The sequence below is a fragment of the Mustelus asterias genome, chromosome 19 (genome assembly GCF_964213995.1).
Source record: "Mustelus asterias chromosome 19, sMusAst1.hap1.1, whole genome shotgun sequence".
NCBI classification, from domain to species: Eukaryota; Metazoa; Chordata; class Chondrichthyes; order Carcharhiniformes; family Triakidae; genus Mustelus; species Mustelus asterias.
In genome coordinates, this window is record NC_135819.1 from 23,832,834 (window position 1) to 24,121,191 (window position 288,358).

The 288,358-nt window shown below is 50.8% G+C and overlaps 2 protein-coding genes across 3 annotated transcripts in view; both read right to left on the bottom strand.

Annotated features, from left to right (window-relative positions):
• Positions 1-8,241, bottom strand: part of LOC144507815 (volume-regulated anion channel subunit LRRC8C-like) — a 55,243-nt gene extending 47,002 nt beyond the window's left edge. For both annotated transcript variants that reach the window (XM_078235142.1, XM_078235141.1), the window contains exon 1: positions 8,103-8,241. The gene's annotated coding sequence lies outside the window, so the exon portion shown is untranslated. The remainder of the gene's footprint in view (positions 1-8,102) is intronic.
• Positions 8,242-17,818: 9,577 nt separating this feature from the next.
• On the bottom strand, positions 17,819-138,947 carry LOC144507542 (zinc finger protein Gfi-1b-like). The gene is made up of 7 exons (XM_078234682.1): positions 138,781-138,947; positions 126,149-126,293; positions 122,494-122,748; positions 119,435-119,673; positions 116,716-116,859; positions 19,962-20,127; positions 17,819-19,210 (listed from the first exon to the last, which is right to left on the bottom strand). Exons 2-7 carry the CDS (start codon positions 126,255-126,257, stop codon positions 19,020-19,022), a joined length of 1,104 nt encoding a protein of 367 aa, XP_078090808.1. The 5' UTR covers positions 126,258-126,293; positions 138,781-138,947; the 3' UTR covers positions 17,819-19,019.
• Between the last annotated feature and the right edge of the window lie 149,411 nt (positions 138,948-288,358).

A 288,358-nucleotide genomic window follows, 5' to 3' on the forward strand; every position in this document is an offset into this window, starting at 1 on the left:
TATGAGGATAGGTTGAGGGAGCTTGGTCTCTTCTCCCTGGAGAGACGAAGGATGAGAGGTGACCTGATAGAGGTTTACAAGATGTTGAGAGGTCTGGATAGGGTAGACTCTCAGAGGCTATTTCCAAGGGCTGAAATGGTTGCTACGAGAGGACACAGGTTTAAGGTGCTGGGGGGTAGGTACAGAGGAGATGTCAGGGGTAAGTTTTTCACTCAGAGGGTGGTGGGTGAGTGGAATCGGCTGACGTCGGTGGTGGTGGAGGCAAACTCGTTGGGGTCTTTTAAGAGACTTCTGGATGAGTACATGGGATTTAATGGGATTGAGGGCTATAGATAGGCCTAGAGGTGGGGATGTGATCGGCGCAACCTGTGGGCCGAAGGGCCTGTTTGTGCTGTGGCTTTCTATGTTCTATGTTCTATGTAAACACAGAGGGACCTAGGTGTGCAAGTCTACAAATCCTTGAAGGTGGCAGCACAGGTGGAGAAGGTGATGAAGAAGGCATATGGTATGCTTGCCTTTATAGGACGGGGTATAGAGTATAAAAGCTGGAGTCTGATGTTGCAGCTGTATAGAATGCTGGTTAGGCCACATTTGGAGTACTGCGTCCAGTTCTGGTCACCGCACTACCAGAAGGACGTGGAGGCTTTAGAGAGAGTGCAGGATGGGGTACAGTACTGGTGGGGATGTTGCCTGGTATGGAGGGTCTTAACTATGAGGAGAGATTGGGTAAACTGGGCTTGTTCTCCCTGGAAAGACGGAGAATGAGGGGAGACCTAATAGAGGTGTACAAGATTATGAAGGGTATAGATAGGGTGAACAGTGGGAAGCTTTTTCCCAGGTCGGAGGTGACGATCACGAGGGGTCACGGGCTCAAAGTGAGAGGGGCGAGGTATAACTCAGATATCAGAGGGACGTTTTTTACACAGAGAGTGATGGGGGCCTGGAATGCGCTGCCAAGTAGGGTGGTGGAGGCAGACACGCTGGCATCGTTTAAGACTTACCTGGATAGTCACATGAGCAGTCTGGGAATGGAGGGATACAAATGAATGGTCTAGTTGGACCAAGGAGCGGCACAAGCTTGGAGGGCCGAAGGGCCTGTTTCCTGTGCTGTACTGTTCTTTGTTCTTTTGTTCTTTGTTCATGCCACACATAGGGTCTGATAAGGCAGCGACGGATTAAGAGGGATTGGAACTGCCTCAAAGGGAGAAAGTTAACTGCAAACATCCCCATCCCTCACACCACCACACTCCATAACTGTCAGGAGAGGGGCAGGATTAATTAGTTAAATTCCAAATTCCCCATGCTTAAACCGACACACACACACACCTGCCTGCTTTTCACTGTGACTATTGTGGGAGGGGTGTTGTCTATGTGGTGGGAAAGGCAGGTCCAGGTGGTGGGAAAGGCAGGTCCAGGTGGTGGGAAAGGCAGGTCCAGGTGGTGGGAAAGGCAGGTCCAGGTGGTGGGAAAGGCAGGTCCAGGTGGTGGGCTCCCTCCTGATATTGAGGGTGCGATTTGAAATGAGTGCCCACTGCACAGGTTTCCCAGGATTCAGGAAATCCGTCAGCCAAAGGGAGATGGGGCTGGATCTAGCTCCTAAGACAAGCGTGAATGGGAAGGCATCCGAAGCCTGAGGTTCCTGGGTAAAGGAGGAGTTCATAGAAACCCTACTGTACAGAAAGAGGCCATTCGGCCCATCGAGTCTGCACTGACCACAATCCCACCCAGGCCCTACCCCCATATCCCTACATGTTTTACCCACTAATCCCTCTAACCTATGCATCTCAGGAAACTAAGGGGCAATTTTAGCATGGCCAATCAACCTAACCCGCACATCTTTGGACTGTGGAAGGAAACCGGAGCACCTGGAGGAAACCCACGCAGACACGAGGAGAATGTGCAAACCCCACACAGACAGTGACCCAAGCCGGGAATCGAACCCAGGTCCCTGGAGCTGTGAAGCAGCAGTGCTAACCACTGTGCTACCGTGCCGAGTTCAAGAGGAAGGTGAAGCAGGAAGGGGGGAGCGGCAGGAGGGCGGATAAGCGAGAGAGCGTTTCATTAATGGGAGGGAGAAGCTAGCTGAATATAAGAAGGTCAGTGATAAAGTAACCAAGTAGAGAAACTGATAAGGACATGTGTTAATATTTTCAGAACAGGCTAATATAGTTCGGAACATCTTTCTAAGCATGATGGGAAATATAGCCAGCACTGTGGCAACCCAACTGCCAATCACAAGTTATAAAACCTAACAACCTTCAGAGGATGGATTTATCTGACTTGCCCTACCCCCTCAAGGGAATGTTCCCTGATATTGCCTACAATATCATGTCTTTTCATTCAAGCATGAGGAAGATCTATCAATGCTGGAGAGATCATCCTGTTTGCTTTCCTGAAGGTCTCTCTCTCTCTGATACAAATTCTGCAGCATAAATCTATAGTCCTTGGTTTTTACCTCGCAAAGCACTGTTAGTTACAACCCCAAATCACCAAATTGTCCTAACACCTACATCACCAGACCCAATGATGAGTGGGGAATGGGGAGTGGGGAATGGGGAGGTTGGGGGGGGGGGGGGTACTTTGTGCTGTGGATGTTCCCTGTTATCTCACCGGGAAGCTGGGAATGTCTCCGATCTATCGTCTCCCAATCTCTGCTCTTATCACCCTAACATTGTTCACCTATCCTCTGAAGGTTGTTAGGTTTTATAACGAGAGAGAAAAGTGAAGATGAAAAGGAAGAAGTGTGCATATGACAGATACCAGGTAGACAGATACCTGGTTTCGAGGGCGGCACGGTAGCACAGTGGTTAGCACTGCTGCTTCACAGTTCCAGGGGCCCGGGTTCGATTCCTGGCTCGGGTCACTGTCTGTGTGGAGTTTGCACGTTCTCCTCGTGTCTGCGTGGGTTTCCTCCGGGTGCTCCGGTTTCTTCCCACAGTCCAAAGATGTGTGGGTTAGGTTGATTGGCCATGCTAAAATTGTCCTTAGTGTCCTGGGATGTGTAGGTTAGAGGGATTAGTGGGTAAAATATGTAGGGATATGGGGGTAGGGCCTGGGTGGGATTGTGGTCGGTGCAGACACGATGGGCCGAATGGCCTCTTTCTGTGCTGTAGGGATTCTAAGATTCTAAGAAAATACAAGGGAGAATCAGGCTGAATACAGAAGGAGAAGAGGGGAAGTGACAAAACTAATCAGAAAGATAAGAAGAGCATGTGAAAAGAGACCGGCAGCTAACATAAAAAAAAACCCAAATGTCTTCTGTGGGCATATAAATAATACAAGGATGGTTAAAGAAAGAACAGGACCAATTGGGATAGAAAAACAAACTTGCTTTTGTGACATAACGGAAGATTTAAACGAGTAATTTGCACCTGTCTTTACAAAAGAAGCAAATGCCACCCGGGCCGAGTTGAGGGAGGAAGTGATTGGAACACTCGAGGTGTCTACAATTGAGAAGGAGGAGAAGGTTTATCTTTACTCCAAATTGATAAGGCACCAAGATTGGATGATCCTGAGGTGGTGGAGGGGGTGGGGGGGAATTGCAGAGGAACGTTGATAATTTTCAAGTCTTCCTTAGACACGGTATGGGGGGGGGGGCGGGGGGTGATGCGCATCAATTGGACACGAGACTTGAAGCTTCGGTAAAAGAAGGCTTTTATTAACTAACAATGGAACTATCAGAACTTTAACACACTATCCCAGACTGAAGGGGTCCCGCCCGAGCAGGGGGTCTTATACCTCTCCCAGGAGGCGGAGCCCGACTGGGATGTGCCACAACAGTAACAACCACAGGTGTATCAATCCCACCCTAGCCCAACAACAACATTAGAACAACCCAACAACAACATTAGAACAATCCCACAGTGGGAACCAACGATGGTTCACCACAGGTTGGGGGGGGTGTTGGAGGAGGGGGCGGTGCCAAAGGACTGGAGAATTGAGAGTGTTACATTTTCGTTCAAAAAACGGGTGTCAGGGTAAAACCAGCAACTAATAGACCAGCCAGTTTGAATTCAGTGGTAGGGAATCTTCTGGAAACTGTAGTTCAGGATAAAATCAATAGTCACTTAGACAAGTGCAGGATAATTCAAGAAAGCCAGCATGGATTCATGAAGGGAACATCATGGTGAACTCACTGGCTGGAGATTTCTGAGGAGGTAACAGAGAAGGTTGATAAGGGCAGTGTTGTAGATGTGCTGTGTATGGATGTTCAAAAGGCATTTGATACAGTGCCACACAACAGACTTGTCAGCAGAATTCCACCTCATGGAATAAAAGAGAAAGTAGATATTCGGATAAGAATGCAGCCATTTGTGCACAGCAAGGTCCCTCAAGGCACCATATGATAATGACCAGAGACTATTGTTTGAAGTCATGTTGGTTAAAATTTTAAAGTTTACATAAATTCTGTTTTTCAGACTGGAGGGAGGTTTATCATGGAGTTCCCCAGGGGTCAGTGTTGGGAGCCTTACTTTTCCTGAGATATATTAATGATCTGGCTGTGGTATTCAGGGCATAATGTCAACATTTGCAGATGGTACAAAGATTGGAATCATTGTCAGCTGTGATGACGATATTCTTGGGCTTTAAAAGGACAGAGACATGTTGGTGGATTGGGCAGACAAGTGGTGAATCATTTTGGCAGGAAGAATATGGATAGAATAAAGGAAGCAACTCTAAAGGAGGTGCAGGAACAGAGGGACCTCAGTGTATGTAGATAAGTCATTGAAAATGGCAGGGCATATTGAGAGAGCAGTGAATAAATTAGGTTTTATTAATGGGGGCATTGAGTACAAGAGTGAGGAGGTCATGTTGAACTTGTATAATACACTGGTTAGGTCTCATCGAGAGACTGTGTCCATTTCTGGGTACCAGGCTTGAGGAAGGATGCGAAGGCATTGGAGAGAGTGGAGAGGAGATTCACAAGAATGGTTCCTGGGATAAAGAACTCTAGCCAAGAGGGTAGATTGGAGAGATTAGGACTGTTTTCCTTGGAGAAAAGAAGACAGAGAGGGTACTTGATAGAGGCATTGAAGATCCTGAGAGGTATGGCCAGGGTAAATAATCAGAAACTGTCCATATGCAAGAGAGGATTAAACTAGAGGGTGCAGATTCAAAATGATTGGTAAAAGGAGTAGAAGTGATGTGAGGAAAAATTTTTTTACCCAGAGGGTGTTGGAGTGAGCTTCCAAAGAGGATGAAAGAGGCAAGTTTGATCAAGGTATTTGAAAGGGAATTGGATAACTATTTGAAAAGAAAGAATGTGCAAAGTTACAGGGATAAGGCAGAAGAGTGGGACTAGGTAGAATGCTCTGTCAGAGAGCCAGTGGCGACTCGATGGGCTGAATGGCCTCCTCCTGCACTGAAAAGACTCCGTGATAGTGTGAAAACCTTTGCCTGCTGGAAACTCACAGAGCTGGGTAAATACGAGGAAATAGATTGGAGGCTAACATGACATGAATCCAAATGTCTGCTTTAGGTAATGAGAGGGCTGGTAGCATAGTGGTAATGTCATTGAACAAAGAACAATACAGCACAGGAACAGGCCCTTCGGCCCTCCAAACCTGCGCCGCTCATGTGCCCAGCTCGACCATTCTTTTGTATCCCTCTCTTCCCAGTAAAGAACAAAGAACAATACAGCACAGGAACAATAATTGGGCTAATAATCCAGAGGCTCAGCTTAACGGTCTGGGAGTGTGGGTTCAAATCTCACCAAGGCTGATCGAATTTAAATTCAATTAATATATCTGTGATTATAAAGCCAGTCTCAGTAATGGTGACCATTAAACCATCATTGATTGCTGTAAAAACTTATCTGGTTCACTTTAGGAAAGATACACTGGCATTGGAGGCAGTCCAGAGAAGGTTCACTAGGTTGATCCCGGGTATGGAGCTGAAAGCTGGATAACAAGGCGGCTCAGTTTGGTAAACAAGGCGATTGGTAAAAAGAGGAGAGAGAGAGCATGAGGATAAAATGTATGCAGAACGTGTGGCTGGTGCGGCGGGGACAGATACAAGAGGGATTGGAAGGGACAAAGGAAACAATTGTTGGTGGAAGGAGCAAGGTGCAGGGAGTGGGACTGACTGGCTTGCTCATTGGAAGAGCTAGTACCGGGTTGGATGGGCCAGGTGGCCTCATTGTGTGTGCCCCTGGGCCCTCGCCAAGTCTTGTATCACGATGGGACCAATTCCAACCTGGAAGCCGGAACGCCTGCCGGCCAGGAAGTCATTGCGACTACTGAGGGGGTTTGAAGTTTACATTTAAAACTAATCGAAGCTGAATGTGGTGTCCACAGGGCAGGAGGGAGCTGGAGACAGCTGGGATGTCATTGCAAACTGTAAATGTGCAGGGTTCTAATAGGACCTCTTCCTCAGAAAGACCTTTCCACAAACCGTGCCAATCAGCAGCTTGGAAGCAGCCCAGCTTCCTCAGTCATTGTTACAGTTTAGTGAGTGGACACACCTTCTCCCTGAGCGAAAGCAGGATTTAACCCTGTGAGATTTCCCCCAATCTCACACACAATCCTTTCAGTTTGCTCACATCCTCCTCATTGTTTTGCTGCTAGTTTCACTCCCTAAACCAACACTGACCAGACGGTAGGGGAGTCTAAGCCTAGAGGGCATGGGTTTAAGGTGAGAGGGGCGAGATACAAAAGAGTCCAAAGGGGCAATTATTTCACACAGAGGGTGGTGAGTGTCTGGAACGAGCTGCCAGAGGTAGTAGTAGAGGTGGGTACAATTTTGTGTTTTAAAAAGCATTTAGACAGTTACATGGGTAAGGTGGGTATAGAGGGATATGGGCCAAATGCGGGCAATTGGGACTGGCTTAATGGTAAAAACTGGGTGGCATGGACAAGTTGGGCCGAAGGGCCTGTTTCTATACTGTAAACCTCTGTGATTCTATGACCACACACGCATTACACTTCCACCCTGTACACCACCCCACCCCCCCCAGCAATCACCCACCGCCCAGCCAATGCTCTGTCCCCACTGGCCACCAACACCCCTCCCCACCGCCCCCCCCCCCCCCCGCCCCCCCCCGCCCCAACACACGCACACACACCCTAAATGAACTGCAATATCTCCGGAAGAATGAGTGGGAAGAGGGGTGTGGGTGAGGGGGGCAGGTTTGAGATGGGAGACTCCAAGATGGGCAGAGGATATGTAAGATTCAGGGCAAGGAGGGTAGAGGGAGAGAGAGAGAAAGCCCAGGAGAAAGAGAGAGAGAGAGCCGGAGCCTGGGGTTGGTCGGGGGAAAGGAAGAGAAAGAGTATAGAAACAAGGGAAAAGAGGAAGGAGAGAGAGAGAGTGGGAGGGAGACAGAGGGAGGGAGAGAGAGAGGAAGAGAAGGAAAGAGAGAAGAACAAGGAAAAAGAAAAATGAGAGAGAGAGAAGGAGTGAGAGAAATTGATGAAAGAGAGAGTAAAACTGGACAGAGCGAGAGAGAAGGAAATAGAGAGCAGGAGAGAGAGGGAGAGAGGGGAGGATAAAGAGAGTGGGAGAGAGAGAGGGAGGGAGAGAGAGCGGGAAGGAAAGAGCGCAGGAGGGAGAGAGAGAGAGAGAAAGGGAGAGAGCATGAGGGAAGGATAGAGAGCGGGAGGGAGAGTGAGAGAGGGAGAGAGAGAGAGGGAAGAAAAGAGCGAGAGGAAGGGAGAGAGGAGAGAGAGAGAGGGAAGGAAAGAGAGCAGGAGGGAGAGAGAGAGAAAGGGAGAGAGCATGAGGGAAGGATAGAGAGCGGGAGGGAGAGTGAGGGAGGGAGAGAGAGAGGGAAGAAAAGAGAGGGGGAAGGAAAGAGAGCAGAAGGGAGAGAGAGAGTGAGGGATAGAGAAAGGGAAGAAAAAAGAAGGGAGGAGGGAAGTAGATGAAAGAGAGAACAAAACAGCTGGAAGAGAAAGGGCAGGAGAGAGAGAGGAGTGAGGGAGAGAGAGAATGAGAGAAAAGGAGATTGAGGAGAAAAAACGAAAGATCAGGAAAAGAGAGAGAAGTGAGAGTGTGAAGGAAAAAGAAAGAAAGATAAAGAAAATTATAAGAGAGAAGAAGCACAAGTAGTGACCGCAGAAGCGATGAAGAGTGTTATAATTAGACAGAGAGACTCGACTTACTGTCAGCATTCCTGAACAGCTGTATTTAACAGCAAGGAGATCCAACAAGTTCTTTACTCTGAGAGTTAGTACTTTCTGTTTCCCAGAACACTCAGTGAAACGTCTCCTGATATAGCCAGCTGCAGGGAGAGAATTCTGACTGAAGATAAACAGCATTGTTCTGGGCAGGAGACGGGGGCCAGTGTATCGAGATCCCACCCACTGCTTTAACCACATGACGGAGCAGAGACTGAGCTGTCCATCAGAGGAGGTGGTCAGTCATGGGCACAGCTCCTTCCCAAGTGGGTGGGAAAGATCTCACGGCACTACTGGGAAAGCAGAGATTTGATTTGATATTGTCACATGTATTAGCATACGCTGAAAAGTATTGTTTCTTGCACTCTATACAGACAAAACATACTGTTCATAGAGAAGGAAATGAGAGAGTGCAGAATATAGTGTTACAGTCATAGCGAGAGTGTAGAGAAAGATCAGCCTACTATCTGGTAGGTCCATTCACAAGTCTGGTGGCAGCAGGGAAGAAGCTGTTCTTGAGTCAGTTGGTACGTGACTTCAGACTTTTGTATCTTTTTCCCGATAGCAGAAGATGAGAGTATGTGGGGTGCGTGGGGTCCTTAATTATGCTGGCTGCTTTGCCGAGGCAGCGGGAAGTATAGACAGAGTCAATGGGTGGGAAGTTGGTTTGCGTGATGGACTGTGCTTTATTCACGGCCCTTTGTAATTTCTTGCAGTCTTGGGTAGAGCAGGAGCCATACCAAGCTGTGATACAACCAGAAAGAATGCTTTCTATGGTGCATCTGTAAAAATTGGTGAGTCATAGCAGACATGCTGAATTTCCTTAGCCTCCTGAGAAAAGAAAGATGTTGGTGCGTTTTCTTAACTATAGCGTCAGCATGGAGAGACCAGGGCAGGTTGTTAGTGATTTGGACATCTAGAAACCTGAAGCTCTCGAACATTTCCACCTCAGGCCTGTTGTAAGCAGGGGCAAATCCTCCAGAACATTTCCTGCAGTCAATGACTATGTCCTTCCTTATCTGTGATGTCCGGTCAATATGTATCCCTCAGCCCGTATCAGTGCTGACTATATCTCATCATTGTTTGTGGGATCTTGCTGTGCATTGATTGGTCATTATGTATCCAACATGCTGAGGGAGTAACTGGGCCTATCATCAGGGACAAGGTGAATGGGCATGAAGTGATGAGGGAGTCAGCATGGACAAGTGGAAGGTAGGTGAGGACTAATCTAGTTGAGTGTATCGAGGTCGCTGACAGGGTGATGAGTGGAATGTCGATGGATGTTGTCCACACAGACTTGCAGAAAACCAATGTTTCTCTCATCAAAACCGAGATGGCACAGAATTGGAGATAACCTTGTTACTTGGGTTGGTAACTGGTTGTGGGTGGATGATGGTGCAGCTGTATTGTCACTGGACTAGTAATCTAGAGGCTGAGGCTAATTCTCTGGCGGATACGGGTTCAAATCCCACCATGGCAGCATTTGGAATTTAAATTCAAATAATAACTCTGTGGTGTGGTGACCGTGAAACTGTCACCAATTGTTGTACAAACCCATCTGGTTCACTCATGTCCTTTAGGGAAGGAAATCTGCCGCCCTTACCCGGTCTGGCCCACATGTGACTCCAGAGCCACAGCAATGTGGTTGACTCTTAACTGCCCCTCTGAAATGGCCGAGTGAGACACTCAGATCAAGGGGCAATTAGGGATGGGTAAGAAATGCTGACCCAACCAGTGACACCCACATCCCATGGAAGAATAAAGAAATTAGCTCACAGGGGAGGGGTTAGTGCGTATGCACTGACTGCTGGGATGTGAGTAGTGTTCCCCAGGGATCGGCACGGTGTATTAGTTTCTCACTGTGTGTGTGTAGAGACACTCAGATGGAGAAAGAGAGAGTTGTAGATTGAAGTTTGCAGATGGCAGTAAATAATGTTTACTGGGGAAGGACGTCACCGAGTCAGAATAAAACAGCTGGCAAAACATAGGCGGGGGAAGTGAGGTAATTTCCTGTGGATGGAGGAAGTGACTCAGAATATTTTGATAATGGTGAGAATCTGGAAGCCACGTTAAAGCAAGTGGCATTCAGCGTACGGGTACCACCAGAACGTTAGACGTAACAGAACGTCGGTCTTCGTCTAGAGAGGGCTGAGATGACTCCACAGTATTGAACTCTGCTCAGAGTTTATGTGGGATATTAGCTCAGTTGGCTGGTCAGCTGGTTCATGATGCAGAGTGACGCCAACAGCGTGGGTTCAATTCCCGTACCGGCTGAGGTTATTCAGCCTTCTCAACCTTGCCGCTCGCCTGAGGTGTGGCGATCCTCAAGTTAAACCCATCGCCAGTCAGCTCTTCCCCTCAAATGCCTATGGTCCCCCTGGGGCTGTGGCGACTTTTCCAGGGCTAAAGGGTTAAATGCAGAGAGCAGGTTGTCCAAACCCAGACCTTGGGTTTTGAGCAGCCAAGCTGTTGGGGACTCCAGGATGAGGGGGACGGATTTGATTCTGAGGGTCAGTCCGTTCAACGAACACAGCGTCACACAGAAGGTGGAGTGGAAATCAGAAACGCCCTCCCCCAGGAAAAGCTGCAGAACCGAGCCTCAGGAGAACCGCTACAAGAGAAAGGAGCGAGGGTGGAGGGGGCAGCGAGTGTGAGAAAGAGAGGGGGTTAGGCAGAGAAAGGAGGGGAGCAGAGGAAGTGGGAGGGGAACGATAGAAACACATCTGGTGGCCCGCTGCCTGGACCTGTTTATGGTGAATTTGGCCAGACCCAGGTTCACAATGAGGTCCTCCTCCTTCCCCACCCCCCTCCGCACCGGTGCCCATAGATCAGGAGCGTGGGACTGAAGTGCAAATAAAACAACAGTAAAAGGTTTTTGAGATAATTAAAGAGGGAGTGCAGCCGATAACATTTAACGCAGACATGGCCCACGGACTCCGCAAGATCACAAAAAGTGCAGGTTTCTTGGGAGCTGGTGAACCGGTGCAGTTTACGGAACTGCTGTATGCAGCACCCTCCAGCTCAGGTCCCCGAGGTAGTGAGAGAGGATCCCTCCATTGAGGGACCTCCATTGGGTCCTCCGCCGCCAGACGGCAACAAGGCCCGCCAAGGCGTGTCCAGGCAACGGGCAAGGACGCGGTAGTGGAAGGTGTCCAAAGATGTGTGGGTTAGGTTGATTGGCCATGCTAAATTGCCCCTTAGTGTCCCGGGATGCATAGATTAGAGGGATTAGCAGGGTAAATATGTAGGGATACGGGGATAGCGCCCGGGTGGGATTGTTGTCGGTGCAGACTCGATGGGCCAAATGGCCTCTTTCTGCACTGTAGGGATTCTATGGTTTCTATGGTGAGCAGCAACAGCCCGTACAGGAAGCACCTCAAACGTGGCAAAGGGCATGGGGGGCATTTCCACGAGGCGGCTCAAGCTGTGGGACGCCAGAAGGGTCTGGGCTTAGGGACAATGTGAAATTCTGTCCGAGCAGGGGTACGCTCAGATGCGATGCCATCAGCACAGCTCTGCCTCCTCAAGACAACGTGTGCCCTCGGGTCCGAGCACCACCTTCTGGAGGTCACAGATGGCAATGGCCATGAGCTGAATGTCCAGCGCCGCCCACTCAGCCGGCCCGTGGGTGTCATTTAGCCCACCCCTCCGCCACCCAGCATGTCACTGACCCTGGTCACCCTGGCATCCACGGCCCTCCTCTCTGCCAGCGGCCGGAAGTTATATGGCTGGAGGAGAGAATTCCTGAGCAGCGGCTCCCAGACGATGGCCACTATTCCTGGTGGGGGAGAGCTGCAGCACGAGGCCACCGTGTCCCAGACTTTTAAAGCTTAAAGTTTATTTATTTATTAGTGTCACAGGTAGGCTTACATTAACACTGCAATGAAGTTATTGGGAAAATCCCCTAGTCGCCTGTTTGGGAACACCGATGGAGAATTTAGCATGGTCAATGCATCTAACCAACACGTCTTTCGGACTGTGGAAGAAAACCAGAGCACCCGGAGGAAACCCACGCAGACACGGGGAGAACGTGCAGACTCCGCACAGACAGGGACCCAAGCTGAGAATTGAACCCGGGTCCCTGGCGCTGTGAGGCAGCAGTGCTAACCACTGTGCCACCGTGCCGTCCTGAAAAGGTCCTGGTAAAAGAAGGGCAACCCCTGCAGGGCGTTCCGAAGACTCTCCCATGAACATGTCGTAATTCAGGCCACGCACCTGGCAGAAGAAATACGTCGCCGTGAAGCACCTGGTGAGGAGGGGGCTCAGTGTGAAGGGTGCGAAGGCGGAAAGTCACCACCTGGGTGCGAAGGCACACATAGCACCTGACCGCCCTCCCGAAGCAGGAGATTCAGAACCTCAGCAGCTACCCAGTGCAGTCTGTTGTCCCAGAAGAACTGTAGAAGAGTTCTCTGGATGTTTTTTGGATTTGATTTGATTTATTATTGTCACATGTATTAGTATAGGAACATAAGAACTAAGAGCAGGAGTAGGCCATCTGGCCCCTCGAGACTGCTTCGCCATTCAATAAGATCATGGCTGATCTTTTTGTGGACTCAGCTCCACTTACCCGCCCGCTCACCATAACCCTTAATTCCTTTACTGTTCAAAAATTTATCTATCCTTGCCTTAAAAACATTCAAAGGGGTGGCCTCAACTGCTTCACTGGGCAGGGAATTCCACAGATTCACAACCCTTTGGGTGAAGAAGTTCCTCCTCAACTCAGTCCTAAATCTGCTTCCTCTTATTTTGAGGCTATGCCCCCTGGTTCTAGTTTCACCCGCCAGTGGAAACAACTTCCCTGCTTCTATCTTATCTATTCCCTCCGTAATCTTATATGTTTCTATAAGATCTCCCCTCATTCTTCTGAATTCCAAGGAGTATATCCCTAGTCTACTCAGTCTCTCCTCATAAGCCAACCCTCTCAACTCCGGAATCAACCTAGTGAATCTCCTCTGCAACCCCTCCAGTGCCAGTATATCCTTTCTCAAGTGAGGAGACCAAAACTGTACACAGTACTCCAGGTTTGGCCTCATCAGCATCTTATACAGCTGCAACATAATCTCGCTGTTTTTAAACTCTATCCCTCTAGCAATGAAGGACAAAAATTATATTTGCCTTTTTAATTACCTGCTGCACCTGCAAACCAACTCCTTGAGATTCCTGCACAAGGACACCCAGGTCCCTCTGCACAGCAGCATGCTGCAATTTTTTACCATTTAAATAATAGTCCATTTTGTTGTTATTCCTATCTCACATTTACCAACATTGTACTCCATCTGCCAGACCCTCGCCCACTCACTTAGACTATCTATATCCCATTGCAGACTTTCAGCATCCTCTGCACACATTGCTCTTCCACCCATCTTAGTGTCATCTGCGAATTTTGACACACTACACTTGGTCCCCAACTCCAAATCAGCTATGTAAATCATAAACAATTGCGGTCCCAACACTGATCCCTGAGGCACACCACTAGTCACTGATCGCCAACCAGAAAAACACCCATTTACCCCCATCCTTTGCTTTCTGTTAGTTAACCAATCCTCTGTCCATGCTAATACATTACCCGTAACACTGTGCACCTTTATCTTATGTAGCAGTCTTTGGTACGGCACCTTGTCAAATGCCTTCTGGAAATCCAGATACACCACATCCACAGGTTCCCCATTGTCCACTGCACATGTAATGTTGTCAAAGAATTCCACCAAATTAGTCAAACGTGACCTTCCCTTCATGAACCCATGCTGCATCTTACCAATGGGACAATTTATATCCAGATGTCTCGCTATTTCTTCCTTGATGATAGATTCAAGCATTTTCCCTACTACAGAAGTTAAGCTAACCGGCCTATAGTTACCTGCCTTTTGTCTACCTTCTTTTTTAAACAGTGGCGTCACATTTGCTGTTTTCCAATCTGCGGGAACCATCCCAGAGTCCAGCAGATTTTGGTAAATTACCACTAGTGCATTTACTATTTCTCCCGCCATCTCTTTTAGTACCCTGGGATGCATTCCATCAGGGCCAGGAGACTTGTCTACCTTTAGCCCCATTAACTTGCCCAATACTACCTCTTTCGTGATAATGATAGTTTCTCGGTTCTCACCTGCCATAGGCTTCCGTCATCAATTTTTGGCATGTTATTTGTATCTTCCACTGTGAAGACCGACACAAAATACCTGTTCAATGCCTCAGCCATTTTCTCATTTCCAGTTATTACATCCCCCTTCTCATCCTCTAAAGGACCACTGTAAAGTATACAGTGAAAAGTATATGGGCGGCACGGTAGCACAGTGGTTAGCACTGCTGCTTCACAGCTCCAGGGCCCTGGGTTCAATTCCCGGCTCGGGTCACTGTCTGTGTGGAGTTTGCACATTCTCTTCGTGTCTGTGTGGGTTTCCTCCGGGTGCTCCGGTTTCCTCCCACAGTCCAAAGATGTGCGGGTTAGGTTGATTGGCCAGGTTAAAAATTGCCCCTTAGAGTCCTGAGATGTGTAGGTTAGTGGGATTAGGGGGTAAATATGTAGGGATAGGGCCTGGGTGGGATTGTGGTCGGTGCAGACTTGATGGGCCGAATGGCCTCCTTCTGCACTGTAGGGTTTCTATGATTTCTATTGTTTCTTGCACACTATGCAGACATAACATACCATTCATAGAGAAGGAAACGAAAGAGTGCAGAATGTAGTGTTGGTCATAGCTAGGGTGTCGGGAAAGATTAACTTAATATATGGTAGGTCCATTTAAAGGTCTGATGGCAGCAGGGAAGGAGCTGTCCTTGAGTCGGTTGTACGTGACCTCAGACTTTTGTATCTTTTTCCCGACGGAAGAAGGTGGAAGAGAGAATGTCTGGGGTGCGTGGGATCCTTAATTATGCTGGCAGCTTTTCTGAGACAGCGGGAAGTGTAAACAGAGTCAATGGATGGGAGGCTGGTTTGCGTGATGGATTGGGCTACATTCACGATCCTTTGTAGTTCCTTGCGGTCTTGGGCAGAGCAGGAGCCAGACCAAGCTATGATACAACCAGAAAGAATGCTTTCTATGGTGCATTAAGGGAGAGATTATTGACATCACACCAGCTCACCAGATTGTCCTGCCGGAACGTTACCGAAATCCCGCCTTGGAATTGGGACGGGCACGGCTTGCAGAGTGGACTTCTTCATCGGCCTCGGGCGGGATGTTACGAGCCTCATGCGAGCAAAGTCATAAAGTGCCAGCCTCTATCTCATTCCTGTACTCTGTCTCGTCATTGTTTGAGATCCGATCCACTATGGTGTTGTCATCAATAAACTTGAAAATGGAGTTGGAGGGGAATTTGGCCGCACAGTCAGAGGTGTACAAGGAGTCTATCGGGACAGTCAGCAGCAGCTCGAGTAGCACCAAATATCAACTGCTGCTGGAGGGTCATCAACTCGGTGAAGGAGGCTCGTTGGTCCGCCCGAAACCTGCTGATCTTCCAGTGCAAAGATTTGTCCTTGACTGAGTGTTGTAGACTGGCACATTCCAAGGACCAGGACGACGTGCTGAGGGACGCTCTCAAGCTTGGTGCAGCTCCCGCAAAGGCACAATGGGGAAGGTTGCTAACTAAGACCTTTCAACCACATATACAGTGAACCTTACAGGTATCTGAGTGGCACTGACGCAACTTTCAACCTCTAAAATAACTGCAACATTTGTGACAGCATTGTGAAATGTCTGAAAAAGTGTCCTTGACTTTATTGGAGCATCTCTGAATGTTACTTAATGTATGTGGAGAGCCTGAATATTATTGCTTTTTGTGTGATGGTCATTTTGGAATGTTCGTAATCTTCTCACAGATTTATTGATTTTTGGAAGAAACAAGTTAGCAGGTCCTAGAGGAGAGAGCGAGGGGAGAACACAAACTCTGCTCATTACTTATGTGTAGACAGTAACTGCAAGGTGTCCCACCCTGGACTACCCACCCCGCCCCCCCACCCCCCTCCGGCGGCACCACCCACCGCCCCCACACCCCCCCGGCACCACCCCCCGCCGCCCCACCCCCCCGGCACCACCACCCGCCGCCCCCCCCACCCCCCCTCGGCACCACCCCCCGCCGCCCCACGTGATCTCACGCTGTCAGAAACTCTCCAATAGGCAGCGAATCAGGAACTGGCTGTACCTCTCCCTCACTCTCAGAGTGGGACCAATCCTGCACCCACCTCAACAAATCCGATTGCAAACAGTGCTTAACTCGGAGTCCCCGGCCCCGATTCCACGGCCCCGAGTCCCCGGCCCCAAGTTCCAGTCCTGAGTCCCCAGCCCCGAGTCCCTGATTCCCCGGCCCTGAGTCCCCGGCCTCGAGTCCCCGGCCCTGAGTCCCCGGCCCCGAGTCCCCGATTCCCCGGCCCCGATTCCCCGGCCCCGAGTCCCCGGCCTCGAGTCCCCGGCCCCGAGTCCCCGATTCCCCGGCCCTGATTCCCCGGCCCCGAGTCCCCGATTCCCCGGCCCTGAGTCCCCGGCCCCGAGTCCCCGGCCCCGATTCCCCGGCCCCGATTCCCCGGCCCTGAGTCCCCGGCCTTGAGTCCCCGGCCCCGAGTCCCCGATTCCCCAGCCCTGATTCCCCGGCCCCGAGTCCCCGGCCTCGAGTCCCCGGCCCCGAGTCCCCGATTCCCCGGCCCTGATTCCCCGGCCCCGAGTCCCCGATTCCCCGGCCCTGAGTCCCCGGCCCCGAGTCCCCGGCCCCGATTCCCCGGCCCCGAGTCCCCGATTCCCCGGCCCTGATTCCCCGGCCCCGAGTCCCCGATTCCCCGGCCCTGAGTCCCCGGCCCCGAGTCCCCGGCCCCGATTCCCCGGCCCCGATTCCCCGGCCCTGAGTCCCCGGCCTTGAGTCCCCGGCCCCGAGTCCCCGATTCCCCGGCCCTGATTCCCCGGCCCCAAGTCCCCGGCCTCGAGTCCCCGGCCCCGAGTCCCCGATTCCCCGGCCCCGATTCCCCGGCCCTGAGTCCCCGGCCTTGAGTCCCCGGCCCCGAGTCCCCGATTCCCCGGCCCTGATTCCCCGGCCCCAAGTCCCCGGCCTCAAGTCCCCGGCCCCGAGTCCCCGATTCCCCGGCCCCGATTCCCCGGCCCTGAGTCCCCGGCCTTGAGTCCCCGGCCCTGAGTCCCCGATTCCCCGGCCCTGATTCCCCGGCCCCAAGTCCCCGGCCTCGAGTCCCCGGCCCCGAGTCCCCGATTCCCGGCCCCGATTCCCCGGCCCCAAGTCCCCGGCCTTGAGTCCCCGGCCCCGAGTCACCGACCCGGAGACCTTGACTGAGCACTGACTCTGTTCCTCCCTCCCAGTCCTGCCCACCTCAGTCCCTATCACTGCTCTACAAAATCAATTTGCATTTCCCTCTGCATCCGGAGAATATTTCCAGTCGGATTCCGCCCCTGCACCCCCCCCCCCACCCCCCGCCCCCGCCCGCCCTTCCCTGGATAGTGTTGAACTACCAGACCAATTCACCCTTATTCGTATCAGCTTAGCTTCGGCAGAGAATGTTAACCAGCTCCTCGACTGTGAAGGCATCACACTGCGGCTGGACGGTGGAATGCCATTGAGACCAAGAGGCTGTTTCTCAATCCCAGCCCCCACCCCACCCCCCCTACCCCCCCAACTATCCCCCAGGCATGGGGGGGTGGGAGGGCGTGGGACTTTCCCCCCTGCAGAACAGGAATGCAAACTTTCCGAACCATCACAGCCGACGGGCCATTGTCCAAAGAGGCTGATTTATTATTTTAAAAAATGCAGAACATAAACATTGAGGCAAGAAAAAGTCTCGGGCACCTCGGGAAAGTGCCTTTACTATCGTTCTAATCTCATTAATACTGTGAGGACTTCCTCACTGGAGCCTCGGGTTTTCCCAGGAATATCGCAGACCGTTTTCTGATCCGAGTTTCTGGGTCTTTTTACACATAGTTACATCATCAAACAGTTCCTTAAAAGACGTCAATTTTGGTTCATGGATTGCGGGTGTCACTGGCTAGACCAGCAATTATTGCCCACTCCCAGTTGCCCCTGAGAAGGTAGAGTTGATTAAGGTGCAGCACCCCTCCAGGATGGTCCGAGAAAGATGAGGAATCGTGCTCCTTTGCTTTTACTGGGATCTTCCTTGCCAGATTCGGGTCCAGTATCTGCCCAGGGATGCAGCAATGCTGAACTACAACTCCACAAAGATAGCTTCAGACAGTCCAAAAAAAGTACAGCGACATCCCACCAATCAGCTCTCCAGATACCAAAAAATAAAATGCTGGAAAATCTCAGCAGGTCTGGCAGCATCTGGAAGGAGAGAAAAGAGCTGACGTTTCGAGTCCCGATGACCCTTTGTCGGAACTAAAAGGCACAGAAAGTGGGAGATATTTATACTGCGGGGGGAGAGAATGAAAGATGAGTCATAGCCAGAGAAACCAGGGGAAAGGCTGCTAATGGCAGCCCATAGAGAGAATAGAAGGTGTGAATGGAAAAACGGCAGAGAAGCTGAAATCAGAGGGAAAGCTGTGACAGATGGAGATGTGGGGGAGGGGGGAGGTAAAATTGAAATAAAACGGGGGAAAAGGGAAGCAAAGGCGGAGACAAGGTAAGGAAAGGGGGACGAAGTAGGGGGAAAAGAAAAATAAAGACAATAAAGAAATAAAAGGTAGGGAACAGTTAAAAATGAAATGAAAACAAAGGGGGTGGAGGTGGGGTAGAGCGAATCATCAGAAGTTGTTGAATTCGATGTTGAGACCGGAAGGCTGTAACGTGTCCAGCCGGAAGATGAGATGCTGTTCCTCCAGTTTGCGCTGAGCTTCACTGGAACACAGTTCTCCAGAGAGCCTCTGCTTGGCTGAATCGGAGAGCCGCGACTTTGTTCACTGGTCGAGTCGGGGAGCATGATCCTTATTGGCTGCCACCCCCCCAGGTGTTTCCTCGAGCCTATACAACAGCCAGATTCATCCCCATGTGTGTCTCCTGGTGTCTGCGCAGGTCGACTTTGCGCTGGAATCCTTTGCCACATGCAGGGCAGATGAAAGGTTTGAAGCCGGTGTGTTTCCTGCTGTGGGTGATGAGATTGGAACTCTGGCTAAATGCTTTCGCGCACACCTGGCATTTGTGAGGCTTCTCACCTGTAACAGAACATTGCGGGAATAAGATATTCATCACCAAGTGACAGCGATCAGTATTAGTACACACAAATTAGAAACAGGAGGAGGCCACTCGGCTCCTCCAGCTTGCTCTCCCATTCAATATGATCATGGCTGATCTGATTGGAACCTCAACCCCATATTCCTGCTGACCCCCGATAATCTTTCACCCCTGATAACCTTCCACCCCCGGATAACCTTTCATCCCCCTCGTTCGTCAAGAATCTATCTCGCTCTGCCCTAAAAATATTCAGAATTAAAATTTCAAGGATTACCCCTCCAGTCCCTGTTGGGAATGAGCTGGAGTCAATCCCAGTCCCTGTTGGGAATGAGCTGGAGTCAATCCCAGTCCCTGTTAAGGATGTGGAGTCAATCCCAGTCCCTGTTGGGATCGAGCTGGAGTCAATCCCAGTCCCTGTTGGGATCGAGCTTGAGTCAATCCCAGTCCCTGTTGAGGATGTGGAGTCAATCCCAGTCCCTGTTGGGATTGAGCTGGAGTCAATCCCTTTCCCTGTTGGGAATGAGCTGGAGTCAATCCCAGTCCCTGTTGGGAATAGGGAGTCAATCCCAGTCCCTGTTGGGAATGAGCTGGGGTCAATCCCAGTCCCTGTTGGGATTGAGCTGGAATCAATCCAGTCCCTGTTGGGAATGCATAGTCAATGCCAGTCCCTGTTGGGATTGAGCTGGAGTCAATCCGGTCCCTGTTGGGTATGAGGTGGATATTTTTCGGTACCTGTATGGATGAAGGTGTGTTTCTTCATGTCGGATTTCTGGTGGAAGCGTTTCCCACAATACTGACAGGGATAAGGCCGAGTGTCCGAATGGATCAGCAGGTGTGTGGAAAGCGTTGAGGATCGTTTGAAGATTTTCCCGCAGATTTTACAAGTGAAACTTTTCTCCTGCGGAAAGAGAGGGGAATAGGGGTGAGGAATCTTCTCTTTTCCCTCGGTAACTCCTTCCTTTAGCAACAAATTGTTGCAACTTCACCCAGCAGGCACCAGCCGGCACTCAGTCAGCTCAAAGAGAGTGCCAAACACAGGTTGACAAGGTGGCCAAGGGGAGGCCAAACCATCCAGAATCCACAAACCTTACTGTGTAACTGACCTCTTCATACAGTCACTGGGACGAGTTCACATACATCCCAAAACTGCCCCATATTCTCCCATAGCCTTTCCACAACCCCCAAACTAATCCCACTGCCTCGCTCTGTCCCCATAGCCCTGTATCAATCCCCAAACTAATCCCACTGTCCCACTCTCTCCCCATAGCCCTGTATCAATCCCCAAACTAATCCCACTGTCCCACTCTCTCCCCATAGCCCTGTATCAATCCCAAACTAATCCCACTGTCCCACTCTCTCCCCATAGCCCTGTATCAATCCCCAAACTAATCCCACTGCCTCGCTCTCTCCCCATAGCCCTGTATCAATCCCCAAACTAATCCCACTGCCTCGCTCTGTCCCCATAGCCCTGTATCAATCCCCAACTCATCCCACTGCCTCGCTCTCTCCCCATAGCCCTGTATCAATCCCCAAACTAATCCCACTGCCTCGCTCTGTCCCCATAGCCCTGTATCAATCCCCAACTCATCCCACTGCCTCGCTCTCTCCCCATAGCCCTGTATCAATCCCAAACTAATCCCACTGCCTCGCTCTGTCCCCATAGCCCTGTATCAATCCCCAACTCATCCCACTGCCTCGCTCTCTCCCCATAGCCCTGTGTCAATCCCCAACTCATCCCATTGCCCCACTCTCTCCCCACAGCCCTGTGTCAATCCCCAACTCATCCCATTGCCCCACTCTCTCCCCGTAGCCCTGTATCAATCCCCAAACTTATCCCACTGTCCCACTCTCTTCCCATAGCCCTGTATCAATCCCCAAACTAATCCCACTGCCTTGCTCTGTCCCCATAGCCCTGTATCAATCCCCAAACTAATCCCACTGTCCCACTCTCTCCCCATAGCCCTGTATCAATCCCCAAATTTATCCCACTGTCCCACTCTCCCCATAGCCCTGTATCAATCCCCAAACTAATCCCACAGCCCCACTCTCTCCCCATAGCCCTGTATCAATCCCCAACTCATCCCAATGCCCCACTCTCTCCCCATAGCCAGTGTATCAACCCCCAAACTAATCCCACTGCCCCGCTCTCTCCCCATAAGCCTGTATCAATCCCCAAACTAATCCCACTGCCCCACTCTCTCCATAGTCCTTTATCAATCCCCAAACTAATCCCACTGTCCCACTCTCTCCCCCTAGCCAGTGTATCAATCCCCAAATTAATCCCACTGTACCACTCTCTCCATGGTGCTGCATTAATCCCCAAACTAATCCCCAAACAAATGGTCTGCCTCCCTGGTGCCGGGATCCGGGATGTCTCAGGTCGCGTCCCAGATATCCTGAGGTGGGAGGGAGAGGAGCCAGAGGTCGTGGTACATATTGGTCCCACTGACATAGGTAGGAAGAAGGAAGGGGTCATGAAAAGAGAATATAGGGAGTTAGGTAGACAGTTGGGAAGGAGGAACGCAAAGGTAGTAATCTCAGGATTGCTGCCTGTGCCATGGGAAAGTGAGAGCAGGAATGGAGTGAGGTGGAGGATGAATGCGTGGCTGAGGGACTGGAGCAGGGGGCAGGGATTCGGGTTCCTGGATCATTGGGACCTCTTTAGGGGCAGGTGTGATCTGTACACAAAAGACGGGTGGCACTTGAATCCCAGGGGGACCAATATCCTGGCAGGAAGGTTGGCTAAGGCTACTGGGGAGACTTTAAACTAGAAAGGTTGGGGAGGGGGAATCGTGATGAGGTGACTGGGAGCGAGGAGGGTAGCCCACAAATAGAGAAGGATTGTACACAGTGTAAGAGGGAGAATAGACGGGTGATGGAGAAGGGGAGAGCTCAGACCAATGGTTTGAGATGTGTCTATTTTAACGCCAGGAGTGTAGTGAATAAAGTGAATGAGCTTAGAGTGTGGATCGATGCTTGGAAGTATGATGTGGTGGCCATTACGGAGACTTGGGGACAGAGACAGGACTGGATACTTCAGGTGCCGGGATTCAGATGTTGCAGGAAGGACAGGGAGGGAGGCAAGAGAGGGGGTGGAGTGGCACTGCTGATCAGGGATAGTGTCACAGCTGTAGAGAAGGTGGAAGCCGTGGAGGGATTGTCTACGGAGTCTCTGTGGGTGGAAGTTCAGAGCGGGAAGGGGTCGATAACTTTACTGCGTGTTTTCTACAGGCCGCCCAATAGTAACAGGGCTGTTGAGGAGCAGATAGGGAAACAGATTCTGGAGAGATGTAGTAATAACAGGGTTGTCGTGATGGGAGACTTTAATTTCCTAAACATCGATTGGAATATCCCGAGGGTAGGGGGTTTGGATGGGGAGGAGTTTGTTAGGTGTGTTCAGGAGGGTTTCCTGACACAGCATGTGGATAAACCGACAAGAGGAGAGGCTGTACTCGATCTGGTACTGGCTAATGAGCCTGGACAGGTGTCGGATCTCTCAGTGGGGGAGCATCTTGGGGATAGTGATCATAGCTCTATCTCCTTTACGCTAACATTGGAAAGAGATAGGATCAGGCAAGCTAGGAAAGTGTTTATCTGGAGTAAGGGGAAATATGAAGCCATCAGGCAGGTGATTAGAGGCATCAATTGGAAGGAGGTATTCTCGAGGGAAAGTACCGAAGATTTTCAAGGAATGTTTGTCTGGAGCTCTACATGACAACGTTCCGATGAGACAGGGAAGTTTTGGTAGGTTACGGGAACCGTGGTGCACGAAAGCTGTGCTGAACCTAGTCAAAAGGAAAAGGAAATAATAGGTTCAGAGAGCTAGGCGATGATGGGGATCTAGATGAGTATACGGCTTGTAGGAAGGGACTTAAGAAGGAAATTAGGAGAGCCAGAAGGGGTCACGAGAAGGCCTTGGTAGGTAAGATTAAGGAGAACCCTAAGGCGTTCTATAAATATGTGAAGAGGAAAAGGATGAGATGTGAAGGAATAGGACCTATAAAATGTGAAGGTGAGAAAGTCTGTACGGAACCGGAAGAAATAGCAGAGGTGCTTAATGAATACTTTACCTCGCTATTCACGGTGGAAAAAGACCTGGGTGGTTGTACTACAGGATTGCGGCAGACTGAGGAGATTGAGTTTGTCGACATTAAGAAAGAGGATGTGTTGGAAATTTTGAAGAGCATCAAGATAGATAAGTCGCCGGGACCGGATGGGATGAACGCCAGGCTACTGTGGGAGGCGAGGGAAGAGATTGCAGAGCCTCTGGTGATGATCTTTGCGTCGTCGATGGAGACGGGAGAGGTTCCGGAGGATTGCGGATGTGGTTCCTATATTCAAGAAAGGGAATAGGGATAGCGCAGGAAATTACTGACCGGTGAGTCTAACCTCAGTGGTTGGTAAGTTGATGGAGAAGATCCTGAGGGACAGGATTTATGAACATTTAGAGAAGTTTAGTATGCTCAAAAGTAGTCAGCACGGCTTTATCAAAGGCAAATCGTACCTTACGAGCCTGGTGGAGCTCTTTGAAAATGTGACTAAACACATTGACGAAGGAAAAGCGGTAGATGTGGTTTACATGGACTTCAGCAAGGCATTCGATAAGGTCCCCCATGCAAGACTTCTCGAGAAAGTGAGAGGGCATGGGATCCAAGGGGCTGTTGCCTTGTGGATTCAGAACTGGCTTGCATGCAGAAGGCAGAGAGTGGTTGTAGACGGGTCTTTTTCTGAATGGAGGTCGGTCACCAGTGGAGTGCCCCAGGGATCTGTTCTGGGACCCTTGCTGTTTGTCATTTTCAAAAATGACCTGGATGAGGAAGTAGAGGGATGGGTTGGTAAGTTTGCCGACGACACGAAGGTTGGTGGTGTTGTGGATAGTTTGGAGGGATGTCAGAAGCTGCAGCATGACATAGATAGGATGCAAGACTGGGCGGAGAAGTGGCAGATGGACTTCAACCCGGATAAATGTGTAGTGGTACATTTTGGCAGGTCAAATGGGATGGAGTATAATATCAAGGGTAGTGTAGAGGATCAGAAGGACCTTGGGGTCTGGGTCCATAGGACTCTTAAATCGGCCTCGCAGGTAGAGGAGGTGGTTAAGAAGGCGTATGGTGTGCTGGCCTTCATTAATCGAGGGATTGAGTTTAGGAGTCGGAAGATAATGATGCAGCTTTATAAGACCCTCGTCAGACCCCACTTAGAGTACTGTGCTCAGTTCTGGTCGCCTCATTACAGAAAGGATGTAGAAATTATTGAAAGGGTGCAGAAAAGATTTACAAGGATGTTGCCTGGATTGGGTGGCATGCCTTATGAGGATAGGGTGAGGGAGCTCGGTTTTTTCTCCTTTGGAGAGACGAAGGATGAGAGGTGACCTGATAGAGGTGTATAAGATGTTGAGAGGTATAGATCGGGTGGATTCTCAAAGGCTTTTTCCCAGGGCTGAAATGGCTGCTACGAGAGGACACAGGTTTAAGGTGCTGGGGAGTAGGTACAGAGGAGATGTCAGGGTGGTGGGTGAGTGGAATCGTCTGCCGTCAATGGTGGTGGAGGCAAACTCGATAGGGTCTTTTAAGAGACTTCTGGATGAGTACATGGGACTTAATAGGATTGAGGGTTATAGGTAAGCCTCTATATAGGCCGAGGTAGGTACGGACATGACCGGCGCAACTTGTGGGCCGAAGGGCCTGTTTGTGCTGTAGTTTTTCTATGTTCTAATCCTACTGCCCCGCTCTCTCCCAAACTAATCCCACTGCCCCACTCTCTCCCCATAGCCCTGTATCAATCCCAAACTAATCCCACTGCCCCACTCTCTCCCCATAGCCCTGTATCAATCCCAAACTAATCCCACTGCCCCGCTCTCTCCCCATAGCCTTGTATCAATCCCCAAACTGCGCTGTAATGTTCTATGTTCTATACAGTGCGGAAGGTTGTTGCAGGTTACAGAGGGACATAGATAAGCTGCAGTGCTGGGCTGAGAGGTGGCAAATGGAGTTTAATGCGGAAAAGTGTGAGGTGATTCACTTTGGAAGGAGTAACAGGAATACAGAGTACTGGGCTAATGGTAAGATATTTGGTAGTGTGGATGAACAGAGAGATCTCGGTGTCCATGTGCATGGATCCCTGAAAGTTGGCACCCAGGTTGATAGTGTTGTTAAGAAGGCGTAAGGAGTGTTAGCTTTTATTGGTAGAGGGATTGAGTTTCGGAGCTATGAGGTCATGTTGCAGCTGTACAAAACGCTGGTGCGGCCGCACTTGGAGTATTGTGTACAGTTCTGGTCACCGCATTATAGGAAGGATGTGGAAGCATTGGAAAGGGTGCAGAGGAGATTTACTAGGATGTTGCCTGGTATGGTGGGAAGGTCTTATGAGAAAAGGCTGAGGGACTTGAGGTTGTTTTCGTGAGAGAGAAGAAGGTTAAGAGGTGATTTAATAGAGGCATACAAGATGATCAGAGGATTAGATAGGGTGGATAGTGAGAGCCTTTTTCCTCAGATGGTGGTGGCTAACACGAGGGGACATAGCTTTAAATTGAGGGGTGAGAGATATAGGACAGATGTCAGAGGTAGGTTCTTCACTCAGAGAGTAGTAAGGGCGTGGAATGTCCTGCCTGCATCAGTAGTGGACTCGCCAACATTAAGGGCGTTTAAATGGTTATTAGATAAACATATGGATGATATTGGAATAGTGTAGGTTAGATGGGCTTTAGATTGGTTTCACAGGTCGGCGCAACATCGAGGGCCGAAGGGCCTGTACTGCGCTGTAATGTTCTATGTTCTATGTTCAAACTAATCCCACTGCCCCGCTCTCTCCCCATAGCCCTGTATCAATCCCAAACTAATCCCGCTGTCCCACTCTCTCCCCATCGCCCTGTATCTATCCCAAACTAATCCCACCGCCCTACTCTCTCCCCTTAGCCCTGTATCAATCCCCAAACTAATCCCACCGCCCCGCTCCCTCCCCATAGCCCTGTATCAATCCCCAAATTAGTCCCACTGCCTCGCTCTCTCCCCATAGCCCTGTATCAATCCCCAAACTAATCCCACTGCCTCGCTCTCTCCCCTTAGCCCTGTATCTCACTGCCTCGCTATCCCTGCCATAGCCCTGTATCAATCCCAAACTAATCCCACTGCCCCAAGCTCTTCCCACAACCCTGTATCAACCCTGTAGCGGGGCACGGTGGCACTGTGGTTAGCACTGCTGCCTCACAGCGCCAGGGATCTGGGTTCAATTCCGGCCTTGGGTCACTGTCTATGTGGAGTTTGCACATTCTCCCCGTGTCTGCGTGGGTTTCCTCCGGGTGCTGCGGTTTCCTCCCACAGTCCAAAGATGTGCCACCCTGCCTTGGATCCTTGTGGATTTACATTCTGATCACTGCAGGCGGATTTGAATAGAATCGATTGAAGATACAGGAGTCAGTCTGAATACTGTGCATTATGAGAATGTTACAGCGGGGGGTTCAGACCAGCCTCTCAGTATCTCATCCGAAGTTCTGATCTCGCGTTGTGTTCTAATCTTTAACTGTAGAATTTTCCACAGTGACAATGTTGTGCCGCGTCGCCATCTGCTGGTGAGAGACAACATGACACAGCAAGATGGTCATTTATGTCTAGGGGACAATTTTACCATTATTTTCGGGCGCGATGTGGTGGTAAAGTCGGGTGTAAAGCGATTAGCACGATTGGCACCGGTTTATGCAATCGGCGCCATTTTACCTGCGGCGGATTTCCGGAAATGGGTAGGAGGAAGGTTAATATATAGAAATGTATTTAAATGCGGTTTTACATCTGCTCAGCAAGCCCGGCACTCAATCATCTGGGTCGCGTTCTCCCTTTATGACCTCGCTGGGAAAGGTTCACGCTGGCGAGGGATAGACATGTTCCTCATGAATGGGAGCGACCTGGTCTCGCCGGTGGAACCAGAGACCATTGAGGCCCCCCCCGGGGGGGACGAGGGCAAGGAGGGCTGCCCTTGGGCTGTGCCAGACTGGCACCTGGGCAATGCCCACTGTGCAGTGCCAGGGAGTGGGACCAGTGGGAGCAGGGTCAGTTGGGTGGTGCCAGTGGGTGGGGCTAATGGGGGAGGAGCTAATAGGGGGCGTCAGCAGGGGCCTGACAGCTCTCTATTTTCTGTCAGACCCCTGCTGCTGCTGACGCGCATGTGCAGCATCAGAGGCCTGCCCTTGCGCACTTCCTCCCTCTGCAGGGTTTTCGGGTGTGTTAAGCCCCGCCCATAGGCTTCTGCAGCGAGCAACAGGCGTGCTGATATTTTTACAGGCAGAGTGCGTATGGGGGGCCTGAAAACTCGCCCAGAAAATGGATCTGAAACACTCCAAGTTTCAATTCCGCCCAGCATTCAGAAAAAAAATAGTAAAATCGCCCCCACAGTGTTCACTGGATTTCTTTTGGGGCATTCAGTGATATTCCAATAGGGAACTTGGTTAATGGTTCAGAGATCCCAATGGATATCCTACACACGAGGATATAGATGTGTCGTACATTTGATTTTTTAAGTTCTCTCTCACATTAACCTATAATAATTGGGACTAAACCTCATGTGGCGCCCACTTCATAGAATCAGAGAGTCCATACAATGCAGAAGAGGCCATTCGATCCATTTAGTCTGCGCTGACTTTCAAACAGAGTACCTCACCCAGGCCTTATCCCTCCGACCCCACACAATTACCGTGGCTAATCCATCTAACCTAGACATTTAAGGAAGGATTTAGCAGAGCTAATCCGCCTAACCAGCACAGCTTTTGGACTGTGGGAGGAAACCGGAGCACCCGGAGGAAACTCAGAGACACGGGGAGAACGTGCAGACTCCACACAGACAGTGACCCAAGCCAGGAATCGAACCCGGGTCACTGGCGCTGTGAGGCAGCAGTGCCAACCACTGTGCCACCCTGTGGCATTACAAGGACAGAATGTTTGTACGTATTTGGACACTGCACGTGCAGGTGCTGTGTGTGCCAATGTGTGTGTGTATGTGGATGCTGCGTGTATGTGTGTGCACGTGTTCATGAGTGTGTGAGGCTATGCATGTGTACACTGCGTGTGTGTGCATGTGTACAATGCGCGTGTGTGCATGTGTACACTGCATGTGTGTGTGTGCGCATGTGGACACTGCATGTGCGCATATGGACACTGTGTATGAGTGTGGACACTGTGTGAGCACGTGTGGACACTGTGTGTGCGCATGTGGACACTGTGTGTGAGTGTGGACACTGCATGTGCGCATATGGACACTGTGTATGAGTGTGGACACTGTGTGAGCACGTGTGGACACTGCATGTGCGCATGTGGACACTGTGTGTGAGTGTGGACACTGCATGTGCCTGTGTGGACACTGCGTGTGAGTGTGGACACTGCGTGTGAGTGTGGACACTGCGTGTGAGTGTGGACACTGCGTGTGAGTGTGGACACTGCATGTGCCTGTGTGGACACTGCGTGTGAGTGTGGACACTGCATGTGCGCGTGTGGACACTGTGTGTGAGTGTGGACACTGCATGTGCCTGTGTGGACACTGCGTGTGAGTGTGGACACTGCGTGTGAGTGTGGACACTGCGTGTGAGTGTGGACACTGCGTGTGAGTGTGGACACGGCATGTGCGCGCGTGGACACTGCATGTGCCTGTGTGGACACTGCGTGTGAGTGTGGACACTGCATGTGCGCGCGTGGACACTGTGTGTGAGTGTGGACACTGCATGTGCCTGTGTGGACACTGCGTGTGAGTGTGGACACTGCGTGTGAGTGTGGACACTGCATGTGCGCGCGTGGACACTGCGTGTGAGTGTGGACACTGCATGTGCGCGTGTGGACACTGCATGTGCGCGTGTGGACACTGCATGTGCCCGTGTGGACGCTGCGTGTGAGTGTGGACACTGCGTGTGAGTGTGGACACTGCATGTGCGCGTGTGGACACTGCATGTGCGCGTGTGGACACTGCATGTGCCTGTGTGGACACTGCATGTGCGCGTGTGGACACTGCATGTGCGCGTGTGGACACTGCATGTGCGCGTGTGGACACTGCATGTGCCGGTGTGGACACTGCGTGTGAGTGTGGACACTGCATGTGCGCGTGTGGACACTGCATGTGCGCGTGTGGACACTGCATGTGTGCGTGTGGACACTGCATGTGCGCGTGTGGACACTGCATGTGCGCGTGTGGACACTGCATGTGCGCGCGTGGACACTGCGTGTGAGTGTGGACACTGCATGTGCGCGTGTGGACACTGCATGTGCGCGTGTGGACACTGCATGTGCGCGTGTGGACACTGCGTGTGAGTGTGGACACTGCATGTGCGCATGTGGACACTGCATGTGCGCGTGTGGACACTGCGTGTGAGTGTGGACACTGCGTGTGAGTGTGGACACTGCGTGTGAGTGTGGACACTGCGTGTGAGTGTGGACACTGCGTGTGAGTGTGGACACTGTATGTGCCTGTGTGGACACTGTATGTGCCTGTGTGGACACTGCGTGTGAGTGTGGACACTGCGTGTGAGTGTGGACACTGCGTGTGAGTGTGGACACTGCATGTGCCTGTGTGGACACTGCGTGTGAGTCTGGACACTGCGTGTGAGTGTGGACACTGCGTGTGAGGGTGGACACTGCGTGTGAGTGTGGACACTGCATGTGAGTGTGGACACTGCGTGTGAGTGTGGACACTGCGTGTGAGTGTGGACGCTGCGTGTGAGTGTGGACGCTGCGTGTGAGTGTGGACACTGCGTGTGAGTGTGGACACTGCATGTGAGTGTGGACACTGCGTGTGAGTGTGGACACTGCGTGTGAGTGTGGACACTGCATGTGAGTGTGGACACTGCATGTGAGTGTGGACACTGCGTGTGAGTGTGGACGCTGCATGTGAGTGTGGACACTGCGTGTGAGTGTGGACACTGCGTGTGAGTGTGGACACTGCGTGTGAGTGTGGACGCTGCGTGTGAGTGTGGACACTGCGTGTGAGTGTGGACACTGCGTGTGAGTGTGGACACTGCGTGTGAGTGTGGACACTGCGTGTGAGTCTGGACACTGCGTGTGAGTGTGGACGCTGCGTGTGAGTGTGGACGCTGCGTGTGAGTGTGGACACTGCGTGTGAGTGTGGACACTGCATGTGAGTGTGGACACTGCGTGTGAGTGTGGACACTGCGTGTGAGTGTGGACACTGCATGTGAGTGTGGACACTGCGTGTGAGTGTGGACACTGCGTGTGAGTGTGGACACTGCGTGTGAGTGTGGACACTGCGTGTGAGTGTGGACACTGCGTGTGAGTGTGGACGCTGCGTGTGAGTGTGGACGCTGCGTGTGAGTGTGGACACTGCGTGTGAGTGTGGACACTGCATGTGAGTGTGGACACTGCGTGTGAGTCTGGACACTGCGTGTGAGTGTGGACACTGCGTGTGAGTGTGGACGCTGCGTGTGAGTGTGGACACTGCGTGTGAGTGTGGACACTGCGTGTGAGTGTGGACACTGCGTGTGAGTGTGGACACTGCGTGTGAGTGTGGACGCTGCGTGTGAGTGTGGACGCTGCGTGTGAGTGTGGACGCTGCGTGTGAGTGTGGACGCTGCGTGTGAGTGTGGACGCTGCGTGTGAGTGTGGACGCTGCGTGTGAGTGTGGACACTGCGTGTGAGTGTGGACACTGCGTGTGAGTCTGGACACTGCGTGTGAGTGTGGACACTGCGTGTGAGTGTGGACACTGCGTGTGAGTCTGGACACTGCGTGTGAGTGTGGACACTGCGTGTGAGTGTGGACACTGCGTGTGAGTGTGGACACTGCGTGTGAGTGTGGACACTGCGTGTGAGTGTGGACACTGCGTGTGAGTGTGGACACTGCGTGTGAGTGTGGACACTGCGTGTGAGTGTGGACACTGCGTGTGAGTGTGGACACTGCGTGTGAGTGTGGACACTGCGTGTGAGTGTGGACACTGCGTGTGAGTGTGGACACTGCGTGTGAGTCTGGACACTGCGTGTGAGTGTGGACACTGCGTGTGAGTGTGGACACTGCGTGTGAGTGTGGACACTGCGTGTGAGTCTGGACACTGCGTGTGAGTCTGGACACTGCGTGTGAGTGTGGACACTGCGTGTGAGTGTGGACACTGCATGTGAGTGTGGACACTGCGTGTGAGTGTGGATACTGCGTGTGAGTGTGGACACTGCGTGTGAGTGTGGACACTGCGTGTGAGTCTGGACACTGCGTGTGAGTCTGGACACTGCGTGTGAGTGTGGACACTGCGTGTGAGTGTGGACACTGCGTGTGAGTGTGGACACTGCGTGTGAGTGTGGACACTGCGTGTGAGTCTGGACACTGCGTGTGAGTGTGGACACTGCGTGTGAGTGTGGATACTGCGTGTGAGTGTGGACACTGCGTGTGAGTGTGGACACTGCGTGTGAGTCTGGACACTGCGTGTGAGTCTGGACACTGCGTGTGAGTCTGGACACTGCGTGTGAGTGTGGACACTGCGTGTGAGTCTGGACACTGCGTGTGAGTGTGGACACTGCGTGTGAGTCTGGACACTGCGTGTGAGTGTGGACACTGCGTGTGAGTGTGGACACTGCGTGTGAGTGTGGACACTGCGTGTGAGTCTGGACACTACGTGTGAGTGTGGACACTACGTGTGAGTGTGGACACTGCGTGTGAGTGTGGACACTGCGTGTGAGTGTGGACACTGCGTGTGAGTGTGGACACTGCGTGTGAGTGTGGACACTACGTGTGAGTGCGGACACTGCGTGTGAGTGCGGACACTGCGTGTGAGTGTGGACACTGCGTGTGAGTGTGGACACTGCGTGTGAGTGTGGACACTGCGTGTGAGTCTGGACACTACGTGTGAGTCTGGACACTACGTGTGAGTCTGGACACTACGTGCGCGTGTGGACACTGCATGTGCGCGTGTGGACACTGCATGTGCCGGTGTGGACACTGCGTGTGAGTGTGGACACTGCATGTGCGCGTGTGGACACTGCATGTGCGCGTGTGGACACTGCATGTGCGCGTGTGGGCACTGCATGTGCGCGTGTGGACACTGCATGTGCGCGTGTGGACACTGCATGTGCGCGCGTGGACACTGCGTGTGAGTGTGGACACTGCATGTGCGCGTGTGGACACTGCATGTGCGCGTGTGGACACTGCATGTGCGCGTGTGGACACTGCGTGTGAGTGTGGACACTGCATGTGCGCGTGTGGACACTGCATGTGCGCGTGTGGACACTGCGTGTGAGTGTGGACACTGCGTGTGAGTGTGGACACTGCGTGTGAGTGTGGACACTGTATGTGCCTGTGTGGACACTGTATGTGCCTGTGTGGACACTGCGTGTGAGTGTGGACACTGCGTGTGAGTGTGGACACTGCGTGTGAGTGTGGACACTGCGTGTGAGTGTGGACACTGCATGTGCCTGTGTGGACACTGCGTGTGAGTCTGGACACTGCGTGTGAGTGTGGACACTGCGTGTGAGTGTGGACACTGCGTGTGAGTGTGGACACTGCGTGTGAGTGTGGACACTGCGTGTGAGTGTGGACACTGCGTGTGAGTGTGGACACTGCGTGTGAGTGTGGACACTGCGTGTGAGTCTGGACACTGCGTGTGAGTCTGGACACTGCGTGTGAGTGTGGACACTGCGTGTGAGTCTGGACACTGCGTGTGAGTCTGGACACTGCGTGTGAGTGTGGACACTGCGTGTGAGTGTGGACACTGCGTGTGAGTGTGGACACTGCGTGTGAGTGTGGACACTGCGTGTGAGTGTGGACACTGCGTGTGAGTGTGGACACTGCGTGTGAGTGTGGACACTGCGTGTGAGTGTGGACACTGCGTGTGAGTCTGGACACTGCGTGTGAGTGTGGACACTGCGTGTGAGTGTGGACACTGCGTGTGAGTGTGGACACTGCGTGTGAGTGTGGACTCTGCGTGTGAGTGTGGACACTGCGTGTGAGTGTGGACACTGCGTGTGAGTCTGGACACTGCGTGTGAGTGTGGACACTGCGTGTGAGTGTGGACACTGCGTGTGAGTGTGGACACTGCGTGTGAGTCTGGACACTGCGTGTGAGTGTGGACACTGCGTGTGAGTGTGGACACTGCGTGTGAGTGTGGACACTGCGTGTGAGTGTGGACACTGCGTGTGAGTGTGGACACTGCGTGTGAGTCTGGACACTGCGTGTGAGTGTGGACACTGCGTGTGAGTGTGGACACTGCGTGTGAGTGTGGACACTGCGTGTGAGTGTGGACACTGCGTGTGAGTGTGGACACTGCGTGTGAGTGTGGACACTGCGTGTGAGTGTGGACACTGCGTGTGAGTGTGGACACTGCGTGTGACTGTGGACACTACGTGTGAGTGTGGACACTGCGTGTGAGTGTGGACACTGCGTGTGAGTGTGGACACTGCGTGTGAGTGTGGACACTGCGTGTGAGTGTGGACACTGCGTGTGAGTGTGGACACTGCATGTGCCTGTGTGGACACTGCGTGTGAGTGTGGACACTGCGTGTGAGTGTGGACACTGCGTGTGAGTGTGGACACTGCATGTGCCTGTGTGGACACTGCATGTGCCTGTGTGGACACTGCGTGTGAGTGTGGACACTACGTGTGAGTGTGGACACTGCGTGTGAGTGTGGACACTGCGTGTGAGTGTGGACACTGCGTGTGAGTGTGGACACTGCGTGTGAGTGTGGACACTGCGTGTGAGTGTGGACACTGCGTGTGAGTGTGGACACTGCGTGTGAGTGTGGACACTGCATGTGCCTGTGTGGACACTGCGTGTGAGTGTGGACACTGCGTGTGAGTGTGGACACTGCGTGTGAGTGTGGACACTGCGTGTGAGTGTGGACACTGCGTGTGAGTGTGGACACTGCGTGTGAGTCTGGACACTGCGTGTGAGTGTGGACACTGCGTGTGAGTGTGGACACTGCGTGTGAGTCTGGACACTGCATGTGAGTGTGGACACTGCGTGTGAGTGTGGACACTGCGTGTGAGTGTGGACACTGCGTGTGAGTGTGGACACTGCGTGTGAGTCTGGACACTGCGTGTGAGTGTGGACACTGCGTGTGAGTGTGGACACTGCGTGTGAGTCTGGACACTGCGTGTGAGTGTGGACACTGCGTGTGAGTGTGGACACTGCATGTGCGCGCGTGGACACTGCGTGTGAGTGTGGACACTACGTGTGAGTGTGGACACTACGTGTGAGTGTGGACACTACGTGTGAGTGTGGACACTACGTGTGAGTGTGGACACTACGTGTGAGTGTGGACACTGCGTGTGAGTCTGGACACTGCGTGTGAGTGTGGACACTGCGTGTGAGTCTGGACACTGCGTGTGAGTGTGGACACTGCATGTGCCTGTGTGGACACTGCGTGTGAGTGTGGACACTGCATGTGAGTGTGGACACTACGTGTGAGTGTGGACACTGCGTGTGAGTGTGGACACTGCGTGTGAGTGTGGACACTGCATGTGAGTGTGGACACTGCGTGTGAGTCTGGACACTGCGTGTGAGTGTGGACACTGCATGTGCCTGTGTGGAAACTGCATGTGCCTGTGTGGACACTGCGTGTGAGTGTGGACACTGTGTGTGAGTCTGGACACTGCGTGTGAGTGTGGACGCTGCGTGTGAGTGTGGACACTGCGTGTGAGTGTGGACACTGCGTGTGAGTTTGGACACTGCGTGTGAGTGTGGACACTGCGTGTGAGTGTGGACACTGCGTGTGAGTGTGGACACTGCGTGTGAGTGTGGACACTGCATGTGCCTGTGTGGACACTGCGTGTGAGTGTGGACACTGCGTGTGAGTGTGGACACTGCGTGTGAGTGTGGACGCTGCGTGTGAGTGTGGACACTGCATGTGAGTGTGGACACTGCATGTGTGCGTGTGGACACTGCATGTGCGCGCGTGGACACTGCGTGTGAGTGTGGACACTGCATGTGAGTGTGGACACTGCGTGTGAGTGTGGACACTGCGTGTGAGTGTGGACACTGCGTGTGAGTGTGGACACTGCGTGTGAGTGTGGACACTGCGTGTGAGTGTGGACACTGCGTGTGAGTCTGGACACTGCATGTGAGTGTGGACACTGCGTGTGCCTGTGTGGACACTGCGTGTGAGTGTGGACACTGCATGTGCGCGTGTGGACACTGCATGTGCGCGCGTGGACACTGCGTGTGAGTGTGGACACTGCGTGTGAGTGTGGACACTGCGTGTGAGTGTGGACACTGCGTGTGAGTGTGGACACTGCGTGTGAGTGTGGACACTGCGTGTGAGTGTGGACACTGCGTGTGAGTGTGGACACTGCGTGTGAGTGTGGACACTGCGTGTGACTGTGGACACTACGTGTGAGTGTGGACACTGCGTGTGAGTGTGGACACTGTGTGTGAGTGTGGACACTGTGTGTGAGTGTGGACACTGCGTGTGAGTGTGGACACTGCATGTGCCTGTGTGGACACTGCGTGTGAGTGTGGACACTGCGTGTGAGTGTGGACACTGCGTGTGAGTGTGGACACTGCGTGTGAGTGTGGACACTGCATGTGCCTGTGTGGACACTGCATGTGCCTGTGTGGACACTGCGTGTGAGTGTGGACACTGCGTGTGAGTGTGGACACTGCGTGTGAGTGTGGACACTGCGTGTGAGTGTGGACACTGCATGTGCCTGTGTGGACACTGCATGTGCCTGTGTGGACACTGCGTGTGAGTGTGGACACTGCGTGTGAGTGTGGACACTGCGTGTGAGTGTGGACACTGCGTGTGAGTGTGGACACTGCATGTGCCTGTGTGGACACTGCGTGTGAGTGTGGACACTGCGTGTGAGTGTGGACACTGCGTGTGAGTGTGGATACTGCGTGTGAGTGTGGACACTGCGTGTGAGTGTGGACACTGCATGTGCCTGTGTGGACACTGCGTGTGAGTGTGGACACTACGTGTGAGTGTGGACACTGCGTGTGAGTGTGGACACTGCATGTGAGTGTGGACACTGCATGTGCCTGTGTGGACACTGCATGTGCCTGTGTGGACACTGCGTGTGAGTGTGGACACTACGTGTGAGTGTGGACACTGCGTGTGCCTGTGTGGACACTGCGTGTGAGTGTGGACACTGCGTGTGCCTGTGTGGACACTGCATGTGCCTGTGTGGACACTGCGTGTGAGTGTGGACACTGCGTGTGAGTGTGGACACTGCGTGTGCCTGTGTGGACACTGCATGTGCCTGTGTGGACACTGCGTGTGAGTGTGGACACTGCGTGTGAGTGTGGACACTGCGTGTGCCTGTGTGGACACTGCGTGTGAGTGTGGACACTGCGTGTGAGTGTGGACACTGCGTGTGAGTGTGGACACTGCGTGTGAGTGTGGACACTGCGTGTGAGTGTGGACACTGCGTGTGAGTGTGGACACTGCATGTGAGTGTGGACACTGCGTGTGAGTGTGGATACTGCGTGTGAGTGTGGACACTGCATGTGAGTGTGGACACTGCGTGTGAGTGTGGACACTGCATGTGAGTGTGGACACTGCGTGTGAGTGTGGACACTACGTGTGAGTGTGGACACTGCGTGTGCCTGTGTGGACACTGCGTGTGTGTGTGTGGACACTGCGTGTGAGTGTGGACACTGCGTGAGAGTCTGGACACTGCGTGTGAGTCTGGACACTGCGTGTGAGTGTGGACACTGCGTGTGAGTGTGGACACTGCGTGTGAGTGTGGACACTGCATGTGCCTGTGTGGACACTGCATGTGCCTGTGTGGACACTGCGTGTGAGTGTGGACACTACGTGTGCCTGTGTGGACACTGCGTGTGAGTGTGGACACTGCGTGTGAGTGTGGACACAACGTGTGAGTGTGGACACTGCGTGTGCCTGTGTGGACACTGCGAGTGAGTGTGGACACTGCGTGTGCCAGTGTGGACACTGCATGTGCCTGTGTGGACACTGCGTGTGAGTGTGGACACTGCGTGTGCCTGTGTGGACACTGCGTGTGAGTGTGGACACTGCGTGTGAGTGTGGACACTGCGTGTGAGTGTGGATACTGCGTGTGAGTGTGGACACTGCGTGTGAGTGTGGACACTGCGTGTGAGTGTGGACACTGCGTGTGAGTGTGGACGCTGCATGTGAGTGTGGACACTGCGTGTGAGTGTGGACACTGCGTGTGAGTGTGGACACTGCGTGTGAGTGTGGACACTGCGTGTGAGTGTGGACACTGCATGTGAGTGTGGACACTGCGTGTGAGTGTGGACACTGCGTGTGAGTGTGGACACTACGTGTGCCTGTGTGGACACTGCGTGTGAGTGTGGACACTGCGTGTGAGTGTGGACACAACGTGTGAGTGTGGACACTGCGTGTGCCTGTGTGGACACTGCGAGTGAGTGTGGACACTGCGTGTGCCAGTGTGGACACTGCATGTGCCTGTGTGGACACTGCGTGTGAGTGTGGACACTGCGTGTGCCTGTGTGGACACTGCGTGTGAGTGTGGACACTGCGTGTGAGTGTGGACACTGCGTGTGAGTGTGGATACTGCGTGTGAGTGTGGACACTGCGTGTGAGTGTGGACACTGCGTGTGAGTGTGGACACTGCGTGTGAGTGTGGACACTGCATGTGAGTGTGGACACTGCGTGTGAGTGTGGACACTGCGTGTGAGTGTGGACACTGCGTGTGAGTGTGGACACTGCGTGTGAGTGTGGACACTGCATGTGAGTGTGGACACTGCGTGTGAGTGTGGACACTGCATGTGAGTGTGGACAATGCGTGTGAGTGTGGACACTACGTGTGAGTGTGGACACTGCGTGTGCCTGTGTGGACACTGCGTGTGTGTGTGTGGACACTGCGTGTGAGTGTGGACACTGCGTGAGAGTCTGGACACTGCGTGTGAGTCTGGACACTGCGTGTGAGTCTGGACACTGCGTGTGAGTGTGGATACTGCGTGTGAGTGTGGACACTGCGTGTGAGTGTGGACACTGCATGTGCCTGTGTGGACACTGCATGTGCCTGTGTGGACACTGCATGTGCCTGTGTGGACACTGCGTGTGAGTGTGGACACTACGTGTGAGTGTGGACACTGCGTGTGAGTGTGGACACTGCGTGTGCCAGTGTGGACACTGCATGTGAGTGTGGACACTGCGTGTGAGTGTGGACACTGCGTGTGAGTGTGGACACTGCGTGTGAGTGTGGACACTGCATGTGCCTGTGTGGACACTGCATGTGCCTGTGTGGACACTGCGTGTGAGTGTGGACACTGCGTGTGAGTGTGGACACTGCGTGTGCCTGTGTGGACACTGCGTGTGAGTGTGGACACTGCGTGTGCCTGTGTGGACACTGCGTGTGAGTGTGGACACTGCGTGTGCGTGTGTGGACACTGCGTGTGAGTGTGGACACTGCGTGTGCGCGTGTGGACACTGCGTGTGAGTGTGGACACTGCGTGTGCGTGCGTGAACACTGTGTGTGAGTGTGGACACTGCGTGTGCGTGCGTGGACACTGCGTGTGCGCGCGTGGGCACTGCATGTGCCTGTGTGGACACTGCGTGTGAGTGTGGACACTGCGTGTGCGTGTGGACACTGCGTGTGCGTGCGTGGACACTGCATGTGCGTGTGTGGACACTGCATGTGCGTGTATGGACACTGCGTGTGAGTCTGGACACTGCGTGTGAGTGTGGACACTGCGTGTGAGTCTGGACACTGCGTGTGAGTCTGGACACTGCGTGTGAGTCTGGACACTATGTGTGAGTGTGGACACTGCGTGTGAGTGTGGACAATGCGTGTGAGTGTGGACACTGCGTGTGAGTCTGGACACTACGTGTGAGTGTGGACACTGCGTGTGAGTGTGGACACTGTGTGTGAGTGTGGACACTGCGTGTGAGTGTGGACACTGCGTGTGAGTCTGGACACTGCGTGTGAGTGTGGACACTGCATGTGCGCGCGTGGACACTGCGTGTGAGTGTGGACACTGCATGTGCGCGCGTGGACACTGCGTGTGAGTGTGGACACTGCGTGTGAGTGTGGACACTGCGTGTGAGTGTGGACACTGCGTGTGAGTGTGGACACTACGTGTGAGTGTGGACACTACGTGTGAGTGTGGACACTGCATGTGCGCGCGTGGACACTGCGTGTGAGTGTGGACACTACGTGTGAGTGTGGACACTACGTGTGAGTGTGGACACTACGTGTGAGTGTGGACACTGCGTGTGATTGTGGACAATGCGTGTGAGTGTGGACACTGCGTGTGAGTCTGGACACTACGTGTGAGTGTGGACACTGCGTGTGAGTGTGGACACTGTGTGTGAGTGTGGACACTGCGTGTGAGTGTGGACACTGCGTGTGAGTCTGGACACTGCGTGTGAGTGTGGACACTGCATGTGCGCGCGTGGACACTGCGTGTGAGTGTGGACACTGCATGTGCGCGCGTGGACACTGCGTGTGAGTGTGGACACTGCGTGTGAGTGTGGACACTGCGTGTGAGTGTGGACACTACGTGTGAGTGTGGACACTACGTGTGAGTGTGGACACTGCATGTGCGCGCGTGGACACTGCGTGTGAGTGTGGACACTACGTGTGAGTGTGGACACTACGTGTGAGTGTGGACACTACGTGTGAGTGTGGACACTGCGTGTGAGTGTGGACACTGCGTGTGAGTGTGGACACTGCGTGTGAGTGTGGACACTGCGTGTGAGTCTGGACACTGCGTGTGAGTGTGGACACTGCATGTGCCTGTGTGGACACTGCGTGTGAGTGTGGACACTGCATGTGAGTGTGGACACTACGTGTGAGTGTGGACACTGCGTGTGAGTCTGGACACTGCGTGTGAGTGTGGACACTGCGTGTGAGTGTGGTCACTGCGTGTGAGTCTGGACACTGCGTGTGAGTGTGGACACTGCGTGTGAGTCTGGACACTGCGTGTGAGTGTGGACACTGCGTGTGAGTGTGGACACTGCGTGTGAGTCTGGACACTGCGTGTGAGTCTGGACACTACGTGTGAGTGTGGACACTGCGTGTGAGTGTGGACACTGCGTGTGAGTGTGGACACTGCGTGTGAGTGTGGACACTGCGTGTGAGTCTGGACACTGCGTGTGAGTGTGGACACTGCGTGTGAGTCTGGACACTGCGTGTGAGTGTGGACACTGCGTGTGAGTCTGGACACTGCGTGTGAGTGTGGACACTGCGTGTGAGTGTGGACACTGCGTGTGAGTCTGGACACTGCGTGTGAGTCTGGACACTACGTGTGAGTGTGGACACTGCGTGTGAGTGTGGACACTGCGTGTGAGTGTGGACACTGCGTGTGAGTCTGGACACTACGTGTGAGTGCGGACACTGCGTGTGAGTGCGGACACTGCGTGTGAGTGTGGACACTGCGTGTGAGTGTGGACACTGCGTGTGCCGGTGTGGACACTGCGTGTGAGTGTGGACACTGCATGTGCGCGTGTGGACACTGCATGTGCCGGTGTGGACACTGCGTGTGAGTGTGGACACTGCATGTGCGCGTGTGGACACTGCATGTGCGCGTGTGGACACTGCATGTGCGCGTGTGGGCACTGCATGTGCGCGTGTGGACACTGCATGTGCGCGTGTGGACACTGCATGTGCGCGCGTGGACACTGCGTGTGAGTGTGGACACTGCATGTGCGCGTGTGGACACTGCATGTGCGCGTGTGGACACTGCATGTGCGCGTGTGGACACTGCGTGTGAGTGTGGACACTGCATGTGCGCATGTGGACACTGCATGTGCGCGTGTGGACACTGCGTGTGAGTGTGGACACTGCGTGTGAGTGTGGACACTGCGTGTGAGTGTGGACACTGCGTGTGAGTGTGGACACTGTATGTGCCTGTGTGGACACTGTATGTGCCTGTGTGGACACTGCGTGTGAGTGTGGACACTGCGTGTGAGTGTGGACACTGCGTGTGAGTGTGGACACTGCGTGTGAGTGTGGACACTGCATGTGCCTGTGTGGACACTGCGTGTGAGTCTGGACACTGCGTGTGAGTGTGGACACTGCGTGTGAGTGTGGACACTGCATGTGAGTGTGGACACTGCGTGTGAGTCTGGACACTGCGTGTGAGTGTGGACACTGCGTGTGAGTGTGGACACTGCGTGTGAGTGTGGACACTGCGTGTGAGTCTGGACACTGCGTGTGAGTGTGGACACTGCGTGTGAGTGTGGACACTGCGTGTGAGTGTGGACACTGCGTGTGAGTGTGGACACTGCGTGTGAGTGTGGACACTGCGTGTGAGTGTGGACACTGCGTGTGAGTCTGGACACTGCGTGTGAGTGTGGACACTGCGTGTGAGTGTGGACACTGCGTTTGAGTCTGGACACTGCGTGTGAGTGTGGACACTGCGTGTGAGTGTGGACACTGCGTGTGAGTGTGGACACTGCGTGTGAGTGTGGACACTGCGTGTGAGTCTGGACACTGCGTGTGAGTGTGGACACTGCGTGTGAGTGTGGACACTGCGTGTGAGTGTGGACACTGCGTGAGAGTCTGGACACTGCATGTGAGTGTGGACACTGCGTGTGAGTGTGGACACTGCGTGTGAGTGTGGACACTGCGTGTGAGTGTGGACACTGCGTGTGAGTGTGGACACTGCGTGTGAGTCTGGACACTGCATGTGAGTGTGGACACTGCGTGTGAGTGTGGACACTGCGTGTGAGTGTGGACACTGCGTGTGAGTGTGGACACTGCGTGTGAGTGTGGACACTGCGTGTGAGTGTGGACACTGCGTGTGAGTGTGGACACTGCGTGTGAGTGTGGACACTGCGTGTGAGTGTGGACACTGCGTGTGAGTGTGGACACTGCGTGTGACTGTGGACACTGCGTGTGACTGTGGACACTGCGTGTGAGTGTGGACACTGCGTGTGAGTGTGGACACTGTGTGTGAGTGTGGACACTGTGTGTGAGTGTGGACACTGCGTGTGAGTGTGGACACTGCATGTGCCTGTGTGGACACTGCGTGTGAGTGTGGACACTGCGTGTGAGTGTGGACACTGCGTGTGAGTGTGGACACTGCGTGTGAGTGTGGACACTGCGTGTGAGTGTGGACACTGCATGTGCCTGTGTGGACACTGCATGTGCCTGTGTGGACACTGCGTGTGAGTGTGGACACTACGTGTGAGTGTGGACACTGCGTGTGAGTGTGGACACTGCGTGTGAGTGTGGACACTGCGTGTGAGTGTGGACACTGCGTGTGAGTGTGGACACTGCGTGTGAGTGTGGACACTGCGTGTGAGTGTGGACACTGCGTGTGAGTGTGGACACTGCATGTGCCTGTGTGGACACTGCATGTGCCTGTGTGGACACTGCGTGTGAGTGTGGACACTGCGTGTGAGTGTGGACACTGCGTGTGAGTGTGGACACTGCGTGTGAGTGTGGACACTGCATGTGCCTGTGTGGACACTGCATGTGCCTGTGTGGACACTGCGTGTGAGTGTGGACACTGCGTGTGAGTGTGGACACTGCGTGTGAGTGTGGACACTGCGTGTGAGTGTGGACACTGCGTGTGAGTGTGGACACTGCGTGTGAGTCTGGACACTGCGTGTGAGTGTGGACACTGCGTGTGAGTCTGGACACTGCATGTGAGTGTGGACACTGCGTGTGAGTGTGGACACTGCGTGTGAGTGTGGACACTGCGTGTGAGTGTGGACACTGCGTGTGAGTGTGGACACTGCGTGTGAGTCTGGACACTGCATGTGAGTGTGGACACTGCGTGTGAGTGTGGACACTGCGTGTGAGTCTGGACACTGCGTGTGAGTGTGGACACTACGTGTGAGTGTGGACACTACGTGTGAGTGTGGACACTACGTGTGAGTGTGGACACTGCGTGTGAGTGTGGATACTGCGTGTGAGTGTGGATACTGCGTGTGAGTCTGGACACTGCGTGTGAGTGTGGACACTGCGTGTGAGTCTGGACACTGCGTGTGAGTGTGGACACTGCATGTGCCTGTGTGGACACTGCGTGTGAGTGTGGACACTGCATGTGAGTGTGGACACTACGTGTGAGTGTGGACACTGCGTGTGAGTCTGGACACTGCGTGTGAGTGTGGACACTGCATGTGCCTGTGTGGACACTGCATGTGAGTGTGGACACTGCATGTGAGTGTGGACACTGCGTGTGAGTCTGGACACTGCGTGTGAGTGTGGACACTGCATGTGCCTGTGTGGACACTGCATGTGCCTGTGTGGACACTGCGTGTGAGTGTGGACACTGTGTGTGAGTCTGGACACTGCGTGTGAGTGTGGACGCTGCGTGTGAGTGTGGACACTGCGTGTGAGTGTGGACACTGCGTGTGAGTGTGGACACTGCGTGTGAGTGTGGACACTGCGTGTGAGTGTGGACACTGCGTGTGAGTGTGGACACTGCGTGTGAGTGTGGACACTGCATGTGCCTGTGTGGACACTGCGTGTGAGTGTGGACACTGCGTGTGAGTGTGGACACTGCGTGTGAGTGTGGACGCTGCGTGTGAGTGTGTACACTGCATGTGAGTGTGGACACTGCATGTGTGCGTGTGGACACTGCATGTGCGCGCGTGGACACTGCGTGTGAGTGTGGACACTGCATGTGAGTGTGGACACTGCGTGTGAGTGTGGACACTGCGTGTGAGTGTGGACACTGCGTGTGAGTGTGGACCCTGCGTGTGAGTGTGGACACTGCGTGTGAGTGTGGACACTGCGTGTGAGTGTGGACAATGCGTGTGAGTCTGGACACTGCATGTGAGGGTGGACACTGCGTGTGCCTGTGTGGACACTGCGTGTGAGTGTGGACACTGCATGTGCGCGTGTGGACACTGCATGTGCGCGCGTGGACACTGCGTGTGAGTGTGGACACTGCGTGTGAGTGTGGACACTGCGTGTGAGTGTGGACACTGAGTGTGAGTGTGGACACTGCGTGTGAGTGTGGACACTGCGTGTGAGTGTGGACACTGCGTGTGAGTGTGGACACTGCGTGTGAGTGTGGACACTGCGTGTGACTGTGGACACTACGTGTGAGTGTGGACACTGCGTGTGAGTGTGGACACTGCGTGTGAGTGTGGACACTGTGTGTGAGTGTGGACACTGCGTGTGAGTGTGGACACTGCATGTGCCTGTGTGGACACTGCGTGTGAGTGTGGACACTGCGTGTGAGTGTGGACACTGCGTGTGAGTGTGGACACTGCGTGTGAGTGTGGACACTGCATGTGCCTGTGTGGACACTGCATGTGCCTGTGTGGACACTGCGTGTGAGTGTGGACACTGCGTGTGAGTGTGGACACTGCGTGTGAGTGTGGATACTGCGTGTGAGTGTGGACACTGCGTGTGAGTGTGGACACTGCAGGTGCCTGTGTGGACACTGCGTGTGAGTGTGGACACTACGTGTGAGTGTGGACACTGCGTGTGAGTGTGGACACTGCGTGTGAGTGTGGACACTGCGTGTGAGTGTGGATACTGCGTGTGAGTGTGGACACTGCGTGTGAGTGTGGACACTGCATGTGAGTGTGGACACTGCATGTGCCTGTGTGGACACTGCATGTGCCTGTGTGGACACTGCGTGTGAGTGTGGACACTGCGTGTGAGTGTGGACACTGCGTGTGAGTGTGGACACTACGTGTGAGTGTGGACACTGCGTGTGAGTCTGGACACTGCGTGTGAGTGTGGATACTGCGTGTGAGTGTGGACACTGCTTGTGAGTGTGGACACTGCATGTGAGTGTGGACACTGCATGTGCCTGTGTGGACACTGCGTGTGCCTGTGTGGACACTGCGAGTGAGTGTGGACACTGCGTGTGCCTGTGTGGACACTGCGTGTGAGTGTGGACACTGCGTGTGAGTGTGGACACTGCGTGTGCCTGTGTGGACACTGCGTGTGAGTGTGGACACTGCGTGTGCCTGTGTGGACACTGCGTGTGAGTGTGGACACTGCGTGTGAGTGTGGACACTGCGTGTGAGTGTGGACACTGCGTGTGAGTGTGGACACTGCGTGTGAGTGTGGACACTGCGTGTGAGTGTGGACACTGCGTGTGAGTGTGGACACTGCGTGTGAGTGTGGACACTGCATGTGAGTGTGGACACTGCGTGTGAGTGTGGACACTGCATGTGAGTGTGGACACTGCATGTGAGTGTGGACACTGCGTGTGAGTGTGGATACTGCGTGTGAGTGTGGACACTGCATGTGAGTGTGGACACTGCGTGTGAGTGTGGACACTGCATGTGAGTGTGGACAATGCGTGTGAGTGTGGACACTACGTGTGAGTGTGGACACTGCGTGTGCCTGTGTGGACACTGCGTGTGTGTGTGTGGACACTGCGTGTGAGTGTGGACACTGCGTGAGAGTCTGGACACTGCGTGTGAGTCTGGACACTGCGTGTGAGTGTGGATACTGCGTGTGAGTGTGGACACTGCGTGTGAGTGTGGACACTGCATGTGCCTGTGTGGACACTGCATGTGCCTGTGTGGACACTGCGTGTGAGTGTGGACACTACGTGTGCCTGTGTGGACACTGCGTGTGAGTGTGGACACTGCGTGTGCCTGTGTGGACACTGCGTGTGAGTGTGGACACTGCGTGTGCCAGTGTGGACACTGCGTGTGAGTGTGGACACTGCGTGTGCCAGTGTGGACACTGCATGTGAGTGTGGACACTGCGTGTGAGTGTGGACACTGCGTGTGAGTGTGGACACTGCATGTGCCTGTGTGGACACTAAATGTGCCTGTGTGGACACTGCGTGTGAGTGTGGACACTACGTGTGAGTGTGGACACTGCGTGTGCCTGTGTGGACACTGCGTGTGAGTGTGGACACTGCGTGTGAGTGTGGACACTGCGTGTGCCTGTGTGGACACTGCGTGTGAGTGTGGACACTGCGTGTGCCTGTGTGGACACTGCGTGTGAGTGTGGACACTGCGTGTGCGCGCGTGGACACTGCGTGTGAGTGTGGACACTGCGTGTGAGTGTGGACACTGCGTGTGAGTGTGGACACTGCGTGTGAGTGTGGACACTGCGTGTGCGTGTGTGGACACTGCGTGTGAGTGTGGACACTGCGTGTGCGCGTGTGGACACTGCGTGTGAGTGTGGACACTGCGTGTGCGTGCGTGAACACTGTGTGTGAGTGTGGACACTGCGTGTGCGTGCGTGGACACTGCGTGTGCGCGCGTGGACACTGCATGTGCCTGTGTGGACACTGCGTGTGAGTGTGGACACTGCGTGTGCGTGTGGACACTGCGTGTGCGTGCGTGGACACTGCATGTGCGTGCGTGGACACTGCATGTGCGTGTATGGACACTGCGTGTGAGTCTGGACACTGCGTGTGAGTCTGGACACTGCGTGTGAGTCTGGACACTACGTGTGAGTGTGGACACTGCGTGTGAGTGTGGACAATGCGTGTGAGTGTGGACACTGCGTGTGAGTCTGGACACTACGTGTGAGTCTGGACACTGCGTGTGAGTGTGGACACTGTGTGTGAGTGTGGACACTGCGTGTGAGTGTGGACACTGCGTGTGAGTCTGGACACTGCGTGTGAGTGTGGACACTGCATGTGCGCGCGTGGACACTGCGTGTGAGTGTGGACACTGCGTGTGAGTGTGGACACTGCGTGTGCGCGCGTGGACACTGCGTGTGAGTGTGGACACTGCGTGTGAGTGTGGACACTGCGTGTGAGTGTGGACACTGCGTGTGAGTGTGGACACTGCGTGTGAGTGTGGACACTGCGTGTGAGTGTGGACACTACGTGTGAGTGTGGACACTACGTGTGAGTGTGGACACTGCATGTGCGCGCGTGGACACTGCGTGTGAGTGTGGACACTACGTGTGAGTGTGGTCACTACGTGTGAGTGTGGACACTACGTGTGAGTGTGGACACTGCGTGTGAGTGTGGACACTGCGTGTGAGTGTGGACACTGCGTGTGAGTGTGGACACTGCGTGTGAGTGTGGACACTGCGTGTGAGTGTGGACACTGCGTGTGAGTCTGGACACTGCGTGTGAGTGTGGACACTGCATGTGCCTGTGTGGACACTGCGTGTGAGTGTGGACACTGCATGTGAGTGTGGACACTGCGTGTGAGTCTGGACACTGCGTGTGAGTGTGGACACTGCGTGTGAGTCTGGACACTGCGTGTGAGTGTGGACACTGCGTGTGAGTGTGGACACTGCGTGTGAGTCTGGACACTGCGTGTGAGTCTGGACACTACGTGTGAGTGTGGACACTGCGTGTGAGTGTGGACACTGCGTGTGAGTGTGGACACTGCGTGTGAGTGTGGACACTGCGTGTGAGTCTGGACACTACGTGTGAGTGCGGACACTGCGTGTGAGTGTGGACACTGCGTGTGAGTGTGGACACTGCGTGTGAGTGTGGACACTGCGTGTGAGTGTGGACACTGCGTGTGAGTCTGGACACTGCGTGTGAGTCTGGACACTACGTGTGAGTGTGGACACTGCGTGTGAGTGTGGACACTGCGTGTGAGTGTGGACACTGCGTGTGAGTGTGGACACTGCGTGTGAGTCTGGACACTGCGTGTGAGTGCGGACACTGCGTGTGAGTGTGGACACTGCGTGTGAGTGTGGACACTGCGTGTGAGTGTGGACACTGCGTGTGAGTCTGGACACTACGTGTGAGTCTGGACACTACGTGTGAGTCTGGACACTACGTGCGCGTGTGGACACTGCATGTGCGCGTGTGGACACTGCATGTGCCGGTGTGGACACTGCGTGTGAGTGTGGACACTGCATGTGCGCGTGTGGACACTGCATGTGCGCGTGTGGACACTGCATGTGCGCGTGTGGGCACTGCATGTGCGCGTGTGGACACTGCATGTGCGCGTGTGGACACTGCATGTGCGCGCGTGGACACAGCGTGTGAGTGTGGACACTGCATGTGCGCGTGTGGACACTGCATGTGCGCGTGTGGACACTGCATGTGCGCGTGTGGACACTGCGTGTGAGTGTGGACACTGCATGTGCGCATGTGGACACTGCATGTGCGCGTGTGGACACTGCGTGTGAGAGTGGACACTGCGTGTGAGTGTGGACACTGCGTGTGAGTGTGGACACTGCGTGTGAGTGTGGACACTGTATGTGCCTGTGTGGACACTGTATGTGCCTGTGTGGACACTGCGTGTGAGTGTGGACACTGCGTGTGAGTGTGGACACTGCGTGTGAGTGTGGACACTGCGTGTGAGTGTGGACACTGCATGTGCCTGTGTGGACACTGCGTGTGAGTCTGGACACTGCGTGTGAGTGTGGACACTGCGTGTGAGTGTGGACACTGCGTGTGAGTGTGGACACTGCATGTGAGTGTGGACACTGCGTGTGAGTGTGGACACTGCGTGTGAGTGTGGACACTGCGTGTGAGTGTGGACACTGCGTGTGAGTGTGGACACTGCGTGTGAGTGTGGACACTGCGTGTGAGTGTGGACACTGCGTGTGAGTGTGGACACTGCGTGTGAGTGTGGACACTGCGTGTGAGTCTGGACACTGCGTGTGAGTGTGGACACTGCGTGTGAGTGTGGACACTGCGTGTGAGTGTGGACACTGCGTGAGAGTCTGGACACTGCATGTGAGTGTGGACACTGCGTGTGAGTGTGGACACTGCGTGTGAGTGTGGACACTGCGTGTGAGTGTGGACACTGCGTGTGAGTGTGGACACTGCCTGTGAGTGTGGACACTGCGTGTGAGTGTGGACACTGCGTGTGAGTGTGGACACTGCGTGTGAGTGTGGACACTGCGTGTGAGTGTGGACACTGCGTGTGAGTGTGGACACTGCGTGTGAGTGTGGACACTGCGTGTGAGTGTGGACACTGCGTGTGAGTGTGGACACTGCGTGTGAGTGTGGACACTGCGTGTGAGTGTGGACACTGCGTGTGAGTGTGGACACTGCGTGTGCCTGTGTGGACACTGCATGTGCCTGTGTGGACACTGCATGTGCCTGTGTGGACACTGCGTGTGAGTGTGGACACTGCGTGTGAGTGTGGACACTGCGTGTGAGTGTGGACACTGCGTGTGAGTGTGGACACTGCGTGTGAGTCTGGACACTGCGTGTGAGTGTGGACACTGCGTGTGAGTGTGGACACTGCGTGTGAGTGTGGACACTGCGTGTGAGTCTGGACACTGCGTGTGAGTGTGGACACTGCGTGTGAGTGTGGACACTGCGTGTGAGTGTGGACACTGCGTGTGAGTCTGGACACTGCGTGTGAGTGTGGACACTGCGTGTGAGTGTGGACACTGCGTGTGAGTGTGGACACTGCGTGTGAGTCTGGACACTGCATGTGCCTGTGTGGACACTGCGTGTGAGTGTGGACACTGCGTGTGAGTGTGGACACTGCGTGTGAGTGTGGACACTGCGTGTGAGTGTGGACACTGCGTGTGAGTGTGGACACTGCGTGTGAGTGTGGACACTGCATGTGCCTGTGTGGACACTGCATGTGCCTGTGTGGACACTGCGTGTGAGTGTGGACACTACGTGTGAGTGTGGACACTGCGTGTGAGTGTGGACACTGCGTGTGAGTGTGGACACTGCGTGTGAGTGTGGACACTGCGTGTGAGTGTGGACACTGCGTGTGAGTGTGGACACTGCGTGTGAGTGTGGACACTGCGTGTGAGTGTGGACACTGCATGTGCCTGTGTGGACACTGCATGTGCCTGTGTGGACACTGCGTGTGAGTGTGGACACTGCGTGTGAGTGTGGACACTGCGTGTGAGTGTGGACACTGCGTGTGAGTGTGGACACTGCATGTGCCTGTGTGGACACTGCATGTGCCTGTGTGGACACTGCGTGTGAGTGTGGACACTGCGTGTGAGTGTGGACACTGCGTGTGAGTGTGGACACTGCGTGTGAGTGTGGACACTGCGTGTGAGTGTGGACACTGCGTGTGAGTGTGGACACTGCGTGTGAGTGTGGACACTGCGTGTGAGTGTGGACACTGCGTGTGAGTGTGGACACTGCGTGTGAGTGTGGACACTGCGTGTGAGTGTGGACACTGCGTGTGAGTGTGGACACTGCGTGTGAGTCTGGACACTGCATGTGAGTGTGGACACTGCGTGTGAGTGTGGACACTGCGTGTGAGTCTGGACACTGCGTGTGAGTGTGGACACTACGTGTGAGTGTGGACACTACGTGTGAGTGTGGACACTACGTGTGAGTGTGGACACTACGTGTGAGTGTGGACACTGCGTGTGAGTGTGGATACTGCGTGTGAGTGTGGATACTGCGTGTGAGTCTGGACACTGCGTGTGAGTGTGGACACTGCGTGTGAGTCTGGACACTGCGTGTGAGTGTGGACACTGCATGTGCCTGTGTGGACACTGCGTGTGAGTGTGGACACTGCATGTGAGTGTGGACACTACGTGTGAGTGTGGACACTGCGTGTGAGTCTGGACACTGCGTGTGAGTGTGGACACTGCATGTGCCTGTGTGGACACTGCATGTGAGTGTGGACACTGCATGTGAGTGTGGACACTGCGTGTGAGTCTGGACACTGCGTGTGAGTGTGGACACTGCATGTGCCTGTGTGGACACTGCATGTGCCTGTGTGGACACTGCGTGTGAGTGTGGACACTGTGTGTGAGTCTGGACACTGCGTGTGAGTGTGGACGCTGCGTGTGAGTGTGGACACTGCGTGTGAGTGTGGACACTGCGTGTGAGTGTGGACACTGCGTGTGAGTGTGGACACTGCGTGTGAGTGTGGACACTGCGTGTGAGTGTGGACACTGCGTGTGAGTGTGGACACTGCATGTGCCTGTGTGGACACTGCGTGTGAGTGTGGACACTGCGTGTGAGTGTGGACACTGCGTGTGAGTGTGGACGCTGCGTGTGAGTGTGTACACTGCATGTGAGTGTGGACACTGCATGTGTGCGTGTGGACACTGCATGTGCGCGCGTGGACACTGCGTGTGAGTGTGGACACTGCATGTGAGTGTGGACACTGCGTGTGAGTGTGGACACTGCGTGTGAGTGTGGACACTGCGTGTGAGTGTGGACCCTGCGTGTGAGTGTGGACACTGCGTGTGAGTGTGGACACTGCGTGTGAGTGTGGACAATGCGTGTGAGTCTGGACACTGCATGTGAGGGTGGACACTGCGTGTGCCTGTGTGGACACTGCGTGTGAGTGTGGACACTGCAGGTGCGCGTGTGGACACTGCATGTGCGCGCGTGGACACTGCGTGTGAGTGTGGACACTGCGTGTGAGTGTGGACACTGCGTGTGAGTGTGGACACTGCGTGTGAGTGTGGACACTGCGTGTGAGTGTGGACACTGCGTGTGAGTGTGGACACTGCGTGTGAGTGTGGACACTGCGTGTGACTGTGGACACTACGTGTGAGTGTGGACACTGCGTGTGAGTGTGGACACTGCGTGTGAGTGTGGACACTGTGTGTGAGTGTGGACACTGCGTGTGAGTGTGGACACTGCATGTGCCTGTGTGGACACTGCGTGTGAGTGTGGACACTGCGTGTGAGTGTGGACACTGCGTGTGAGTGTGGACACTGCGTGTGAGTGTGGACACTGCATGTGCCTGTGTGGACACTGCATGTGCCTGTGTGGACACTGCGTGTGAGTGTGGACACTGCGTGTGAGTGTGGACACTGCGTGTGAGTGTGGACACTGCGTGTGAGTGTGGACACTGCGTGTGAGTGTGGACACTGCGTGTGAGTGTGGACACTGCGTGTGAGTGTGGACACTGCGTGTGAGTGTGGACACTGCATGTGCCTGTGTGGACACTGCGTGTGAGTGTGGACACTGCGTGTGAGTGTGGACACTGCGTGTGAGTGTGGATACTGCGTGTGAGTGTGGACACTGCGTGTGAGTGTGGACACTGCAGGTGCCTGTGTGGACACTGCGTGTGAGTGTGGACACTACGTGTGAGTGTGGACACTGCGTGTGAGTGTGGATACTGCGTGTGAGTGTGGACACTGCGTGTGAGTGTGGACACTGCATGTGAGTGTGGACACTGCATGTGCCTGTGTGGACACTGCATGTGCCTGTGTGGACACTGCGTGTGAGTGTGGACACTACGTGTGAGTGTGGACACTGCGTGTGAGTCTGGACACTGCGTGTGAGTGTGGATACTGCGTGTGAGTGTGGACACTGCGTGTGAGTGTGGACACTGCATGTGAGTGTGGACACTGCATGTGCCTGTGTGGACACTGCGTGTGCCTGTGTGGACACTGCGAGTGAGTGTGGACACTGCGTGTGCCTGTGTGGACACTGCGTGTGAGTGTGGACACTGCGTGTGAGTGTGGACACTGCGTGTGCCTGTGTGGACACTGCGTGTGAGTGTGGACACTGCGTGTGCCTGTGTGGACACTGCGTGTGAGTGTGGACACTGCGTGTGAGTGTGGATACTGCGTGTGAGTGTGGACACTGCGTGTGAGTGTGGACACTGCGTGTGAGTGTGGACACTGCGTGTGAGTGTGGACACTGCGTGTGAGTGTGGACACTGCGTGTGAGTGTGGACACTGCATGTGAGTGTGGACACTGCATGTGAGTGTGGACACTGCGTGTGAGTGTGGACACTGCATGTGAGTGTGGACACTGCATGTGAGTGTGGACACTGCGTGTGAGTGTGGATACTGCGTGTGAGTGTGGACACTGCATGTGAGTGTGGACACTGCGTGTGAGTGTGGACACTGCATGTGAGTGTGGACAATGCGTGTGAGTGTGGACACTACGTGTGAGTGTGGACACTGCGTGTGCCTGTGTGGACACTGCGTGTGTGTGTGTGGACACTGCGTGTGAGTGTGGACACTGCGTGAGAGTCTGGACACTGCGTGTGAGTCTGGACACTGCGTGTGAGTGTGGATACTGCGTGTGAGTGTGGACACTGCGTGTGAGTGTGGACACTGCATGTGCCTGTGTGGACACTGCATGTGCCTGTGTGGACACTGCGTGTGAGTGTGGACACTACGTGTGCCTGTGTGGACACTGCGTGTGAGTGTGGACACTGCGTGTGCCTGTGTGGACACTGCGTGTGAGTGTGGACACTGCGTGTGCCAGTGTGGACACTGCGTGTGAGTGTGGACACTGCGTGTGCCAGTGTGGACACTGCATGTGAGTGTGGACACTGCGTGTGAGTGTGGACACTGCGTGTGAGTGTGGACACTGCATGTGCCTGTGTGGACACTAAATGTGCCTGTGTGGACACTGCGTGTGAGTGTGGACACTACGTGTGAGTGTGGACACTGCGTGTGCCTGTGTGGACACTGCGTGTGAGTGTGGACACTGCGTGTGAGTGTGGACACTGCGTGTGCCTGTGTGGACACTGCGTGTGAGTGTGGACACTGCGTGTGCCTGTGTGGACACTGCGTGTGAGTGTGGACACTGCGTGTGCGCGCGTGGACACTGCGTGTGAGTGTGGACACTGCGTGTGAGTGTGGACACTGCGTGTGAGTGTGGACACTGCGTGTGAGTGTGGACACTGCGTGTGCGTGTGTGGACACTGCGTGTGAGTGTGGACACTGCGTGTGCGCGTGTGGACACTGCGTGTGAGTGTGGACACTGCGTGTGCGTGCGTGAACACTGTGTGTGAGTGTGGACACTGCGTGTGCGTGCGTGGACACTGCGTGTGCGCGCGTGGACACTGCATGTGCCTGTGTGGACACTGCGTGTGAGTGTGGACACTGCGTGTGCGTGTGGACACTGCGTGTGCGTGCGTGGACACTGCATGTGCGTGCGTGGACACTGCATGTGCGTGTATGGACACTGCGTGTGAGTCTGGACACTGCGTGTGAGTCTGGACACTGCGTGTGAGTCTGGACACTACGTGTGAGTGTGGACACTGCGTGTGAGTGTGGACAATGCGTGTGAGTGTGGACACTGCGTGTGAGTCTGGACACTACGTGTGAGTCTGGACACTGCGTGTGAGTGTGGACACTGTGTGTGAGTGTGGACACTGCGTGTGAGTGTGGACACTGCGTGTGAGTCTGGACACTGCGTGTGAGTGTGGACACTGCATGTGCGCGCGTGGACACTGCGTGTGAGTGTGGACACTGCGTGTGAGTGTGGACACTGCGTGTGCGCGCGTGGACACTGCGTGTGAGTGTGGACACTGCGTGTGAGTGTGGACACTGCGTGTGAGTGTGGACACTGCGTGTGAGTGTGGACACTGCGTGTGAGTGTGGACACTACGTGTGAGTGTGGACACTACGTGTGAGTGTGGACACTGCATGTGCGCGCGTGGACACTGCGTGTGAGTGTGGACACTGCGTGTGAGTGTGGACACTGCGTGTGAGTGTGGACACTGCGTGTGAGTGTGGACACTGCGTGTGAGTGTGGACACTGCGTGTGAGTCTGGACACTACGTGTGAGTGCGGACACTGCGTGTGAGTGTGGACACTGCGTGTGAGTGTGGACACTGCGTGTGAGTGTGGACACTGCGTGTGAGTGTGGACACTGCGTGTGAGTCTGGACACTGCGTGTGAGTCTGGACACTACGTGTGAGTGTGGACACTGCGTGTGAGTGTGGACACTGCGTGTGAGTGTGGACACTGCGTGTGAGTGTGGACACTGCGTGTGAGTCTGGACACTACGTGTGAGTGCGGACACTGCGTGTGAGTGTGGACACTGCGTGTGAGTGTGGACACTGCGTGTGAGTGTGGACACTGCGTGTGAGTCTGGACACTACGTGTGAGTCTGGACACTACGTGTGAGTCTGGACACTACGTGCGCGTGTGGACACTGCATGTGCGCGTGTGGACACTGCATGTGCCGGTGTGGACACTGCGTGTGAGTGTGGACACTGCATGTGCGCGTGTGGACACTGCATGTGCGCGTGTGGACACTGCATGTGCGCGTGTGGGCACTGCATGTGCGCGTGTGGACACTGCATGTGCGCGTGTGGACACTGCATGTGCGCGCGTGGACACAGCGTGTGAGTGTGGACACTGCATGTGCGCGTGTGGACACTGCATGTGCGCGTGTGGACACTGCATGTGCGCGTGTGGACACTGCGTGTGAGTGTGGACACTGCATGTGCGCATGTGGACACTGCATGTGCGCGTGTGGACACTGCGTGTGAGTGTGGACACTGCGTGTGAGTGTGGACACTGCGTGTGAGTGTGGACACTGTATGTGCCTGTGTGGACACTGTATGTGCCTGTGTGGACACTGCGTGTGAGTGTGGACACTGCGTGTGAGTGTGGACACTGCGTGTGAGTGTGGACACTGCGTGTGAGTGTGGACACTGCATGTGCCTGTGTGGACACTGCGTGTGAGTCTGGACACTGCGTGTGAGTGTGGACACTGCGTGTGAGTGTGGACACTGCGTGTGAGTGTGGACACTGCGTGTGAGTGTGGACACTGCGTGTGAGTCTGGACACTGCGTGTGAGTGTGGACACTGCGTGTGAGTGTGGACACTGCGTGTGAGTGTGGACACTGCGTGTGAGTGTGGACACTGCGTGTGAGTGTGGACACTGCGTGTGAGTCTGGACACTGCGTGTGAGTGTGGACACTGCGTGTGAGTGTGGACACTGCGTGTGAGTCTGGACACTGCGTGTGAGTGTGGACACTGCGTGTGAGTGTGGACACTGCGTGTGAGTGTGGACACTGCGTGAGAGTCTGGACACTGCATGTGAGTGTGGACACTGCGTGTGAGTGTGGACACTGCGTGTGAGTGTGGACACTGCGTGTGAGTGTGGACACTGCGTGTGAGTGTGGACACTGCCTGTGAGTGTGGACACTGCGTGTGAGTGTGGACACTGCGTGTGAGTGTGGACACTGCGTGTGAGTGTGGACACTGCGTGTGAGTGTGGACACTGCGTGTGAGTGTGGACACTGCGTGTGAGTGTGGACACTGCGTGTGAGTGTGGACACTGCGTGTGAGTGTGGACACTGCGTGTGAGTGTGGACACTGCGTGTGAGTGTGGACACTGCGTGTGAGTGTGGACACTGCGTGTGAGTGTGGACACTGCGTGTGCCTGTGTGGACACTGCATGTGCCTGTGTGGACACTGCATGTGCCTGTGTGGACACTGCATGTGCCTGTGTGGACACTGCATGTGCCTGTGTGGACACTGCGTGTGAGTGTGGACACTGCGTGTGAGTGTGGACACTGCGTGTGAGTGTGGACACTGCGTGTGAGTGTGGACACTGCGTGTGAGTCTGGACACTGCGTGTGAGTGTGGACACTGCGTGTGAGTGTGGACACTGCGTGTGAGTGTGGACACTGCGTGTGAGTCTGGACACTGCGTGTGAGTGTGGACACTGCGTGTGAGTGTGGACACTGCGTGTGAGTGTGGACACTGCGTGTGAGTCTGGACACTGCGTGTGAGTGTGGACACTGCGTGTGAGTGTGGACACTGCGTGTGAGTGTGGACACTGCGTGTGAGTGTGGACACTGCATGTGAGTGTGGACACTGCGTGTGAGTGTGGACACTGCGTGTGAGTGTGGACACTGCATGAGAGTCTGGACACTGCGTGTGAGTGTGGACACTGCGTGTGAGTGTGGACACTGCGTGTGAGTGTGGACACTGCGTGTGAGTGTGGACACTGCGTGTGAGTGTGGACACTGCGTGTGAGTGTGGACACTGCGTGTGAGTGTGGACACTGCGTGTGAGTGTGGACACTGCGTGTGAGTGTGGACACTGCGTGTGAGTGTGGACACTGCGTGTGAGTCTGGACACTGCGTGTGAGTGTGGACACTGCGTGTGAGTGTGGACACTGCGTGTGAGTGTGGACACTGCGTGTGAGTGTGGACACTGCGTGTGAGTGTGGACACTGCGTGTGAGTGTGGACACTGCGTGTGAGTGTGGACACTGCGTGTGACTGTGGACACTGCGTGTGAGTGTGGACACTGCGTGTGAGTGTGGACACTGTGTGTGAGTGTGGACACTGTGTGTGAGTGTGGACACTGCGTGTGAGTGTGGACACTGCATGTGCCTGTGTGGACACTGCGTGTGAGTGTGGACACTGCGTGTGAGTGTGGACACTGCGTGTGAGTGTGGACACTGCGTGTGAGTGTGGACACTGCATGTGCCTGTGTGGACACTGCGTGTGAGTGTGGACACTACGTGTGAGTGTGGACACTGCGTGTGAGTGTGGACACTGCGTGTGAGTGTGGACACTGCGTGTGAGTGTGGACACTGCGTGTGAGTGTGGACACTGCGTGTGAGTGTGGACACTGCGTGTGAGTGTGGACACTGCGTGTGAGTGTGGACACTGCGTGTGAGTGTGGACACTGCATGTGCCTGTGTGGACACTGCATGTGCCTGTGTGGACACTGCGTGTGAGTGTGGACACTGCGTGTGAGTGTGGACACTGCGTGTGAGTGTGGACACTGCGTGTGAGTGTGGACACTGCGTGTGAGTGTGGACACTGCATGTGCCTGTGTGGACACTGCAGTTGCCTGTGTGGACACTGCGTGTGAGTGTGGACACTGCGTGTGAGTGTGGACACTGCGTGTGAGTGTGGACACTGCGTGTGAGTGTGGACACTGCGTGTGAGTGTGGACACTGCGTGTGAGTCTGGACACTGCGTGTGAGTGTGGACACTGCGTGTGAGTGTGGACACTGCGTGTGAGTGTGGACACTGCGTGTGAGTGTGGACACTGCGTGTGAGTGTGGACACTGCGTGTGAGTCTGGACACTGCATGTGAGTGTGGACACTGCGTGTGAGTGTGGACACTGCGTGTGAGTGTGGACACTGCGTGTGAGTGTGGACACTGCGTGTGAGTGTGGACACTGCGTGTGAGTCTGGACACTGCGTGTGAGTCTGGACACTGCGTGTGAGTGTGGATACTGCGTGTGAGTCTGGACACTGCGTGTGAGTGTGGACACTGCGTGTGAGTGTGGACACTACGTGTGAGTGTGGACACTACGTGTGAGTGTGGACACTACGTGTGAGTGTGGACACTGCGTGTGAGTGTGGATACTGCGTGTGAGTCTGGACACTGCGTGTGAGTGTGGACACTGCGTGTGAGTGTGGACACTGCGTGTGAGTGTGGACACTGCGTGTGAGTGTGGACACTGCATGTGCCTGTGTGGACACTGCGTGTGAGTGTGGACACTGCGTGTGAGTGTGGATACTGCGTGTGAGTCTGGACACTGCGTGTGAGTGTGGACACTGCGTGTGAGTGTGGACACTGCGTGTGAGTGTGGACACTGCATGTGCCTGTGTGGACACTGCGTGTGAGTGTGGACACTGCATGTGAGTGTGGACACTACGTGTGAGTGTGGACACTGCGTGTGAGTCTGGACACTGCGTGTGAGTGTGGACACTGCATGTGCCTGTGTGGACACTGCATGTGAGTGTGGACACTGCGTGTGAGTCTGCACACTGCGTGTGAGTGTGGACACTGCATGTGCCTGTGTGGACACTGCATGTGCCTGTGTGGACACTGCGTGTGAGTGTGGACACTGTGTGAGAGTCTGGACACTGCGTGTGAGTGTGGACGCTGCGTGTGAGTGTGGACACTGCGTGTGAGTGTGGACACTGCGTGTGAGTGTGGACACTGCGTGTGAGTGTGGACACTGCGTGTGAGTGTGGACACTGCGTGTGAGTGTGGACACTGCGTGTGAGTGTGGACACTGCATGTGCCTGTGTGGACACTGCGTCTGAGTGTGGACACTGCGTGTGAGTGTGGACACTGCGTGTGAGTGTGGACGCTGCGTGTGAGTGTGGACACTGCATGTGAGTGTGGACACTGCATGTGTGCGTGTGGACACTGCATGTGCGCGCGTGGACACTGCGTGTGAGTGTGGACACTGCATGTGAGTGTGGACACTGCGTGTGAGTGTGGACACTGCGTGTGAGTGTGGACACTGCGTGTGAGTGTGGACACTGCGTGTGAGTGTGGACCCTGCGTGTGAGTGTGGACACTGCGTGTGAGTGTGGACACTGCGTGTGAGTGTGGACACTGCGTGTGAGTCTGGACACTGCATGTGAGTGTGGACACTGCGTGTGCCTGTGTGGACACTGCGTGTGAGTGTGGACACTGCGTTTGCCTGTGTGGACACTGCATGTGTGCGCGTGGACACTGCGTGTGAGTGTGGACACTGCGTGTGAGTGTGGACACTGCGTGTGAGTGTGGACACTGCGTGTGAGTGTGGACACTGCGTGTGAGTGTGGACACTGCGTGTGAGTGTGGACACTGCGTGTGAGTGTGGACACTGCGTGTGAGTGTGGACACTGCGTGTGAGTGTGGACACTGCGTGTGACTGTGGACACTACGTGTGAGTGTGGACACTGCGTGTGAGTGTGGACACTGTGTGTGAGTGTGGACACTGCGTGTGAGTGTGGACACTGCATGTGCCTGTGTGGACACTGCGTGTGAGTGTGGACACTGCGTGTGAGTGTGGACACTGCGTGTGAGTGTGGACACTGCGTGTGAGTGTGGACACTGCGTGTGAGTGTGGACACTGCATGTGCCTGTGTGGACACTGCATGTGCCTGTGTGGACACTGCGTCTGAGTGTGGACACTGCGTGTGAGTGTGGACACTGCGTGTGAGTGTGGACACTGCGTGTGAGTGTGGACACTGCGTGTGAGTTTGGACACTGCGTGTGAGTGTGGACACTGCGTGTGAGTGTGGACACTGCGTGTGAGTGTGGACACTGCATGTGCCTGTGTGGACACTGCGTGTGAGTGTGGACACTGCGTGTGAGTGTGGACACTGCGTGTGAGTGTGGATACTGCGTGTGAGTGTGGACACTGCGTGTGAGTGTGGACACTGCAGGTGCCTGTGTGGACACTGCGTGTGAGTGTGGACACTACGTGTGAGTGTGGACACTGCGTGTGAGCGTGGATACTGCGTGTGAGTGTGGACACTGCGTGTGAGTGTGGACACTGCATGTGAGTGTGGACACTGCATGTGCCTGTGTGGACACTGCGTGTGAGTGTGGACACTACGTGTGAGTGTGGACACTGCGTGTGAGTGTGGACACTGCGTGTGAGTGTGGACACTGCGTGTGAGTGTGGACACTGCATGTGAGTGTGGACACTGCATGTGCCTGTGTGGACACTGCATGTGCCTGTGTGGACACTGCGTGTGAGTGTGGACACTGCATGTGAGTGTGGACACTACGTGTGAGTGTGGACACTGCGTGTGAGTCTGGACACTGCGTGTGAGTGTGGACACTGCATGTGCCTGTGTGGACACTGCCTGTGAGTGTGGACACTGCGTGTGAGTCTGGACACTGCGTGTGAGTGTGGACACTGCATGTGCCTGTGTGGACACTGCATGTGCCTGTGAGGACACTGCGTGTGAGTGTGGACACTGTGTGAGAGTCTGGACACTGCGTGTGAGTGTGGACGCTGCGTGTGAGTGTGGACACTGCGTGTGAGTGTGGACACTGCGTGTGAGTGTGGACACTGCGTGTGAGTGTGGACACTGCGTGTGAGTGTGGACACTGCGTGTGAGTGTGGACACTGCGTGTGAGTGTGGACACTGCGTGTGAGTGTGGACACTGCATGTGCCTGTGTGGACACTGCGTCTGAGTGTGGACACTGCGTGTGAGTGTGGACACTGCGTGTGAGTGTGGACGCTGCGTGTGAGTGTGGACACTGCATGTGAGTGTGGACACTGCATGTGTGCGTGTGGACACTGCATGTGCGCGCGTGGACACTGCGTGTGAGTGTGGACACTGCATGTGAGTGTGGACACTGCGTGTGAGTGTGGACACTGCGTGTGAGTGTGGACACTGCGTGTGAGTGTGGACCCTGCGTGTGAGTGTGGACACTGCGTGTGAGTGTGGACACTGCGTGTGAGTGTGGACACTGCGTGTGAGTCTGGACACTGCATGTGAGTGTGGACACTGCGTGTGCCTGTGTGGACACTGCGTGTGAGTGTGGACACTGCATGTGCGCGTGTGGACACTGCATGTGCGCGCGTGGACACTGCGTGTGAGTGTGGACACTGCGTGTGAGTGTGGACACTGCGTGTGAGTGTGGACACTGCGTGTGAGTGTGGACACTGCGTGTGAGTGTGGACACTGCGTGTGAGTGTGGACACTGCGTGTGAGTGTGGACACTGCGTGTGAGTGTGGACACTGCGTGTGAGTGTGGACACTGCGTGTGAGTGTGGACACTGCGTGTGACTGTGGACACGACGTGTGAGTGTGGACACTGCGTGTGAGTGTGGACACTGCGTGTGAGTGTGGACACTGTGTGTGAGTGTGGACACTGCGTGTGAGTGTGGACACTGCATGTGCCTGTGTGGACACTGCGTGTGAGTGTGGACACTGCGTGTGAGTGTGGACACTGCGTGTGAGTGTGGACACTGCGTGTGAGTGTGGACACTGCATGTGCCTGTGTGGACACTGCGTGTGCCTGTGTGGACACTGCGTGTGAGTGTGGACACTGCGTGTGAGTGTGGACACTGCGTGTGAGTGTGGACACTGCGTGTGAGTGTGGACACTGCGTGTGAGTGTGGACACTGCGTGTGAGTGTGGACACTGCGTGTGAGTGTGGACACTGCGTGTGAGTGTGGACACTGCATGTGCCTGTGTGGACACTGCGTGTGAGTGTGGACACTGCGTGTGAGTGTGGACACTGCGTGTGAGTGTGGATACTGCGTGTGAGTGTGGACACTGCGTGTGAGTGTGGACACTGCAGGTGCCTGTGTGGACACTGCGTGTGAGTGTGGACACTACGTGTGAGTGTGGACACTGCGTGTGAGCGTGGATACTGCGTGTGAGTGTGGACACTGCGTGTGAGTGTGGACACTGCATGTGAGTGTGGACACTGCATGTGCCTGTGTGGACACTGCGTGTGAGTGTGGACACTGCGTGTGAGTGTGGACACTGCGTGTGAGTGTGGACACTGCGTGTGAGTGTGGACACTGCATGTGAGTGTGGACACTGCATGTGCCTGTGTGGACACTGCATGTGCCTGTGTGGACACTGCGTGTGAGTGTGGACACTACGTGTGAGTGTGGACACTGCGTGTGCCTGTGTGGACACTGCGTGTGAGTGTGGACACTGCGTGTGCCTGTGTGGACACTGCATGTGCCTGTGTGGACACTGCGTGTGAGTGTGGACACTGCGTGTGCCTGTGTGGACACTGCATGTGCCTGTGTGGACAGTGCGTGTGAGTGTGGACACTGCGTGTGAGTGTGGACACTGCGTGTGCCTGTGTGGACACTGCGTGTGAGTGTGGACACTGCGTGTGAGTGTGGACACTGCGTGTGAGTGTGGATACTGCGTGTGAGTGTGGACACTGCGTGTGAGTGTGGACACTGCGTGTGAGTGTGGATACTGCGTGTGAGTGTGGACACTGCGTGTGAGTGTGGACACTGCATGTGAGTGTGGACACTGCGTGTGAGTGTGGACACTGCATGTGAGTGTGGACACTGCGTGTGAGTGTGGATACTGCGTGTGAGTGTGGACACTACGTGTGAGTGTGGACACTGCGTGTGAGTGTGGACACTGCATGTGAGTGTGGACACTGCGTGTGAGTGTGGACACTACGTGTGAGTGTGGACACTGCGTGTGCCTGTGTGGACACTGCGTGTGAGTGTGGACACTGCGTGTGAGTGTGGACACTGCGTGTGAGTGTGGACACTGCGTGTGAGTCTGGACACTGCGTGTGAGTGTGGATACTGCGTGTGAGTGTGGACACTGCGTGTGAGTGTGGACACTGCATGTGCCTGTGTGGACACTGCGTGTGAGTGTGGACACAACGTGTGAGTGTGGACACTGCGTGTGCCTGTGTGGACACTGCGAGTGAGTGTGGACACTGCGTGTGCCAGTGTGGACACTGCATGTGCCTGTGTGGACACTGCGTGTGAGTGTGGACACTGCGTGTGCCTGTGTGGACACTGCGTGTGAGTGTGGACACTGCGTGTGAGTGTGGACACTGCGTGTGAGTGTGGATACTGCGTGTGAGTGTGGACACTGCGTGTGAGTGTGGACACTGCGTGTGAGTGTGGACACTGCGTGTGAGTGTGGACACTGCGTGTGAGTGTGGACACTGCGTGTGAGTGTGGACACTGCATGTGAGTGTGGACACTGCATGTGAGTGTGGACACTGCGTGTGAGTGTGGACACTGCATGTGAGTGTGGACACTGCATGTGAGTGTGGACACTGCGTGTGAGTGTGGATACTGCGTGTGAGTGTGGACACTGCATGTGAGTGTGGACACTGCGTGTGAGTGTGGACACTGCATGTGAGTGTGGACAATGCGTGTGAGTGTGGACACTACGTGTGAGTGTGGACACTGCGTGTGCCTGTGTGGACACTGCGTGTGTGTGTGTGGACACTGCGTGTGAGTGTGGACACTGCGTGAGAGTCTGGACACTGCGTGTGAGTCTGGACACTGCGTGTGAGTGTGGATACTGCGTGTGAGTGTGGACACTGCATGTGCCTGTGTGGACACTGCATGTGCCTGTGTGGACACTGCGTGTGAGTGTGGACACTACGTGTGAGTGTGGACACTGCGTGTGCCTGTGTGGACACTGCGTGTGAGTGTGGACACTGCGTGTGCCAGTGTGGACACTGCATGTGAGTGTGGACACTGCGTGTGAGTGTGGACACTGCGTGTGAGTGTGGACACTGCATGTGCCTGTGTGGACACTGCATGTGCCTGTGTGGACACTGCGTGTGAGTGTGGACACTGCGTGTGAGTGTGGACACTGCGTGTGCCTGTGTGGACACTGCGTGTGAGTGTGGACACTGCGTGTGCGCGCGTGGACACTGCGTGTGAGTGTGGACACTGCGTGTGAGTGTGGACACTGCGTGTGAGTGTGGACACTGCGTGTGCGTGTGTGGACACTGCGTGTGAGTGTGGACACTGCGTGTGCGCGTGTGGACACTGCGTGTGAGTGTGGACACTGCGTGTGCGTGCGTGAACACTGTGTGTGAGTGTGGACACTGCGTGTGCGTGCGTGGACACTGCGTGTGCGCGCGTGGACACTGCGTGTGCCTGTGTGGACACTGCGTGTGAGTGTGGACACTGCGTGTGCGTGTGGACACTGCGTGTGCGTGCGTGGACACTGCATGTGCGTGTGTAGACACTGCATGTGCGTGTATGGACACTGCGTGTGAGTCTGGACGCTGCGTGTGATTCTGGACACTGCGTGTGAGTCTGGACACTGCGTGTGAGTGTGGACACTGCGTGTGAGTGTGGACACTGCGTGTGAGTGTGGACAATGCGTGTGAGTGTGGACACTGCGTGTGAGTGTGGACACTGCGTGTGAGTGTGGACACTGCGTGTGAGTGTGGACACTGCGTGCGAGTGTGGACAATGCGTGTGAGTGTGGACACTGCGTGTGAGTCTGGACACTACGTGTGAGTGTGGACACTGCGTGTGAGTGTGGACACTGCGTGTGAGTGTGGACACTGCGTGTGAGTCTGGACACTGCGTGTGAGTGTGGACACTGCATGTGCGCGCGTGGACACTGCGTGTGAGTGTGGACACTGCGTGTGAGTGTGGACACTGCGTGTGAGTGTGGACACTGCGTGTGAGTGTGGACACTGCGTGTGAGTGTGGACACTACGTGTGAGTGTGGACACTACGTGTGAGTGTGGACACTACGTGTGAGTGTGGACACTGCGTGTGAGTGTGGACACTGCGTGTGAGTGTGGACACTGCGTGTGAGTCTGGACAATGCGTGTGAGTCTGGACACTGCGTGTGAGTCTGGACACTGCGTGTGAGTCTGGACACTGCATGTGAGTGTGGACACTGCGTGTGAGTGTGGACACTGCATGTGAGTGTGGACACTACGTGTGAGTGTGGACACTGCGTGTGAGTGTGGACACTGCGTGTGAGTCTGGACACTGCGTGTGAGTCTGGACACTGCGTGTGAGTGTGGACACTGCATGTGAGTGTGGACACTGCGTGTGAGTGTGGACACTGCGTGTGAGTCTGGACACTGCGTGTGAGTCTGGACACTGCGTGTGAGTGTGGACACTGCGTGTGAGTGTGGACACTGCATGTGAGTGTGGACACTACGTGTGAGTGTGGACACTGCGTGTGAGTGTGGACACTGCGTGTGAGTCTGGACACTGCGTGTGAGTCTGGACACTGCGTGTGAGTGTGGACACTGCATGTGAGTGTGGACACTACGTGTGAGTGTGGACACTGCGTGTGAGTGTGGACACTGCATGTGCCTGTGTGGACACTGCGTGTGAGTGTGGACACTGCATGTGAGTGTGGACACTGCGTGTGAGTCTGGACACTGCGTGTGAGTGTGGACACTGCATGTGCCTGTGTGGACACTGCGTGTGAGTGTGGACACTGCATGTGAGTGTGGACACTGCGTGTGAGTCTGGACACTGCGTGTGAGTGTGGACACTGCATGTGCCTGTGTGGACACTGCATGTGCCTGTGTGGACACTGCGTGTGAGTGTGGACACTGTGTGTGAGTCTGGACACTGCGTGTGAGTGTGGACGCTGCGTGTGAGTGTGGACACTGCGTGTGAGTGTGGACACTGCGTGTGAGTGTGGACACTGCGTGTGAGTGTGGACACTGCGTGTGAGTGTGGACACTGCGTGTGAGTGTGGACACTGCATGTGCCTGTGTGGACACTGCGTGTGAGTGTGGACACTGCGTGTGAGTGTGGACACTGCGTGTGAGTGTGGACGCTGCGTGTGAGTGTGGACACTGCATGTGAGTGTGGACACTGCATTTGTGCGTGTGGACACTGCATGTGCGCGCGTGGACACTGCGTGTGAGTGTGGACACTGCATGTGAGTGTGGACACTGCGTGTGAGTGTGGACACTGCGTGTGAGTGTGGACACTGCGTGTGAGTGTGGACCCTGCGTGTGAGTGTGGACACTGCGTGTGAGTGTGGACACTGCGTGTGAGTGTGGACACTGCGTGTGAGTGTGGACACTGCATGTGAGTGTGGACACTGCGTGTGCCTGTGTGGACACTGCGTGTGAGTGTGGACACTGCATGTGCGCGTGTGGACACTGCATGTGCGCGCGTGGACACTGCGTGTGAGTGTGGACACTGCATGTGAGTGTGGACACTGCGTGTGAGTGTGGACACTGCGTGTGAGTGTGGACACTGCGTGTGAGTGTGGACACTGCGTGTGAGTGTGGACACTGCGTGTGAGTGTGGACACTGCGTGTGAGTGTGGACACTGCGTGTGAGTGTGGACACTGCGTGTGAGTGTGGACACTGCGTGTGAGTGTGGACACTGCGTGTGAGTGTGGACACTGCGTGTGAGTGTGGACACTGCGTGTGAGTGTGGACACTGCGTGTGACTGTGGACACTACGTGTGAGTGTGGACACTGCGTGTGAGTGTGGACACTGTGTGTGAGTGTGGACACTGTGTGTGAGTGTGGACACTGCGTGTGAGTGTGGACACTGCATGTGCCTGTGTGGACACTGCGTGTGAGTGTGGACACTGCGTGTGAGTGTGGACACTGCGTGTGAGTGTGGACACTGCATGTGCCTGTGTGGACACTGCATGTGCCTGTGTGGACACGGCGTGTGAGTGTGGACACTGCGTGTGAGTGTGGACACTGCGTGTGAGTGTGGACACTGCGTGTGAGTGTGGACACTGCGTGTGAGTGTGGACACTGCGTGTGAGTGTGGACACTGCGTGTGAGTGTGGACACTGCGTGTGAGTGTGGACACTGCATGTGCCTGTGTGGACACTGCGTGTGAGTGTGGACACTGCGTGTGAGTGTGGACACTGCGTGTGAGTGTGGATACTGCGTGTGAGTGTGGACACTGCGTGTGAGTGTGGACACTGCATGTGCCTGTGTGGACACTGCGTGTGAGTGTGGACACTACGTGTGAGTGTGGACACTGCGTGTGAGTGTGGATACTGCGTGTGAGTGTGGACACTGCGTGTGAGTGTGGACACTGCATGTGAGTGTGGACACTGCATGTGAGTGTGGACACTGCATGTGCCTGTGTGGACACTGCGTGTGAGTGTGGACACTGCGTGTGCCTGTGTGGACACTGCGTGTGAGTGTGGACACTGCGTGTGAGTGTGGACACTGCGTGTGAGTGTGGACACTGCGTGTGAGTGTGGACACTGCGTGTGAGTGTGGACACTGCATGTGAGTGTGGACACTGCGTGTGAGTGTGGACACTGCATGTGAGTGTGGACACTGCATGTGCCTGTGTGGACACTGCATGTGCCTGTGTGGACACTGCGTGTGAGTGTGGACACTACGTGTGAGTGTGGACACTGCGTGTGCCTGTGTGGACACTGCGTGTGAGTGTGGACACTGCGTGTGCCTGTGTGGACACTGCATGTGCCTGTGTGGACACTGCGTGTGAGTGTGGACACTGCGTGTGCCTGTGTGGACACTGCATGTGCCTGTGTGGACACTGCGTGTGAGTGTGGACACTGCGTGTGAGTGTGGACACTGCGTGTGAGTGTGGACACTGCGTGTGCCTGTGTGGACACTGCGTGTGAGTGTGGACACTGCGTGTGAGTGTGGACACTGCGTGTGAGTGTGGACACTGCGTGTGAGTGTGGACACTGCGTGTGAGTGTGGACACTGCGTGTGAGTGTGGACACTGCATGTGAGTGTGGACACTGCATGTGAGTGTGGACACTGCGTGTGAGTGTGGACACTGCATGTGAGTGTGGACACTGCGTGTGAGTGTGGATACTGCGTGTGAGTGTGGACACTGCATGTGAGTGTGGACACTGCGTGTGAGTGTGGACACTGCATGTGAGTGTGGACACTGCGTGTGAGTGTGGACACTGCATGTGCCTGTGTGGACACTGCATGTGCCTGTGTGGACACTGCGTGTGAGTGTGGACACTGCGTGTGAGTGTGGACACTGCGTGTGAGTGTGGACACAACGTATGAGTGTGGACACTGCGTGTGCCTGTGTGGACACTGCGTGTGAGTGTGGACACTGCGTGTGCCAGTGTGGACACTGCATGTGCCTGTGTGGACACTGCATGTGCCTGTGTGGACACTGCGTGTGAGTGTGGACACTGCGTGTGCCTGTGTGGACACTGCGTGTGAGTGTGGACACTGCGTGTGAGTGTGGACACTGCGTGTGAGTGTGGATACTGCGTGTGAGTGTGGACACTGCATGTGAGTGTGGACACTGCGTGTGAGTGTGGACACTGCATGTGAGTGTGGACACTGCGTGTGAGTGTGGACACTGCATGTGAGTGTGGACACTGCGTGTGAGTGTGGATACTGCGTGTGAGTGTGGACACTGCATGTGAGTGTGGACACTGCGTGTGAGTGTGGACACTGCATGTGAGTGTGGACAATGCGTGTGAGTGTGGACACTACGTGTGAGTGTGGACACTGCGTGTGCCTGTGAGGACACTGCGTGTGTGTGTGTGGACACTGCGTGTGAGTGTGGACACTGCGTGAGAGTCTGGACACTGCGTGTGAGTCTGGACACTGCGTGTGAGTGTGGATACTGCGTGTGAGTGTGGACACTGCGTGTGAGTGTGGACACTGCATGTGCCTGTGTGGACACTGCATGTGCCTGTGTGGACACTGCATGTGCCTGTGTGGACACTGCGTGTGAGTGTGGACACTACGTGTGAGTGTGGACACTGCGTGTGCCTGTGTGGACACTGCGTGTGAGTGTGGACACTGCGTGTGCCAGTGTGGACACTGCATGTGAGTGTGGACACTGCGTGTGAGTGTGGACACTGCGTGTGAGTGTGGACACTGCATGTGCCTGTGTGGACACTGCATGTGCCTGTGTGGACACTGCGTGTGAGTGTGGACACTGCGTGTGAGTGTGGACACTGCGTGTGCCTGTGTGGACACTGCGTGTGAGTGTGGACACTGCGTGTGCCTGTGTGGACACTGCGTGTGAGTGTGGACACTGCGTGTGCGCGCGTGGACACTGCATGTGAGTGTGGACACTGCGTGTGAGTGTGGACACTGCGTGTGAGTGTGGACACTGCGTGTGAGTGTGGACACTGCGTGTGCGTGTGTGGACACTGCGTGTGAGTGTGGACACTGCGTGTGCGCGTGTGGACACTGCGTGTGAGTGTGGACACTGCGTGTGCGTGCGTGAACACTGTGTGTGAGTGTGGACACTGCGTGTGCGTGCGTGGACACTGCGTGTGCGCGCGTGGACACTGCATGTGCCTGTGTGGACACTGCGTGTGAGTGTGGACACTGCGTGTGCGTGTGGACACTGCGTGTGCATGCGTGGACACTGCATGTGCGTGTGTGGACACTGCATGTGCGTGTATGGACACTGCGTGTGAGTGTGGACACTGCGTGTGCGCGTGTGGACACTGCGTGTGAGTGTGGACACTGCGTGTGCATGCGTGGACACTGCGTGTGCGCGTGTGGACACTGCGTGTGCGCGTGTGGACACTGCGTGTGAGTGTGGACACTGCGTGTGCGTATGTGGACACTGCGTGTGAGTGTGGACACTGCGTGTGAGTGTGGACACTGCGTGTGAGTGTGGACACTGCGTGTGAGTGTGGACACTACGTGTGAGTGTGGACACTGCATGTGCGCGCGTGGACACTGCGTGTGCGTGTGGACACTGTGTGTGAGTCTGGACATTGCGTGTGAGTGTGGATACTGCGTGTGAGTCTGGACACTGCGTGTGAGTGTGGACACGGCGTGTGAGTCTGGACACTGCGTGTGAGTGTGGACACTGCATGTGCCTGTGTGGACACTGCGTGTGAGTGTGGACACTGCATGTGAGTGTGGACACTACGTGTGAGTGTGGACACTGCGTGTGAGTCTGGACACTGCGTGTGAGTGTGGACACTGCGTGTGAGTGTGGACACTGCATGTGCCTGTGTGGACACTGCATGTGAGTGTGGACACTGCATGTGAGTGTGGACACTGCGTGTGAGTGTGGACACTGCATGTGCCTGTGTGGACACTGCATGTGCCTGTGTGGACACTGCGTGTGAGTGTGGACACTACGTGTGAGTGTGGACACTGCGTGTGCCTGTGTGGACACTGCGTGTGAGTGTGGACACTGCGTGTGCCAGTGTGGACACTGCATGTGAGTGTGGACACTGCGTGTGAGTGTGGACACTGCGTGTGAGTGTGGACACTGCATGTGCCTGTGTGGACACTGCATGTGCCTGTGTGGACACTGCGTGTGAGTGTGGACACTGCGTGTGAGTGTGGACACTGCGTGTGCCTGTGTGGACACTGCGTGTGAGTGTGGACACTGCGTGTGCCTGTGTGGACACTGCGTGTGAGTGTGGACACTGCGTGTGCGCGCGTGGACACTGCGTGTGAGTGTGGACACTGCGTGTGAGTGTGGACACTGCGTGTGAGTGTGGACACTGCGTGTGCGTGTGTGGACACTGCGTGTGAGTGTGGACACTGCGTGTGCGCGTGTGGACACTGCGTGTGAGTGTGGACACTGCGTGTGCGTGCGTGAACACTGTGTGTGAGTGTGGACACTGCGTGTGCGTGCGTGGACACTGCGTGTGCGCGCGTGGACACTGCGTGTGCCTGTGTGGACACTGCGTGTGAGTGTGGACACTGCGTGTGCGTGTGGACACTGCGTGTGCGTGCGTGGACACTGCATGTGCGTGTGTAGACACTGCGTGTGCGTGTATGGACACTGCGTGTGAGTCTGGACGCTGCGTGTGATTCTGGACACTGCGTGTGAGTCTGGACACTGCGTGTGAGTGTGGACACTGCGTGTGAGTGTGGACACTGCGTGTGAGTGTGGACAATGCGTGTGAGTGTGGACACTGCGTGTGAGTGTGGACACTGCGTGTGAGTGTGGACACTGCGTGTGAGTGTGGACACTGCGTGCGAGTGTGGACAATGCGTGTGAGTGTGGACACTGCGTGTGAGTCTGGACACTACGTGTGAGTGTGGACACTGCGTGTGAGTGTGGACACTGCGTGTGAGTGTGGACACTGCGTGTGAGTCTGGACACTGCGTGTGAGTGTGGACACTGCATGTGCGCGCGTGGACACTGCGTGTGAGTGTGGACACTGCGTGTGAGTGTGGACACTGCGTGTGAGTGTGGACACTGCGTGTGAGTGTGGACACTGCGTGTGAGTGTGGACACTACGTGTGAGTGTGGACACTACGTGTGAGTGTGGACACTACGTGTGAGTGTGGACACTGCGTGTGAGTGTGGACACTGCGTGTGAGTGTGGACACTGCGTGTGAGTCTGGACACTGCGTGTGAGTCTGGACACTGCGTGTGAGTGTGGACACTGCGTGTGAGTCTGGACACTGCATGTGAGTGTGGACACTACGTGTGAGTGTGGACACTGCGTGTGAGTGTGGACACTGCGTGTGAGTCTGGACACTGCGTGTGAGTCTGGACACTGCGTGTGAGTGTGGACACTGCATGTGAGTGTGGACACTGCGTGTGAGTGTGGACACTGCGTGTGAGTCTGGACACTGCGTGTGAGTCTGGACACTGCGTGTGAGTGTGGACACTGCGTGTGAGTGTGGACACTGCATGTGAGTGTGGACACTACGTGTGAGTGTGGACACTGCGTGTGAGTGTGGACACTGCGTGTGAGTCTGGACACTGCGTGTGAGTCTGGACACTGCGTGTGAGTGTGGACACTGCATGTGAGTGTGGACACTACGTGTGAGTGTGGACACTGCGTGTGAGTGTGGACGCTGCATGTGCCTGTGTGGACACTGCGTGTGAGTGTGGACACTGCATGTGAGTGTGGACACTGCGTGTGAGTCTGGACACTGCGTGTGAGTGTGGACACTGCATGTGCCTGTGTGGACACTGCGTGTGAGTGTGGACACTGCATGTGAGTGTGGACACTGCGTGTGAGTCTGGACACTGCGTGTGAGTGTGGACACTGCATGTGCCTGTGTGGACACTGCATGTGCCTGTGTGGACACTGCGTGTGAGTGTGGACACTGTGTGTGAGTCTGGACACTGCGTGTGAGTGTGGACGCTGCGTGTGAGTGTGGACACTGCGTGTGAGTGTGGACACTGCGTGTGAGTGTGGACACTGCGTGTGAGTGTGGACACTGCGTGTGAGTGTGGACACTGTGTGTGAGTGTGGACACTGCATGTGCCTGTGTGGACACTGCGTGTGAGTGTGGACACTGCGTGTGAGTGTGGACACTGCGTGTGAGTGTGGACGCTGCGTGTGAGTGTGGACACTGCATGTGAGTGTGGACACTGCATGTGTGCGTGTGGACACTGCATGTGCGCGCGTGGACACTGCGTGTGAGTGTGGACACTGCATGTGAGTGTGGACACTGCGTGTGAGTGTGGACACTGCGTGTGAGTGTGGACACTGCGTGTGAGTGTGGACCCTGCGTGTGAGTGTGGACACTGCGTGTGAGTGTGGACACTGCGTGTGAGTGTGGACACTGTGTGTGAGTGTGGACACTGCATGTGAGTGTGGACACTGCGTGTGCCTGTGTGGACACTGCGTGTGAGTGTGGACACTGCATGTGCGCGTGTGGACACTGCATGTGCGCGCGTGGACACTGCGTGTGAGTGTGGACACTGCATGTGAGTGTGGACACTGCGTGTGAGTGTGGACACTGCGTGTGAGTGTGGACACTGCGTGTGAGTGTGGACACTGCGTGTGAGTGTGGACACTGCGTGTGAGTGTGGACACTGCGTGTGAGTGTGGACACTGCGTGTGAGTGTGGACACTGCGTGTGAGTGTGGACACTGCGTGTGACTGTGGACACTACGTGTGAGTGTGGACACTGCGTGTGAGTGTGGACACTGTGTGTGAGTGTGGACACTGTGTGTGAGTGTGGACACTGCGTGTGAGTGTGGACACTGCATGTGCCTGTGTGGACACTGCGTGTGAGTGTGGACACTGCGTGTGAGTGTGGACACTGCGTGTGAGTGTGGACACTGCGTGTGAGTGTGGACACTGCATGTGCCTGTGTGGACACTGCATGTGCCTGTGTGGACACGGCGTGTGAGTGTGGACACTGCGTGTGAGTGTGGACACTGCGTGTGAGTGTGGACACTGCGTGTGAGTGTGGACACTGCGTGTGAGTGTGGACACTGCGTGTGAGTGTGGACACTGCGTGTGAGTGTGGACACTGCGTGTGAGTGTGGACACTGCATGTGCCTGTGTGGACACTGCGTGTGAGTGTGGACACTGCGTGTGAGTGTGGACACTGCGTGTGAGTGTGGATACTGCGTGTGAGTGTGGACACTGCGTGTGAGTGTGGACACTGCATGTGCCTGTGTGGACACTGCGTGTGAGTGTGGACACTACGTGTGAGTGTGGACACTGCGTGTGAGTGTGGATACTGCGTGTGAGTGTGGACACTGCGTGTGAGTGTGGACACTGCATGTGAGTGTGGACACTGCATGTGAGTGTGGACACTGCATGTGCCTGTGTGGACACTGCGTGTGAGTGTGGACACTGCGTGTGCCTGTGTGGACACTGCGTGTGAGTGTGGACACTGCGTGTGAGTGTGGACACTGCGTGTGAGTGTGGACACTGCGTGTGAGTGTGGACACTGCGTGTGAGTGTGGACACTGCATGTGAGTGTGGACACTGCGTGTGAGTGTGGACACTGCATGTGAGTGTGGACACTGCATGTGCCTGTGTGGACACTGCATGTGCCTGTGTGGACACTGCGTGTGAGTGTGGACACTACGTGTGAGTGTGGACACTGCGTGTGCCTGTGTGGACACTGCGTGTGAGTGTGGACACTGCGTGTGCCTGTGTGGACACTGCATGTGCCTGTGTGGACACTGCGTGTGAGTGTGGACACTGCGTGTGCCTGTGTGGACACTGCATGTGCCTGTGTGGACACTGCGTGTGAGTGTGGACACTGCGTGTGAGTGTGGACACTGCGTGTGAGTGTGGACACTGCGTGTGCCTGTGTGGACACTGCGTGAGAGTGTGGACACTGCGTGTGAGTGTGGACACTGCGTGTGAGTGTGGACACTGCGTGTGAGTGTGGACACTGCGTGTGAGTGTGGACACTGCGTGTGAGTGTGGACACTGCATGTGAGTGTGGACACTGCATGTGAGTGTGGACACTGCGTGTGAGTGTGGACACTGCATGTGAGTGTGGACACTGCGTGTGAGTGTGGATACTGCGTGTGAGTGTGGACACTGCATGTGAGTGTGGACACTGCGTGTGAGTGTGGACACTGCATGTGAGTGTGGACACTGCGTGTGAGTGTGGACACTGCATGTGCCTGTGTGGACACTGCATGTGCCTGTGTGGACACTGCGTGTGAGTGTGGACACTGCGTGTGAGTGTGGACACTGCGTGTGAGTGTGGACACAACGTATGAGTGTGGACACTGCGTGTGCCTGTGTGGACACTGCGTGTGAGTGTGGACACTGCGTGTGCCAGTGTGGACACTGCATGTGCCTGTGTGGACACTGCATGTGCCTGTGTGGACACTGCGTGTGAGTGTGGACACTGCGTGTGCCTGTGTGGACACTGCGTGTGAGTGTGGACACTGCGTGTGAGTGTGGACACTGCGTGTGAGTGTGGATACTGCGTGTGAGTGTGGACACTGCATGTGAGTGTGGACACTGCGTGTGAGTGTGGACACTGCATGTGAGTGTGGACACTGCGTGTGAGTGTGGACACTGCATGTGAGTGTGGACACTGCGTGTGAGTGTGGATACTGCGTGTGAGTGTGGACACTGCATGTGAGTGTGGACACTGCGTGTGAGTGTGGACACTGCATGTGAGTGTGGACAATGCGTGTGAGTGTGGACACTACGTGTGAGTGTGGACACTGCGTGTGCCTGTGAGGACACTGCGTGTGTGTGTGTGGACACTGCGTGTGAGTGTGGACACTGCGTGAGAGTCTGGACACTGCGTGTGAGTCTGGACACTGCGTGTGAGTGTGGATACTGCGTGTGAGTGTGGACACTGCGTGTGAGTGTGGACACTGCATGTGCCTGTGTGGACACTGCATGTGCCTGTGTGGACACTGCGTGTGAGTGTGGACACTACGTGTGAGTGTGGACACTGCGTGTGCCTGTGTGGACACTGCGTGTGAGTGTGGACACTGCGTGTGCCAGTGTGGACACTGCATGTGAGTGTGGACACTGCGTGTGAGTGTGGACACTGCGTGTGAGTGTGGACACTGCATGTGCCTGTGTGGACACTGCATGTGCCTGTGTGGACACTGCGTGTGAGTGTGGACACTGCGTGTGAGTGTGGACACTGCGTGTGCCTGTGTGGACACTGCGTGTGAGTGTGGACACTGCGTGTGCCTGTGTGGACACTGCGTGTGAGTGTGGACACTGCGTGTGCGCGCGTGGACACTGCATGTGAGTGTGGACACTGCGTGTGAGTGTGGACACTGCGTGTGAGTGTGGACACTGCGTGTGAGTGTGGACACTGCGTGTGCGTGTGTGGACACTGCGTGTGAGTGTGGACACTGCGTGTGCGCGTGTGGACACTGCGTGTGAGTGTGGACACTGCGTGTGCGTGCGTGAACACTGTGTGTGAGTGTGGACACTGCGTGTGCGTGCGTGGACACTGCGTGTGCGCGCGTGGACACTGCATGTGCCTGTGTGGACACTGCGTGTGAGTGTGGACACTGCGTGTGCGTGTGGACACTGCGTGTGCGTGCGTGGACACTGCATGTGCGTGTGTGGACACTGCATGTGCGTGTATGGACAGTGCGTGTGAGTGTGGACACTGCGTGTGCGCGTGTGGACACTGCGTGTGAGTGTGGACACTGCGTGTGCATGCGTGGACACTGCGTGTGCGCGTGTGGACACTGCGTGTGCGCGTGTGGACACTGCGTGTGAGTGTGGACACTGCGTGTGCGTATGTGGACACTGCGTGTGAGTGTGGACACTGCGTGTGAGTGTGGACACTGCGTGTGAGTGTGGACACTGCGTGTGAGTGTGGACACTACGTGTGAGTGTGGACACTGCATGTGCGCGCGTGGACACTGCGTGTGCGTGTGGACACTGTGTGTGAGTCTGGACACTGCGTGTGAGTGTGGATACTGCGTGTGAGTCTGGACACTGCGTGTGAGTGTGGACACGGCGTGTGAGTCTGGACACTGCGTGTGAGTGTGGACACTGCATGTGCCTGTGTGGACACTGCGTGTGAGTGTGGACACTGCATGTGAGTGTGGACACTACGTGTGAGTGTGGACACTGCGTGTGAGTCTGGACACTGCGTGTGAGTGTGGACACTGCGTGTGAGTGTGGACACTGCATGTGCCTGTGTGGACACTGCATGTGAGTGTGGACACTGCATGTGAGTGTGGACACTGCGTGTGAGTCTGGACACTGCGTGTGAGTGTGGACACTGCATGTGCCTGTGTGGCCACTGCATGTGCCTGTGTGGACACTGCGTGTGAGTGTGGACACTGTGTGTGAGTCTGGACACTGCGTGTGAGTGTGGACGCTGCGTGTGAGTGTGGACACTGCGTGTGAGTGTGGACACTGCGTGTGAGTGTGGACACTGCGTGTGAGTGTGGACACTGCGTGTGAGTGTGGACACTGCATGTGCCTGTGTGGACACTGCGTGTGAGTGTGGACACTGCGTGTGAGTGTGGACACTGCGTGTGAGTGTGGACGCTGCGTGTGAGTGTGGACACTGCATGTGAGTGTGGACACTGCATGTGTGCGTGTGGACACTGCATGTGCGCGCGTGGACACTGCGTGTGAGTGTGGACACTGCATGTGAGTGTGGACACTGCGTGTGAGTGTGGACACTGCGTGTGAGTGTGGACACTGCGTGTGAGTGTGGACACTGCGTGTGAGTGTGGACACTGCGTGTGAGTCTGGACACTGCATGTGAGTCTGGACACTGCATGTCAGTGTGGACACTGCGTGTGCCTGTGTGGACACTGCGTGTGAGTGTGGACACTGCATGTGCGCGTGTGGACACTGCATGTGCGCGCGTGGACACTGCGTGTGAGTGTGGACACTGCATGTGAGTGTGGACACTGCGTGTGAGTGTGGACACTGCGTGTGAGTGCGGACACTGCGTGTGAGTGTGGACACTGCGTGTGAGTGTGGACACTGCGTGTGAGTGTGGACACTGCGTGTGAGTCTGGACACTGCATGTGAGTGTGGACACTGCGTGTGAGTGTGGACACTGCGTGTGAGTGTGGACACTGCATGTGAGTGTGGACACTGCGTGTGAGTGTGGACACTGCGTGTGAGTCTGGACACTGCGTGTGAGTCTGGACACTGCGTGTGAGTCTGGACACTGCGTGTGAGTCTGGACACTGCGTGTGAGTGTGGACACTGCGTGTGAGTGTGGACACTGCGTGTGAGTGTGGACACTGCGTGTGAGTGTGGACACTGCGTGTGAGTCTGGACACTGCGTGTGAGTGTGGACACTGCGTGTGAGTGTGGACACTGCGTGAGTGTGGACACTGCGTGTGAGTCTGGACACTGCGTGTGAGTGTGGACACTGCGTGTGAGTGTGGACACTGCGTGTGAGTGTGGACACTGCGTGTGAGTGTGGACACTGCGTGTGAGTCTGGACACTGCGTGTGAGTGTGGACACTGCGTGTGAGTGTGGACACTGCGTGTGAGTGTGGACACTGCGTGTGAGTGTGGACACTGCGTGTGAGTGTGGACACTGCGTGAGAGTGTGGACACTGCGTGTGAGTGTGGACACTGCGTGTGAGTGTGGACACTGCGTGTGAGTGTGGACACTACGTGTGAGTGTGGACACTGCGTGTGAGTGTGGACACTGTGTGTGAGTGTGGACACTGCGTGTGAGTGTGGACACTGCATGTGCCTGTGTGGACACTGCGTGTGAGTGTGGACACTGCGTGTGAGTGTGGACACTGCGTGTGAGTGTGGACACTGCGTGTGAGTGTGGACACTGCATGTGCCTGTGTGGACACTGCATGTGCCTGTGTGGACACTGCGTGTGAGTGTGGACACTGCGTGTGAGTGTGGACACTGCGTGTGAGTGTGGACACTGCGTGTGAGTGTGGACACTGCGTGTGCGTGCGTGGACACTGCGTGTGAGTGTGGACACTGCATGTGCCTGTGTGGACACTGCGTGTGAGTGTGGACACTGCGTGTGAGTGTGGACACTGCGTGTGAGTGTGGATACTGCGTGTGAGTGTGGACACTGCGTGTGAGTGTGGACACTGCATGTGCCTGTGTGGACACTGCGTGTGAGTGTGGACACTACGTGTGAGTGCGGACACTGCGTGTGAGTGTGGATACTGCGTGTGAGTGTGGACACTGCATGTGAGTGTGGACACTGCATGTGAGTGTGGACACTGCATGTGCCTGTGTGGACACTGCATGTGCCTGTGTGGACACTGCGTGTGAGTGTGGACACTACGTGTGAGTGTGGACACTGCGTGTGAGTGTGGACACTGCGTGTGAGTGTGGACACTGCATGTGAGTGTGGACACTGCATGTGCCTGTGTGGACACTGCATGTGCCTGTGTGGTCACTGCGTGTGAGTGTGGACACTACGTGTGAGTGTGGACACTGCGTGTGCCTGTGTGGACACTGCGTGTGAGTGTGGACACTGCGTGTGCCTGTGTGGACACTGCATGTGCCTGTGTGGACACTGCGTGTGAGTGTGGACACTGCGTGTGCCTGTGTGGACACTGCATGTGCCTGTGTGTACACTGCGTGTGAGTTTGGACACTGCGTGTGAGTGTGGACACTGCGTGTGCCTGTGTGGACACTGCGTATGAGTGTGGACACTGCGTGTGAGTGTGGACACTGCGTGTGAGTGTGGATAATGCGTGTGAGTGTGGACACTGTGTGTGAGTGTGGACACTGCGTGTGAGTGTGGACACTGCGTGTGAGTGTGGACACTGCGTGTGAGTGTGGACACTGCGTGTGAGTGTGGACACTGCGTGTGAGTGTGGATACTGCGTGTGAGTGTGGACACTGCATGTGAGTGTGGACACTGCGTGTGAGTGTGGACACTGCATGTGAGTGTGGACACTCCGTGTGAGTGTGGACACTACGTGTGAGTGTGGACACTACGTGTGAGTGTGGACACTGCGTGTGCCTGTGTGGACACTGCGTGTGAGTGTGGACACTGCGTGTGAGTGTGGACACAGCGTGTGAGTCTGGACACTGCGTGTGAGTGTGGATACTGCATGTGCCTGTGTGGACACTGCGTGTGAGTGTGGACACTGCGTGTGAGTGTGGACACTGCGTGTGCCTGTGTGGACACTGCGTGTGAGTGTGGACACTGCGTGTGCCAGTGTGGACACTGCATGTGCCTGTGTGGACACTGCGTGTGAGTGTGGACACTGCGTGTGAGTGTGGACACTGCGTGTGCCTGTGTGGACACTGCGTGTGAGTGTGGACACTGCGTGTGAGTGTGGACACTGCGTGTGAGTGTGGATACTGCGTGTGAGTGTGGACACTGCGTGTGAGTGTGGACACTGCGTGTGAGTGTGGACATTGCATGTGAGTGTGGACACTGCGTGTGAGTGTGGACACTGCATGTGAGTGTGGACACTGCATGTGAGTGTGGACACTGCGTGTGAGTGTGGATACTGCGTGTGAGTGTGGACACTGCATGTGAGTGTGGACACTGCGTGTGAGTGTGGACACTGCATGTGAGTGTGGACAATGCGTGTGAGTGTGGACACTACGTGTGAGTGTGGACACTGCGTGTGCCTGTGTGGACACTGCGTGTGTGTGTGTGGACACTGCGTGTGAGTGTGGACACTGCGTGTGAGTCTGGACACTGCGTGTGAGTCTGGACACTGCGTGTGAGTGTGGATACTGCGTGTGAGTGTGGACACTGCGTGTGAGTGTGGACACTGCATGTGCCTGTGTGGACACTGCATGTGCCTGTGTGGACACTGCGTGTGAGTGTGGACACTACGTGTGAGTGTGGACACTGTGTGTGCCTGTGTGGACACTGCGTGTGAGTGTGGACACTGCATGTGCCTGTGTGGACACTGCATGTGCCTGTGTGGACACTGCGTGTGAGTGTGGACACTGCGTGTGAGTGTGGACACTGCGTGTGCCTGTGTGGACACTGCGTGTGAGTGTGGACACTGCGTGTGCCTGTGTGGACACTGCGTGTGAGTGTGGACACTGCGTGTGAGTGTGGACACTGCGTGTGCGCGCGTGGACACTGCGTGTGAGTGTGGACACTGCGTGTGAGTGTGGACACTGCGTGTGAGTGTGGACACTGCGTGTGAGTGTGGACACTGCGTGTGCGTGTGTGGACACTGCGTGTGAGTGTGGACACTGCGTGTGCGCGTGTGGACACTGCGTGTGAGTGTGGACACTGCGTGTGCGTGCGTGAACACTGTGTGTGAGTGTGGACACTGCGTGTGCGTGCGTGGACACTGCGTGTGCGCGCGTGGACACTGCATGTGCCTGTGTGGACACTGCGTGTGAGTGTGGACACTGCGTGTGCGTGTGGACACTGCGTGTGCGTGCGTGGACACTGCATGTGCGTGTGTGGACACTGCATGTGCGTGTATGGACACTGCGTGTGAGTGTGGACACTGCGTGTGCGCGTGTGGACACTGCGTGAGTGTGTGGACACTGCGTGTGCATGCGTGGACACTGCGTGTGCGCGTGTGGACACTGCGTGTGAGTGTGGACACTGCGTGTGCGCATGTGGACACTGCGTGTGAGTGTGGACACTGCGTGTGCGTGCGTGGACACTGCGTGTGAGTGTGGACACTGCGTGTGAGTGTGGACACTGCGTGTGAGTGTGGATACTGCGTGTGAGTGTGGACACTGCGTGTGAGTGTGGACACTGCGTGTGAGTGTGGACACTGCATGTGAGTGTGGACAATGCGTGTGAGTGTGGACACTACGTGTGAGTGTGGACACTGCGTGTGCCTGTGTGGACACTGCGTGTGAGTGTGGACACTGCGTGAGAGTCTGGACACTGCGTGTGAGTCTGGACACTGCGTGTGAGTGTGGACACTGCGTGTGAGTCTGGACACTGCGTGTGAGTGTGGACACTGCATGTGCCTGTGTGGACACTGCATGTGCCTGTGTGGACACTGCGTGTGAGTGTGGACACTACGTGTGAGTGTGGACACTGCGTGTGCCTGTGTGGACACTGCGTGTGAGTGTGGACACTGCGTGTGCCAGTGTGGACACTGCATGTGCCTGTGTGGACACTGCGTGTGAGTGTGGACACTGCGTGTGAGTGTGGACACTGCGTGTGCCTGTGTGGACACTGCGTGTGAGTGTGGACACTGCGTGTGCCTGTGTGGACACTGCATGTGCCTGTGTGGACACTGCGTGTGAGTGTGGACACTGCGTGTGCCTGTGTGGACACTGCATGTGCCTGTGTGGACACTGCGTGTGAGTTTGGACACTGCGTGTGAGTGTGGACACTGCGTGTGCCTGTGTGGACACTGCGTATGAGTGTGGACACTGCGTGTGAGTGTGGACACTGCGTGTGAGTGTGGATACTGCGTGTGAGTGTGGACACTGTGTGTGAACACTGCGTGTGAGTGTGGACACTGCGTGTGAGTGTGGACACTGCGTGTGAGTGTGGACACTGCGTGTGAGTGTGGACACTGCATGTGAGTGTGGATACTGCGTGTGAGTGTGGACACTGCATGTGAGTGTGGACACTGCGTGTGAGTGTGGACACTGCATGTGAGTGTGGACACTGCATGTGAGTGTGGACACTCCGTGTGAGTGTGGACACTACGTGTGAGTGTGGACACTACGTGTGAGTGTGGACACTGCGTGTGCCTGTGTGGACACTGCGTGTGAGTGTGGACACTGCGTGTGAGTGTGGACACTGCGTGTGAGTCTGGACACTGCGTGTGAGTGTGGATACTGCATGTGCCTGTGTGGACACTGCGTGTGAGTGTGGACACTGCGTGTGAGTGTGGACACTGCGTGTGCCTGTGTGGACACTGCGTGTGAGTGTGGACACTGCGTGTGCCAGTGTGGACACTGCATGTGCCTGTGTGGACACTGCGTGTGAGTGTGGACACTGCGTGTGAGTGTGGACACTGCGTGTGCCTGTGTGGACACTGCGTGTGAGTGTGGACACTGCGTGTGAGTGTGGACACTGCGTGTGAGTGTGGATACTGCGTGTGAGTGTGGACACTGCGTGTGAGTGTGGACACTGCGTGTGAGTGTGGACACTACATGTGAGTGTGGACACTGCGTGTGAGTGTGGACACTGCATGTGAGTGTGGACACTGCATGTGAGTGTGGACACTGCGTGTGAGTGTGGATACTGCGTGTGAGTGTGGACACTGCATGTGAGTGTGGACACTGCGTGTGAGTGTGGACACTGCATGTGAGTGTGGACAATGCGTGTGAGTGTGGACACTACGTGTGAGTGTGGACACTGCGTGTGCCTGTGTGGACACTGCGTGTGTGTGTGTGGACACTGCGTGTGAGTGTGGACACTGCGTGTGAGTGTGGATACTGCGTGTGAGTGTGAACACTGCGTGTGAGTGTGGACACTGCGTGTGAGTGTGGACACTGCATGTGAGTGTGGACACTGCGTGTGAGTGTGGACACTGCATGTGAGTGTGGACACTGCATGTGAGTGTGGACACTGCGTGTGAGTGTGGATACTGCGTGTGAATGTGGACACTGCATGTGAGTGTGGACACTGCGTGTGAGTGTGGACACTGCATGTGAGTGTGGACAATGCGTGTGAGTGTGGACACTACGTGTGAGTGTGGACACTGCGTGTGCCTGTGTGGACACTGCGTGTGTGTGTGTGGACACTGCGTGTGAGTGTGGACACTGCGTGTGAGTCTGGACACTGCGTGTGAGTCTGGACACTGCGTGTGAGTGTGGATACTGCGTGTGAGTGTGGTCACTGCGTGTGAGTGTGGACACTGCATGTGCCTGTGTGGACACTGCATGTGCCTGTGTGGACACTGCGTGTGAGTGTGGACACTACGTGTGAGTGTGGACACTGCGTGTGCCTGTGTGGACACTGCGTGTGAGTGTGGACACTGCATGTGCCTGTGTGGACACTGCATGTGCCTGTGTGGACACTGCGTGTGAGTGTGGACACTGCATGTGCCTGTGTGGACACTGCGTGTGAGTGTGGACACTGCGTGTGAGTGTGGACACTGCGTGTGCGCGCGTGGACACTGCGTGTGAGTGTGGACACTGCGTGTGAGTGTGGACACTGCGTGTGAGTGTGGACACTGCCTGTGCGTGTGTGGACACTGCGTGTGAGTGTGGACACTGCGTGTGCGCGTGTGGACACTGCGTGTGAGTGTGGACACTGCGTGTGCGTGCGTGAACACAGTGTGTGAGTGTGGACACTGCGTGTGCGTGCGTGGACACTGCGTGTGCGCGCGTGGACACTGCATGTGCCTGTGTGGACACTGCGTGTGAGTGTGGACACTGCGTGTGCGTGTGGACACTGCGTGTGCGTGCGTGGACACTGCATGTGCGTGTGTGGACACTGCATGTGCGTGTATGGACACTGCGTGTGAGTGTGGACACTGCGTGTGCGCGTGTGGACACTGCGTGAGTGTGTGGACACTGCGTGTGCATGCGTGGAAACTGCGTGTGCGCGTGTGGACACTGCGTGTGCGCGTGTGGACACTGCGTGTGAGTGTGGACACTGCGTGTGCGCATGTGGACACTGCGTGTGAGTGTGGACACTGCGTGTGCGTGCGTGGACACTGCGTGTGAGTGTGGACACTGCGTGTGAGTGTGGACACTGCGTGTGAGTGTGGATACTGCGTGTGAGTGTGGACACTGCATGTGAGTGTGGACACTGCGTGTGAGTGTGGACACTGCATGTGAGTGTGGAAAATGCGTGTGAGTGTGGACACTACGTGTGAGTGTGGACACTGCGTGTGCCTGTGTGGACACTGCGTGTGTGTGTGTGGACACTGCGTGTGAGTGTGGACACTGCGTGAGAGTCTGGACACTGCGTGTGAGTCTGGACACTGCGTGTGAGTGTGGATACTGCGTGTGAGTCTGAACACTGCGTGTGAGTGTGGACACTGCATGTGCCTGTGTGGACACTGCATGTGCCTGTGTGGACACTGCGTGTGAGTGTGGACACTACGTGTGAGTGTGGACACTGCGTGTGCCTGTGTGGACACTGCGTGTGAGTGTGGACACTGCGTGTGCCAGTGTGGACACTGCATGTGAGTGTGGACACTGCGTGTGAGTGTGGACACTGCGTGTGAGTGTGGACACTGCATGTGCCTGTGTGGACACTGCATGTGCCTGTGTGGACACTGCGTGTGAGTGTGGACACTACGTGTGAGTGTGGACACTGCGTGTGCCTGTGTGGACACTGCGTGTGAGTGTGGACACTGCATGTGCCTGTGTGGACACTGCATGTGCCTGTGTGGACACTGCGTGTGAGTGTGGACACTGCGTGTGAGTGTGGACACTGCGTGTGCCTGTGTGGACACTGCGTGTGAGTGTGGACACTGCGTGTGCCTGTGTGGACACTGCGTGTGAGTGTGTACACTGCGTGTGAGTGTGGACACTGCGTGTGCGCGCGTGGACACTGCGTGTGAGTGTGGACACTGCGTGTGAGTGTGGACACTGCGTGTGAGTGTGGACACTGCGTGTGAGTGTGGACACTGCGTGTGCGTGTGTGGACACTGCGTGTGAGTGTGGACACTGCGTGTGCGCGTGTGGACACTGCGTGTGAGTGTGGACACTGCGTGTGCGTGCGTGAACACTGTGTGTGAGTGTGGACACTGCGTGTGCGTGCGTGGACACTGCGTGTGCGCGCGTGGACACTGCATGTGCCTGTGTGGACACTGCGTGTGAGTGTGGACACTGCGTGTGCGTGTGGACACTGCGTGTGCGTGCGTGGACACTGCATGTGCGTGTGTGGACACTGCATGTGCGTGTATGGACACTGCGTGTGAGTGTGGACACTGCGTGTGCGCGTGTGGACACTGCGTGAGTGTGTGGACACTGCGTGTGCATGCGTGGACACTGCGTGTGCGCGTGTGGACACTGCGTGTGAGTGTGGACACTGCGTGTGCGCATGTGGACACTGCGTGTGAGTGTGGACACTGCGTGTGCGTGCGTGGACACTGCGTGTGAGTGTGGACACTGCGTGTGAGTGTGGACACTGCGTGTGAGTGTGGATACTGCGTGTGAGTGTGGACACTGCGTGTGAGTGTGGACACTGCGTGTGAGTGTGGACACTGCATGTGAGTGTGGACAATGCGTGTGAGTGTGGACACTACGTGTGAGTGTGGACACTGCGTGTGCCTGTGTGGACACTGCGTGTGAGTGTGGACACTGCGTGAGAGTCTGGACACTGCGTGTGAGTCTGGACACTGCGTGTGAGTGTGGACACTGCGTGTGAGTCTGGACACTGCGTGTGAGTGTGGACACTGCATGTGCCTGTGTGGACACTGCATGTGCCTGTGTGGACACTGCGTGTGAGTGTGGACACTACGTGTGAGTGTGGACACTGCGTGTGCCTGTGTGGACACTGCGTGTGAGTGTGGACACTGCGTGTGCCAGTGTGGACACTGCATGTGCCTGTGTGGACACTGCGTGTGAGTGTGGACACTGCGTGTGAGTGTGGACACTGCGTGTGCCTGTGTGGACACTGCGTGTGAGTGTGGACACTGCGTGTGCCTGTGTGGACACTGCATGTGCCTGTGTGGACACTGCGTGTGAGTGTGGACACTGCGTGTGCCTGTGTGGACACTGCATGTGCCTGTGTGGACACTGCGTGTGAGTTTGGACACTGCGTGTGAGTGTGGACACTGCGTGTGCCTGTGTGGACACTGCGTATGAGTGTGGACACTGCGTGTGAGTGTGGATACTGCGTGTGAGTGTGGACACTGTGTGTGAGTGTGGACACTGCATGTGAGTGTGGACACTGCGTGTGAGTGTGGACACTGCGTGTGAGTGTGGACACTGCATGTGAGTGTGGACACTGCGTGTGAGTGTGGATACTGCGTGTGAGTGTGGACACTGCATGTGAGTGTGGACACTGCGTGTGAGTGTGGACACTGCATGTGAGTGTGGACACTCCGTGTGAGTGTGGACACTACGTGTGAGTGTGGACACTACGTGTGAGTGTGGACACTGCGTGTGCCTGTGTGGACACTGCGTGTGAGTGTGGACACTGCGTGTGAGTGTGGACACTGCGTGTGAGTCTGGACACTGCGTGTGAGTGTGGGTACTGCATGTGCCTGTGTGGACACTGCGTGTGAGTGTGGACACTGCGTGTGAGTGTGGACACTGCGTGTGCCTGTGTGGACACTGCGTGTGAGTGTGGACACTGCGTGTGCCAGTGTGGACACTGCATGTGCCTGTGTGGACACTGCGTGTGAGTGTGGACACTGCGTGTGAGTCTGGACACTGCGTGTGCCTGTGTGGACACTGCGTGTGAGTGTGGACACTGCGTGTGAGTGTGGACACTGCGTGTGAGTGTGGATACTGCGTGTGAGTGTGGACACTGCGTGTGAGTGTGGACACTGCGTGAGAGTGTGGACACTGCATGTGAGTGTGGACACTGCGTGTGAGTGTGGACACTGCATGTGAGTGTGGACACTGCGTGTGAGTGTGGACACTGCATGTGAGTGTGGACACTCCGTGTGAGTGTGGACACTACGTGTGAGTGTGGACACTACGTGTGAGTGTGGACACTGCGTGTGCCTGTGTGGACACTGCGTGTGAGTGTGGACACTGCGTGTGAGTGTGGACACAGCGTGTGAGTCTGGACACTGCGTGTGAGTGTGGATACTGCATGTGCCTGTGTGGACACTGCGTGTGAGTGTGGACACTGCGTGTGAGTGTGGACACTGCGTGTGCCTGTGTGGACACTGCGTGTGAGTGTGGACACTGCGTGTGCCAGTGTGGACACTGCATGTGCCTGTGTGGACACTGCGTGTGAGTGTGGACACTGCGTGTGAGTGTGGACACTGCGTGTGCCTGTGTGGACACTGCGTGTGAGTGTGGACACTGCGTGTGAGTGTGGACACTGCGTGTGAGTGTGGATACTGCGTGTGAGTGTGGACACTGCGTGTGAGTGTGGACACTGCGTGTGAGTGTGGACACTGCATGTGAGTGTGGACACTGCGTGTGAGTGTGGACACTGCATGTGAGTGTGGACACTGCATGTGAGTGTGGACACTGCGTGTGAGTGTGGATACTGCGTGTGAGTGTGGACACTGCATGTGAGTGTGGACACTGCATGTGAGTGTGGACACTGCGTGTGAGTGTGGACACTGCATGTGAGTGTGGACAATGCGTGTGAGTGTGGACACTACGTGTGAGTGTGGACACTGCGTGTGCCTGTGTGGACACTGCGTGTGTGTGTGTGGACACTGCGTGTGAGTGTGGACACTGCGTGTGAGTCTGGACACTGCGTGTGAGTCTGGACACTGCGTGTGAGTGTGGATACTGCGTGTGAGTGTGGACACTGCGTGTGAGTGTGGACACTGCATGTGCCTGTGTGGACACTGCATGTGCCTGTGTGGACACTGCGTGTGAGTGTGGACACTACGTGTGAGTGTGGACACTGTGTGTGCCTGTGTGGACACTGCGTGTGAGTGTGGACACTGCATGTGCCTGTGTGGACACTGCATGTGCCTGTGTGGACACTGCGTGTGAGTGTGGACACTGCGTGTGAGTGTGGACACTGCGTGTGCCTGTGTGGACACTGCGTGTGAGTGTGGACACTGCGTGTGCCTGTGTGGACACTGCGTGTGAGTGTGGACACTGCGTGTGAGTGTGGACACTGCGTGTGCGCGCGTGGACACTGCGTGTGAGTGTGGACACTGCGTGTGAGTGTGGACACTGCGTGTGAGTGTGGACACTGCGTGTGAGTGTGGACACTGCGTGTGCGTGTGTGGACACTGCGTGTGAGTGTGGACACTGCGTGTGCGCGTGTGGACACTGCGTGTGAGTGTGGACACTGCGTGTGCGTGCGTGAACACTGTGTGTGAGTGTGGACACTGCGTGTGCGTGCGTGGACACTGCGTGTGCGCGCGTGGACACTGCATGTGCCTGTGTGGACACTGCGTGTGAGTGTGGACACTGCGTGTGCGTGTGGACACTGCGTGTGCGTGCGTGGACACTGCATGTGCGTGTGTGGACACTGCATGTGCGTGTATGGACACTGCGTGTGAGTGTGGACACTGCGTGTGCGCGTGTGGACACTGCGTGAGTGTGTGGACACTGCGTGTGCATGCGTGGACACTGCGTGTGCGCGTGTGGACACTGCGTGTGAGTGTGGACACTGCGTGTGCGCATGTGGACACTGCGTGTGAGTGTGGACACTGCGTGTGCGTGCGTGGACACTGCGTGTGAGTGTGGACACTGCGTGTGAGTGTGGACACTGCGTGTGAGTGTGGATACTGCGTGTGAGTGTGGACACTGCGTGTGAGTGTGGACACTGCGTGTGAGTGTGGACACTGCATGTGAGTGTGGACAATGCGTGTGAGTGTGGACACTACGTGTGAGTGTGGACACTGCGTGTGCCTGTGTGGACACTGCGTGTGAGTGTGGACACTGCGTGAGAGTCTGGACACTGCGTGTGAGTCTGGACACTGCGTGTGAGTGTGGACACTGCGTGTGAGTCTGGACACTGCGTGTGAGTGTGGACACTGCATGTGCCTGTGTGGACACTGCATGTGCCTGTGTGGACACTGCGTGTGAGTGTGGACACTACGTGTGAGTGTGGACACTGCGTGTGCCTGTGTGGACACTGCGTGTGAGTGTGGACACTGCGTGTGCCAGTGTGGACACTGCATGTGCCTGTGTGGACACTGCGTGTGAGTGTGGACACTGCGTGTGAGTGTGGACACTGCGTGTGCCTGTGTGGACACTGCGTGTGAGTGTGGACACTGCGTGTGCCTGTGTGGACACTGCATGTGCCTGTGTGGACACTGCGTGTGAGTGTGGACACTGCGTGTGCCTGTGTGGACACTGCATGTGCCTGTGTGGACACTGCGTGTGAGTTTGGACACTGCGTGTGAGTGTGGACACTGCGTGTGCCTGTGTGGACACTGCGTATGAGTGTGGACACTGCGTGTGAGTGTGGACACTGCGTGTGAGTGTGGATACTGCGTGTGAGTGTGGACACTGTGTGTGAACACTGCGTGTGAGTGTGGACACTGCGTGTGAGTGTGGACACTGCGTGTGAGTGTGGACACTGCGTGTGAGTGTGGACACTGCATGTGAGTGTGGATACTGCGTGTGAGTGTGGACACTGCATGTGAGTGTGGACACTGCGTGTGAGTGTGGACACTGCATGTGAGTGTGGACACTGCATGTGAGTGTGGACACTCCGTGTGAGTGTGGACACTCCGTGTGAGTGTGGACACTACGTGTGAGTGTGGACACTACGTGTGAGTGTGGACACTGCGTGTGCCTGTGTGGACACTGCGTGTGAGTGTGGACACTGCGTGTGAGTGTGGACACTGCGTGTGAGTCTGGACACTGCGTGTGAGTGTGGATACTGCATGTGCCTGTGTGGACACTGCGTGTGAGTGTGGACACTGCGTGTGAGTGTGGACACTGCGTGTGCCTGTGTGGACACTGCGTGTGAGTGTGGACACTGCGTGTGCCAGTGTGGACACTGCATGTGCCTGTGTGGACACTGCGTGTGAGTGTGGACACTGCGTGTGAGTGTGGACACTGCGTGTGCCTGTGTGGACACTGCGTGTGAGTGTGGACACTGCGTGTGAGTGTGGACACTGCGTGTGAGTGTGGATACTGCGTGTGAGTGTGGACACTGCGTGTGAGTGTGGACACTGCGTGTGAGTGTGGACACTGCATGTGAGTGTGGACACTGCGTGTGAGTGTGGACACTGCATGTGAGTGTGGACACTGCATGTGAGTGTGGACACTGCGTGTGAGTGTGGATACTGCGTGTGAGTGTGGACACTGCATGTGAGTGTGGACACTGCGTGTGAGTGTGGACACTGCATGTGAGTGTGGACAATGCGTGTGAGTGTGGACACTACGTGTGAGTGTGGACACTGCGTGTGCCTGTGTGGACACTGCGTGTGTGTGTGTGGACACTGCGTGTGAGTGTGGACACTGCGTGTGAGTGTGGATACTGCGTGTGAGTGTGAACACTGCGTGTGAGTGTGGACACTGCGTGTGAGTGTGGACACTGCATGTGAGTGTGGACACTGCGTGTGAGTGTGGACACTGCATGTGAGTGTGGACACTGCATGTGAGTGTGGACACTGCGTGTGAGTGTGGATACTGCGTGTGAATGTGGACACTGCATGTGAGTGTGGACACTGCGTGTGAGTGTGGACACTGCATGTGAGTGTGGACAATGCGTGTGAGTGTGGACACTACGTGTGAGTGTGGACACTGCGTGTGCCTGTGTGGACACTGCGTGTGTGTGTGTGGACACTGCGTGTGAGTGTGGACACTGCGTGTGAGTCTGGACACTGCGTGTGAGTCTGGACACTGCGTGTGAGTGTGGATACTGCGTGTGAGTGTGGTCACTGCGTGTGAGTGTGGACACTGCATGTGCCTGTGTGGACACTGCATGTGCCTGTGTGGACACTGCGTGTGAGTGTGGACACTACGTGTGAGTGTGGACACTGCGTGTGCCTGTGTGGACACTGCGTGTGAGTGTGGACACTGCATGTGCCTGTGTGGACACTGCATGTGCCTGTGTGGACACTGCGTGTGAGTGTGGACACTGCATGTGCCTGTGTGGACACTGCGTGTGAGTGTGGACACTGCGTGTGAGTGTGGACACTGCGTGTGCGCGCGTGGACACTGCGTGTGAGTGTGGACACTGCGTGTGAGTGTGGACACTGCGTGTGAGTGTGGACACTGCCTGTGCGTGTGTGGACACTGCGTGTGAGTGTGGACACTGCGTGTGCGCGTGTGGACACTGCGTGTGAGTGTGGACACTGCGTGTGCGTGCGTGAACACAGTGTGTGAGTGTGGACACTGCGTGTGCGTGCGTGGACACTGCGTGTGCGCGCGTGGACACTGCATGTGCCTGTGTGGACACTGCGTGTGAGTGTGGACACTGCGTGTGCGTGTGGACACTGCGTGTGCGTGCGTGGACACTGCATGTGCGTGTGTGGACACTGCATGTGCGTGTATGGACACTGCGTGTGAGTGTGGACACTGCGTGTGCGCGTGTGGACACTGCGTGAGTGTGTGGACACTGCGTGTGCATGCGTGGAAACTGCGTGTGCGCGTGTGGACACTGCGTGTGCGCGTGTGGACACTGCGTGTGAGTGTGGACACTGCGTGTGCGCATGTGGACACTGCGTGTGAGTGTGGACACTGCGTGTGCGTGCGTGGACACTGCGTGTGAGTGTGGACACTGCGTGTGAGTGTGGACACTGCGTGTGAGTGTGGATACTGCGTGTGAGTGTGGACACTGCATGTGAGTGTGGACACTGCGTGTGAGTGTGGACACTGCATGTGAGTGTGGACAATGCGTGTGAGTGTGGACACTACGTGTGAGTGTGGACACTGCGTGTGCCTGTGTGGACACTGCGTGTGTGTGTGTGGACACTGCGTGTGAGTGTGGACACTGCGTGAGAGTCTGGACACTGCGTGTGAGTCTGGACACTGCGTGTGAGTGTGGATACTGCGTGTGAGTCTGAACACTGCGTGTGAGTGTGGACACTGCATGTGCCTGTGTGGACACTGCATGTGCCTGTGTGGACACTGCGTGTGAGTGTGGACACTACGTGTGAGTGTGGACACTGCGTGTGCCTGTGTGGACACTGCGTGTGAGTGTGGACACTGCGTGTGCCAGTGTGGACACTGCATGTGAGTGTGGACACTGCGTGTGAGTGTGGACACTGCGTGTGAGTGTGGACACTGCATGTGCCTGTGTGGACACTGCATGTGCCTGTGTGGACACTGCGTGTGAGTGTGGACACTACGTGTGAGTGTGGACACTGCGTGTGCCTGTGTGGACACTGCGTGTGAGTGTGGACACTGCATGTGCCTGTGTGGACACTGCATGTGCCTGTGTGGACACTGCGTGTGAGTGTGGACACTGCGTGTGAGTGTGGACACTGCGTGTGCCTGTGTGGACACTGCGTGTGAGTGTGGACACTGCGTGTGCCTGTGTGGACACTGCGTGTGAGTGTGTACACTGCGTGTGAGTGTGGACACTGCGTGTGCGCGCGTGGACACTGCGTGTGAGTGTGGACACTGCGTGTGAGTGTGGACACTGCGTGTGAGTGTGGACACTGCGTGTGCGTGTGTGGACACTGCGTGTGAGTGTGGACACTGCGTGTGCGCGTGTGGACACTGCGTGTGAGTGTGGACACTGCGTGTGCGTGCGTGAACACTGTGTGTGAGTGTGGACACTGCGTGTGCGTGCGTGGACACTGCGTGTGCGCGCGTGGACACTGCATGTGCCTGTGTGGACACTGCGTGTGAGTGTGGACACTGCGTGTGCGTGTGGACACTGCGTGTGCGTGCGTGGACACTGCATGTGCGTGTGTGGACACTGCATGTGCGTGTATGGACACTGCGTGTGAGTGTGGACACTGCGTGTGCGCGTGTGGACACTGCGTGAGTGTGTGGACACTGCGTGTGCATGCGTGGACACTGCGTGTGCGCGTGTGGACACTGCGTGTGAGTGTGGACACTGCGTGTGCGCATGTGGACACTGCGTGTGAGTGTGGACACTGCGTGTGCGTGCGTGGACACTGCGTGTGAGTGTGGACACTGCGTGTGAGTGTGGACACTGCGTGTGAGTGTGGATACTGCGTGTGAGTGTGGACACTGCGTGTGAGTGTGGACACTGCGTGTGAGTGTGGACACTGCATGTGAGTGTGGACAATGCGTGTGAGTGTGGACACTACGTGTGAGTGTGGACACTGCGTGTGCCTGTGTGGACACTGCGTGTGAGTGTGGACACTGCGTGAGAGTCTGGACACTGCGTGTGAGTCTGGACACTGCGTGTGAGTGTGGACACTGCGTGTGAGTCTGGACACTGCGTGTGAGTGTGGACACTGCATGTGCCTGTGTGGACACTGCATGTGCCTGTGTGGACACTGCGTGTGAGTGTGGACACTACGTGTGAGTGTGGACACTGCGTGTGCCTGTGTGGACACTGCGTGTGAGTGTGGACACTGCGTGTGCCAGTGTGGACACTGCATGTGCCTGTGTGGACACTGCGTGTGAGTGTGGACACTGCGTGTGAGTGTGGACACTGCGTGTGCCTGTGTGGACACTGCGTGTGAGTGTGGACACTGCGTGTGCCTGTGTGGACACTGCATGTGCCTGTGTGGACACTGCGTGTGAGTGTGGACACTGCGTGTGCCTGTGTGGACACTGCATGTGCCTGTGTGGACACTGCGTGTGAGTTTGGACACTGCGTGTGAGTGTGGACACTGCGTGTGCCTGTGTGGACACTGCGTATGAGTGTGGACACTGCGTGTGAGTGTGGATACTGCGTGTGAGTGTGGACACTGTGTGTGAGTGTGGACACTGCGTGTGCCAGTGTGGACACTGCATGTGCCTGTGTGGACACTGCGTGTGAGTGTGGACACTGCGTGTGAGTCTGGACACTGCGTGTGCCTGTGTGGACACTGCGTGTGAGTGTGGACACTGCGTGTGAGTGTGGACACTGCGTGTGAGTGTGGATACTGCGTGTGAGTGTGGACACTGCGTGTGAGTGTGGACACTGCGTGAGAGTGTGGACACTGCATGTGAGTGTGGACACTGCGTGTGAGTGTGGACACTGCATGTGAGTGTGGACACTGCACGTGAGTGTGGACACTGCGTGTGAGTGTGGATACTGCGTGTGAGTGTGGACACTGCATGTGAGTGTGGACACTGCGTGTGAGTGTGGACACTGCATGTGAGTGTGGACAATGCGTGTGAGTGTGGACACTACGTGTGAGTGTGGACACTGCGTGTGCCTGTGTGGACACTGCGTGTGTGTGTGTGGACACTGCGTGTGCGCGTGTGGACACTGCGTGTGAGTGTGGACACTGCGTGTGCGTGCGTGAACACTGTGTGTGAGTGTGGACACTGCGTGTGCGTGCGTGGACACTGCGTGTGCGCGCGTGGACACTGCATGTGCCTGTGTGGACACTGCGTGTGAGTGTGGACACTGCGTGTGCGTGTGGACACTGCGTGTGCGTGCGTGGACACTGCATGTGCGTGTGTGGACACTGCATGTGCGTGTATGGACACTGCGTGTGAGTGTGGACACTGCGTGTGCGCGTGTGGACACTGCGTGAGTGTGTGGACACTGCGTGTGCATGCGTGGACACTGCGTGTGCGCGTGTGGACACTGCGTGTGAGTGTGGACACTGCGTGTGCGCATGTGGACACTGCGTGTGAGTGTGGACACTGCGTGTGCGTGCGTGGACACTGCGTGTGAGTGTGGACACTGCGTGTGAGTGTGGACACTGCGTGTGAGTGTGGATACTGCGTGTGAGTGTGGACACTGCGTGTGAGTGTGGACACTGCGTGTGAGTGTGGACACTGCATGTGAGTGTGGACAATGCGTGTGAGTGTGGACACTACGTGTGAGTGTGGACACTGCGTGTGCCTGTGTGGACACTGCGTGTGAGTGTGGACACTGCGTGAGAGTCTGGACACTGCGTGTGAGTCTGGACACTGCGTGTGAGTGTGGACACTGCGTGTGAGTCTGGACACTGCGTGTGAGTGTGGACACTGCATGTGCCTGTGTGGACACTGCATGTGCCTGTGTGGACACTGCGTGTGAGTGTGGACACTACGTGTGAGTGTGGACACTGCGTGTGCCTGTGTGGACACTGCGTGTGAGTGTGGACACTGCGTGTGCCAGTGTGGACACTGCATGTGCCTGTGTGGACACTGCGTGTGAGTGTGGACACTGCGTGTGAGTGTGGACACTGCGTGTGCCTGTGTGGACACTGCGTGTGAGTGTGGACACTGCGTGTGCCTGTGTGGACACTGCATGTGCCTGTGTGGACACTGCGTGTGAGTGTGGACACTGCGTGTGCCTGTGTGGACACTGCATGTGCCTGTGTGGACACTGCGTGTGAGTTTGGACACTGCGTGTGAGTGTGGACACTGCGTGTGCCTGTGTGGACACTGCGTATGAGTGTGGACACTGCGTGTGAGTGTGGATACTGCGTGTGAGTGTGGACACTGTGTGTGAGTGTGGACACTGCATGTGAGTGTGGACACTGCGTGTGAGTGTGGACACTGCGTGTGAGTGTGGACACTGCATGTGAGTGTGGACACTGCGTGTGAGTGTGGATACTGCGTGTGAGTGTGGACACTGCATGTGAGTGTGGACACTGCGTGTGAGTGTGGACACTGCATGTGAGTGTGGACACTCCGTGTGAGTGTGGACACTACGTGTGAGTGTGGACACTACGTGTGAGTGTGGACACTGCGTGTGCCTGTGTGGACACTGCGTGTGAGTGTGGACACTGCGTGTGAGTGTGGACACTGCGTGTGAGTCTGGACACTGCGTGTGAGTGTGGATACTGCATGTGCCTGTGTGGACACTGCGTGTGAGTGTGGACACTGCGTGTGAGTGTGGACACTGCGTGTGCCTGTGTGGACACTGCGTGTGAGTGTGGACACTGCGTGTGCCAGTGTGGACACTGCATGTGCCTGTGTGGACACTGCGTGTGAGTGTGGACACTGCGTGTGAGTCTGGACACTGCGTGTGCCTGTGTGGACACTGCGTGTGAGTGTGGACACTGCGTGTGAGTGTGGACACTGCGTGTGAGTGTGGATACTGCGTGTGAGTGTGGACACTGCGTGTGAGTGTGGACACTGCGTGTGAGTGTGGACACTGCATGTGAGTGTGGACACTGCGTGTGAGTGTGGACACTGCATGTGAGTGTGGACACTGCATGTGAGTGTGGACACTGCGTGTGAGTGTGGATACTGCGTGTGAGTGTGGACACTGCATGTGAGTGTGGACACTGCGTGTGAGTGTGGACACTGCATGTGAGTGTGGACAATGCGTGTGAGTGTGGACACTACGTGTGAGTGTGGACACTGCGTGTGCCTGTGTGGACACTGCGTGTGTGTGTGTGGACACTGCGTGTGAGTGTGGACACTGCGTGTGAGTGTGGATACTGCGTGTGAGTGTGGACACTGCGTGTGAGTGTGGACACTGCGTGTGAGTGTGGACACTGCATGTGAGTGTGGACACTGCGTGTGAGTGTGGACACTGCATGTGAGTGTGGACACTGCATGTGAGTGTGGACACTGCGTGTGAGTGTGGACACTGCGTGTGAGTGTGGATACTGCGTGTGAGTGTGGACACTGCATGTGAGTGTGGACACTGCGTGTGAGTGTGGACACTGCATGTGAGTGTGGACAATGCGTGTGAGTGTGGACACTACGTGTGAGTGTGGACACTGCGTGTGCCTGTGTGGACACTGCGTGTGTGTGTGTGGACACTGCGTGTGAGTGTGGACACTGCGTGTGAGTCTGGACACTGCGTGTGAGTCTGGACACTGCGTGTGAGTGTGGATACTGCGTGTGAGTGTGGTCACTGCGTGTGAGTGTGGACACTGCATGTGCCTGTGTGGACACTGCATGTGCCTGTGTGGACACTGCGTGTGAGTGTGGACACTACGTGTGAGTGTGGACACTGCGTGTGCCTGTGTGGACACTGCGTGTGAGTGTGGACACTGCATGTGCCTGTGTGGACACTGCATGTGCCTGTGTGGACACTGCGTGTGAGTGTGGACACTGCATGTGCCTGTGTGGACACTGCGTGTGAGTGTGGACACTGCGTGTGAGTGTGGACACTGCGTGTGCGCGCGTGGACAATGCGTGTGAGTGTGGACACTGCGTGTGAGTGTGGACACTGCGTGTGAGTGTGGACACTGCGTGTGCGTGTGTGGACACTGCGTGTGAGTGTGGACACTGCGTGTGCGCGTGTGGACACTGCGTGTGAGTGTGGACACTGCGTGTGCGTGCGTGAACACAGTGTGTGAGTGTGGACACTGCGTGTGCGTGCGTGGACACTGCGTGTGCGCGCGTGGACACTGCATGTGCCTGTGTGGACACTGCGTGTGAGTGTGGACACTGCGTGTGCGTGTGGACACTGCATGTGCGTGTATGGACACTGCGTGTGAGTGTGGACACTGCGTGTGCGCGTGTGGACACTGCGTGAGTGTGTGGACACTGCGTGTGCATGCGTGGAAACTGCGTGTGCGCGTGTGGACACTGCGTGTGCGCGTGTGGACACTGCGTGTGAGTGTGGACACTGCGTGTGCGCATGTGGACACTGCGTGTGAGTGTGGACACTGCGTGTGCGTGCGTGGACACTGCGTGTGAGTGTGGACACTGCGTGTGAGTGTGGACACTGCGTGTGAGTGTGGATACTGCGTGTGAGTGTGGACACTGCATGTGAGTGTGGACATTGCGTGTGAGTGTGGACACTGCATGTGAGTGTGGACAATGCGTGTGAGTGTGGACACTACGTGTGAGTGTGGACACTGCGTGTGCCTGTGTGGACACTGCGTGTGTGTGTGTGGACACTGCGTGTGAGTGTGGACACTGCGTGAGAGTCTGGACACTGCGTGTGAGTCTGGACACTGCGTGTGAGTGTGGATACTGCGTGTGAGTCTGAACACTGCGTGTGAGTGTGGACACTGCATGTGCCTGTGTGGACACTGCATGTGCCTGTGTGGACACTGCGTGTGAGTGTGGACACTACGTGTGAGTGTGGACACTGCGTGTGCCTGTGTGGACACTGCGTGTGAGTGTGGACACTGCGTGTGCCAGTGTGGACACTGCATGTGAGTGTGGACACTGCGTGTGAGTGTGGACACTGCGTGTGAGTGTGGACACTGCATGTGCCTGTGTGGACACTGCATGTGCCTGTGTGGACACTGCGTGTGAGTGTGGACACTGCGTGTGAGTGTGGACACTGCGTGTGCCTGTGTGGACACTGCGTGTGAGTGTGGACACTGCGTGTGCCTGTGTGGACACTGCGTGTGAGTGTGGACACTGCGTGTGCGCGCGTGGACACTGCGTGTGAGTGTGGACACTGCGTGTGAGTGTGGACACTGCGTGTGAGTGTGGACACTGCGTGTGCGTGTGTGGACACTGCGTGTGAGTGTGGACACTGCGTGTGCGCGTGTGGACACTGCGTGTGAGTGTGGACACTGCGTGTGCGTGCGTGAACACTGTGTGTGATTGTGGACACTGCGTGTGCGTGCGTGGACACTGCGTGTGCGCGCGTGGACACTGCATGTGCCTGTGTGGACACTGCGTGTGAGTGTGGACACTGCGTGTGCGTGTGGACACTGCGTGTGCGTGCGTGGACACTGCATGTGCGGGTGTGGACACTGCATGTGCGTGTATGGACACTGCGTGTGAGTCTGTACGCTGCGTGTGAGTCTGGACACTGCGTGTGAGTGTGGACACTGCGTGTGAGTGTGGACACTGCGTGTGAGTGTGGACAATGCGTGTGAGTGTGGACACTGCGTGTGAGTGTGGACACTGCGTGTGAGTGTGGACACTGCGTGTGAGTGTGGACACTGCGTGTGAGTGTGGACACTGCGTGTGAGTGTGGACAATGCGTGTGAGTGTGGACACTGCGTGTGAGTCTGGACACTACGTGTGAGTGTGGACACTGCGTGTGAGTGTGGACACTGCGTGTGAGTGTGGACACTGCGTGTGAGTGTGGACACTGCGTGTGAGTGTGGACACTGCGTGTGAGTGTGGACAATGCGTGTGAGTGTGGACACTGCGTGTGAGTGTGGACACTGCGTGTGAGTGTGGACACTGCGTGTGAGTGTGGACACTGCGTGTGAGTGTGGACACTGCGTGTGAGTGTGGACACTGCATGTGCCTGTGTGGACACTGCGTGTGAGTGTGGACACTGCATGTGAGTGTGGACACTGCGTGTGCCTGTGTGGACACTGCGTGTGAGTGTGGACACTGCATGTGCGCGTGTGGACACTGCATGTGCGCGCGTGGACACTGCGTGTGAGTGTGGACACTGCGTGTGAGTGTGGACACTGCGTGTGAGTGTGGACACTGCGTGTGAGTGTGGACACTGCGTGTGAGTGTGGACACTGCGTGTGAGTGTGGACACTGCGTGTGAGTGTGGACACTGCGTGTGAGTGTGGACACTGCGTGTGAGTGTGGACACTGCGTGTGAGTGTGGACACTGCGTGTGAGTGTGGACACTGCGTGTGAGTGTGGACACTGCGTGTGACTGTGGACACTACGTGTGAGTGTGGACACTGCGTGTGAGTGTGGACACTGTGTGTGAGTGTGGACACTGTGTGTGAGTGTGGACACTGCGTGTGAGTGTGGACACTGCATGTGCCTGTGTGGACACTGCGTGTGAGTGTGGACACTGCGTGTGAGTGTGGACACTGCGTGTGAGTGTGGACACTGCGTGTGAGTGTGGACACTGCGTGTGAGTGTGGACACTGCGTGTGAGTGTGGACACTGCATGTGCCTGTGTGGACACTGCATGTGCCTGTGTGGACACTGCGTGTGAGTGTGGACACTGCGTGTGAGTGTGGACACTGCGTGTGAGTGTGGACACTGCGTGTGAGTGTGGACACTGCGTGTGAGTGTGGACACTGCGTGTGAGTGTGGACACTGCGTGTGAGTGTGGACACTGCGTGTGAGTGTGGACACTGCATGTGCCTGTGTGGACACTGCGTGTGAGTGTGGACACTGCGTGTGAGTGTGGACACTGCGTGTGAGTGTGGACACTGCGTGTGAGTGTGGACGCTGCGTGTGAGTGTGGACACTGCGTGTGAGTGTGGACACTGCATGTGCCTGTGTGGACACTGCGTGTGAGTGTGGACACTACGTGTGAGTGTGGACACTGCGTGTGAGTGTGGATACTGCGTGTGAGTGTGGACACTGCGTGTGAGTGTGGACACTGCATGTGAGTGTGGACACTGCATGTGAGTGTGGACACTGCATGTGCCTGTGTGGACACTGCATGTGCCTGTGTGGACACTGCGTGTGCCTGTGTGGACACTGCGTGTGAGTGTGGACACTACGTGTGAGTGTGGACACTGCGTGTGAGTGTGGACACTGCGTGTGAGTGTGGACACTGCATGTGCCTGTGTGGACACTGCATGTGCCTGTGTGGACACTGCGTGTGAGTGTGGACACTACGTGTGAGTGTGGACACTGCGTGTGAGTGTGGACACTGCGTGTGAGTGTGGACACTGCATGTGCCTGTGTGGACACTGCATGTGCCTGTGTGGACACTACGTGTGAGTGTGGACACTGCGTGTGAGTGTGGACACTGTGTGTGAGTGTGGACACTGTGTGTGAGTGTGGACACTGCGTGTGAGTGTGGACACTGCATGTGCCTGTGTGGACACTGCGTGTGAGTGTGGACACTGCGTGTGAGTGTGGACACTGCGTGTGAGTGTGGACACTGCGTGTGAGTGTGGACACTGCGTGTGAGTGTGGACACTGCATGTGCCTGTGTGGACACTGCATGTGCCTGTGTGGACACTGCGTGTGAGTGTGGACACTGCGTGTGAGTGTGGACACTGCGTGTGAGTGTGGACACTGCGTGTGAGTGTGGACACTGCGTGTGAGTGTGGACACTGCGTGTGAGTGTGGACACTGCGTGTGAGTGTGGACACTGCGTGTGAGTGTGGACACTGCGTGTGAGTGTGGACACTGCGTGTGAGTGTGGACACTGCATGTGCCTGTGGGGACACTGCGTGTGAGTGTGGACACTGCGTGTGAGTGTGGACACTGCGTGTGAGTGTGGATACTGCGTGTGAGTGTGGACACTGCATGTGAGTGTGGACACTGCATGTGCCTGTGTGGACACTGCGTGTGAGTGTGGACACTACGTGTGAGTTTGGACACTGCGTGTGCCTGTGTGGACACTGCGTGTGAGTGTGGACACTGCGTGTGCCTGTGCGGACACTGCATGTGCCTGTGTGGACACTGCGTGTGAGTGTGGACACTGCGTGTGCCTGTGTGGACACTGCATGTGCCTGTGTGGACACTGCGTGTGAGTGTGGACACTGCGTGTGAGTGTGGACACTGCGTGTGCCTGTGTGGACACTGCGTGTGAGTGTGGACACTGCGTGTGAGTGTGGACACTGCGTGTGAGTGTGGACACTGCGTGTGAGTGTGGACACTGCGTGTGAGTGTGGACACTGCATGTGAGTGTGGACACTGCATGTGAGTGTGGACACTGCATGTGAGTGTGGACACTGCGTGTGAGTGTGGACACTGCATGTGAGTGTGGACACTGCGTGTGAGTGTGGATACTGCGTGTGAGTGTGGACACTGCATGTGAGTGTGGACACTGCGTGTGAGTGTGGACACTGCATGTGAGTGTGGACACTGCGTGTGAGTGTGGACACTACGTGTGAGTGTGGACACTGCGTGTGCCTGTGTGGACACTGCGTGTGAGTCTGGACACTGCGTGTGAGTGTGGACACTGCGTGTGAGTCTGGACACTGCGTGTGAGTGTGGATACTGCGTGTGAGTGTGGACACTGCGTGTGAGTGTGGACACTGCATGTGCCTGTGTGGACACTGCATGTGCCTGTGTGGACACTGCGTGTGAGTGTGGACACAACGTATGAGTGTGGACACTGCGTGTGCCTGTGTGGACACTGCGTGTGCCAGTATGGACACTGCATGTGCCTGTGTGGACACTGCATGTGCCTGTGTGGACACTGCGTGTGAGTGTGGACACTGCGTGTGCCTGTGTGGACACTGCGTGTGCCTGTGTGGACACTGCGTGTGAGTGTGGACACTGCGTGTGAGTGTGGACACTGCGTGTGAGTGTGGATACTGCGTGTGAGTGTGGACACTGCGTGTGAGTGTGGACACTGCGTGTGAGTGTGGACACTGCATGTGAGTGTGGACACTGCGTGTGAGTGTGGACACTGCATGTGAGTGTGGACACTGCGTGTGAGTGTGGATACTGCGTGTGAGTGTGGACACTGCATGTGAGTGTGCACACTGCGTGTGAGTGTGGACACTGCATGTGAGTGTGGACAATGCGTGTGAGTGTGGACACTACGTGTGAGTGTGGACACTGCGTGTGCCTGTGTGGACACTGCGTGTGTGTGTGTGGACACTGCGTGTGAGTGTGGACACTGCGTGAGAGTCTGGACACTGCGTGTGAGTCTGGACACTGCGTGTGAGTGTGGATACTGCGTGTGAGTGTGGACACTGCGTGTGAGTGTGGACACTGCATGTGCCTGTGTGGACACTGCATGTGCCTGTGTGGACACTGCGTGTGAGTGTGGACACTACGTGTGAGTGTGGACACTGCGTGTGCCTGTGTGGACACTGCGTGTGAGTGTGGACACTGCGTGTGCCAGTGTGGACACTGCATGTGAGTGTGGACACTGCGTGTGAGTGTGGACACTGCGTGTGAGTGTGGACACTGCATGTGCCTGTGTGGACACTGCATGTGCCTGTGTGGACACTGCGTGTGAGTGTGGACACTGCGTGTGAGTGTGGACACTGCGTGTGCCTGTGTGGACACTGCGTGTGAGTGTGGACACTGCGTGTGCCTGTGTGGACACTGCGTGTGAGTGTGGACACTGCGTGTGCGCGCGTGGACACTGCGTGTGAGTGTGGACACTGCGTGTGAGTGTGGACACTGCGTGTGAGTGTGGACACTGCGTGTGCGTGTGTGGACACTGCGTGTGAGTGTGGACACTGCGTGTGCGTGTGGACACTGCGTGTGCGTGCGTGGACACTGCATGTGCGTGTGTGGACACTGCATGTGCGTGTATGGACACTGCGTGTGAGTGTGGACACTGCGTGTGCGCGTGTGGACACTGCGTGTGAGTGTGGACACTGCGTGTGCATGCGTGGACACTGCGTGTGCGCGTGTGGACACTGCGTGTGCGCGTGTGGACACTGCGTGTGAGTGTGGACACTGCGTGTGCGTATGTGGACACTGCGTGTGAGTGTGGACACTGCGTGTGAGTGTGGACACTGCGTGTGAGTGTGGACACTACGTGTGAGTGTGGACACTGCATGTGCGCGCGTGGACACTGCGTGTGCGTGTGGACACTGTGTGTGAGTCTGGACACTGCGTGTGAGTGTGGATACTGCGTGTGAGTCTGGACACTGCGTGTGAGTGTGGACACGGCGTGTGAGTCTGGACACTGCGTGTGAGTGTGGACACTGCATGTGCCTGTGTGGACACTGCGTGTGAGTGTGGACACTGCATGTGAGTGTGGACACTGCGTGTGAGTCTGGACACTGCGTGTGAGTGTGGACACTGCGTGTGAGTGTGGACACTCCGTGTGAGTGTGGACACTGCGTGTGAGTGTGGACACTGCATGTGCCTGTGTGGACACTGCATGTGAGTGTGGACACTGCGTGTGAGTCTGGACACTGCGTGTGAGTGTGGACACTGCATGTGCCTGTGTGGACACTGCATGTGCCTGTGTGGACACTGCGTGTGAGTGTGGACACTGTGTGTGAGTCTGGACACTGCGTGTGAGTGTGGACGCTGCGTGTGAGTGTGGACACTGCGTGTGAGTGTGGACACTGCGTGTGAGTGTGGACACTGCGTGTGAGTGTGGACACTGCGTGTGAGTGTGGACACTGCATGTGCCTGTGTGGACACTGCGTGTGAGTGTGGACACTGCGTGTGAGTGTGGACACTGCGTGTGAGTGTGGACGCTGCGTGTGAGTGTGGACACTGCATGTGAGTGTGGACACTGCATGTGTGCGTGTGGACACTGCATGTGCGCGCGTGGACACTGCGTGTGAGTGTGGACACTGCATGTGAGTGTGGACACTGCGTGTGAGTGTGGACACTGCGTGTGAGTGTGGACACTGCGTGTGAGTGTGGACACTGCGTGTGAGTGTGGACACTGCGTGTGAGTCTGGACACTGCATGTGAGTCTGGACACTGCATGTCAGTGTGGACACTGCGTGTGCCTGTGTGGACACTGCGTGTGAGTGTGGACACTGCATGTGCGCGTGTGGACACTGCATGTGCGCGCGTGGACACTGCGTGTGAGTGTGGACACTGCATGTGAGTGTGGACACTGCATGTGAGTGTGGACACTGCGTGTGAGTGTGGACACTGCGTGTGAGTGTGGACACTGCGTGTGAGTGTGGACACTGCGTGTGAGTGTGGACACTGCGTGTGAGTGTGGACACTGCGTGTGAGTCTGGACACTGCATGTGAGTGTGGACACTGCGTGTGAGTGTGGACACTGCGTGTGAGTGTGGACACTGCATGTGAGTGTGGACACTGCGTGTGAGTGTGGACACTGCGTGTGAGTCTGGACACTGCGTGTGAGTCTGGACACTGCGTGTGAGTGTGGACACTGCGTGTGAGTGTGGACACTGCGTGTGAGTGTGGACACTGCGTGTGAGTGTGGACACTGCGTGTGAGTCTGGACACTGCGTGTGAGTGTGGACACTGCGTGTGAGTGTGGACACTGCGTGAGTGTGGACACTGCGTGTGAGTCTGGACACTGCGTGTGAGTGTGGACACTGCGTGTGAGTGTGGACACTGCGTGTGAGTGTGGACACTGCGTGTGAGTGTGGACACTGCGTGTGAGTGTGGACACTGCGTGTGAGTCTGGACACTGCGTGTGAGTGTGGACACTGCGTGTGAGTCTGGACACTGCGTGTGAGTGTGGACACTGCGTGTGAGTGTGGACACTGCGTGTGAGTGTGGACACTGCGTGTGAGTGTGGACACTGCGTGTGAGTGTGGACACTGCGTGAGAGTGTGGACACTGCGTGTGAGTGTGGACACTGCGTGTGAGTGTGGACACTGCGTGTGAGTGTGGACACTTCGTGTGAGTGTGGACACTACGTGTGAGTGTGGACACTGCGTGTGAGTGTGGACACTGTGTGTGAGTGTGGACACTGCGTGTGAGTGTGGACACTGCATGTGCCTGTGTGGACACTGCGTGTGAGTGTGGACACTGCGTGTGAGTGTGGACACTGCGTGTGAGTGTGGACACTGCGTGTGAGTGTGGACACTGCATGTGCCTGTGTGGACACTGCATGTGCCTGTGTGGACACTGCGTGTGAGTGTGGACACTGCGTGTGAGTGTGGACACTGCGTGTGAGTGTGGACACTGCGTGTGAGTGTGGACACTGCATGTGCCTGTGCGGACACTGCGTGTGAGTGTGGACACTGCGTGTGAGTGTGGACACTGCGTGTGAGTGTGGACACTGCGTGTGAGTGTGGATACTGCGTGTGAGTGTGGACACTGCGTGTGAGTGTGGACACTGCATGTGCCTGTGTGGACACTGCGTGTGAGTGTGGACACTACGTGTGAGTGTGGACACTGCGTGTGAGTGTGGATACTGCGTGTGAGTGTGGACACTGCATGTGAGTGTGGACACTGCATGTGAGTGTGGACACTGCATGTGAGTGTGGACACTGCATGTGCCTGTGTGGACACTGCATGTGCCTGTGTGGACACTGCGTGTGAGTGTGGACACTACGTGTGAGTGTGGACACTGCGTGTGAGTGTGGACACTGCGTGTGAGTGTGGACACTGCATGTGAGTGTGGACACTGCATGTGCCTGTGTGGACACTGCATGTGCCTGTGTGGACACTGCGTGTGAGTGTGGACACTGCGTGTGAGTGTGTACACTGCGTGTGCCTGTGTGGACACTGCGTGTGAGTGTGGACACTGCGTGTGCCTGTGTGGACACTGCATGTGCCTGTGTGGACACTGCGTGTGAGTGTGGACACTGCGTGTGCCTGTGTGGACACTGCATGTGCCTGTGTGGACACTGCGTGTGAGTTTGGACACTGCGTGTGAGTGTGGACACTGCGTGTGCCTGTGTGGACACTGCGTATGAGTGTGGACACTGCGTGTGAGTGTGGACACTGCGTGTGAGTGTGGATACTGCGTGTGAGTGTGGACACTGTGTGTGAGTGTGGACACTGCATGTGAGTGTGGACACTGCGTGTGAGTGTGGACACTGCGTGTGAGTGTGGACACTGCATGTGAGTGTGGACACTGCGTGTGAGTGTGGATACTGCGTGTGAGTCTGGACACTGCATGTGAGTGTGGACACTGCGTGTGAGTGTGGACACTGCATGTGAGTGTGGACACTCCGTGTGAGTGTGGACACTACGTGTGAGTGTGGACACTACGTGTGAGTGTGGACACTGCGTGTGCCTGTGTGGACACTGCGTGTGAGTGTGGACACTGCGTGTGAGTGTGGACACTGCGTGTGAGTCTGGACACTGCGTGTGAGTGTGGATACTGCATGTGCCTGTGTGGACACTGCGTGTGAGTGTGGACACTGCGTGTGAGTGTGGACACTGCGTGTGCCTGTGTGGACACTGCGTGTGAGTGTGGACACTGCGTGTGCCAGTGTGGACACTGCATGTGCCTGTGTGGACACTGCGTGTGAGTGTGGACACTGCGTGTGAGTGTGGACACTGCGTGTGCCTGTGTGGACACTGCGTGTGAGTGTGGACACTGCGTGTGAGTGTGGACACTGCGTGTGAGTGTGGATACTGCGTGTGAGTGTGGACACTGCGTGTGAGTGTGGACACTGCATGTGAGTGTGGACACTGCGTGTGAGTGTGGACACTGCATGTGAGTGTGGACACTGCATGTGAGTGTGGACACTGCGTGTGAGTGTGGATACTGCGTGTGAGTGTGGACACTGCATGTGAGTGTGGACACTGCGTGTGAGTGTGGACACTGCATGTGAGTGTGGACAATGCGTGTGAGTGTGGACACTACGTGTGAGTGTGGACACTGCGTGTGCCTGTGTGGACACTGCGTGTGTGTGTGTGGACACTGCGTGTGAGTGTGGACACTGCGTGTGAGTCTGGACACTGCGTGTGAGTCTGGACACTGCGTGTGAGTCTGGACACTGCGTGTGAGTGTGGATACTGCGTGTGAGTGTGGACACTGCGTGTGAGTGTGGACACTGCATGTGCCTGTGTGGACACTGCATGTGCCTGTGTGGACACTGCGTGTGAGTGTGGACACTACGTGTGAGTGTGGACACTGCGTGTGCCTGTGTGGACACTGCGTGTGAGTGTGGACACTGCATGTGCCTGTGTGGACACTGCATGTGCCTGTGTGGACACTGCGTGTGAGTGTGGACACTGCGTGTGAGTGTGGACACTGCGTGTGCCTGTGTGGACACTGCGTGTGAGTGTGGACACTGCGTGTGCCTGTGTGGACAATGCGTGTGAGTGTGGACACTACGTGTGAGTGTGGACACTGCGTGTGCCTGTGTGGACACTGCGTGTGTGTGTGTGGACACTGCGTGTGAGTGTGGACACTGCGTGTGAGTCTGGACACTGCGTGTGAGTCTGGACACTGCGTGTGAGTCTGGACACTGCGTGTGAGTGTGGATACTGCGTGTGAGTGTGGACACTGCGTGTGAGTGTGGACACTGCATGTGCCTGTGTGGACACTGCATGTGCCTGTGTGGACACTGCGTGTGAGTGTGGACACTACGTGTGAGTGTGGACACTGCGTGTGCCTGTGTGGACACTGCGTGTGAGTGTGGACACTGCATGTGCCTGTGTGGACACTGCATGTGCCTGTGTGGACACTGCGTGTGAGTGTGGACACTGCGTGTGAGTGTGGACACTGCGTGTGCCTGTGTGGACACTGCGTGTGAGTGTGGACACTGCGTGTGCCTGTGTGGACACTGCGTGTGAGTGTGGACACTGCGTGTGAGTGTGGACACTGCGTGTGCGCGCGTGGACACTGCGTGTGAGTGTGGACACTGCGTGTGAGTGTGGACACTGCGTGTGAGTGTGGACACTGCGTGTGCGTGTGTGGACACTGCGTGTGAGTGTGGACACTGCGTGTGCGCGTGTGGACACTGCGTGTGAGTGTGGACACTGCGTGTGCGTGCGTGAACACTGTGTGTGAGTGTGGACACTGCGTGTGCGTGCGTGGACACTGCGTGTGCGCGCGTGGACACTGCATGTGCCTGTGTGGACACTGCGTGTGAGTGTGGACACTGCGTGTGCGTGTGGACACTGCGTGTGCGTGCGTGGACACTGCATGTGCGTGTGTGGACACTGCATGTGCGTGTATGGACACTGCGTGTGAGTGTGGACACTGCGTGTGCGCGTGTGGACACTGCGTGAGTGTGTGGACACTGCGTGTGCATGCGTGGACACTGCGTGTGGACACTGCGTGTGCGCGTGTGGACACTGCGTGTGAGTGTGGACACTGCGTGTGCGCATGTGGACACTGCATGTGAGTGTGGACACTGCGTGTGCGTGCGTGGACACTGCGTGTGAGTGTGGACACTGCGTGTGAGTGTGGACGCTGCGTGTGAGTGTGGACACTGCGTGTGAGTGTGGACACTGCGTGTGCGCGTGTGGGCACTGCGTGTGAGTGTGGACACTGCGTGTGCGTGTGGACACCGCGTGTGCGTGTGGACACCGTGTGTGTGGACACTGCGTGTGCGCTTGCATACGCTGTGTGTCTGTGCGCGTGCATACGTTGTGCGTGTATGCTGTGCATGTGACTCACCTGAAGAAGGGGCTTGAGGCTCCCAAAGCTTATGGTATTTGCTACCAAATAAACCTGTTGGACTTTCACCTGGTGTTGTTAAACTTCTTACTGTGTTTACCCCAGTCCAACGCCGGCATCTCCACATCATATCTCATAGAAGACAGAGGGTGGTGGTGGATGGAAAAGTTTCAGACTGGAGACCAGTTACCAGCGGAGTGCCACAGGGATCAGTGCTTGGTCCTCTGCTATTTGTGATTTTTATCAATGACTTGGAGGACGGGGCTGAAGGGTGGATCAGTAAATTTGCTGATGACACCAAGATTGGTGGAGTAGTGGATGAGGTGGAGGGCTGTTGTAGGCTGCAAAGAGACATAGATAGGATGCAGAGCTGGGCTGAAAAATGGCAGATGGAGTTTAACACTGATAAGTGCGAGGTGATTCATTTTGGTAGGACAAATTTGAATGCGGATTACAGGGTCAACGGCAGGGTTCTGAGGAATGTGGAGGAACAGAGGGGTCTTGGGGTTCATATCCACAGATCTCTGAAGGTTGCCACTCAAGTGGATAGAGCTGTGAAGAAGGCCTATAGTGTGTTAGCTTTTATTAACAGGGGGTTGGAGTTTAAGAGCCGTGGGGTTATGCTGCAACTGTACAGGACCTTGGTGAGACCACATTTGGAATATTGTGTGCAGTTCTGGTCACCTCACTATAAGAAGGATGTGGAGACACTGGACAGAGTGCAGAGGAGATTTACCAGGATGCTGCCTGGTTTGGAGGGCAGGTCTTATGAGGAAAGGTTGAGGGAGCTAGGGCTGTTCTCTTTAGAGCGGAGGAGGATGAGAGGCGACTTAATAGAGGTTTATAAGATGATGAGGGGGATAGTTAGAGTGGACGTTCAGAGACTATTTCCTCGGGGTGGATGTAGCTGTTACTAGGGGACATAACTATAAGGTTCATGGTGGGAGATATAGGAGGGATGTCCGAGGTAGGTTCTTTATGCAGAGAGTGGTTGGGGTGTGTAATGGACTGCCTGCTGTGATAGTGGAGTCAGACACTTTAGGAACTTTCAAGCGGCTATTGGATAGGCACATGGAGCACACCAGAATGATAGGGAGTGGGATAGCTTGATCTTGATTTTGGACAAAGCTCGGCACAACATCGTGGGCCAAAAGGCCTGTACTGTGCTGTACTGTTTTATAGAACATAGAACATAGAACAGTACAGCACAGAACAGGCCCTTCGGCCCACGATGTTGTGCCGAGTTTGTCTGAAACCCAGATCAAGTTATTTCCTCCCTATCATCCCGAAGTACTCCATGTGCCTATCCAATAGCTTCTTAAATGTTCCTAAAGTTTCTGACTCCACTATCCCTGCAGGCAGTCCATTTCACACCCCAACCACTCTCTGAGTAAAAAACCTACCTCGGACATCCTTCCTATATCTCCCACCATGAACCCTATAGTTATGCCCCCTAGTTACCGCTCCATTCACCCGAGGAAATAGTCTTTGAACGTTCACTCTATCTATCCTCCTCATCATCTTATAAACCTCTATCAAGTCTCCTCTCAACCTCCTCCGCTCCAAAGAGAAAAGCCCCAGTTCCCTCAACCTTTCCTCATAAGACCTACCCTCCAAACCAGGCAGCATCCTGGTAAATCTCCTTTGCACTCTTTCCAGTGTCTCCACATCCTTATCATAGAATCATAGAAACCCTACAGCGCAGAAGGAGGCCATTCGGCCCATCGAGTCTGCACCGACCACAATCCCACCCGACATATTTACCCGCTAATCCCTCTAACCTACACATCCCAGGACTCTAAGGGGCAATTTTTAACCTGGCCAATCAACCTAACCCACACATCTTTGTAGTGAGGTGACCAGAACTGCACACAATATTCCAAATGTGGTCTCACCAAGGTCCTGTGCAGTTGCAGCATAACCCCACGGCTCTTAAACTCAAACCCCCTGTTAATGAACGCCAACACACTACCGGCCTTCTTCACGGCTCTATCCACTTGAGTGGCAACCTTCAGAGATCTATGGATATGAACCCCAAGATCTCTCTGTTCCTCCACATTCTTCAGAACCCTACCTTTGACCCTGTAATCCACATTTAAATTTGTCCTACCAAAATGAATCACCTCGCATTTGTCAGGGTTAAACTCCATTTGCCATTTTTCAGCCCAGCTCTGCATCCTATCTATATCTCTTTGCAGCCTACAACAGCCCTCCACCTCATCCACTACTCCACCAATCTTGGTGTCATCAGCAAATTTACTGATCCACCCTTCAGCCCCCTCCTCCAAGTCATTTATAAAAATTACAAATAGCAGAGGACCAAGCACTGATCCCTGTGGCACTCCGCTGGGAACCGGTTTCCAGTCCGAAAATTTTCCATCTACCACCACCCTCTGCCTTCTGTTAGATAGCCAGTTACCTATCCAATCGGCCAAACTTCCCTCTATCCCACACATCCTTACTTTCTTCATAAGCCGACTGTGGGGGACTTTATCAAACGCCTTACTGAAATCCATGTATATGACATCAACTGCACTACCTTCATCTACACACTTAGTTACCTCCTCAAAAAATTCTATCAAATTTGTGAGGCAAGACTTGCCCTTCACAAATCCGTGCTGACTAACCCGGATTAAGCTGCATCTTTCGAAATGGTCGTAAATCCTATCCCTAAGGACCTTTCCCATCAACTTACCGACCACCGAAGTAAGACTAACCGGCCTATAACTACCAGGGTCATTTCTATTCCCTTTCTTAAACATATCAATGACATATCAATATTTCCCACAATAGGATTGGTCCTAAGTTGTCAAAATCATCAGATTTAAATTTAATAGGATCTTGGTATCTAAGTATCTTAGATCCCTGAAAGTTGGCACCCAGGTTGATAGGGTTGTTAAGAAGGCGTACGGTGTGTTAGCTTTTGTTGGGAGAGGGATTGAGTTTCGGAGCCAGGAGGTCATGCTGCAACTGTACAAAACTCTGGTGCGGCCGCATTTGGAGTATTGCGTACAGTTCTGGTCGCCGTATTATAGGAAAGATGTGGAAGTGTTGGAAAGGGTGCAGAGGAGATTTACCAGGATGTTGCCTGGTATGGTGGGAAAATCGTATGAGGAAAGAACAACAAAGAACAAAGAACAGTACAGCACAGGAAACAGGCCCTTCGGCCCTCCAAGCCTGTGCCGCTCCTTGGTCCAACTAGACCAATCGTTTGTATCCCTCCATTCCCAGGCTGCTCATGTGACTATCCAGGTAAGTCTTAAACAATGTCAGCGTGCCTGCCTCCACCACCCTACTTGGCAGCGCATTCCAGGCCCCCACCACCCTCTGTGTAAAAAAACGTCCCTCTGATGTCTGAGTTATACTTCGCCCCTCTCAGCTTGAGCCCGTGACCCCTCGTGATCGTCACCTCCGACCTGGGAAAAAGCTTCCCACTGTTCACCCTATCTATACCCTTCATAATCTTGTACACCTCTATTAGATCTCCCCTCATTCTCCGTCTTTCCAAGGAGAACAACCCCAGTCTACCCAATCTCTCCTCATAGCTAAGACCCTCCATACCAGGCAACATCCTGGTAAACCTTCTCTGCACTCTCTCCAATGCCTCCACGTCCTTCTGGTAGTGCGGCGACCAGAACTGGACGCAGTACTCCAAATGTGGCCTAACCAGCGTTCTATACAGCTGCATCATCAGACTCCAGCTTTTATACTCTATACCCCGTCCTATAAAGGCAAGCATACCATATGCCTTCTTCACCACCTTCTCCACCTGTGTTGCCACCTTCAAGGATTTGTGGACTTGCACACCTAGGTCCCTCTGTTTCTATACTCCTGATGACTCTGCCATTTATTGTATAACTCCTCCCTACATTATTTCTTCCAAAATGCATCACTTCGCATTTATCCGGATTAAACTCCATCTGCCACCTCTCCGCCCAATTTTCCAGCCTATCTATATCCTGCTGTATTGCCCGACAATGCTCTTCGCTATCCGCAATTCCAGCCATCTTCGTGTCATCCGCAAACTTGCTGATTACACCAGTTACACCTTCTTCCAAATCATTTATATATATCACAAATAGCAGTGGTCCCAGTACAGAGCCCAGCGGAACACCACTGGTCACAGACCTCCAGCCGGAAAAAGACCCTTCGACCACTACCCTCTGTCTCCTATGGCCAAGCCAGTTCTCCACCCATCTAGCCACTTCTCCTTGTATCCCATGAGCCTTAACCTTCTTAACCAACCTGCCATGTGGGACTTTGTCAAATGCCTTACTGAAATTCATATAGACGACATCCACGGCCCTTCCTTCATCAACCGTTTTTGTCACTTCCTCAAAAAACTCCACCAAATTTGTAAGGCACGACCTCCCTCTTACAAAACCATGCTGTCTGTCACTAATGAGATTGTTTCGTTCTAAATGCACATACATCCTGTCTCTAAGAATCCTCTCCAACAACTTCCCTACCACGGACGTCAAGCTCACCGGCCTCTAATTTCCTGGGTTATCCCTGCTATCCTTCTTAAACAACGGGACCACATTCGCTATCCTCCAATCCTCAGGGACCTCACCCGTGTCCAAAGAAGCGACAAAGATTTCCGTCAGAGGCCCAGCAATTTCATCTCTCGTCTCCCTGAGCAGTCGAGGATAGATGCCATCAGGCCCTGGGGCTTTGTCAGTTTTAATGTTCCCTAAAAAACCTAACACTTCCTCTCTTGTAATGGAGATTTTCTCTAACGGGTCAACACCTCCCTCCGAGACACTCCCGGTTAACATGCCCCTCTCCTTCGTGAAAACCGATGCAAAGTATTCATTTAGGATCTCCCCTATTCCCTTGGGTTCTAAGCATAATTCCCCTCCTTTGTCCCTGAGAGGTCCGATTTTCTCCCTGACAACTCTTTTGTTCCTAACGTATGAATAGAATGCCTTAGGATTCTCCTTAATCCTGCCTGCCAAGAACATCTCGTGACCTCTTTTTGCCCTTCTAACTCCCCGTTTGAGTTCTTTCCTACTCTCTCTGTATTCCTCCAGAGCTCCATCCGTTTTCAGTTGCCTGGACTTAACGTACGCCTCCCTTTTCATTTTAATCAGATCCTCAATTTCCCTGGTTATCTACGGCTCTCGAATCCTACCTTTCCTATCTTTCCTTTTTACAGGCACATGCCTATCCTGCAGCCTTATCAATAGTTCCTTAAAAGACTCCCACATGCCAGACGCGGACTTACCCTCGAACATCCTCTCCCAATCAACATCCACCAATTCCTGCCTAATCCGGCTGTAGTCAGCCTTCCCCCAATTTAGCACCCTGCCCGTAGGACAGCACTCATCCTTGTCCATTACTATCCTAAAGTTAACAGAGTTGTGGTCACTATTTGCCACATGTTCCCCTACCGAAACTTTGACGACCTGACCGGGCTCATTTCCCAGAACTAGGTCCAGTATAGCCCCCTCTCTAGTCGGGCTACCTACATACTGTTCCAAAGAACCTTCCAGTACTCATTTTACAAATTCCTCCCCGTCCGGACCCCCAGCTCTAAGCACTTTCCAGTCTGTGCCAGGGAAATTAAAGTCCCCCACTACAACAACCCTATGTTTTCTGCACCTATCCAGAATCTCCTGACATATCCTTTCCTCCACTTCCCGTGGGCTGTTGGGTGGTCTGTAGTACACCCCCAGCATAGTGACTGCACCCTTCCTGTTTCTGAGTTCCACCCACAGCGACTCAGTACATGACCCCTCTAAGTTGTCTACCCTCTGCACCGTGGTAATATGCTCCTTAACTAATATCGCTACTCCCCCACCTTTTTTAGCCCCTCCTCTGTCTCGCCTAAAACACTTATACCCCGGAATATTCAGCTGCCAGTCCTGTCCTTCTTTTAACCAAGTTTCCGTCACCGCAACCACATCCAAATTCCGCATAAGCATTAACATAGAACATAGAACATAGAACATAGAACATAGAACATTACAGCGCAGAACAGGCCCTTCGGCCCACGATGTTGCACCGACCAGTTAAAAAAAACAAACTGTGACCCTCCAACCTAAACCAATTTCTTTTCGTCCATGAACCTATCTACGGATCTCTTAAACGCCCCCAAACTAGGCGCATTTACTACTGATGCTGGCAGGGCATTCCAATCCCTCACCACCCTCTGGGTAAAGAACCTACCCCTGACATCGGTTCTATAACTACCCCCCCTCAATTTAAAGCCATGCCCCCTCGTGCTGGATTTCTCCATCAGAGGAAAAAGGCTATCACTATCCACCCTATCTAAACCTCTAATCATCTTATATGTTTCAATAAGATCCCCTCTCAGCCGCCGCCTTTCCAGCGAAAACAATCCCAAATCCCTCAGCCTCTCCTCATAGGATCTCCCCTCCATACCAGGCAACATCCTGGTAAACCTCCTCTGCACCCTCTCCAAAGCCTCCACATCCTTCCTGTAATGTGGGGACCAGAACTGCACACAGTACTCCAAGTGCGGCCGCACCAGAGCTGTGTACAGTTGCAACATAACGCTACGACTCCTAAATTCAATCCCCCTACCAATAAACGCCAAGACACCATATGCCTTCTTAACAACCTTATCTACTTGATTCCCAACTTTCAGGGATCTATGCACACATACACCCAGATCCCTCTGCTCCTCCACACTATTCAAAGTCCTCCCGTTAGCCCTATACTCAACACATCTGTTATTCCTACCAAAGTGAATTACCAAAGTGAAGGCCCTAAGTTCGTCTGTTTTACCCGTTACACTCCTCGCATTGAAGCAGATGCACTCCAGACCTCCAGGCCCAGTCAGGTCCTCCTCCTCCAGGGTGCTCCTCTTCTTAGCTAGCCTTGCCCTGGCCCCCAGCTCAACCCCAGCCTCAGTATTTACTGACCTCCTGTTTTGTTCCCCACCCCCCTGCCACACTAGTTTAAATCCTGCCGAAACACTCTAGCAAAACTCCCAGCCAGGATATTTGCTCCCTTCCAGTTAAGGTGTAACCCATCCTTTCTGTACAGTTGCCATCCTGACTTGAAGATTTCCCAGTTATCTATGAATTTAAAACCCTCCCTCTTGCACCAGTCCTTTAGCCATGCGTTCAACTGTAGAATCTCCCTGTTCCGAGCCTCACTTGCACTAGACACCGGGAGCAGTCCAGAGATTGCTACCCTGGAGGTCTTACTTTTTAGCCTAGCACCCAACTCCCTGAATTTCTCTCGTATGACCCCCCTGCTGAGGGGCTTGAGGTTGTTTTCATTAGAGAGAAGAAGGTTAAGAGGTGACTTAATAGAGGCATACAAGATGATCAGAGGATTAGATAGGGTGGATAGTGAGAGCCTTTTTCCTTGGATGGTGATGGCGAGCACGAGGGGACATAGCTTTAAATCGAGGGGTGAGAGATATAGGACAGATGTTAGAGGTAGGTTCTTTACTCAGAGAGTAGTAAGGGCATGGAATGCCCTGCCTGCAGCAGTAGTGGACTCGTCAACAGTAAGAGCATTCAAAGGGTTATTGGATAAACATATGGATGGTATTGGAATAGTGTAGATTAGAGGGGCTTTAGATTGGTTTCACTGGTCAGCGCAACATCGAGGGCCGAAGGGCCTGTACTGCGCTGTAATGTTCTATGTTCTAAGTGCCTGGTTCAAATTGATTGGCTAAATTCAAAAGTCTGTTGTCTTGGCCTTTCAATACAAATGTTTCAGTTTGGGTACTCTATCTGGACTTGCATTGTTTTTAAACTCTCGAAGCACAGAAAAGGCACCACATTTTAAAGGCACCATGTAATGCTTCCCTCCTGAGCATTCTACCATTTGACAAACACCAATCTACCATTACTCTACTCAACCTCACATCATCGGGTGGGATTTTATGGCCTCACTCGAGTGAGACCGGAAATTCCCACCCGAGGTCAATGGACATTTCCATTGTCCGCCCCTCGCCCGCTCTGATTCTGTGGCGGGCAAGGTGGCAGAATTCTGGTAAGTGTGTGTGAGTGTGTGTATACATATGTGTGTGTGTGTATACGTGTGTGTGTATACGTGTGTATGTATACGTGTGTGTACACGTGTGTGTACACGTGTGTGTACACGTGTGTGTACATGTGTGCGCATGCGTATACATGTCCATGTGTGCATACGTGTGCGTACGCGTGTACACATGTGTGCACATGTGTACGTGTGTATATGTGTGTCCATGCGCATATGTATACATGTACGTGTGCATGTGTGTGTGTGTGTGTATACATGTGTGTATGTGTATGTATGTGTGTACATGTGTGTGCGTACGTGTGTACACGTGTGCATGTGTGTGCGCGTGTGTGTATATGTGTGTCCATGCGTGTGTGTATACGCGTACATGTGCATGTGTGTGTGTGTGTGTGTATGTATGTATGTGAGTGTGTGTGTGTGTGTGTATGTGTGTGTGTATATACGTGTGTGTATGTATGTGTGTGTGTACATGTGTGCACGTATGCGTGTGCATGTCTGCAGAGACAGTGTGCCTTACCTTGGCCTGGGAGTGTGTGGTCTGGTGTTGTTCCAGGCTAACAGCATGTCCAAAGGCTTTGCCACAGGCCTCACAGGTAAAGAGCTGGCTGCCGCTGTGGGATCGGCGCACATGAACCTCCAGGCCGTGGGAAGTCGAGAACACCTACAAAGAAGGGAAATTCCTGATGAAGACTGCTCTGTGGGGCTTTGCGGACTGGGTCACAGCTAAAGATATTGCCGTGTCTCAGAAAGCTCTGAGCAGAGGCTGATCCCCCCGACCCCGGCAGGCAGCGCAATCAAAGCAGAGGAGCTGGAATATGGTTTTCTTTGCTTCATTCTTCCATGGCATGTCGCTGGCTGGTCCGGAATTTATTGCCTATCCCTAATTACCCCTTGAACTGTGTCTCCCTCGGCCAGTTCAGAGGGCAGTTGAGAGTCAGCCACATTGCTGGAACTCTGGAGTCACATGTAGGCCAGACCGGGTAAGGACGGCAGATTTCCTTCCCTAAAGGACATTAGTGAACCAGATGGGTTTTTACAGCAGTCGATAGTTTCATGGTCACCATCACTGCGACTAGCTTTCAATTCTAGATTTATTAATTAAATTTAAATTCCACCAGCTACCGTGGTGGGATTTGAACCCATGTCCCCAGAACATTAGTCCATTCCTCTGGGTCACTCGTCCAGGTTACTTAAATCTGAAAGAAAACTGTGAGGTGGACACAAAGAGCTCCAGGATTTGAAGCAGGGATAGGCTGTTTGGCCTCTCAGGTCTATTCTACCATTCGATAAGATCCTGGCGATCAGCCTGTGATCCCAGCTCCACGTTAGTGTTTAGTGTTTAGGATCGGACTCTGGGACAGGCTCCGCCGATAATGAAGAGTTCCCAATGTCTCAGGACGTGGCCTATTTGTGGTTCTTCTTGCACCATACTTCGATAAGGACATACATGACAACTGGCGACAAGGATGGTTCATGGCCTACACATTCTGCTGGCGTCCATTCTGGTGAAGGGGGAGGGGATCGCCCCAGGACTTCAGCAGAAGGTGCTGGAAAGGACCTGGAGAGCGGTGACCCCGTGAAGAACGTGTAGAAGGGTTCCCACCGCCAATACCTCATTTCCAACAGTCCGTTCTGGGGGATGTAGGACCTGCCTGGGAGCAGCCAAAAACATCACAGGAAATGGCACCAAGGGGACTCAGGCTGCATCTGGGGACAGGGTGTCTGTGCAGGGGCTGTGTGTCTGGGGACTGTCGGGGAGGGTGTGTGGGGGGGGGGTTGTTGAAGGGTTTGTGTGTCTGAGGGGGTGTCAGGGAGTTTTGAGGGTGTGTGTGTTGGGGTGCGTGTGTCGGGGGATGTGTGTTGGTAGGTGTGGGAAGTTTTGGGGAGGTATGTTGGGGGGGTGGAGTGTTTCGGGGGGGTGTGGCGGGGGATCAGGTGTGTCAGGGGTTGTGTGTGTCGGGGGGTATGTCGGGGTGTGTGTCTGAGGGGGCAAGGTATGTCAGGGTGTCTGTGTGTGTGTGTGTGTGTCGGGGTTATGTCTGAGGGGGCGGGGTATGTCGTGTGTGTGTTTGAGGGGGAGGGGTATGTCAGGGTGTGTGTCTGAGGGGGTGGGGTATGTTGGTGTGTGTGTGTGTGTGTGTCGGGGGCTATGTCGTGGTATGTGTCTGAGGGGGCGGAGTATGTCAGTGTGTGTGTGTGTGTCTGAGGGGGCAGGGTGTGTGTGTGTGTGTGTGTCGGGGGGTATGTCAGGGTGTGTGTCTGAGGGGGAGGGGTATGTCAGGGTGTGTGTCTGAGGGGCAGGGGTTTGTCAGGGTGTGTGTCTGAGGGGGCGGGGTATGTGTGTGTGTGTGTGTGTGTGTGTGTGTGTGTCAGGGGGTATGTCAGGGTGTGTGTCTGAGGGGGAGGGGTTTGTCAGGGTGTGTGTCTGAGGGGGAGGGGTTTGACTGGGTGTGTGTCTGAGGGGGCGGGGTATGTGTGTGTGTGTGTGTGTGTCAGGGGGTATGTCAGGGTGTGTGTCTGAGGGGGAGGGGTTTGTCAGGGTGTGTGTCTGAGGGGGCGGGTTATGTGTGTGTGTGTGTGTGTGTCAGGGGGTATGTCAGGGTGTGTGTCTGAGGGGGAGGGGTTTGTCAGGGTGTGTGGTCTGAGGGGGAGGGGTATGTCAGGGTGTGTATCTGAGGGGGAGGGGTTTGTCAGGGTGTGTGTCTGAGGGGGAGGGGTTTGTCAGGGTGTGTCTCTGAGGGGGAGGGGTTTGTCAGGGTGTGTGTCTGAGGGGGAGGGGTTTGTCAGGGTGTGTGTCTGAGGGGGAGGGGTTTGTCAGGGTGTGTGTCTGAGGGGGCGGGGTTTGTCAGGGTGTGTGTCTGAGGGGGCGGGGTATGTCAGGGTGTGTGTCTGAGGGGGAGGGGTATGTCAGGGTGTGTGTCTGAGGGGGAGGGGTATGTCAGGGTGTGTGTCTGAGGGGGAGGGGTATGTCAGGGTGTGTGTCTGAGGGGGAGGGGTATGTCAGGGTGTGTGTCTGAGGGGGCGGGGTATGTCAGGGTGTGTGTCTGAGGGGGAGGGGTATGTCAGGGTGTGTGTCTGAGGGGGAGGGGTATGTCAGGGTGTGTGTCTGAGGGGGAGGGGTATGTCAGGGTGTGTGTCTGAGGGGGAGGGGTATGTCAGGGTGTGTGTCTGAGGGGGAGGGGTATGTCAGGGTGTGTGTCTGAGGGGGAGGGGTATGTCAGGGTGTGTGTCCTCACCTTGTGACACTTGACGCAGTTATAGGGAGCTTTGTGCAGAGCTCTGGGAGTGTAGACAATGTTCTCTTCAATACTCCTCGCAGCGGCCGGACTCTGCAACGTCCTCCGAGTGTCTAACATCGGTGACAGGTAATCCTCAACCAGGTGCTTGAGTCCAGCTGTGGAGTACCCACTCCAGGAGTATGGTCTGAACTGTAAACCGAGGCTGTGGCTGCGCTCCGGAGACAGGAACACGTTATCTGAAATAGAATCATTGGGAATTAACCGGAATCTTCTCCCGGATACAAACTCCTCCTCCCTCCTATTGAAGCATTTCACTCCCACTTTTAGACCATAAGACAACGGAGCAGAAGGCGGCCATTTGGCCCACCCAGTCTGTTCCGCTGTTCAATGATCTGATCTGATAATCCTTAATTCCACTTTCCCGCCTTATCCCCGTAACCCTCGATTCCCTTACTGATTAAAAGTGTGTCTATCTCAGCCTGGGACATACTTAATGGCCTAGCCTCTACAGCCCTCTGCGAGAAAGAATTCTCATGAGTTCCATTATCCCCTCACCCCCTCATATTGTCACTCCTCACTCCCACACGCCCTCACACCCTCATCCCCTTCAAACCACCACCCTCACCTCCTCAACCCCTCGCCCCGCCTCCCCCTTGCCCCGCCTTCAGACTTTGTATTCAAACCCAGATCATTCGATGGAAAGTCTCTCCCTTTTTGATTCGTTCATGAGGATGAGTCTCGCTGGCTAGTCTAGTAATTATTACCCATCCCTAATTGCCCTTGAGAAGAAAGTGGTTCACTGGCGTCTTAAACCACTTCAGTCCCCAAGTTGTAGGTACACCCACAGTGCTGTTTGGGAGGGAGTTCCCGGATTTTGAGCCAGCGATGAGTGACTTGGAGGGGAACCTCCAAGTGGTGGTGTTCCCATGTGTCTGCTGCCTTGTCCTTCTAGATGGAAGCGGTCATGGGTTTGGAAGGTGCTGTTGAAGGAGCCTTGGTGAGTTGCTGCAGTGCATCTTGTAGATAGTACACACTGCTACAACTGAGCGTCATTGGTGGAGGGAGTGAATGTTTGTGGAAGGGGAACCAATCAAGCGGGTGGTTTGTCCTGGATGGTGTTGAACTTCTTGAGTGTTTTAGGAGCTGCACCCATCCAGGCAAGTGGGGAGTATTCCATCACACTCCTGACTTGTGCCTTGTAGATGTTGGAAAAGGCTTTGGGGAGTCAGGAGGTGAATTATTCACTGCAGAATTCCCAGCCTCTGACCTGCTCTGGTAGCCACGGTATTTATATAACTGGATCCAGTTCAGTTTCTGGTCAATGCTAACCCCCAGGACAGTGGGGGATTCAGCAATAGTAATGGCATTGAGTGTTAAGCAGTAATGGTTTGACCCTTTCTTGTTGGTGATGGTCATTGCCTGGCATTTATGTGGTGCGAATGTTACTTGTCACTTGTCAGCCCAAGCCTGGATATTGTCCAAATCTTGCAGCATTTGAACATGGACTGCTTCAGTATCTGAGGAGTCACGAATGGTGCTGAACATTGTGCAATCATCGGCAAACATCCCCACTTCGACCTTATGATGGAGGGAAGATAATTGATGAAGCAGCTGAAGATAGTTGGGCCGAGGACACTACCCTGAGGGACTCCTGCAGAGATGTCCTGGAGCTGAGATGATTGACCCTCCACAACCACAACCATCTTCCTTTGTGCCAGGTATGACTCCAACCAGTGGAGAGTTGGCCCCCGATTCCCATTGATCCCAGTTTTGCTGGGGCCCCTTGATGCCACACTCAGTTGAATGCGGCCTTGATGTCAAGGGCTGTCACTCTCACCTCACCTCTGGAATTCAGTTCTTTTGTCCATGTTTGAACCAAGGCTGTAATGAGGTCAGGAGCTGAGTGACCCTGGCGAAACCCAAACTGGGCGTCACTGAGCAAGTTATTGCTGAGCAGGTGCTGCTTGATAGCGCTGTCGATGACCCCTTCCATCACTTTACTGATGATGGAGAGTAGACTGATTGGGCGGTAATTGGCCGGGTTGGATTTGTCCTGTTTCTTGTGTTCAGGACATACCTGGGTAATTTTCCACATTGCCGGGTAGATGCCAGTGTTGTAGCTGTACTGGAACAGCTTTCGCCATTCCTGTGCAGGTGAGGAATGGTGTTTGACTCCTGGGGATCTGTTCACCCTCCAGTGTCGCTTCTCCTCAGTTGGGGAAATTGTGTTCTGTTAGTCTCATTGCTAATGTTAAACTCTAACGCGAGGGTTAGGGAGAAAGAGGAGTTACTGAGGCTGGGTCCCAGAAAGCTCCAAGGACGTGGTATTGATTGAACCTTCTCAAACTCTTCGAGGGAAGTGTGAGAGGAAAGTTATACGGTAAATGTGATTTTCCAAAGTATTTTATAAAATATCAATGACATTGTGTATTCACATCGAGCCTCTCACACACACAGCCTCAGGAATAGATAATAACTGGGATTCTCCGACCTCCCTTCACCCGGGAATCCCGACCTCCCCGCGGCTGAGATTCTCCGAGCTTGCCCGTGACTGGGATTCTCCCATTTTCCTGCAGTGTATCCAATCCCATTCTCGCACTCTATGCCTGTAGTTCTGTAAGTTTATGTCCCCCAAGGGCCCATCCAATTTCCTTTGGAAATCATTGTTCATCTCCTGCTTCTACTCCACACTGGGCAGCCAGTTCCAGCGTATTGCCACTCGCTGTGTAAAAGTGTCCTTTCTCACACCCCTCCAACCCAGAATTTTAAATCTGTATCCCCCAGTCCTTATGCCATCAGCTCACAGGAGCTGCTCTTTTTTATATGTAAACCTGTCATAGTTTTGTTCACATCCGTTACATCTCCCCAGCGATCTCCTTACTTCGAGGAGAATTACCATAACTTCTCCCTCCGAGCTGCCTAGCTGAACTCCCTCATTGCTGGACCCATTCTGGGAAACCTCCTCGGCCCCCTCACATCCTTCCTAGCGCGTGTTTAAAGGCGTCTCTGTTGACTTGCCCTAAGGCCGTGGTTGGGCCACATTCCCAAAGACTCACCAGGTGAAGTGAGAGGCCTCCACAGGTGCTCAGTCTGACTCTCACACATTTCTCCCTCTGTGCTGTGATGATTTGCCAAGGTCTCCCTGGTCCTGGTTGAGCCAGTGAGGGTTCGAGCACCTCTCCAGCAGCCTGACTCTGAGCCCTGCTCCGAGACCTTTGTCGCTCCTGCATTGACACCTCGTGAAGGCTCCTGGATTGTAACTGAAATCTCTGGCGCTCCCTGGGACGCAGGCTCCTCCCGGCAGGCACCTCCTGTGGTTAAGGGCAGACAGAGAGTCAATGTTGGAACACTGAGTTCAGAGGACAGTGTGATCACCCAGTAGCAGGGAGTGAGAGGGTGCAGGTTAGTGCCAACCTGGGCTGTCCAGTTGCCCAGACACACCGCCCACACACGCCACCCAGACCCGCCACCCAGACCCGCCACCCAGACCCTCCACCGAGAAAGTCCTGCTGGGGTCTGAGACAAAGAAAAAAGAACAAAGAAAATTACAGCACAGGAACAGGCCCTTCGGCCCTCCAAGTCTGCACCGACCATGCTGCCCGTGGGAACTAAAATCCCCTCCCCTTCCGGGGACCATATCCCTCTATTCCCATCCTATTCATGTATTTGTCCAGATGCCCCTTAAAACTGCTTCCACTACCTCCCCAGGACCCCAAATTACATTAGGAAACCAGACTAGAACCAAACACGTTTTCTGTTTTGGATAAATGTGAGGAAAGGATACATCTCTCCAGGAGTAATTCCACTGACAAATTAGATATCTTTTATAGTAAACCAAACATTATTAAATAACACAGTTTAACTATAACTCTAACAAACTGAAACAGTTTAACAATTAATAATTAGAATCATAGAAACCCTACAGTGTAGAAAGAGGCCATTCGGCCCATCGAGTCTGCACCGACCACAATCCCACCCAGGCCCTACCCCCATATCCCTACATATTTACCCGCTAATCCCTCTAACCTATCCATGTCAAGACACTAAGAGGCAATTTTAGCATGGCCAATCAACCTAACCCACACATCTTTGAAACAACTTTAAATTCGAAACAACTTTAAATTGAAACAACTTTAAATTCGAACATATCAGGGTAAGGATCAGAAACCCCAAGGTATATTATCAAGTCAGACTAGAACCCAAAATTTGCTCCTTTGGCTTTAGTGTGAGGATAGGATGCTTCACTCCAGGCGTTAACACTACTGACACACTGAGAAGCTTTTATCAAAACAAACTTTATTTAACAACAGTTTAGCTAGAACAGATGAATTAGCTTAACATTTAACATTTGAACAATAATTAAACATGACAGGTTCCAACTCTTAACTGCTAACCTATCTCTACGAGTTCCAATTCAAGCAATATTCTTCTTACAGACTGAAAACCCCTCTTCAAAGTCAGTTAGCAAACTCTCGGCTTGTAATTAGGTTGCTAGCCCGAGACTCCTCAGAGCTCTTCTGGAGAGAGACAGACAGAGAGATACACCTGGCTTCTTTCAGAAACTGACTGTTTTAAAACAATGGGGGTGATTCTCCCAGCTGTGCTGTGCTGCTCTCACAGAGGCTGCAGAGCGGGCTTCCCACTGGGCGCCATGGCCTCCACGCCTCTCTGGGCCCCGAATTTCCAGCGTCATCAGCTCCACACCAGAAATCGGTGCGGAACTGAATAAGTTGTTTAAATTGTCATCTGCAAATCATTAGCCTTCCCTCCAGGCCAGGAGTGTTTCACTCCAGCGGGGTTTACAATAGCTCCACACAAACGGAGAACTGGCGGCCCGACCCCGCTGGAGTGAAGGGGGGCCATGGAGCCCCCCCAGGAGGTCCGGGGTAAGGGGGGGGGTGCCCCCTGGCATTTCCAGCCTGGCAGTGCCAGCCTGACACCCTGGCACTGCCTAATGGGCAAATTTGGCAATGCCCATGGGGCACCTTGGCATTCTCCACTGGGCACTGGGGGTGGGGGGGGGGGGGGGGGGGAGAAAGGCCAGGCCTGTAGAGGCCTAGAGCTTGAGGCCACACACCCTGTAAATTATTAAGGGAAAGACTCTTAGTACTGTAGAGGATCAGAAGGACCTTGGGGTCCGGGTCCATAGGACTCTAAAATCGGCCCCGCAGGTGGAGGAGGTGGTTAAGAAGGCGTATGGTGTGCTGGCCTTTATCAATCGAGGGATTGAGTTTAGGAGTCCGGGGATAATGATGCAGCTATATAAGACCCTCGTCAGACCCCACTTGGAGTACTGTCGCCTCACGATAGGAACGATGTGGAAAAGATTGAAAGGGTGCAGAGGCGATTTACAAGGATGTTGCCTGGATTGAGTGGCATGCCTTATGAGGATAGGCTGTGGGAGCTCGGTCTTTTCTCCTTGGAGAGACGAAGGATGAGAGGAGACCTAATAGAGGTATATAAGATGTTGAGAGGCATAGATTGGGTGGACTCTCAGAGGCTTTTTCCCAGGGTGGAAATGTCTGCTACGAGAGGACACAGGTTTAAGGTGCTGGGGGGTAGGTACAGGGGAGATGTTAGGGGGACGTTTTTCACACAGAGGGTGGTGGGCGAGTGGAATCGGCTGCCGTCAGTGGTGGTGGAGGCGAACTCAATAGGGTCTTTTAAGAGACTCCTGGATGAGTACATGGAGCGTAATAGGATGGAGGGTTATAGGTAGGTCTAGAAGGTAGGGAGGTGTTCGGCACAACTTGTGGGCCGAAGGGCCTGTTTGTGCTGTAGTTTTTCTATGTTCTATGTTCTAAATGTGGGAGGGGCTGGATGAGTGATTGTGGGCTTGATGCCCCCATTTCAAAGGTTGGTTTTTGTTTCAGGAAGGGGGAGAGGTTTACAATTGTTTATCAACTGGGTCGAGACAGGGAGGTGAGTTGAGAACTTTGCAGACTTGTAGTCGGGCCCCTCCTGGGCTGAAGAACCCAAATCCCCCACACACTGGCTGAGGGAGACCCTGCCAATCCCCTTCCCCCATCTGACCTGCACTTCCTATCCTCCCTCCTCTGCCTCCTACTCATTCCTCTGTCCTTCTTTGCTAAACAAGGAAATAATAAACGTAATACCTTGGGGCATGTGCTCCTTTACTAACTTACTCTGCTTCCCAAAACAAAATGGGTGGGGGGAGGAGTACCCTCCCACTCCCCCACAGAAACACTCCCCCCGTGGATATCCCCTGTGGGTATTCTCACCCCCTGCAGATAACCTCCCCCCGAATGCACCCCCCAAGGATCACCCCGCAGATAACCCTACCCCCTGAGGGTAGCCCCCCAGCAGATAACCCCACCACCTGTGGATACCCCCTCACAGATAACCCTACGCCCTGAGGATATTCCCCCACAGATGCAGCTCCCCACAGATGCACTCCCCCCCCCCCCCACAGATATATCCCTTCCCACGCAGATACACCCCTTCCCATGTAGATACACCCCTTCCCATGCAGATACACCCCTTCCCACGCAGATACACCCCTCCCCCGTAGATACAACCCCCCCCACATATACAACCCCCGCACAGATACACCCTCCCCGTGGATACCCCTCACTCTGTGCAGACACAAAGCACACGTCACACTCTTCTTGCCCATGTTAGTGCCTTTCCTCGGGGTAAGGTGCAGATAGTAAATGTACATCACTTCCACTCGGAATTCAGCCTCCTTACCTGGACTGAAATCTGGTCGGAATGTTTGCAGGATATTCTCATCATCTCCATAGCACTTCTCCTGGTAGCTGCTACCTCGCTTCGACCTGACGAGGAAAGAGCGAGGCATCCTGTATGTCTCGGAGTTGCAGTGTTACCCCACACCCTTAAAATAGAAAAGATTCAGGAGTTAATGTGGGCTGGAACTGCTTAATGAGAATGAAACACCCAGCGCTAATAACCAGCAACAAGCACCCAGAGCCCAGCGCCAAGCACCAAGCACCCAGCACCAAGCACCAAGCACCAAGCACCAAGCACCCAGCACCAAACACCAAGCACCCAGCACCAAGCACCCAGCACCAAACACCAAGCACCCAGAGCCCAGCGCCAAGCACCAAGCACCCAGCACCAAGCACCCAGCACCAAACACCAAGCACCCAGAGCCCAGCGCCAAGCACCAAGCACCCAGCACCAAGCACCAAACACCCAACGCCAAGCAATCAGCACCCAGAGCCCAGCGCCAAGCACCAAGCACCAAACACCCAACGCCAAGCACCAAGCACCCAGCACCAAGCACCCAGCACCCAGAGCCCAACGCCAAGCACCAAACACCCAACGCCAAGCGCCAAGCACCAAGCACCAAACACCCAACGCCAAGCACCAAACACCCAACGCCAAGCGCCAAGCACCAAGCACCAAACACCCAACGCCAAGCACCAAACACCCAACGCCAAGCGCCAAGCACCAAGCACCAAACACCCAACGCCAAGCACCAAGCACCCAGCACCCAGCACCAAGCACCAAACACCCAACGCCAAGCACCAAGCACCCAGCACCAAGCACCAAGCACCCAGCACCAAACACCAAGCACCAAACACCCAACGCCAAGCACCAAGCACCCAGCACCAAGCACCAAGCACCCAGCACCAAACACCAAGCACCAAACACCCAACGCCAAGCACCAAGCACCCAGCACCCAGCACCAAGCACCAAACACCCAACGCCAAGCACCAAGCACCCAACGCCAAGCACCAAGCACCCAGCACCAAGCACCAAGCACCCAGCACCAAACACCAAGCACCAAACACCCAACGCCAAGCACCAAGCACCCAGCACCAAGCACCAAGCACCCAGCACCAAACACCAAGCACCAAACACCCAACGCCAAGCACCAAGCACCCAGCACCCAGCACCAAGCACCAAACACCCAACGCCAAGCACCAAGCACCAAGCACCCAACGCCAAGCACCAAGCACCCAGCACCAAGCACCAAGCACCCAGCACCAAACACCAAGCACCAAACACCCAACGCCAAGCAATCAGCACCAAGCACCAAGCACCAAGCACCCAGCACCAAACACCAAACACCCAGCACCAAACACCAAGCACCAAACACCCAACGCCAAGCACTCAGCACCAAGCACCCAGTGCCAAGCATCAAGCACCCAGTGCCAAACACCCAGCACCAAGCGCCAATCACCCAGCACCTAGTGCCAAACACCTTGCGCCCAGCATCAAGCACCCAGTGCCAAACACCAAACACCCAACACAAAGCATCCAGATCCCAGAACCAAACACCCAGTGCTTAACGCCCAGCGCCAAGCACCCAGCGCCAAGCACCCAGCAGCAAACAGCTGGGTCAATATGAGGCTAAGGAGAAAGGAGGGAGTGGGGGGGTGGTGGGGGGTGGAGGGAGGAGGGGTGAATGATATGCTAATGTATGGAGATGTACTTAAATCAAATTCATCCCCATTGTGGCCGTGAATCTGATTAATTTGCTGGGGGGGGTGGCGGGTGGGGCAGGGGGGAGGGGGGGGGGAGGGGAGGAGGAGGTGGCGGAAATATCAATCCCACTGACAAGATCCATGACTTCTCCATTTCACCAGATCTTGAGCCCCCACTGCTATTCCCACAGATAGAGAGCCTGGGCTCAAGATCACCCCCCTGCTCCCGCCCTGCCCCATTGTGTTTAATATTCAAACTGACCGTGTTTCGTGCAGAGACAGTTTTTTGTTGTTTTCAGTTGTTATATTCCAGAGGGAAGTAAAAGGACTTCTACACCTTCCAAATATTTCATTAATATACCAGCAACGGTTATTACATTTGATTGGACCCAAAACTGGGGGCAAAGGTGGAACATGAGAGGTTTTTATCTGCTGGAAAAGTTCCATTTTAAAGAGAGATTAAGGACAATGAAATCAGAGGCAAAAAAGATGACTTAATGACAGATTAGGGAGTGTGGCCACATGAGGCCTCCTGCAATTGGTCGTGTGAGAAAGACCCGCTTGTTAGAACTCTGGGCTAGAAGAGATTCATTTTAAATCAGACAGCCAGTTAAGCATGAAAAGGCTGCAAAAAGTAGTCTGGTGTTTCTTGAATTTCTACAGCAGAGAGGGAGCAAGATAGAAGCCCTGTGATACACCTCTGCTACGGCAAAAGTTGATCATAGAATCCCTACAGTGCAGAAGGAGGCCATTTGGCCCATCGAGTCTGCACTGATCACAATCCCACCCAAGCCTTATCCCCATAACCCCACGCATTTACCCTAGCTAGTCCTCCTGACACTAGGATCAGTTTAGCATGGCCAATCCACTTAACCTGTACATCGTTGAAGTGTGGGAGGAAACCGGAGCACCCGGAGGAAACCGACACAGGGAGAACGTGCAGACTCCACACAGACACAGGGAGAACATGCGGATTCCACGCAGACAGTCACCTGAGGCCGGAATTGAACCTGGGTCCCTAGCACTGTGAGGCAGCAATGCTAACCACTGTGCCACCATGACGCCCCGTGTGCCACCATGCTGCCCTGTGGAGTGGGTTGCTTTGTGGTATTACTGAAATTTCAATATTTAAATTAATTACTAGGGGGCACAGGTTTAAGGTGCGAGGGGCAAGATTTAAAGGAGATGTACGAGGCAGATTTTTTACACAGAGAGTAGTGGGTGCCTGGAACCCGTTGCCGGGGGAGGTAGTGGAAGCGAATAGGGTAGTGACTTTTGAGGGGCGTCTTGACAAATACATGGATAGGATGGGAATAGAGGGATACGGTCCCCGGAAGGGTAGGGAGTGTTAGTTCAGTCGGGCAGCATGGTCAGTGCAGGCTTGGAGGGCCGAAGGGCCTGTTCCTGTGCTGTAATTTTCTTTGGTCTTTGTTCTAAACTTCTTTAAGTGATTGTTGCCAAAAGGGTGTTTATTTGTGAGTCTGACCAAGTGGAAAATCTTTATGGCAGAATGTTTTACAAGACTAAATTTAACTATGGAAACATAATCTTAGTGTGGCTAAATTTATTTTTCTTTTTGTTCATAGATATTTTAATTTTATGTTTAAAATCCCAAAAGTGTCACTGGAATTTGTGGCCTTTGAACTCAGTAAATGTATCTTATTTTTGAAATACAAAAAAAAGGTTGTGATACAGGGGCCAAGTTTCCCTTTGGGTCTGTGGGGCAATTAACCTCTGCTGGATCAAAACGGATGATATTGCATAAAGAAACTGTGTTGTGTAGAAAATGTATTGTATACAGAGATCGGATTGCATACAGAGACCATGTTGTATACAATGCTATATACAACATGTTGTGTGCATGATGTATTCAGAGGCCATGCTGTGTACTGACTGTGTTAAATACTGAGCCTGTGTGGTGTTGAGAACATGTTGTGTCCAGAGACCATACTGTGTACATTGTATTGTATGCAGAGACTGCACTGTGTACACCGGCTATGCTGTGTAGAGACTGTTTTATACACAGACTGTGCTGTATGCAGAGAGGCCGTGCTGTATACACCGAATAACTGCGTCAAAAGGACCCCCTTCAGTGGGGAGGGGGGGTGATTTTAAGTTGACCACTGAGTGGGTTGTAAATCTCAGGCAGAAAGCAGCTGAAACTCTGTGTCCCCAGGGAGGCTGCAGTGTGGTCATCCTGGCTCTAGAGGGGGAACTGTGGCCATTCGGTGGAGTAAAGGTAAAGTTTCAGTGTTTATAACAAACAGCACAATATTCAATCATCATTCCAACAATGAGAAGCTCAGTGTGACGAGGGATTGCATTCTCCAGGTTCAGGCCCCTCGCAGCTTGAAGGGATAGAGAGCTCCTGGTGGATTGGATGTCTCCAATGCCAGTGGAGGCCCCAGTGCCAATGGAGGTCCAAGTGGTAGTGGAGGCCACGGGATTGTCCAGTGGCATTGCAGGCCCCAGTGGCAGTGCAGGCCCCAGTGGCAGTGCAGGCCCCAGGCTCTCCTGCAGAGGGAAAACTTCATCCAACTGGGCTTCATATAACTAATGGAGGCTTTTATTTAGTTTATTTATAGGATGTGGGCATCGCTGACTAGGCCAATATTTATTGCCCATCTTTAGCTGCCCTTGTGAAGGTACTGGTACGCTGCCTTCTTGAATCACTACAGTCCATGTGGTGTAGGTACACCCACAGTGCTGTTAGGGAGGACATTCCAGGATTTTGACTCAGTGACAGTGAAGGAATGGCCGACATATTTCCAAGTCAGGATGGTGCTACCTTGCTATGCTGTGTGTTTAAGGTGGGATCGTTTTAAGAGGTAGTGTCCTGTTACTGGAGTCATTTGTCTAACTTGTAGAGTTAATGGACCTTTTGTTTATTTAGGTTCTCCTGGGATTTAAGACCAGGTGTACAGACAGAGTCATGTATTAATGGGAGGAGCTAGGGTTGCAGAGAAGAGTTTCATTTTAAAATACAACTGTGGTTTGTACCTCTCTCACGTGTGCTCTCTATCTCTCTGAAAGCTCCAGGGGTGGTAACCTAAGACACAACATGTATGCCCGTGTTTTGATAACTAATTTTAAAGAGTGGGTTTAAGTCTATAAGAGGAATATTACTTGAATTGGAACTCTTAGTGACAGATTAGCAATTAACAAATGCATCTTGAAATGTTTAAGAGTTGTTCAAATGTTATAAGTTAAGCAAATTAATTTGTTATAATTAAACTGTGTTAACTGATCTGGCATGTTGACATTCCATTTCTCATCAATGTTTTCCACACTATTATTGTTAGATTTTGATGGGTTTAGACTGTTGCCTGTCGCCGTGCGGGTACAGGGTTGTACTGGACTGTGATATCACGATAGCCAAATATGCTGTCGCAAGTGAACATTGCTGCCATGAACTGGAGAATACTCAGAGTATGTTGGAATTCCTAGCCCCATGAAAGGTGGTGTGTGAGTGCGGAGGCCAGTGGGAGTCGGTGCCTATGTTGTGTGCCTGCTCACAGTGGCTAGAACTGCTGCCTATAGTGCCATGGTAAATGCATGGGGTTCGGAGCTTGGGGGGGGCTGGTGGCCCCCGGTGGGTTTCTCCTTTGGAGAGTCGGTGCAAAGTCAATGGGCTGAATGGCTACCCCCTGCACTGCAGGGAGTAAGTGTGTGTTTTCTGTACCCCAGTGAGAGTCAGTGTGTGTGGGACCCGTACCCCAGTGAGAGTCAGTGTGTGTGGAACCCGTACCCCAGTGAGAGTCAGTGTGGGTGGGACCCGTACCCCAGTGAGAATCAGTGTGTGTGGAACCCGTACCCCAGTGAGAGTCAGTGTGTGTGGGACCCGTACCCCAGTGAGAGTCAGTGTGTGTGTTTTCTGAACCCCAGTGAGAGTCAGTGTGGGTGGGACCCGTAACCCAGTGAGAGTCAGTGTGGGTGGGACCCGTACCCCAGTGAGAGTCAGTGTGTGTAGGACCCGTACCCCAGTGAGAGTCAGTGTGTGTGTTTTCTGTACTCCAGTGAGAGTCAGTGTGGGTGGGACCCGTACCCCAGTGAGAGTCAGTGTGTGTGGGACCCGTACCCCAGTGAGAGTCAGTGTGGGTGGGACCCGTACCCCAGTGAGAGTCAGTGTGTGTAGGAACCGTACCCCAGTGAGAGTCAGTGTCTGCGGAACCCGTACCCCAGTGAGAGTCAGTGTGTGTGGAACCCCTACCCCAGTGAGAGTCAGTGTGTGTGGGACCCATACCCCAGTGAGAGTCAGTGTGTGTGGAACCCCTACCCCAGTGAGAGTCAGTGTGTGTGGGACCCATACCCCAGTGAGAGTCAGTGTCTGCGGAACCCGTACCCCAGTGAGAGTCAGTGTCTGCGGAACCCGTACCCCAGTGAGAGTCAGTGTGTGTGGAACCCGTACCCCAGTGAGAGTCAGTGTGTGTGGAACCCGTACCCCAGTGAGAGTCAGTGTGTGTGGAACCCGTACCCCAGTGAGAGTCAGTGTGTGTGGAACCCCTACCCCAGTGAGAGTCAGTGTGTGTGGGACCCATACCCCAGTGAGAGTCAGTGTGTGTGGAACCCGTACCCCAGTGAGAGTCAGTGTGTGTGGAACCCGTACCCCAGTGAGAGTCAGTGTGTGTGGAACCTGTACCCCAGTGAGAGTCAGTGTGTGTGGAACCTGTACCCCAGTGAGAGTCAGTGTGTGTGGAACCCATACCCCAGTGAGAGTCAGTGTGTGTGGAACCCGTACCCCAGTGAGAGTCTGTGTGTGGAACCGGTACCCCAGTGAGAGTCAGTGTGTGGAACCGGTACCCCAGTGAGAGTCAGTGTGTGTGGAACCCGTACCCCAGTGAGAGTCTGTGTGTGGAACCGGTACCCCAGTGAGAGTCAGTGTGTGTGGAACCCGTACCCCAGTGAGAGTCTGTGTGTGGAACCGGTACCCCAGTGAGAGTCAGTGTGTGTGGAACCCGTACCCCAGTGAGAGTCAGTGTGTGTGGAACCCATACCCCAGTGAGAGTCAGTGTGTGTGGAACCCGTACCCCAGTGAGAGTCAGTGTGAACAAAGAACAAAGAACAAAGAAAATTACAGCACAGGAACAGGCCCTTCGACCCTCCAAGCCTGCACCAACCATGCTGCCCGACTGAACTAAAACCCCCTACCCTTCCGGGGATCATATCCCTCTATTCCCATCCTATTCATGTATTTGTCATGACGCCCCTTAAAATCACGATCGTATCCGCTTCCACTACCTCCCCCGGCAGCGAGTTCCAGGCACCCACCACCCTCTGTAAAACATTTGCCTCGTACATATCCTTTAAACCTTGCCTCTCGCACCTTAAAACTATGCCCCCTAGTAATTGACTCTTCCACCCTGGGAAAAAGCTTCTGACTATCCACTCTGTCCATGCCCCTCATAATCTTGTAGACTTCTATCAGGTCGCCTCTCATCCTCCATTGTTCCAGTAGGAACAAACCAAGTTTCTCAAACCTCTCCTCAAAGCTAGTGTCCTCCATACCAGGCAACATCCTGGTAACTCTTTTCTTTGGAGTCATAGAGTCATAGAGGTTTACAGCATGGAAATAAGCTCTTCGGCCCAATTTGTCCATGCCGCCCTTTTTTTTAACCCCTAAGCTAGTCCCAATTGCCTGCATTTGGCCCATATCCCTCTATACCCATCTTACCCATGTAACTATCGAAATGTTTTTTCAAAGACAAAATTGTACCCGCCTCTACTACTACCTCTGGCAGCTTGTCCCAGACACTCACCACCCTCTGTGTGAAAAATTTGTCCCTCTGGACACTTTTGTATCTCTCCCCTCTCACTTTAAACCTATGCCCTCTACTTTTAGACTCCCCTACCTTTGGGAAAAGATATTGACTATCCAGCTGATCTATGCCCCTCATTATTTTATAGACCTCTATAAGATCACCCCTCAGCCTCCTATGCTCCAGAGAAAAAAGTCCTAATCTATCCAGCCTCTCCTTCTAATTCAAACCACCAAGTCCCGGTAGCATCATAGTAAATCTTTTCTGTACTCTTTCTAGTTTAATAATATCCTTTCTATAATAGGGTGACCAGAACTGCACACAGTATTCCAAGTGTGGCCTTACCAATGTCTTGTACAACTTCAGCAAGATGTCCCAACTCCTGTATTCAATGTTCTGACCAATGAAACCAAGCATGCCGAATGCCTTCTTCACCACTCTGTCCACCTGTGACTCCACTTTCAAGGAGCTATGAACATGTACCCGTCGATCTCTTTGTTCTGTAACTCTCCCCAACCCCCTACCATTAACTGAGTAAGTTCTGCCCTGGTTCAATCTACCAAAATGCATCACCTCGCATTTGTCGAAATTAAACTCCATCTGCCATTCATCAGCCCACTGGCCCAATTGATCAAGATCCCGTTGCAATTGGAGATAACTTTCTTCACTGTCCACTATGCCACCAATCTTGGTGTCATCTGCAAACTTACTAACCATGCCTCCTGCATTCTCATCCAAATCATTAATATAAATGACAAATAACAGCGGACCCAGCACTGATCCCTGAGGCACACGCTGGTCACAGGCCTCCAGTTTGAAAAACAACCCTCTACAACCACCTGTCAAGAAGCCAATTGTGTATCCCTATAGATACCTCACCCTGGTCGTGTGGTGACCAGAATTGAACATTATATTCCAAGTGCGGCCTAACTAAGGTTCTATAAAGCTGCAACATGATTTGCCAATTTTTAAACTTAATGCCCCAGCCAATGAAGGCAAACATGCCGTATGCCTTCTTGACTACCTTCTCCACCTGCATTGCCACATTCAGTGACCTGTGTACTTGTACACCTAGATTCCTCTGCCTAGCAATACTCTTAAGGGTTCTGCCATTTATTGTATATTTCCTATCTGTATTAGGCCTTCCAAAATGCATTACCTCACATTTGTCCGGATTAAACTCCATCTGCCATCTCTCTGCCCAACCGATCTCTATCTTGCTGTATCCTCTGATGGTCCTCATCACTATCCGCAAATCCACCAACCTTTGCGTCGTCCGCAAACGTACTAATCAAACCAGTTACATTTTCCTCCAAATCATTTATATATATATTACAAACAGCAAAGGTCCCAGCACTGATCCCTGAGGAACACCACTTGTCACAGCCCTCTATTCAGAAACACACCCTTCCACTGTTACCCTGTCTTCTTTGGCCGAGCCAGTTTTGTATCCGCTTTGCCAGCTCACCTTTGATCCCATGTGACTTCACCTTTTGCACCAGTCTGCCATGAGGGACCTTGTCAAAGGCCTTACTGAAGTCCATGTAGACAACATCCACTGCTCTACCCTCATCAATCATCTTCGTCACTTCCTCGAAAAACTCGATCAAGTTCGTGAGACATGACCTCCCCTTCACAAAACCATGTTGCCTCTCATTAATACGTCCACTTATTTCCAAGTGGGAATAAATCCTGTCTCGAAGAATCCTCTTCAATAATTTCCCTACCACTGATGTAAGGCTCACTAGCCTGTAATTACCTGGATTATTCTTGCTACCCTTCTTAAACAAAGGAACAACATTGGCTATTCTCCAATCCTCTGGGACCTCCCCTGTAGCCAGTGAGGAAACAAAGATTTCTCTCAAGGCCCCAGCAATTTCCCCCCGCCTCTCTCAGTTTTCTGGGGTATATCCCATCAGGTCTTGGGGACTTGTCTACCTTAATGTTTCTCAAGAACCCCAATACCACCTCCTTTTTGATCTCAACATGACTCAAACTAACTAAACATCCTTTCCCAGACTCATCATCCACCAAGTCCTTCTCTTTGGTGAATACTGACGCAAAGTACTCATTTAATACCTTGCCCATTTCCTCTGGCTCCACGCATAGATTCCCTCCCTTGTCCTTGAGTGGGTCAACCCTCTCCCTGGCTACCCTCTTGCTCTTTATATATGTATTAAAAAGTCTTGGGATTTTCCTTAATCCTGCTGGCCAATGCTTTTTCGTGATCCTCCTTACTCCTTGCTTAAGTTTCTTTCCTTGTATTCCACACTTTGTGTGTTCCAGCTTCCTAGCTTTGACAAATGCTTCCTTTTTCTCTTTGACTAGGCTCACAATATCACTCGTTATCCAAGGTTCCCAAAACTTGCCATATTTATCCTTTACCCTTACAGGAATGTGCCCGTCCTGAATCCCTATCAACTTACACTTGAAAATCATCCACATGCCAAATGTTGATTTGCCCTCAAACATCTGCCCCCAATCTACATTCTTCAGTTCCTGCCTAATATTGTTGTAATTAGCCTTCCCCCAATTTAGCACCTTAACTTGAGGACTACACTTATCTTTGTCCATCAGTATCTTAAAGCTTACTGAATTGTGGTCACTGTTCCCGAACTGCTCCCCTACTGAAACGTCGACCACCTGGCCAGGCTTATTCCCCAATACCAGGTCCAGCATGGCCCCTTCCCTAGTTGGACTATCTACATACTGTTTCAAGGAGCCCTCCTGGATGCTCCTTATAAACTCTGCCCCATCCACGCCCCTAGCACTAAGTGAGTCCCAGTTAAAGTCTCCCACGACAACAACCCTGTTACTTTTACAACTTGCTAAAATCTGCCAACATATCTGTTCCTCTATCTCCCGCTGGCAGTTGGGTGGCCGATAGTAAACCCCCAACATTGTGACTACACCCTTCCTATTCCTGAGCTCTACCCATATCGCCTCGTTGTATGAGCCCTCCGAGGTGTCCTCCCACAGTACAGCTGTGATATTCTCCTTAACCAGTAGTGCAACTCCCCCACCCCTTTTACATCCCCCTCTATCCCGCCTGAAACATCTGTATCCTGGAATATTAAGCTGCCAATCCTGTCCTTCGCTTAACCAAGTTTCTGTAATGGCAACAACATCATAGTTCCTGGTACTAATCTAAGTTCATCTGCCTTACCTGTTACACTTCTCGCATTGAAACAAATGCACTTCAGTCCACCAGACCCTCTTTGATTAGCAACCCCACCCTGCCTACTGTTTCTCTGAGTCTTACTGGCCCTACTGTCTGCTTCCCCTTCAGCTAATTCACCTTTGCTTTGGTTTCCCCCCCAACCCCCCGAGCCAAACTAGTTTAAATCCTCCCGTGTGACACTAGCCAGCTTCCGGCCAGAATATTTATGCCCTTCCAGTTTAGATGCAACCCATCCTTCTTGTACAGGTTCTACCTGCCCCGGAATAGACCCCAATGGTCCAGATATCTGAAATTTCCCTCCTCCAGCAGCTGTTTAGCCACGTGTTGAGCTGCACTATCTTCCTATTTCTAGCCTCACTTGGCACAGGGAGTAATCCTGAGATTACAACCCTAGAGCTCCTGCTTTTCAACTTTCTTCCTAACTCCCTAAACTGCTGCTGCAGGACCTCATCACTCTTCCTGCCTATGTCGTTAGTACCAATATGTACCACGACATATTGGGCGGCACGGTAGCACAGTGGTTAGCACTGCTGCTTCACAGGTTCAGGGACCTGAGTTCGATTCCCGGTTTGGGTCACTGTCTGTGTGGAGTTTGCACATTCTCCTCGTGTCTGCGTGGGTTTCCTCCGGGTTCTCCGGTTTCTTCCCACAGTCCAAAGATGTGCGGGTTAGGTTGATTGGCCAGGCCAAAAATTGCCCCTTAGTGTCCTGAGATGCGTAGGTTAGATTAGTGGGTAAATATGTCGGGATATGGGGGTAGGGCCTGGGTGGGATTGTGGTCGGTGCAGACTCGTTGGGCCGAATGGCCTCTTTCTGTACGGAAGGGTTTCTATGATTTCTATGATTCTACGACCTCTCCCTTCAGCATGCTTTCTGTCTGTTCAGAGACATCCTGGACCCTGGCACCAGGGAGGCAACAGACCATCCTGGAGTCTCTTTCATGTCCACAGAAACGCACCCCTAACTATAGAGTCCCCTGTAACTATTGCTCTAATCCTCTTTGTCCCTTGTTGTTTAACACCAGAGTGTGTATCAACTGTATCCCTGAGAATCAGTGACTGTGGGACCCTGTACCCCAGTGTGAGTCAGTGTGTGTGGAACCCATACCCCAGTGAGAGTCAGTGTGTAGGACCCGTACCCCAGTGAGAGCCAGTGTGTCTGGAACCCGTAGCCCAGTGAGAGTCAGTGTGTGTGGCACCCGTACCCCAGTGAGAGTCAGTGTGTGTGGAACCCGTACCCCAGTGAGAGTTAGTGTGTGTGGAACCCGTACCCCAGTGAGAGTCAGTGTGTGTGGAACCCGTACCCCAGTGAGAGTCAGTGTGTGTGGAACCCATACCCCAGTGAGAGTCAGTGTGTGTGGGACCCGTACCCCAGTGAGAGTCAGTGTATTTGGAACCCATACCCCGATGAGAGTCAGTGGGTGCGGAACCCATACCCCAGTGAGAGTCAGTGTGCGTGGGACCCGTGCCCCAGTGAGTCAATGTGTGTGGAACCCGTACCCCAGTGAGAGTCAGTGTGTGTGGAACCCGTATCCCAGTGAGAGTGTGTGCAAGTGGAACCCGTACCTCAGTGAGAATCAGTGCGTGTGGGACTCGTACCCCTGTGAGAGTCAGTGTGTGTGGAACCCGTACCCCTGTGAGAGTCAGTGTGTGTGGAACTCATACCCCAGTGAGAGTCAGTGTGTGGGGAACCCATACCCCAGTGAGAGTCAGTGTGTGTGGAACCCGTACCCCTGTGAGAGTCAGTGTGTGTGGAACTCATACCCCAATGACAGTCAGTGTGTGTGGGACCTGTAGCCCAGTGAGAGTCAGTAATTGATGTTTCTACACTATATTCTGTCCGTGAGACCGTTATTAAGCGCACGGTGTTTCCATGCAGGGAGCTGGATTTCCAGAACCACTTTAGGTCTATAAATACCGCACACCGCGATGTCTGCTTGCTAACTGTTCAAACGTGCTGTCAGCATCAGATTTTTCATAAATATCTACTCACCTTGTGAAGAAACTTGCTTCACCCTGAGCGAGTTGGATTCCTGCTGGGCAGTGCGGATAGTGGGAAGAGCAATCCGAATCGATCGATGGATGGGGCCAAACAAGTCGAGGGCGAGATTCAGCGCTGCTCCACACTGTGACTGAGGGAGAGCAGAATGGCTGTTACCTATAGCACCCGGCCCAGACTCAAACCACAGCTTCCCTTCTCAACCAGAACCCTTACAATTCATTCGGGGAGGGGCTTTTTACACAGGAAGACTCAATCTCCCCCTCCAAGAAAGGATCAAACACTGCGACCATTAACAGAGGCCTTGCATTTGGATATTGGAAGAATTCAAGTGAATAAACTTGTCTAAGAGTGAGGGTTCTTTCTGGAGAGCTGTTTGCAAGCAGTTACTGATCCTGGCAGCATGAGGGTGCTAAACTAACACAAAGCGACACCCCCAGCCACGGCAGTGGAGAAAATCACGCTCAGAGAATGTTGTTGAGTTCCTGTCGCCGTGAATCTCAGGATTGGAGATTCTGATATATTTTTATTCACTCAGAGGATGTGGGTGTCACTGGCCGGACCCAATGTTCATTGCCCATCCCTAATTGCCCCTTGAGAAGGTGGTGATGATAAGCCGCCTTCTTGAACCCGCTGCAGTCCCTGAGGCGTAGGTACATCCACAATGCTGTTAGGGAGGGAGCTCCTGCATTTAGACCCGGAGATTGTGAAGGAACGGCTGATATATTTCCAATGGCTTGGAAATATATCGCTTGGAGGGGAACCTCCAGGTGGTGGTGTTCCCATGTGTATGCTGCCCTTCTCTTCCTAGATGGTGGTGGTGTTATGCAGCATTCAGTTTGGAAGGAATGACATGGAGAGGCAATATAAGATAAAGGGTACAGCTCTAAAGGGGCTGTAGAAGCAGAGAGGGTGTATGAGTGTATATATCACTGAAGGTGATATATACAGTTGAGTCTACATCCTGAGATTTAACAATGTGGGTACCCAATAGACAAACAAGGATGTTTTTTTTTGAGCCTCTACTGGAGGATTGTGCCCAGTTCTGGGCATCGCACTTCAGAAAGGATGTGAAGGTATTAGAGAGAGTGCAGGACACATTGAGAGAATGGTTCCCCCTTGCTACCAGTAACCTCCTTGCTCTGAGATATCTTCCATCCTCTAAGTCTGGCCTCTTGGACATTCCCAATTTTAACCGCTCCACCATCAGTGGCTGTGCCTGTCCATGCCCCAAGGTCCTGGATTTCCTCTCTGTGCCTCTCCAGCTATCCGCTTTTGGGACACTCCATCAAACCAAACTCTTTAAGTAAACCCTTGTCAACTGGCCCAATATCTCCTTATGCAGTTTCTCTTTATGTTGCTGTCAGAAACCTTCAGATGTTTTAGTGTTAAAAATGCTGCAGAAAGCATGATAACAAACTTAAAGCGAGTAATCATAGAATTCCCTACTGTGGAGAAGGAGGCCATTCGGTCCATCGAGTCTGCACCAACCCTCTGACAGAGCATTGTACGCAGGCTTACCTCCTGCCCTATTCCATAACCCCATGCATTTACCATGGCCAATCACCCTAACCTACATATGTTGCAACACTAAGGGGATATTTACCATGACCAATCCATCCAGTCTGAACATCTTTGGGCCAGGATTAGTCTAATGGTGGGGGCATGCCTTATGAGGATAGGCTGAGGGAGCTCGGTCTTTTCTCCTTGGAGAGACGTAGGATGAGAGAGGACCTAATAGAGGTATATAAGATGTTGAGAGGCATAGATTAGGTGGACTCTCAGAGGCTTTTTCCCAGGGTGGAAATGGCTGCTACGAGAGGACACAGGTTTAAGGTGCTGGGGGGTAGGTACAGGGGAAATGTTAGGGGGAAGTTTTTCACACAGAGGATGGTGGGCGAGTGGAATCGGCTGCCGTCAGTGGTGGTGGAGGCAAACTCAATAGGGTCCTGGATGAGTACATGGGACTTAATAGGATGGAGGGTTATTGGTAGGCCTAGAAGGTCAGCACAACTTGTGGGGCCGAAGAGCCTGTTTTGTGCTGTAGTTTTTCTATGTTTCTATGTGACTGAATTCGATATGAGATTTGAGAGAGAGAGAGAAGGTTGGGATGAAGCAAGGTTTGAAATTGAGATGAGCAAGTAGAACTTGGCTATAATAGATTGGGCAGAACTGCCGGTGGATAAAACAGTGAGAGGTTTTCAATAAAGCATTTACGATTAAACAAAACCCTTGTCACTAAATCTTTATTTAGACAAATAAAAGAAGTGAGAGGTATTGTTCCAAATCTTCCAAACAGGGATGCTAATTCTAGGAACAGATACACATTTATCTGCAAGCCTGATTGAAAGACAGGTCTGTGATATTCGCTGCCCCCTGGAGCGTCCAGGCACCAGGCCTGATCAGTGTGCAGGATAGGACACGCGATATCCCTGTTCCCAGCACGAGCTGCCATATGTCCCAGGTTTTGTGTTAATTTTGATCCTTCCAGGCCTGAACCACAGTTGAAAATGTGATGATTCGATGGCTACATTTTATTAATTATCCCAGGACCAAGACAGGAAAAACTCTGGCTTTCAGATCGTGTGGGGCTGTCAAAATCCAAAACACTATCGCCTCAGCTCACTGACAGAATAAATACCCACTGAACATGTCTATCAAACCCCCACACCAACACTGCTCACCCCCCTGCAACACCCCCATGCCTCCGACAGTGCTGCCCCCCTCCCCGAGAGTGCCGCCCCCCTCCCCACACCCCGACAGTGCCGCCTCCCTCCCCACACCCCCAACAGTGCCGCCCCCCTCCCCACACCCCGACAGTGCTGCCCCCCTCCCCACACCCCCGACAGTGCTGCCCCCCCTCCCCACACCCCCGACAGTGCTGCCCCCCCTCCCCACACCCCCAACAGTGCCGCCCCCCTCCCCACACCCCCAACAGTGCCGCCCCCGTCCCCACACCCCCAACAGTGCCGCCCCCCTCCCCACACCCCCGACAGTGCTGCCCCCCTCCCCACACCCCCAACAGTGCTGCCCCCCTCCGCACACCCCGACAGTGCTGCCCCCCTCCCCACACCCCAACAGTTCCGCCCCCCTCCCCACACCCCAACAGTTCCGCCCCCCTCCCCACACCCCGACAGTGCGGCCCCCCCTCACCACACCCAACAACAACAACATCTCAAACACTGACCCCCACACCAACAACAACAACATCTCAAACACTGACCCCCACACCAACAACAACAACATCTCAAACACTGACCCCCACATCAACAACAACAACATCTCAAACACTGACCCCCACATCAACAACAACAACATCTCAAACACTGACCCCCACACCAACAACAACATCTCAAACACTGACCCCCACACCAACAACAACAACATCTCAAACACTGACCCCCACACCAACAACAACAACATCTCAAACACTGACCCCCACACCAACAACAACAACATCTCAAACACTGACCCCCACACCAACAACAACATCTCAAACACTGACCCCCACACCAACAACAACAACATCTCAAACACTGACCCCCACACCAACAACAACAACATCTCAAACACTGACCCCCACACCAACAACAACAACATCTCAAACACTGACCCCCACACCAACAACAACAGCATCTCAAACACTGACCCCCACACCAACAACAACATCTCAAACACTGACCCCACACCAACAACAACATCTCAAACACTGACCCTCACACCAACAACAACATCTCAAACACTGACCCCCACACCAACAACAACATCTCAAACACTGACCCCCACACCAACAACAACATCTCAAACACTGACCCCACACCAACAACAACATCTCAAACACTGACCCTCACACCAACAACAACAACATCTCAAACACTGACCCTCACACTAACAACAACATCTCAAACACTGAACCCCACACCAACAACAACAACATCTCAAACACTGACCCCCACACCAACAACAACAACATCTCAAACACTGACCCCCAGACCAACAACAACAACATCTCAAACACTGACCCCCACACCAACAACAACATCTCAAACACTGACCCCCACACCAACAACAACATCTCAAACACTGACCCCCACACCAACAACAACAACATCTCAAACACTGACCCCCACACCAACAACAACATCTCAAACACTGACCCCCACACCAACAACAACATCTCAAACACTGACCCCCACACCAACAACAACAACAACATCTCAAACACTGACCCTCACACCAACAACAACATCTCAAACACTGACCCTCACACCAACAACAACATCTCAAACACTGACCCTCACACCAACAACAACAACATCTCAAACACTGACCCCCACACCAACAACAACAACATCTCAAACACTGACCCCCACACCAACAACAATAACATCTCAAACACTGACCCCCACACCAACAACAACAACAACATCTCAAACACTGACCCCCACACCAACAACAACAACATCTCAAACACTGACCCCCACACCAACAACAACAACATCTCAAACACTGACCCTCACACCAACAACAACATCTCAAACACTGACCCCCACACCAACAACAACATCTCAAACACTGACCCCAAACCAACAACAACAACATCTCAAACACTGACCTTCACACCAACAACAACATCTCAAACACTGACCCCCACACCAACAACAACATATCAAACACTGACCCCCACACCAACAACAACATCTCAAACACTGACCCCCACACCAACAACATCACAAACATTGACCCCCACACCGACAACAACATCTCAAACACTGACCCCCACACCAACAACAACATCTCAAACACTGGCCCCCACACCAACAACAACAACATCTCAAACACTGACCCCAACACCAACAACAACATCTCAAACACTGACCCTCACACCAACAACAACATCTCAAACACTGACCCTCACACCAACAACAACATCGCAAACACTGACCCCACACCAACAACAACAACATCTCAAACACTGACCCCACACCAACAACAACATCTCAAACACTGACCCCCACACCAACAACAACATCTCAAACACTGACCCCCACACCAACAACATCTCAAACACTGACCCCCACACCAACAACAACAACATCTCAAACACTGACCCCCACACCAACAACAACATCTCAAACACGGACCCCCACACCAACAACTCAAACACTGACCCCCACACCAACAACAACATCTCAAACACTGACCCTCACACCAACAACAACAACATCTCAAACACTGACCCTCACACCAACAACAACAACCTCTCAAACACTGACCCCCACACCAACAACAACATCTCAAACACTGACCCCCACACCAACAACAACAACATCTCAAACACTGACCCCCACACCAACAACAACATCTCAAACACTGACCCCCACACCAACAACAACAACATCTCAAACACTGACCCCCTCACCAATAACAACAACATCTCAAACACTGACCCCCCACACCAACAACAACATCTCAAACACTGACCCCCACACCAACAACAACAACATCTCAAACACTGACCCCCACACCAACAACAACAACATCTCAAACACTGACCCCCACACCAACAACAACAACATCTCAAACACTGACCCCCACACCAACAACAACAACATCTCAAACACTGACCCCCACACCAACAACAACAACAACATCTCAAACACTGACCCTCACACCAACAACAACATCTCAAACACTGACCCTCACACCAACAACAACATCCCAAACACTGACCCTCACACCAACAACAACAACATCTCAAACACTGACCCCCACACCAACAACAACAACATCTCAAACACTGACTCCCACACCAACAACAACAACAACATCTCAAACACTGACCCCCACACCAACAACAACAACATCTCAAACACTGACCCCCACACCAACAACAACAACATCTCAAACACTGACCCCCACACCAACAACAACAACATCTCAAACACTGACCCCCACACCAACAGCAACATCTCAAACACTGACCCCACACCAACAACAACAACATCTCAAACACTGACCCCCACACCAACAACAACATCTCAAACACTGACCCTCACACCAACAACAACAACATCTCAAACACTGACCCTCACACCAACAACAACAACCTCTCAAACACTGACCCCCACACCAACAACAACATCTCAAACACTGACCCCCACACCAACAACAACAACATCTCAAACACTGACCCCCACACCAACAACAACATCTCAAACACTGACCCCCACACGAACAACAACAACATCTCAAACACTGACCCCCTCACCAATAACAACAACATCTCAAACACTGACTCCCCACACCAACAACAACATCTCAAACACTGACCCCCACACCAACAACAACAACATCTCAAACACTGACCCCCACACCAACAACATCTCAAACACTGACCCCCACACAAACAACAACATCTCAAACACTGACCCCCTCACCAACAACAACATCTCAAACACTGATCCCCACACAAACAACAACATCTCAAACACAGACCCCCACACCAACAACAACATCTCAAACACTGATCCCCACACCGACAACAACATCTCAAACACTGACCCCCTCACCAATAACAACAACATCTCAAACACTGACCCCCTCACCAACAACAACATCTCAAACACTGACCCCCACACAAACAACAACATCTCAAACACTGACCCCCACACCAACAACAACATCTCAAACACTGATCCCCACACCGACAACAACATCTCAAACACTGACCCACACACCAACAACAACATCTCAAACACTGACCCCCACACCAACAACAACAACATCTCAAACACTGACCCCCTCACCAACAACAACATCTCAAACACTGACCCCCACACCCACAACAACAACATCTCAAACACTGACCCCCACACCCACAACAACAACATCTCAAACACTGACCTTAACAACAACATCTCAAACACTGACCCCACACCAACAACAACAACATCTCAAAAACTGACCCCCACACCAACAACAACATCTCAAACACGGACCCCCTCACCAACAACAACATCTCAAACACTGACCCCACACCAACAACAACAACATCTCAAACACTGCCCCTCACACCAACAACAACATCTCAAACACTGACCCCCACACCAACAACAACAACATCACAAACACTGACCCCCACACCAACAACAACAACATCTCAAACACTGACCCCCACACCAACAACAACAACATCTCAAACACTGACCCCCACACCAACAACAACAACATCTCAAACACTGACCCCCACACCAACAACAACAACAACATCTCAAACACTGACCCTCACACCAACCACAACATCTCAAACACTGACCCTCACACCAACAACAACATCTCAAACACTGACCCTCACACCAACAACAACAACATCTCAAACACTGACCCCCACACCAACAACAACAACATCTCAAACACTGACCCCCACACCAACAACAACAACATCTCAAACACTGACCCCCACACCAACAACAACAACAACATCTCAAACACTGACCCCCACACCAACAACAACAACATCTCAAACACTGACCCCCACACCAACAACAACAACATCTCAAACACTGACCCTCACACCAACAACAACATCTCAAACACTGACCCCCACACCAACAACAACATCTCAAACACTGACCCCAAACCAACAACAACAACATCTCAAACACTGACCTTCACACCAACAACAACATCTCAAACACTGACCCCCACACCAACAACAACATATCAAACACTGACCCCCACACCAACAACAACATCTCAAACACTGACCCCCACACCAACAACATCACAAACATTGACCCCCACACCGACAACAACATCTCAAACACTGACCCCCACACCAACAACAACATCTCAAACACTGGCCCCCACACCAACAACAACAACATCTCAAACACTGACCCCAACACCAACAACAACATCTCAAACACTGACCCTCACACCAACAACAACATCTCAAACACTGACCCTCACACCAACAACAACATCGCAAACACTGACCCCACACCAACAACAACAACATCTCAAACACTGACCCCACACCAACAACAACATCTCAAACACTGACCCCCACACCAACAACAACATCTCATACACTGACCCCCACACCAACAACATCTCAAACACTGACCCCCACACCAACAACAACAACATCTCAAACACTGACCCCCACACCAACAACAACATCTCAAACACGGACCCCCACACCAACAACTCAAACACTGACCCCCACACCAACAACAACATCTCAAACACTGACCCCCACACCAACAACAACATCTCAAACACTGACCCCCACACCAACAGCAACATCTCAAACACTGACCCCACACCAACAACAACAACATCTCAAACACTGACCCTCACACCAACAACAACATCTCAAACACTGACCCCCACACCAACAACAACATCTCAAACACTGACCCCAAACCAACAACAACAACATCTCAAACACTGACCTTCACACCAACAACAACATCTCAAACACTGACCCCCACACCAACAACAACATATCAAACACTGACCCCCACACCAACAACAACATCTCAAACACTGACCCCCACACCAACAACATCACAAACATTGACCCCCACTCCGACAACAACATCTCAAACACTGACCCCCACACCAACAACAACATCTCAAACACTGGCCCCCACACCAACAACAACAACATCTCAAACACTGACCCCAACACCAACAACAACATCTCAAACACTGACCCTCACACCAACAACAACATCTCAAACACTGACCCTCACACCAACAACAACATCGCAAACACTGACCCCACACCAACAACAACAACATCTCAAACACTGACCCCACACCAACAACAACATCTCAAACACTGACCCCCACACCAACAACAACATCTCAAACACTGACCCCCACACCAACAACATCTCAAACACTGACCCCCACACCAACAACAACAACATCTCAAACACTGACCCCCACACCAACACAACATCTCAAACACGGACCCCCACACCAACAACTCAAACACTGACCCCCACACCAACAACAACATCTCAAACACTGACCCCCACACCAACAACAACATCTCAAACACTGACCCCCACACCAACAGCAACATCTCAAACACTGACCCCACACCAACAACAACAACATCTCAAACACTGACCCCCACACCAACAACAACATCTCAAACACTGACCCTCACACCAACAACAACAACATCTCAAACACTGACCCTCACACCAACAACAACAACCTCTCAAACACTGACCCCCACACCAACAACAACATCTCAAACACTGACCCCCACACCAACAACAACAACATCTCAAACACTGACCCCCACACCAACAACAACATCTCAAACACTGACCCCCACACCAACAACAACAACATCTCAAACACTGACCCCCTCACCAATAACAACAACATCTCAAACACTGACCCCCCACACCAACAACAACATCTCAAACACTGACCCCCACACCAACAACAACAACATCTCAAACACTGACCCCCACACCAACAACATCTCAAACACTGACCCCCACACAAACAACAACATCTCAAACACTGACCCCCTCACCAACAACAACATCTCAAACACTGATCCCCACACAAACAACAACATCTCAAACACTGACCCCCACACCAACAACAACATCTCAAACACTGATCCCCACACCGACAACAACATCTCAAACACTGACCCCCTCACCAATAACAACAACATCTCAAACACTGACCCCCTCACCAACAACAACATCTCAAACACTGACCCCCACACAAACAACAACATCTCAAACACTGACCCCCACACCAACGACAACATCTCAAACACTGATCCCCACACCGACAACAACATCTCAAACACTGACCCACACACCAACAACAACATCTCAAACACTGACCCCCACACCAACAACAACAACATCTCAAACACTGACCCCCTCACCAACAACAACATCTCAAACACTGACCCCCACACCGACAACAACAACATCTCAAACACTGACCCCCACACCCACAACAACAACATCTCAAACACTGACCTTAACAACAACATCTCAAACACTGACCCCACACCAACAACAACAACATCTCAAACACTGACCCCCACACCAACAACAACATCTCAAACACTGACCCCACACCAACAACAACAACATCTCAAACACTGCCCCTCACACCAACAACAACATCTCAAACACTGACCCCCACACCAACAACAACAACATCACAAACACTGACCCCCACACCAACAACAACAACATCTCAAACACTGACCCCCACACCAACAACAACAACATCTCAAACACTGACCCCCACACCAACAACAACAACATCTCAAACACTGACCCCCACACCAACAACAACAACAACATCTCAAACACTGACCCTCACACCAACAACAACATCTCAAACACTGACCCTCACACCAACAACAACATCTCAAACACTGACCCTCACACCAACAACAACAACATCTCAAACACTGACCCCCACACCAACAACAACAACATCTCAAACACTGACCCCCACACCAACAACAACAACATCTCAAACACTGACCCCCACACCAACAACAACAACAACATCTCAAACACTGACCCCCACACCAACAACAACAACATCTCAAACACTGACCCCCACACCAACAACAACAACATCTCAAACACTGACCCTCACACCAACAACAACATCTCAAACACTGACCCCCACACCAACAACAACATCTCAAACACTGACCCCAAACCAACAACAACAACATCTCAAACACTGACCTTCACACCAACAACAACATCTCAAACACTGACCCCCACACCAACAACAACATATCAAACACTGACCCCCACACCAACAACAACATCTCAAACACTGACCCCCACACCAACAACATCACAAACATTGACCCCCACACCGACAACAACATCTCAAACACTGACCCCCACACCAACAACAACATCTCAAACACTGGCCCCCACACCAACAACAACAACATCTCAAACACTGACCCCAACACCAACAACAACATCTCAAACACTGACCCTCACACCAACAACAACATCTCAAACACTGACCCTCACACCAACAACAACATCGCAAACACTGACCCCACACCAACAACAACAACATCTCAAACACTGACCCCACACCAACAACAACAACATCTCAAACACTGACCCCCACACCAACAACAACATCTCAAACACGGACCCCCAAACCAACAACAACAACATCTCAAACACTGACCCCCAAACCAACAACAACATCTCAAACACTGACCCCCACACCAACAACAACATCTCAAACACTGACCCCCACACCAACAGCAACATCTCAAACACTGACCCCACACCAACAACAACAACATCTCAAACACTGACCCCCACACCAACAACAACATCTCAAACACTGACCCTCACACCAACAACAACAACATCTCAAACACTGACCCTCACACCAACAACAACAACCTCTCAAACACTGACCCCCACACCAACAACAACATCTCAAACACTGACCCCCACACCAACAACAACAACATCTCAAACACTGACCCCCACACCAACAACAACATCTCAAACACTGACCCCCACACCAACAACAACAACATCTCAAACACTGACCCCCTCACCAATAACAACAACATCTCAAACACTGACCCCCCACACCAACAACAACATCTCAAACACTGACCCCCACACCAACAACAACAACATCTCAAACACTGACCCCCACACCAACAACATCTCAAACACTGACCCCCACACAAACAACAACATCTCAAACACTGACCCCCTCACCAACAACAACATCTCAAACACTGATCCCCACACAAACAACAACATCTCAAACACTGACCCCCACACCAACAACAACATCTCAAACACTGATCCCCACACCGACAACAACATCTCAAACACTGACCCCCTCACCAATAACAACAACATCTCAAACACTGACCCCCTCACCAACAACAACATCTCAAACACTGACCCCCACACAAACAACAACATCTCAAACACTGACCCCCACACCAACAACAACATCTCAAACACTGACCCCCACACCAACAACAACAACATCTCAAACACTGACCCCCTCACCAACAACAACATCTCAAACACTGACCCCCACACCCACAACAACAACATCTCAAACACTGACCCCCACACCCACAACAACAACATCTCAAACACTGACCTTAACAACAACATCTCAAACACTGACCCCACACCAACAACAACAACATCTCAAACACTGACCCCCACACCAACAACAACATCTCAAACACGGACCCCCTCACCAACAACAACATCTCAAACACTGACCCCACACCAACAACAACAACATCTCAAACACTGCCCCTCACACCAACAACAACATCTCAAACACTGACCCCCACACCAACAACAACAACATCACAAACACTGACCCCCACACCAACAACAACATCTCAATCACTGACCCCACATCAACAACAACGTCTCAAACACTGACCCCCACACCAACAACAACATCTCAAACACTGACCCCCTCACCAACAACAACATCTCAAACACTGACCCTCACACCAACAACAACACCTCAAACACTGACCCCCACACCAATAACAACAACATCTCAAACACTGACCCCAACAACAACATCTCAAACACTGACCCCACACCAACAACAACAACATCTCAAACACTGACCCCACACCAACAACAACAACATCTCAAACACTGACCCCACACCAACAACAACATCTCAAACACTGACCCCCTCAGCAACAACAACATCTCAAACACTGACCCCCTCAGCAACAACAACATCTCAAACACTGACCCCCTCAGCAACAACAACATCTCAAACACTGACCTCCACACCAACAACAACAACATCTCAAACACTGAACCCCACACCAACAACAACATCTCAAACACTGACCTCCACACCAACAACAACATCTCAAACACTGACCCCCACACCAACAACAACATCTCAAACACTGACCCCCACACCAACAACATCTCAAACACTGACCCCCACGCCAACAACAACAACATCTCAAACACTGACCCCCACACCAACAACAACAACATCTCAAACACTGACCCCACACCAACAACAACAACATCTCAAACACTGACCCTCACACCAACAACATCTCAAACACTGACCCCACACCAACAACAACAACACCTCAAACACTGACCCCCACACCAACAACAACAACATCTCAAACACTGACCCCCACACCAACAACAACATCTCAAACACTGACCCCCACACCAACAACAACAACATCTCAAACACTGACCCTCACACCAACAACATCTCAAACACTGACCCCACACTAACAACAACAACATCTCAAACACTGACCCCACACCAACAACAACAACATCTCAAACACTGACCCCACACCAACAACAACATCTCAAACACTGACCCCACACCAACAACAACAACATCTCAAACACTGACCCTCACACCAACAACAACATCTCAAACACTGACCCCCACACCAACAACAACAACATCTCAAACACTGACCTCCACACCAACAACAACATCTCAAACACTGACCCCACACCAACAACAACAACATCTCAAACACTGACCCCACACCAACAACAACAACATCTCAAACACTGACCCCCACACCAACACCAACAACATCTCAAACACTGACCCCACACCAACAACAACAACATCTCAAACACTGACCCCCACACCAACAACAACAACATCTCAAACACTGACCACCACACCAACAACAACAACATCTCAAACACTGACCCCCACACCAACAACAACATCTCAAACACTGACCCCACACCAACAACAACAACATCTCAAACACTGACCCCCACACCAACAACAACAACATCTCAAACACTGACCCCCACACCAACAACAACACATCTCAAACACTGACCCCCACACCAACAACAACATCTCAAACACTGACCCTCACACCAACAACAACAACATCTCAAACACTGACCCCCACACCAACAACATCTCAAACACTGACCCCCGTACCAAAAACAACATCTCAAACACTGAACCCCACACCAACAACAACATCTCAAACACTGACCCCCACACCAACAACATCTCAAACACTGACCCCCGTACCAAAAACAACATCTCAAACACTGAACCCCACACCAACAACAACATCTCAAACACTGACCCCCACACCAACAACAACAACATCTCAAACACTGCCCCTCACACCAACAACAACATCTCAAACACTGACCCCCACACCAACAACAACAACATCTCAAACACTGACCCCCATACCAACAACAACATCTCAAACACTGACCCCGACACCAACAAAATCTCAAACACTGACCCCCACACCAACGACAACATCTCAAACACTGACCCTCACACCAACGACAACATCTCAAACACTGACCCTCACACCAACAACAACATCTCAAACACTGACCCCCACACCAACAACAACATCTCAAACACTGACCCCCACACCAACAACAACAACATCTCAAACACTGACCCCCACACCAACAACAACATCTCAAACACTGACCCCGACACCAACAACAACAACATCTCAAACACTGACCCCCACACCAACAACAACATCTCAAACACTGACCCCCACACCAACAACAACAACATCTCAAACACTGACCCCAACAACAACAACATCACAAACACTGACCCCCACACCAACAACAACATCTCAAACACTGACCCCCACACCAAGAACAACATCTCAAACACTGACCCCCACACCAACAACATCTCAAACACTGACCCCCACACCAACAACAACAACATCTCAAACACTGACCCCCACACCAACAACATCTCAAACACTGACCCTCACGCCAACAACAACAACATCTCAAACACTGACCCCCACACCAACAACAACATCTCAAACACTGACCCCCACACCAACAACAACATCTCAAACACTGACCCCCACACCAACAACAACAACATCTCAAACACTGACCCCCTCACCAATAACAACAACATCTCAAACACTGACCCCCCACACCAACAACAACATCTCAAACACTGACCCCCACACCAACAACAACAACATCTCAAACACTGACCCCCACACCAACAACATCATCTCAAACACTGATCCCCACACCGACAACAACATCTCAAGCACTGACCCACACACCAACAACAACATCTCAAACACTGACCCCCACACCAACAACAACAACATCTCAAACACTGACCCCCTCACCAACAACAACATCTCAAACACTGACCCCCACACCCACAACAACAACATCTCAAACACTGACCCCCACACCCACAACAACAACATCTCAAACACTGACCTTAACAACAACATCTCAAACACTGACCCCACACCAACAACAACAACATCTCAAACACTGACCCCCACACCAACAACAACATCTCAAACACGGACCCCCTCACCAACAACAACAACATCTCAAACACGGACCCCCACACCAACAACAACAACATCTCAAACACTGACCCTCACACCAACAACAACAACATCTCAAACACTGACCCCCTCACCAACAACAACATCTCAAACACTGACCCCCACACCAACAACAACAACATCACAAACACTGACCCCCACACCAACAACAACATCTCAAACACTGACCCCACACCAACAACAACGTCTCAAACACTGACCCCCACACCAACAACAACAACATCTCAAACACTGACCCCCACACCAACAACAACAACATCTCAAACACTGACCCTCACACCAACAACATCTCAAATACTGACCCCACACCAACAACAACAACATCTCAAACACTGACCCCACACCAACAACAACAACATCTCAAACACTGACCCCACACCAACAACAACATCTCAAACACTGACCCCACACCAACAACAACAACATCTCAAACACTGACCCTCACACCAACAACAAATTCTCAAACACTGACCCCCACACCAACAACAACAACATCTCAAACACTGACCTCCACACCAACAACAACATCTCAAACACTGACCCCACACCAACAACAACAACATCTCAAACACTGACCCCACACCAACAACAACAACATCTCAAACACTGACCCCCACACCAACACCAACAACATCTCAAACACTGACCCCACACCAACAACAACAACATCTCAAACACTGACCCCCACACCAACAACATCATCTCAAACACTGATCCCCACACCGACAACAACATCTCAAACACTGACCCACACACCAACAACAACATCTCAAACACTGACCCCCACACCAACAACAACAACATCTCAAACACTGACCCCCTCACCAACAACAACATCTCAAACACTGACCCCCACACCACAACAACAACATCTCAAACACTGACCCCCACACCCACAACAACAACATCTCAAACACTGACCTTAACAACAACATCTCAAACACTGACCCCACACCAACAACAACAACATCTCAAACACTGACCCCCACACCAACAACAACATCTCAAACACGGACCCCCTCACCAACAACAACAACATCTCAAACACGGACCCCCACACCAACAACAACAACATCTCAAACACTGACCCTCACACCAACAACAACAACATCTCAAACACTGACCCCCTCACCAACAACAACATCTCAAACACTGACCCCCACACCAACAACAACAACATCACAAACACTGACCCCCACACCAACAACAACATCTCAAACACTGACCCCACACCAACAACAACGTCTCAAACACTGACCCCCACACCAACAACAACAACATCTCAAACACTGACCCCCACACCAACAACAACAACATCTCAAACACTGACCCTCACACCAACAACATCTCAAACACTGACCCCACACCAACAACAACAACATCTCAAACACTGACCCCACACCAACAACAACAACATCTCAAACACTGACCCCACAGCAACAACAACATCTCAAACACTGACCCCACACCAACAACAACAACATCTCAAACACTGACCCCCGTACCAAAAACAACATCTCAAACACTGAACCCCACACCAACAACAACATCTCAAACACTGACCCCCACACCAACAACATCTCAAACACTGACCCCCGTACCAAAAACAACATCTCAAACACTGAACCCCACACCAACAACAACATCTCAAACACTGACCCCCACACCAACAACAACAACATCTCAAACACTGCCCCTCACACCAACAACAACATCTCAAACACTGACCCCCACACCAACAACAACAACATCTCAAACACTGACCCCCATACCAACAACAACATCTCAAACACTGACCCCGACACCAACAAAATCTCAAACACTGACCCCCACACCAACGACAACATCTCAAACACTGACCCTCACACCAACGACAACATCTCAAACACTGACCCTCACACCAACAACAACATCTCAAACACTGACCCCCACACCAACAACAACATCTCAAACACTGACCCCCACACCAACAACAACAACATCTCAAACACTGACCCCCACACCAACAACAACATCTCAAACACTGACCCCCACACCAACAACAACAACATCTCAAACACTGACCCCCACACCAACAACAACATCTCAAACACTGACCCCCACACCAACAACAACAACATCTCAAACACTGACCCCAACAACAACAACATCACAAACACTGACCCCCACACCAACAACAACATCTCAAACACTGACCCCCACACCAAGAACAACATCTCAAACACTGACCCCCACACCAACAACATCTCAAACACTGACCCCCACACCAACAACAACAACATCTCAAACACTGACCCCCACACCAACAACATCTCAAACACTGACCCTCACGCCAACAACAACAACATCTCAAACACTGACCCCCACACCAACAACAACATCTCAAACACTGACCCCCACACCAACAACAACATCTCAAACACTGACCCCCACACCAACAACAACAACATCTCAAACACTGACCCCCTCACCAATAACAACAACATCTCAAACACTGACCCCCCACACCAACAACAACATCTCAAACACTGACCCCCACACCAACAACAACAACATCTCAAACACTGACCCCCACACCAACAACATCATCTCAAACACTGATCCCCACACCGACAACAACATCTCAAGCACTGACCCACACACCAACAACAACATCTCAAACACTGACCCCCACACCAACAACAACAACATCTCAAACACTGACCCCCTCACCAACAACAACATCTCAAACACTGACCCCCACACCCACAACAACAACATCTCAAACACTGACCCCCACACCCACAACAACAACATCTCAAACACTGACCTTAACAACAACATCTCAAACACTGACCCCACACCAACAACAACAACATCTCAAACACTGACCCCCACACCAACAACAACATCTCAAACACGGACCCCCTCACCAACAACAACAACATCTCAAACACGGACCCCCACACCAACAACAACAACATCTCAAACACTGACCCTCACACCAACAACAACAACATCTCAAACACTGACCCCCTCACCAACAACAACATCTCAAACACTGACCCCCACACCAACAACAACAACATCACAAACACTGACCCCCACACCAACAACAACATCTCAAACACTGACCCCACACCAACAACAACGTCTCAAACACTGACCCCCACACCAACAACAACAACATCTCAAACACTGACCCCCACACCAACAACAACAACATCTCAAACACTGACCCTCACACCAACAACATCTCAAATACTGACCCCACACCAACAACAACAACATCTCAAACACTGACCCCACACCAACAACAACAACATCTCAAACACTGACCCCACACCAACAACAACATCTCAAACACTGACCCCACACCAACAACAACAACATCTCAAACACTGACCCTCACACCAACAACATCTCAAATACTGACCCCACACCAACAACAACAACATCTCAAACACTGACCCCACACCAACAACAACAACATCTCAAACACTGACCCCACACCAACAACAACATCTCAAACACTGACCCCACACCAACAACAACAACATCTCAAACACTGACCCCCACACCAACAACAACATCTCAAACACGGACCCCCTCACCAACAACAACAACATCTCAAACACGGACCCCCACACCAACAACAACAACATCTCAAACACTGACCCTCACACCAACAACAACAACATCTCAAACACTGACCCCCTCACCAACAACAACATCTCAAACACTGACCCCCACACCAACAACAACAACATCACAAACACTGACCCCCACACCAACAACAACATCTCAAACACTGACCCCACACCAACAACAACGTCTCAAACACTGACCCCCACACCAACAACAACAACATCTCAAACACTGACCCCCACACCAACAACAACAACATCTCAAACACTGACCCTCACACCAACAACATCTCAAACACTGACCCCACACCAACAACAACAACATCTCAAACACTGACCCCACACCAACAACAACAACATCTCAAACACTGACCCCACAGCAACAACAACATCTCAAACACTGACCCCACACCAACAACAACAACATCTCAAACACTGACCCCCGTACCAAAAACAACATCTCAAACACTGAACCCCACACCAACAACAACATCTCAAACACTGACCCCCACACCAACAACATCTCAAACACTGACCCCCGTACCAAAAACAACATCTCAAACACTGAACCCCACACCAACAACAACATCTCAAACACTGACCCCCACACCAACAACAACAACATCTCAAACACTGCCCCTCACACCAACAACAACATCTCAAACACTGACCCCCACACCAACAACAACAACATCTCAAACAGTGACCCCCATACCAACAACAACATCTCAAACACTGACCCCGACACCAACAAAATCTCAAACACTGACCCCCACACCAACGACAACATCTCAAACACTGACCCTCACACCAACGACAACATCTCAAACACTGACCCTCACACCAACAACAACATCTCAAACACTGACCCCCACACCAACAACAACATCTCAAACACTGACCCCCACACCAACAACAACAACATCTCAAACACTGACCCCCACACCAACAACAACATCTCAAACACTGACCCCCACACCAACAACAACAACATCTCAAACACTGACCCCCACACCAACAACAACATCTCAAACACTGACCCCCACACCAACAACAACAACATCTCAAACACTGACCCCAACAACAACAACATCACAAACACTGACCCCCACACCAACAACAACATCTCAAACACTGACCCCCACACCAAGAACAACATCTCAAACACTGACCCCCACACCAACAACATCTCAAACACTGACCCCCACACCAACAACAACAACATCTCAAACACTGACCCCCACACCAACAACATCTCAAACACTGACCCTCACGCCAACAACAACAACATCTCAAACACTGACCCCCACACCAACAACAACATCTCAAACACTGACCCCCACACCAACAACAACATCTCAAACACTGACCCCCACACCAACAACAACAACATCTCAAACACTGACCCCCTCACCAATAACAACAACATCTCAAACACTGACCCCCCACACCAACAACAACATCTCAAACACTGACCCCCACACCAACAACAACAACATCTCAAACACTGACCCCCACACCAACAACATCATCTCAAACACTGATCCCCACACCGACAACAACATCTCAAGCACTGACCCACACACCAACAACAACATCTCAAACACTGACCCCCACACCAACAACAACAACATCTCAAACACTGACCCCCTCACCAACAACAACATCTCAAACACTGACCCCCACACCCACAACAACAACATCTCAAACACTGACCCCCACACCCACAACAACAACATCTCAAACACTGACCTTAACAACAACATCTCAAACACTGACCCCACACCAACAACAACAACATCTCAAACACTGACCCCCACACCAACAACAACATCTCAAACACGGACCCCCTCACCAACAACAACAACATCTCAAACACGGACCCCCACACCAACAACAACAACATCTCAAACACTGACCCTCACACCAACAACAACAACATCTCAAACACTGACCCCCTCACCAACAACAACATCTCAAACACTGACCCCCACACCAACAACAACAACATCACAAACACTGACCCCCACACCAACAACAACATCTCAAACACTGACCCCACACCAACAACAACGTCTCAAACACTGACCCCCACACCAACAACAACAACATCTCAAACACTGACCCCCACACCAACAACAACAACATCTCAAACACTGACCCTCACACCAACAACATCTCAAATACTGACCCCACACCAACAACAACAACATCTCAAACACTGACCCCACACCAACAACAACAACATCTCAAACACTGACTCCACACCAACAACAACATCTCAAACACTGACCCCACACCAACAACAACAACATCTCAAACACTGACCCTCACACCAACAACAAATTCTCAAACACTGACCCCCACACCAACAACAACAACATCTCAAACACTGACCTCCACACCAACAACAACATCTCAAACACTGACCCCACACCAACAACAACAACATCTCAAACACTGACCCCACACCAACAACAACAACATCTCAAACGCTGACCCCCACACCAACACCAACAACATCTCAAACACTGACCCCACACCAACAACAACAACATCTCAAACACTGACCCCCACACCAACAACATCATCTCAAACACTGATCCCCACACCGACAACAACATCTCAAACACTGACCCACACACCAACAACAACATCTCAAACACTGACCCCCACACCAACAACAACAACATCTCAAACACTGACCCCCTCACCAACAACAACATCTCAAACACTGACCTTAACAACAACATCTCAAACACTGACCCCACACCAACAACAACAACATCCAAACACTGACCCCCACACCAACAACAACATCTCAAACACGGACCCCCTCACCAACAACAACAACATCTCAAACACGGACCCCCACACCAACAACAACAACATCTCAAACACTGACCCTCACACCAACAACAACAACATCTCAAACACTGACCCCCTCACCAACAACAACATCTCAAACACTGACCCCCACACCAACAACAACAACATCACAAACACTGACCCCCACACCAACAACAACATCTCAAACACTGACCCCACACCAACAACAACGTCTCAAACACTGACCCCCACACCAACAACAACAACATCTCAAACACTGACCCCCACACCAACAACAACAACATCTCAAACACTGACCCTCACACCAACAACATCTCAAACACTGACCCCACACCAACAACAACAACATCTCAAACACTGACCCCACACCAACAACAACAACATCTCAAACACTGACCCCACAGCAACAACAACATCTCAAACACTGACCCCACACCAACAACAACAACATCTCAAACACTGACCCTCACACCAACAACAAATTCTCAAACACTGACCCCCACACCAACAACAACAACATCTCAAACACTGACCTCCACACCAACAACAACATCTCAAACACTGACCCCACACCAACAACAACAACATCTCAAACACTGACCCCACACCAACAACAACAACATCTCAAACACTGACCCCCACACCAACACCAACAACATCTCAAACACTGACCCCACACCAACAACAACAACATCTCAAACACTGACCCCCACACCAACAACAACAACATCTCAAACACTGACCCCCACACCAACAACAACAACATCTCAAACACTGACCCCCACACCAACAACAACATCTCAAACACTGACCCCACACCAACAACAACATCTCAAACACTGACCCCCACACCAACAACAACAACATCTCAAACACTGACCCCCACACCAACAACAACAACATCTCAAACACTGACCCCCACACCAACAACAACATCTCAAACACTGACCCTCACACCAACAACAACAACATCTCAAACACTGACCCCCACACCAACAACATCTCAAACACTGACCCCCTTACCAAAAACAACATCTCAAACACTGAACCCCACACCAACAACAACATCTCAAACACTGACCCCCACACCAACAACAACAACATCTCAAACACTGCCCCTCACACCAACAACAACACCTCAAACACTGACCCCCACACCAACAACAACAACATCTCAAACACTGACCCCCATACCAACAACAACATCTCAAACACTGACCCCGAGACCAACAACATCTCAAACACTGACCCCCACACCAACAACAACATCTCAAACACTGACCCTCACACCAACAACAACATCTCAAACACTGACCCCCACACCAACAACAACATCTCAAACACTGACCCCCACACCAACAACAACAACATCTCAAACACTGACCCCCACACCAACAACAACAGCTCAAACACTGACCCCCACACCAACAACAACAACATCTCAAACACTGACCCCCACACCAACAACAACATCTCAAACACTGACCCCCACACCAACAACAACAACATCTCAAACACTGACCCCAACAACAACAACATCTCAAACACTGACCCCCACACCAACAACAACATCTCAAACACTAACCCCCACACCAACAACAACATCTCAAACACTGACCCCCACACCAAGAACAACATCTCAAACACTGACCCCCACACCAACAACATCTCAAACACTGACCCCCACACCAACAACAACAACATCTCAAACACTGACTCCCACACCAACAACATCTCAAACACTAACCCCCACACCAACAACAACATCTCAAACACTGACCCCCACACCAAGAACAACATCTCAAACACTGACCCCCACACCAACAACATCTCAAACACTGACCCCCACACCAACAACAACAACATCTCAAACACTGACTCCCACACCAACAACATCTCAAACACTGACCCTCACGCCAACAACAACAACATCTCAAACACTGACCCCCACACCAACAACAACATCTCAAACACTGACCCTCACACCAACAACAACAACATCTCAAACACTGACCCCCACACCAACAACAACAACATCTTAGACACTGAACCCACACCAACAACAACAACATCTCAAACACTGACCCCCACACCAACAACAACATCTCAAACACTGACCCCCACACCAACAACAACAACATCTCAAACACTGACCCCCACACCAACAACAACAACATCTCAAACACTGACCCTCACACCAACAACAACATCTCAAACACTGACCCCCGCACCAACAACAACAACATCTCAAACACTGACCCCCACACCAACAACAACATCTCAAACACTGACCCCCACACCAACAACAACAACATCTCAAACACTGACCCCCACACCAACAACGACATCTCAAACACTGACCCCCACACCAACAACAACATCTCAAACACTGACCCCCACACCAACAACAACAACATCTCAAACACTGACCCCCACACCAACAACGACATCTCAAACACTGACCCCCTCACCAACAACAACAACATCTCAAACACTGACCCCAACAACAACAACATCTCAAACACTGACCCCCACACCAACAACAACATCTCAAACACTGACCACCACACCAAGAACAACATCTCAAACACTGACCAGCACACCAACAACATCTCAAACACTGACCCCCACACCAACAACAACAACATCTCAAACACTGACCCCCACACCAACAGCATCTCAAACACTGACCCTCACGCCAACAACAACAACATCTCAAACACTGACCCCCACACCAACAACAACAACATCTCAAACACTGACCCCCACACCAACAACGACATCTCAAACACTGACCCCCTCACCAACAACAACAACATCTCAAACATTGACCCCAACAACAACAACATCTGAAACACTGACCCCCACACCAACAACAACAACATCTCAAACTCTGACCCCCACACCAACAACATCTCAAACACTGACCCCCACACCAACAACAACATCTCAAACACTGACTCCCACACCAACAACAACAACATCTCAAACACTGACCCCAACAACAACAACGTCTCAAACACTGACCCCCACACCAACAACGACATCTCAAACACTGACCCCCTCACCAACAACAACAACATCTCAAACACTGACCCCAACAACAACAACGTCTCAAACACTGACCCCCACTCCAACAACAACATCTCAAACACTGACCACCACACCAAGAACAACATCTCAAACACTGACCAGCACACCAACAACATCATAAACACTGACCGCCACACCAACAACAACAACATCTCAAACACTGACCCCCACACCAACAACATCTCAAACACTGACCCTCACGCCAACAACAACAACATCTCAAACACTGACCCCACACCAACAACAACAACATCTCAAACACTGACCCTCACACCAACAACAACATCTCAAACACTGACCCCCACACCAACAACAACAACATCTCAAACACTGACCCCACACCAACAACAACAACATCTCAAACACTGACCCCCACACCAACAACAACAACATCTTAGACACTGAACCCACACCAACAACAACAACATCTCAAACACTGACCCCCACACCAACAACAACATCTCAAACACTGACCCCCACACCAACAACAACAACATCTCAAACACTGACCCCCACACCAACAACAACAACATCTCAAACACTGACCCTCACACCAACAACAACATCTCAAACACTGACCCCCGCACCAACAACAACAACATCTCAAACACTGACCCCCACACCAACAACAACATCTCAAACACTGACCCCCACACCAACAACAACAACATCTCAAACACTGACCCCCACACCAACAACGACATCTCAAACACTGACCCCCACACCAACAACAACATCTCAAACACTGACCCCCACACCAACAACAACAACATCTCAAACACTGACCCCCACACCAACAACGACATCTCAAACACTGACCCCCTCACCAACAACAACAACATCTCAAACACTGACCCCAACAACAACAACATCTCAAACACTGACCCCCACACCAACAACAACATCTCAAACACTGACCACCACACCAAGAACAACATCTCAAACACTGACCAGCACACCAACAACATCTCAAACACTGACCCCCACACCAACAACAACAACATCTCAAACACTGACCCCCACACCAACAGCATCTCAAACACTGACCCTCACGCCAACAACAACAACATCTCAAACACTGACCCCCACACCAACAACAACAACATCTCAAACACTGACCCCCACACCAACAACGACATCTCAAACACTGACCCCCTCACCAACAACAACAACATCTCAAACATTGACCCCAACAACAACAACATCTGAAACACTGACCCCCACACCAACAACAACAACATCTCAAACTCTGACCCCCACACCAACAACATCTCAAACACTGACCCCCACACCAACAACAACATCTCAAACACTGACTCCCACACCAACAACAACAACATCTCAAACACTGACCCCAACAACAACAACGTCTCAAACACTGACCCCCACACCAACAACGACATCTCAAACACTGACCCCCTCACCAACAACAACAACATCTCAAACACTGACCCCAACAACAACAACGTCTCAAACACTGACCCCCACTCCAACAACAACATCTCAAACACTGACCACCACACCAAGAACAACATCTCAAACACTGACCAGCACACCAACAACATCATAAACACTGACCGCCACACCAACAACAACAACATCTCAAACACTGACCCCCACACCAACAACATCTCAAACACTGACCCTCACGCCAACAACAACAACATCTCAAACACTGACCCCACACCAACAACAACAACATCTCAAACACTGACCCTCACACCAACAACAACATCTCAAACACTGACCCCCACACCAACAACAACAACATCTCAAACACTGACCCCACACCAACAACAACAACATCTCAAACACTGACCCCACACCAACAACAACAACTTCTCAAACACAGACCCTCACACCAACAACAACAACATCTCAAACACTGACCCCCACACCAACACCAACAACATCTCAAACACTGACCCCACACCAACAATAACAACATCTCAAACACTGACCCCACACCAACAACAACAACAACATCTCAAACACTGACCCCCACACCAACAACAACAACATCTCAAACACTGACCCCCACACCAACAACAACATCTCAAACACTGACCCTCACACCAACAACAACAACATCTCAAACACTGACCCCCACACCAACAACATCTCAAACACTGACCCCCACACCAACAACAACAACATCTCAAACACTGACCCTCACACCAACAACAACATCTCAACCACTGACCCCCACACCAACAACAACAACATATCAAACACTGACCCTCACACCAACAACAACAACATCTCAAACACTGACCCCCTCACCAAAAACAACATCTTAAACACGGACCCCCACACCAACAACAACATCTCAAACACTGACCCCCACACCAACAACAACAACATCTCAAACACTGACCCTCACACCAACAACAACATCTCAAACACTGACCCCCACACCAACAACAACAACATCTCAAACACTGACCCCCATACAAACAACAACATCTCAAACACTGTCCCCGACACCAACAACATCTCAAACACTGACCCCCACACCAACAACAACATCTCAAACACTGACCCTCACACCAACAACAACATCTCAAACACTGACCCCCACACCAGCAACAACATCTCAAACACTGACCCCAACAACAACAACGTCTCAAACACTGACCCCCACACCAACAACGACATCTCAAACACTGACCCCCTCACCAACAACAACATCTCAAACACTGACCCCAACAACAACAACGTCTCAAACACTGACCCCCACTCCAACAACAACATCTCAAACACTGACCACCACACCAAGAACAACATCTCAAACACTGACCAGCACACCAACAACATCATAAACACTGACCGCCACACCAACAACAACAACATCTCAAACACTGACCCCCACACCAACAACATCTCAAACACTGACCCTCACGCCAACAACAACAACATCTCAAACACTGACCCCACACCAACAACAACAACATCTCAAACACTGACCCTCACACCAACAACAACATCTCAAACACTGACCCCCACACCAACAACAACAACATCTCAAACACTGACCCCACACCAACAACAACAACATCTCAAACACTGACCCCCACACCAACAACAACAACTTCTCAAACACAGACCCTCACACCAACAACAACAACATCTCAAACACTGACCCCCACACCAACACCAACAACATCTCAAACACTGACCCCAGACCAACAATAACAACATCTCAAACACTGACCCCACACCAACAACAACAACAACATCTCAAACACTGACCCCCACACCAACAACAACAACATCTCAAACACTGACCCCCACACCAACAACAACATCTCAAACACTGACCCTCACACCAACAACAACAACATCTCAAACACTGACCCCCACACCAACAACATCTCAAACACTGACCCCCACACCAACAACAACAACATCTCAAACACTGACCCTCACACCAACAACAACATCTCAACCACTGACCCCCACACCAACAACAACAACATATCAAACACTGACCCTCACACCAACAACAACAACATCTCAAACACTGACCCCCTCACCAAAAACAACATCTTAAACACGGACCCCCACACCAACAACAACATCTCAAACACTGACCCCCACACCAACAACAACAACATCTCAAACACTGACCCTCACACCAACAACAACATCTCAAACACTGACCCCCACACCAACAACAACAACATCTCAAACACTGACCCCCATACAAACAACAACATCTCAAACACTGTCCCCGACACCAACAACATCTCAAACACTGACCCCCACACCAACAACAACATCTCAAACACTGACCCTCACACCAACAACAACATCTCAAACACTGACCCCCACACCAGCAACAACATCTCAAACACTGACCACCACACCAACAGCAATAACATATCAAACACTGACCCCCACACCAACAACAACATCTCAAACACTGACCCCCACACCAACAACAACAACATCTCAAACACTGACCCCAACAACAACAACATCTCAAACACTGACCCCCACACCAACAACAACATCTCAAACACTGACCCCCACACCAACAACAACATCTCAAACACTGACCCTCACACCAACAACAACATCTCAAACACTGACCCCCACACCAACAACAACATCTCAAACACTGACCCTCACACCAACAACAACATCTCAAACACTGACCCCCACACCAACAACAACATCTCAAACACTGACCCCCACACCAACAACAACATCTCAAACACTGACCCTCACACCAACAACAACATCTCAAACACTGACCCCCACACCAACAACAACATCTCAAACACTGACCCTCACACCAACAACAACATCTCAAACACTGACCCCCACACCAACAACAACATCTCAAACACTGACCCCCACACCAACAACAACATCTCAAACACTGACCCCCACACCAACAACAACATCTCAAACACTGACCCCCACACCAACAACAACATCTCAAAAACTGACCCCCACACCAACAAGATCTCAAACACTGACCCCCACACCAACAACAACATCTCAAACACTGACCCTCACGCCAACAACAACATCTCAAACACTGACCCCCACACCAACAACAACAACATCTCAAACACTGACCCTCTCACCAACAACAACAACACCTCAAACACTGACCCCCACACCAACAACAACAACATCTCAAACACTAAACCCACACCAACAACAACAACATCTCAAACACTAACCCCCACACCAACAACAACATCTCAAACACTGACCCCCACACCAACAACAACAACATCTCAAACACTGACACCACACCAACAACAACATCTCAAACACTGACGCTCACACCAACAACAACAACATCTCAAACACTGACCCCACACCAACAACAACAACATCTCAAACACTAAACCCACACCAACAACAACAACATCTCAAACACTGACCCCCACACCAACAACAACATCTCAAACACTGACCCCCACACCAACAACAACAACATCTCAAACACTGACCCCCACACCAACAACAACATCTCAAACACTGACCCCCACACCAACAACAACAACATCTCAAACACTGACCCCACACCAACAACAACATCTCAAACACTGACCCCCACACCAACAACAACAACATCTCAAACACTGACCCCACACCAACAACAACATCTCAAACACTGACCCCCACACCAACAACAACAACATCTCAAACACTGACCCTCACACCAACAACAACATCTCAAACACTGACCCCCACACCAACAACAACAACATCTCAAACACTGACCCCCACACCAACAACAACATCTCAAACACTGACCCCCACACCAACAACGACATCTCAAACACTGACCCCCACACCAACAACAACAACATCTCAAACACTGACCCCAACAACAACAACATCTCAAACACTGACCCCCACACCAACAACAACATCTCAAACACTGACCCCCACACCAACAACAACATCTCAAACACTGACACCCACACCAACAACATCTCAAACACTGACCCCCACACCAACAACAACAACATCTCAAAGACTGACCCCCACACCAACAACATCTCAAACACTGACCCTCACGCCAACAACAACAACATCTCAAACACTGACCCCCACACCAACAACAACAACATCTCAAACACTGACCCTCACACCAACAACAACATCTCAAACACTGACCCCCACACTAACAACAACAACATCTCAAACACTGACCCCACACCAACAACAACAACATCTCAAACACTGACCCCCACACCAACAACAACAACATCTCAAACACTGACCCTCACACCAACAACAACAGCTCAAACACTGACCCCACACCAACAACAACAACATCTCAAACACTGACGCCACACCAACAACAACAACATCTCAAACACTGACCCCCACACCAACAACAACAACATCTCAAACACTGACCCCCACACCAACAACATCTCAAACACTGACCCCCACACCAACAACAACAACATCTCAAACACTGACCCCCACACCAACAACAACAACATCTCAAACACTGACCCTCACACCAACAACAACATCTCAAACACTGACCCCCACACCAACAACAACAACATCTCAAACACTGACCCTCACACCAACAACAACAACATCTCAAACACTGACCCTCACACCAACAACAACATCTCAAACACTGACCCTCACACCAACAACAACATCTCAAACACTGACCCCCACACCAACAAGAACAACATCTCAAACACTGACCCCAACAACAACAACATCTCAAACACTGACCCCCACACCAACAACAACATCTCAAACACTGACCCCCACACCAACAACAACAACATCTCAAACACTGACCCCCACACCAACAACAACAACATCTCAAACACTGACCCCAACAACAACAACATCTCAAACACTGACCCCCACACCAACAACAACAACATCTCAAACAGTGACCCCAACAACAACAACATCTCAAACACTGACCCCCACACCAACAACAACATCTCAAACACTGACCCCCACGCCAACAACAACATCTCAAACACTGACATCCACACCAAGAACAACATCTCAAACACTGACCCCCACACCAACAACATCTCAAACACTGACCCCCACACCAACAACAACAACATCTCAAACACTGACCCTCACACCAACAACAACATCTCAAACACTGACCCCCACACCAACAACAACATCTCAAACACTGACCCCCACACCAACAACAACATCTCAAACACTGACCCTTACACCAACAACAACATCTCAAACACTGACCCCCACACCAACAACAACATCTCAAACACTGACCCTCACACCAACAACAACATCTCAAACACTGACCCCCACACCCACAACAACATCTCAAACACTGACCCCCACACCAACAACAACATCTCAAACACTGACCCCCACACCAACAACAACATCTCAAACACTGACCCCCACACCAACAACAACATCTCAAAAACTGACCCCCACACCAACAAGATCTCAAACACTGACCCCCACACCAACAACAACATCTCAAACACTGACCCTCACGCCAACAACAACATCTCAAACACTGACCCCCACACCAACAACAACAACATCTCAAACACTGACCCTCACACCAACAACAACATCTCAAACACTGACCCCCACACCAACAACAACAACATCTCAAACACTAAACCCACACCAACAACAACAACATCTCAAACACTAACCCCCACACCAACAACAACATCTCAAACACTGACCCCCACACCAACAACAACAACATCTCAAACACTGACACCACACCAACAACAACATCTCAAACACTGACCCTCACACCAACAACAACAACATCTCAAACACTGACCCCCACACCAACAACAACAACATCTCAAACACTAAACCCACACCAACAACAACAACATCTCAAACACTGACCCCCACACCAACAACAACATCTCAAATACTGACCCCCACACCAACAACAACAACATCTCAAACACTGACCCCCACACCAACAACAACATCTCAAACACTGACCCCCACACCAACAACAACAACATCTCAAACACTGACCCCACACCAACAACAACATCTCAAACACTGACCCCCACACCAACAACAACAACATCTCAAACACTGACCCCACACCAACAACAACATCTCAAACACTGACCCCCACACCAACAACAACAACATCTCAAACACTGACCCTCACACCAACAACAACATCTCAAACACTGACCCCCACACCAACAACAACAACATCTCAAACACTGACCCCCACACCAACAACAACATCTCAAACACTGACCCCCACACCAACAACGACATCTCAAACACTGACCCCCACACCAACAACAACAACATCTCAAACACTGACCCCAACAACAACATCTCAAACACTGACCCCCACACCAACAACAACATCTCAAACACTGACCCCCACACCAACAACAACATCTCAAACACTGACACCCACACCAACAACATCTCAAACACTGACCCCCACACCAACAACAACAACATCTCAAAGACTGACCCCCACACCAACAACATCTCAAACACTGACCCTCACGCCAACAACAACATCTCAAACACTGACCCCCACACCAACAACAACAACATCTCAAACACTGACCCTCACACCAACAACAACATCTCAAACACTGACCCCCACACCAACAACAACAACATCTCAAACACTGACCCCACACCAACAACAACAACATCTCAAACACTGACCCCCACACCAACAACAACATCTCAAACACTGACCCTCACACCAACAACAACAGCTCAAACACTGACCCCACACCAACAACAACAACATCTCAAACACTGACGCCACACCAACAACAACAACATCTCAAACACTGACCCCCACACCAACAACAACAACATCTCAAACACTGACCCCCACACCAACAACATCTCAAACACTGACCCCCACACCAACAACAACAACATCTCAAACACTGACCCCCACACCAACAACAACAACATCTCAAACACTGACCCTCACACCAACAACAACATCTCAAACACTGACCCCCACACCAACAACAACAACATCTCAAACACTGACCCTCACACCAACAACAACAACATCTCAAACACTGACCCTCACACCAACAACAACATCTCAAACACTGACCCTCACACCAACAACAACATCTCAAACACTGACCCCCACACCAACAAGAACAACATCTCAAACACTGACCCCAAAAACAACAACATCTCAAACACTGACCCCCACACCAACAACAACATCTCAAACACTGACCCCCACACCAACAACAACAACATCTCAAACACTGACCCTCACACCAACAACAACAACATCTCAAACACTGACCCCAACAACAACAACATCTCAAACACTGACCCCCACACCAACAACAACATCTCAAACACTGACCCCCACGCCAACAACAACATCTCAAACACTGACATCCACACCAAGAACAACATCTCAAACACTGACCCCCACACCAACAACATCTCAAACACTGACCCCCACACCAACAACAACAACATCTCAAACACTGACCCCCACACCAACAACATCTCCAGCACTGACCCTCACGCCAACAACAACAACATCTCAAACACTGACCCCCACACCAACAACAACAACATCTCAAACACTGACCCTCACACCAACAACAACAACATCTCAAACACTGACCCCCACACCGACAACAACAACATCTCAAACACTGACCCCACACCAACAACAACAACATCTCAAACACTGACCCCCACACCAACAACAACATCTCAAACACTGACCCCCACACCAACAACAACATCTCAAGCACTGACACCCACACCAACAACAACTCAAACACTGACCCCCACACCAACAACAACAACATCTCAAACACTGACCCTCACACCAACAACAACATCTCAAACACTTACCCCCACACCAACAACAACAACATCTCAAACACTGACCCCCACACCAACAACAACATCTCAAACACTGACCCCCACACCAACAACAACAACATCTCAAACACTGACCCCCACACCAACAACAACATCTCAAACACTGACCCTCACACCAACAACAACATCTCAAACACTGACCCCCACACCAACAAAAACATCTCTAACACTGACCCCCACACCAACAACATCTCAAACACTGACCCCCACACGAACAACAACATCTCAAACACTGACCCGTACACCAACAACAACATCTCAAACACTGACCCCCACACCAACAACAACATCTCAAACACTGACCCTCACACCAACAACAACAACATCTCAAACACTGACCCCCACACCAACAACATCTCAAACACTGACCCCCACACCAACAACAACAACATCTCAAACACTGACCCCCACACCAACAACAACAACATCTCAAACACTGACCCTCACACCAACAACAACAACATCTCAAACACTCCCTCACCAAAAACAACATCTCAAACACTGACCCCCACACCAACAACAACATCTCAAACACTGACCCCCACACCAAGAACAACATCTTAAACACTGACCCCCACACCAACAACAACATCTCAAACACTGACCCCCACACCAACAACAACATCTCAAACACTGACCCCAACAACAACAACATCTCAATCACTGACCCCCACACCAACAACATCTCAAACACTGACGCCCACACCAACAACAACATCTCAAACACTGACCCCCACACCAAGAACAACATCTCAAACACTGACCCCCACACCAACAACAACATCTCAAACACTGACCCCCACACCAACAACAACATCTCAAACACTGACCCCAACAACAACAACATCTCAAACACTGACCCCCACACCAACAACAACATCTCAAACACTGACCCCCACACCAACAACAACATTTCAAACACTGACACCCACACCAACAACATCTCAAACACTGACCCCCACACCAACAACAACAACATCTCAAAGACTGACCCCCACACCAACAACATCTCAAAGACTGACCCTCACGCCAACAACAACAACATCTCAAACACTGACCCCCACACCAACAACAACAACATCTCAAACACTGACCCTCACACCAACAACAACATCTCAAACACTGACCCCCACACCAACAACAACAACATCTCAAACACTGACCCCACACCAACAACAACAACATCTCAAACACTGACCCCCACACCAACAACAACAACATCTCAAACACTGACCCTCACACCAACAACAACAGCTCAAACACTGACCCCACACCAACAACAACATCTCAAACACTGACGCCACACCAACAACAACAACATCTCAAACACTGACCCCCACACCAACAACAACAACATCTCAAACACTGACCCTCACACCAACAACAACATCTCAAACACTGACCCTCACACCAACAACAACATCTCAAACACTGACCCCCACACCAACAAGAACAACATCTCAAACACTGACCCCAACAACAACAACATCTCAAACACTGACCCCCACACCAACAACAACATCTCAAACACTGACCCCCACACCAACAACAACAACATCTCAAACACTGACCCCCACACCAACAACAACATCTCAAACACTGACCCCAACAACAACAACATCTCAAACACTGACCCCCACACCAACAACAACAACATCTCAAACAGTGACCCCAACAACAACAACATCTCAAACACTGACCCCCACACCAACAACAACATCTCAAACACTGACCCCACGCCAACAACATCTCAAACACTGACATCCACACCAAGAACAACATCTCAAACACTGACCCCCACACCAACAACATCTCAAACACTGACCCCCACACCAACAACAACAACATCTCAAACACTGACCCCCACACCAACAACATCTCCAGCACTGACCCTCACGCCAACAACAACAACATCTCAAACACTGACCCCCACACCAACAACAACATCTCAAACACTGACCCTCACACCAACAACAACAACATCTCAAACACTGAACCCCACACCGACAACAACAACATCTCAAACACTGACCCCACACCAACAACAACAACATCTCAAACACTGACCCCCACACCAACAACAACATCTCAAACACTGACCCCCACACCAACAACAACATCTCAAGCACTGACACCCACACCAACAACAACTCAAACACTGACCCCCACACCAACAACAACATCTGAAACACTGACCCTCACACCAACAACAACATCTCAAACACTGACCCCCACACCAACAACAACAACATCTCAAACACTGACCCCCACACCAACAACATCTCAAACACTGACCCCCACACCAACAACAACAACATCTCAAACACTGACCCCCACACCAACAACAACATCTCAAACACTGACCCTCACACCAACAACAACATCTCAAACACTGACCCCCACACCAACAAAAACATCTCTAACACTGACCCCCACACCAACAACATCTCAAACACTGAACCCCACACCAACAACAACATCTCAAACACTGACCCGTACACCAACAACAATATCTCAAACACTGACCCCACACCAACAACAACAACATCTCAAACACTGACCCCCACACCAACAACATCTCAAACACTGACCCCCACACCAACAACAACAACATCTCAAACACTGACCCTCACACCAACAACAACATCTCAAACACTGACCCCCACACCAACAACAACAACATCTCAAACACTGACCCTCACACCAACAACAACATCTCAAACACTCCCTCACCAAAAACAACATCTCAAACACTGACCCCCACACCAACAACATCTCAAACACTGACCCTCACACCAACAACAACATCTCAAACACTGACCCCCACACCAACAACAACAACATCTCAAACACTGACCCCCACACCAACAACAACATCTCAAACACTGACCCCCACACCAACAACAACATCTCAAACACTGACACCCACACCAACAACAACAACATCTCAAACACTGACCCCAACAACAACAACATCTCAATCACTGACCCCCACACCAACAACATCTCAAACACTGACCCCCACACCAACAACAACATCTCAAACACTGACCCCCACACCAAGAACAACATCTCAAACACTGACCCCCACACCAACAACATCTCAAACACTGACCCCGACACCAACAACAACAACATTTCAAACACTGACCCCCACACCAACAACATCTCAAACACTGACCCTCACGCCAACAACAACAACATCTCAAACACTGACCCCCACACCAACAACAACAACATCTCAAACACTGACCCTCACACCAACAACAACATCTCAAACACTGACCCCCACAACAACAACATCAACATCTCAAACACTGACCCCACACCAACAACAACAACATCTCAAACACTGACCCCCACACCAACAACATCTCAAACACTGACCCCCACACCAACAACAACAACATCTCAAACACTGACCCCCACACCAACAACAACAACATCTCAAACACTGACCCTCACACCAACAACAACATCTCAAACACTGACCCCCACACCAACAACAACAACATCTCAAACACTGACCCCCACACCAACAACATCTCAAACACTGACCCCCACACCAACAACATCTCAAACACTGACCCCCACACCAACAACAACATCTCAAACACTGACCCTCACACCAACAACAACATCTCAAACACTGACCCCCACACCAACAACAACATCTCAAACACTGACCCCCACACGAACAACAACATCATCTCAAACACTGACCCCCACACGAACAACAACAACATCTCAAACACTGACCCCAACAACAACAACATCTCAAACACTGACCACTACACCAACAACAACATCTCAAACACTGACCCCCACACCAACAACAACATCTCAAACACTGACCCCCACACCAACAACAACAACTCAAACACAGACCCCCACACCAACAACATCTCAAACACTGACCCCCACACCAACAACAACAACATCTCAAACACTGACCCTCACACCAACAACAACATCTCAAACACTGACCCCCACACCAACAACAACAACATCTCAAACACTGACCCTCACACCAACAACAACAACATCTCAAACACTGACCCCCTCACCAAAAACAACATCTCAAACACTGACCCCCACACCAACAACAACAACATCTCAAACACTGACCCTCACACCAACAACAACATCTCAAACACTGACCCCCACACCAACAACAACATCTCAATCACTGACCCCCACACCAACAACATCTCAAACACTGACGCCCACACCAACAACAACATCTCAAACACTGACCCCCACACCAAGAACAACATCTCAAACACTGACCCCCACACCAACAACAACATCTCAAACACTGACCCCCACACCAACAACAACATCTCAAACACTGACCCCAACAACAACAACATCTCAAACACTGACCCCCACACCAACAACAACATCTCAAACACTGACCCCCACACCAACAACAACATTTCAAACACTGACACCCACACCAACAACATCTCAAACACTGACCCCCACACCAACAACAACAACATCTCAAAGACTGACCCCCACACCAACAACATCTCAAACACTGACCCTCACGCCAACAACAACAACATCTCAAACACTGACCCCCACACCAACAACAACAACATCTCAAACACTGACCCTCACACCAACAACAACATCTCAAACACTGACCCCCACACCAACAACAACAACATCTCAAACACTGACCCCACACCAACAACAACAACATCTCAAACACTGACCCCCACACCAACAACAACAACATCTCAAACACTGACCCTCACACCAACAACAACAGCTCAAACACTGACCCCACACCAACAACAACATCTCAAACACTGACGCCACACCAACAACAACAACATCTCAAACACTGACCCCCACACCAACAACAACAACATCTCAAACACTGACCCTCACACCAACAACAACATCTCAAACACTGACCCTCACACCAACAACAACATCTCAAACACTGACCCCCACACCAACAAGAACAACATCTCAAACACTGACCCCAACAACAACAACATCTCAAACACTGACCCCCACACCAACAACAACATCTCAAACACTGACCCCCACACCAACAACAACAACATCTCAAACACTGACCCCCACACCAACAACAACATCTCAAACACTGACCCCAACAACAACAACATCTCAAACACTGACCCCCACACCAACAACAACAACATCTCAAACAGTGACCCCAACAACAACAACATCTCAAACACTGACCCCCACACCAACAACAACATCTCAAACACTGACCCCACGCCAACAACATCTCAAACACTGACATCCACACCAAGAACAACATCTCAAACACTGACCCCCACACCAACAACATCTCAAACACTGACCCCCACACCAACAACAACAACATCTCAAACACTGACCCCCACACCAACAACATCTCCAGCACTGACCCTCACGCCAACAACAACAACATCTCAAACACTGACCCCCACACCAACAACAACATCTCAAACACTGACCCTCACACCAACAACAACAACATCTCAAACACTGAACCCCACACCGACAACAACAACATCTCAAACACTGACCCCACACCAACAACAACAACATCTCAAACACTGACCCCCACACCAACAACAACATCTCAAACACTGACCCCCACACCAACAACAACATCTCAAGCACTGACACCCACACCAACAACAACTCAAACACTGACCCCCACACCAACAACAACATCTGAAACACTGACCCTCACACCAACAACAACATCTCAAACACTGACCCCCACACCAACAACAACAACATCTCAAACACTGACCCCCACACCAACAACAACATCTCAAACACTGACCCCCACACCAACAACAACAACATCTCAAACACTGACCCCCACACCAACAACAACATCTCAAACACTGACCCTCACACCAACAACAACATCTCAAACACTGACCCCCACACCAACAAAAACATCTCTAACACTGACCCCCACACCAACAACATCTCAAACACTGAACCCCACACCAACAACAACATCTCAAACACTGACCCGTACACCAACAACAATATCTCAAACACTGACCCCACACCAACAACAACAACATCTCAAACACTGACCCCCACACCAACAACATCTCAAACACTGACCCCCACACCAACAACAACAACATCTCAAACACTGACCCTCACACCAACAACAACATCTCAAACACTGACCCCCACACCAACAACAACAACATCTCAAACACTGACCCTCACACCAACAACAACAACATCTCAAACACTCCCTCACCAAAAACAACATCTCAAACACTGACCCCCACACCAACAACATCTCAAACACTGACCCTCACACCAACAACAACATCTCAAACACTGACCCCCACACCAACAACAACAACATCTCAAACACTGACCCCCACACCAACAACAACATCTCAAACACTGACCCCCACACCAACAACAACATCTCAAACACTGACACCCACACCAACAACAACAACATCTCAAACACTGACCCCAACAACAACAACATCTCAATCACTGACCCCCACACCAACAACATCTCAAACACTGACCCCCACACCAACAACAACATCTCAAACACTGACCCCCACACCAAGAACAACATCTCAAACACTGACCCCCACACCAACAACATCTCAAACACTGACCCCGACACCAACAACAACAACATTTCAAACACTGACCCCCACACCAACAACATCTCAAACACTGACCCTCACGCCAACAACAACAACATCTCAAACACTGACCCCCACACCAACAACAACAACATCTCAAACACTGACCCTCACACCAACAACAACATCTCAAACACTGACCCCCACAACAACAACATCAACATCTCAAACACTGACCCCACACCAACAACAACAACATCTCAAACACTGACCCCCACACCAACAACATCTCAAACACTGACCCCCACACCAACAACAACAACATCTCAAACACTGACCCCCACACCAACAACAACAACATCTCAAACACTGACCCTCACACCAACAACAACATCTCAAACACTGACCCCCACACCAACAACAACAACATCTCAAACACTGACCCCCACACCAACAACATCTCAAACACTGACCCCCACACCAACAACATCTCAAACACTGACCCCCACACCAACAACAACATCTCAAACACTGACCCTCACACCAACAACAACATCTCAAACACTGACCCCCACACCAACAACAACATCTCAAACACTGACCCCCACACGAACAACAACATCATCTCAAACACTGACCCCCACACGAACAACAACAACATCTCAAACACTGACCCCAACAACAAAAACATCTCAAACACTGACCACTACACCAACAACAACATCTCAAACACTGACCCCCACACCAACAACAACATCTCAAACACTGACCCCCACACCAACAACAACAACTCAAACACAGACCCCCACACCAACAACATCTCAAACACTGACCCCCACACCAACAACAACAACATCTCAAACACTGACCCTCACACCAACAACAACATCTCAAACACTGACCCCCACACCAACAACAACAACATCTCAAACACTGACCCTCACACCAACAACAACAACATCTCAAACACTGACCCCCTCACCAAAAACAACATCTCAAACACTGACCCCCACACCAACAACAACAACATCTCAAACACTGACCCTCACACCAACAACAACATCTCAAACACTGACCCCCACACCAACAACAACATCTCAAACACTGACACTCACACCAACAACAACATCTCAAACACTGACCCCCACACCAACAACAACAACATCTCAAACACTGACCCCCACACCAACAACAACATCTCAAACACTGACCCCCACACCAACAACGACATCTCAAACACTGACCCCCACACCAACAACAACAACATCTCAAACACTGACCCCAACAACAACAACATCTCAAACACTGACCCCCACACCAACAACAACATCTCAAACACTGACCCCCACACCAACAACAACATCTCAAACACTGACACCCACACCAACAACATCTCAAACACTGACCCCCACAGCAACAACAACAACATCTCAAAGACTGACCCCCACACCAACAACATCTCAAACACTGACCCTCACGCCAACAACAACGTCTCAAACACTGACCCCCACACCAACAACAACAACATCTCAAACACTGACCCTCACACCAACAACAACATCTCAAACACTGACCCCCACACCAACAACAACAACATCTCAAACACTGACCCCACACCAACAACAACAACATCTCAAACACTGACCCCCACACCAACAACAACAACATCTCAAACACTGACCCTCACACCAACAACAACAGCTCAAACACTGACCCCACACCAACAACAACAACATCTCAAACACTGACGCCACACCAACAACAACAACATCTCAAACACTGACCCTCACACCAACAACAACAGCTCAAACACTGACCCCACACCAACAACAACAACATCTCAAACACTGACCCCCACACCAACAACAACAACATCTCAAACACTCCCTCACCAACAACAACATCTCAAACACTGACCTCCACACCAACAACAACATCTCAAACACTGACCCCCACACCAACAACAACATCTCAAACACTGACCCCCCACCAACAACAACATCTCAAACACTGACCCCCACACCAACAACGACATCTCAAACACTGACCCCCACACCAACAACAACAACATCTCAAACACTGACCCCAACAACAACAACATCTCAAACACTGACCCCCACACCAACAACAACATCTCAAATACTGACACCCACACCAACAACATCTCAAACACTGACCCCCACACCAACAACAACAACATCTCAAAGACTGACCCCCACACCAACAACATCTCAAACACTGACCCCCACACCAACAACAACAACATCTCAAACACTGACCCCCCACCAACAACAACATCTCAAACACTGACCCCCACACCAACAACGACATCTCAAACACTGACCCCCACACCAACAACAACAACATCTCAAACACTGACCCCAACAACAACAACATCTCAAACACTGACCCCCACACCAACAACAACATCTCAAATACTGACACCCACACCAACAACATCTCAAACACTGACCCCCACACGAACAACAACAACATCTCAAAGACTGACCCCCACACCAACAACATCTCAAACACTGACCCTCACGCCAACAACAACATCTCAAACACTGACCCCCACACCAACAACAACAACATCTCAAACACTGACCCTCACACCAACAACAACATCTCAAACACTGACCCCCACACCAACAACAACAACATCTCAAACACTGACCCCACACCAACAACAACAACATCTCAAACACTGACCCCCACACCAACAACAACAACATCTCAAACACTGACCCTCACACCAACAACAACAGCTCAAACACTGACCCCACACCAACAACAACAACATCTCAAACACTGACGCCACACCAACAACAACAACATCTCAAACACTGACCCCCACACCAACACCAACAACATCTCAAACACTGACCCCCACACCAACAACAACAACATCTCAAACACTGACCCCCACACCAACAACAACAACATCTCAAACACTGACCCTCACACCAACAACAACATCTCAAACACTGACCCCCACACCAACAACAACAACATCTCAAACACTGACCCTCACACCAACAACAACAACATCTCAAACACTGACCCTCACACCAACAACAACAACATCTCAAACACTGACCCCCACACCAACAACATGTCAAACACTGACCCTCACACCAACAACAACATCTCAAACACTGACCCCCACACCAACAAGAACAACATCTCAAACACTGACCCCAACAACAACAACATCTCAAACACTGACCCCCACACCAACAACAACATCTCAAACACTGACCCCCACACCAACAACAACAACATCTCAAGCACTGACCCCCACACCAACAACAACAACATCTCAAACACTGACCCCAACAACAACAACATCTCAAACACTGACCCCCACACCAACAACAACAACATCTCAAACAGTGACCCCAACAACAACAACATCTCAAACACTGACCCCCACACCAACAACAACATCTCAAACACTGACCCCCTTGCCAACAACAACATCTCAAACACTGACATCCACACCAAGAACAACATCTCAAACACTGACCCCCACACCAACAACATCTCAAACACTGACCCCCACACCAACAACAACAACATCTCAAACACTGACCCCCACACCAACAACATCTCCAGCACTGACCCTCACGCCAACAACAACAACATCTCAAACACTGACCCCCACACCAACAACAACAACATCTCAAACACTGACCCCCACACCGACAACAACAACATCTCAAACACTGACCCCACACCAACAACAACAACATCTCAAACACTGACCCCCACACCAACAACAACATCTCAAACACTGACCCCCACACCAACAACAACATCTCAAGCACTGACACCCACACCAACAACAACTCAAACACTGACCCCCACACCAACAACAACAACATCTCAAACACTGACCCTCACACCAACAACAACATCTCAAACACTGACCCCCACACCAACAACAACAACATCTCAAACACTGACCCCCACACCAACAACAACAACATCTCAAACACTGACCCCCACACCAACAACAACATCTCAAAAACTGACCCTCACACCAACAACAACATCTCAAACACTGACCCCCACACCAACAAAAACATCTCTAACACTGACCCCCACACCAACAACATCTCAAACACTGACCCCCACACCAACAACAACATCTCAAACACTGACCCGTACACCAACAACAACATCTCAAACACTGACCCCCACACCAACAACAACATCTCAAACACTGACCCTCACACCAACAACAACAACATCTCAAACACTGACCCCCACACCAACAACATCTCAAACACTGACCCCCACACCAACAACAACAACATCTCAAACACTGACCCCCACACCAACAACAACATCTCAAACACTGACCCCCACACCAAAAACGACATCTCAAACACTGACCCCCACACCAACAACAACAACATCTCAAACACTGACCCCAACAACAACAACATCTCAAACACTGACCCCCACACCAACAACAACATCTCAAACACTGACCCCCAAACCAACAACAACATCTCAAACACTGACACCCACACCAACAACATCTCAAACACTGACCCCCACACCAACAACAACAACATCTCAAAGACTGACCCCCACACCAACAACATCTCAAACACTGACCCTCACGCCAACAACAACATCTCAAACACTGACCCCCACACCAACAACAACAACATCTCAAACACTGACCCTCACACCAACAACAACATCTCAAACACTGACCCCCACACCAACAACAACAACATCTCAAACACTGACCCCACACCAACAACAACAACATCTCAAACACTGACCCCCACACCAACAACAACATCTCAAACACTGACCCCCACACCAACAACAACAACATCTCAAACACTGACCCTCACACCAACAACAACAGCTCAAACACTGACCCCACACCAACAACAACAACATCTCAAACACTGACGCCACACCAACAACAACAACATCTCAAACACTGACCCTCACACCAACAACAACAGCTCAAACACTGACCCCACACCAACAACAACAACATCTCAAACACTGACCCCCACACCAACAACAACAACATCTCAAACACTCCCTCACCAACAACGACATCTCAAACACTGACCCCCACACCAACAACAACAACATCTCAAACACTGACCCCAACAACAACAACATCTCAAACACTGACCCCCACACCAACAACAACATCTCAAACACTGACCCCCAAACCAACAACAACATCTCAAACACTGACACCCACACCAACAACATCTCAAACACTGACCCCCACACCAACAACAACATCTCAAAGACTGACCCCCACACCAACAACATCTCAAACACTGACCCTCACGCCAACAACAACATCTCAAACACTGACCCCCACACCAACAACAACAACATCTCAAACACTGACCCTCACACCAACAACAACATCTCAAACACTGACCCCCACACCAACAACAACAACATCTCAAACACTGACCCCCCACCAACAACAACATCTCAAACACTGACCCCCACACCAACAACGACATCTCAAACACTGACCCCCACACCAACAACAACAACATCTCAAACACTGACCCCAACAACAACAACATCTCAAACACTGACCCCCACACCAACAACAACATCTCAAACACTGACCCCCACACCAACAACAACATCTCAAACACTGACACCCACACCAACAACATCTCAAACACTGACCCCCACACCAACAACAACAACATCTCAAAGACTGACCCCCACACCAACAACATCTCAAACACTGACCCTCACGCCAACAACAACATCTCAAACACTGACCCCCACACCAACAACAACAACATCTCAAACACTGACCCTCACACCAACAACAACATCTCAAACACTGACCCCCACACCAACAACAACAACATCTCAAACACTGACCCCACACCAACAACAACAACATCTCAAACACTGACCCCCACACCAACAACAACAACATCTCAAACACTGACCCTCACACCAACAACAACAGCTCAAACACTGACCCCACACCAACAACAACAACATCTCAAACACTGACGCCACACCAACAACAACAACATCTCAAACACTGACCCCCACACCAACAACAACAACATCTCAAACACTGACCCCCACACCAACAACATCTCAAACACTGACCCCCACACCAACAACAACAACATCTCAAACACTGACCCCCACACCAACAACAACAACATCTCAAACACTGACCCTCACACCAACAACAACATCTCAAACACTGACCCCCACACCAACAACAACAACATCTCAAACACTGACCCTCACACCAACAACAACAACATCTCAAACACTGACCCTCACACCAACAACAACAACATCTCAAACACTGACCCCCACACCAACAACATCTCAAACACTGACCCTCACACCAACAACAACATCTCAAACACTGACCCCCACACCAACAAGAACAACATCTCAAACACTGACCCCAACAACAACAACATCTCAAACACTGACCCCCACACCAACAACAACATCTCAAACACTGAACCCCACACCAACAACAACAACATCTCAAACACTGACCCCCACACCAACAACAACAACATCTCAAACACTGACCCCAACAACAACAACATCTCAAACACTGACCCCCACACCAACAACAACATCTCAAACAGTGACCCCAACAACAACAACATCTCAAACACTGACCCCCACACCAACAACAACATCTCAAACACTGACCCCCACGCCAACAACAACATCTCAAACACTGACATCCACACCAAGAACAACATCTCAAACACTGACCCCCACACCAACAACATCTCAAACACTGACCCCCACACCAACAACAACAACATCTCAAACACTGACCCCCACACCAACAACATCTCCAGCACTGACCCTCACGCCAACAACAACAACATCTCAAACACTGACCCCCACACCAACAACAACAACATCTCAAACACTGACCCTCACACCAACAACAACAACATCTCAAACACTGACCCCCACACCGACAACAACAACATCTCAAACACTGACCCCACACCAACAACAACAACATCTCAAACACTGACCCCCACACCAACAACAACATCTCAAACACTGACCCCCACACCAACAACAACATCTCAAGCACTGACACCCACACCAACAACAACTCAAACACTGACCCCCACACCAACAACAACAACATCTCAAACACTGACCCTCACACCAACAACAACATCTCAAACACTGACCCCCACACCAACAACAACAACATCTCAAACACTGACCCCCACACCAACAACAACATCTCAAACACTGACCCCCACACCAACAACAACAACATCTCAAACACTGACCCCCACACCAACAACAACATCTCAAAAACTGACCCTCACACCAACAACAACATCTCAAACACTGACCCCCACACCAACAAAAACATCTCTAACACTGACCCCCACACCAACAACATCTCAAACACTGACCCCCACACCAACAACAACATCTCAAACACTGACCCGTACACCAACAACAACATCTCAAACACTGACCCCCACACCAACAACAACATCTCAAACACTGACCCTCACGCCAACAACAACAACATCTCAAACACTGACCCCCACACCAACAACATCTCAAACACTGACCCCCGCACCAACAACAACAACATCTCAAACACTGACCCTCACACCAACAACAACATCTCAAACACTGACCCCCACACCAACAACAACAACATCTCAAACACTGACCCTCACACCAACAACAACATCTCAAACACTGACCCCCACACCAAGAACAACATCTTAAACACTGACCCCCACACCAACAACAACATCTCAAACACTGACCCCCACACCAACAACAACATCTCAAACACTGACCCCAACAACAACAACATCTCAATCACTGACCCCCACACCAACAACATCTCAAACACTGACGCCCACACCAACAACAACATCTCAAACACTGACCCCCACACCAAGAACAACATCTCAAACACTGACGCCCACACCAACAACAACATCTCAAACACTGACCCCCACACCAACAACAACATCTCAAACACTGACCCCAACAACAACAACATCTCAAACACTGACCCCCACACCAACAACAACATCTCAAACACTGACCCCCACACCAACAACAACATCTCAAACACTGACACCCACACCAACAACATCTCAAACACTGACCCCCACACCAACAACAACAACATCTCAAAGACTGACCCCCACACCAACAACATCTCAAACACTGACCCTCACGCCAACAACAACAACATCTCAAACACTGACCCCCACACCAACAACAACAACATCTCAAACACTGACCCTCACACCAACAACAACATCTCAAACACTGACCCCCACACCAACAACAACAACATCTCAAACACTGACCCCACACCAACAACAACAACATCTCAAACACTGACCCCCACACCAACAACAACAACATCTCAAACACTGACCCTCACACCAACAACAACAGCTCAAACACTGACCCCACACCAACAACAACATCTCAAACACTGACGCCACACCAACAACAACAACATCTCAAACACTGACCCCCACACCAACAACAACAACATCTCAAACACTGACCCCCACACCAACAACAACATCTCAAACACTGACCTTCACACCAACAACAACAACATCTCAAACACTGACCCCCACACCAACAACATCTCAAACACTGACCCCCACACCAACAACAACAACATCTCAAACACTGACCCTCACACCAACAACAACATCTCAAACACTGACCCCCACACCAACAACAACAACATCTCAAACACTGACCCTCACACCAACAACAACAACATCTCAAACACTGACCCTCACACCAACAACAACATCTCAAACACTGACCCTCACACCAACAACAACATCTCAAACACTGACCCCCACACCAACAAGAACAACATCTCAAACACTGACCCCAACAACAACAACATCTCAAACACTGACCCCCACACCAACAACAACATCTCAAACACTGACCCCCACACCAACAACAACAACATCTCAAACACTGACCCCCACACCAACAACAACATCTCAAACACTGACCCCAACAACAACAACATCTCAAACACTGACCCCCACACCAACAACAACAACATCTCAAACAGTGACCCCAACAACAACAACATCTCAAACACTGACCCCCACACCAACAACAACATCTCAAACACTGACCCCACGCCAACAACAACATCTCAAACACTGACATCCACACCAAGAACAACATCTCAAACACTGACCCCCACACCAACAACATCTCAAACACTGACCCCCACAACAACAACAACAACATCTCAAACACTGACCCACACACCAACAACATCTCCAGCACTGACCCTCACGCCAACAACAACAACATCTCAAACACTGACCCCCACACCTACAACAACATCTCAAACACTGACCCTCACACCAACAACAACAACATCTCAAACACTGACCCCCACACCGACAACAACAACATCTCAAACACTGACCCCACACCAACAACAACAACATCTCAAACACTGACCCCCACACCAACAACAACATCTCAAACACTGACCCCCACACCAACAACAACATCTCAAGCACTGACACCCACACCAACAACAACTCAAACACTGACCCCCACACCAACAACAACAACATCTGAAACACTGACCCTCACACCAACAACAACATCTCAAACACTGACCCCCACACCAACAACAACAACATCTCAAACACTGACCCCCACACCAACAACAACATCTCAAACACTGACCCCCACACCAACAACAACAACATCTCAAACACTGACCCTCACACCAACAACAACATCTCAAACACTGACCCCCACACCAACAAAAACATCTCTAACACTGACCCCCACACCAACAACATCTCAAACACTGAACCCCACACCAACAACAACATCTCAAACACTGACCCGTACACCAACAACAACATCTCAAACACTGACCCCACACCAACAACAACAACATCTCAAACACTGACCCCCACACCAACAACATCTCAAACACTGACCCCCACACCAACAACAACAACATCTCAAACACTGACCCTCACACCAACAACAACATCTCAAACACTGACCCCCACACCAACAACAACAACATCTCAAACACTGACCCTCACACCAACAACAACAACATCTCAAACACTCCCTCACCAAAAACAACATCTCAAACACTGACCCCCACACCAACAACATCTCAAACACTGACCCTCACACCAACAACAACATCTCAAACACTGACCCCCACACCAACAACAACATCTCAAACACTGACCCCCACACCAAGAACATCATCTCAAACACAGACCCCCACACCAACAACAACATCTCAAACACTGACACCCACACCAACAACAACAACATCTCAAACACTGACCCCAACAACAACAACATCTCAATCACTGACCCCCACACCAACAACATCTCAAACACTGACCCCCACACCAACAACAACATCTCAAACACTGACCCCCACACCAAGAACAACATCTCAAACACTGACCCCCACACCAACAACATCTCAAACACTGACCCCGACACCAACAACAACAACATTTCAAACACTGACCCCCACACCAACATCTCAAACACTGACCCTCACGCCAACAACAACAACATCTCAAACACTGACCCCCACACCAACAACAACAACATCTCAAACACTGACCCTCACACCAACAACAACATCTCAAACACTGACCCCCACACCAACAACATCAACATCTCAAACACTGACCCCACACCAACAACAACAACATCTCAAACACTGACCCCCACACCAACAACATCTCAAACACTGACCCCCACACCAACAACAACAACATCTCAAACACTGACCCCCACACCAACAACAACAACATCTGAAACACTGACCCTCACACCAACAACAACATCTCAAACACTGACCCACACACCAACAACAACAACATCTCAAACACTGACCCCCACACCAACAACATCTCAAACACTGACCCCCACACCAACAACATCTCAAACACTGACCCCCACACCAACAACAACATCTCAAACACTGACCCTCACACCAACAACAACATCTCAAACACTGACCCCCACACCAACAACAACATCTCAAACACTGACCCCCACACGAACAACAACAACATCTCAAACACTGACCCCCACACGAACAACAACAACATCTCAAACACTGACCCCAACAACAACAACATCTCAAACACTGACCACTACACCAACAACAACATCTCAAACACTGACCCCCACACCAACAACAACATCTCAAACACTGACCCCCACACCAACAACAACAACTCAAACACAGACCCCCACACCAACAACATCTCAAACACTGACCCCCACACAAACAACAACAACATCTCAAACACTGACCCTCACACCAACAACATCTCAAACACTGACCCCCACACCAACAACAACAACATCTCAAACACTGACCCTCACACCAACAACAACAACATCTCAAACACTGACCCCCTCACCAAAAACAACATTTCAAACACTGACCCCCACACAAACAACAACATCTCAAACACTGACCCCCACACCAACAACAACAACATCTCAAACACTGACCCTCACACCAACAACAACATCTCAAACACTGACCCCCTCACCAAAAACAACATCTCAAACACTGACCCCCACACAAACAACAACATCTCAAACACTGACCCCCACACCAACAACAACAACATCTCAAACACTGACCCTCACACCAACAACAACATCTCAAACACTGACCCCCTCACCAAAAACAACATCTCAAACACTGACCCCCACACCAACAACAACAACATCTCAAACACTGACCCTCACACCAACAACAACATCTCAAACACTGACCCCCACACCAACAACAACATCTCAAACACTGACACTCACACCAACAACAACATCTCAAACACTGACCCCCACACCAACAACAACATCTCAAACACTGACCCCCACACCAACAACAACAACATCTCAAACACTGACCCCCTCACCAACAACAACACCTCAAACTTCTTGATTTCTCGAGGAATTAAGGGCTATGGGGAGAGAGCGGGTAAATGGAGTTGAAATCAACCATGATTGAATGGTGGAGTGGACTCGATGGGCCGAATGGCCTTACTTCCGCTCCTATGTCTTATGGTCTAAACACTGACCCTCACACCAACAACAACATCTCAAACACTGACCCCCACACCAACAACAACATCTCAAACAATGACCCTCACACCAACAACAACAACATCTCAAACACCGACCCCCACACCAACAACAACACCTCAAACACTGACCCTCACACCAACAACAACAACATCTCAAACACTGACCCTCACACCAACAACAACATCTCAAACACTGACCCTCACACCAACAACAACATCTCAAACACTGACCCCACACCAACAACAACATCTCAAACACTGACCCCCACACCAACAACAACACGTCAAACACTGACCCTCACACCAACAACAACATCTCAAACACTGACCCCCACACCAACAACAACAACTTAAACACTGACCCCCACACCAACAACAACATCTCAAACACTGACCCTCACACCAACAACAACATCTCAAACACTGACCCCCACACCAACAACAACATCTCAAACACTGACCCTCACACCAACAACAACATCTCAAACACTGACCCCCACACCAACAACAACAACATCTCAAACACTGACCCTCACACCAACAACAACAACATCTCAAACACTGACCCCCTCACCAAAAACAACATCTCAAACACTGACCCCCACACCAACAACAACATCTCAAACACTGACCCCCACACCAACAACAACAACATCTCAAACACTGACCCCCACACCAACAACAACATCTCAAACACTGACCCCCACACCAACAACAACATCTCAAACACTGACCCCCTCACCAACAACAACACCTCAAACTTCTTGATTTCTCGAGGAATTAAGGGCTATGGGGAGAGAGCGGGTAAATGGAGTTGAAATCAACCATGATTGAATGGTGGAGTGGACTCGATGGGCCGAATGGCCTTACATCCGCTCCTTTGTCTTATGGTCTAAACACTGACCCTCACACCAACAACAACAACATCTCAAACACCGACCCCCACACCAACAACAACACCACAAACACTGACCCTCACACCAACAACAACAACATCTCAAACACTGACCCTCACACCAACAACAACATCTCAAACACTGACCCCCACACCAACAACAACATCTCAAACACTGACCCTCACACCAACAACAACAACATCTCAAACACCGACCCCCACACCAACAACAACACCTCAAACACTGACCCTCACACCAACAACAACATCTCAAACACTGACCCTCACACCAACAACAACATCTCAAACACTGACCCTCACACCAACAACAACATCTCAAACACTGACCCCACACCAGCAACAACATCTCAAACACTGACCCCCACACCAACAACAACACGTCAAACACTGACCCTCACACCAACAACAACAACATCTCAAACACTGACCCCCACACCAACAACAACAACTCAAACCCTGACCCCCACACCAACAACAACATCTCAAACACTGACCCTCACACCAACAACAACATCTCAAACACTGACCCCCACACCAACAACAACATCTCAAACACTGACCCCCCACACCAACAACAACAACTCAAACACTGACCCCCACACCAACAACAACATCTCAAACACTGACCCCCCACACCAACAACAACATCTCAAACACTGACCCCCAGACCAACAACAACATCTCAAACACTGACCCTCACACCAACAGCAACATCTCAAACACTGACCCTCACACCAACAACAACATCTCAAACACTGACCCCCACACCAACAACAACAACATCTCAAACACTGACCCCCACACCAACAACATCTCAAACACTGACCCCCACACCAACAACAACAACATCTCAAACACTGACCCCCACACCAACAACAACAACATCTCAAACACTGACCCCCACACCAACAACAACATCTCAAACACTGACCCCCACACCAACAACAACATCTCAAACACTGACCCCCTCACCAACAACAACATCTCAAACACTGACCCCCACACCAACAACAACATCTCAAACACTGAACCCCACACCAACAACAACATCTCAAACACTGACCCCCACACCAACAACAACAACATCTCAAACACTGACCCCCACAGCAACAACATTTCAAACACTGACCCTCACACCAACAACAACATCTCAAACACTGACCCTCACAACAACAACAACATCTCAAACACTGACCCCCACACCAACAACAACAACATCTCAAACACTGACCCCACACCAACAACAACATCTCAAACACTGACCCCCACACCAACAACAACATCTCAAACACTGACCCCACACCATCAACAACATCTCAAACACTGACCCCCACACCAACAACATCTCAAACACTGACCCCCACACCAACAACAACAACATCTCAAACACTGACCCCCACACCAACAACAACAACATCTCAAACACTGACCCCCACACCAACAACAACATCTCAAATACTGACCCCACACCAACAACAACATCTCAAACACTGACCCCCACACCAACAACATCTCAAACACTGACCCCACACCAACAACAACATCTCAAACACTGACCCCACACCAACAACAACATCTCAAACACTGACCCCCACACCAACAACAACATCTCAAACACTGACCCCACACCAACAACAACAACATCTCAAACACTGACCCCACACCAACAACAACAACATCTCAAACACTGACCCCCACACCAACAACAACAACATCTCAAACACTGACCCCCACACCAACAACAACATCTCAAACACTGACCCTCACACCAACAACATCTCAAACACTGACCCCACACCAACAACAACAACATCTCAAACACTGACCCTCACACCAACATCTCAAACACTGACCCCCACACCAACAACAACATCTCAAACACTGACCCCACACCAACAACAACAACATCTCAAACACTGACCCCCACACCAACAACAACAACATCTCCAACACTGATCCCCACACCAACAACAACATCTCAAACACTGACCCCACACCAACAACAACATCTCAAACACTGACCCCCACACCAACAACAACATCTCAAACACTGACCCTCACCCCAACAACAACATCTCAAACACTGACCCCCACACCAACAACAACAACATCTCAAACACTGACCCCCACACTAACAACAACATCTCAAACACTGACCCCCACACCAACAACAACAACATCTCAAACACTGACCCCCACATCAACAGCAACATCTCAAACACTGACCCCCACACCAACAACAACATCTCAAACACTGACCCCCTCACCAACAACAACACCTCAACCTTCTTGATTTCTCGAGGAATTAAGGGCTATGGGGAGAGAGCGGGTAAATGGAGTTGAAATCAACCATGATTGAATGGTGGAGTGGACTCCATGGGCCGAATGGCCTTACATCCGCTCCTATGTCTTATGGTCTCATGGTCTAAACACTGACCCTCACACCAACAACAACAACATCTCAAACACCGACCCCCACACCAACAACAACACCACAAACACTGACCCTCACACCAACAACAACAACATCTCAAACACTGACCCTCACACCAACAACAACATCTCAAACACTGACCCCCACACCAACAACAACATCTCAAACACTGACCCTCACACCAACAACAACAACATCTCAAACACCGACCCCCACACCAACAACAACACCTCAAACACTGACCCTCACACCAACAACAACAACATCTCAAACACTGACCCTCACACCAACAACAACATCTCAAACACTGACCCTCACACCAACAATAACATCTCAAACACTGACCCCACACCAACAACAACATCTCAAACACTGACCCCCACACCAACTACAACACGTCAAACACTGACCCTCACACCAAAAACAACAACATCTCAAACACTGACCCCCACACCAACAACAACAACTCAAACCCTGACCCCCACACCAACAACAACATCTCAAACACTGACCCTCACACCAACAACAACATCTCAAACACTGACCCCCACACCAACAACAACATCTCAAACACTGAACCCCCACACCAACAACAACATCTCAAACACTGACCCCCAGACCAACAACAACATCTCAAACACTGACCCTCACACCAACAGCAACATCTCAAACACTGACCCTCACACCAACAACAACATCTCAAACACTGACCCCCACACCAACAACAACAACATCTCAAACACTGACCCCCACACCAACAACATCTCAAACACTGACCCCCACACCAACAACAACAACATCTCAAACACTGACCCCCACACCAACAACAACAACATCTCAAACACTGACCCCCACACCAACAACAACATCTCAAACACTGACCCCCACACCAACAACAACATCTCAAACACTGATCCCCTCACCAACAACAACATCTCAAACACTGACCCCCACACCAACAACAACATCTCAAACACTGAACCCCACACCAACAACAACATCTCAAACACTGACCCCCACACCAACAACAACAACATCTCAAACACTGACCCCCACAGCAACAACATTTCAAACACTGACCCTCACACCAACAACAACATCTCAAACACTGACCCTCACAACAACAACAACATCTCAAACACTGACCCCCACACCAACAACAACAACATCTCAAACACTAACCCCACACCAACAACAACATCTCAAACACTGACCCCCACACCAACAACAACATCTCAAACACTGACCCCACACCAACAACAACATCTCAAACACTGACCCCCACACCAACAACAACAACATCTCCAACACTGATCCCCACACCAACAACAACATCTCAAACACTGACCCCACACCAACAACAACATCTCAAACACTGACCCCCACACCAACAACAACATCTCAAACACTGACCCTCACCCCAACAACAACATCTCAAACACTGACCCCCACACCAACAACAACAACATCTCAAACACTGACCCCCACACTAACAACAACATCTCAAACACTGACCCCCACACCAACAACAACAACATCTCAAACACTGACCCCCACATCAACAGCAACATCTCAAACACTGACCCCCACACCAACAACAACATCTCAAACACTGACCCCCTCACCAACAACAACACCTCAACCTTCTTGATTTCTCGAGGAATTAAGGGCTATGGGGAGAGAGCGGGTAAATGGAGTTGAAATCAACCATGATTGAATGGTGGAGTGGACTCCATGGGCCGAATGGCCTTACATCCGCTCCTATGTCTTATGGTCTCATGGTCTAAACACTGACCCTCACACCAACAACAACAACATCTCAAACACCGACCCCCACACCAACAACAACACCACAAACACTGACCATCACACCAACAACAACAACATCTCAAACACTGACCCTCACACCAACAACAACATCTCAAACACTGACCCCCACACCAACAACAACATCTCAAACACTGACCCTCACACCAACAACAACAACATCTCAAACACCGACCCCCACACCAACAACAACACCTCAAACACTGACCCTCACACCAACAACAACAACATCTCAAACACTGACCCTCACACCAACAACAACATCTCAAACACTGACCCTCACACCAACAATAACATCTCAAACACTGACCCCACACCAACAACAACATCTCAAACACTGACCCCCACACCAACTACAACACGTCAAACACTGACCCTCACACCAAAAACAACAACATCTCAAACACTGACCCCCACACCAACAACAACAACTCAAACCCTGACCCCCACACCAACAACAACATCTCAAACACTGACCCTCACACCAACAACAACATCTCAAACACTGACCCCCACACCAACAACAACATCTCAAACACTGAACCCCCACACCAACAACAACATCTCAAACACTGACCCCCAGACCAACAACAACATCTCAAACACTGACCCTCACACCAACAGCAACATCTCAAACACTGACCCTCACACCAACAACAACATCTCAAACACTGACCCCCACACCAACAACAACAACATCTCAAACACTGACCCCCACACCAACAACATCTCAAACACTGACCCCCACACCAACAACAACAACATCTCAAACACTGACCCCCACACCAACAACAACAACATCTCAAACACTGACCCCCACACCAACAACAACATCTCAAACACTGACCCCCACACCAACAACAACATCTCAAACACTGATCCCCTCACCAACAACAACATCTCAAACACTGACCCCCACACCAACAACAACATCTCAAACACTGAACCCCACACCAACAACAACATCTCAAACACTGACCCCCACACCAACAACAACAACATCTCAAACACTGACCCCCACAGCAACAACATTTCAAACACTGACCCTCACACCAACAACAACATCTCAAACACTGACCCTCACAACAACAACAACATCTCAAACACTGACCCCCACACCAACAACAACAACATCTCAAACACTAACCCCACACCAACAACAACATCTCAAACACTGACCCCCACACCAACAACAACATCTCAAACACTGACCCCACACCAACAACAACATCTCAAACACTGACCCCCACACCAACAACATCTCAAACACTGACCCCCACACCAACAACATCTCAAACACTGACCCCCACACCAACAACAACAACATCTCAAACACTGACCCCCACACCAACAACATTTCAAACACTGACCCCACACCAACAACATCTCAAACACTGACCCCCACACCAACAACATCTCAAACACTGACCCCACACCAACAACAACATCTCAAACACTGACCCCCACACCATCAACAACAACATCTCAAACACTGACCCCACACCAACAACAACATCTCAAACACTGACCCCACACCAACAACAACAACATCTCAAACACTGACCCTCACACCAACAACAACAACATCTCAAACACTGACCCCCACACCAACAACAACATCTCAAACACTGACCCTCACACCAACAACATCTCAAACACTGACCCCACACCAACAACAACAACATCTCAAACACTGACCCTCACACCAACATCTCAAACACTGACCCCACACCAACAACAACAACATCTCAAACACTGACCCCCACACCAACAACAACAACATCTCCAACACTGATCCCCACACCAACAACAACATCTCAAACACTGACCCCCACACCAACAACAACAGCTCAAACCCTGACCCCCACACCAACAACAACATCTCAAACACTGACCCTCACACCAACAACATCATCTCAAACACTGACCCCCACACCAACAACAACATCTCAAACACTGACCCCCGACACCAACAACAACTCAAACACTGACCCCCACACCAACAACAACATCTCAAACACTGACCCCCCACACCAACAACAACATCTCAAACACTGACCCCCAGACCAACAACAACATCTCAAACACTGACCCTCACACCAACAGCAACATCTCAAACACTGACCCTCACACCAACAACAACATCTCAAACACTGACCCCCACACCAACAACAACAACATCTCAAACACTGACCCCCACACCAACAACATCTCAAACACTGACCCCCACACCAACAACAACATCTCAAACACTGACCCCCACACCAACAACAACAACATCTCAAACACTGACCACCACACCAACAACAACATCTCAAACACTGACCCCCACACCAACAACAACATCTCAAACACTGACCCCCTCACCAACAACAACATCTCAAACAAAGACCCCCACACCAACAACAACATCTCAAACACTGAACCCCACACCAACAACAACATCTCAAACACTGACCCCCACACCAACAAAAACAACATCTCAAACACTGACCCCCACACCAACAACAACATTTCAAACACTGACCCTCACACCAACAACAACATCTCAAACACTGACCCTCAACAACAACAACATCTCAAACACTGACCCCACACCAACAACAACAACATCTCAAACACTGACCCCACACCAACAACAACATCTCAAACACTGACCACCACACCAACAACAACATCTCAAACACAGACCCCACACCAACAACAACATCTCAAACACTGACCCCCACACCAACAACATCTCAAACACTGACCCCCACACCAACAACATCTCAAACACTGACCCCCACACCAACAACAACAACATCTCAAACACTGACCCCCACACCAACAACAACATCTCAAATACTGACCCCACACCAACAACAACATCTCAAACACTGACCCCCACACCAACGACATCTCAAACACTGACCCCACACCAACAACAACATCTCAAACACTGACCCCACACCAACAACAACATCTCAAACACTGACCCCCACACCAACAACAACAACATCTCAAACACTGACCCCACACCAACAACAACAACATCTCAAACACTGACCCCACACCAACAACAACAACATCTCAAACACTGACCCCCACACCAACAACAACAACATCTCAAACACTGACCCCCACACCAACAACAACATCTCAAACACTGACCCTCACACCAACAACATCTCAAACACTGACCCCACACCAACAACAACAACATCTCAAACACTGACCCTCACACCAACATCTCAAACACTGACCCCCACACCAACAACAACATCTCAAACACTGACCCTACACCAACAACAACAACATCTCAAACACTGACCCCCACACCAACAACAACAACATCTCCAACACTGATCCCCAGACCAACAACAACATCTCAAACACTGACCCCACACCAACAACAACATCTCAAACACTGACCCCCACACCAACAACAACATCTCAAACACTGACCCTCACACCAACAACAACATCTCAAACACTGACCCCCACACCAACAACAACAACATCTCAAACACTGACCCCCACACCAACAACAACAACATCTCAAACACTGACCCCCACACCAACAACATCTCAAACACTGACCCCCACACCAACAACAACAACATCTCAAACACTGACCCCCACACCAACAACAACAACATCTCAAACACTGACCCCCACACCAACAACAACATCTCAAACACTGACCCCCACACCAACAACAACATCTCAAACACTGACCCCCTCACCAACAACAACATCTCAAACACTGACCCCCACACCAACAACAACATCTCAAACACTGAACCCCACACCAACAACAACATCTCAAACACTGACCCCCACATCAACAACAACAACATCTCAAACACTGACCCCCACAGCAACAACATTTCAAACACTGACCCTCACACCAACAACAACATCTCAAACACTGACCCTCACAACAACAACATCTCAAACACTGACCCCCACACCAACAACAACAACATCTCAAACACTGACCCCACACCAACAACAACATCTCAAACACTGACCCCCACACCAACAACAACATCTCAAACACTGACCCCACACCAACAACAACATCTCAAACACTGACCCCCACACCAACAACATCTCAAACACTGACCCCCACACCAACAACATCTCAAACACTGACCCCCACACCAACAACAACAACATCTCAAACACTGACCCCCACACCAACAACAACATCTCAAATACTGACCCCACACCAACAACAACATCTCAAACACTGACCCCCACACCAACAACATCTCAAACACTGACCCCACACCAACAACAACATCTCAAACACTGACCCCACACCAACAACAACATCTCAAACACTGACCCCCACACCAACAACAACATCTCAAACACTGACCCCACACCAACAACAACAACATCTCAAACACTGACCCCCACACCAACAACAACAACATCTCAAACACTGACCCCCACACCAACAACAACATCTCAAACACTGACCCCCACACCAACAACAACATCTCAAACACTGACCCCCTCACCAACAACAACACCTCAAACTTCTTGATTTCTCGAGGAATTAAGGGCGATGGGGAGAGAGCGGGTAAATGGAGTTGAAATCAACCATGATTGAATGGTGGAGTGGACTCCATGGGCCGAATGGCCTTACATCCGCTCCTATGTCTTATGGTCTTATGGTCTAAACACTGACCCTCACACCAACAACAACAACATCTCAAACACCGACCCCCACACCAACAACAACACCACAAACACTGACCCTCACACCAACAACAACAACATCTCAAACACTGACCCTCACACCAACAACAACATCTCAAACACTGACCCCCACACCAACAACAACATCTCAAACACTGACCCTCACACCAACAACAACAACATCTCAAACACCGACCCCCACACCAACAACAACACCTCAAACACTGACCCTCACACCAACAACAACAACATCTCAAACACTGACCCTCACACCAACAACAACAACTCAAACACTGACCCTCACACCAACAACAACATCTCAAACACTGACCCCACACCAACAACAACATCTCAAACACTGACCCCCACACCAACAACAACACGTCAAACACTGACCCTCACACCAACAACAACAACATCTCAAACACTGACCCCCACACCAACAACAACAACTCAAACCCTGACCCCCACACCAACAACAACATCTCAAACACTGACCCTCACACCAACAACAACATCTCAAACACTGACCCCCACACCAACAACAACATCTCAAACACTGACCCCCCACACCAACAACAACAACTCAAACACTGACCCCCACACCAACAACAACATCTCAAACACTGACCCCCCACACCAACAACAACATCTCAAACACTGACCCCCAGACCAACAACAACATCTCAAACACTGACCCTAACACCAACAACAACATCTCAAACACTGACCCTCACACCAACAACAACATCTCAAACACTGACCCCCACACCAACAACAACAACATCTCAAACACTGACCCCCACACCAACAACATCTCAAACACTGACCCCCACACCAACAACAACAACATCTCAAACACTGACCCCCACACCAACAACAACAACATCTCAAACACTGACCCCCACTCCAACAACAACATCTCAAACACTGACCCCCACACCAACAACAACATCTCAAACACTGACCCCCTCACCAACAACAACATCTCAAACACTGACCCCCACACCAACAACAACATCTCAAACACTGAACCCCACACCAACAACAACATCTCAAACACTGACCCTCACACCAACAACAACAACATCTCAAACACTGACCCCCACAGCAACAACATTTCAAACACTGACCCTCACACCAACAACAACATCTCAAACACTGACCCCACACCAACAACAACAACATCTCAAACACTGACCCCCACACCAACAACAACAACATCTCAAACACTGACCCCCACACCAACAACAACATCTCAAACACTGACCCTCACACCAACAACATCTCAAACACTGACCCCACACCAACAACAACAACATCTCAAACACTGACCCTCACACCAACATCTCAAACACTGACCCCCACACCAACAACAACATCTCAAACACTGACCCTACACCAACAACAACAACATCTCAAACACTGACCCCCACACCAACAACAACAACATCTCCAACACTGATCCCCAGACCAACAACAACATCTCAAACACTGACCCCACACCAACAACAACATCTCAAACACTGACCCCCACACCAACAACAACATCTCAAACACTGACCCTCACACCAACAACAACATCTCAAACACTGACCCCCACACCAACAACAACAACATCTCAAACACTGACCCCCACACCAACAACAACAACATCTCAAACACTGACCCCCACACCAACAACATCTCAAACACTGACCCCCACACCAACAACAACAACATCTCAAACACTGACCCCCACACCAACAACAACAACATCTCAAACACTGACCCCCACACCAACAACAACATCTCAAACACTGACCCCCACACCAACAACAACATCTCAAACACTGACCCCCTCACCAACAACAACATCTCAAACACTGACCCCCACACCAACAACAACATCTCAAACACTGAACCCCACACCAACAACAACATCTCAAACACTGACCCCCACATCAACAACAACAACATCTCAAACACTGACCCCCACAGCAACAACATTTCAAACACTGACCCTCACACCAACAACAACATCTCAAACACTGACCCTCACAACAACAACATCTCAAACACTGACCCCCACACCAACAACAACAACATCTCAAACACTGACCCCACACCAACAACAACATCTCAAACACTGACCCCCACACCAACAACAACATCTCAAACACTGACCCCACACCAACAACAACATCTCAAACACTGACCCCCACACCAACAACATCTCAAACACTGACCCCCACACCAACAACATCTCAAACACTGACCCCCACACCAACAACAACAACATCTCAAACACTGACCCCCACACCAACAACAACATCTCAAATACTGACCCCACACCAACAACAACATCTCAAACACTGACCCCCACACCAACAACATCTCAAACACTGACCCCACACCAACAACAACATCTCAAACACTGACCCCACACCAACAACAACATCTCAAACACTGACCCCCACACCAACAACAACATCTCAAACACTGACCCCACACCAACAACAACAACATCTCAAACACTGACCCCCACACCAACAACAACAACATCTCAAACACTGACCCCCACACCAACAACAACATCTCAAACACTGACCCCCACACCAACAACAACATCTCAAACACTGACCCCCTCACCAACAACAACACCTCAAACTTCTTGATTTCTCGAGGAATTAAGGGCGATGGGGAGAGAGCGGGTAAATGGAGTTGAAATCAACCATGATTGAATGGTGGAGTGGACTCCATGGGCCGAATGGCCTTACATCCGCTCCTATGTCTTATGGTCTTATGGTCTAAACACTGACCCTCACACCAACAACAACAACATCTCAAACACCGACCCCCACACCAACAACAACACCACAAACACTGACCCTCACACCAACAACAACAACATCTCAAACACTGACCCTCACACCAACAACAACATCTCAAACACTGACCCCCACACCAACAACAACATCTCAAACACTGACCCTCACACCAACAACAACAACATCTCAAACACCGACCCCCACACCAACAACAACACCTCAAACACTGACCCTCACACCAACAACAACAACATCTCAAACACTGACCCTCACACCAACAACAACATCTCAAACACTGACCCTCACACCAACAACAACATCTCAAACACTGACCCCACACCAACAACAACATCTCAAACACTGACCCCCACACCAACAACAACACGTCAAACACTGACCCTCACACCAACAACAACAACATCTCAAACACTGACCCCCACACCAACAACAACAACTCAAACCCTGACCCCCACACCAACAACAACATCTCAAACACTGACCCTCACACCAACAACAACATCTCAAACACTGACCCCCACACCAACAACAACATCTCAAACACTGACCCCCCACACCAACAACAACAACTCAAACACTGACCCCCACACCAACAACAACATCTCAAACACTGACCCCCCACACCAACAACAACATCTCAAACACTGACCCCCAGACCAACAACATCTCAAACACTGACCCTAACACCAACAGCAACATCTCAAACACTGACCCTCACACCAACAACAACATCTCAAACACTGACCCCCACACCAACAACAACAACATCTCAAACACTGACCCCCACACCAACAACATCTCAAACACTGACCCCCACACCAACAACAACAACATCTCAAACACTGACCCCCACACCAACAACAACAACATCTCAAACACTGACCCCCACTCCAACAACAACATCTCAAACACTGACCCCCACACCAACAACAACATCTCAAACACTGACCCCCTCACCAACAACAACATCTCAAACACTGACCCCCACACCAACAACAACATCTCAAACACTGAACCCCACACCAACAACAACATCTCAAACACTGACCCTCACACCAACAACAACAACATCTCAAACACTGACCCCCACAGCAACAACATTTCAAACACTGACCCTCACACCAACAACAACATCTCAAACACTGACCCCCACACCAACAACAACAACATCTCAAACACTAACCCCACACCAACAACAACATCTCAAACACTGACCCCCACACCAACAACAACATCTCAAACACTGACCCCACACCAACAACAACATCTCAAACACTGACCCCCACACCAACAACATCTCAAACACTGACCCCCACACCAACAACATCTCAAACACTGACCCCCACACCAACAACAACAACATCTCAAACACTGACCCCCACACCAACAACAACATTTCAAACACTGACCCCACACCAACAACAACATCTCAAACACTGACCCCCACACCAACAACATCTCAAACACTGACCCTACACCAACAACAACATCTCAAACACTGACCCCACAACAAAAAACAACATCTCAAACACTGACCCCCACACCAACAACAACAACATCTCAAACACTGACCCCACACCAACAACAACAACATCTCAAACACTGACCCCACACCAACAACAACAACATCTCAAACACTGACCCCCACACCAACAATAACAACATCTCAAACACTGACCCCCACACCAACAACAACATCTCAAACACTGACCCTCACACCAACAACATCTCAAACACTGACCCCACACCAACAACAACAACATCTCAAACACTGACCCTCACACCAACATCTCAAACACTGACCCCACACCAACAACAACAACATCTCAAACACTGACCCCCACACCAACAACAACAACATCTCCAACACTGATCCCCACACCAACAACAACATCTCAAACACTGACCCCACACCAACAATAACATGTCAAACACTGACCCCCACACCAACAACAACATCTCAAACACTGACCCTCACACCAACAACAACATCTCAAACACTGACCCCCACACCAACAACAACAACATCTCAAACACTGACCCCCACACCAACAACATCTCAAACACTGACCCCCACACCAACAACAACAACATCTCAAACACTGACCCCCACACCAACAACAACAACATCTCAAACACTGACCCCCACTCCAACAACAACATCTCAAACACTGACCCCCACACCAACAACAACATCTCAAACACTGACCCCCTCACCAACAACAACATCTCAAACACTGACCCCCACACCAACAACAACATCTCAAACACTGAACCCCACACCAACAACAACATCTCAAACACTGATCCCCACACCAACAACAACAACATCTCAAACACTGACCCCCACAGCAACAACATTTCAAACACTGACCCTCACACCAACAACAACATCTCAAACACTGACCCCCACACCAACAACAACAACATCTCAAACACTAACCCCACACCAACAACAACATCTCAAACACTGACCCCCACACCAACAACAACATCTCAAACACTGACCCCACACCAACAACAACATCTCAAACACTGACCCCCACACCAACAACATCTCAAACACTGACCCCCACACCAACAACATCTCAAACACTGACCCCCACACCAACAACAACAACATCTCAAACACTGACCCCCACACCAACAACAACATTTCAAACACTGACCCCACACCAACAACAACATCTCAAACACTGACCCCCACACCAACAACATCTCAAACACTGACCCTACACCAACAACAACATCTCAAACACTGACCCCACACCAACAACAACATCTCAAACACTGACCCCCACACCAACAACAACCACATCTCAAACACTGACCCCACACCAACAACAACAACATCTCAAACACTGACCCCACACCAACAACAACAACATCTCAAACACTGACCCCCACACCAACAATAACAACATCTCAAACACTGACCCCCACACCAACAACAACATCTCAAACACTGACCCTCACACCAACAACATCTCAAACACTGACCCCACACCAACAAAAACAACATCTCAAACACTGACCCTCACACCAACATCTCAAACACTGACCCCACACCAACAACAACAACATCTCAAACACTGACCCCCACACCAACAACAACAACATCTCCAACACTGATCCCCACACCAACAACAACATCTCAAACACTGACCCCACACCAACAATAACATCTCAAACACTGACCCCCACACCAACAACAACATCTCAAACACTGACCCCCACACCAACAACAACAACATCTCAAACACTGACCCCCACACCAACAACATCTCAAACACTGACCCCCACACCAACAACAACAACATCTCAAACACTGACCCCCACACCAACAACAACATCTCAAACACTGACCCCCACACCAACAACAACAACATCTCAAACACTGACCCCCACACCAACAACAACATCGCAAACACTGACCCCCACACCAAGAACAACATCTCAAACACTGACCCCCACACCAAGAACAACATCTCAAACACTGACCCCCACACCAACAACATCTCAAACACTGACACCCACACCAACAACAACAACATCTCAAACACTGACCCCCACACCAACAACATCTCAAACACTGACCCTCACGCCAACAACAACAACATCTCAAACACTGACCCCCACACCAACAACAACAACATCTCAAACACTGACCCTCACACCAACAACAACAACATCTCAAACACTGACCCCCACACCAACAACAACAACATCTCAAACACTGACCCCACACCAACAACAACAACATCTCAAACACTGACCCCCACACCAACAACAACATCTCAAACACTGACCCCCACACCAACAACAACAACATCTCAAACACTGACCCCCACACCAACAACAAAAACATCTCAAACACTGACCCTCACACCAACAACAACATCTCAAACACTGACCCCCACACCAACACCAACAACATCTCAAACACTGACCCCCACACCAACAACAACATCTCAAACACTGACCCTCACACCAACAACAACATCTCAAACACTGACCCCCACACCAACAACAACATCTCAAACACTGACCCCCACACCAACAACAACACCATCTCAAACTCTGACACCCACACCAACAACAACATCTCAAACACTGACCCCCACACCAACAACAACAACATCTCAAACACTGACCCCCACACCAACAACAACAACATCTCAAACACTGACCACCACACCAACAACAACATCTCAAACACTGACCCCCACACCAACAACAACATCTCAAACACTGACCCCCACACCAACAACAACAACATCTCAAACACTGACCCCCACACCAACAACAACAACATCTCAAACACTGACCCTCACACCAACAACAACATCTCAAACACTGACCCCCACACCAACAACAACAACATCTCAAACACTGACCCCCACACCAACAACAACATCTCAAACACTGACCACCACACCAACAACATCTCAAACACTGACCCCCACACCAACAACAACATCTCAAACACTGACCCTCACACCAACAACAACATCTCAAACACTGACCCCCACACCAACAACAACATCTCAAACACTGACCCCCACACCAACAACAAAAACATCTCAAACACTGACACCCACACCAACAACAACATCTCAAACACTGACCCCCACACCAACAACAACAACATCTCAAACACTGACCCCCACACCAACAACAACAACATCTCAAACACTGACCACCACACCAACAACAACATCTCAAACACTGACCCCCACACCAACAACAACATCTCAAACACTGACCCTCACACCAACAACAACATCTCAAACACTGACCCCCACGCCAACAACAACAACATCTCAAACACTGACCCCCACACTAACAACAACATCTCAAACACTGACCCCCACACCAACAACATCTCAAACACTGACCCCCACACCAACAACAACATCTCAAACACTGACCCTCACACCAACAACAACATCTCAAACACTGACCTCCACACCAACAACAACATCTCAAACACTGACCCCCACACCAACAACAACAACATCTCAAACACTGACCCCCACACCAACAACAACATCTCAAACACTGACCCCCACACCAACAACAACATCTCAAACACTGACCCCCACACCAACAACAACATCTCAAACACTGACCCCCACACCAACAACATCTCAAACACTGACCCCCACACCAACAACAACAACATCTCAAACACTGACCCCCACACTAACAACAACATCTCAAACACTGACCCCCACACCAACAACATCTCAAACACTGACCCCCACACCAACAACAACATCTCAAACACTGACCCTCACACCAACAACAACATCTCAAACACTGACCTCCACACCAACAACAACATCTCAAACACTGACCCCCACACCAACAACAACAACATCTCAAACACTGACCCCCACACCAACAACAACATCTCAAACACTGACCCCCACACCAACAACAACATCTCAAACACTGACCCCCACACCAACAAGAACATCTCAAACACTGACCCCCACACCAACAACATCTCAAACACTGACCCCCACACCAACAACAACAACATCTCAAACACTGACCCTCACACCAACAACAACATCTCAAACACTGACCCCCACACCAACAACATCTCAAACACTGACCCCCACACCAACAACAACAACATCTCAAACACTGACCCCCACACCAACAACAACAATATCTCAAACACTGACCCCCACTCCAACAACAACATCTCAAACACTGACCCCCACACCAACAACAACATCTCAAACACTGACCCCCTCACCAACAACAACATCTCAAACACTGACCCCCACACCAAAAACAACATCTCAAACACTGAACCCCACACCAACAACAACATCTCAAACACTGACCCCCACACCAACAACAACAACATCTCAAACACTGACCCCCACAGCAACAACATTTCAAACACTGACCCTCACACCAACAACAACATCTCAAACACTGACCCCCACACCAACAACAACAACATCTCAAACACTAACCCCACACCAACAACAACATCTCAAACACTGACCCCCACACCAACAACAACATCTCAAACACTGACCCCACACCAACAACAACATCTCAAACACTGACCCCCACACCAACAACATCTCAAACACTGACCCCCACACCAACAACATCTCAAACACTGACCCCCACACCAACAACAACAACATCTCAAACACTGACCCCCACACCAACAACAACATTTCAAACACTGACCCCACACCAACAACAACATCTCAAACACTGACCCCCACACCAACAACATCTCAAACACTGACCCTACACCAACAACAACATCTCAAACACTGACCCCACACCAACAACAACATCTCAAACACTGACCCCCACACCAACAACAACAACATCTCAAACACTGACCCCACACCAACAACAACAACATCTCAAACACTGACCCCACACCAACAACAACAACATCTCAAACACTGACCCCCACACCAACAATAACAACATCTCAAACACTGACCCCCACACCAACAACAACATCTCAAACACTGACCCTCACCCCAACAACATCTCAAACACTGACCCCACACCAACAACAACCACATCTCAAACACTGACCCTCACACCAACATCTCAAACACTGACCCCACACCAACAACAACAACATCTCAAACACTGACCCCCACACCAACAACAACAACATCTCCAACACTGATCCCCACACCAACAACAACATCTCAAACACTGACCCCACACCAACAATAACATGTCAAACACTGACCCCCACACCAACAACAACATCTCAAACACTGACCCTCACACCAACAACAACATCTCAAACACTGACCCCCACACCAACAACAACAACATCTCAAACACTGACCCCCACACCAACAACATCTCAAACACTGACCCCCACACCAACAACAACAACATCTCAAACACTGACCCCCACACCAACAACAACAACATCTCAAACACTGACCCCCACTCCAACAACAACATCTCAAACACTGACCCCCACACCAACAACAACATCTCAAACACTGACCCCCTCACCAACAACAACATCTCAAACACTGACCCCCACACCAACAACAACATCTCAAACACTGAACCCCACACCAACAACAACATCTCAAACACTGACCCCCACACCAACAACAACAACATCTCAAACACTGACCCCCACAGCAACAACATTTCAAACACTGACCCTCACACCAACAACAACATCTCAAACACTGACCCCCACACCAACAACAACAACATCTCAAACACTAACCCCACACCAACAACAACATCTCAAACACTGACCCCCACACCAACAACAACATCTCAAACACTGACCCCACACCAACAACAACATCTCAAACACTGACCCCCACACCAACAACATCTCAAACACTGACCCCCACACCAACAACATCTCAAACACTGACCCCCACACCAACAACAACAACATCTCAAACACTGACCCCCACACCAACAACAACATTTCAAACACTGACCCCACACCAACAACAACATCTCAAACACTGACCCCCACACCAACAACATCTCAAACACTGACCCTACACCAACAACAACATCTCAAACACTGACCCCACACCAACAACAACATCTCAAACACTGACCCCCACACCAACAACAACAACATCTCAAACACTGACCCCACACCAACAACAACAACATCTCAAACACTGACCCCACACCAACAACAACAACATCTCAAACACTGACCCCCACACCAACAATGACAACATCTCAAACACTGACCCCCACACCAACAACAACATCTCAAACACTGACCCTCACACCAACAACATCTCAAACACTGACCCCACACCAACAAAAACAACATCTCAAACACTGACCCTCACACCAACATCTCAAACACTGACCCCACACCAACAACAACAACATCTCAAACACTGACCCCCACACCAACAACAACAACATCTCCAACACTGATTCCCACACCAACAACAACATCTCAAACACTGACCCCACACCAACAATAACATCTCAAACACTGACCCCCACACCAACAACAACATCTCAAACACTGACCCTCACACCAACAACAACATCTCAAACACTGACCCCCACACCAACAACAACAACATCTCAAACACTGACCCCCACACCAACAACATCTCAAACACTGACCCCCACACCAACAACAACAACATCTCAAACACTGACCCCCACACCAACAACAACATCTCAAACACTGACCCCCACACCAACAACAACAACATCTCAAACACTGACCCCCACACCAACAACAACATCTCAAACACTGACCCCCACACCAACAACAACATCTCAAACACTGACCCCCACACCAAGAACAACATCTCAAACACTGACCCCCACACCAACAACATCTCAAACACTGACACCCACACCAACAACAACAACATCTCAAACACTGACCCCCACACCAACAACATCTCAAACACTGACCCTCACGCCAACAACAACAACATCTCAAACACTGACCCCCACACCAACAACAACAACATCTCAAACACTGACCCTCACACCAACAACAACAACATCTCAAACACTGACCCCCACACCAACAACAACAACATCTCAAACACTGACCCCACACCAACAACAACAACATCTCAAACACTGACCCCCACACCAACAACAACATCTCAAACACTGACCCCCACACCAACAACAACAACATCTCAAACACTGACCCCCACACCAACAACAAAAACATCTCAAACACTGACCCTCACACCAATAACAACATCTCAAACACTGACCCCCACACCAACAACAACAACATCTCAAACACTGACCCCCACACCAACAACAACATCTCAAACACTGACCCCCACACCAACAACATCTCAAACACTGACCCCCACACCAACAACAACATCTCAAACACTGACCCTCACACCAACAACAACATCTCAAACACTGACCCCCACACCAACAACAACATCTCAAACACTGACCCCCACACCAACAACAACAACATCTCAAACACTGACACCCATACCAACAACAACATCTCAAACACTGACCCCCACACCAACAACAACAACATCTCAAACACTGACCCCCACACCAACAACAACAACATCTCAAACACTGACCACCACACCAACAACAACATCTCAAACACTGACCCCCACACCAACAACAACATCTCAAACACTGACCCCCACACCAACAACAACAACATCTCAAACACTGACCCCCACACCAACAACAACAACATCTCAAACACTGACCCTCACACCAACAACAACATCTCAAACACTGACCCCCACACCAACAACAACAACATCTCAAACACTGACCCCCACACCAACAACAACATCTCAAACACTGACCACCACACCAACAACATCTCAAACACTGACCCCCACACCAACAACAACATCTCAAACACTGACCCTCACACCAACAACAACATCTCAAACACTGACCCCCACACCAACAACAACATCTCAAACACTGACCCCCACACCAACAACAAAAACATCTCAAACACTGACACCCACACCAACAACAACATCTCAAACACTGACCCCCACACCAACAACAACAACATCTCAAACACTGACCCCCACACCAACAACAACAACATCTCAAACACTGACCACCACACCAACAACAACATCTCAAACACTGACCCCCACACCAACAACAACATGTCAAACACTGACCCTCACACCAACAACAACATCTCAAACACTGACCCCCACGCCAACAACAACAACATCTCAAACACTGACCCCCACACTAACAACAACATCTCAAACACTGACCCCCACACCAACAACATCTCAAACACTGACCCCCACACCAACAACAACATCTCAAACACTGACCCTCACACCAACAACAACATCTCAAACACTGACCTCCACACCAACAACAACATCTCAAACACTGACCCCCACACCAACAACAACAACATCTCAAACACTGACCCCCACACCAACAACAACATCTCAAACACTGACCCCCACACCAACAACAACATCTCAAACACTGACCCCCACACCAACAACAACATCTCAAACACTGACCCCCACACCAACAACATCTCAAACACTGACCCCCACACCAACAACAACAACATCTCAAACACTGACCCCCACACTAACAACAACATCTCAAACACTGACCCCCACACCAACAACATCTCAAACACTGACCCCCACACCAACAACAACATCTCAAACACTGACCCTCACACCAACAACATCTCAAACACTGACCTCCACACCAACAACAACATCTCAAACACTGACCCCCACACCAACAACAACAACATCTCAAACACTGACCCCCACACCAACAACAACATCTCAAACACTGACCCCCACACCAACAACAACATCTCAAACACTGACCCCCACACCAACAAGAACATCTCAAACACTGACCCCCACACCAACAACATCTCAAACACTGACCCCCACACCAACAACAACAACATCTCAAACACTGACCCTCACACCAACAACAACATCTCAAACACTGACCCCCACACCAACAACAACATCTCAAACACTGACACTCACACCAACAACAACAACATCTCAAACACTGACCCCCACACCAACAACATCTCAAACACTGACCCTCACGCCAACAACAACAACATCTCAAACACTGACCCCCACACCAACAACAACAACATCTCAAACACTGACCCTCACACCAACAACAACAACATCTCAAACACTGACCCCCACACCAACAACAACAACATCTCAAACACTGACCCCCACACCAACAACAACATCTCAAACACTGACCCCCACACCAACAACAACAACATCTCAAACACTGACCCCCACACCAACAACAAAAACATCTCAAACACTGACCCTCACACCAACAACAACATCTCAAACACTGACCCCCACACCAACAACAACAACATCTCAAACACTGACCCCCACACCAACAACAACATCTCAAACACTGACCCCCACACCAACAACATCTCAAACACTGACCCCCACACCAACAACAACATCTCAAACACTGACCCTCACACCAACAACAACATCTCAAACACTGACCCCCACACCAACAACAACATCTCAAACACTGACCCCCAAACCAACAACAGCAACATCTCAAACACTGACACCCACACCAACAACAACATCTCAAACACTGACCCCCACACCAACAACAACAACATCTCAAACACTGACCCCCACACCAACAACAACAACATCTCAAACACTGACCACCACACCAACAACAACATCTCAAACACTGACCCCCACACCAACAACAACATCTCAAACACTGACCCCCACACCAACAACAACATCTCAAACACTGACCCCCACACCAACAACAATAACATCTCAAACACTGACCCTCACACCAACAACAACATCTCAAACACTGACCCCCACACCAACAACAACAACATCTCAAACACTGACCCCCACACCAACAACAACATCTCAAACACTGACCACCACACCAACAACATCTCAAACACTGACCCCCACACCAACAACAACATCTCAAACACTGACCCTCACACCAACAACAACATCTCAAACACTGACCCCCACACCAACAACAACATCTCAAACACTGACCCCCACACCAACAACAAAAACATCTCAAACACTGACACCCACACCAACAACAACATCTCAAACACTGACCCCCACACCAACAACAACAACATCTCAAACACTGACCCCCACACCAACAACAACAACATCTCAAACACTGACCACCACACCAACAACAACATCTCAAACACTGACCCCCACACCAACAACAACATCTCAAACACTGACCCTCACACCAACAACAACATCTCAAACACTGACCCCCACGCCAACAACAACAACATCTCAAACACTGACCCCCACACTAACAACAACATCTCAAACACTGACCCCCACACCAACAACATCTCAAACACTGACCCCCACACCAACAACAACATCTCAAACACTGACCCTCACACCAACAACAACATCTCAAACACTGACCTCCACACCAACAACAACATCTCAAACACTGACCCCCACACCAACAACAACAACATCTCAAACACTGACCCCCACACCAACAACAACATCTCAAACACTGACCCCCACACCAACAACAACATCTCAAACACTGACCCCCACACCAACAACAACATCTCAAACACTGACCCCCACACCAACAACATCTCAAACACTGACCCCCACACCAACAACAACAACATCTCAAACACTGACCCCCACACTAACAACAACATCTCAAACACTGACCCCCACACCAACAACATCTCAAACACTGACCCCCACACCAACAACAACATCTCAAACACTGACCCTCACACAAACATCTCAAACACTGACCTCCACACCAACAACAACATCTCAAACACTGACCCCCACACCAACAACAACAACATCTCAAACACTGACCCCCACACCAACAACAACATCTCAAACACTGACCCCCACACCAACAACAACATCTCAAACACTGACCCCCACACCAACAAGAACATCTCAAACACTGACCCCCACACCAACAACATCTCAAACACTGACCCCCACACCAACAACAACAACATCTCAAACACTGACCCTCACACCAACAACAACATCTCAAACACTGACCCCCACACCAACAACAACATCTCAAACACTGACACTCACACCAACAACAACAACATCTCAAACACTGACCCCCACACCAACAACAACCACATCTCAAACACTGACACCCACACCAACAACAACATCTCAAACACTGACCCCCACACCAACAACAACATCTCAAACGCTGACCCCCACACCAAGAACAACATCTCAAACACTGACCCCCACACCAACAACATCTCAAACACTGACACCCACACCAACAACAACAACATCTCAAACGCTGACCCCCACACCAACAACATCTCAAACACTGACCCTCACGCCAACAACAACAACATCTCAAACACTGACCCCCACACCAACAACAACAACATCTCAAACACTGACCCTCACACCAACAACAACAACATCTCAAACACTGACCCCCACACCAACAACAACAACATCTCAAACACTGACCCCACACCAACAACAACAACATCTCAAACACTGACCCCCACACCAACAACAACATCGTAAACACTGACCCCCACACCAACAACAACAACATCTCAAACACTGACCCCCACACCAACAACAACAACATCTCAAACACTGACCCTCACACCAACAACAACATCTCAAACACTGACCCCCACACCAACAACAACAACATCTCAAACACTGACCCCCACACCAACAACAACAACATCTCAAACACTGACCCTCACACCAACAACAACATCTCAAACACTGACCCCCACACCAACAACAACATCTCAAACACTGACCCCCACACCAACAACATCTCAAACACTGACCCTCACGCCAACAACAACAACATCTCAAACACTGACCCCCACACCAACAACAACAACATCTCAAACACTGACCCTCACACCAACAACAACATCTCAAACACTGACCCCACACCAACAACAACAACATCTCAAACACTGACCCCCACACCAACAACAACATCTCAAACACTGACCCCACACCAACAACAGCATCTCAAACACTGACCCCACACCAACAACATCTCAAACACTGACCCCAACACCAACAACAACATCTCAAACACTGACCCTCACACCAACAACAACAACATCTCAAACACTGACCCCCACACCAACAACATCTCAAACACTGACCCCCACACCAACAACAACAACATCTCAAACACTGACCCTCACACCAACAACAACATCTCAAACACTGACCCCCACACCAACAACAACATCTCAAACACTGACCCTCACACCAACAACAACATCTCAAACACTGACCCCCACACCAACAACAACATCTCAAACACTGACCCCCCACACCAACAACAACAACTCAAACACTGACCTCCACACCAACAACAACATCTCAAACACTGACCCCCACACCAACAACAACAACATCTCAAACACTGACCCCCACACCAACAACAACATCTCAAACACTGACCCCCACACCAACAACAACATCTCAAACACTGACCCCCACACCAACAAGAACATCTCAAACACTGACCCCCACACCAACAACATCTCAAACACTGACCCCCACACCAACAACAACAACATCTCAAACACTGACCCTCACACCAACAACAACATCTCAAACACTGACCCCCACACCAACAACAACATCTCAAACACTGACACTCACACCAACAACAACAACATCTCAAACACTGACCCCCACACCAACAACATCTCAAACACTGACCCTCACGCCAACAACAACAACATCTCAAACACTGACCCCCACACCAACAACAACAACATCTCAAACACTGACCCTCACACCAACAACAACAACATCTCAAACACTGACCCCCACACCAACAACAACAACATCTCAAACACTGACCCCCACACCAACAACAACATCTCAAACACTGACCCCCACACCAACAACAACAACATCTCAAACACTGACCCCCACACCAACAACAAAAACATCTCAAACACTGACCCTCACACCAACAACAACATCTCAAACACTGACCCCCACACCAACAACAACAACATCTCAAACACTGACCCCCACACCAACAACAACATCTCAAACACTGACCCCCACACCAACAACATCTCAAACACTGACCCCCACACCAACAACAACATCTCAAACACTGACCCTCACACCAACAACAACATCTCAAACACTGACCCCCACACCAACAACAACATCTCAAACACTGACCCCCAAACCAACAACAGCAACATCTCAAACACTGACACCCACACCAACAACAACATCTCAAACACTGACCCCCACACCAACAACAACAACATCTCAAACACTGACCCCCACACCAACAACAACAACATCTCAAACACTGACCACCACACCAACAACAACATCTCAAACACTGACCCCCACACCAACAACAACATCTCAAACACTGACCCCCACACCAACAACAACATCTCAAACACTGACCCCCACACCAACAACAACAACATCTCAAACACTGACCCTCACACCAACAACAACATCTCAAACACTGACCCCCACACCAACAACAACAACATCTCAAACACTGACCCCCACACCAACAACAACATCTCAAACACTGACCACCACACCAACAACATCTCAAACACTGACCCCCACACCAACAACAACATCTCAAACACTGACCCTCACACCAACAACAACATCTCAAACACTGACCCCCACACCAACAACAACATCTCAAACACTGACCCCCACACCAACAACAAAAACATCTCAAACACTGACACCCACACCAACAACAACATCTCAAACACTGACCCCCACACCAACAACAACAACATCTCAAACACTGACCCCCACACCAACAACAACAACATCTCAAACACTGACCACCACACCAACAACAACATCTCAAACACTGACCCCCACACCAACAACAACATCTCAAACACTGACCCTCACACCAACAACAACATCTCAAACACTGACCCCCACGCCAACAACAACAACATCTCAAACACTGACCCCCACACTAACAACAACATCTCAAACACTGACCCCCACACCAACAACATCTCAAACACTGACCCCCACACCAACAACAACATCTCAAACACTGACCCTCACACCAACAACAACATCTCAAACACTGACCTCCACACCAACAACAACATCTCAAACACTGACCCCCACACCAACAACAACAACATCTCAAACACTGACCCCCACACCAACAACAACATCTCAAACACTGACCCCCACACCAACAACAACATCTCAAACACTGACCCCCACACCAACAACAACATCTCAAACACTGACCCCCACACCAACAACATCTCAAACACTGACCCCCACACCAACAACAACAACATCTCAAACACTGACCCCCACACTAACAACAACATCTCAAACACTGACCCCCACACCAACAACATCTCAAACACTGACCCCCACACCAACAACAACATCTCAAACACTGACCCTCACACAAACATCTCAAACACTGACCTCCACACCAACAACAACATCTCAAACACTGACCCCCACACCAACAACAACAACATCTCAAACACTGACCCCCACACCAACAACAACATCTCAAACACTGACCCCCACACCAACAACAACATCTCAAACACTGACCCCCACACCAACAAGAACATCTCAAACACTGACCCCCACACCAACAACATCTCAAACACTGACCCCCACACCAACAACAACAACATCTCAAACACTGACCCTCACACCAACAACAACATCTCAAACACTGACCCCCACACCAACAACAACATCTCAAACACTGACACTCACACCAACAACAACAACATCTCAAACACTGACCCCCACACCAACAACAACCACATCTCAAACACTGACACCCACACCAACAACAACATCTCAAACACTGACCCCCACACCAACAACAACATCTCAAACGCTGACCCCCACACCAAGAACAACATCTCAAACACTGACCCCCACACCAACAACATCTCAAACACTGACACCCACACCAACAACAACAACATCTCAAACGCTGACCCCCACACCAACAACATCTCAAACACTGACCCTCACGCCAACAACAACAACATCTCAAACACTGACCCCCACACCAACAACAACAACATCTCAAACACTGACCCTCACACCAACAACAACAACATCTCAAACACTGACCCCCACACCAACAACAACAACATCTCAAACACTGACCCCACACCAACAACAACAACATCTCAAACACTGACCCCCACACCAACAACAACATCGTAAACACTGACCCCCACACCAACAACAACAACATCTCAAACACTGACCCCCACACCAACAACAACAACATCTCAAACACTGACCCTCACACCAACAACAACATCTCAAACACTGACCCCCACACCAACAACAACAACATCTCAAACACTGACCCCCACACCAACAACAACAACATCTCAAACACTGACCCTCACACCAACAACAACATCTCAAACACTGACCCCCACACCAACAACAACATCTCAAACACTGACCCCCACACCAACAACATCTCAAACACTGACCCTCACGCCAACAACAACAACATCTCAAACACTGACCCCCACACCAACAACAACAACATCTCAAACACTGACCCTCACACCAACAACAACATCTCAAACACTGACCCCACACCAACAACAACAACATCTCAAACACTGACCCCCACACCAACAACAACATCTCAAACACTGACCCCACACCAACAACAGCATCTCAAACACTGACCCCACACCAACAACATCTCAAACACTGACCCCAACACCAACAACAACATCTCAAACACTGACCCTCACACCAACAACAACAACATCTCAAACACTGACCCCCACACCAACAACATCTCAAACACTGACCCCCACACCAACAACAACAACATCTCAAACACTGACCCTCACACCAACAACAACATCTCAAACACTGACCCCCACACCAACAACAACATCTCAAACACTGACCCTCACACCAACAACAACATCTCAAACACTGACCCCCACACCAACAACAACATCTCAAACACTGACTCCCACACCAACAACAACAACATCTCAAACACTGACACCCACACCAATAGCAACATCTCAAACACTGACCCCCACACCAACAACAACAACATCTCAAACAATGACCCCCACACCAACAACAACATCTCAAACACTGACCCCCACACCAACAACAACAACATCTCAAACAATGACCCCCACACCAACAACAACAACATCTCAAACACTGACCACCACACCAACAACAACATCTCAAACACTGACCCTCACACCAACAACAACATCTCAAACACTGACCCCCACACCAACAACAACATCTCAAACACTGACCCCCACACCAACAACAACAACATCTCAAACACTGACCCTCACACCAACAACAACATCTCAAACACTGACCCCCACACCAACAACAACAACATCTCAAACACTGACCCCCACACTAACAACAACATCTCAAACACTGACCCCCACACCAACAACATCTCAAACACTGACCCCCACACCAACAACATCTCAAACACTGACCCCCACACCAACAACATCTCAAACACTGACCTCCACACCAACAACAACATCTCACACACTGACCCCCACACCAACAACAACAACATCTCAAACACTGACCCCCACACCAACAACAACATCTCAAACACTGACCCCACACCAACAACAACATCTCAAACACTGACCCCCACACCAACAACAAGAACATCTCAAACACTGACCCCCACACCAACAACAACATCTCAAACACTGATCCCCACACCAACAACAACATCTCAAACACTGACCCCCACACCAAGAACAACATCTCAAACACTGACCCCCACACCAACAACATCTCAAACACTGACACCCACACCGACAACAACAACTTCTCAAACACTGACCCCCACACCAACAACATCTCAAACACTGACCCTCACGCCAACAACAACAACATCTCAAACACTGACCCCCACACCAACAACAACAACATCTCAAACACTGACCCTCACACCAACAACAACAACATCTCAAACACTGACCCCCACACCAACAACAACAACATCTCAAACACTGACCCCACACCAACAACAACAACATCTCAAACACTGACCCCGACACCAACAACAACATCTTAAACACTGACCCCCACACCAACAACAACATCTCAAACACTGACCCCCACACCAACAACAACAACATCTCAAACACTGACCCCCACACCAACAACAACAACATCTCAAACACTGACCACCACACCAACAACAACATCTCAAACACTGACCCCCACACCAACAACAACATCTCAAACACTGACCCTCACACCAACAACAACATCTCAAACACTGACCCCCACGCCAACAACAACATCTCAAACACTGACCCCCACACTAACAACAACATCTCAAACACTGACCCCCACACCAACAACATCTCAAACACTGACACCCACACCAACAACAACATCTCAAACACTGACCCTCACACCAACAACAACATCTCAAACACTGACCTCCACACCAACAACAACATCTCAAACACTGACCCCCACACCAACAACAACATCTCAAACACTGACCCCCACACCAACAACAACATCTCAAACACTGACCCCCACACCAACAACATCTCAAACACTGACCCCCACACCAACAACAACAACATCTCAAACACTGACCCCCACACTAACAACAACATCTCAAACACTGACCCCCACACCAACAACATCTCAAACACTGACCCCCACACCAACAACAACATCTCAAACACTGACCCTCACACCAACAACAACATCTCAAACACTGACCTCCACACCAACAACAACATCTCAAACACTGACCCCCACGCCAACAACAACAACATCTCAAACACTGACCCCCACACCAACAACAACATCTCAAACACTGACCCCCACACCAACAACAACATCTCAAACACTGACCCCCACACCAACAAGAACATCTCAAACACTGACCCCCACACCAACAACATCTCAAACACTGACCCCCACACCAACAACAACAACATCTCAAACACTGACCCTCACACCAACAACAACATCTCAAACACTGACCCCCACACCAACAACAACATCTCAAACACTGACCCTCACACCAACAACAACATCTCAAACACTGACCCCCACACCAACAACAACATCTCAAACACTGACCCTCACACCAACAACAACATCTCAAACACTGACCCCCACACCAACAACAACATCTCAAACACTGACACTCACACCAACAACAACATCTCAAACACTGACCCCCACACCAACAACAACCACATCTCAAACACTGACACCCACACCAACAACAACATCTCAAACACTGACCCCCACACCAACAACAACATCTCAAACGCTGACCCCCACACCAAGAACAACATCTCAAACACTGACCCCCACACCAACAACATCTCAAACACTGACACCCACACCAACAACAACAACATCTCAAACGCTGACCCCCACACCAACAACATCTCAAACACTGACCCTCACGCCAACAACAACAACATCTCAAACACTGACCCCCACACCAACAACAACAACATCTCAAACACTGACCCTCACACCAACAACAACAACATCTCAAACACTGACCCCCACACCAACAACAACAACATCTCAAACACTGACCCCACACCAACAACAACAACATCTCAAACACTGACCCCCACACCAACAACAACATCGTAAACACTGACCCCCACACCAACAACAACAACATCTCAAACACTGACCCCCACACCAACAACAACAACATCTCAAACACTGACCCTCACACCAACAACAACATCTCAAACACTGACCCCCACACCAACAACAACAACATCTCAAACACTGACCCCCACACCAACAACAACAACATCTCAAACACTGACCCTCACACCAACAACAACATCTCAAACACTGACCCCCACACCAACAACAACATCTCAAACACTGACCCCCACACCAACAACATCTCAAACACTGACCCTCACGCCAACAACAACAACATCTCAAACACTGACCCCCACACCAACAACAACAACATCTCAAACACTGACCCTCACACCAACAACAACATCTCAAACACTGACCCCACACCAACAACAACAACATCTCAAACACTGACCCCCACACCAACAACAACATCTCAAACACTGACCCCACACCAACAACAACAGCATCTCAAACACTGACCCCACACCAACAACAACAACATCTCAAACACTGACCCCAACACCAACAACAACATCTCAAACACTGACCCTCACACCAACAACAACAACATCTCAAACAATGACCCCCACACCAACAACAACAACATCTCAAACACTGACCACCACACCAACAACAACATCTCAAACACTGACCCTCACACCAACAACAACATCTCAAACACTGACCCCCACACCAACAACAACATCTCAAACACTGACCCCCACACCAACAACAACAACATCTCAAACACTGACCCTCACACCAACAACAACATCTCAAACACTGACCCCCACACCAACAACAACAACATCTCAAACACTGACCCCCACACTAACAACAACATCTCAAACACTGACCCCCACACCAACAACATCTCAAACACTGACCCCCACACCAACAACATCTCAAACACTGACCCCCACACCAACAACATCTCAAACACTGACCTCCACACCAACAACAACATCTCACACACTGACCCCCACACCAACAACAAGAACATCTCAAACACTGACCCCCACACCAACAACAACATCTCAAACACTGATCCCCACACCAACAACAACATCTCAAACACTGACCCCCACACCAAGAACAACATCTCAAACACTGACCCCCACACCAACAACATCTCAAACACTGACACCCACACCGACAACAACAACTTCTCAAACACTGACCCCCACACCAACAACATCTCAAACACTGACCCTCACGCCAACAACAACAACATCTCAAACACTGACCCCCACACCAACAACAACAACATCTCAAACACTGACCCTCACACCAACAACAACAACATCTCAAACACTGACCCCCACACCAACAACAACAACATCTCAAACACTGACCCCACACCAACAACAACAACATCTCAAACACTGACCCCGACACCAACAACAACATCTTAAACACTGACCCCCACACCAACAACAACAACATCTCAAACACTGACCCCCACACCAACAACAACAACATCTCAAACACTGACCCTCACACCAACAACATCTCAAACACTGACCCCCACACCAACAACAACAACATCTCAAACACTGACCCCCACACCAACAACAACAACATCTCAAACACTGACCCTCACACCGACAACAACATCTCAAACACTGACCCCCACACCAACAACAACATCTCAAACACTGACACCCACACCAACAACATCTCAAACACTGACCCTCACGCCAACAACAACAACATCTCAAACACTGACCCCCACACCAACAACAACAACATCTCAAACACTGACCCTCACACCAACAACAACATCTCAAACACTGACCCCACACCAACACCAACAACATCTCAAACACTGACCCCCACACCAACAACAACATCTCAAACACTGACCCTCACACCAACAACAACATCTCAAACACTGACCTCCACACCAACAACAACATCTCAAACACTGACCCCCACACCAACAACAACAACATCTCAAACACTGACCCCCACGCCAACAACAACATCTCAAACACTGACCCCCACACCAACAACAACATCTCAAACACTGACCCCCACACCAACAACAACATCTCAAACACTGACCCCCACACCAACAACATCTCAAACACTGACCCCCACACCAACAACAACAACATCTCAAACACTGACCCCCACACTAACAACAACATCTCAAACACTGACCCCCACACCAACAACATCTCAAACACTGACCCCCACACCAACAACAACATCTCAAACACTGACCCTCACACCAACAACAACATCTCAAACACTGACCTCCACACCAACAACAACATCTCAAACACTGACCCCCACACCAACAACAACATCTCAAACACTGACCCCCACACCAACAACAACATCTCAAACACTGACCCCCACACCAACAACAACATCTCAAACACTGACCCCCACACCAACAAGAACATCTCAAACACTGACCCCCACACCAACAACATCTCAAACACTGACCCCCACACCAACAACAACAACATCTCAAACACTGACCCTCACACCAACAACAACATCTCAAACACTGACCCCCACACCAACAACAACATCTCAAACACTGACACTCACACCAACAACAACATCTCAAACACTGACCCCCACACCAACAACAACCACATCTCAAACACTGACACCCACACCAACAACAACATCTCAAACACTGACCCCCACACCAACAACAACATCTCAAACGCTGACCCCCACACCAACAACATCTCAAACACTGACCCTCACGCCAACAACAACAACATCTCAAACACTGACCCTCACACCAACAACAACAACATCTCAAACACTGACCCTCACACCAACAACAACAACATCTCAAACACTGACCCCCACACCAACAACAACAACCTCTCAAACACTGACCCCACACCAACAACAACAACATCTCAAACACTGAGCCCCACACCAACAACAACATCGTAAACACTGACCCCCACACCAACAACAACAACATCTCAAACACTGACCCCCACACCAACAACAACAACATCTCAAACACTGACCCTCACACCAACAACAACATCTCAAACACTGACCCCCACACCAACAACAACAACATCTCAAACACTGACCCCCACACCAACAACAACAACATCTCAAACACTGACCCTCACACCAACAACAACATCTCAAACACTGACCCCCACACCAACAACAACATCTCAAACACTGACCCCCACACCAACAACATCTGAAACACTGACCCTCACGCCAACAACAACAACATCTCAAACACTGACCCCCACACCAACAACAACAACATCTCAAACACTGACCCTCACACCAACAACAACATCTCAAACACTGACCCCACACCAACAACAACAACATCACAAACACTGACCCCCACACCAACAACAACATCTCAAACACTGACCACACACCAACAACAACAGCATCTCAAACACTGACCCCACACCAACAACAACAACATCTCAAACACTGACCCCCACACCAACAACAACATCGTAAACACTGACCCCCACACCAACAACAACAACATCTCAAACACTGACCCCCACACCAACAACAACAACATCTCAAACACTGACCCTCACACCAACAACAACATCTCAAACACTGACCCCCACACCAACAACAACAACATCTCAAACACTGACCCCCACACCAACAACAACAACATCTCAAACACTGACCCTCACACCAACAACAACATCTCAAACACTGACCCCCACACCAACAACAACATCTCAAACACTGACCCCCACACCAACAACATCTCAAACACTGACCCTCACGCCAACAACAACAACATCTCAAACACTGACCCCCACACCAACAACAACAACATCTCAAACACTGACACCCACACCAACAGCAACATCTCAAACACTGACCCCCACACCAACAACAACAACATCTCAAACACTGACACCCACACCAACAGCAACATCTCAAACACTGACCCCCACACCAACAACAACAACATCTCAAACAATGACCCCCACACCAACAACAACATCTCAAACACTGGCCCCCACACCAACAACAACAACATCTCAAACAATGACCCCCACACCAACAACAACAACATCTCAAACACTGACCACCACACAAACAACAACATCTCAAACACTGACCCTCACACCAACAACAACATCTCAAACACTGACCCCCACACCAACAACAACATCTCAAACACTGACCCCCACACCAACAACAACAACATCTCAAACACTGACCCTCACACCAACAACAACATCTCAAACACTGACCCCCACACCAACAACAACAACATCTCAAACACTGACCCCCACACTAACAACAACATTTCAAACACTGACCCCCACACCAACAACATCTCAAACACTGACCCCCACACCAACAACATCTCAAACACTGACCCCCACACCAACAACATCTCAAACACTGACCTCCACACCAACAACAACATCTCACACACTGACCCCCACACCAACAACAACAACATCTCAAACACTGACCCCCACACCAACAACAACATCTCAAACACTGACCCCACACCAACAACAACATCTCAAACACTGACCCCCACACCAACAACAAGAACATCACAAACACTGACCCCCACACCAACAACAACATCTCAAACACTGATCCCCACACCAACAACAACATCTCAAACACTGACCCCCACACCAAGAACAACATCTCAAACACTGACCCCCACACCAACAACATCTCAAACACTGACACCCACATCGACAACAACAACTTCTCAAACACTGACCCCCACACCAACAACATCTCAAACACTGACCCTCACGCCAACAACAACAACATCTCAAACACTGACCCCCACACCAACAACAACAACATCTCAAACACTGACCCTCACACCAACAACAACAACATCTCAAACACTGACCCCCACACCAACAACAACAACATCTCAAACACTGACCCCACACCAACAACAACAACATCTCAAACACTGACCCCGACACCAACAACAACATCTTAAACACTGACCCCCACACCAACAACAACATCTCAAACACTGACCCCCACACCAACAACAACAACATCTCAAACACTGACCCACACACCAACAACAACAACATCTCAAACACTGACCACCACACCAACAACAACATCTCAAACACTGACCCCCACACCAACAACAACATCTCAAACACTGACCCTCACACCAACAACAACATCTCAAACACTGACCCCCACGCCAACAACAACAACATCTCAAACACTGACCCACACACCAACAACAACAACATCTCAAACACTGACCACCACACCAACAACAACATCTCAAACACTGACCCCCACACCAACAACAACATCTCAAACACTGACCCTCACACCAACAACAACATCTCAAACACTGACCCTCACACTAACAACAACATCTCAAACACTGACCCCCACACCAACAACATCTCAAACACTGACCCCCACACCAACAACAACATCTCAAACACTGACCCTCACACCAACAACAACATCTCAAACACTGACCTCCACACCAACAACAACATCTCAAACACTGACCCCCACACCAACAACAACATCTCAAACACTGACCCCCACACCAACAACAACATCTCAAACACTGACCCCCACACCAACAACATCTCAAACACTGACCCCCACACCAACAACAACAACATCTCAAACACTGACCCCCACACTAACAACAACATCTCAAACACTGACCCCCACACCAACAACATCTCAAACACTGACCCCCACACCAACAACAACATCTCAAACACTGACCCTCACACCAACAACAACATCTCAAACACTGACCTCCACACCAACAACAACATCTCAAACACTGACCCCCACGCCAACAACAACAACATCTCAAACACTGACCCCCACACCAACAACAACATCTCAAACACTGACCCCCACACCAACAACAACATCTCAAACACTGACCCCCACACCAACAAGAACATCTCAAACACTGACCCCCACACCAACAACATCTCAAACACTGACCCCCACACCAACAACAACAACATCTCAAACACTGACCCTCACACCAACAACAACATCTCAAACACTGACCCCCACACCAACAACAACATCTCAAACACTGACCCTCACACCAACAACAACATCTCAAACACTGACCCCCACACCAACAACAACATCTCAAACACTGACCCTCACACCAACAACAACATCTCAAACACTGACCCCCACACCAACAACAACATCTCAAACACTGACACTCACACCAACAACAACATCTCAAACACTGACCCCCACACCAACAACAACCACATCTCAAACACTGACACCCACACCAACAACAACATCTCAAACACTGACCCCCACACCAACAACATCTCAAACGCTGACCCCCACACCAAGAACAACATCTCAAACACTGACCCCCACACCAACAACATCTCAAACACTGACACCCACACCAACAACAACAACATCTCAAACACTGACCCCCACACCAACAACATCTCAAACACTGACCCTCACGCCAACAACAACAACATCTCAAACACTGACCCCCACACCAACAACAACAACATCTCAAACACTGACCCTCACACCAACAACAACAACATCTCAAACACTGACCCCCACACCAACAACAACAACATCTCAAACACTGACCCCACACCAACAACAACAACATCTCAAACACTGACCCCCACACCAACAACAACATCGTAAACACTGACCCCCACACCAACAACAACAACATCTCAAACACTGACCCCCACACCAACAACAACAACATCTCAAACACTGACCCTCACACCAACAACAACATCTCAAACACTGACCCCCACACCAACAACAACAACATCTCAAACACTGACCCCCACACCAACAACAACAACATCTCAAACACTGACCCTCACACCAACAACAACATCTCAAACACTGACCCCCACACCAACAACAACATCTCAAACACTGACCCCCACACCAACAACATCTCAAACACTGACCCTCACGCCAACAACAACAACATCTCAAACACTGACCCCCAAACCAACAACAACAACATCTCAAACACTGACCCTCACACCAACAACAACATCTCAAACACTGACCCCACACCAACAACAACAACATCTCAAACACTGACCCCCACACCAACAACAACATCTCAAACACTGACCCCACACCAACAACAACAGCATCTCAAACACTGACCCCACACCAACAACAACAACATCTCAAACACTGACCCCAACACCAACAACAACATCTCAAACACTGACCCTCACACCAACAACAACAACATCTCAAACACTGACCCCCACACCAACAACATCTCAAACACTGACCCCCACACCAACAACAACAACATCTCAAACACTGACCCTCACACCAACAACAACATCTCAAACACTGACCCCCACACCAACAACAACATCTCAAACACTGACCCTCACACCAACAACAACATCTCAAACACTGACCCCCACACCAACAACAACATCTCAAACACTGACTCCCACACCAACAACAACAACATCTCAAACACTGACACCCACACCAACAGCCACATCTCAATCACTGACCCCCACACCAACAACAACAACATCTCAAACAATGACCCCCACACCAACAACAACATCTCAAACACTGACCCCCACACCAACAACAACAACATCTCAAACAATGACCCCCACACCAACAACAACAACATCTCAAACACTGACCACCACCCCAACAACAACATCTCAAACACTGACCCTCACACCAACAACAACATCTCAAACACTGACCCCCACACCAACAACAACATCTCAAACACTGACCCCCACACCAACAACAACAACATCTCAAACACTGACCCTCACACCAACAACAACATCTCAAACACTGACCCCCACACCAACAACAACAACATCTCAAACACTGACCCCCACACTAACAACAACATCTCAAACACTGACCCCCACACCAACAACATCTCAAACACTGACCCCCACACCAACAACATCTCAAACACTGACCCCCACACCAACAACATCTCAAACACTGACCTCCACACCAACAACAACATCTCACACACTGACCCCCACACCAACAACAAGAACATCTCAAACACTGACCCCCACACCAACAACAACATCTCAAACACTGATCCCCACACCAACAACAACATCTCAAACACTGACCCCCACACCAAGAACAACATCTCAAACACTGACCCCCACACCAACAACATCTCAAACACTGACACCCACACCGACAACAACAACTTCTCAAACACTGACCCCCACACCAACAACATCTCAAACACTGACCCTCACGCCAACAACAACAACATCTCAAACACTGACCCCCACACCAACAACAACAACATCTCAAACACTGACCCTCACACCAACAACAACATCTCAAACACTGACCCCCACACCAACAACAACAACATCTCAAACACTGACCCCACACCAACAACAACAACATCTCAAACACTGACCCCGACACCAACAACAACATCTTAAACACTGACCCCCACACCAACAACAACAACATCTCAAACACTGACCCCCACACCAACAACAACAACATCTCAAACACTGACCCTCACACCAACAACATCTCAAACACTGACCCCCACACCAACAACAACAACATCTCAAACACTGACCCCCACACCAACAACAACAACATCTCAAACACTGACCCTCACACCGACAACAACATCTCAAACACTGACCCCCACACCAACAACAACATCTCAAACACTGACACCCACACCAACAACATCTCAAACACTGACCCTCACGCCAACAACAACAACATCTCAAACACTGACCCCCACACCAACAACAACAACATCTCAAACACTGACCCTCACACCAACAACAACATCTCAAACACTGACCCCACACCAACACCAACAACATCTCAAACACTGACCCCCACACCAACAACAACATCTCAAACACTGACCCTCACACCAACAACAACATCTCAAACACTGACCTCCACACCAACAACAACATCTCAAACACTGACCCCCACACCAACAACAACAACATCTCAAACACTGACCCCCACACCAACAACAACATCTCAAACACTGACCCCCACACCAACAACAACATCTCAAACACTGACCCCCACACCAACAACAACATCTCAAACACTGACCCCCACACCAACAACATCTCAAACACTGACCCCCACACCAACAACAACAACATCTCAAACACTGACCCCCACACTAACAACAACATCTCAAACACTGACCCCCACACCAACAACATCTCAAACACTGACCCCCACACCAACAACAACATCTCAAACACTGACCCTCACACCAACAACAACATCTCAAACACTGACCTCCACACCAACAACAACATCTCAAACACTGACCCCCACACCAACAACAACATCTCAAACACTGACCCCCACACCAACAACAACATCTCAAACACTGACCCCCACACCAACAACAACATCTCAAACACTGACCCCCACACCAACAAGAACATCTCAAACACTGACCCCCACACCAACAACATCTCAAACACTGACCCCCACACCAACAACAACAACATCTCAAACACTGACCCTCACACCAACAACAACATCTCAAACACTGACCCCCACACCAACAACAACATCTCAAACACTGACACTCACACCAACAACAACATCTCAAACACTGACCCCCACACCAACAACAACCACATCTCAAACACTGACACCCACACCAACAACAACATCTCAAACACTGACCCCCACACCAACAACAACATCTCAAACGCTGACCCCCACACCAAGAACAACATCTCAAACACTGACCACCACACCAACAACATCTCAAACACTGACACCCACACCAACAACAACATCTCAAACACTGACACTCACACCAACAACAACATCTCAAACACTGACCCCCACACCAACAACAACCACATCTCAAACACTGACACCCACACCAACAACAACATCTCAAACACTGACCCCCACACCAACAACAACATCTCAAACGCTGACCCCCACACCAACAACATCTCAAACACTGACCCTCACGCCAACAACAACAACATCTCAAACACTGACCCCCACACCAACAACAACAACATCTCAAACACTGACCCTCACACCAACAACAACAACATCTCAAACACTGACCCCCACACCAACAACAACAACCTCTCAAACACTGACCCCACACCAACAACAACAACATCTCAAACACTGACCCCCACCCCAACAACAACATCGTAAACACTGACCCCCACACCAACAACAACAACATCTCAAACACTGACCCCCACACCAACAACAACAACATCTCAAACACTGACCCTCACACCAACAACAACATCTCAAACACTGACCCCCACACCAACAACAACAACATCTCAAACACTGACCCCCACACCAACAACAACAACATCTCAAACACTGACCCTCACACCAACAACAACATCTCAAACACTGACCCCCACACCAACAACAACATCTCAAACACTGACCCCCACACCAACAACATCTGAAACACTGACCCTCACGCCAACAACAACAACATCTCAAACACTGACCCCCACACCAACAACAACAACATCTCAAACACTGACCCTCACACCAACAACAACATCTCAAACACTGACCCCACACCAACAACAACAACATCACAAACACTGACCCCCACACCAACAACAACATCTCAAACACTGACCCCACACCAACAACAACAGCATCTCAAACACTGACCCCACACCAACAACAACAACATCTCAAACACTGACCCCAACACCAACAACAACATCTCAAACACTGACCCTCACACCAACAACAACAACATCTCAAACACTGACCCCCACACCAACAACATCTCAAACACTGACCCCCACACCAACAACAACAACATCTCAAACACTGACCCTCACACCAACAACAACATCTCAAACACTGACCCCCACACCAACAACAACATCTCAAACACTGACCCTCACACCAACAACAACATCTCAAACACTGACCCCCACACCAACAACAACATCTCAAACACTGACTCCCACACCAACAACAACAACATCTCAAACACTGACCCTCACACCAACAACAACAACATCTCAAACACTGACCCCCACACCAACAACAACATCTCAAACACTGACCCCCACACCAACAACAACAACATCTCAAACAATGACCCCCACACCAACAACAACAACATCTCAAACACTGACCACCACACCAACAACAACATCTCAAACACTGACCCTCACACCAACAACAACATCTCAAACACTGACCCCCACACCAACAACAACATCTCAAACACTGACCCCCACACCAACAACAACTCAAACACTGACCCTCACACCAACAACAACATCTCAAACACTGACCCCCACACCAACAACAACAACATCTCAAACACTGACCCCCACAGTAACAACAACATCTCAAACACTGACCCCCACACCAACAACATCTCAAACACTGACCCCCACACCAACAACATCTCAAACACTGACCCCCACACCAACAACATCTCAAACACTGACCTCCACACCAACAACAACATCTCACACACTGACCCCCACACCAACAACAACAACATCTCAAACACTGACCCCCACACCAACAACAACATCTCAAACACTGACCCCACACCAACAACAACATCTCAAACACTGACCCCCACACCAACAACAAGAACATCTCAAACACTGACCCCCACACCAAAAACAACATCTCAAACACTGATCCCCACACCAACAACAACATCTCAAACACTGACCCCCACACCAAGAACAACATCTCAAACACTGACCCCCACACCAACAACATCTCAAACACTGACACCCACACCGACAACAACAACATCTCAAACACTGACCCCCACACCAACAACATCTCAAACACTGACCCTCACGCCAACAACAACAACATCTCAAACACTGACCCCCACACCAACAACAACAACATCTCAAACACTGACCCTCACACCAACAACAACAACATCTCAAACACTGACCCCACACCAACAACATCTCAAACACTGACCCCACACCAACAACAACAACATCTCAAACACTGACCCCCACACCAACAACAACATCTTAAACACTGACCCCCACACCAACAACAACAACATCTCAAACACTGACCCCCACACCAACAACAACAACATCTCAAACACTGACCCTCACACCAACAACATCTCAAACACTGACCCCCACACCAACAACAACAACATCTCAAACACTGACCCTCACACCGACAACAACATCTCAAACACTGACCCCCACACCAACAACAACATCTCAAACACTGACACCCACACCAACAACATCTCAAACACTGACCCTCATGCCAACAACAACAACATCTCAAACACAGACCACCACACCAACAACAACATCTCAAACACTGACCCCACACCAACAACAACAACATCTCAAACACTGACCCCCACACCAACAACAACATCTCAAACACTGACCCCACACCAACAACAACAGCATCGCAAACACTGACCCCCACACCAACAACCTCTCAAACACTGACCCCACACCAACAACAACAATATCTCAAACACTGACCCCCACAGCAACAACAACAACATCTCAAACACTCACCCCCACACCAACAACAACATCTCAAACACTGACCCCAACACCAACAACAACATCTCAAACACTGACCCTCACACCAACAACAACAACATCTCAAACACTGACCCCCACACCAACATCATCTCAAACACTGACCCCCACACCAACAACAACAACATCTCAAACACTGACCCTCACACCAACAACAACAATTCAAACACTGACCCCCACACCAACAACAACAACATCTCAAACACTGACCCTCACACCAACAACAACAACATCTCAAACACTGACCCCCTCACCAAAAACAACATCTCAAACACTGACCCCCACACCAACAACAACATCTCAAACACTGACCCCCACACCAACAACAACATCTCAAACACTGACCCCCACACCAACAACAACATCTCAAACACTGACCCCCACACCAACAACAACAACATCTCAAACACTGACCCTCACACCAACAACAACAATTCAAACACTGACCCCCACACCAACAACAACAACATCTCAAACACTGACCCTCACACCAACAACAACAACATCTCAAACACTGACCCCCTCACCAAAAACAACATCTCAAACACTGACCCCCACACCAACAACAACATCTCAAACACTGACCCCCACACCAACCACAACAACATCTCAAACACTGACACCCACACCAACAGCAACATCTCAAACACTGACCCCCACACCAACAACAACAACATCTCAAACACTGACCCCCACACCAACAACAACAACATCTCAAACACTGACCACCACACCAACAACATCTCAAACACTGACCCTCACACCAACAACAACGTCTCAAACACTGACCCCCACACCAACAACAACATCTCAAACACTGACCCTCACACCAACAACAGCATCTCAAACACTGACCTCCAAACCAACAACAACATCTCACACACTGACCCCCACACCAACAACAACAACATCTCAAACACTGACCCCCACACCAACAACAACATCTCAAACACTGACCCCCACACCAACAACAACATCTCAAACACTGACCCCCACACCAAGAACAACATCTCAAACACTGACCCCCACACCAACAACATCTCAAACACTGACACCCACACCAACAACAACAACATCTCAAACACTGACCCCCACACCAACAACATCTCAAACACTGACCCTCACGCCAACAACAACATCTCAAAGACTGACCCCCACACCAAGAACATCTCAAACACTGACCCCACACCAACAACAACATCTCAAACACTGACCCCCACACCAACAACAACATCTCAAACACTGACACCCACACCAACAACAACATCTCAAACACTGACACCCACACCAACAACAACATCTCAAACACTGACACCCACACCAACAACAACATCTCAAACACTGACCCCACACCAACAACAACATCTCAAACACTGACCCCCACACCAACAACAACAACATCTCAAACACTGACCCCCACACCAACAACAACATCTCAAACACTGACCCCCACACCAACAACAACATCTCAAACACTGACCCCCACACCAAGAACAACATCTCAAACACTGACCCCCACACCAACAACATCTCAAACACTGACACCCACACCAACAACAACAACATCTCAAACACTGACCCCCACACCAACAACATCTCAAACACTGACCCTCACGCCAACAACAACAACATCTCAAACACTGACCCCCACACCAACAACAACAACATCTCAAACACTGACCCTCACACCAACAACAACAACATCTCAAACACTGACCCCCACACCAACAACAACATCTCAAACACTGACCCTCACACCAACAACAACATCTCAAACACTGACCCCACACCAACAACAACAGCATCTCAAACACTGACCCCCACACCAACACCAACAACCTCTCAAACACTGACCCCACACCAACAACAACAACATCTCAAACACTGACCCCCACACCAACAACAACAACATCTCAAACACTGACCCCCACACCAACAACAACATCTCAAACACTAACCCCAAATCCAACAACAACATCTCAAAGACTGACCCTCACACCAACAAGAACAACATCTCAAACACTGACCCCCACACCAACAACATCTCAAACACTGACCCCCACACCAACAACAACAACATCTCAAACACTGACCCTCACACCAACAACAACAATTCAAACACTGACCCCCACACCAACAACAACAACATCTCAAACACTGACCCTCACACCAACAACAACATCTCAAACACTGACCCCCTCACCAAAAACAACATCTCAAACACTGACCCCCACACCAACAACAACATCTCAAACACTGACCCCCTCAGCAACAACAACATCTCAAACACTGACCCCCACACCAACAAAAACAACATCTCAAACACTGACCCTCACACCAACAACAACATCTAAAACACTGACCCCCACACCAACAACAACATCTCAAACACTGACACTCACACCAACAACAACATCTCAAACACTGACACTCACACCAACAACAACATCTCAAACACTGACCCCCACACCAACAACAACAACATCTCAAACACTGACCCCCTCACCAAAAACAACATCTCAAACACTGACCCCCACACCAACAACAACATCTCAAACACTGACCCCCACACCAACAACAACATCTCAAACACTGACCCCCACACCAACAACATCTCAAACACTGACCCTCACGCCAACAACAACAACATCTCAAACACTGACCCCCACACCAACAACAACAACATCTCAAACACTGACCCTCACACCAACAACAACATCTCAAACACTGACCCCACACCAACAACAACAACTTCTCAAACACTGACCCCCACACCAACAGCAACATCTCAAACACTGACCCCCACACCAACAACAACAACATCTCAAACACTGACCCCCACACCAAAAACAACATCTCAAACACTAACCCCCACACCAACAACAACATCTCAAACACTGACCCCCACACCAACAACAACATCTCAAACACTGACCCCCACACCAACAACAACAACATCTCAAACACTGACCCTCACTCCAACAACAACGTCTCAAACACTGATCCCACACCAACAACAACAACATCTCAAACACCGACCCCCACACCAACAACACCTCAAACAGTGACCCTCACACCAACAACAATAACATCTCAAACACTGACCCTCACACCAACAACAACATCTCAAACACTGACCCTCACACCAACAACAACATCTCAAACACTGACCCCACACCAACAACAACATCTCAAACACTGACCCCCACACCAACAACAACACGTCAAACACTGACTCTCACACCAACAACAACAACATCTCAAACACTGACCCCCACACCAACAACAACAACTCAAACACTGACCCCCACACCAACAACAACATCTCAAACACTGACCCTCACACCAACAACAACATCTCAAACACTGACCCCCACACCAACAACAACATCTCAAACACTGACCACCCACACCAACAACAACAACATCTCAAACACTGACCCACACACCAACAACAACATCTCAAACACTGACCCCCACACCAACAACTCAAACCCTGACCCCCACACCAACAACAACATCTCAAACACTGACCCTCACACCAACAACAACATCTCAAACACTGACCCCCACACCAACAACAACATCTCAAACACTGACCACCCACACCAACAGCAAAAACATCTCAAACACTGACCCCCTCACCAACAACAACATCTCAAACACTGACACCCAGACCAACAACAACATCTCAAACACTGACCCCCACACCAACAACAACATCTCAAACACTGACCCCCACACCATCAACAACAACATCTCAAACACTGACCCCCACACCAACAACAACATCTCAATCACTGACCCCCACACCAACAACAACATCTCAAACACTGACCCCCACACCAAGAACAACGTCTCAAACACTGACCCCCACACCAACAACATCTCAAACACTGACACCCACAACAACAACAACAACATCTCAAACACTGACCCCCACACCAACAACATCTCAAACACTGACCCTCACGCCAACAACAACAACATCTCAAACACTGACCCCCACACCAACAACAACAACATCTCAAACACTGACCCTCACACCAACAACAACAACATCTCAAACACTGACCCCCACACCAACAACAACAACATCTCAAACACTGACCCCACACCAACAACAACATCTCAAACACTGACCCCCACACCGACAACAACATCTCAAACACTGACCCCACACCAACAACAACATCTCAAACACTGACCCCCACACCAACAACAACATCTCAAACACTGACCCCCACACCAACAACAACATCTCAAACACTGACCCCCACACCAATAACAACATCTCAAACACTGACCCCCACACCAACAACAACAACATCTCAAACACTGACCCCCACACCAACAACAACAACATCTCAAACACTGACCCTCACACCAACAACAACATCTCAAACACTGACCCCCACACCAACAACAACAACATCTCAAACACTGACCCCCACACCAACAACAACAACATCTCAAACACTGACCCTCACACCAACAACAACATCTCAAACACTGACCCCCACACCAACAACAACAACATCTCAACCACTGACCCTCACACCAACAACAACATCTCAAACACTGACCCCCACACCAACAACAACAACATCTCAAACACTGACCCTCACACCAACAACAACATCTCAAACACTGACCCCCACACCACCAACAACAACATCTCAAACACTGACCCCCACACCAACAACAACATCTCAAACACTGACCCCCACACCAACAACATCTCAAACACTGACCCCCACACCAACAACAACATCTCAAACACTGACCCTCACACCAACAACAACATCTCAAACACTGACCCCCACACCAACAACAACATCTCAAACACTGACCCCCAGACCAACAACAACAACATCTCAAACACTGACACCCACACCAACAACAACATCTCAAACACTGACCCCCACACCAACAACAACAACATCTCACACACTGACCCCCACACCAACAACAACAACATCTCAAACACTGACCACCACACCAACAACAACATCTCAAACACTGACCCCCACACCAACAACAACATCTCAAACACTGACCCCCACACCAACAACAACAACATCTCAAACACTGACCCTCACACCAACAACAACATCTCAAACACTGACCCCCACACCAACAACAACAACATCTCAAACACTGACCCCCACACTAACAACAACATCTCAAACACTGACCCCCACACCAACAACATCTCAAACACTGACCCGCAAACCAACAACAACATCTCAAACACTGACCCTCACACCAACAACAACATCTCAAACACTGACCTCCACACCAACAACAACATCTCAAACACTGACCCCACACCAACAACAACATCTCAAACACTGACCCCCACACCAAAAACAACATCTCAAACACTGACCCCCACACCAACAACAACATCTCAAACACTGACCCCCACACCAACAACAACATCTCAAACACTGACCCCCACACCAACAACATCTCAAACACTGACCCCCACACCAACAACAACAACATCTCAAACACTGACCCTCACACCAACAACAACATCTCAAACACTGACCCCCACACCAACAACAACATCTCAAACACTGACACTCACACCAACAACAACATCTCAAACACTGACCCCCACACCAACAACAACAACATCTCAAACACTGACACTCACACCAACAACAACATCTCAAACACTGACCCCCACACCAACAACAACAACATCTCAAACACTGACCCCCACTCCAACAACAACATCTCAAACACTGACCCCTACACCAACAACAACATCTCAAACGCTGACCCCCACACCAAGAACAACATCTCAAACACTGACCCCCCTCACCAACAACATCTCAAACACTGACACCCACACCAACAACAACAACATCTCAAACACTGACCCCCACACCAACAACATCTCAAACACTGACCCTCACGCCAACAACAACAACATCTCAAACACTGACCCCCACACCAACAACAACAACATCTCAAACACTGACCCTCACACCAACAACAACAACATCTCAAACACTGACCCCCACACCAACAACAACAACATCTCAAACACTGACCCCACACCAACAACAACAACATCTCAAACACTGACCCCCACACCAACAACAACATCTTAAACACTGACCACCACTCCAACAACAACAACATCTCAAACACTGAACCCCACACCAACAACAACAACATCTCAAACACTGACCCTCACACCAACAACAACATCTCAAACACTGACCCCCACACCAACAACAACAACATCTCAAACACTGACCCCCACACCAACAACAACAACATCTCAAACACTGACCCTCACACCGACAACATCTCAAACACTGACCCCCACACCAACAACAACATCTCAAACACTGACCCCCACACCAACAACATCTCAAACACTGACCCTCACGCCAACAACAACAACATCTCAAACACTGACCCCCACACCAACAACAACAACATCTCAAACACTGACACTCACACCAACAACAACATCTCAAACACTGACCCCACACCAACAACAACATCTCAAACACTGACCCCCTCACCAACAACAACAACATCTCAAACACTGACCCCCACACCAATAACAACATCTCAAACACTGACCCCACACCAACAACAACAACATCTCAAACACTGACCCCCTCACCAACAACAACAACATCTCAAACACTGACCCTCACACCAACAACAACATCTCAAACACTGACCCCCACACCAACAACAACAACATCTCAAACACTGACCCCCACACCAACAACAACAACATCTCAAACACTGACCCTCACACCAACAACAACATCTCAAACACTGACCCCACACCAACAACAACAGCATCTCAAACACTGACCCCCACACCAACACCAACAACCTCTCAAACACTGACCCCACACCAACAACAACAACATCTCAAACACTGACCCCCACACCAACAACAACAACATCTCAAACACTGACCCCCTCACCAACAACAACATCTCAAACACTGACCCCAACACCAACAACAACATCTCAAACACTGACCCTCACACCAACAACAACAACATCTCAAACACTGACCCCCACACCAACAACATCTCAAACACTGACCCCCACACCAACAACAACAACATCTCAAACACTGACCCTCACACCAACAACAACATCTCAAACACTGACCCTCACACCAACAACAACATCTCAAACACTGACCCCCACACCAACAACAACATCTCAAACACTGACCCCCACACCAACAACAACATCTCAAACACTGACCCCCACACCAACAGCAACAACATCTCAAACACTGACCCTCACACCAACAACAACATCTCAAACACTGACCCCCACACCAACAACAACAACATCTCAAACACTGACCCCCACACTAACAACAACATCTCAAACACTGACCCCCACACCAACAACATCTCAAACACTGACCCCCACAACAACAACAACATCTTAAACACTGACCCTCACACCAACAACAACATCTCAAACACTGACCCCCACACCAACAACAACAACATCTCAAACACTGACCCCCACACCAACAACAACATCTCAAACACTGACCCCCACACCAACAACATCTCAAACACTGACCCCCACACCAACAACAACATCTTAAACACTGACCCCCACACCAACAACAACATCTCACACACTGAGCCCCACACCAACAACAACAACATCTCAAACACTGACCCCCACACCAACAACAACATCTCAAACACTGACCCCACACCAACAACAACATCTCAAACACTGACCCCCACACCAACAACAACAACATCTCAAACACTGACCCCCACACCAACAACAACATCTCAAACACTGACCCCCACACCAAGAACAACATCTCAAACACTGACCCCCACACCAAGAACAACATCTCAAACACTGACCCCCACACCAACAACATCTCAAACACTGACACCCACACCAACAACAACAGCATCTCAAACACTGACCCCCACACCAACAACATCTCAAACACTGACCCTCACGCCAACAGCAACAACATCTCAAACTCTGACCCCCACACCAACAACAACAACATCTCAAACACTGACCCTCACGCCAACAACAACAACATCTCAAACTCTGACCCCCACACCAACAACAACAACATCTCAAACACTGACCTCCACACCAACAACAACATCTCAAACGCTGACCCCACACCAACAACAACAACTTCTCAAACACTGACCCCCACACCAACAACATCTCAAACACTGACCCCCACACCAACAACAACAACATCTCAAACACTGACCTCCTCACCAAAAACAACATCTCAAACACTGACCCCCACACCAACAACAACATCTCAAACCCTGACCCCCACACCAACAACAACATCTCAAACACTGACCCCCACACCAACAACATCTCAAACACTGACCCTCACGCCAACAACAACAACATCTCAAACACTGACCCCCACACCAACAACAAGAACATCTCAAACACTGACCCTCACTCCAACAACAACGTCTCAAACACTGATCCCACACCAACAACAACATCTCAAACACTGACCCCCACACCAACAACAACATCTCAAACACTGACCCCACACCAACAACAACAGCATCTCAAACACTGACCCCCACACCAACACCAACAACCTCTCAAACACTGACCCCACACCAACAACAACAACATCTCAAACACTGACCCGCACACAAACAACAACAACATCTCAAACACTGACCCCCACACCAACAACATCTCAAACACTGACCCCCACACCAACAACAACATCTCAAACACTGACCCTCACACCAACAACAACAACATCTCAAACACTGACCCCCACACCAACAACATCTCAAACACTGACCCTCACACCAACAACAACAACATCTCAAACACTGACCCTCACACCAACAACATCTCAAACACTGACCCCCACACCAACAACAACAACATCTCAAACACTGACCCTCACACCAACAACAACAACATCTCAAACACTGACCCCCTCACCAAAAACAACACCTCAAACACTGACCCCCACACCAACAACAACATCTCAAACACTGACCCCCACACCAACAACGACATCTCAAACACTGACCCCCACACCAACAACAACAACATCTCAAACACTGACCCCCTCACCAAAAACAACATCTCAAACACTGACCCCCACACCAACAACAGCATCTCAAACACTGACCCCCACACCAACAACAACAACATCTCAAACACTGACCCTCACACCAACAACAACATCTAAAACACTGACCCCCACACCAACAACAACATCTCGAACACTGACCCTCACACCAACAACAACATCTCAAACACTGACCCCCACACCAACAACAACAACATCTCAAACACTGACCCTCACACCAACAACAACATCTCAAACACTGACCCCACACCAACAACAACAACATCTCAAACACTGACACCCACACCAACAACATCTCAAACACTGACCCCACACCAACAACAACAGCATCTCAAACACTGACCCACACACCAACACCAACAACCTCTCAAACACTGACCCCACACCAACAACAACAACATCTCAAACACTGACCCCCACACCAACAACAACATCTCAAACACTGACCCCCACACCAACAACAACATCTCAAACACTGACCCCCACACCAACAACAACATCTCAAACACTGACCCTCACACCAACAACAACATCTCAAACACTGACCCCCACACCAACAACATCTCAAACACTGACCCCCACACCAACAACAACAACATCTCAAACACTGACCCTCACACCAACAACATATCAAACACTGACCCCCACACCAACAACAACAACATCTCAAACACTGACCCTCACACCAACAACAACAACATCTCAAACACTGACCCTCACACCAACAACAACAACATCTCAAACACTGACCCCCACACCAACAACAACATCTCAAACACTGACCCCCACACCAACAACAACAACATCTCAAACACTGACACTCACACCAACAACAACATCTAAAACACTGACCCCCACACCAACAACAACATCTCAAACACTGACACTCACACCAACAACAACATCTCAAACACTGACCCCCACACCAACAACAACATCTCAAACACTGACCCCCACACCAACAACAACATCTCAAACACTGACCCCCACACCAACAACAACATCTCAAACACTGACCCCCTCACCAAAAACAACATCTCAAACACTGACCCCCACACCAACAAGAACATCTCAAACACTGACCCCCACACCAACAACAACATCTCAAACACTGACCCCCACACCAACAACATCTCAAACACTGACCCTCACGCCAACAACAACAACATCTCAAACACTGACCCCCACACCAACAACAACAACATCTCAAACTCTGACCCCCACACCAACAACATCTCAAACACTGACCCTCACGCCAACAACAACAACATCTCAAACACTGACCCCCACACCAACAACAACATCTCAAACACTGACCCTCACACCAACAACAACATCTCAAACACTGACCCCACACCAACAACAACAACTTCTCAAACACTGACCCCCACACCAACAGCAACATCTCAAACACTGACCCCCACACCAACAACAACAACATCTCAAACACTGACCCCCTCACCAAAAACAACATCTCAAACACTGACCCCCACACCAACAACATCTCAAACACTGACCCTCACGCCAACAACAACAACATCTCAAACACTGACCCCCACACCAACAACAACAACATCTCAAACACTGACCCTCACTCCAACAACAACGTCTCAAACACTGATCCCACACCAACAACAACAACATCTCAAACACCGACCCCCACACCAACAACAACACCACAAACACTGGCCCTCACACCAACAACAATAACATCTCAAACACTGACCCTCACACCAACAACAACATCTCAAACACTGACCCTCACACCAACAACAACATCTCAAACACTGACCCCACACCAACAACAACATCTCAAACACTGACCCCCACACCAACAACAACATCTCAAACACTGACCACCCACACCAACAAGAACAACTCAAACACTGACCCCCTCACCAACAACAACATCTCAAACACTGAACCCCCACACCAACAACAACATCTCAAACACTGACCCCCACACCAACACCAACATCTCAATCACTGACCCCCACACCAACAACAACATCTCAAACACTGACCCCCACACCAAGAACAACATCTCAAACACTGACCCCCACACCAACAACAACAACATCTCAAACACTGACCCCCACACCAACAACAACATCTCAAACACTGACCCCCACACCAACAACATCTCAAACACTGACACCCACAACAACAACAACAACATCTCAAACACTGACCCCCACACCAACAACATCTCAAACACTGACCCTCACGCCAACAACAACAACATCTCAAACACTGACCCCCACACCAACAACAACAACATCTCAAACACTGACCCTCACGCCAACAACAACAACATCTCAAACACTGACCCCCACACCAACAACAACAACATCTCAAACACTGACCCCACACCAACAACAACAACATCTCAAACACTGACCCCCACACCAACAACAACATCTCAAACACTGACCCCCACACCAACAACAACAACATCTCAAACACTGACCCCCACACCAACAACAACAACATCTCAAACACTGACCCTCACACCAACAACAACATCTCAAACACTGACCCCCACACCAACAACAACAACATCTCAAACACTGACCCCCACACCAACAACAACATCTCAAACACTGACCCCCACACCAACAACATCTCAAACACTGACCCCCACACCAACAACAACATCTCAAACACTGACCCTCACACCAACAACAACATCTCAAACACTGACCTCCACACCAACAACAACATCTCAAACACTGACCCCCAGACCAACAACAACAACATCTCAAACACTGACACCCACACCAACAACAACATCTCAAACACTGACCCCCACACCAACAACAACAACATCTCACACACTGACCCCCACACCAACAACAACAACATCTCAAACACTGACCACCACACCAACAACAACATCTCAAACACTGACCCCCACACCAACAACAACATCTCAAACACTGACCCCCACACCAACAACAACAACATCTCAAACACTGACCCTCACACCAACAACAACATCTCAAACACTGACCCCCACACCAACAACAACAACATCTCAAACACTGACCCCCACACTAACAACAACATCTCAAACACTGACCGCCACACCAACAACATCTCAAACACTGACCCCCACACCAACAACATCTCAAACACTGACCCCCACACCAACAACATCTCAAACACTGACCCTCACACCAACAACAACATCTCAAACACTGACCTCCACACCAACAACAACATCTCAAACACTGACCCCCACACCAACAACAACATCTCAAACACTGACCCCCACACCAAAAACAACATCTCAAACACTGACCCCCACACCAACAACAACATCTCAAACACTGAGCCCCACACCAACAACAACATCTCAAACACTGACCCCCACACCAACAACATCTCAAACACTGACCCCCACACCAACAACAACATCTCAAACACTGACCCCACACCAACAACAACATCTCAAACACTGACCCCTACACCAAGAACAACATCTCAAACACTGACCCCCCACACCAACAACATCTCAAACACTGACACCCACACCAACAACAACAACATCTCAAACACTGACCCCCACACCAACAACATCTCAAACACTGACCCTCACGCCAACAACAACATCTCAAACACTGACCCCCACACCAACAACAACAACATCTCAAACACTGACCCTCACACCAACAACAACAACATCTCAAACACTGACCCCCACACCAACAACAACAACATCTCAAACACTGACCCCACACCAACAACAACAACATCTCAAACACTGACCCCACACCAACAACAACATCTTAAACACTGACCCCCACACCAACAACAACAACATCTCAAACACTGACCCCCACACCAACAACAACATCTCAAACACTGACCCCAAACCAACAACAACAACATCTCAAACACTGACCCCCTCACCAACAACAACATCTCAAACACTGACCCTCACACCAACAACAACATCTCAAACACTGACCCCCACACCAACAACAACAACATCTCAAACACTGACCCCCACACCAACAACAACAACATCTCAAACACTGACCCTCACACCAACAACATCTCAAACACTGACCCCACACCAACAACAACAGCATCTCAAACACTGACCCCCACACCAACACCAACAACCTCTCAAACACTGACCCCACACCAACAACAACAACATCTCAAACACTGACCCCCACACCAACAACAACAACATCTCAAACACTGACCCTCACACCAACAACAACATCTCAAACACTGACCCCCACACCAACAACAACAACATCTCAAACACTGACCCCCACACCAACAACAACAACATCTCAAACACTGACCCTCACACCAACAACAACATCTCAAACACTGACCCCACACCAACAACAACAGCATCTCAAACACTGACCCCCACACCAACACCAACAACCTCTCAAACACTGACCCCACACCAACAACAACAACATCTCAAACACTGACCCCCACACCAACAACAACAACATCTCAAACACTGAACCCCACACCAACAACAACAACTAAAACCCTGACCCCCACACCAACAACAACATCTCAAACACTGACCCTCACACCAACAACAACATCTCAAACACTGACCCCCACACCAACAACAACATCTCAAACACTGACCACCCACACCAACAAGAACAACTCAAACACTGACCCCCTCACCAACAACAACATCTCAAACACTGACCCCCCACACCAACAACAACATCTCAAACACTGACCCCCAGACCAACAACAACATCTCAAACAGTGACCCCCACACCAACAACAACATCTCAAACACTGACCCCCACACCAACAACAACAACATCTCAAACACTGACCCCCACACCAACAACAACATCTCAATCACTGACCCCCACACCAACAACAACATCTCAAACACTGACCCCCACACCAAGAACAACATCTCAAACACTGACCCCCACACCAACAACATCTCAAACACTGACACCCACAACAACAACAACAACATCTCAAACACTGACCCCCACACCAACAACATCTCAAACACTGACCCTCACGCCAACAACAACAACATCTCAAACACTGACCCCCACACCAACAACAACAACATCTCAAACACTGACCCTCACACCAACAACAACAACATCTCAAACACTGACCCCCACACCAACAACAACAACATCTCAAACACTGACCCCACACCAACAACAACATCTCAAACACTGACCCCCACACCAACAACAACATCTCAAACACTGACCCCCACACCAACAACAACAACATCTCAAACACTGACCCCCACACCAACAACAACAACATCTCAAACACTGACCCTCACACCAACAACAACATCTCAAACACTGACCCCCACACCAACAACAACAACATCTCAAACACTGACCCCCACACCAACAACAACATCTCAAACACTGACCCCCACACCAACAACATCTCAAACACTGACCCCCACACCAACAACAACATCTCAAACACTGACCCTCACACCAACAACAACATCTCAAACACTGACCCCCACACCAACAACAACATCTCAAACACTGACCCCCAGACCAACAACAACAACATCTCAAACACTGACACCCACACCAACAACAACATCTCAAACACTGACCCCCACACCAACAACAACAACATCTCACACAATGATCCCACACCAACAACAACAACATCTCAAACACTGACCACCACACCAACAACAACATCTCAAACACTGACCCCCACACCAACAACAACATCTCAAACACTGACCCCCACACCAAAAACAACAACATCTCAAACACTGACCCTCACACCAACAACAACATCTCAAACACTGACCCCCACACCAACAACAACAACATCTCAAACACTGACCCCCACACTAACAACAACATCTCAAACACTGACCCCCACACCAACAACAACATCTCAAACACTGACCCTCACACCAACAACAACATCTCAAACACTGACCTCCACACCAACAACAACATCTCAAACACTGACCCCCACACCAACAACAACAACATCTCAAACACTGACACTCACACCAACAACAACATCTCAAACACTGACCCCCACACCAACAACAACCACATCTCAAACACTGACCCCCACACCAACAACAACATCTCAAACACTGACCCCTACACCAAGAACAACATCTCAAACACTGACCCCCCACACCAACCACATCTCAAACACTGACACCCACACCAACAACAACAACATCTCAAACACTGACCCCCACACCAACAACATCTCAAACACTGACCCTCACGCCAACAACAACAACATCTCAAACACTGACCCCCACACCAACAACAACAACATCTCAAACACTGACCCTCACACCAACAACAACAACATCTCAAACACTGACCCCCACACCAACAACAACAACATCTCAAACACTGACCCCACACCAACAACAACAACATCTCAAACACTGACCCCCACACCAACAACAACATCTTAAACACTGACCCCCACACCAACAACAACAACATCTCAAACACTGACCCCCACACCAACAACAACATCTCAAACACTGACCCCACACCAACAACAACAACATCTCAAACACTGACCCCCTCACCAACAACAACAACATCTCAAACACTGACCCTCACACCAACAACAACATCTCAAACACTGACCCCCACACCAACAACAACAACATCTCAAACACTGACCCCCACACCAACAACAACAACATCTCAAACACTGACCCTCACACCAACAACAACATCTCAAACACTGACCCCACACCAACAACAACAGCATCTTAAACACTGACCCCCACACCAACACCAACAACCTCTCAAACACTGACCCCACACCAACAACAACAACATCTCAAACACTGACCCCCACACCAACAACAACAACATCCCAAACACTGACCCCCTCACCAACAACAACATCTCAAACACTGACCCCAACACCAACAACAACATCTCAAACACTGACCCTCACACCAACAACAACAACATCTCAAACACTGACCCCCACACCAACAACATCTCAAACACTGACCCCCACACCAACAACAACAACATCTCAAACACTGACCCTCACACCAACAACAACATCTCAAACACTGAACCTCACACCAACAACAACATCTCAAACACTGACCCCCACACCAACAACAACATCTCAAACACTGACCCCCACACCAACAACAACAACATCTCAAACACTGACACCCACACCAACAGCAACATCTCAAACACTGACCCCCACACCAACAACAACAACATCTCAAACACTGACCCCCACACCAACAACAACATCTCAAACACTGACGCCCACACCAACAACAACATCTCAAACACTGACCACCACACCAACAACAACATCTCAAACACTGACCCCCACACCAACAACAACATCTCAAACACTGACCCCCACACCAACAACAACAACATCTCAAACACTGACCCTCACACCAACAACAACATCTCAAACACTGACCCCCACACCAACAACAACAACATCTCTAACACTGACCCCCACACCAACAACAACAACATCTCAAACACTGACCCTCACACCAACAACAACATCTAAAACACTGACCCCCACACCAACAACAACATCTCAAACACTGACACTCACACCAACAACAACATCTCAAACACTGACCCTCACACCAACAACAACATATCAAACACTGACCCCCACACCAACAACAAGAACATCTCAAACACTGACCCTCACACCAACAACAACAACATCTCAAACACTGACCCCCTCACCAAAAACAACATCTCAAACACTGACCCCCACACCAACAACAACATCTCAAACACTGACCCCCACACCAACAACAACAACATCTCAAACACTGACCCTCACACCAACAACAACATCTAAAACACTGACCCCCACACCAACAACAACATCTCAAACACTGACACTCACACCAACAACAACATCTCAAACACTGACCCCCACACCAACAACAACATCTCAAACACTGACCCCCTCACCAAAAACAACATCTCAAACACTGACCCCCACACCAACAAGAACATCTCAAACACTGACCCCCACACCAACAACAACATCTCAAACACTGACCCCCACACCAACAACATCTCAAACACTGACCCTCACGCCAACAACAACAACATCTCAAACACTGACCCCCACACCAAAAACAACAACATCTCAAACTCTGACCCCCACACCAACAACATCTCAAACACTGACCCTCACGCCAACAACAACAACATCTCAAACACTGACCCCCACACCAACAACAACAATTTCTCAAACACTGACCCCCACACCAACAGCAACATCTCAAACACTGACCCCCACACCAACAACAACAACATCTCAAACACTGACCCCCTCACCAAAAACGACATCTCAAACACTGACCCCCACACCAACAACAACATCTCAAACACTGACCCCCACAACAAAAAACAACATCTCAAACACTGACCCCCACACCAACAACATCTCAAACACTGACCCTCACGCCAACAACAACAACATCTCAAACACTGACCCCCACACCAACAACAACAACATCTCAAACACTGACCCTCACTCCAACAACAACGTCTCAAACACTGATCCCACACCAACAACAACAACATCTCAAACACCGACCCCCACACCAACAACAACACCTCAAACACTGACCCTCACACCAACAACAATAACATCTCAAACACTGACCCTCACACCAACAACAACATCTCAAACACTGACCCTCACACCAACAACAACATCTCAAACACTGACCCCACACCAACAACAACATCTCAAACACTGACCCCCACACCAACAACAACACGTCAAACACTGACCCTCACACCAACAACAACATCTCAAACACTGACCCCCACACCAACAACAACAACTCAAACCCTGACCCCCACACCAACAACAACATCTCAAACACTGACCCTAACACCAACAACAACATCTCAAACACTGACCCCCACACCAACAACAACATCTCAAACACTGACCCCCAGACCAACAACAACATCTCAAACACTGACCCCCACACCAACAACAACATCTCAATCACTGACCCCCACACCAACAACAACATCTCAAACACTGACCCCCACACCAACAACATCTCAAACACTGACACCCACAACAACAACAACAACATCTCAAACACTGACCCCCACACCAACAACATCTCAAACACTGACCCTCACGCCAACAACAACAACATCTCAAACACTGACCCCCACACCAACAACAACAACATCTCAAACACTGACCCTCACACCAACAACAACAACATCTCAAACACTGACCCCCACACCAACAACAACAACATCTCAAACACTGACCCCACACCAACAACAACAACATCTCAAACACTGACCCCCACACCAACAACAACAACATCTCAAACACTGACACTCACACCAACAACAACATCTCAAACACTGACCCCCACACCAACAACAACCACATCTCAAACACTGACCCCCACACCAACAACAACATCTCAAACACTGACCCCTACACCAAGAACAACATCTCAAACACTGACCCCCCACACCAACAACATCTCAAACACTGACACCCACACCAACAACAACAACATCTCAAACACTGACCCCCACACCAACAACATCTCAAACACTGACCCTCACGCCAACAACAACAACATCTCAAACACTGACCCCCACACCAACAACAACAACATCTCAAACACTGACCCTCACACCAACAACAACAACATCTCAAACACTGACCCCCACACCAACAACAACAACATCTCAAACACTGACCCCACACCAACAACAACAACATCTCAAACACTGACCCCCACACCAACAACAACAACATCTCAAACACTGACCCACACACCAACAACAACAACATCTTAAACACTGACCCCCACACCAACAACAACAACATCTCAAACACTGACCCCCACACCAACAACAACAACATCTCAAACACTGACCCCACACCAACAACAACAACATCTTAAACACTGACCCCCACACCAACAACAACAACATCTCAAACACTGACCCCCACACCAACAACAACAACATCTCAAACACTGACCCCACACCAACAACAACAACATCTTAAACACTGACCCCCACACCAACAACAACAACATCTCAAACACTGACCCCCACACCAACAACAACATCTCAAACACTGACCCCAAACCAACAACAACAACATCTCAAACACTGACCCCCTCACCAACAACAACAACATCTCAAACACTGACCCTCACACCAACAACAACATCTCAAACACTGACCCCCACACCAACAACAACAACATCTCAAACACTGACCCCCACACCAACAACAACAACATCTCAAACACTGACCCTCACACCAACAACAACATCTCAAACACTGACCCCACACCAACAACAACAGCATCTCAAACACTGACCATCACACCAACACCAACAACCTCTCAAACACTGACCCCACACCAACAACAACAACATCTCAAACACTGACCCCCACACCAACAACAACAACATCTCAAACACTGACCCCCACACCAACAACAACAACTCAAACCCTGACCCCCACACCAACAACAACATCTCAAACACTGACCCTCACACCAACAACAACATCTCAAACACTGACCCCCACACCAACAACAACATCTCAAACACTGACCACCCACACCAACAAGAACAACTCAAACACTGACCCCCTCACCAACAACAACATCTCAAACACTGACCCCCCACACCAACAACAACATCTCAAACACTGACCCCCAGACCAACAACAACATCTCAAACACTGACCCCCACACCAACAACAACATCTCAAACACTGACCCCCACACCAACAACAACATCTCAAACACTGACCCCCACACCAACAACAACATCTCAATCACTGACCCCCACACCAACAACAACATCTCAAACACTGACCCCCACACCAAGAACAACATCTCAAACACTGACCCCCACACCAACAACATCTCAAACACTGACACCCACAACAACAACAACAACATCTCAAACACTGACCCCCACACCAACATCTCAAACACTGACCCTCACGCCAACAACAACAACATCTCAAACACTGACCCCCACACCAACAACAACAACATCTCAAACACTGACCCTCACACCAACAACAACAACATCTCAAACACTGACCCCCACACCAACAACAACAACATCTCAAACACTGACCCCACACCAACAACAACAACATCTCAAACACTGACCCCCACACCAACAACAACATCTCAAACACTGACCCCCACACCAACAACAACAACATCTCAAACACTGACCCCCACACCAACAACAACATCTCAAACACTGACCCCCACACCAACAACAACAACATCTCAAACACTGACCCCAACAACAACAACATCTCAAACACTGACCCCCACACCAACAACAACATCTCAAACACTGACCCCCACACCAACAACAACATCTCAAACACTGACCCTCACACCAACAACAACATCTCAAACACTGACCCTCACACCAACAACAACATCTCAAACACTGACCCCCACACCAACAACAACATCTCAAACACTGACCCTCACACCAACAACAACATCTCAAACACTGACCCCCACACCAACAACAACATCTCAAACACTGACCCCCAGACCAACAACAACAACATCTCAAACACTGACACCCACACCAACAACAACATCTCAAACACTGACCCCAACAACAACAACAACAACATCTCAAACACTGACCCCCACACCAACAACAACATCTCAAACACTGACCCCAACAACAACAACAACAACATCTCAAACACTGACCCTCACACCAACAACAACAACATCTCACACACTGACCCCCACACCAACAACAACAACATCTCAAACACTGACCACCACACCAACAACAACATCTCAAACACTGACCCCCACACCAACAACAACATCTCAAACACTGACCCCCACACCAAAAACAACAACATCTCAAACACTGACCCTCACACCAACAACAACATCTCAAACACTGACCCCCACACCAACAACAACAACATCTCAAACACTGACCCCCACACCAACAACAACATCTCAAACACTGACCCCACACCAACAACAACAACATCTCAAACACTGACCCCCTCACCAACAACAACAACATCTCAAACACTGACCCTCACATCAACAACAACATCTCAAACACTGACACCCACACCAACAACAACAACATCTCAAACACTGACCCCCACACCAACAACAACAACATCTCAAACACTGACCCTCACACCAACAACAACATCTCAAACACTGACCCCACACCAACAACAACAGCATCTCACACACTGACCCCCACACCAACACCAACAACCTCTCAAACACTGACCCCACACCAACAACAACAACATCTCAAACACTGACCCCCACACCAACAACAACAACATCTCAAACACTGACCCCCTCACCAACAACAACATCTCAAACACTGACCCCAACACCAACAACAACATCTCAAACACTGACCCTCACACCAACAACAACAACATCTCAAACACTGACCCCCACACCAACAACATCTCAAACACTGACCCCCACACCAACAACAACAACATCTCAAACACTGACCCTCACACCAACAACAACATCTCAAACACTGACCCTCACACCAACAACAACATCTCAAACACTGACCCCCACACCAACAACAACATCTCAAACACTGACCCCCACACCAACAACAACAACATCTCAAACACTGACACCCACACCAACAGCAACATCTCAAACACTGACCCCCACACCAACAACAACAACATCTCAAACACTGACCCCCACACCAACAACAACATCTCAAACACTGACGCCCACACCAACAACAACAACATCTCAAACACTGACCACCACACCAACAACAACATCTCAAACACTGACCCCCACACCAACAACAACATCTCAAACACTGACCCCCACACCAACAACAACATCTCAAACACTGACCCTCACACCAACAACAACATCTCAAACACTGACCCCCACACCAACAACAACAACATCTCAAACACTGACCCCCACACTAACAACAACATCTCAAACACTGACCCCCACACCAACAACATCTCAAACACTGACCCCCACACCAACAACAACATCTTAAACACTGACCCTCACACCAACAACAACATCTCAAACACTGACCCCCACACCAACAACAACAACATCTCAAACACTGACCCCCACACTAACAACAACATCTCAAACACTGACCCCCACACCAACAACATCTCAAACACTGACCCCCACACCAACAACAACATCTTAAAAACTGACCCCCACACCAACAACAACATCTCACACACTGAGCCCCACACCAACAACAACAACATCTCAAACACTGACCCCCACACCAACAACAACATCTCAAACACTGACCCCACACCAACAACAACATCTCAAACACTGACCCCCACACCAACAACAACATCTCAAACACTGACCCCCACACCAACAACAACATCTCAAACACTGACCCCCACACCAACAACAACATCTCAAACACTGACCCCCACACCAAGAACAACATCTCAAACACTGACCCCCACACCAACAACATCTCAAACACTGACACCCACACCAACACCAACAACATCTAAAACACTGACCCTCACGCCAACAACAACAACATCTCAAACTCTGACCCCAAACCAACAACATCTAAAACACTGACCCTCACGCCAACAACAACAACATCTCAAACTCTGACCCCCACACCAACAACATCTCAAACACTGACCCCCACACCAACAACATCTCAAACACTGACCCTCACGCCAACAACAACAACATCTCAAACACTGACCCCCACACCAACAACAACAACATCTCAAACACTGACCCTCACTCCAACAACAACGTCTCAAACACTGATCCCACACCAACAACAACAACATCTCAAACACTGACCCCCACACCAACAACAACATCTCAAACACTGACCCCACACCAACAACAACAGCATCTCAAACACTGACCCCCACACCAACACCAACAACCTCTCAAACACTGACCCCACACCAACAACAACAACATCTCAAACACTGACCCCCACACAAACAACAACAACATCTCAAACACTGACCCCCACACCAACAACAACATCTCAAACACTGACCCCCACACCAACAACAACATCTCAAACACTGACCCTCACACCAACAACAACAACATCTCAAACACTGACCCCCACACCAACAACATCTCAAACACTGACCCTCACACCAACAACAACAACATCTCATACACTGACACTCACACCAACAACAACATCTCAAACACTGACCCCCACACCAACAACAACAACATCTCATACACTGACACTCACACCAACAACAACATCTCAAACACTGACCCCCACACCAACAACAACAACATCTCAAACACTGACCCTCACACCAACAACAACAACATCTCAAACACTGACCCCCTCACCAAAAACAACACCTCAAACACTGACCCCCACACCAACAACAACATCTCAAACCCTGACCCCCACACCAACAACAACAACATCTCAAACACTGACCCCCACACCAACAACAACAACATCTCAAACACTGACGCCCACACCAACAACAACAACATCTCAAACACTGACCACCACACCAACAACAACATCTCAAACACTGACCCCCACACCAACAACAACATCTCAAACACTGACCCCCACACCAACAACAACAACATCTCAAACACTGACCCTCACACCAACAACAACATCTCAAACACTGACCCCCACACCAACAACAACAACATCTCAAACACTGACCCCCACACCAACAACAACATCTCAAACACTGACCCCCACACCAACAACATCTCAAACACTGACCCCCACACCAACAACATCTCAAACACTGACCCCCACACCAACAACAACATCTTAAACACTGACCCTCACACCAACAACAACATCTCAAACACTGACCCCCACACCAACAACAACAACATCTCAAACACTGACCCCCACACCAACAACAACATCTCAAACACTGACCCCCACACCAACAACATCTCAAACACTGACCCCCACACCAACAACATCTCAAACACTGACCCCCACACCAACAACATCTCAAACACTGACCCCCACACCAACAACAACATCTTAAACACTGACCCTCACACCAACAACAACATCTCAAACACTGACCCCCACACCAACAACAACAACATCTCAAACACTGACCCTCACACCAACAACAACGTCTCAAACACTGACCCCACACCAACAACAACAACATCTCAAACACTGACCCCCACACCAACAACAACAACATCTCAAACACTGACCCCCACACCAACAACATCTCAAACACTGACACCCACACCAACAACAACATCTCAAACACTGACCCTCACACCAACAACAACAACATCTCAAACACTGACCCCCTCACCAAAAACAACATCTCAAACACTGACCCCCACACCAACAACAACATCTCAAACACTGACCCCCACACCAACAACAACAACATCTCAAACACTGACCCTCACACCAACAACAACATCTAAAACACTGACCCCCACACCAACAACAACATCTCAAACACTGACACTCACACCAACAACAACATCTCAAACACTGACCCCCACACCAACAACAACATCTCAAACACTGACCCTCACACCAACAACAACATCTCAAACACTGACCCCCACACCAACAACAACATCTCAAACACTGACCCCCACACCAACAACAACAACATCTCAAACACTGACACCCACACCAACAGCAACATCTCAAACACTGACCCCCACACCAACAACAACAACATCTCAAACACTGACCCCCACACCAACAACAACAACATCTCAAACACTGACGCCCACACCAACAACAACAACATCTCAAACACTGACCACCACACCAACAACAACATCTCAAACACTGACCCCCACACCAACAACAACATCTCAAACACTGACCCCCACACCAACAACAACATCTCAAACACTGACCCCCACACCAACAACAACATCTCAAACACTGACCCCCACACCAACAACAACATCTCAAACACTGACCCCCACACCAACAACAACAACATCTCAAACACTGACCCTCACACCAACAACAACATCTCAAACACTGACCCCCACACCAACAACAACATCTCAAACACTGACCCTCACACCAACAACAACATCTCAAACACTGACCCTCACACCAACAACAACATCTCAAACACTGACCCCCACACCAACAACAACATCTCAAACACTGACCCTCACACCAACAACAACATCTCAAACACTGACCCCCACACCAACAACAACATCTCAAACACTGACCCTCACACCAACAACAACATCTCAAACACTGACCCTCACACCAACAACAACATCTCAAACACTGACCCCCACACCAACAACAACATCTCAAACACTGACCCCCACACCAACAACATCTCAAACACTGACCCCCACACCAACAACATCTCAAACACTGACCCCCACACCAACAACAACATCTTAAACACTGACCCTCACACCAACAACAACATCTCCAACACTGACCCCCACACCAACAACAACATCTCAAACACTGACCCCCACACTAACAACAACATCTCAAACACTGACCCCCACACCAACACCATCTCAAACACTGACCCTCACGCCAACAACAACAACATCTCAAACACTGACCCCCACACCAACAACAACAACATCTCAAACACTGACCCTCACACCAACAACAACGTCTCAAACACTGACCCCACACCAACAACAACAACATCTCAAACACTGACCCCCACACCAACAACAACATCTCAAACACTGACCCCACACCAACAACAACAGCATCTCAAACACTGACCCCCACACCAACACCAACAACCTCTCAAACACTGACCCCACACCAACAACAACAACATCTCAAACACTGACCCCCACACCAACAACAACAACATCTCAAACACTGACCCCCACACCAACAACATCTCAAACACTGACACCCACACCAACAACAACATCTCAAACACTGACCCTCACACCAACAACAACAACATCTCAAACACTGACCCCCTCACCAAAAACAACATCTCAAACACTGACCCCCACACCAACAACAACATCTCAAACACTGACCCCCACACCAACAACAACAACATCTCAAACACTGACCCTCACACCAACAACAACATCTAAAACACTGACCCCCACACCAACAACAACATCTCAAACACTGACACTCACACCAACAACAACATCTCAAACACTGACCCCCACACCAACAACAACATCTCAAACACTGACCCTCACACCAACAACAACATCTCAAACACTGACCCCCACACCAACAACAACAACATCTCAAACACTGACCCCCACACCAACAACAACAACATCTCAAACACTGACACCCACACCAACAGCAACATCTCAAACACTGACCCCCACACCAACAACAACAACATCTCAAACACTGACCACCACACCAACAACAACATCTCAAACACTGACCCCCACACCAACAACAACATCTCAAACACTGACCCCCACACCAACAACAACATCTCAAACACTGACCCTCACACCAACAACAACATCTCAAACACTGACCCCCACACCAACAACAACATCTCAAACACTGACCCCCACACCAACAACAACATCTCAAACACTGACCCCCACACCAACAACAACAACATCTCAAACACTGACCCTCACACCAACAACAACATCTCAAACACTGACCCCCACACCAACAACAACAACATCTCAAACACTGACCCCCACACCAACAACAACATCTCAAACACTGACCCCCACACCAACAACAGCTCAAACACTGACCCCCACACCAACAACAACATCTTAAACACTGACCCTCACACCAACAACAACATCTCCAACACTGACCCCCACACCAACAACAACATCTCAAACACTGACCCCCACACTAACAACAACATCTCAAACACTGACCCCCACACCAACACCATCTCAAACACTGACCCTCACGCCAACAACAACAACATCTCAAACACTGACCCCCACACCAACAACAACAACATCTCAAACACTGACCCTCACACCAACAACAACGTCTCAAACACTGACCCCACACCAACAACAACAACATCTCAAACACTGACCCCCACACCAACAACAACATCTCAAACACTGACCCCACACCAACAACAACAGCATCTCAAACACTGACCCCCACACCAACACCAACAACCTCTCAAACACTGACCCCACACCAACAACAACAACATCTCAAACACTGACCCGCACACCAACAACAACAACATCTCAAACACTGACCCCCACACCAACAACATCTCAAACACTGACACCCACACCAACAACAACATCTCAAACACTGACCCTCACACCAACAACAACAACATCTCAAACACTGACCCCCTCACCAAAAACAACATCTCAAACACTGACCCCCACACCAACAACAACATCTCAAACACTGACCCCCACACCAACAACAACAACATCTCAAACACTGACCCTCACACCAACAACAACATCTAAAACACTGACCCCCACACCAACAACAACATCTCAAACACTGACACTCACACCAACAACAACATCTCAAACACTGACCCCCACACCAACAACAACATCTCAAACACTGACCCCCACACCAACAACAACATCTCAAACACTGACCCTCACACCAACAACAACATCTCAAACACTGAGCCCCACACCAACAACAACATCTCAAACACTGACCCCCACACCAACAACAACATCTCAAACACTGACCCCCTCACCAACAACAACAACATCTCAAACACTGACACCCACACCAACAGCAACATCTCAAACACTGACCCCCACACCAACAACAACAACATCTCAAACACTGACCCCCACACCAACAACAACAACATCTCAAACACTGACCCCCACACCAACAACAACAACATCTCAAACACTGACACCCACACCAACAGCAACATCTCAAACACTGACCCCCACACCAACAACAACAACATCTCAAACACTGACCCCCACACCAACAACAACATCTCAAACACTGACGCCCACACCAACAACAACAACATCTCAAACACTGACCACCACACCAACAACAACATCTCAAACACTGACCCCCACACCAACAACAACATCTCAAACACTGACCCCCACACCAACAACAACAACATCTCAAACACTGACCCTCACACCAACAACAACATCTCAAACACTGACCCCCACACCAACAACAACAACATCTCAAACACTGACCCCCACACCAACAACAACATCTCAAACACTGACCCCCACACCAACAACATCTCAAACACTGACCCCCACAACAACAACATCTCAAACACTGACCCCCACACCAACAACAACATCTTAAACACTGACCCTCACACCAACAACAACATCTCAAACACTGACCCCCACACCAACAACAACAACATCTCAAACACTGACCCCCACACTAACAACAACATCTCAAACACTGACCCCCACACCAACAACAACATCTCAAACACTGACCCCCACACCAACAAGAACATCTCAAACACTGACCCCCACACCAACACCATCTCAAACACTGACCCCCACACCAACAACAACAACATCTCAAACACTGATACCCACACCAACAGCAACATCTCAAACACTGACCCCCATACCAACAACAACAACATCTCAAACACTGACCCCCACACCAACAACAACAACATCTCAAACACTGACGCCCACACCAACAACAACAACATCTCAAACACTGACCACCACACCAACAACAACATCTCAAACACTGACCCCCACACCAACAACAACATCTCAAACACTGACCCTCACACCAACAACAACATCTCAAACACTGACCCCCACACCAACAACAACATCTCAAACACTGACCCCCACACCAACAACAACATCTCAAACACTGACCCCCACACCAACAACAACAACATCTCAAACACTGACCCTCACACCAACAACAACATCTCAAACACTGACCCCCACACCAACAACAACAACATCTCAAACACTGACCCCCACACCAACAACAACATCTCAAACACTGACCCCCACACCAACAACATCTCAAACACTGACCCCCACACCAACATCTCAAACACTGACCCCCACACCAACAACAACATCTTAAACACTGACCCTCACACCAACAACAACATCTCAAACACTGACCCCCACACCAACAACAACAACATGTCAAACACTGACCCCCACACTAACAACAACATCTCAAACACTGACCCCCACACCAACACCATCTCAAACACTGACCCTCACGCCAACAACAACAACATCTCAAACACTGACCCCCACACCAACAACAACAACATCTCAAACACTGACCCTCACACCAACAACAACGTCTCAAACACTGACCCCACACCAACAACAACAACATCTCAAACACTGACCCCCACACCAACAACAACATCTCAAACACTGACCCCACACCAACAACAACAGCATCTCAAACACTGACCCCCACACCAACACCAACAACCTCTCAAACACTGACCCCACACCAAAAACAACAACATCTCAAACACTGACCCCCACACCAACAACAAGAACATCTCAAACACTGACCCCCACACCAACAACATCTCAAACACTGACACCCACACCAACAACAACATCTCAAACACTGACACCCACACCAACAACAACATCTCAAACACTGACCCTCACACCAACAACAACAACATCTCAAACACTGACCCCCTCACCAAAAACAACATCTCAAACACTGACCCCCACACCAACAACAACATCTCAAACACTGACCCCCACACCAACAACATCTCAAACACTGACCCCCACAACAACAACATCTCAAACACTGACCCCCACACCAACAACAACATCTTAAACACTGACCCTCACACCAACAACAACATCTCAAACACTGACCCCCACACCAACAACAACAACATCTCAAACACTGACCCCCACACTAACAACAACATCTCAAACACTGACCCCCACACCAACACCATCTCAAACACTGACCCTCACGCCAACAACAACAACATCTCAAACACTGACCCCCACACCAACAACAACAACATCTCAAACACTGACCCTCACGCCAACAACAACATCTCAAACACTGACCCCCACACCAACAACAACATCTCAAACACTGACCCCCACACCAACAAGAACATCTCAAACACTGACCCCCACACCAACACCATCTCAAACACTGACCCCCACACCAACAACAACAACATCTCAAACACTGATACCCACACCAACAGCAACATCTCAAACACTGACCCCCATACCAACAACAACAACATCTCAAACACTGACCCCCACACCAACAACAACAACATCTCAAACACTGACGCCCACACCAACAACAACAACATCTCAAACACTGACCACCACACCAACAACAACATCTCAAACACTGACCCCCACACCAACAACAACATCTCAAACACTGACCCTCACACCAACAACAACATCTCAAACACTGACCCCCACACCAACAACAACATCTCAAACACTGACCCCCACACCAACAACAACATCTCAAACACTGACCCCCACACCAACAACAACAACATCTCAAACACTGACCCTCACACCAACAACAACATCTCAAACACTGACCCCCACACCAACAACAACAACATCTCAAACACTGACCCCCACACCAACAACAACATCTCAAACACTGACCCCCACACCAACAACATCTCAAACACTGACCCCCACACCAACATCTCAAACACTGACCCCCACACCAACAACAACATCTTAAACACTGACCCTCACACCAACAACAACATCTCAAACACTGACCCCCACACCAACAACAACAACATGTCAAACACTGACCCCCACACTAACAACAACATCTCAAACACTGACCCCCACACCAACACCATCTCAAACACTGACCCTCACGCCAACAACAACAACATCTCAAACACTGACCCCCACACCAACAACAACAACATCTCAAACACTGACCCTCACACCAACAACAACGTCTCAAACACTGACCCCACACCAACAACAACAACATCTCAAACACTGACCCCCACACCAACAACAACATCTCAAACACTGACCCCACACCAACAACAACAGCATCTCAAACACTGACCCCCACACCAACACCAACAACCTCTCAAACACTGACCCCACACCAAAAACAACAACATCTCAAACACTGACCCCCACACCAACAACAACAACATCTCAAACACTGACCCCCACACCAACAACATCTCAAACACTGACACCCACACCAACAACAACATCTCAAACACTGACACCCACACCAACAACAACATCTCAAACACTGACCCTCACACCAACAACAACAACATCTCAAACACTGACCCCCTCACCAAAAACAACATCTCAAACACTGACCCCCACACCAACAACAACATCTCAAACACTGACCCCCACACCAACAACAACAACATCTCAAACACTGACCCTCACACCAACAACAACATCTAAAACACTGACCCCCACACCAACAACAACATCTCAAACACTGACACTCACACCAACAACAACATCTCAAACACTGACCCCCACACCAACAACAACATCTCAAACACTGACCCCCACACCAACAACAACATCTCAAACACTGACCCTCACACCAACAACAACATCTCAAACACTGACCCCCACACCAACAACAACATCTCAAACACTGACCCCCACACCAACAACAACAACATCTCAAACACTGACACCCACACCAACAGCAACATCTCAAACACTGACCCCAACACCAACAACAACATCGCAAACACTGACCCCCACACCAACAACAACAACATCTCAAACACTGACCCCCACACCAACAACAACATCTCAAACACTGACCCCCACACCAACAACATCTCAAACACTGACCCCCACAACAACAACATCTCAAACACTGACCCCCACACCAACAACAACATCTTAAACACTGACCCTCACACCAACAACAACATCTCAAACACTGACCCCCACACCAACAACAACAACATCTCAAACACTGACCCCCACACCAACAACATCTCAAACACTGACCCCCACACTAACAACAACATCTCAAACACTGACCCCCACACCAACACCATCTCAAACACTGACCCTCACGCCAACAACAACAACATCTCAAACACTGACCCCCACACCAACAACAACAACATCTCAAACACTGACCCTCACACCAACAACAACGTCTCAAACACTGACCCCACACCAACAACAACAACATCTCAAACACTGACCCCCACACCAACAACAACATCTCAAACACTGACCCCACACCAACAACAACAGCATCTCAAACACTGACCCCCACACCAACACCAACAACCTCTCAAACACTGACCCCACACCAACAACAACAACATCTCAAACACTGACCCCCACACCAACAACAACAACATCTCAAACACTGACCCCCACACCAACAACATCTCAAACACTGACACCCACACCAACAACAACATCTCAAACACTGACCCTCACACCAACAACAACAACATCTCAAACACTGACCCCCACACCAACAACATCTCAAACACTGACCCCCACACCAACAACAACATCATCTCAAACACTGACCCCCACACCAACAACATCTCAAACACTGACCCTCACGCCAACAACAACAACATCTCAAACACTGACCCCCACACCAACAACAACAACATCTCAAACACTGACCCTCACTCCAACAACAACGTCTCAAACACTGATCCCACACCAACAACAACAACATCTCAAACACTGACCCCCACAGCAACAACAACATCTCAAACACTGACCCCACACCAACAACAACAGCATCTCAAACACTGACCCCCACACCAACACCAACAAACTCTCAAACACTGACCCCACACCAACAACAACAACATCTCAAACACTGACCCCCACACAAACAACAACAACATCTCAAACACTGACCCCCACACCAACAACAACATCTCAAACACTGACCCCCACACCAACAACAACATCTCAAATACTGACCCTCACACCAACAACAACAACATCTCAAACACTGACCCCCACACCAACAACATCTCAAACACTGACCCTCACACCAACAACAACAACATCTCAAACACTGACCCTCACACCAACAACAACATCTCAAACACTGACCCCCACACCAACAACAACAACATCTCAAACACTGACCCTCACACCAATAACAACAACATCTCAAACACTGACCCCCTCACCAAAAACAACATCTCAAACACTGACCCCCACACCAACAACAACATCTCAAACACTGACCCCCACACCAACAACAACATCTCAAACACTGACCCCCACACCAACAACAACAACATCTGAAACACTGACCCCCTCACCAAAAACAACATCTCAAACACTGACCCCCACACCAACAACAACATCTCAAACACTGACCCCCACACCAACAACAACATCATCTCAAACACTGACCCTCACACCAACAACAACATCTAAAACACTGACCCCCACACCAACAACAACATCTCAAACACTGACACTCACACCAACAACAACATCTCAAACACTGACCCCCACACCAACAACAACAACATCTCAAACACTGACCCTCACACCAACAACAACATCTCAAACACTGACCCCACACCAACAACAACAACATCTCAAACACTGACCCCCACACCAACAACAACATCTCAAACACTGACCCCACACCAACAACAACAGCATCTCAAACACTGACACACACACCAACACCAACAACCTCTCAAACACTGACCCCACACCAACAACAACAACATCTCAAACACTGACCCCCACACCAACAACAACAACATCTCATACACTGACCCCCACACCAACAACAACATCTCAAACACTGACCCCCACACCAACAACAACATCTCAAACACTGACCCTCACACCAACAACAACAACATCTCAAACACTGACACACACACCAACACCAACAACCTCTCAAACACTGACCCCACACCAACAACAACAACATCTCAAACACTGACCCCCACACCAACAACAACAACATCTCATACACTGACCCCCACACCAACAACAACATCTCAAACACTGACCCCCACACCAACAACAACATCTCAAACACTGACCCCCACACCAACAACAACAACATCTCAAACACTGACCCTCACACCAACAACATATCAAACACTGACCCCCACACCAACAACAACAACATCTCAAACACTGACCCTCACACCAACAACAACAACATCTCAAACACTGACCCCCTCACCAGAAACAACATCTCAAACACTGACCCCCACACCAACAACAACATCTCAAACACTGACCCCCACACCAACAACAACAACATCTCAAACACTGACCCTCACACCAACAACAACATCTAAAACACTGACCCCCACACCAACAACAACATCTCAAACACTGACACTCACACCAACAACAACATCTCAAACACTGACCCCCACACCAACAACAACATCTCAAACACTGACCCCCACACCAAGAGCAACAACATCTCAAACACTGACCCCCTCACCAAAAACAACATCTCAAACACTGACCCCCACACCAACAAGAACATCTCAAACACTGACCCCCACACCAACAACAACATCTCAAACACTGACCCCCACACCAACAACATCTCAAACACTGACCCTCACGCCAACATCAACAACATCTCAAACACTGACCCCCACACCAACAACAACAACATCTCAAACTCTGACCCTCACACCAACAACAACATCTCAAACACTGACCCCACACCAACAACAACAACATCTCAAACACTGACCCCCACACCAACAACAACATCTCAAACACTGACCCCCACACCAACAACAACAACATCTCAACACTGACCCCCTCACCAAAAACAACATCTCAAACACTGACCCCCACACCAACAACAACATCTCAAACACTGACCCCCACACCAACAACAACATCTCAAACACTGACCCCCACACCAACACCATCTCAAACACTGACCCTCACGCCCACAACAACAACATCTCAAACACTGACCCCCACACCAACAACAACAACATCTCAAACACTGACCCTCACACCAACAACAACGTCTCAAACACTGACCCCACACCAACAACAACAACATCTCAAACACTGACCCCCACACCAACAACAACATCTCAAACACTGACACCACACCAACAACAACAGCATCTCAAACACTGACCCCCACACCAACACCAACAACCTCTCAAAAACTGACCCCACACCAACAACAACAACATCTCAAACACTGACCCCCACACCAACAACAACAACATCTCAAACACTGACCCCCACACCAACAACATCTCAAACACTGACACCCACACCAACAACAACATCTCAAACACTGACCCTCACACCAACAACAACATCTCAAACACTGACCCCCACACCAACAACATCTCAAACACTGACCCCCACACCAACAACAACATCATCTCAAACACTGACCCTCACACCAACAACAACATCTCAAACACTGACCCCCACACCAACAACAACAACATCTCAAACACTGACCCTCACACCAACAACAACAACATCTCAAACACTGACCCCCTCACCAAAAACAACATCTCAAACACTGACCCCCACACCAACAACAACATCTCAAACACTGACCCCCACACCAACAACAACAACATCTCAAACACTGACCCTCACACCAACAACAACATCTCAAACACTGAACCCCACACCAACAACAACATCTCAAACACTGACCCCCACACCAACAACAACACCTCAAACTTCTTGATTTCTCGAGGAATTAAGGGCTATGGGGAGAGAGCGGGTAAATGGAGTTGAAATCAACCATGATTGAATGGTGGAGTGGACTCGATGGGCCGAATGGCCTTACTTCCGCACCTATGTCTTATGGTCTTATGGTCTAAACACTGACCCTCACACCAACAACAACAACATCTCAAACACCGACCCCCACACCAACAACAACCTCAAACACTGACCCTCACACCAACAACAACAACATCTCAAACACTGACCCCCACACCAACAACAGCTCAAACACTGACCCCCACACCAACAACAACACCTCAAACACTGACCCTCACACCAACAACAACATCTCAAACACTGACCCCCACACCAACAACAACATCTCAAACACTGACCCCCCACACCAACAACAACATCTCAAACACTGACCCCCACACCAACAACAACAACTCAAACACTGACCCCCACACCAACAACAACATCTCGAACACTGACCCCCCACACCAACAACAACATCTCAAACACTGACCCCCACACCAACAACAACATCGCAAACACTGACCCTCACACCAACAGCAACATCTCAAACACTGACCCTCACACCAACAACAACATCTCAAACACTGACCCCCACACCAACAACAACAACATCTCAAACACTGACCCCCACACCAACAACAACATCTCAAACACTGACCCCCACACCAACAACAACATCTCAAACACTGACCCCCACACCAACAACAACAACATCTCAAACACTGACCCCCACACCAACAACAACAACATCTCAAACACTGACCCCCACACCAACAACAACATCTCAAACACTGACCCCCTCACCAACAACAACATCTCAAACACTGACCCCCACATCAACAACAACATCTCAAACACTGACCCCCACACCAACACAACATCTCAAACACTGACCTCCACACCAACAACAACAACATCTCAAACACTGACCCCCACAGCAACAACATTTCAAACACTGACCCTCACACCAACAACAACATCTCAAACACAGACCCTCACAACAACAACAACATCTCAAACACTGACCCCCACACCAACAACAACAACATCTCAAACACTGACCCCACACCAACAACAACATCTCAAACACTGACCCCCACACCAACAACAACATCTCAAACACTGACCCCCACACCAACAACAACATCTCAAACACTGACCCCACACCAACAACAACATCTCAAACACTGGCCCCCACACCAACAACAACATCTCAAACACTGACCCCCACACCGACAACAACATCTCAAACACTGACCCACACACCAACAACAACATCTCAAACACTGACCCCCACACCAACAACATCTCAAACACTGACCCCCACACAAACAACAACATCTCAAACACTGACCCCCACACCAACAACAACATCTCAAACACTGACCCCCACACCAACAACATCTCAAACACTGACCCCCACACCAACAACAACATCTCAAACACTGACCCTCACACCAACAACAACATCTCAAACACTGACCCCCACACCAACAACATCTCAAACACTGACCCCACACCAACAACAACATCTCAAACACTGACCCCCACACCACCAACAACAACATCTCAAACACTGACCCCACACCAACAACAACAACATCTCCAACACTGACCCCACGCCAACAACAACAACATCTCAAACACTGACCCCCACACCAACAACAACAACATCTCAAACACTGACCCCCACACCAACAACAACATCTCAAACACTGACCCTCACACCAACAACATCTCAAACACTGACCCCACACCAACAACAACATCTCAAACACTGACCCTCACACCAACATCTCAAACACTGACCCCCACACCAACAACAACATCTCAAACACTGACCCCACACCAACAACAACAACATCTCAAACACTGACTCCCACACCAACAACAACAACATCTCAAATACTGATCCCCACACCAACAACAACATCTCAAACACTGACCCCACACCAACAACAACATCTCAAACACTGATCCCCACACCAACAACAACATCTCAAACACTGACCCTCACACCAACAACAGCATCTCAAACACTGACCCCCACACCAACAACTGAAACAATGACCCCCACACCAACAACAACATCTCAAACACTGACGCTCACACCAAAAGCAACATCTCAAACACTGACCCTCACACCATCAACAACAACATCTCAAACACTGACCCCACACCAACAACAACATCTCAAACACTGACACTCACACCAACAACAACATCTCAAACACTGACCCCCACACCAACAACAACAACATCTCAAACACTGACCCCACACCAACAACAACATCTCAAACACTGACCCCCACACCAACAACAACATCTCAAACACTGACCCCACACCAACAAGAACATCTCAAACACTGACCCCCACACCAACAACAACATCTCAAACACTGACCCCCACACCAACAACAACAACATCTCAAACACTGACCCCCACACCAACAACAACTCAAACACTGACCCCCACACCAACAACAACATCTCAACCACTGACCCCCACACCAACAACAACATCTCAAACACTGACCCACACCAACAACAACATCTCAAACACTGACCCCCACACCAACAACAACATCTCAAACACTGACCCCCACACCAACAACAACATCATCTCAAACACTGACCCCACACCAACAACATCTCAAACACTGACCCCACACCAACAACAACATCTCAAACACTGACCCCCACACCAACAACATCTCACACACTGACCCCCTCACCAACAACAACATCTCAAACACTGAGCCCACACCAACAACATCTCAAACACTGACCCCCACACCAACAACAAGAACATCTCAAACACTGCCCCACACCAACAACAACATCTCAAACACTGACCCCACACCAAGAACAACATCTCAAACACTGACCCCCACACCAACAACAACAACATCTCAAACACTGACCCCCTCACCAACAACAACATCTCAAACACTGACCCCACACCAACAACAACATCTCAAACACTGACCCTCACACCAACAACAACTCAAACACTGACCCCCACACCAACAACAACATCATCTCAAACACTGACCCTCACACCAACAACAACATCTCAAACACTGACCCCCACACCAACAACAACAACATCTCAAACACTGACCCTCACACCAACAACAACAACATCTCAAACACTGACCCCCTCACCAAAAACAACATCTCAAACACTGACCCCCACACCAACAACAACATCTCAAACACTGACCCCCACACCAACAACAACAACATCTCAAACACTGACCCTCACACCAACAACAACATCTCAAACACTGACCCCCACACCAACAACAACATCTCAAACACTGACCCCCACACCAACAACAACACCTCAAACTTCTTGATTTCTCGAGGAATTAAGGGCTATGGGGAGAGAGCGGGTAAATGGAGTTGAAATCAACCATGATTGAATGGTGGAGTGGACTCGATGGGCCGAATGGCCTTACTTCCGCTCCTATGTCTTATGGTCTAAACACTGACCCTCACACCAACAACAACAACATCTCAAACACCGACCCCCACACCAACAACAACACCTCAAACACTGACCCTCACACCAACAACAACAACATCTCAAACACTGACCCCCACACCAACAACAGCTCAAACACTGACCCCCACACCAACAACAACACCTCAAACACTGACCCTCACACCAACAACAACATCTCAAACACTGACCCCCACACCAACAACAACATCTCAAACACTGACCCCCCACACCAACAACAACATCTCAAACACTGACCCCCACACCAACAACAACAACTCGAACACTGACCCCCACACCAACAACAACATCTCGAACACTGACCCCCCACACCAACAACAACATCTCAAACACTGACCCCCACACCAACAACAACATCGCAAACACTGACCCTCACACCAACAGCAACATCTCAAACACTGACCCTCACACCAACAACAACATCTCAAACACTGACCCCCACACCAACAACAACAACATCTCAAACACTGACCCCCACACCAACAACAACATCTCAAACACTGACCCCCACACCAACAACAACATCTCAAACACTGACCCCCACACCAACAACAACAACATCTCAAACACTGACCCCCACACCAACAACAACAACATCTCAAACACTGACCCCCACACCAACAACAACATCTCAAACACTGACCCACTCACCAACAACAACATCTCAAACACTGACCCCCACATCAACAACAACATCTCAAACACTGACCCCCACACCAACACAACATCTCAAACACTGACCTCCACACCAACAACAACAACATCTCAAACACTGACCCCCACAGCAACAACATTTCAAACACTGACCCTCACACGAACAACAACATCTCAAACACAGACCCTCACAACAACAACAACATCTCAAACACTGACCCCCACACCAACAACAACAACATCTCAAACACTGACCCCACACCAACAACAACATCTCAAACACTGACCCCCACACCAACAACAACATCTCAAACACTGACCCCCACACCAACAACAACATCTCAAACACTGACCCCACACCAACAACAACATCTCAAACACTGGCCCCCACACCAACAACAACATCTCAAACACTGACCCCCACACCGACAACAACATCTCAAACACTGACCCACACACCAACAACAACAACATCTCAAACACTGACCCCCACACCAACAACATCTCAAACACTGACCCCCACACAAACAACAACATCTCAAACACTGACCCCCACACCAACAACAACATCTCAAACACTGACCCCCACACCAACAACATCTCAAACACTGACCCCCACACCAACAACAACATCTCAAACACTGACCCTCACACCAACAACAACATCTCAAACACTGACCCCCACACCAACAACATCTCAAACACTGACCCCACACCAACAACAACATCTCAAACACTGACCCCCACACCACCAACAACAACATCTCAAACACTGACCCCACACCAACAACAACAACATCTCCAACACTGACCCCACGCCAACAACAACAACATCTCAAACACTGACCCCCACACCAACAACAACAACATCTCAAACACTGACCCCCACACCAACAACAACATCTCAAACACTGACCCTCACACCAACAACATCTCAAACACTGACCCCACACCAACAACAACATCTCAAACACTGACCCTCACACCAACATCTCAAACACTGACCCCCACACCAACAACAACATCTCAAACACTGACCCCACACCAACAACAACAACATCTCAAACACTGACTCCGACACCAACAACAACAACATCTCAAATACTGATCCCCACACCAACAACAACATCTCAAACACTGACCCCACACCAACAACAGCATCTCAAACACTGATCCCCACACCAACAACAACATCTCAAACACTGACCCCACACCAACAACAACATCTCAAACACTGATCCCCACACCAACAACAACATCTCAAACACTGACCCCACACCAACAACATCTCAAACACTGACCCTCACACCAACAACAGCATCTCAAACACTGACCCCCACACCAACAACTGAAACAATGACCCCCACACCAACAACAACATCTCAAACACTGACGCTCACACCAACAGCAACATCTCAAACACTGACCCTCACACCATCAACAACAACATCTCAAACACTGACCCCCACACCAACAACAACATCTCAAACACTGACACTCACACCAACAACAACATCTCAAACACTGACCCCCACACCAACAACAACAACATCTCAAACACTGACCCCACACCAACAACAACATCTCAAACACTGACCCCCACACCAACAACAACAACATCTCAAACACTGACCCCACACCAACAAGAACATCTCAAACACTGACCCCCACACCAACAACAACATCTCAAACACTGACCCCCACACCAACAACAACAACATCTCAAACACTGACCCCCACACCAACAACAACTCAAACACTGACCCCCACACCAACAACAACATCTCAACCACTGACCCCCACACCAACAACAACATCTCAAACACTGACCCACACCAACAACAACATCTCAAACACTGACCCCCACACCAACAACAACATCTCAAACACTGACCCCCACACCAACAACAACATCATCTCAAACACTGACCCCACACCAACAACATCTCAAACACTGACCCCACACCAACAACAACATCTCAAACACTGACCCCCACACCAACAACATCTCACACACTGACCCCCTCACCAACAACAACATCTCAAACACTGAGCCCACACCAACAACATCTCAAACACTGACCCCCACACCAACAACAAGAACATCTCAAACACTGCCCCACACCAACAACAACATCTCAAACACTGACCCCACACCAACAACAACATCTCAAACACTGACCCCCACACCAACAACAACAACATCTCAAACACTGACCCCCTCACCAACAACAACATCTCAAACACTGACCCCACACCAACAACAACATCTCAAACACTGACCCCCACACCAACAACAACAACATCTCAAACACTGACCCCCTCACCAACAACTACATCTCAAACACTGACCCCCACAGCATCAACAACATCTCAAACACTGACCCTCACACCAACAACAACTCAAACACTGACCCCCCACACCAACAACAACATCGCAAACACTGACCCTCACACCAACAGCAACATCTCAAACACTGACCCTCACACCAACAACAACATCTCAAACACTGACCCCCCACACCAACAACAACAACTCAAACACTGACCCCCACACCAACAACAACATCTCAAACACTGAACCCCCACACCAACAACAACATCTCAAACACTGACCCCCACACCAACAACAACATCTCAAACACTGACCCCCCCACACCAACAACAACATCTCAAACACTGACCCCCACACCAACAACAACATCGCAAACACTGACCGTCACACCAACAGCAACATCTCAAACACTGACCCTCACACCAACAACAACATCTCAAACACTGACCCCCACACCAACAACAACAACATCTCAAACACTGACCCCCACACCAAAAACAACAACATCTCAAACACTGACCCCACACCAACAACAACATCTCAAACACTGACCCCCACACCAACAACAACAACATCTCAAACACTGACCCCACACCAACAAGAACATCTCAAACACTGACCCCCACACCAACAACAACATCTCAAACACTGACCCCCACACCAACAACAACAACATCTCAAACACTGACCCCCACACCAACAACAACTCAAACACTGACCCCCACACCAACAACAACTCAAACACTGACCCCCTCACCAACAACTACATCTCAAACACTGACCCCCACAGCATCAACAACATCTCAAACACTGACCCCCACACCAACAACAACTCAAACACTGACCCCCACACCAACAACAACACCTCAAACACTGGCCCCCACACCAACAACAACATCTCAAACACTGACCCCCCACACCAACAACAACATCTCAAACACTGACCCCCACACCAACAACAACAACTCAAACACTGAACCCCACACCAACAACAACATCTCAAACACTGACCCCCACACCAACAACAACAACTCAAACACTGAACCCCACACCAACAACTACATCTCAAACACTGACCCCCACACCAACAACAACTCAAACACTGACCCCCACACCAACAACAACACCTCAAACACTGACCCCCACACCAACAACAACATCTCAAACAGTGACCCCCCACACCAACAACAACATCTCAAACACTGACCCCCACACCAACAACAACATCGCAAACACTGACCCTCACACCAACAGCAACATCTCAAACACTGACCCTCACACCAACAACAACATCGCAAACACTGACCCCCACACCAACAACAACAACATCTCAAACACTGACCCCCACACCAACAACAACAACATCTCAAACACTGACCCCCACACCACCAACAACATCTCAAACACTGACCCCCTCACCAACAACAACATCTCAAACACTGACCCCCACACCAACAGCAACATCTCAAACACTGACCCCCACACCAACAACAACATCTCAAACACTGACCCCACACCAACAACAACAACATCTCAAACACTGACCCCCACACCAACAACAACAACATCTCAAACACTGATCCCCACACCAACAACAACATCTCAAACACTGACCCCACACCAACAACAACATCTCAAACACTGACCCTCACACCAAGAACAGCATCTCAAACATTGTCCCCCACACCAACAACAACTCAAACAATGACCCCCACACCAACAACAACATCTCAAACACTGACGCTCACACCAACAGCAACATCTCAAACACTGACCCTCACACCAACAACAACAACATCTCAAACACTGACCCCACACCAACAACAACAACTCAAACACTGACCCCCACACCAACAACAACATCTCAAACACTGACCCTCACACCAGCAGCAACATCTCAAACACTGTCCCTCACACCAACAACAACAACATCTCAAACACTGACCCCACACCAACAACAACATCTCAAACACTGACCCTCACACCAACAACAACATCTCAAACACTGACCCCCACACCAACAACAACAACATCTCAAACACTGACCTCAAACCAACAACAACAACATCTCAAACACTGACTCCCTCACCAACAACAACATCTCAAACACTGACCCCCACAGCATCAACAACATCTCAAACACTGACCCCCACACCAACAACAACTCAAACACTGACCCCCTCAACAACAACAACACCTCAAACACTGACCCTCACACCAACAACAACATCTCAAACACTGAACCCCACACCAACAACAACATCTCAAACACTGACCCCCCACACCAACAACAACAACTCAAACACTGACCCCCACACCAACAACATCTCAAACACTGACCCCCCACACCAACAACAACATCTCAAACACTGACCCCCACACCAACAACAACATCTCAAACACTGACCCCCCCACACCAACAACAACATCTCAAACACTGACCCCCACACCAACAACAACATCGCAAACACTGACCGTCACACCAACAGCAACATCTCAAACACTGACCCTCACACCAACAACAACATCTCAAACACTGACCCCCACACCAACAACAACAACATCTCAAACACTGACCCCCACACCAACAACAACAACATCTCAAACACTGACCCCACACCAACAACAACATCTCAAACACTGACCCCCACACCAACAACAACAACATCTCAAACACTGACCCCACACCAACAAGAACATCTCAAACACTGACCCCCACACCAACAACAACATCTCAAACACTGACCCCCACACCAACAACAACAACATCTCAAACACTGACCCCCACACCAACAACAACTCAAACACTGACCCCCACACCAACAACATCTCAACCACTGACCCCTACACCAACAACAACATCTCAAACACTGACCCACACCAACAACAACATCTCAAACACTGACCCCCACACCAACAACATCTCAAACACTGACCCCCACACCAACAACAACATCATCTCAAACACTGACCCCACACCAACAACATCTCAAACACTGACCCCACACCAACAACAACATCTCAAACACTGACCCCACACCAACAACATCTCAAACACTGACCCCACACCAACAACAACATCTCAAACACTGACCCCCACACCAACAACAACAACATCTCACACACTGACCCCCTCACCAACAACAACATCTCAAACACTGAGCCCACACCAACAACATCTCAAACACTGACCCCCACACCAACAACAAGAACATCTCAAACACTGACCCCACACCAACAACAACATCTCAAACACTGACCCCACACCAACAACAACATCTCAAACACTGACCCCCACACCAACAACAACAACATCTCAAACACTGACCCCACACCAACAACAACATCTCAAACACTGACCTCACACCAACAACAACAACATCTCAAACACTGACCCCCTCACCAACAACTACATCTCAAACACTGACCCCCACAGCATCAACAACATCTCAAACACTGACCCCCACACCAACAACAACTCAAACACTGACCCCCACACCAACAACAACACCTCAAACACTGACCCCCACACCAACAACAACATCTCAAACACTGACCCCCCACACCAACAACAACATCTCAAACACTGACCCCCACACCAACAACAACAACTCAAACACTGACCCCCACACCAACAACAACATCTCAAACACTGACCCCCCACACCAACAACAACATCTCAAACACTGACCCCCACACCAACAACAACATCGCAAACACTGACCCTCACACCAACAGCAACATCTCAAACACTGACCCTCACACCAACAACATCTCAAACACTGACCCCCACACCAACAACAACAACATCTCAAACACTGACCCCCACACCACCAACAACATCTCAAACACTGACCCCCTCACCAACAACAACATCTCAAACACTGACACCCACACCAACAGCAACATCTCAAACACTGACCCCCACACCAACAACAACATCTCAAACACTGACCTCCACACCAACAACAACAACATCTCAAACACTGACCCCCACAGCAACAACATTTCAAACACTGACCCTCACACCAACAACAACATCTCAAACACTGACCCTCACAACAACAACAACATCTCAAACACTGACCCCCACACCAACAACAACAACATCTCAAACACTGACCTCACACCAACAACAACATCTAAAACACTGACCCCCACACCAACAACAACATCTCAAACACTGACCCCACACCAACAACAACATCTCAAACACTGGCCCCCACACCAACATCAACATCTCAAACACTGACCCCCACACCAACAACAACATCTCAAACACTGACCCCCACACCAACAACAACAACATCTCAAACACTGACCCCCACATCAACAACATCTCAAACACTGACCCCCACACAAACAACAACATCTCAAACACTGACCCCCACACCAACAACAACATCTCAAACACTGACCCCCACACCAACAACAACATCTCAAACACTGACCCCCACACCAACAACAACATCTCAAACACTGACTCCCACACCAACAACAAGATCTCAAACACTGACCCTCACACCAACAACAACATCTCAAACACTGACCCCCACACCAACAACATCTCAAACACTGACCCCACACCAACAACAACATCTCAAACACTGACCCCCACAGCAACAACAACAACATCTCAAACACTGACCCCACACCAACAACAACAACATCTCCAACACTGACCCCACACCAACAACAACAACATCTCAAACACTGACCCCCACACCAACAACAACAACATCTCAAACACTGACCCCCACACCAACAACAACATCTCAAACACTGACCCTCACACCAACAACATCTCAAACACTGACCCCACACCAACAACAACATCTCAAACACTGACCCTCACACCAACATCTCAAACACTGACCCCCACACCAACAACAACATCTCAAACACTGACCCCACACCAACAAGAACAACATCTCAAACACTGACCCCCACACCAACAACAACAACATCTCAAACACTGATCCCCACACCAACAACAACATCTCAAACACTGACCCCACACCAACAACAACATCTCAAACACTGACCCTCACACCAAGAACAGCATCTCAAACATTGACCCCCACACCAACAACAACTCAAACAATGACCCCCACACCAACAACAACATCTCAAACACTGACGCTCACACCAACAGCAACATCTCAAACACTGACCCTCACACCAACAACAACAACATCTCAAACACTGACCCCACACCAACAACAACTCAAACACTGACCCCACACCAACAACAACATCTCAAACACTGACCCTCACACCAGCAGCAACATCTCAAACACTGTCCCTCACACCAACAACAACAACATCTCAAACACTGACCCCACACCAACAACAACATCTCAAACACTGACCCTCACACCAACAACATCTCAAACACTGACCCCCACACCAACAACAACAACATCTCAAACACTGACCTCAAACCAACAACAACATCTCAAACACTGACCCCCTCACCAACAACAACATCTCAAACACTGACCCCCACAGCATCAACAACATCTCAAACACTGACCCCCACACCAACAACAACTCAAACACTGACCCCCTCAACAACAACAACACCTCAAACACTGACCCTCACTCCAACAACAACATCTCAAACACTGAACCCCACACCAACAACAACATCTCAAACACTGACCCCCCCACACCAACAACAACATCTCAAACACTGACCCCCACACCAACAACAACATCGCAAACACTGACCGTCACACCAACAGCAACATCTCAAACACTGACCCTCACACCAACAACAACATCTCAAACACTGACCCCCACACCAACAACAACAACATCTCAAACACTGACCCCCACACCAACAATAACATCTCAAACACTGACCCCCACACCAACAACAACAACATCTCAAACACTGACCCCCACACCAACAACAACAACATCTCAAACACTGACCCCCACACCAACAACAACATCTCAAACACTGACCCCCTCACCAACAACAACATCTCAAACACTGACCCCCACACCAACAACAACATCTCAAACACTGACCCCCACACCAACAACAACATCTCAAACACTGACCTCCACACCAACAACAACATCTCAAACACTGACCCCCACAGCAACAACATTTCAAACACTGACCCTCACACCAACAACAACATCTCAAACACTGACCCTCACAACAACAACAACATCTCAAATACTGACCCCCACACCAACAACAACAACATCTCAAACACTGACCCCACACCAACAACAACATCTCAAACACTGACCCCCACACCAACAACAACATCTCAAACACTGACCCCACACCAACAACAACATCTCAAACACTGGCCCCCACACCAACAACAACATCTCAAACACTGACACCCACACCAACAACAACAACATCTCAAACACTGACCCCCACACCAACAACATCTCAAACACTGACCCCCACACAAACAACAACATCTCAAACACTGACCCCCACACCAACAACAACATCTCAAACACTGACCCCCACACCAACAACAACATCTCAAACACTGACCCCCACACCAACAACAACATCTCAAACACTGACCCCCACACCAACAACAACATCTCAAACACTGACCCTTACACCAACAACAACATCTCAAACACTGACCCCCACACCAACAACATCTCAAACACTGACCCCAAACCAACAACAACATCTCAAACACTGACCCCCACACCAACAACAACATCTCAAACACTGACCCCACACCAACAACAACAACATCTCAAACACTGACCCCACACCAACAACAACAACATCACCAAGACTGACCCCACGCCAACAGCAACATCTCAAACACTGACCCCCACACCAACAACAACATCTCAAACACTGACCACCACAACAACAACAACATCTCAAACACTGACCCTCACACCAACAACATCTCAAACACTGACCCCACACCAACAACAACATCTCAAACACTGACCCTCACACCAACAACAGCATCTCAAACACTGACCCCCACACCAACAACAACTCAAACAATGACCCCCACACCAACAACAACATCTCAAACACTGACGCTCACACCAACAGCAACATCTCAAACACTGACCCTCACACCAACAATAACAACATCTCAAACACTGACCCCACACCAACAACAACAACTCAAACACTGACCCCCACACCAACAACAACATCTCAAACACTGACCCTCACACCAGCAGCAACATCTCAAACACTGTCCCTCACACCAACAACAACAACATCTCAAACACTGACCCCACACCAACAACAACATCTCAACCACTGACCCTCACACCAACAACATCTCAAACACTGACCCCCACACCAACAACAACAACATCTCAAACACTGACCCCACACCAACAACGACATCTCAAACACTGACCCCCACAGCAACAACATCAACATCTCAAACACTGACCCCCACACCAACAACAACATCTGAAACACTGACCCCCACACCAACAACAACTCAAACACTGACCCCCGCACCAACAACAACAACATCTCAAACACTGACCCCCACACCAACAACAACATCTCAAACACTGACCCGCACACCAACAACAACATCTCAAACACTGACCCCCACACCAACAACATCTCAAACACTGACCCTCACACCAACAACAACATCTCAAACACTGACCCCACACCAACAACAACATCTCAAACACTGACCCCCACACCAACAACAACATCTCAAACACTGACCCCTACACCAACAACAACAACATCTCAAACACTGACCCCCACACCAACAACAACTCAAACACTGACCCCCACACCAAGAACAACATCTCAACCACTGACCCCCACACCAACAACAACAACATCTCAAACACTGACCCCCACACCAACAACAACATCTCAAACACTGACCCCCACACCAACAACAACATCATCTCAAACACTGACCCCACACCAACAACATCTCAAACACTGACCCCACACCAACAACAACAACATCTCAAACACTGACCCTCACACCAACAACAACAACATCTCAAACACTGACCCCACACCAACAACAACAACATCTCAAACACTGACCCCCTCACCAACAACAACATCTCAAACACTGAGCCCACACCAACAACATCTCAAACACTGACCCCCACACCAACAACATCTCAAACACTGACCCCACACCAACAACAACATCTCAAACACTGACCCCACACCAACAACAACATCTCAAACACTGACCCCCACACCAACAACAACAACATCTCAAACACTGACCCCCTCACCAACAACAACATCTCAAACACTGACCCCACACCAACAACAACATCTCAAACACTGACCCTCACACCAACAACAACAACATCTCAA

What these genes read in the sequence shown, in the direction of transcription:
- LOC144507542 (XM_078234682.1), bottom strand. Translation starts at nt 126,257, where the DNA reads ATGCCTCGCTCTTTCCTCGTCAGGTCGAAGCGAGGTAGCAGCTACCAG. An exon ending in CCGACCAGATTTCAGTCCAG is followed by an intron (nt 122,749 to 126,148) that starts GTAAGGAGGCTG and finishes CCTTAACCACAG; the next exon opens with GAGGTGCCTGCCGGGAGGAG. An exon ending in CCACACACTCCCAGGCCAAG is followed by an intron (nt 20,128 to 116,715) that starts GTAAGGCACACT and finishes CTCTTTCCGCAG; the next exon opens with GAGAAAAGTTTCACTTGTAA.